This window comes from Sorex araneus, chromosome 9 (assembly GCF_027595985.1).
Source record: "Sorex araneus isolate mSorAra2 chromosome 9, mSorAra2.pri, whole genome shotgun sequence".
NCBI lineage: Eukaryota > Metazoa > Chordata > Mammalia > Eulipotyphla > Soricidae > Sorex > Sorex araneus.
Window position 1 is genome coordinate 53712989 of NC_073310.1, and position 225514 is coordinate 53938502.

The window sequence follows — 225514 nt, forward strand, 5'->3', positions numbered from 1 at the left end:
CATTCCTGGTGAGCTCAGGGTACCATATGTGGTGCCAGGAATTGAACCTGGGTAGGCCACGTGCAAGACAAGTGCCCTACCCACTGTAGTATCATTCTGGCCCTATCTTTTTTTTAGAGTTTCTTGTATAAAAGCATCTTATTCTTGGGGTTGGAGTGATAGCACAGCGGGTAGGGCATTTGCCTTGCACGCAGTCGACCCGGGTTCGATTCCCAGCATCCCATATGGTCCCCTGAGCACCGCCAGGAGTGATTCCTGAGTGCATGAGCCAGGAGTAACCCCTGTGCATCGCCAGGTGTGACCCAAAAAGAAAAAAAAAAGTATTATTCTTAAGTCCATTAGAAATACTACTTTTATTTTATGAACTATCTCACTACTTTCCCAGGAGCTTTTACAGACCAGTATCAGTCACGATAGAATAGGTATTGATCTATGTTCAGAGGACTTTTGTTGAGTATTGTTTTTGTTGAGTGTTGTATGAATTGTTACAACTGGAATTGGAGTGATAGTGTAAGGGTTAAGATTGCATGTGATTGACCCCATTTCAATCCCGGGCATCACATATCCTGTGAATATCAATTGATTGATCCCTGGAGAACCCCAAGTACCACCAGGGTGACCTAGCATCACCGTATCCTCTGTATTGAACCTACAGCCTGGATGACTAAGAATAACCATCCTACTACATCCTCCACATGTTATTCCTTTATTTTTAAAAAAAATCTGATTTTGATCTCTTTGCAGGTTTTACTGGTCAATAATTTGTTTTTACTTAAAAAAAACAGTAGTTTGTTTTTTTTAAAGGATGTATTTCCTGTTGTTCTTTACAATAACAGTTAAGCAGATATTGATTTGCTTAATTCTCAATGGTGAGCCAGGCTTTGGTTTACAACAGTGAAGCTTTATTTTTGTTTGTTCCATGGCATAAGTCCATCTGCCCATTGGATCTTATCTCCTGCTCTAAATTACCTTCTTTTTTCCACCCCACAGCTCTGACTCCTCTTACCAGGATTCCTGTTTGAATTCTGTCTCCCATGTGGTTTCCCAGTTTCAGCCTTTAAAACATATGTTTGTAAGAATAATTTCTAACATGGTTTGCATCATAGAGCATGCTTTAGAGGAACTGTGAGGACCGCATAATGCTTGCATTTCTGCCAGTTGTTCAAGGTTTGTCCTTGGGCTGTCTTGAGCATACTAACACCACCTAATGTCACTGTTTAAAGCAGACAGATGAACCTTAAATGTTGACTCTAAACGGGAATCATGTTTTATGCATGCATGTTTGAGTTCTACATGATTTACTTAATAAAATAGAGCCTATTTGGAAAACTTGAAAAAAATAAAAAAGGATAATATGCTGTGTGTGAACAGATACCTTTTCCAGTTCATGGATGCACCATCTCTGTATTCTGCTTTTCTATGAGAGAGGTACCTTGATGAGTCATTGCTGTCGCCTTGCCTTTTTGTAGGGAGGGAATCAGACAGCTACAGTGATTGCGTTGTGTTCCATGAAGGATTTCAACTTGGCACAAGAGACCTGCCAGTTGGCAATCAGAGATGTTGGAGGTCTTGAAGTTTTAATAAACTTACTTGATACAGATGAAGTCAAATGTAAGGTAAGTGGTTTTGTCACTGTGTGTGAAGAACTTTGTTCTTTCTTGTGACTATGTTCTTAGTCACTAGGGAAGTGCTGCTCTTGTTACCTGTTTTATTTATTTTTTGTCTTTTTCTGCTATTGTTGCTGACAGCTTCCTATTATTAACTGCTCTTCTTTACTCTGAACTTCTGTCTGCTCTGGCTCTCTTATTCTTCTTCTTGGTGGATGAATATTTATTTACATAACTAAAGAAATATGAAGGATATGTGTAACATCTGAGAAGAGAAAGTGTTTCCCTAAAAATAAGCTTTATTGGGGATTTTAAGTACACTTGGAATTTTTAAAACTGTAGCACTGGTCATATATTATACACTCTCTCATCTACAACTCTCTTTTCTGATTTAGATTGGTTCATTAAAAATCTTGAAGGAAATCAGTCACAATCCTCAAATCCGTCGTAATATTGTTGACCTCGGAGGCTTACCAATCATGGTCAACATACTTGATTCTCCACACAAGAGTCTGAAATGTCTGGCAGCTGAGACCATTGCAAATGTTGCTAAGTTTCGACGAGCCCGTCGAGCAGTGCGACAGCATGGGGGCATCACCAAACTGGTGAGTACCTTCAGGTACACCAGCATCCCTCCCTGCATTCAGTCCTGGATAGTAAATAACAAAAGGATGTAGTCTGGGAATCATTGGTTGTTTTGGCATGTTCTGTGCATGATCACTGTTTTTGATCATTTGAATTTTTAGCAAGTAGCTAAACAATATTCCCCCATTTCAAATACAGCTGTTGTTTTTAACTAGTGTGTTAGTAGGCAAACTTTTGCCTGTGTGTGCCTCGTTAGGCAGGAGGTGGAAGCTGGTCTGACATTCTGATATCTGACTCCAGGATGAGGACCCCTAAGAACACAGAGCAACAAATACTTGTTCATCTGATCACCATTTTCTTTCTTTCTCACTAAAATGATAATATGAGCAATACAATTATTTGGAACACATATAAAGAAAAAATACTCAGTTTATCAGTATTAAATATTAGAAATCTAGTTACAAATAAATCTATATTTCTCTTACATGAAATTATAGGATTTAAAATAAATTATGAACCTTTATTTAATAATTCTATGACAGTTCTTTTCATTCATTTATGATCATTGATTTGCCATCGTAGAAAGTTCAAAAATTGACCACCAAAATTCCAGCGCCATTCCACAACCCAACTACCCTCTTCTCATGCTTTTACCCCTCTACCCTTTTCCCGCCAGTATCCACAATAGTTTTTATTGGCAGTAAGAGTTAGCTTTGTTGGGTTTTTTTTGCCAGTTTATTTATATTCCACATATAAATAAAACCATTTATTTTACTGAGTATAATCAATTCAAGATCCATCTGTTTTGTTCCAGAAGGTACAATTTCTCTTACATGAAGTTTCCTCTTTTTAATGACAGAATATATATATATACATATATATATTTATCATATCTCTTTTCTTAATTCATTTGCTAATAAGCATTTAGAATGATTCTGTGCTTGGGCAATGGTGAATAGTGTTGTGAACATAGAGATGCATATGACATTCAAATGAATGCTTTTTGGACTCTTTGAATAAACGTGTAAGAGTGTATTGTTAAATGATAATTTACTACTTTCTTAAATAAACTAAAAACCATTTTCCCTGGCAGCTGTACCAAATTATATTCCCACCAACAATGTATCAGTTTCATTTTATCTTTTAATCCTCACTAACAGACTGGAGCGATAGCACAGTGGGTAGGGCATTTGCCTTGCACGCAACTGACCTAGATTCAATTCCTCTGTCCCTTTTGGAGATCCTGGCAAGCTACTGAGACTATCCCGCCCACATGGCAGAGCCTGGAAAGCTACCCGTGGCATATTCGATGTGCCAAAAACAGAAACAACAAGTCTCACAATGGTGACGTTACTGGTACCCACTCGAGCAAATTGATGAACAACAGGATGACAGTGCTACAGTGTGCTACAATACTCACTATCAATTGTTTCTAATCTTTTTTTTTAAACATAAGAGTACTGTCATTTATTCAGCCATTGATTAAGCTGATTAAATTGGACATGAACTCCACTGTTTCTAATCTTTTTGATAAAGGTCTCTCTCCCTGGGGTGAGGTAATACCTATGATACAAATTTTTGAAGATTTACCTAATAAGTGTAGAAAACATTCTGGAAATAAATATGCACAGTGGTTCACTGGTATTCTGTGAAATGTTTACGGTTAATTCTGTATTTTTTATAGTTGTCAATTTGTTTATAAGCATTGATTTTATTGTTAGAAAAATAATTATGGCAATTACTATCACTGAAAGAAAAAAGTTAGCTTTCAACTAACTTTTCAACTATGCCTTTGACGTAGCAGGACAAACCTTCAAGTGCACTGTGGAAATGCACTGTCATTATCCTTCATGTAAATCTCTGCCCCTCGGCATATGTCACATTGGGCTGTTGCTACTTCTGCACTTTAATACCAGGGATATCTTAGTGTTGTCCACAATTTTTATATAACCATATACATATAAAGGGTCAAAAATATTTAATAGTATGGATTTTAATATCAATACTTGCACTGTAAAATGTGTTCAGAAATCTAAACAATATTCTCTGCATTCAGTTATAATCTGTAGAGCACCTTAAAGTGTAACTATTTTCTATAACAATCAGTGGACTGTTGTCTGTGAAGATGCATGTATGAATATGTGATCAAACAAATGCTAGAGTGCAAATTTAGAATCTTGCTGGTGGCTAAATGTATGTTGCAGTATATGAAATCTTTAAGCTGTGGTGGATGCTTAAAATGTTTCACAAAATTGTACAGTATCTCACAAAACTCACTGTAATTATTACTGTGACTCATGATTCTGTTTAAATAATGAATTATCTGGGGGCCACAGTACCTAAAACAAAGTTATAATAATTAATTTTTTAACATGGAACTTAAATATGTGGAGCTGGAGAAATGGTGCAGCGGGAAGGGTGCTTACCTTTGCACTCTTCGAATCCAGTTTCGGTCCTCAGTTTCCCATATGTTTCTCAAGCCCCGCCAGGAGTGACCCCTGAGCTCAGAGCTGGGAGTAAGCCCTGAACATCACCAGTCTGACCCAAACCTCCCCAACCCCCCTAAAGCCCCCCAAACAAAAAACAAAAGATCTTAAATCTTTTCTGGAATCATGTTAAAGGATTTAAAATTTGACCATTGCTAATCTGGTCGAAATAATGATGACTATTTTTTTTAAGATGCCTATTTAAACAAAACAATGATGACTCTTTTATTTATTATTGAATCAGTGATATACACAGTTACAAAATTGTTCATGATTATGTTTCATTCATATAATGTTCCAATACCTGATCTGTCCCTTCAACATTGTACATTTCCTATCACCAATAGTCCAAGTTTCCCTTCTGACCCCCTCTATGGCAGGCACTTCCCCCCGCCCCCCACTCTCTCTCTCCTTTTGGGCCTTAAGGTTTGCAACACAGATAATGAAAGGTTATCAGGTATATCCATTTACCTACTTTCAATACTCAGTTCCTGTCTAAAAATGATCATTTCTAACTTTTATTGTCTGTTGGTTCCTTCTTTATCGTAAATGTTCTTTGCAGTTTCCCCCCCCCCCCACGCAGTCTTGTGGCAAGCTTCTAACCACTGATCAGCCCTCCTGGCCCCTGCTTGATATCCTTGGATATCAGTGATGCCTATTTTAATATAATTCTAAATCACAACTAAATTAGGATCAAGGAATATTCAATGAAGAATAAATCAATAATATATTTAATTTCTGGGTCCAGAACACATTTAGGGATCTATTTTTTGGCCTGCTTGGAATGGGGTGGGTATGTGATATGCGGGCAATAGCTTCCTAGAAATTTAGGAGAGTTGCTTAATACAGAGATAGAGAAATTTGAAGAAACTAAGCTGAGGATCAGAACAGCTAGGAGAGCACTGGTCACGGTGAATCCAGAAGCCTAGACGGAGGTCAGTTCCTGGAGAGGCAGAGCTAAGGGAGGAATCGGAGAGCACTCTAGAAGTCTGAATAGGCAGAATCAGTACATCCACGCCGGGGAGCAGTGCCGGCTCCAGGACCAGCTATTACTGTCCTTTCTCTGCATGATACACTTGGCCTCGTCTCTCCGACCACTTCAGACATTTCTGGAACTGTGTGCTAGGTTCAAAACCAGGTGGTGGTGATATACATATAATGTAAATACACACAAATACTATTGATGTCTTGCTGTTGTCAGACTGGTGGTGCTGAGGATGGTGAAAGCAAAGAGATAAAGAGAAAAGTATAAGCTTAAAAGTGCATCTATTTTTATGTAAATAAAAATAGTAGCCACAGAAGTCAGCTCTGGGAATAGTGGAAGATCAAAGGAAGAGGTGATGGAGGAAACCTGATGAAGGAGGAAGGCAGGATAGAGGAAATGTTGCTTTTGTTGACTCTTAATATATGAGAGGGTGTTGGAAAACACCCCCTGGAGAGGCATTTTAAGAAGATGAAATGCTTACCCAGAAGAGGCTAGTAAAGGCTCAGAGTTGGAAAGCAGCGTTTAATGTTTGGAAACTACCAGCATTTAATGTGGCCTGACCGGCCTCACGGGACAGGAAATGTGCACTGGTGGAGGGATGGGTATTTGATTATTGTATGACTTAAACTCAAACATGAAATCTTTGTAACTGTATCTCACAGTGATTCAATTAAAAAAATAATAATGTGGTTTGACATAGGGTAAGAGGAGTAGTGAGAGACGAGTTGGAGGAACAGGTCACCACACAGGGCTTCATGCAGTGAGCTACAGAATTTGGATATTCTGTAGGGAATGAGAGAATATTTGTAATAAAAATGTTGGAGTTGCAAGCCTTAAATTCAAACTCATCATAGAACTTCTTTCCTGTATTGCTGGGCCATCCTTACAAGGCACCAGAAAGTTATGTGACACCCTCTTGCACTCATTCTTCTCAGGTTGTAATTTGACCATAAATGTCTTTTCTTCCCTCACAATGCTCCCATCCTAAATAATAATCACAGACACTTAGTCTTGGAAAATGCCACCTAAACTTAGAATTGGAGATCATGATGATTTGGATAGCATCTATGGAATTTGTTCTTATGTTCTCATAAACTTCTAATGAATCTAGGAAACCTATTTTTTGAGATGCCAAGGGTTACAATATCACTCAAATATCACTAATATAAATATTAGTATAAATTAAGAAAATATAATTCTTGGATCTGGGGAGATCAAATAGCAGGCAGGGCGCTTGCTTTGCACTGGGCCAACCTGGGTTCGATCCTGGCATCCCAAATGGCTCTCCAGCCCCGCCAGGTTTCATCCCCAAGTTCAGGTTCAGAATAAGCCCTGAGCTCAACTGGGTGTGAACCCTCCAAACCCAAAATAAGATGAAATATAATCCTGGAATGATATTAAAAATATGAGGGTGAAGGGAGAGTTATAACTCCGATCTGGAGAAGGTGTTTGGAAACATTTTTTTTTTCCTCAGCTTTGATTGCTCTGTAGTATAAAATTCATTTAAAAAATGTTTTCTTGTCAAGTGGGAGGAAGAAGTCTTATTTGTGACAGAAAAGATATGATTGCTGCAATAGGGTTCAAGTACAAAATAAAATTTGATACAATATGTTTTAGATGCCAGAGTCAAAAACTTAGCTATGTAGATGAGAAGAGGCAATGTACTGTATTGTATTAATTTGAATTGATTTGTATTGTATTAATTTGAATCAATTAATTAATTGATTTGAATTGACTTTTGTTGATTTAGTTTCCAATAATTCCATTTGCTACTTCTCTAAGTTTTGTTGGAGCAAGCCATGTGAAATTTGTTACATGCCTACGAAGGGGGCAGGGACCCTGGGGACACTGGTAGTAAGATTGCTGTTGCAACAGTATATGCCTGAAACAAGTCTATTATGAGCAGCTTCCTAAATCATGGTGTCTTAATTAAAATGTGAAAAATTATGTTTCTTTACTTTTGATACAGTTGTACATATATAACTACATAGTGTTATATATAGTGTATATATATATATATATATACATACTATATAGTAGCAACCCTGAGCTATTGCAAGATGCATTTTTATTTTCAAGACCCGATGTGCATTGTACTTGTTCTCATAGGTCTCTCTATTGGACTGTGGCCATAGTCACGCAGAACCTACTCAGTCAAATCTGTACGAGACCAGAGACGTGGAGGTGGCCCGCTGCGGAGCTCTGGCACTGTGGAGCTGCAGTAAGAGTCATGCAAATAAAGAAGCCATCCGGAAGGCTGGGGGTTTCCCTCTGTTGGCTCGGCTCCTGAAGACTTCCCACGAGGACATGCTAATTCCAGTGGTGGGAACCTTGCAAGAATGTGCATCAGAGGTGCTTACTCGGTGATTTCTCTTACTGGCATTGGCCATAGGAGCCTAGGCAGCGAGTAGGACGTTTGCCTTTCATGCAGCTAACCTGGATTTGATCCCTGGCACCCCATAAAGTCCCACAAGCCTGCCAGGGGTGACCCCTGAGTGCAGAGCCAGGAAACCCCTGAGCATTGCTGGGTGTGGCACAAAAACAAAAAAAGAAATTTAAAGTTATCATGATTACTAAATTCCCCTCCCCCCAAGAAATTGCCTTCTATTGAAAGATCAAACTTGTCTAAGGTTTCTGTGTGATAAACATTTATCTTTCGATTGTATTTGAAGTAACATGGCTATAATAGTGTTGATATTAAATGTATTATAAATTACTGCACTAGCAGACCTCCACTACCCAACTGCTGCCAAGCTCCAGGCCACTTTCTGCACCACGTGACACATTATAAGACACTTCCTACCCATTTTCCATAATTACCACACCATATTTGATGGAGTTCAGACAGTAGGCAACAAATCATAGAGAGTAATATATGTATATATATGTATATACATACATATACATATATGTATATGTATGTATATACATATATACATACATGTATATATGTATGTATATACATATACATACATATAAACATATATACACATATATGTATATATGTATGTATATATGTATATATATGTATATACATATATATATACATATATACATATATATATCTCAGAGCCTGGCAAGCTATCACGAGTATCCCACCCGCACGGGCAGAGCCTGGCAACATACCAGTGGCATATTCGATATGCCAAAAATAGTAATGATAGGTCTCATTCTCTGACCCTGAAAGAGCCTCCAATTGTTGGGAAAGACAAGTAAGGAGAGGCTGCTAAAATCTCAGGGCTGGGAGGAATTGAGACGTTACTGGTGCCTGCTCGAGTAAATCAACAAACAATGGGATGACAGTGATACAGAGATAATATCATTCTCAACACCACTCAGGTGCCTGGAATCCTCTAGTACTGACCTCATATGTGCACTGCCTGTTGCTTGCTTTGTGTCTTTATGTACCACATATGAGAGAGATCATCTGGTTTTGCCCTCCTTCCTCTGACTTATTTCACCTTGTGTGAACCCTCCCCCTCCATCAATGTTATAGTGAAAGGCAAGTATTTATCTCATAGCTGAATACTCTTCCGTTGTGTCTATATAGTCAAATCTTTATCCACTCACCTGTCATGGCACATTTGGGTTTCGTCCTGATCTTGACTGTTGTACATGGTGCTGCTCATGAGCCCAGGGGTACATTTATCTTTCCACATTAATGACGTAGTGTTCTTGGGATAGTTACCAACAAGTGGACTTGCTGGGTTAGTCTTTTAAATGGTGACTAATTTCTCTTAGTATTATTGTTAGGTGAAGGTGAGCTGTGCTGTTTAGGAAGGAAATTTGTTCAGTGTTATTAATGTGAAGGGGAACTTCTGCTCATGCACTGTACACACACAAAATATTTAACCATATGTTCCTAGGAAAACTACCGAGCTGCAATAAAAGCAGGCAAAATTATTGAAAATCTAGTGAAGAACCTAAATAGTGCAAATGAACAGCTGCAGGAGCATTGCGCCATGGCCATCTACCAGGTAGGAGGGATTCCTGTACAGTTGTGCTATCACGGCTCTTATGGTTGAAGCAACATTTATTTATTTATTTAAATTTTTAATTGAATCACTGTGGGATAGAGTACTACAAAGCTGTTTATGATTGGATTTCAGTCATACAGTATTCCAACATCCATCCCTCCACCAGTGTACATTTCCCAGCACCAGTGTCCGCAGGTTCCCTCCCATCACCCTCCACCCTCACCCCCTGCCTGCCTCTGTGGCAGGTGTGAAGTAGCATTTCTAAGTGTGAAGTCTGTTCTCTGGGAATGGGAATCTGAATTTATACGTCAGGGATTTTAATACACACATAGATCTGAGAACTACTGTCCCATGTTAATAACAGTATATGTCAGACAGAAAGCCACCTCAACATCTCTGATTCTGATATGATGATTTTATAATCTTGTCTCCTAGTTATAAACAGATTATTTACCTAGTATAAAATAGCTGAATATGTACATGATCCCTCTGTACTGCCTTTCATCTAGTCTATCAACCATAACGATGGCAAGAAAGTTATTTCTTACGACAAGAATGATAAACATGGGGCTGGAGAAACAGAACGGCAGGAAGGTACTTGCCTTGTACACAGACAACATAGATAAAATGTACATTTGATCTCCAGCACCTTATATGGTCTCCCAAGCCCTTCCAGGGATGATCCTTGAGCGCAGAACCAGAAGAAAGCCCTGAGCATCACCAGTGTGGTCTCAAAACTGATGGAAGAAAAAGATAAGCATGTATATGTCCCTGTCTTATCTTTTAATGAATTTTATTATTTTAATATTACTTTACTTTATTTGTGGTATATACTTTATAGGGTGCCAGAAAAATTGGAATGGTGAAGGAAAATAAAAGATGGACTTGAAAATGAGTCATGGCTATTATTGGCCACACGGGCTACTAGCTAATCAGAGTATCTTTCTTTCTTTTTTTTTCTCATTGAATCACTAGGAGATACAGTTACAAAGTTGTTCATAATTGGATTTTAGTCACATAATGTTTCATCACCTGTCCCTTCACCAGTGTACATTTCCAACCACCAATGTCTCAGGTTCCCTCCTGACCCCTTACTTCAGCCTATCTTTATGGAAGACACACTCTCTCTCTCTCTCTCTCTCTCTCTCTCTCTCTCTCTCTCTCTCTTCTTCCCATACCCTCCCTCCCTCCCTTTTTGGGTATTATGGCTTGCAGTACAGGTCAGAGCAAATTTCTTAGAGAAATGATTTTCAAAACTTTTCAAGTAAGAGTTAACCAGACAGATAGGATGAGTGAAGGTGTAGAAAGCTGTATATCCATATGAGAACAATTCTATGTGTCAGTAGAAGATTATATTAATTTGCCAGAGCTGCCAGAAATAGGTACCATATACTATGTAGCTTGTATATAGCCTGACTTATTTTTGCGTGTGCTTTTGTTATTTCTGGACCACACTAGGCAGTGCTTAGGGCTTACACCTCATTTTGAGCTCAAGGATCACTGAGGGAGGGTGGGAGCAGGGAAGAAATATACCAGGGATAGAACCTGTCTTACACACTGTGCTATCTCTCCGGTCAAGCCTAACTTTTTAAACTGTGGGTTACGACCCCCCTATAAGGGACCCAAATATGGGGGTTGCAAACATCTTCAAAAGTAAGTTTATTGATAATTTATTATCAGTAAACATTTTATTTGTATTCCTGTTTTATGTGAAAAACAGAGTCAGGTAAAAATTTCTTGGGCAAAAAGGAGTCAGAATTGGAAAAATTTTAGAAACCCTGGCTCCAAGGACAGACAGACATTTCCTCACAACCCTGTAGTCTGGAAGTCCAAGACCAAGTTGTTGGGAGAGTTGGTTTCTTCTAAGGACTCTCCTGCTTGTAGACATGTCTCTATACCCATGTGTCCTGCCCCTGTCTGCATACAAGGAGTAAGACTGTATTAGAGCACACAAATGACCTTGTGTTGACATAATGACCTCTTTAAACATCATACCTTCACATTTCTTCACATTCTGACAACTTTATTGTGTGAATTTTGAAGATACACAGCTCAGCTTATAATAAATATTTGTGGCTTTGAGGTATACTAGTGTTTGGTTACAAGTAGAGATTAACATTTAAAAGTTGTCATTGATGCAGAACCTAAAACCATACATTGAACACATAGAATACAAACATGGCAGGTGCCTTTTGATGCATTAGGATGATGGTTTTGTCAAGTGGCCCTCATGGATGGTTCCTAACATGCACTTGTGGACATGTTGCCTAAGTTGCCTTAGAGACAACTAAGTACTTAAACCATAACATGCCTATGCTAAATTAATCATCATTTTGTCCTATAGCATGGTAAAGATTATCCGTTGGAAATATCTGTGTGTTACATATTTATTTCGAGAAGTATGCAAATATGTGGATAAACATGATTGAATACATTATCAGTTGATGTGACCCACTGTTAAGGGCATAAAAATATCTGAGGGAATTACTAATAATTCTTATTGAGGGATTACTTGGGGTCTAACTTAACAGTTCTTGAATAATTGCAAAGTTTGTCAAAACTGCTAGACATTGCCAAATGCATAACAAAGGAAGATGCCTATAGTCAGTTCTAGCTGCCAGGTTACTGAAGGATTATATTTCACTTGCACACTCCTCAGAAAGTCAAGGTTTTTGAGAAGATCTAATATGTATTCCTTGATCATTGACTTTCTCTTTCTTTATTTCTGCGTAGTGTGCTGAAGATGAAGAAACCCGAGACTTGGTTAGGCTGCACGGAGGACTTAAATCCTTGGCCACTTTGCTCAATAATACAGACAATAAACAACGGTTGGCTGCTGTCACGGGAGCAATATGGAAATGTTCCATCAGCAAAGAGAATGTATCCAAGTAAGAGAAGTGAGATTCTGTGGTGAGAATATGGCCACCTATACCACATTCTTGTGATTCAATGTCATTTCAATAAGAAGTCAAAGTGAATGGTGCCCCTCCAGTTTTCATAGAAACACATTCTAGATTGGAGCCCAAGAGAGGGTATGACACTTGCCTTGCACTAAGCATTCAACCTGGGGCTGATGATCCCCAGGACCACGTATGATTCCCCTGGGCTCTGCCAGGAGTGATCTTTGAGGGCAGAGCTAGGAATGAGACTTGAGCACTGTTGAGTGTGGCAAAATAAAAGAAAAAAATAAAGAAAACATTATGAATTAAACTGACAATTTTAAAACTTTAGAAAACATTTCTACTTCCTATCCCAGCACCTCACAGTAGATGGTTTCAAATGTGATTTCATCCTATTTTTAATTTTTTGAAAATTTTTATGATCATTTGATTTATTTGATCATCAAATGGATCTCCTTAATTGTTTCATAGAGTTGACATTCTGCAATGAATGCAATGAGGCAAATCTTACTTGACCTTGTGATAATTTTCTTTACCAAGAAATTTACAGATCTTTAAGACAAATTGGATTTTTTTCTTTGTTATGTGAAATAGCCCTTGTAATATGTAGAGAACCCATGTCACCATTCCCAGAACAGGGAATTATTGGTGAACCTCCTGAAAATGGATAATTATAATATCAATACTATAAGACTGTTGTAAGGTTGAATGAGCATATAATTGACATTTAACGCTGTTTTACATATTAATTTTACTATATTTGCCAGCTAACTTTATACCCCAAATGATGCTATTCTCCTTTCTCTTTCCCCCTCGTTCCCCTTTCCTTGTGGTGAACATAGGTTCCGAGAATACAAAGCCATCGAAACTTTGGTGGGGCTTTTAACTGATCAGCCCGAAGAAGTACTTGTGAACGTGGTCGGTGCATTGGGAGAATGTTGCCAAGAATATGAAAACAGAGTCATTGTCCGGAAATGTGGTGGCATCCAACCACTCGTGAATCTCCTTGTTGGGGTGAATCAAGCTCTTCTTGTCAACGTCACAAAAGCAGTTGGTGCTTGTGCTGCAGATCCTGAAAGTATGACGTAAGTGACCTTAAAGATGCAATGGTTTTATTTGAGAGTCTTAGAGGAAGGACTTGGGCAGTCTTAGAATACTGCAGCCACTTAGAATTGATGTGCATGAATAATGAAAAGGTAAATGTGTTTACATATAAGTAATGACAGGCTACTAAGTCAGAACAGAGCCAAATGTACCTTTAAATGAGTAGGAGACCGAATCTTGGCATTTGGAAGCACTTAAAATACCCAATAGTCAACTTCTCATATAAAAACCTTAATGACATCAATAATTTTTTATGCTTCTAGGGAAGAAGTATCTCAAGATCCCAGGTAGTTTTAGATAGTGTGCCTATACTATCCTTGTCAAATTCAATTCTTCAAACATTTTAGTATCTAGCAAAAGCTGTGAAGTGATGTGGAAGAGATAAACTTTTAACCTGTTATCTTCATCCCTATATTCATTTTTTAAAAATTTTATTTATTAAAAAAAATTTTTACAGACTTACAAACTTTCATGATTACATTTCAGTCATCTCACCAACAATGCCCATCCTCCACCACCAGTGTTCCCAGTATCCCTCCCATCACCCCCACCCCATTCCCCCACCTGTCTCTATGGTAGGCACTTTCCCTTTTATTCTCTTTCTTTTTGGGTGTTATGGTTTGTAGTACAGGTAGTAAGTGGCCATAGTCTGCCTTTTAGGTGTTATGGTTTGTAGTACAGGTAGGTTTTGTCCATAGTCTGCTTTCAGCACACATCTCCTATCTCTAGCAAACCCTCCAAGCATCATTTACTTAGTGGTCTCTTCGCTATCCCAGCTGCCTTATTCCCCCAGCATCTGAGACCAGTTTCCAAGCCGTGGAGCAATCTTCCTGGCCTTTGTCTCTATTATCCATGGGTGTTAGTCTCCCATTCTGTTACTTTATATTCCACAAATGAGTGCAGTCATTATATGTGTGTCCCTCTCTCTCTGACTCATTCACTTAGCATGATACTCTCCATGTTGATCCATTATATGCAAATTTCATGATTTTGTCTGTTCTAACAGCTGCATAGTATTCCATTGTGTATATGTGCCAAAGTTTCTTGAACCAGTCATCTGTTGTTGGGCATTTGGGTTTTTTCCATATTCTGGCTATTGTAAATCACTATCATCCCATTGCTGCAATATACATAGACGTGCAGATGTCATTTCTACTATATTTTTTTGCATCTCCTGGATGTATTCCCAGTAATGGTATTACTGGGTCAAATGGGAGTTCAATTTCTAGTTTTTTTGAGAAACATCCATATTGTTTTCTGAAAAGGCCGAGCCAGTTAGTATTCCACCTGAAATAGAGTTCCCTTTTCCCCACATCCACACCAACACTGGTTGATTTTGTTCTTTGGATGTGTGCCACTCTCTGTGGTGTGAGGTGATATCTTGTTGTTTTGATCTGCATCTCCCTGATGATTGGTGATGAAGAACATTTTTTCATGTGCCTTTTGGCCATTAGGATTTCTTCTTTGAGAAAGTTTCTGTTCATTTCATCGCCACATTTTTCTGATGTTGGATGTCTTCTTGTAGAGTTCAACCAGTGCCTTGTATAATCTTTGATATTAACCCCTTATCAGAAGGGTATTGGGTGAATATTCTTACCCATTTTGTAGACTGTCTTTGTATTCTGGTCACTGTTTCTTTTAAGACACAGAAGCTTCTTAGTTTAAGGTAGTCCCATTTGTTTATCTCTGTTTCCACTTGCTTGGTCAGTGGCATTTTGTCTTTGAAGATACCTTTAGCTTCAATGTCGTGTAGAGTTTTGCCAACCTTGTCTTCAATGTACTTATGGATTCTGATCTGATGTTGAGGTCTCCAATCCAGTTTGATCTGACTTTTGTGCATGGTGTTAGGTAGAGGTCTGAGCCCACTTTTTTTGCATGTGGCTGACCAGTTTTGCCAGCATCATTTGTTAAAGAGGCTTTCCTTACTCCACTTTATATTTCTTGATCCTTTATCAAAGACTAGATTATCATATGTTTAAGGGTGTGTGTAAGGATATTCAACCCTATTCCACTGGTCTGAAGCTCTGCCTTTGTTCCAATACCATGCTTTTTAAATTTTTACTGCTTTGTAGTACAGTTTGAGGTTGGGAAAGGTAATGCCTCCCATCATTTCCCCCCCAAGCATTGCTTTAGCTGTTCATGGATGCTTGTTGTTCCATACCTATATTCATTCTTTAATTAGTAAGAAAATATTTAAATATGGTAGAACTTAATAAAAAGATTATTCAGCAATTTTAAAGATTTTATGTATTTATATATCTCATATACATAAGAGGGAAAATATGAGGAAAGTGATAGATAGAGACAGTGACAGAGAGAGAAATCCAGAGAAGGTGAAACCCATGGGCATCAAATTTGTCATAGTACAGATCTCCAGAGAAGTGTGTATGTGTATGCGTGTGTGTGTATTTAATTGTATGTGTGGAGATAGGAAGAAGGATATGTTTGTTTATTTATACTACTTCTATTGTTGTAATGCTGTACCCAGTTATGCTGTGTGAACACTGAATAGTACCAGTCACTGAACCCAGAGCCTCACACATACCCAAGTTAAATTTATTTTAAGGAAATATGCAGTGATAGAGATTTTGCAAGTCTATATTCCGAGGGGGTGTAGACTTGCTAGCTGAGTTACAGTCTGGTAATAGTGCTCTTTCTTTCTCTGGTAGCACATTCTTGATCTTACTAAGGTTTCAACTGATTGGAGGAGTCCCAGCACATTATGGACGTTAATCTGCTTTACTTAACACCTGCCATCTTTTTTTTTTAATTTAAAAAAAAAATTTGTTGAATCACCATGAGATAGTTACAAGCTTTCATGTTCACGTTACAATCTCACAATGATCAAACACCCATCCCTCCACCAATGCACATTCCCCACCACAAATATCCCGGGTATACCCCTTCTTTTCCACCCTCCTCCTGCCTCTATGGCAGACAATATTCCCCATACTCTTTCTTTCATTTTGGGCATTATGGCTTGCAACACAGACACTGAGAGGTCATTATGTTTGATCCATTATCTACTTTCGGCATGCACCTCCCATCCCAACCGGTTCCTCCAGCCATCATTTTCTTAGTGATCCCTTCTCTATTCCATCTGCCTTTTCCCCTCCACTCATGAAGCAGGATTCCAAGAGCTGCCATCTTAAATGTTAATTTATCTATAGACACGTCGTTAATAGGACAATGCGGATTAATACTGAATGATAACTGGGCATTCTTGAAACCCCCTCAAATTCACACTTACAAGTAGCCAATGTAAGTTCACCTGCTGTCCAGTTAGCACTTCTTCATAAAACTCTCTAAGCCATAATTTCTTTATGAAGACAATACACTAGTCTCCTTTATCCATGGTTTTTCTTTTTATTCCTCTGTCAATTATAATTTGAAAATACTGTGCACAGTACTACATACAATACTACATCACTGTATCACTGTCATCCCGTTGCTCATTGATTTGCTCGAGCAGGCACCAATAATGTCTCCATTGTGAGACTTATTGTTACTGTTTTTGGCATATCAAATATGCCATGGGTAGCTTGCAAGGCTCTGCCGTGCAGGCGAGATACTCTCGGTAGCTTGACAGGCTCTTCGAGGGGGGTGGAGGAATCGAACCCGGGTCGGCCTTGTACAAGGCAAACGACCTACCCACTGTGCTATCGCTCCAGCCCACAATACTACATATAAAATATTTTGAGATAGTGAAAGATCATATTCACATCCATTTATTCACCATATTGTTGTCATTCTATTTTATTATTGTTAATCTTTTATTACTGTTATAGATTGCTGCATCTAATTTATAATTTAAATTTCATCATATGTACAAATATATAGGAAACAATATATTACATATTAAAATGTTGTTATTAGCCATAGTTTTAGGTATCCATTGAGTGCCTAGAAATATTTCATGAAAAATTAAAGAAGAAGACTACTATAATGAAATTACACTGCTGCCTAATTCAATAATTATCCTGAGTGCAACCTATAACATACTCGCCCTTTCCCCAGATAAGGTTACAAAATCCTTGGATGAGTTTTACTCCTCTTGATTTCCTTTAACTTAAATACTGGGTGTAAAGTTAATAATGAGGGTGTGGTGATAGAATGTACAACACAATATAAAGTTTATACATCTTATACCACATGGTAAGTGGATATGAAAAAAAGATAAAAAAGCTATCTATAAATATATATATTTTCATAACAATAAATAGCTTATGACAGTTATGGTCTTCGTTCCTATAGCTAGTCATCATCTCATCACTAGTACTTATAGCTACCTTCTTTCATTATTCATTCTGCATTACCTTTGCCAATCAGCCATAATTTCAGCTCGTGTTGGTTCTTCACCAGATGGCATTAACTGAATTTGCATTTGTGAAAATTCTGTACTATTTAGGAGCCCAACCTGAATTGGATTGCTACCATTTTCTATTGAAAATGAATTTACTGAAAGAGACCATTATAATCCTTGAGATATTCAAGGTATTCTCATGTGATGTCGAGATCTTTAATCCTTTTTTAGTTTTATAATGATATAAAATAGGGGCCCAATTTCATTTTTTTGCATGTTACTTACCAGTTTTTCCAACAATATTTATTGAGTAGACTTTCCTTCCTCCATGGAGTACAAGTAGCTGCTTTGACATTTTCTGTTTTCTTCTTGCTCACAATTCCTTCTTCAATTTATCTCTCTCCTCTTACATTTTACCAAGCAGAGAAGAAAAGGCTGTGGTTTTGACACTGCGTCTCTTCTGTTAAATATCTAAATTTGTCATACTTTCAACTTCCACGGAACACAAATACACAGCACATCTCTGATATTTGCCACTTTATTGAAAGGATCATCTTTGATTCAGTTCCAGTAACACGGTCCTTTATTTTTTTTATCTCAGATGTCTCTAGAATAATTAGCATCTATGCTACTTTGTAGAGTTTTATGAGACTTGACTCCCAGTTAAGGACATAGACACTACAGAAAAAGGAAAAAAGTGGGAAAAATCATATTTAAATGATCCCAACACTGTCTCTGTCTCTCTGTCTCTGTCTCTGTCTCTCTCACTCCTGGGCCATGCTGGACAGTGCTCAAGGATCACTCCTGGCAGTGCTGGGGGCACTATATAAAGGACATCGAGTGAACCAGGGTTGGCCAGGTGCAAGGCAAGCACCCTACCTGCTGTACTATTGCTCCAGCTCCCACAACTCTAAATCATAAGTGTGAAATATACCTGAAAACAATTGGTGGGGGGAAGGAGAGAGGCCACACCCAGCGATGCTCAGGCCTTACTCCTAGCTCTGAGCTCAGGGATCACTCCTGGTGAGCGCCGGGGATGACAGAGAGTGCCAAAGATAGAACCCTGTCAGCTGTCAGCTGCACGCAAGGCAAATGCCCCACCTGCTATATTATCGCTCTGGCCCCACATCTGCAAAAATTATTGATGCTCATGTGATGTACTGACATATACCCTATGGCTCTTCCAAAACTTCCACTCATATGAGTGTTGTGGTTGTGAGGTGCATAGCCAACATCTTTTTCATTGAGAGCAGAGTTTAGGGGAGTCCTTGGCAACAGAACCCTAGTTTTGCATCATAAAACCTCAGGGTAAGTGGAGCCTAAGGAAAGTCATATGGATCTGTCATTTTACATCCTCTACAACAGTCTCCTAGTCCAAGGAAATGGCTGGAGACACTTGGGAGTGAAAAGGATACTAGAGACAATGATTACCAGATTGTAACAAAATGAAACTATATAAACTTTTAGAGATGGGTGAGCCAGATGCACTAAACCATTCAAACTGAATGAAGATATGTTTTCAGGGAAAAGGGAATTGAAGATTTTTGTGGGACTATATTTGACATAATTCCATCACAAAAGAAAACTGATTAATTCAGACAATTCATTTCCCCACAATCACAAGACAACTGAGGCAATATAGTAACACTTAATCAAAATAGCCAAAATAAATAAACAATTTTATAAAAAGACTTTTAAGGTGATCTCTGTCGTTGTAAAGCAATAATGTCAGAGCTCAGAAGACAAATAGAAAATGTATTGAACTAAGTTTGGATAGAAGCAAAGGAAATATAATAAATACAATTGCAAAAAAGGAACTTAGTATATAAAAATGCAAGAATGAGATAAATGTGGATTAATAACTCAGTGGTTTGATCCCTGATACTGTGTGTTCCTCTGAGCACTACCAGTGGTGACCCCTGTAAGAACAAAGTTGTGAATAGCTTCAGAGTACTGCCATGTGTGGTCCAAATCAAAAAAGAAGAAAGGAAATAGAGGAATAAAAAGAAAAAGAGTAAATGGAAGGAAGAAAAGTTAAGTTATAGTCAAAACAAATCAGAAATTACCGTTTACAGAGTACTCTCTATTTTATTTATCTTGTTAATAAAAATGTAATAATTTAGATGGCAAAGGTAAAAAGTCAGGGCCTGGTGGATGAGTAAGTGTGCAGATTTTATCATTTTACAGACAAATAGCTATCTAGCCCTTCACGAGAAACTTGGTTGTATTCCAGTTTCAGATATTCTAGATAAATCTTTGCTTATTCTTTATTTACTGTATCACTGTCACTGTCATCCCGTTGTTCATCAATTTGCTTGAGCAGACACCAGTAATGTCTCCATTGTGAGACTTGTTACTGTATTTGAAATATAGAATACGCAATGGGTAGCTTGCCAGGCTCTACCGTGTGGGCAGGATACTCTCGGTAGCTTGCCGGGCTCTCCGAGAGGGATGGAGGAATAGAACCCAGGTTCGTTGTGTGCAAGGCAAACACCTACCAGCTGTGCTATTGCTCCAGTCCATTCACTCTATATCTTAAATTAATTTTTGTCTAATTTTAGTAACTGACTCCCTAGCACTAAGTAGAGATGGTAGCTTCTTTGCCTGTCTCTGATTTTAGTGGAACAGCCACCCTCAGGGGTTCCTCCTGGCTTTGCACTAAGGAATTCTCCTGGTGGTCCTCAGAGGGCCATGTGTAATTCTGGGGATACAACTCAGGTTGGCTGCATGCAAAGCAAATGTCCTCCCTACAGTACTGTCACTTTGGCCCCATCTTTATTAAGTGAAACAACGTCTTGAGATCTTCAATAGGTATAAATATGCATGATCATATATAAATATATAAGAATATATTACATAATCATTTCTAAAATTTCTTAATTTCTTTTTTAAAGTGTTTTTAAATTAGAAGCAGGTATTGAATCTTGTTGAAAGCTTTTATGAATATTATGCTCTATATGCCCCATTATGAATTTTCCAGTATATCTATTAGTGTTATGAATGATTTAATGAGTCTTTAAACACTAAAACGAGTTTTTATTATTTGAATAACTTTTATTTGATCATGTGATACTGTTTTCCAAATGTGATGTAGGTCTCACTGGACTAAGCAATTGTGCAGTGATTTTATGAAGTATACTGGTCTGTAGGTGTTTTTTTTATATTTTTGTGGAATATTTAAAAAAATTTTATTCATGCTGCATGATTTACAAAATTGTTAATAATTGAGTTTTAGGCATGCAGTGTTCTACCCCCAACCTACCACTAATGTCATTGTCCTTTCACGAAGGTTCCAAGATTACCTCCCACTCACCTCCTTAGCCAACTAATTTCTTTTTAAAATTCACTGTACCCTCACTGTGACTCACTAATTAAAAAATAAATTTAAATAATAAAAAATAAAAAAATCATAAAAAAATTCACTGCTGTTAGGAATGCCGACTGGTTCAACCCTTTTGGAAAACAATATGGACGATTCTCAAAAAATTAGAAATTGAGCTCTGCATTTGTATGTTCATTGCAGCACTGTTTACAATAGCCCAAATCTGGAAAAAAATGGAGGGCCCAAAAGCAGATGACTGGTTAAAGAAACTTTGGTACATCTACACAATGGAATACTATGCAGCTGTTAGAAAAGATAAAGTCATGAAATTTGTGCATAAGTTGATCAACATGGAGAATATCATGTTGAGTGAAATGAGTCAGAAAGAAAGAGACAGACATAGAAAAATCACACTCATATGTGGAATATAAAGTAGCAAGATGAGACACTAACACCCAAGAGTAGTAGAGATTAGAACCAGGAGGTCTGCCCCACAGCTTGGAAACTGGCCTCACATGCTGGGGGAAAAGGCAGCAGAGACAGTAGAGAATGTTGGGAGGACCCACTCAGGGTGAAAGCTGTGTACCAAAAGTGGACTTCTGTAGACCAAACATGATGGCCACTCAATACCTTTATTGCAAACTACAAGATCCAACAGGAGAGAGAACAAAAGGGAATGCCCTGCCACAGAGGCAGGGTGAGGTGGTGGGGGTTGGGTGGGGGTAGTGGGAGGGATACTGGGAACATTGGTGGAGGAGAATGGGCACTGGTGGAGGTAGGCAAACCAAATACAAACATGAAAGTTCATAAGTTTGTAACTGTACCCCACGGTGATTTACTAATAACATTTTTTAAAAAACTTTACTTATTATAATTTTGTCACATGCTTATAATAATGTTGACTCATGCTTTTAATGTACAGTTACTTTACCTCTACACTACTGAATTATCCACTAATCGTGACCAGTATGCCTGTCTTACCTCTAGTCTGTTTCATCACCCACCCCTTACTTACTATTTTCAGTTTCGTAACCCAACAGGTTATCATCATTTTATACCTTCCATATCCTTCTCTTGCCACTCTGGATTAGCACAAATAAGTGAGAATACCAGTATTTATCCTGTCCTGATTTAGTTCTCCTAAAATGATTGCCCTCAAGTTTTATCAAGGTTGTGTGAACTGCATGATTTTGTTTTCTTTTTTTTAAAGTATGTTTATTGAGTATATTATTTGGTTTTTCCTTCCATTTACAGTTAATATGATAAATATATTTGTTGTATTTTCTTTTTTAAAAAATTTTATTGAATCACCATGAGATAGTTACAAGCTTTCATGTTTGGATTACAATCTCACAATGATAAAACACCCAACCCTCCACCAGTGCACATTCCCCACCACTGTGGGGAATAAGCAGTGTGGGTATACCCCCCTTTCCCACCCTCCCCCTGCCATGTTTGGTCATGTTTGGTCCATTATCTACTTTCAGCATGCATCTCCCACCCCAACTGGTTCCTCCAGCCATCATTTTCTTAGTGATCCCTTCTCTATTTCATCTGCCTTCTCCCCTCCACTCATGAAACAGTCTTCCAGCTATGGGGCAGTCCCCCTGGCCCTTATATCTACCATTCTTGGGTGTCAGCCTCATGTGATGCTACCCTACACTCCACAAATGAGTGAAGTCCCTCTATGTCTGTCCCTCTCTTTCTGACTCATTTCACTTAGCATGATACTCTCCATGTTTATCCATTTATAAGCAAATCATGACTTCATCTCTCCTAACAGCTGCAGAGTGTTCCGTTGTGTAGATGGACCAAAGTTTTAGCGCACTTGGGTTGTTTCCATATTTTGGCTATTGTGAACAGTGCTGCAGATTTCATGTTTTTTTAAAATTTATTTATTTTTTTGAATCACCATGTGGAAAGTTGCAAAGTTCTCAGGCTTATGTCTCAGTTATACAATACTCAAACACCCATCCCTTCACCAGTGCCCATATTCCACTCCCCAAAATCTCAGTATACCTCCCAATCCCCACCCCCCACCCCCCATCCCCGCCTGCGTAATTGATAAATTTCATTTCATTTTCTCTTTACCTTGATTACATTCCATATTTCAACACAAAAATCACTATTGTTGGAGTTTCCCCCCAGGAAAGACAGCCCTACTGCCAAGGAAGCATTTGATAATTAGTTTTCCATTGCTGAGAATGGGGAGATATGAAGTCCTGCTGTTTCAAGTACATAATTTTTTTTCTCCTTCCCGCACCACCAAGTTCATTCCTGCTTAATAAATAGTCCTCATAATATGGTTGACACCACGCCGACCAGCAAGAAAAAAGGATATTCTCCGTCCTCGGCCAGCGTGGGGCTTTGGCTTAGTTCACAGTCTAGAGAAATGGCTGCTACTTACCTTCAGTATTTCAACAAAAAAACTCGGTATTATTGTTTGGACTTTCCCCCCCACAGTCAGACCTGCTAAAAAGGAACCGTTTCACATTGCTGACAATTAAGAGATATTAGGTCGCGCGGCCGTGATAGTGGCCACGCGGTTTTGGATTTTTGTATGAAGTCCAGGGAAACTTCTGCCAGAAATTACATCACTGAAAGCTTTTATTTCCTAGTTGTGGTGCTCATATGATGGAGAAGCCTGCTGGTGCCGCATGGGGCCGTGACTCAGCTCACAGTCTGGAGGCATTTCTGCGATCTGCTCATGTCCAAAGTAGTTCAGTTGCCTCCGGGCTCGCGCTTGAGCAGCAGCGGAGAGACCCGTATCCACATGGTGCTGTGTATAAAAATAAAGAGAAAAGGCGCGGGCGAGGGAAGGGATGCCTCACCGCACCGAGCCAGGCACAGGGCCTAGGGCAGCAGCTGTCTCTCCCGCCACCCGAGTTCGGTAGCCTCCAGCCACTTCCCCCACCCCGGGGAGGTTGATGGCGAAGATGTGGCAGGCGAAGGAAGGAACGGAGCCAAGATGGTTGGTCTCACTTGCAGTTTATTCCAGTCTTCCCTCTATACACTCTCCGTCCTCTCTACACCTTTCCGCCCCCTCACCTTCTCTCTGAACCCCTTTTATTGATCATGGCCCTTCCAAGGGCGCAATACATTGACGTCACCAAGGGCACCAAAAGATCTTACAGGAAGAACATTGAGGCAACATAATTCTCTTGTATCTGCAGGCCATTAATCTGGGCCCCCCGGAAAGAAGATACAAAACCAAAACTGAAGCCTTCATTGGGCTGAAAGCACTCAGATTTACATCCCAAAGACCAGGCTGGGCTGCAGCAAGAAATCTACATGTCAATTATAAACTAGACAGCACCTGAAATTTACATCCCAAAGACTAGGCTGGGCCAGAGCCTGGAATCTACAATGTCAAGTCAAGCCTGGCTAGCACCTTAGATCTGCGGGTCAAAGATCAGCTAGGTTTCTGTGACAAAAGGTTTCTGTGACAAAACTCCAGAAGGCAGCTGGAAAAGGGGAAATATTCCAACAGCACTGTGCTTAAATATTGTCAAAGGGCGAGTCCAGCAACCCCACCCTCTGGGTTCTCCCTCGCATCCCACTGGTACCTCCATTTTGTGTTCTAAAAACCGGCAATTGCCACGTTGCGCCCAAGAAGGAAGAGTTGAGAGAGAGAAATCTTGCCCCACTGGTGCCGCATGGGGCCATGGCTCAGCTCACATTCTGGAGGCATTTCTGTGATCTGCTCGTGTCTCCACAGTAGTTCAGTTGCCTCCGGGCTCATGCTTGAGCAGCAGCGGAGAACAATTTCATGTTTTCTTATAGGAACATCGAAGGCTGTAGTCTTCCATTCTGTATATACACCACAAATTCTTTGTCCACTCATCTTCTGTATTTCTTTAGTTTCTATATACTGGATATTATACTATATTATATTATATTATATTATTATAGCAGTGCAAAGAACATAGTGCGCATTTATCTTTTTAGATTAATGTTTTATGTTTGGGGAACAGATGCCAAAAAGTGGAATCACTGGGTCATATACAAGCACTATTTTTACTCTTGAGAACTCTCCACACTAGGTTTCCATGGAGGCTAAACCAGTCAATATTTCCAGCAGAAGTGATTCTTTCTTTCTTTCTTTCTTTCTTTCTTTCTTTCTTTCTTTCTTTCTTTCTTTCTTTCTTTCTTTCTTTCTTTCTTTCTTTCTTTCTTTCTTTCTTTCTTTCTTTCTTTCTTTCTTTCTTTCTTCCTTTCTTTCTTTCTTTCTTTCTTTCTTCCTTTCTCTTTCTTTTTTTCTCTTTTAGCCACATCCCTTCTGGCTGTTTTGATATATGGCATTTCACTGATGTGAGACAATATCTCATTGTGGTTTTGATTTTATACTTAGATTTAATTTAGTAAAATTTTTGAAAAAAAAAAAACAAAACACACAACTAGATATTTCCCATCCTGGTCTCCAGTTTTTATTTTCCTGCAGTATCATGTTCTATCCTTTTTTTAAGACTTTCCAAATTATTTTATTTTATTTTATTATTATTTTTTAAATTTATTTTATTGAATCACCATGTGGAAAGTTACAAAGTTGTCAGGCTTATGTCTCAGCTGTAAAATACTCAAACACCCATCCCTTCACCAGTGCCCATATTCCACTACCAAAAACCCCAGTATACCTCCCACCCCCACCCCCCACCCCCGCCTACGTAACTGACAAACTTCACCTCACCACCCTCTCCTCACCTTGATCACATTCCACATTTCAACATAAAACTCACTATTGTTGTTGGAGTTTCCCCCCCAAAAAGACAGCCCTACTGCCAAGGAATCATTTGATAATTAGTTTTCCATTGCTGAGAATGAAGAGATATGAAGTCCCGCTCTTCCAAGTACATAACTCTTTTTTTTTCCTCCTTCCCTTGCCACCAAGTTCGTGCCTGCTTAATAGTCCTTATAATATGGCTGACGCCACGCCGCCCGACAAGGGAAAAAAAAACTGAGAAAGAAGGATATTTCCCGTCCTCAGCCGGCGTGGGGCTATGGCTTAGTTCACAGTCCAGAGACATGGCTGCAAGCGTTTCTGGAACCAAAAGTAGTCTAGTTGGCCTTCGGATTCTGGTAGACCAGCAGCAAAGCTGCTGCACAAAAGTGTGGCCACCCGGTGGAATCTCGGTGTAGCATGCGCTAGTATCAGCCCCGGCCCAAGACTGCCCAAGCGTCCTGCTGTTTCAAGTACATAATTTTTCTTTTTTTTTTCCCTTCCCATGCCACCAAGTTCATGCCTGCTTAATAGATCTCAAAATATGGTGGATGCCACCCCGCGTTTCTCCCCGAAAAGGGAAAAGAACCAAGAAAGAAGGATATTTCCTCTCATTGGACGGCGTGGGGCTCTGTCTTAGTTCAGTCTAGAGAAATGACTGCTTCCTTGATTACCTTCAACATTTCAACAAAAACTCACTATTATTATTGTTTGGAGTTTCCCCCCAAAGTCGGACCTGCTAAAAAGGAACTGTTTCACATTGCTGACAATTAAGAGATATTAGGTTTTCTGTATAAAGTCCAGGGAAAATTCTGCCAGAAATTGCATCACTGCAAGCTTTTACTTCCCTTTTGTGGTGCTCATTAGATGGAAAAGCCTGGAGAGAGAAACCCTTCCCCGCTGACGCCGCATGGGGCAGTGGCTCAGTTCACGTGAAGTCTGGAGGCATTTTGCGAGCTGCTCGTGACCAAAGTAGTTCAGCTGGCCTCCGGGATCGTGCTCATGCAGCAGCAGCAGTGGAAAGGCCGCACATGTGTGGCCACTGTGCTCAAATATCGGCAGAGGGCGGGGCCAGTACCCCCCGCCCCCCCCCCCCCCCGGATCCCTCGCACATCCTGCCGCAGCTGGTCTGGTACCTCCATTTTGTGCTCAAAAAGCGGTGATCGCCATGCTGTGCCCAGGAAGGAAGGGTTGAGAGAGAGAAACCCCTCCCCGCTGGCGCCGCATGGGGCAGTGGCTCAGCTCACAGTCTGGAGGCATTTTGCGAGCTGCTCATGTCCAAAGCAGTTCAGCCAGCCTCCGGGATCATGCCCGTGCAGCAGCAGCAGCGGAAAGCCAAATAATTTTATTTTAGTTATACCCTTTATGAAGTATATAGATGGGCCCTAATTTGGAATACAACTGAAAAAATATTTTTCTTCTATTCATGAGTTAAAGCCATTTACAATTATTGATATGACTGATATTCTTGTTTGCAATACCATGATACTTTGTTATATTCACTATATCATTGATATTAGAGGGACTTACCATTGTAAATAAGGTACAGATATGTTTTTAGGGTACCAATTAAATTTCTTTTACGTTATTATAGATGAAACTGCTGGATCAAATCTTAGCTCTATTTTTAATTTTTCAAGGAACCTTATCACTGATTTTTTTTTGGCTTTTGAGGTCACACCCAGCGATGCAAGGGGTTAATTACTTCTGGCGGTGCTCAGGGGACTATATGGGTTGCTGGGAATAAAACCTAGGTCGGCCTTGTGCAAGGCAAACGCCCTACCTGCTGTGCTATGGCTCCAGCCCCTTATCAGTGAATTTTCATAACTATGTGCTAATTGGGCTGGAGCCATAGCACAGCGGTAGGGCGTTTGCCTTGCATGCGCTGATCCGGGTTCGATTCCTCCGTCCCTCTTGGAGAGCCCAGCAAGCTACTGAGAATATCCCACTCGCACAGCAGAGCTTGGAAAGCTACCCGTGGCATATTCTATATTCCAAAAACAGTAACAACAAGTATCACAGTGGAGACATTACTGGTGCCAGCTTGAACAAATCGATGAACAACTGGATGACAGTGCAGTGCAGTGCTATGTGATAATTTTCTTTCCCTCAGTAGCAACAAGTATATCTTTTTTTGCATATCCTCATCAACATTTATCATTAAAAAATAATATCACTTCAAATAAGGAGTGAAACAATATGCTATTGTGGGTTTGATTTGTATTTCCTTTGTGATTAGTCCTGTTAAGAACTATTTCATATACCTGTTGGCCACTTTTATGTCATCTTTGTGGAAAAGTCTATTTAGTTACTTTTCTCATGTTAAAAATAATTTGTTTATTTGCTATCAAGTTTATGAATGTCTTATTTTTTATTTTTTTTATTGAGTCACCATGAGGGTACAGTAACAGATTTACACATTTTCATACTGAGTTTCCCTTATACAATGTTCGAGCACCCCTTCCTTCACCAGTGTTCATTCTCCACCACAGTGAACCCAGTATCCCTCCTACCTCCCAATCCCATCCCCCCTCCTCCTGCCCTCCCCTCCTGCCTCTGTGGCAAGGCATTCCCTTTTGTTCTCTCTCTCTCTCTTCTTTTGGGTGTTGTGGTCCGCAATAGGGGTATTGAGTGGCCATCGTGTTCAATCTATAGTCTACGTTCAGCATGCATCTCCCCTCCTGAGCGGATCCTCCAACCGGAGCTTACTTGATGTTCCCTTCTCTATCTGAACTGCCTTTTCCCCCAGCATGGCAGGCCAGCTTCCAAGCCATGGAGCCAACCTCCTGGTACTTATTTCTACTATTCTTGGGTGTTAGTCTCCTACTCTGTTATTTTATATTCCACAGATGAGCTCAATCTTTCTATGTCTGTCTCTCTCTTTCTGACTCATTTCACTTAGCATGATACTTTCCATGTTGATCCACTTATATGCAAAATTAATTACTTCATCTTTTCTAACAGCTGCATAATATTCCATTGTGTAGATGTACCAAAGTTTCTTTAACCAGTCATCTGTTCTCAGGCACTCGGGTTTTTTCCAGGTCCTGGCTATTGTAAACAGTGCTGCGATGAACATGTAAGTGCAGATGTCATTTTGACTATACTTTTTTGCTTCTCCGTGATATATTCCCAGAAGTGGTATTGCTGGGTTGAATGGGACCTCAATTTCTAATTTTTTGAGCAGCGTCCATATTGTTTTCCAGAAGGGCTGAATAAGTCGGCATTCCCACCAACAGTGTAGAAGGGTCCCTTTCTCCCAACATCCCCTCCAACAGCGGTTGCTTTTGTTCTTTTGGATGTGTGATGAATGTCCTATTTTTAATAATAACTCCTGATCAGATATATGGTTTCAAGATATGTTCTGTGGGTTTCCTTTTTTTGTTGATTGTTTTCATTATTGTTCCAGTAAAATGGTTTTACCGAAACACGCAGATAACAGTCTTACTTTGATTCCAACATTTTTTCACTGAAATAAAAGTGTCTTCTTTGTTCTTTTTCCTACATTTTTTTTAAAAAAGAGCCTCATGGTAGTAATTTTGTCTTTGTAAGTTACTTGGTATTTTTGCCTGGAGTCATTAATAATTTTTCTTTATTTTTAGAACGTGCTAATTTTACTAGATTTTAGTATTGAATTCTACTTTTTGGTTCATGCATAAAAATTAGGATAAGTTATTTTTCTTCTTCAAAAATATTTTCCAGGTATGAGTTGTCAGGAACTCTATAAAACTCCACTAATAATGATAACGAATGCTTCTTGGATTTATTTTGAGTTTTTAAGACATACTTTCATCCCTTCTATTCTTTTATGCAAAGTGCATAGAATGCCTAATTTAAAAAATGCTACAATGCTAATGTTCTATATGATTCATTAATTACAAATAACCTTAAAATATAATGCCACTTTGGAATCATAAGTGCCCATTTATGAAAGTTTAATTTCATGTTATTTAAATAATAAAGAATACATGTTTCTATTAATGATCTGTAAATGCCCAGTGTTATAAGAAATTTTACATAAAAATTTACCTTAATAATGTACTAATCGCCTATAATTTATTCCATAAAATATTTTCCTTCTACACATTATAAGATAAACATTTGTTGAACTGATTGTTACATAGTCTAGTGTTATGTGATCATGTAATGAAATTTTTTTTTATAAAACATACACACAAGGATAGAATTAAAACTCACCATGGAATCTGTAACTCTAAATTTCCTGTCTTCTGTGGTTTAAACATAATTATGTTGCATTTACATAGTTTAAAATTTTTTTTTACATTGGGTTTATTTGTTCTTTTTCAAAAGGGGGGAAAGAGTAAAGCTATACTTGTTTGTATACAGAAGAGATTTAATCTCTTTGTGGCTTTCCAGATACTTCTTTGACCACAGAAACAATCTTATTGACCTTTCAGGGTTTATGCAGGACATAAAACAGTATATATATTTTATATATTTGTGTCAGTAAGAACAGTTTGCTCCCTTTTACATTTTATTATTTGTTTTTATCAGAAGACTTTTAAAAACATAGGCATTTAACTAAGATACCAAAATGCCCAAAGAAACATAAACATGTGAATCATTTAGTCTTCTGAATCTTAGTTTTCTCATTTTACAACAAACTCTAGAGATTTTTAATTTGAGGATTATGTGGATTTCATTTCTCCACATTCTATGTCTCATCCATCCAGTTTTGACGTGTGTTTAGTTCAAGAGCTAAATAAATGGGCTGTCGGGTACTATTTCCTGTACAAGAGTGTGTGTATATATATATGTGTAATGAAACGAAAACTTTTTTTCTTTTTACTTCCCCCCCCCCGCCAAGGTATATGACAACCCACCACCAGAACACTACAGGGACAGACCCTCCTGCTGTTCCCCTTCATTTCTTTTCAGGCTGTTTCCAGGTTTCAGCACAGTCTTCCAAGTGAACAATTTCTTTTCTTAAACTAGGGTTTCATCACACTGGATTGCACCAGCCAACATGGCTTTGGGCAGGTGCAGTTGGCTGGTGAAATGAAAGCATTAAAGAAAGTTTTTAAGTTGAAAAATATACGGCCCATGAAGGGAAGTACACATGCAATTGTACATGTTGTATTTACAGGAAATAGGAGATTGATGTCAATCCAGAATAGGGCATTTGCCTTGCTCATGGTTGACCTAGGTTCAATCTCTGGCGTCCTATATGGTCCCTTGGGCATTGTCAGGAGTGATCCCTGAATGAGCAGCCTGGAATAACCTCTTAACATCGCCAGGTATGGCCCAAACACAAAAATGAAACAAAACAAAACAAAAAAAAGTCATGTGTCTATTTGGAAATGAATAGAAGCATTGGATTTTTGTCTCTCTTTTTTAAGATTAAAGATTATTTAAGCACTTAATTATTCAACAATGTATTTTAACCACTGAATATATATAACCTGTAGCTCTGTCACTGTCGCACTTTGTCCTGTTGTTCATGGATTTGCTCAAGTGGGCACCAGTAATGTCTCCATTTGGGAGACTTGTTGTTACTGTTTTTGGCATATCGAATATGCCACGGGTAGCTTGCCAGACACTGCTCTGCGGGTGGGATACTCTCGGTAGCTTGCCGGGCTCTCCAAGAGGGACGGAGGAATCGAACTCAGGTCAGCCGCATGCAAGGCAAACACCATGCCCTCTGTGCTATTGCTCCAGTCCTTATCATAATTAACTAGACATAATGTGCCCTTTAGCTGTTTTAAAGATCTGTTCTTTATTTGGGAATTTCAGCATTTAAATTACGGGATACAGTGTGTTTCTCATTGTATATTTTAAATTTAGAATTCATTGAGCTTCTTGGCCTGTGGGTTTAATATTCCATTGGTTTTAGAAAAAACACAGTCATTATTCTTTTGGGTGGTCACACCCAACAGTGCTCAGGATTATTCCTGGGTCACTGCTCAGGGATCATTCTTGGAAGTGCTCAGGGACCACACTAATTTTCCAGAGATCAAGGGCAGATTAACCATATGCAAGGAAACTACATTATACTATGTACTATGTACATTGTATATTAACTTAAAAGCAAGCTCCCGGTAGCATGCGGTTGAGAACTTCTCCTCTGGGAGAACCTGGCAAACTACCGGGAGTTTCCTGCCCACATGGGAGAGCCTTGCAAGGTTCCCATGGTTTATTTATATGCCAAAACCAGTAACAAGCTGGGTCTCACTCCACTGACCCTGAAAGAGCCTCCAATGCAGCATCATTGGGAAGGACGAGTAGAGAGGGTTCTAAAATTTCAGGGCTAGGGAGAATGGAAACATTACTGAGACCATTCGAGAAATTCGATGATCAGCGGGATGATGATGATGATGATGATGATGACTATCTCTCCAGCTCAAGCCCAAGGAGATTAAATTCTTATCTTATATCACAGTTATAGGTATATTCTCATGGTATTTGAATATACATATATACATATATATATATAATTTCTTAGTACAAGGCAAGTTCTCTACCTGCTGTACTATCTCTCTAGCCCCTAAAGTTATTTTTTATTATAGTAAAAGAAATAAGGTAACAATAGTATTAACATTTATGGCTTTGCTGTACAAAATTACTACATCCTTACCACACCCAAAATGCCCTAGACCCTTTCCCACAGTCCTTTTGTCTGTTCTACCTCACCCTCCCTCCTCTACTGCTGAGTAATCTCAGTTTTATAATCACAGACCAATAATTTTTCATCATTTGATACTGTTTTTTATTTTTTTTAAATCACTGTCATCCCGTTGTTCATCGATTTGCTCGAGCGGGAACCAGTAACATCTCCATTGTAAGACTTGTTGTTACTGTTTTTGGCATATCAAATATGCCATGGGTAGCTTTCCAGGCTCTGCCATGCGGGCAAGATACTCTTGGTAGCTTGCTGGGCTCTCCAAGAGGGGTGGAGGAATCGAACTCAGGTCGGCCGCATGCAAGACAAATGCCCTACCCACTGTGTTATCGCTCCCTTGTATTACTTATTAGCACGTCACAGATTAATGAGATTGTCTTATATTTGTCCTTTCTTTGACTTATTTCACTTAACACAACACCCTCCAGTTCTATCCAAGCCCAACAAATTGCAAGGTTTCATTATAATTGAGTAGTATTCCAGTAGTCTGTGTATGTAATGCCATAGATTCTTTTTTTCTTTTTCTAAAATTTATTTTATTTTTATAAAGTTGTTCACAATAGTTTATTGCATTTAATATTCAAAACCATTACTCCATCCCACCACCATATTTCAAATGTTTCTATCCTAAATCACAAATTTTGCGCCCCCCCCAAACTGTGGTACATCAGTGGTGTAAAATATCAGAGGTCCGTAATCCAGGAATTCTAAAATTTACAATACAATTATACAGCAGATTCACTCATGGGAGAGGCCTGTGTTGCTCTCTTCCAGGAGCTTTATTTCTGAGTTTCTGGATCATGTCCATTGATGAGATTATATGGACTCAGGAATGCCATAGATTCTCAAGCCATTTTTTTTTTTTTGTCACTGGAAATCTGAATTGTTTCCATATCCTGGCTATTATACTTGGTGTTGTGCTGAACATAGGTATACATTCATCCTTTTGAGTTAATATTTTTATGTTTGGGGACAAATGCCAAGAATTGTTATCATTAGATAAGATGAAGCTGTATACGATTAGTCTTGCAGATTGAGAAGGAGTAGTTGAATGTGTGTCTTATTGTCATGACCACAAATATTAACATATAGGTTGATACATTTTGTATTTTTGTTTATCATGGACTACCCTTCAGTTACCTTTAATGTACTCACTAAATTGTGTGCATTTTCTCCCCACAGGGGCTAGAAGTGATAATTGGGTTTATTTGTTTATACAACTAATACAATATACAGAGTTGAATTGTCTACTTATCTAGTTTATCTCTATAATAATCTTTTTTGGAATAGATATTCTCTAGTACCCAGAATTAATATTTTATTAATATGATGATGACAGGGTGATTTCATTTTTTTTTTTTGAGAATTACTAGGTCTCTGTGTCAAGAACTACAGAAGACACTGGATTGACCCTCTGTGTATCCACATGTCTGGCTGCCTTACTCCTTGCAGGGTTATTACTCAAATGTCACTATTTCATGTTATAATCTTCTTTTGCATATATATTCCTCCACCCCTTTTTCTCCCCCTTTGTTTTAATTTTCACCATGAATTATAAAAATGTCTCACAACATTTAGATTTCCCTTTCATTTTTATGTTTCTTCTCCAAGAGAATATTACCCTCATCCAGAGCACGATTTCCCTTCTAAACTTTCATTGGTGGGAAACAAAAATTGTCTGACATAGGGCTGGAGAAATAGTACAGCACGTAGGGTGCTTGCCTTACATGTGGTCAACCTGGGTTCTATCCCCAGCACCCTATATGCTCCCCCCAATATCTACAGGAGTGATTCCTGAGTGTATAACCAGGAGTAAACCCTGAGCACAATTTGGTATGACTCACACACACACACACACACACACATATACATACAAACATTGGCACATTAGAAATACTTAACACTTACTATAGGGATGAGTAATTTTTGAAAAAAGTTCCTAGAGCTTTTCTAATTACTTTTTTATAAAATGAGTACTTCCTTTTTTTCTAGCAGCCGTATAGTATTCCATTGTGTAGCTGTACCATAGTTTCTTTAATCAGTTATCTGTTCTCAGGCACTAAGGTTTTTTCCAGATTCTGTCTATTGTGAACAATGCTATAATGAACGTGTAAGTGCAAATGTCATTTCTGCTGTGTTTTAGCACCTTTGTGATATACTCCCAGAAGTGGTATTGCTGGGTCATATGGAAGCTCAATTTCTAGTTCTTTAAGGAATCCACCTGTTGTTTTCCAACAAGGCTGGATCAATCGGCATTCCCACCAATGAATGAGAGTCCCTTACTCCCTGAATCTGTACCAGCACTGGTTGTTCTTATTCTTTTGGATGTGTGCCAGTCTCTGTGGTGTGAGACGATATCTCATTGTTGTTTTGATTTGCATCTCCCTGATGATTATCTATGTAGAGCATTTATTTTTTATGTGCTTTTGGCCATTTGTATTTCTTTTTTGAGGATTTTTCTGTTCATTTATTCTCGCCATTTTTTGATGGGGTTAGAGGTTTTTTCCTTGTGAAGTTCTACCATTGCCTTATATATCTTGGATATTAACCCCTTATTCGATAAATATGGGCAAGTATTTTTTCCCAATTTGTGGGTTGTCTGAATCTTAGCCATGGTTTCTTTTCAGGTGCAGAAGCTTCTTAGCTCAATGCAGTCACATTTGTTTATCTTTGCTTCCCCTTGCTTGGTCAGTGGTGTTTCATCTTTAAATATGCCTTTAGCTCCAGTCATGGTGGTTCTTCCTATGTTTTCTTGCATGTACCTTATAGATGCATATCTGATATTGAGGTCTTTAATCTATTTTTATCTGACTTTTGTGCATAGTGTTAGGAAGAGGTCTGAATTCATTTTTTTTTTGCATGTAGCTGTCCAGTTTTCCCAGCACCACTTGTTGAAGAGACTTTCCTTGCTCCACTTCACATAAAGTCATGTGATGAAAAAATGAAATTATGAAATTTGTTTATAAATGGATGGACATAGAGTATCATGCTGAGTGAAATGAGTCAGAAAGAAAGGGAGAGATACAAAATGACTGCACTCATTTGTTGGATATAAAAAGTAAATAGTATGAGACTAACACTCAAGGACAGTACAAACAAGGGCCAGGAACATTGATCCATGGTTGGAAGCCTGCCTCAAGTGCTGAGGGCGGGGGAAGGGCAGTCGGGATAGAGAAAGGACCACTATGACAATGATGGTTGGAAGGGATCCCTCCTGATGGTAGATGTGTGCTGAAAGTGGCTAAAGGACCAAACCAGATGGCCTCTCAGTATCTGTATAGCAAGCCATAATGCCCAAAAGGAGAGAGAGAAAGAAAAGTGCCTGCTTTGTTGTGGCAGGCTGTGGGAGAGGGCAGGGGGGTAGCGGGAGGGATTCTGGGGACATTTGGTGGTAGGAAATGTACACTGGTAGAGGGATGGGTGTTGAAATATTGTATTCTTGAAATCTAATCATGAAAGCCTTGTAACTATGAATCAATTAAAAATAAATAAATAAATAAATAAAATCATTAACTATTGTGATCTGGGAGATAGATGAAAGTGCTTGAGCCATTACTTTGTATGTAGTAGGCCCTACATTTGATATCTAGCACCCTTATCACCCTTAGCATCTCCAGGTGTGACCCTGGTGGACCCCAGAACAGCTGAGCCCAACCAGTAAACTGTCTGGACTAAGGAACTGAGCCAAGTGTCACCAGGAGTGGCTGTGGGGGCCCCCTGAGGATTGTTTGGGAGCTCCCACCCCAGACCCAAAAAACAGAGGTTCTCAAATTCACATTTTCCTCCAAATTAATTTTCCCATTGTCTCTTTAACATAGAGATATAAACACAAAAACTGAGGTTCTTTAGGGAAGAAAAAGCAAAATTCTTTTCTAATCATAGCTTTCCACAGAGATCATCATTTCATTCTGACATCCATTTGTTTCCACTTTTACTGACTTGCCAGCCTTGTTTCAAACCCTATAGATTTCATGTGCTTCTTTAAAGTGATTTAGGAACATCATGTTCCTTTAGTCTGACCACATTTAGTTTGAGCCACTGTCATGAAATAGGTAGTATTTATCGGAATAATTTTCAGCGAAATTGTGAAATTTTTAGAAAACATGCAAAATTATGGTTTTGAGATAGATGTATTGGCATTACCCAAAAGAAATTCTATGGTTTTAGCTGTGCCCACTATGTGGGCACATTTGTTCACATATGTGGCCTCAGTGGGCAGGCAGATGTCCTAACAATCCTGGTAAATGTTAGTATAGCAGAAAGTCTGAGAAACATAAGCAGCAGCTGCATCTTTTGGGTTTGTTTGGGTTTTTTAATACTCAAAATATGAATATGTTTTCATCTTTTCTAGATATGTTATTTTGCCAACCACAGTTTGATTTGTATTACAGAGTTGCAAATATTAAAAACATATAATTCAGTTTTATATTTATAATGTCAAAAATTATTGGGGTTGGAGAGATAGTACAGTGGGTAGGGCACTTGTCTTGCATGGGGCAGACCCGGGCTTGATCCTCGGCATCCCATAAAGCTCCCTTTAGCTCTTCCAGGAATGATTCCTGAGAGCAGAACCAGGAATAACCCTTGGCACCCCTGGTTGTTGCTGAAAAACCCAAAAATATTATTTTAAAGTACATTTATCACAAAACAGAAAGAGCTAAGGTACTGTTGGAAATAGATCACAGCAAGTTGTTGTCAAATTAAGTAACTGCAAAAGACAACCTCTTAAAAATGGAACACTGGTGTGCATTACATCACATCTAAATCTGTTATTATAAATGTAAAAAGCACTAAAATTATCATAAAATTCTATGAAAATGTATTTTAAAACTGATATAGCTTCAAATGCAAACACAGTACTGAGCAGATTTAGCATTTGTGTATAGAAGCAGTTAAAACTAAATTCCAGTTTGCAGAGACTTGATCCACTGAGAAAAGAGCAAGGAAAGATTATTGTGTCTCATAGCCATTTAATCAGTTCTCGTTGCCTGCAGTCACATACACACAGCATTATGGGTAAGCTAGAATTCCTGATAGCAGGGGGAATAGATAATAACTGTGACATACACACAGGAGTACAAGGCAAAGAAAAATGTTTTGATGGCCAGAAAGAAGGGCAGCAAAACTCAAAAGCCACCACGAGGAAATTTTTGGGAGTTTTATTATGCACCTTAAAAAGATGGGTTATTAGATTGCAATGTACTAAATGGGGTAATTTCTCAATTGACCCTACAGTATAGGGAAAAGGAAAAGAGAGAAGGAAAGAAATTAAGGAATGCAATAAGAAGTGGAAGTAAGAAAGCAGTAAGAACAGGAAGGAATGGGCTAGGGTGTAGGGGCAGAGGTCAAGAGCCTCAGGTACCTTGGTGGTATAGAGAAGTGTTAATAGCTACATATTCAACCCAGAGAGACAACAACACTAAAATGAGATTCGAACTCCAGCAACCAAACGTAAAACTGCCCATATCAAGGTTATAGGCTAGTGGGAGGGTAATGTTCAAGAGAACCTGGCAACATTGGTAGAAGGAGTTGACAATGGTGATGAGACTCTTCCTAGAAAATTCTGTATCTAAAAAATATTAACTATCAATAACTGTAAGTCTTGGTTCTTTAAGAAAGTATTTAAGTGGGTTATTTAGCAGAAGAAGGAGATGGAATGAATAGAGGCTTATAGTTGGGGGAATTTCTATTGTCCACTTAGTAAACAAATGTCTTCTCCATGTGTTCCCATGAAACCCCATGTGCTCATCTAATGGAGAATTAGTAGAGTCCAATACTTTATCTTATTTGCCACAGGGTAGTTTACTAAAGGATAAGAAAAGTCCTCATTTTTGGTGAGAGAAATGTATTTGTGAGCTAGTACTCACTAAAATGTCTCTGCAAACCTCAAATCAATACTTGCAGCATTTTCATAGTTGTGTACAGACATGTGCAGAGCAGCAAAAAATGTGAGTTGCCTGTTGAACGTTTCCAGTTGAGGCCAAACCAGGCCATGTTTGTTTCTCTGTTTCTCCTCTCTGTTTCCCCTCTCAAGACTGTAAACAAGGATCCTTTTTACTCTAGTTAGTGCCACCTTTTCCCAAGTGTTGTTGTTCTTTGGGCCAGTGGTTTCGCTGTGTAAGATGCCCCCTAGTGCTGGAGTGCTGTCTGGTCTGGTTAGGATGTGCCTTAGAGAGAAAATAGGTATGTTAGCAAAGCTTTGATCAGAGAGAAACAGTCTAGTGCTGTCAATCATGGGTTTAATGTTAATGAATCAACCCCCATGTACTCAGTAAGGTGTCTTAATACATATAACACACAAAAACAAGGTTGATATTGACCAACCAATGGACATGTTGCAACCAGAGGCTCCAGGAGAAAAATGGAATATTTCCCCTAGGAGCAATGATTTAATATTTACTGATTTGTTGTCCTGAGTGACCTTATAGAGTAACAAGGATGTGTTGTATGTTATTGCTGTATGCTTAGCCCTTAGTGTTTAGTAGATGGCTTAAGAATTTTATGAGCAAATGCCTGATGGCAGAGCATCAGGAGGAATAAACCAGCTCAATGGAAATGTTAAATACCGAATTCAGGATTTAGGATTTAAGTACTGGGCCAGCAAAGAAGGCCACTGTGAACTTTTTCTCTTGGGAGTGACCTTTCAGTAGTAAACTGTTCAACAGGTATTTATTGAGTCTGCCTGCTGTATGACGGACAGGATGAAAATAAATACCTGGGCCTTGCTAACATGAAATCCTGCTACAGAAGCCCTAAAAAGTCCTATGAGCAGATTAACTTCACAAGGTATTATACAATGTATTATATTTGAGAGAAATTGAATACAAAAAACCACATTATGCAATTACTTTAGCAGTTCTGGCACAAAGATCATGATTTCCATCACTGTGGGGAGAAAGGAGGAAGAGGAGAATGAAAAGGAGACTGAGAATCATCTGAAAAAAATCGGCGCTAGGATAGTCCATTCTTTACAGTGAGGGATATTTCCTGAGAGCTCAGAGGGAGCCTGAAACCTTGATCTAGTACCAAATCCTATATGTGCTACAGGTGCTTCTTGGAGATACTGTGGATTTAGTCCAAAACAACTGCAATAAAGTAAATATCACAGTAGATTTTTGGTTTTCCAGCCCAGATGTAATATACATTGTCTAAAATCAGTAACATGCATTAAATAAAAATACTTCATTGTAAAATGTATCTGAAAGTGAGACTTTAGCAATCAGTTTTGCTTTTGTTGATGGAGAGTCTAGCTTCAATGTTGATAGCAGCTCTGCTGACTGATAAGGGGAGTGATACTGAATGTGGGGGGAAGGTGACAGTTTCTTAAAATAAGACAATGATGTTTACTCCCTTCATTAATACTTCCTTATGCAAAATGTTTCTCTGTAGTAGGTGGGTCGCGTTTTATCCAAAGTAGGTTTATTGAAATAGGTTTATTTAAAAAATCAGTGAATTCTTTCAAACACTGTTGATGCTATATTCACTGAGTTTATGTAAGGTTCTAAGTAAATTGATGTCATTCAATAATGTTCATAGCATCTTCACTATTGATTTCAGCTCAAGAGGCTTCTTTCTTAGCTCATTTATGAGAAGGAGCTCCTTATCCATTAGACGTGGATCATGAAATCACAGCAATTCAGTCACATTCTCAGATTCCATTCTTAATTATACTTCTCTTGCTATGATTCCCACCACATCTGCAGCCGCTTTCTCCACTGAAATTTTTATTTTTCTTTAATCTCTCAATGTCATTCATTAGGGTTCTTCAAAACTCCCGTTACTCTTAATATTTTGACATCATCCTTAAATTACTGAACTTCTTCTGGCATCTAAAATGGTAAATCCATTCCAGAAGGTTTATCAATATGGTATTATACAGACTCTTTAGAGGGATGATTGTGTGATAGCTATAAATCATAAAATATACTTTAGAGCTGGGCAAGCTACCCATGACGTATTCAATATGCTAAAAACAGTAATAAATCTGACAATGGAGACATTACTTGTGCATGCTTGAGCAAACTGATGAACAATGGGACAATAGTGCTACAGGCAGTGCTACTTCTCAACTAATAAGACTGTAATGTCAAAGTTACTCCTATTATCCACAGACAATACACAGATGTGAAGATTCTCAACAAAATATTAGCAAACAGAATTCAACAACTCATCAAAAAGATCATGCACCATGACCAAGTGGAATTCATCCCGGGGATGCAAGGATGGTTTAACATTCGGAAATCAATCAACATAATCCATCATATCAACAAAAGAAAAAATAAAAATCATATGATCATATCAATAGATACAGAGAAAGCATTTGACAAGATCCAGCACCCGTTTATGATGAAAACTCTCGCCAAAATGAATATAGAAGGGACCTTCCTCAATATAGTCAAAGCCATCTACCACAAGCCTACAGCAAGCATCATCCTCAATGGGCAAAAACTAACACCCTTCCTTCTGAGAACAGGGACGAGACAAGGATGCCCACTCTCTCCACTTCTGTTCAGTATAGTACTGGAAGCACTTGCAATAGCGATTAGGCAAGAAAAAGATATTTAGGGCATTCAGGTAGGAAAGGAAGAAATCAACCTCTCACTATTCGCTGATGATATGATATTATACTTAGAAAACCCTAAAACCTCTACCAAGAAACTCCGAGAAAGAATAGACTCATATAGTAAAGTTGCAGGCTATAAAATCAGTTCCAAAAAATCCATGGCTTTCTTATATGCAAATAGTGAGAGAGAAGAAAGCAACATGATAAACGCAATCCCGTTCACAATTGTGCCTCAAAAAATCAAATACCTCGGAATCAGCTTAACTAAGGAGGTAAAGGACTTGTATAATGAAAACTACAAAACGCTCCTTCAGGAAATAAAAGAAGACACGAGGAAGTGGAAAAATATCCCCTGCTCATGGATTGGAAGAATTAATATTGTCAAAATGGCAATTCTCCCCAAAGCATTGTACAAATTCAATGCAATCCCTATAGGGATACCCTTGTCATTCTTCAAAGAAATGGAGCAGGTGCTCCTGAAATTCATATGGAACAATAAGCCCCCATGAATAGCTAAAGCAATTCTTGGAAAAAAGAAAATGGGAGGAATCAACCTCCCCAACTTCCAACTCTACTACAAAGCAGTAGTCATTACAACAGCTTGGTACTGGAACAAAGGCAGAGCAGCAGACCAATGGAGCAGGGTTGATTACTCTGACACACATCCCCTAATATATGACATCTAGTCTTTGATAAGGGAGCAAGAAATGTGAAGTGGAGCAAGGAAAGCATGTTTAACAAATTGTGCTGGCAAAACTGGACAGCTACATGCAAAAAAATGGGCTTAGACCTCCACCTATCACCATGTACAAAAGTCAGATCAAAATGGATTAAAGACCTCAACATCAGACCACAAACCATAAGATACAGTGAAGACAAGGTCGGCAAAACCCTCCACGACATTGAAGACACTGGTATCTTCAAAGCTGACACGCCACTGGCCAAGCAAGTGAAAACAGAGATAAAAAAATGGGACTATCTCAAACTAAGAAGCTTCTGCACCTCAACAGAAACAGTGACCAAAGTACAAAGAAAATCTACAGAATGGGAAAGGGTATTTACGCAGTACCCATCTGATAAAGGGTTGATATCAAGGATACACAATGCACTGGTTGAACTCCACAAGAAGAAAACTGCCAACCTGATCAAAAAATGGGGTGATGAAATGAACAGAAACTTTCCCAAAGAAGAAATCCGAATGGCTCAGAGGCACATGAGAAAATTTTCAACATCACTAATCATCAGGGAGATGCAGATCAAAACAACAATGAGATATCATGTCACACCACAAAGACTGGCCTACATTCCAAAAAACAAAAACAACCGGTATTGGCATGGATGTGGGGATAAAGGCACTCTTCTTCACTGCTGGTGGGAATGCTGACTGGTTCAGCCCTTTTGGAAAACAATATGGACGATTCTCAAAAAATTAGACATTGAGCTTCCATTTGGCCCAGCAATACCACTCCTGGGAATATATCCTGGAGAGGCAAAAAGGTATAGTAGAGATGGCATCTGCATGTCTATGTTCATTGCAGCACTGTTTACAATAGCCACAATCTGGAAAAAACCAGAGTGCCCCAAAACAGATGACTGGTTAAAGAAACTCTGGTACATATACACAATGGAATACTATGTAGCTGTCAGAAAACATGAAGTCATGAAATTTGCATATAAATGGATCAACATGGAAAGTATCATGTTGAGTGAAATGAGTCAGAAATAAAGAGACAGACATAGAAAGATTGCACTCATATGTGGAATATAATATAACTGAGAAGTACAAGTTTTCAGTGATGCAATTTCTTGCAGATATTTCTCTGGACTTAGTTACTAAAATACTAAAATACAGAAACCCAAAAACGTGAGGCTGCTAGTGTGCTCACTCGACCTGATATCTCTTCATTCTCAGCAATGGAAAACCAAGTATCAAATGCTTCCTTTTCAGTAGGTCCGACTTTAGGGGGGAGAAACTCCAAACAATAATAGTGAGTTTTGTTGAAATAGTGAATGTAATCAAAGTGAAAGTAAGGTGAAATTTATCAGTTACACAGGCGGGGTGCGGGGCTAGGGGTGTGGGGGGGCTAGGGGTGTGGGGGGTGGGGTGGAGCTATACTGTGAATCTTGGTGGTGGAATATATGCACTGGTGAAGGGATGGGTGTTCGAGCATTGTATAACTGAGACTTAAACCTGAAAACTTTGTAACTTTCCACATGGTGACTCAATAAAAATATAAAAAGAAAAAGAAAAAAGAACCGGAGAGACCTAGAGTTGAGAAACTGAAAAAATAGAGACCTAGGGAGCAGTGGTTTTCAGAGGCATATGCAAATTTAGGCTCTTTGAAGTTTATAAATGAAAACATTCATTGTGAGGTGGGTAATATCCTTCTTTACAGATTCCATAAAGTGGAATGATATTGACAAAAAACTTCATTACTGGAGAGGGCATTTTGGTAAACTGTGAATTAGAATACTTTGTCAATGTTAATTTTTAACTAAAAGTCTTAACTGTTTAAATTAATTTTTGTTTTCTGGGCCACACCTGGCTGTGCTCAGAGCTTACTCCTGGCTCTGTAGTCAGGGATCAGTCCTGATAGTGCTTGGGAGGTTATATGTGGTGCCAGGGATTGAACCCAGATCAGCTATGTACCAAGCATATGCCTAACCCACTGTACTATTTCTACAGCCACGGAGTCATTTTAAGAGTAGTTTATATCTTTCTATAAGCCTTACCAATTGTTCTATAAGTTTTCATAAACTACTTGGAACCTTTGAAATGAGTAGTACTATTTTTTTCTGGCGAACTCATCTCAAATAATCAAGAAATATAATTGCTTATGTTTATTTGGCCATGCCAGAATTTGAAAAGCATTTTGTGCTAGTAGTATTTCTTCTACCTATGGCTAATTTTGACATGTATTTCACTCAGCCTGAAATTTAAAAAATCAAAATAATTTTGATGCACTTTATCTTTTTTCATCTGCTTTGAGTTGAAGATGTCTTCAAGCAAAGCCATGTTTGTAAAGCATATTAAGTTTTGCTTGGCCTTTTTTTTTATGCTGCAAGTTGTCAGTGGACCTTAATGCAAAGTTATGCTCCATACACTGATTGATATATAAACAGAATACAGGTGGTGTAGAGATGATTCTGATGATAATTCATTTTTCAGCTAGTCATGGAGAAATTTTGATTATAGTGTGTTTAAGTAATTATAACACAGCCTGCAATGGCACACATGGAAAACAAGTCCATGTTGTTCATGTGCAACAAAGGATGCAGTGTAATGTAATGATTTTAATTCCTAATGCTAGATTAGGGCTGGAGGAGTTTAAAATATGTCATGCAGTAAGGTAAGTCAATTAAACATAGACCAAATAAAAAAGGGAATGACACAGTTTCGAGGCGCAAATATTTGTTTTGGAAAGTATTTAGTTGTTGCCTAATGAAAGAAGCTAGTATTTTTACATTTGAGTAATAGTCTGTGTATAGCTTATTAAAAAATTACATGACTTAGTTTTAAGTTTATGTGAATTACCATTATTGTGAAGCTTATTTTCTGTGTCGTGAATTTAAAACTGAAGTGAGTGACTTTAATGATTCAAGAGCCCATTTTATTCTTGCTGTTGATAGAGTTTTGTAAAAATCAAATATCCAGGTAGTAACCTCACCAATGCACACAGTAATCATTTGCCATAGATGCAAGTATTATATTGTTTAAAACTTCCTTTGAAACTAATATGTCAATTATGCCTGAAATGTCTACGCAAAGTGTCAAAAGGGGGAAACAGTAACCAGAATATCATGACTAGAAAAGTCTATTACATTTTCATCTTTCATGTTCTTTACAGTTGATGTCACCATTTTTTGTTTTGTAATAGGATAATCGACCGTTTAGATGGAGTGCGTTTGTTGTGGTCACTGCTGAAAAATACTCACCCAGATGTGAAGTCCAGTGCAGCCTGGGCTCTCTGTCCCTGCATCGAAAATGCAAAGGTAAAATATGCTGCAAGCCAAAGCATACTAGAGCTTCTAATCATTACAAAAATAGCGCCAAAGGAACTCATTTTGAATTATTTCAGTCAGACTTACCTGGTGGGAAAAATACTGAACATGTGTGACAAAATGAGTTTTGAGCAAAACTTTCCTGATTTAAAATGCCAAAAGATGGGTTGGAGAGATGGCTTCATAGACTGAGCACATGCTTTGCATGCAGGAGGCCTGTGTTCTCTCGCTGGCACTGCAAGTTTCCCTGAACACTGCAGAGCTTCCTCTGAGCACAGAGACAGGAGTGGCATCTGAGAACTTCTGGGTGTGTGACCCTTGGCCCCTAAAAGTTCTTCAGCCTGTTACAATTTATTATTTTTTTCCTGCACTGTAGCACTGTCATCCCATTGTTCATCGATTTGCTCGAGTGGGCACCAGTAACCTCTCCATTGTGAGACTTGTTGTTACTGTTTTTGGCATATCTAACATGCCACGGATAGCTTGCCAGGCTCTGCCGTATGGGTGAGATACTCTCGGTCGCTTGCTAGGCTCTTCAAGAGGGACGGAGAAATAGAACCTGGGTCGGCCACGTGCAAGGCAAACACCTTACCTGCTGTGCTTTTGCTGCAGTCAAAGGAGGGGAGGGTACCTTGGAATATTGGTGGACAGAATCAGGCACTTTGGCAGTGGGTGTGGTGTTGGAATGACATATGCATGAAGCCATCATTAACAGTATAATCATGGAAAGGAAAATATAAAGATGGACCGGAAAAAAGGAGACAAGGCAATATTAATAAATAGTAGTCATTGGGTCTGAAGAGATAGTATTTCAGTTAGGTTGCTTGCCTTGCATGCAGCAGACCTAGGTTCAATACCTGGCATCCCAGATGGTCCCCTGAGTTCACCAGGAGTGATTCCTGAGTGCAGAGCCAGGAGTAACCCCTGAGCACTGCCAGCGGTGCTCCCACAAAACAAAATAAATAATAAATAAATGGTGCTCACTGAAAAGAAAAGAACTGTTATGGGAAATATTAGGTAATAGTATGTCCAGAATAGATCAAGAAGTAGTCTTAGAATTTAAAAATATTACCTGCCGGGATTGGAGCAACAGTACAGTGGATATGATGCTTGCCTTGCATGCAGCCAACTCGGATTCAATCCCTGGCACCCCATATATATGGTCCCCCAGTCCCCCTTGGAGTAATTCCTGAGCACAGAGCCAAGAGGAAGCCCTGAACCAGGTGTGGCCCCAAAACAAAATTATTTCTTGCAAAGCAATGAATTTAACAGCAGAGATATATAACTAATGTGGATGTAACAACATCGAGAAGATAAAAATCTAATAAGTAACTAAGATGTGCATTGAAAGTAAGAATTGGGAATGTGAATAAACAGGGAGAAAAGTAAGTGAAGGGAGGGTGTATTTTTTAAAGAAAGAGTATTTCTGTTTGCTGGAGAATTGAAGGAAGAATTCAGACTTCATGTTGAGAAGATCTACTTAGTGCCAAGCAAGAAAAGCTGTTATCTGCTCCTAGACCCAAATTCAAATTCAGTGGGTGTTAGGAGAGAATTCTGAAATGCAGAATGGAGGTGCTGTGAGTCTAGGACAGAGGGAAGACAGAGGGTGTTCAGTGAAAAGAGAAGGATGAAAACAGAGAAAAGGCTGAGAAGTGCTGAGGCCATCGGGAGAGTGCTTTCTGGACAGCTGAGGAAGTACCCCAGGGCAACGAGAGAGGATGTCTTTACTCTGATCACAGGACTAAATGCACAAATGCTTTTGAAACCAGGAAAGAAGATCTTTAATATGGACATAAAATGGTCATTGCTCAAAGACAATTCAGGACAAGAAGTGAGAATGTGAGCCAGATGACACAGAGAAGAAAAATGAATTAAGAGATGGAGGAGAGAGATCAAGAGAATTAATATATCTTCCTCAAGGCTTAGCCGTTAAGAGGAGACAGCATAAAATCTGGAAGGTTGTCCAAATGTTGAGAATTGAAAATATCTCAAAGACATGAGCAGTCGAAGGAGAAGACTAGTAGGGAGAGGTGAGGCTCTCACTGTTCCTTAATTTGATGAGAAATGTGCTCAGAGTAGTGTTAAATACTTTCAGTGCATCAAGTAAATGGAACGTTGTAGAACGCATGAATCTTGAGTGTATCTATGGAGAACAAAGTCAAGAGAACTTCTGAAGCAGGGGTGGGAACTGAGAAAAGGCTGCTTCTCCTTTTTGTCTGGGTAAACATACCCAGACAACAAACACATAGCCTGTCCTGACTTCAGAAATGAGAAGGTTATCTGAAATGAGAATGGGATCTGAATTAGGACACTTTTTTTGGTGAATTTCAAAAAGTGAAGTCAGGCTACTTGTTCTGACAGAGTAAGTAAGCTTTGACTGGATAATTTAGCAATGATAAGTAGGTTTTCTGATTAGTTAGAATAGAAGACATTTTCACATGATAAGTATGCAAGAATCAAAATTTGGATGTATGAACGTCAGAAAATACACCTGTTGCAGCTAAATTCATGTGAATATAGATGGAAATAGTAAATAAGAAGTACACATAGCTTTTAAAAAAAATCATTGGGATATGTAAGTAAAATTTTTGAATGCTATTTGTCTATTATAGGTCTGCCCCTGGAAAGAGGAAGAAGAAAAATTTAATGTATTTCTTTAGAAAATATATTGATTTGCAATATTCTTCTCTTTTTGAAAAATTGTTTTACAGGATCATGTGATAAATATTTTATAAGTCTCCCTCCTATTCTTATACAATAAAAATTTATTGTTCCAAGGCAGTACCTCAAGGGTAGGGTATATAAAAGGTCATGTGCTCAAAAAGGAGAGAGGAAAGAAAGTACATTTATAATACTCAAAAATAATGGCTCACATATGTATATATATATATATCCCAGTTAAACCTTGGTTTAAGCAGCTTATCCAATATATCTTTCTGTCATGGTGAAACCCCTCAGATGTAGTAACTATATGCCACATGTAGTTATTGAGCACTTGAAATGTCACTAGCACAGATGGGGAACTGAATTTTCAATTAACATCCATTTTAATCAATAAATTGAATAAGTAATGAAATGTAGTTAATTGTTATGGTTTTTGATAACCCAAGTCTATAATATGGAAAAATGGAAAGCTGTATTTTTTTAAATTAAATCACCATCAGATACAATTACAAAGCTTTCATGATTGAGTTCCAGTCATAAATGATCAAACACCTCCACCAGTGTGCATTTCCCACCACCAATGTCCCCAGTATCCCTCCAACCACCCTCACTCCATCTCATCCCTTGCCTTTGTGGCAGGCACCTTCCTTCTTACTTTCTACTTTGGGGCATCATGGTTTGCAAAACAGATACTGAGAGGCCATCATGTTTGTTCCTTTATTTTCAGCACACATCTCCCATCCCAAGTGATCCTTCCAGCCATCATTGACTTAGTGTTCCCTTCTCTATCCCTGCTGCCTTCTCCCTCAGCTTATGAGGCTTCCAAACTGCAGAGCAAGCCTCTGGCCCTTGTCTCTACTGTCCTTGGGTGTTAGTCTCATGTTATTTTATATTTCATAGGAAAGCTGTTTTTATAAAATTAAATGCTGCAAAGAATCATTAACCCTAAGAATAATGCAAGATTCCATGTGATTACCTGATATGTAAATTTTAGGAACTAAAGTAAAATATCATATTTTTTCCCACAATAAAATGTTTCTCTTTACAGTTAAGAGCCATTGAAATATGATCTATAATTTTAGCACTTGGAGATGATTGCTATTGAGTTGATATGTTTGTCATCTCCCCCTTTAATAATGAATTGTGAATATTCCTCTGGGTCTATATGTGTCTTGTGCCCTTGTATAACTTGACTTGCTACACAGTGTTTTGTATGGCTATGTCATAATTTCTAACTAAATTTTCAGTGTTAAATAAGTATGAAGTTAGTAAAATGATTAATTTGCTCTTTTATAAAATCTCCTCACATAGATACCTCTGAACTATTGATAGACATTTGAGCTTGGTTGCACAATGCTGATACTACAGTTTCCATGAAATAACTAAGAAATATGATCCCAGAGATTAATTTGGCCAGAGGCTTCTGAGCTAAACTTCTACAGCGTTTCTAGAGTTGTTCTCCCTTTTGGACTACTCCTTACTCTGTGTTTAAATATACTGGGCAGAACAGATTATATTGCACTCACCCAACTTTCTCCATACCGTATGGTCATTCTGCTGCTTTCACTATAACAAAAATAATCTCCGCTGGGGATGTGGTTCATTATTAGAGCACAGTCCCTTGCATTTGTGAGTTCACTTCTTTGGTACATTTTTTAAAATAAATTATTTATTTTTAATTAGTGAATCAACGTGACGGTACAGTTACAGATTTATACATTTCCGTGCTCATGCTTCCCCCACACAAAGCTCGAGAACCCATCCCTTCACCAGTGCCCACTCTCCACCACCAGTAAACCCAACATCTCTCCCACCCTCCCCAGTCCCGTCCCCCCCCCACCCCACACTGCCACTATGGCAGGGCATTCCCTCCTGATATCTCTCTCTCTGATTAGGTGTCATGGTCCGCAACAAAGGTGTTGATTGGCCATTGTGTTTAGTCTCTAGTCTATATTCGGCACGCATCACCCTTCCCCCGCATGACCTCCAGCCACATTTTACTTGGTGTACCCTTCTCTGAGTTACCCAGAATGAGAGACCAGCCTCCAAGCCATGGAGACAACCTCCTGGTACTTATTTCTACTAATCTTGGGTGTTAGTCTTATAGTCTATTATTCTATATTCCACAGATGAGTGCAATCTTTCTATGTCTGTCTCTCTCTTTCTGACTCATTTCACTTAGCATGATACTTTTCATGCTGATCCACTTATATGCAAACGTCATGACCTCATTTTTTCTAACAGCTGCAAAGTATTCCATTGTATAGATGTACCGGAGTTTCTTCAACCAGTCATCTGTTCTAGGGCACTCAGGTCTTTTCCAGATTCTGGCTATTGTAAACAGTGCTGCGATGAACATATAAGTGCAGATGTCATTTCAACTATACTTTTTGGCTTTTCTGGGATATATTCCCAGCAGTGGTATTGCTGGGTCAAATGGGAGCTCAACCTCTAATTTTTTGAGAATCGTCCATATTGTTTTCCAGAAGGGCTGAACCAGTCGGCATTCCCACCAGCAGTGAAGAAGGGTCCCTTTCTCCTCACATCCTCTCCAACAGCGGTTGCTTGTGTTCTTTTGGATGTGTGCTAGTCTCTGTGGTGCGAGGTGGTATCTCGTGGTTGTTTTGATCTACATCTCTCTGATGATTAGTGATGTAAAGCACTTTTTCATGTGCCTTTTGGCCATTCGTATCTCTTCCTTGGTAAAGTTTCTGTTCATTTCTTTGCCCCATTTTTTGATGGGGTTGGATGTTTTCTTCTTGTAGAGTTCAACCAGTGCTTTATATACCATTGATATCAACCCCTTATCTGATGGGTATTGTGTAAATATCCTTTCCCATTCTGTAGATAGTCTTTGTATTCTGGTCACTGTATCTTTTGCGGTGCAGAAGCTTTTTAGTTTAATGTAGTCCCATTTGTTGATCTCTGTTTTTACTAGATTGCTTAATTCCGTGTCATCTTTGAAGATACCTTTATCTTCAATATCGTGGAGGGTTTTGCCGACCTTGTCTTCAATGTACCTTATGGTTTGTGGTCTGATGTTGAGGTCTTTAATCCAGTTTGATCTGACTTTTGTGCATGGTGTCAGGTCAAGGTCTAAGCCCATTTTTTTGCATGTGATTGTCCAGTTGTGCCAGCACTATTTGTTAAAGAGGCTTTCTTCCTCCACTTCACATATCTTGCTCCTTTATCAAAGGTTAGATGATCATACATTTGGGGTTGTGTGTAGGGATATTCCACCCTGTTCCATTGGTCTGCGGCTCTGCCTTTGTTCCAGTACCATGCTGTTTTAATTGTTACCGCTTTGTAGTAGAGTTTAAGGTTGGGGAGGGTGATGCCTCCCATCATCTTTTTCCCAAGAATTGTTTTAGCTATCCGTGGGTGTTTATTGTTCCATATAAATTTCAGGATTGCTTGATCCGTTTCTTTGAAGAATAAAATGGGTATCCTTATAGGGATCGCGTTGAATCTGTATAATGCTTTGGGGAGTATTGCCATTTTGACAATGTTGATTCTCCCTATCCATGAGCAGGGTATATGTTTCCATTTCCTCATGTCCTCTTTTATTTCATGGAGTATGGTTTTATAGTTTTCTTTGTAGAGATCTTTTACTTCTTTAGTTAAGCTGATTCCAAGGTATTTGATTTTCTGGGGCACGATTGTGAACGGGATTGCTTTTTTCATGTCCCTTTCCTCTGTCTCATTGTTTGCATATAGGAAGGCCATGGATTTTTGGGTATTGATTTTATAGCCTGCGACTTTACTGTACAGGTCAATTGTTTCTAAGAGTTTCTTACTAGAGCTATTAGGCTTCTCTAGGTATAGTATCATATCGCCTGCGAATAGTGAGAGCTTGATTTCTTCCTTTCCGATCTGAATCCCCTTAATATCTTTTTCTTGCCTGATGGCTATTGCTAATACTTCCAGTACTATATTAAAGATAAGTGGTGAGAATGGGCATCCTTGTCTTGTCCCCGATCTCAGAGGAAAGGTTCTTAGTTTTTCTCCATTGATGATAATGCTTGCCCTAGGTTCGTGGTAGATGGCTTTCACTATCTTGAGGAAAGTTCCTCCAAAACCCATTTTGGTGAGATTTTTTATCATGAATGGGTGTTGGATCTTGTCAAATGCTTTCTCTGCATCTATTGATATGATCATATGGTTTTTATGTTGATTGATTTCCGAATGTTAAACCATCCTTGCATCCCTGGGATGAATCCCACTTGGTCATGGTGTATGATCTTTTTGATGAGTTGTTGGATTCTATTTGCTAGTATTTTGTTGAGGATCTTCACATCGGTGTTCATCAAGGATATTGATCTATAGTTTTCTTTGTTAGTGGTGTCTTTGTTTGCTTTTGGTATTAGGAAGATATGTGCCTCGTAGAAACTGTTCAGAAGGGTTCCTGTCTTTTCAATTTCCTGGAAAAGCTTGAGGAGAACTGGCAACAAGTCTTCTTTAAATGTTTGGAAGAATTCGCCAGTGAATCCGTCTGGACCTGGGCTTTTGTTTATGGGGAGACTTTTGATTACAGTTTCGATTTCCTTGATATTTATGGGCCTATTCAGGTATTTCAAGTCTTCTTTGTTCAATCTTGGGAGATTGTAGGAATCAAGGAATTCATCCATTTCTTTTAGGTTCTCTTGTTTCATGGCATACAGACTTTCAAAGTAGTCTCTGATGATCTTTTGAATCTCCTTGGTTTCTGTTGTGATGTCCCCCATTTCATTTCAGATTCGGTTTATTAGGGGTTTTTCTCTTTCTTTCTTTGTGAGTCTTGCTAGCGGTTTATCAATCTTGTTTATTTTCTCGAAGAACCAGCTCTTTGTTTCATTAATGTTTCGGATTGTTTTTTGGGTTTCCATATCATTAATTTCTGCCCTAAGTTTTAGTATTTCTTTCCTTCGATCTGGTTTGGGTTCCTTTTGCTGGTCCTCTTCTAAGATCTTGAGCTGCTAAGTCAAGCTATCTACATAGGCCCTTTCTTCGTTTCTGAGGAATGCTTGCAGAGCTATAAATTTTCCCCTTAACACAGCTTTAGCTGCGTCCCATAGGTTCTGGTAGCTTGTGTCTTCATTCTCATTTATTTCAAGGCATCTCTTGATTTCTTCCTTGATTTCTTTCGTGACCCACTTATTGTTCAATAGTGAGTTGTTTAATTTCCAAGTGTTTGATTTGGTTCTCTGCGTCTGTGCGTGATTAACTTTCGTCTTCAGTGCATCATGGTCTGAGAAGATAGTTGATACAATTTCTATCTTCCCGATTCTATTAAGGTATAATTTGTGACCCAGAACATGCTCTATTTTGGAAAATGATCCATGTGCGATGGAAAAGAATGTGTATTCTTTCTTTGGGGGTTGTATAGCCCTGTATAGGTCTATTAGCCCTGTCTCTTCCATTTCTTCCTTCAGAGCCATTGTTTCCTTGCTCAGTGTTGTTCTTGTCGATCTATCTAGAGGTGATAAAGCAGTGTTGAAGTCTCCTACTACTATTGTGGTGCTAGTTATGTCCTCCTTAAATTCTGTTAGGAGTTCTTTTAAGTATTTAGCTGGTCATCATTAGATGCATATACGTTTAATAGTGTGATTTCTTCCTGTTGTACATATCCCTTGATGAATAGGAAATGACCTTAGCTGTCCTTCAAATCTTTTTCAGCCTGAAATCTATGCTATTGGTTACTAGTAGGGCCACCCCCACTTTTTTGAAGGAGCTGTTTGCTTGCAGGATTGTTTTCCAACCTTTGATTTTGAGTCTGTGTTTGTTTTGACTATTCAGATGTGTTTCTTGTAGGCAGCAGAAAGTTGGGTTTAGTTTCCGAATCCATTTTGCCACTCTGTGCCTCTTGATTGGTGCATTTAGACTGTTAACATTAAGAGAAATTATTGTCATGGGATTTTGTGCATTTTTCTGTAGGGTTTGTTGTTCTTATAGGTTTTTTTCCTTGTCTTATATAGCCCTTTGAGTCCTTCTTTTAAATTTGGTCTTGAGTCTATGAAGTTCCTGAGCTGTTGTTTCTCTGTGAAATAGTGTATGGTTCCTTCAAGTTTAATTGAGAGTTTATCCAGGTAAAGTATTCTTGGTGAGGCATTCATTTCATTGAGTTTTTTCACTATATCCCACCATTGTCTTCGGGCTTGGAAGGTTTCTTCTGATAGGTCTGTTGTGAATCTAAGGGGTGCCCCTTTGTATATTATCTCCTTCTTTGATCTTGCTGCTTACAGTATTGTGTCTCTATCCATAGCACCCATCATTCTGACTATGATATTCCTTCGGGATTTTTTATTTGGGTCCCTTTTAGCTGGTACCCTTCGGACTCCTTGGATCTGGATGTCCATATTTTCTAGCTCTGGGAATTTCTTAGCAATGATGTCTTTAATTGTGTTTTTTTCATTAGGATTGGTCCCCTGTGGTTCTGGTACTCCAATGATTCTTATGTTGTTTCTCTTGAGGTCATCCCCTAGGACTCTAATTCACTCTAGAGCCATTTTGAGGTCTTTTTCCATTATTTGTTGTTGCCTATATGCTTTCTGCAGCTCGTCTTCAAGATCACTGATTCTTTCTTCGGCAGTAGTCATTCTACTGTTAAGGGCTCCTACTGAGTTTTTTATTTCATCTACCAATTCTTTTAGTTGTGTCACTTCTGTTCGTAGCTTTGAAATTTCTGCTCTCATTTCTTCCTGGATTATCTTGGTGGATCGTTCCAATGCTGCATCCATATCCTCCCTTAATTTATTGGATGTTCGCTCCATAGTTGCTTTAAGTTCTTCAACCATCTTCACAATTTCCTCTCTGAATTCTTTATCAGAGAGGAGACTGTATTTCTGGGGAGTCATTGCTGGGTTTGCTGAGACCCTCCCTTCCAAATCTGCTGGTGGTGGGGATTTTCACTGTTTCTTTATGTTGTTTTGGGTTTTACCGTTCGGCGCTCTCCTTAGCTAGAGAGGACTCTCAAGAGAAAGCGTGGGGCTATGATCTTTTTACAAAGGACTTTATGTGCAGCTTGATGTGTTCACTGACAGTTTTTGTAAATTTAGGATAGGCTAGGTTAGTTGACTGTTAACGTATTGTGACTAAGATGACCAGGGTAATCTTCAGAGGAATAGATTCTATCAATTATGGCCAAAGCACAATGCACTGAGTGGGAAAAATATCTTCAGCTGCTCCAGAAGGAGGCCACGCCCCTTTTGAGGCCACGCCCCCTGACGTGTGGCCACGCCCCTAACACCCTGGTGGGAAGGGAAAGTGAGGGCCGCTGCAGGGACAGTGAGAGGCCAGAGAGGGGCCTGGGGTCTCCAGACCCCAAAGCGTGGGGGTTTTCTTGGTACTTCATTACTATTTTTTATTGAATCACTATGAGATAACAGTTACAAAATTTCAGTCATACAATGATCGAACGTCCATCCCTCCACCAGGCACATTTTCCACCAACTGAGTGCCTGAAAACAGACACTGGTTAAGGAAACTTTGGTACATCTACATAATAGAATACGATGCAGCTGTTAGGAAAGATGAAGTCATGAACTTTGCATATAAGTGGATTGACCTGGAGAGTATCATGCTAAGTGAAAGGAGTCAGAAAGAGAGGGACAGACTTAGAATGACTGCACTCATTTGTGGAACATAAAATAGCATGTGCGAGTTCTTAGATGTGATTCCTGAGCATATAACCACACCCCTACATAATAGATAAACCATGGTCTTTCTCTCATAGATTGTCTCATTTTCTGCACAATCATATCTTTAACCTGTGATGAAATCTAAGTCTTCAGAAATATTTCATTGCTTGCTCCAGGTTGAATAAATACTATGGTGTCTGAATTATCCTGTGGACTCAGTTCCAACACTGTTTCTGATGCTTTGTCACCACAATCAGCCATCTTCCACACATGAATAAGCATGTGTTCTATAGTTCTTTTCATATCCTAGGAAGTTTTCTTTGTGAAGGAAGTTCAATTGCTCTTCAAAATATAAGCACAGAGGAGTGGCAGCATGCCCAGAAAACAGACCCAGGGAACTGCAAGATCACCCCCCGCCATGGCCAAGGTGCCCCCCAGTACCCAGGCCAGAGGAACCCTGGAAAGCATTAGGATGGCAACAGAAATAGAACTTTAATTTGGCTTGGCACCAACGTGGCAAACTTTCTCACAGGTACCGCAAAGCATACCAGAGGGCGTGGCCCCTGGGCCAGGGGCTGCACAGTTATTTTCCCCCTTCCCCACACCCTGGACTCATCTTGCTTTCCATTACCTAGTTCTGAGGAGAACATACTGGCTATCCTAATTTCATTAGGCCAATAGTCCAGTAGTCAATTCCAATCTCACCAAAATAATGGTGAACACAAGAAACTGAACAAGCCTAATATAAAAGATCACACCCTCTGAGGCCTCACATAAGTCACAGAGGAGAACCAAAGAGGAAGGTAGTATTCAAGAAGGTTAAAAAGTGACCACCATTGACCAAGCTCATCCAGAATCCTTTCTCAGAGCAAGAGGGGTACATTGATAGTGAACTGAAGGGTCCCACAACCATACTACCACAACAACATGAAGAAACAGTGCAAATCCCCACCACAAGCAGTGGATGAAGAAAAGAGTCCAGAGACCTCAGCAAGGATGACCCACAAATATGATCTCTCCAATAAAGAATTCAGAGATGAAATGTTGAGGATGATCAATGAAATCAAAGAAATGGTGGAACAGACATTCAGTAAATTAAAGAAGGACATGAAAGAAACAGTGAAAAGGACAGCCAAGAAAATAAAGAAATGAGAGCAGAAATATGAAAGCTACAAACTAAAGTATCACCAATAAAGGACTTGGTGGATGAAATAAAAAACTCAGTGGGTGCCCTCAATAGTAGAATGACTACAGCTGAAGACAGAATCAGTGAGCTTGAAGATGAGCTGCAAAAAGCATACAGACAACAACATAGAATGGGAAAGATCTCTCAAAATAGCTCTAAGGTGAGTCAGAGACCTAGGGGATGAACTCAAGAGAAACAACATAAGAATCATTGGAGTACCAGAAGGACAGGGAGGCAACTCCAAGGAAAAAGCAACAGTTAAAGATATCATTGCTGAGACAACCCCAGAGTTAGAGAATGCAGGCATCCAGATCCAAGGAGCCCAAAGGATACCAGCTAAAAGAGATCCTAATAAAAAGACTCCAAGACATATCATAATCAGAATGACAGATACCACGGATAGAGACACAATACTGCAAGCAGCAAGGTCAAAGAAGGAAATTACATACAAAGGAGCACTCCTTACATTTACAGCAGACTTATCAGAGGAAACCCTCTAAGCCCGAAGACAATGGTGGGACATAGTGAAAGAATTCAGTGAAATGAACACTCACCAACAATACTTTATTCGGCTAAACTCTCAAACAATACAGTATTTCATGGATTAAACAACAGCTCAGGAACTTCACAGACTCAAAAGCAACCTTAATACAAAGATTAAAAGGGCTACAGTAAGAAAAACCCCTGCAAGCACAACAAACCTTACAGAAAGATCATTCTGACACTCATGACAATTATCTCTCAATGTCAGTGGTCTAAATGCACCAATTATGAGACACAGAGTGGCAAAATGGATTATAAAACTGAACCCAACATTCTCTTGCCTACAAGAAACACATCTGAACAGTCAGAGCAAACACAGATTCAAAGTCTAAGGATGGAAAACTATATAATCTCCTGGGTGGCTAGGGAAGGCCCCGGCGGCTCTCCCCCTTGCCGCCTGGCCTGGGTTCGGTGGTCTCGGGCCACTCCCTCAGCCAGGGCAGCCCGTGCCATGAGCAGATGAAAGAGGAAGCGAGAGCCAAGACAGTTGATTGATCAGTTGCATTTATTCCATTCTCCCCAGGCACCTCTTCCAGTCTCAATAAGTTCCCCATTCTAGTCTCACACTGCCCCTCATTCCCATCTCCTCCTGTCTCTCCCATTCATATCTCCGTGTTCCACCTAGCAGCCTGGGCTTTCTCTCTCCACGTGCTTTCTCCTGTATTCTTCTTCTACATACTTCTCTCTCTGTTCCCCTTGTAAGTCTCTCCATGCTCCATCTTGCTACCCGGCTTGCTCTCTCATCTTTCTCCAACTCTCTTGTCTCTCCAATGCACCCATTGAGGGACCACCTAAATACTTAAAACAACTGCTCATAGACTTTAAGGAAGAAATTGGTAGCAACACAATAGTAGCTGGAGACTTCAACACCACCGGATGATTTCTGGATAGATCAGCAAGATTAAAACTCAGCAAGAAAGAACTGTATTTGAAGGAAAAAATAGAAGAGAGAGGGCTGGTAGATGTATACAGGGCCTTGCATCCCCAACCCCAACCCAAATCGAATGCACATTCTTATCCAGTGCATACAGAACATTTTCCAAGATAAACCACGTGTGCTGGGTCACAAAACATACCTCAAAAGGATCAGGAAGATAGAAATTGTATCAACTATCTTTTCAGACCATGATGCACTAAAGATAGAAGTTGATAACGCACAGACACGGAGAATGAAATCAAACATCTGGAAATTAAACAATTCAATGCTGAACAACGAGTGGGTGAGGGAGGAAATCAAGGAAGAAATCGAAAGATATCTGGAAACAAATAAGAATGAAGACATGAGCTACCAGGACCTATGAGACACAGCTAAAGCAGTGTTAAGGAGAAAATTTATGGTTCTACAAATATTTCTCAGGAAGGAAGAAAGGGCCCACATAAATAATTTGACTTCACAGCTCAAGATCTTAGAAAAGAACCAACAAAAGGAGCCCAAACCAGGCAGATGGAAAGAAACAATAAAACTTAGAGCAGAAATTAATGATATGGAAATCCAAAAAACAATCCAAAAGATCGATGAAACAAAGAGCTGGTTCCATGAGAAAATAAACCAGATTGGTAAACCACTAGCAAGACTCACAAAGAAAAAGAGAGAACCCTAATAAACTGATTCAGAAATTAAAAGAGGCACATCACAACAGAAACCAAAGAAATTCGAAAGATCATCAGAGATTACTTTGAAAGTCTGTATGCCACGAAACAAGAGAATCTAGAAGAAATGGATAAATTCCTGGATTCCTATAACCTCCCAAGGCTGAACCAAGAGGATTTGGAGTACATTAATAGACCTATTACTCTGAAGGAAATTGAAACTGTAATCAAAAGTCTTCCCAAGAACAAAACCCCAGGTCCAGTGGATTCACTAGCCAATTCTTCCAAACATTTAAAGAAGACCTATTGCCAGTTCTTTTCAAGCTTTTCTAGGAAATTGAAGACAGAAATACTCTGAAACAGTTTCTATGAGGCGCATATCACACTAATACCAAAAGCAAACAGAGACACCACAAAAAAAGAAAATTACAAGCCGATATCCCTGATGAACATGGAATCGAAGTTCATCAACAAAATATTAGGAAATAGAATCCAACAACTCATTAAAAAGATCATACAACATGACCAAGTGGGATTCATCCTGGGCATGCGGGAATAACTTAACATTCAGAAACCAATCAATATGATCCATCATGTCAATAAAACAAAATATTAAAACCATATGATCATATCAATAGATGAAAGGATAACATTTGATAAGATCCAGCACCTGTTTATGATGAAAACTGTCACCAAAATTGTTATTGAAGGAGCTTTCCTCAATATAGTCAAAGCCATCTACCACAGTCTATAGCAAGCATTATTCTCAGTGGACAAAAACTAAGAGCTTCCCTCAAAGATCAGGGACAAGACAAGGATGCCCACTCTCACCACTTCTATTCAATATACTACTGGAAGCACTTGCAATAGCAGTTATACAAGAAAAAGATATTAAGGGCATCCAGATTGGAAAGGAAAAAATTAAGCTCTCACGACTTTCAGATGATATGATACTATATTTAGAGAACCCTAAAGCCTCTACCAAGAAGCTCCTAGAAACAATAGACTTGTATCGTAAACTTGCAGGTTATAAAATCAATACCCAAAAGTCTATGGCCTTCCTATATGCAAATAATGAGAGAGAAGAAATTGACATGAATGAAGCAATCCTGTTCACAATCATGCCTCAAAATATCAACTCCCTCAGAATCAGTTTAACTAAGGACGTAAAGGACCTGTAGAAAATAACTGCAAAACACTACTTCAAGAAATAAAAGAGTGCATGAGGAAATGGAAAAAAAATCCCCTACTCATGAATCAGGAAAATTAACATTGTCAAAATGGCAATTATCCCCAAAGCATTATACAGATTCAATGTGATCTTTATAAGAAGACCCATGAAATTCTTCAAAGAAATGAATCAAATACTCCTGAAATTCATATGGAACAATAAACCCCCATGAATAGCTAAAGCAATTTTTGGGAAAAAGAAGATGGGAGGCATCACCTTCCCCAACCTCAAACTCTACTACAAAGCATTAATAATTGGAACATGATATTGGAACAAAGGTGGAGCTGCAGACCAATGGAATAGGGAATATCCTTACACTCATCCTCAAACATATGATCATCTAGTCCTTGATAAGAGAGCAAGAAATGTGAAGTGGAGCAAGGAAAGCCTTTCTAACAAATGATGCTGGAAAAACTGGACAGCAACATGCAAAAACATGGGCTCAGACCTCTACCTAACACCATGCACAAAAGTCAGATCAAACTGGATTAAATACCTCAACATCAGACCAGAATCCATAAGGTACATTGAAGAAAAGGTCGGAAAAATCCTCCACGACATTGAAGCTAAAGGTATCTTCAAAGACGAAACGCCACTGACCAAGCAAGTGGATACAGAGATAAACAAATGGGACTATCTTAAACTAAGAAGGTTCTGTACCTCAAAAAGAAACAGTGACCAGAATACAAAGACAGACTACAGAATGGGTAAGGATATTCACCCAATACCCATCTTATAAGGGGTTGATATCAAGGATATACAAGGCCCTGGTTTAACTCTACAAGAAGAAAGCATCCAACCCCATCAGAAAATGGGATGATGAAATGAACAGAAACTTTCTCAAAGAAGAAATCTGAATGGCCAAAAGGCACATGAAAAAATGCTCTTCATCACTAATCATCAGGGAGTTGCAGATCAAAACAACAATGAGATACCACCTCACACCACAGAGACTGGTCCACATCCCAAAGGACAAAAACAACCGGTGTTGGCATGGATGTGGGGGAAAAGGGGCTCTCCTTAACTGCAGGTGGGAATGCTGACTGGTTCAGCTCTTTTGGAAAACAGTATGAATGTTTCTCAAAAAATTAGAAATTGAGTTCCCATTTGACCCAGCAGTACCACTTCTGGGACTATATCCTGGATATACAAAAAAATACAGTAGAAATTATATCTGCACTTATATGTTTATTGCAGCACTATTTAAAATAGCCATAATATGGAAAAAACCTGAGTGCCCGAGAACAGATGGCTGGTTAGAGAAACTTTGGTACACCTATACAATAAAATACTATGCAACTGTCATAAAAGATGAAGTCCTGAAATTTTCATATAAGTGGATAAACAGGGAGAGTATTATGTTAAATGAGTCAGAGAGTGGGACAGACATAGAAAGACTGCACTAATTTGTGGAATAAAAAGTAACAGAATGGGAGACTGACACCAAAGGATAGCAGGGATAAGAGCCAGGACAATTCCTCCACAGCTTGGAATCCGGCCTCACATACCTGGGGGAAAGGCAGTTGAGATAGAGAAGGGACTACCAAGCAAAGGATGCTTGGAGGCCTCGCTTGGGGTGGGAGATGTGTGCTGAAAGTAGACTATAGACTGAACCTGATGGCCACTTACTACCTGTATTGCAAACCATAACACCCCAAAGGAGAGAGAGTAAAAAGGAATGTGACTGCCACAGAGGCAGGGAGGGATGGGATGGGGATGGGAATATTGGTGGTGGAAAATGGGCACTGGTGAAGGGATGGGTATTCGACCATTGTATGACTGAAATGTAATCACGAAAGTGTGTAAATCTGTAATCGTATCTCATGGTGTTTCACTAAATTTTTTTAAAAATATATAAATATAGAAAGTGTTACTATTGCTTCAAACTTTGAGAGCTTTAAAACATTTGAGCTAATTAAGTCAGACAGAGAAGGACAAATACTGGATATTCTTATTCATCTGTGGAGTATAGTGAATCAAAATAAGACAGACAGAAGAATGACAAGCCCTTGGCTTTGGAATACAGAACCAGTGACCATAGAGAGGGGAGAAAAAGTACCAGACTAGAAAAAAGGTACAGGGACAGTGGTGGGAAGTCCTGGACACTTTGGTGGAGATGAGAAAAGTAACTTTGTATATCAGCACCATAAACTTGAACACTGTTTTAACTCCTACACATCTTGTAACTTCCTAAACACTTCAGAAATACTAACTTCCTAAACACAGTTGTGACTTCCTATTTATGTGTGTATAGGGGTGAGGCTGTGGTGGGCTAGGGATCAAACCTAGGACCTCATACATGCAAAGAATTGTGCTCTAATCCCCATTACAGATTATTTTTTTATGGTGAAAGCAGCATTCTGACAGTGCACTAGGGAGAGAGATAGGTGAGTACAATGTAAAAAAGAAATCATTTAAAAAACTTAATGTAAATGTAAGCTTTCCAGAATATCACTCAGTGCTCCATCCACGGTAGTATTCTAAAATATTTTTTGGTGTACCAAAAGATGGGGTACTTGTATCACGATAATGGGGGAGCTGTCTGCGTTTTGAGAGTGAGGGTGTAGGAGAACGCAGTGTCTTTGACTCAATTTTATTAGAAACAAACAAAAAAAAACCTTTAAAAATAGTCTGCTAGAAAAAGAAGCTTAAAATTGTCTGAAAATTCCACCATTTAATTTTATTTTAAATTTGTTACATTTTAAAAACTCTTAAAAATTAACTAACATTTTGTCTTGGTCAGCACTTGGCGTCTTTGTAGCAGAGAATAAAAAATGTGCTTTCCAAAATTCATAAAACTAAACAAGTGAAAACAAAGTGTATAGAACTGAATGCTCAAATTTTGAAGCATCTATATTTCTGAAGCAATTACAGCAAAGATTTGGAATCATGCTGTATTTATTATGATAAAATTTAAACGAGATTCTATCTTTTATTGATTAATCCTTTCCATATTAAACTGAATTAGTTAAAATTCATAGATTATCAACCTATCTGGGTTTTTTGTTTTTCAATGCTTCAGACAAAGTTAATGACACGGTATGCTAAAGAATATTGTTTTGCCTTTACAAAAATGTAGGAGCTGGGGCTGGAGTGATAGCGCAGTGGGTAGGGTGTTTGCCTTGCATGCGGCCGACCCGGGTTTGATTCCCAGCATCCCATATGGTCCCCTGAGCACTGCCAGGGGTAATTCCTGAGTGCAGAGCCAGGAGTGACCCCTGTGCATCGCCGGGTGTGACCCCCCCCCAAAAAAAAAAGCAAAAAAAAAATGTAGGAGCTACTCCCAAAGTATTCAGAGAGATTCAGTGTTCAGATTCTGCAGTGCTGGAGTGTCACCAGCCCTACACTTGGCAGTGCCAGGGGACCATGCATTCAGACGATTCAGTTCAGGGGATTGAATTTATGCCAGGCATATGCTCTACCATACAAACTATCTCCCTGCTCCAGATTTGTTTTCCTGTTGCTTCCATTTTTAACCTATGCTGTAGTAGTAGTCTAAGGATAGAATGAGATTTTATTTCCGTTTCCATATGGAGATATGTCCATTTCTCTTCTTGGCTGTCTAGAGGTAAGTGTGAAAGCAGCCCCAGAATAAAAAATGATGCTGAGAGAAACATAAGATAGGAAAAATGTTGAGTAATTGGGATGGGTTTATACTACATCTGCATTTAAAATTTTATTTGGTTTTGAGAGCGTTGTCAAAACACGTGGACAATTTAAAGTTAGAATGACTTACTCTTTAGTCATGCCAAGTAATACCATTCATTCAGCAACATTTATTTAGCACTTACTGCCTAAACTCTGGACTTTTACTTCCTAAGCTTTGTGTACATTTTTTGTGCCTTTTCCTTCTCATCTAAAATAAATGCATAACATTTATGGCATTGAAAAAACAGTGAGGTTTAAAAATCCCTATTTGAGACTCCTTAGGATTTTTTTCTATAGGGATAGAAAATAGTTATCTCTGACCAACTGGTAAAAAATTAAGCACCCTTCCCCAGTGATGGGCTTTATAATTTATACTATGGTATTAGACTAGAAAGTAAAAGGGTGTTTTTTTTTTGTCTTAGTGGAACATGAAATAATAGTGCATTTGCAATGACCTGTATCTTGAATTAACTGAAATAATCTGGTAAAAACACGGAATGTCTCTATGCTGGAGGTTATACGTATTTGAAACTCCTTTGGGTCTCTTGTGTCTTATTTTATTATCAAAACTTACCCACTCTGTCAAGTTTAGCATTAAAATTTTTTTCAGTTTATCTTTTTTTAGTAATTTCAGTTTAGCATTTTTAGTAATATTCCATATATTCTGTTGTTTTTAGGGGGATTAAAATTGTCTTCCAGTAAGATTATAAATTCTTACAGGTTATAAGGCCAGAAACAATATATAAGTATGTTGGACATATAGTTTGCAGTAAAATAAAAGAAACAAGACAAGTTCTTGCCAGATATTTTGGGCAATTCTTACTCATCCCACCTTTATCTAACTTAGTCATCTCTGCCCTATTTTCTCCCTTTCCAGCGGAGTTCATGAAAGACTTGGCTTTCTAGGAAAGATTTTCTTGTATTTTGTAAGAAAGCATTTTCACTCCCCCCCCACCACCACCACATATGATGCTTTTGCAAGTAATTTTAGACTTAATCTGAATCACAGGATTTGACATCATTTTGAAATAAATAACATCTTTGTCTGGATTAATGGCACTGACAGTAATGCTGCAAGAAACCATCCTTTGTCAATTAAAGCTAAAAGCAACACAAAAGAGAAAAAAGCACAAGCCAGGCCTCAAGACAAGCTCTTGCTACTTCTGAGTTCTTGCCACGTCCATCAGGAAAATCTAAGCATGCTATGTATGTGTCCATGTTGATTGGATATGGTGAAATGTCAAGAGTTAGAAACACATGTTACCCGTTTTTTTTATGTTGACAGCATCTATATTAGAACATATTTTCAGTTCTAGCTGTTAAAAGTATGAGATGTGAAAATTGCTTGTAGTGAATGTGTTGCATCTTTCCTCACTGGAAAATATTTAAAGCTACCTAGCAGCGAATGATCCAAGCAGTGGAGTACCAAGATAAAAGAACTTGGTAGTCAAATGTGGGCATAATTGAGTGAAATTAAGATAGTGTGAATCTGATTAAATTATGTCACTTTTAGATGCATAAAATAGTGTGTTAGATCTTTGTAATAAAAGGACATTTTCACCAGTAAACCAGTGTCTTAGTTAGAAAGCCTAAATCTTTATTCTGGACAAAGTTCATCTATTAAGGTTTTGGATAGCTCATCAGTAATAAGGAAGAGCTACTACATGAAAAACCATATTTTGTCAACTTAATAATGGTATGTTCATTCTTTATAGGATTGGAAAATCTCTGTGAAATGTGATTTGTGTTAAGGTTTTTATAGAACTTGAAATAACATTTAAGATAGGAAATAAGCATCTTCAGTTAAACTAGTCTGTTCAGAAGATTGAATTAAAATGAAGTAATCATAAAAGTTCTCCTGCAGAGTTTTCCAGGTAGTTTTGTTTGAGAATCATTTAAGATTCTTTAAATATTAAAATTGAAGAAAGTTTTTGTTTGTTTTTGTTTCCTACTTAAGATTGCTTAAAGAGGACAGAAATTCTAAGAGTTGGCTTTGAAGGGATATTATTTAGCAAATTTCAAGAGCTGCAAGTCTGGTTGTTAGACAAATAACAAATAACTGCTTTGTAAAAAAGTGTAAAAGATTTGTAAATGGAAGTGAAAAGCTGTTCCTTTCAAGCTGAATGATCAAACACATTTTTGGAGTAAAACAGTGGTTTAACAGGTGTTCAGTATTATGAACTTCTGATGTAAAGAATGACTCAACTGAATCTGCCAAAATCCATGTGTTAAATTCTTTGTTCTTAAGAGTCAAAGTTCTCTGATGCAGAAAAGTCAACTCAAATTTGTGCTCCATGAACAATATGATATTGAAAAATACAGAAACTCATACACAGAATGTATAATTGTATTACATCACTTACCTTCACTTTTCTGTCTTTTGCCAATTTATAAGAATCATGTTTCTTGCAATATCATTGTCCTTTTTTGTATTATTCTTGCTATGTTTTATTTCTTGTGACAAGATAGATTTAATTTCTCTCATTTTGTTGCTTTAATAACTTTTGAAACTTTTAAGAGACATAAAAGTTTGTTTATTTACCTTTTTGTAAGAAATGCTTCATCTAATTCAGAGTCCAAAGTGCTAAATAGTAAACCAAAGAGCGTTATGTTTCCTATAATTAGAGATGAAACAGAAATTCTTATTTTAGAAAAAAAATGCACTGAGTATATAGTTCAGAATCTCCTGTCCCCGTGCCAACTGTTTTCACCGGGGCCCCCTCAGAGGGGCACGGGTTGAGTTTCCCTCCCCACCCCAAGCAGAGCCTCAGCAGCTGAAAACCTCTGAACCCAGCTGCAGCCATACTCAAGGCCACTCTCCACATGCTCAGATGAGCCTCATCTATGAGGGAACCAACAGAGGAACCCAGGTATGCGGGACCTGTGGCTGAGATCTCCAAGCCTGCTCAGAATGGGATTGGGCTTCCTCCACTCAGATCCCCAGTTTTGCAGTAACTTGGCAGTCACACCCACTAACTGTCCCCAGTGCCATGTAATTTCATCAAAGGCCAAATCCAGAGACTATAAAACAAAGTTCTCGTAAGAGAATGATGCAGAATCTCACATGGCGGAGCCTGGCAAGCTACCCGTGGTGTATTCAATATGCCAAAACAGGAACAATAATAAACCTCATTCTCCTGAACTCGACAGGGATGAATGAAGACATTACTAGTGACTGCTTGAGCAAATCAATGAGCAACGGGATGACAGTTATACAGTGATACAGTGAATATATAGTAATAAGGTGTAGAATTAGGAAAAATCTCAGATAATTATATTCCAAATCAATAATATATGTATGAGATTATTTGACCTTTTAGATCACATGATGAGATCATGAAATCCCGTTGATCGTCGATTTCTTGAGTGGGCTCAGTAACCTCTCCATTTGTCCTATCCCTGAGATTTTAGAAGCCTCTCTTCACTCGGCCTTCCCAACAATGCCCCACTGGAGGCTCTTTCAGGGTCAGGGGAATGAGATCCAGCTTGTTACTGGCTTTAGGATATGAATACACCATGGGAAGCTTGCTAGGCTGTCCCATGTGGGCAGGAAACTCTCAGTAGTTTGCTAGTTTCTCCCAGAGGGAGAAGTAGATTATAATATATTGTGGCCGTGCGCTTCTGGGTGCTTGCTTTTAAGTCTCTGGATGTTGGCTGTTGATGGGATTACACACACCTGGGTTCCTCTGCTGGTACCTTCATGTGTGAGGCTTGTCCGAACGTGTGGAGAGGGACCTTGAGCATGGCTGTAGCTAGGTTCCAGTGGTCTTCAGCCACGGGAGCTCTGCTGGGGTGGGGAGGGAAGCTGGAGGGTTTCCCTCCGAGGGACCCCAGGAAAGACAGCCAGGCGTGCGGGCAAGAGACTCTTTGACCTTGTAATCTATTAAAATTTAATTTTGTGGGCTGGAGAAATAGAACAGTCAAGAGAAGCAAGGCCCTTATCTTGGCTGACCCAAGTTCCATCCTGGCACCTTATATGGTGCCCTGAGCATCAGGTGTAACCCATGCACCACCATCCCCTCCTACACACACACACACACACACACACACACAAACACAAACACAAATACTTTTACTACTTGTTTAGAAAATAATGTAGGATTTTAAATTTTAACTTGAAGGAATAAAATTTCGAATTTCAAAACCAGTGTTAGACTACTAATATGCTTCAAACAGAGAAGCCAAAAAATCATTTGAGAATGATTCCCCAAAAGAAGAGAAAAAATTAACTTCTGTGAGTTTGGAATCAGTGCTTGGGCATTTTTGTTCAGGAATGCTGAACTCTGAATGTAGACGAGGCCAACTTCACAACTACAGGTGTGACAGAACACAGCTGATCAAACAAGACAGGAATTTAACATGACTCCATGTTTAGCTTCAGCTGCCCAATGAGCCATGCCCAATCAGGAAGCCAACAAGAACCCAGAGGAGGCCTGGGCAGGGTGTCATTTCACATGAAGAGCATTGCCAGAAGCACAGTTTGTGAGTTTCCTTTTGTCGTTTTAGAGCCTCAAGAATGTCCAGCTGTCCAGCCAGAGAAGCTGCCCAATTAAAGTGGTCACCCAATTTGGGGTCTGTTCTGACTAGTCACCGAGTACACCAAACAGTTGAAGGCATGTTCTTCTGACTCCCTGTTTCTAAAATTCTAAAATAAAATGGTGAACTGTTGTTAATTTTTTTCCTGTAGATTCTGTGCTTCATTTTTAAATACATGTGTAAAGACCAAGCAAAAGTTAGGGTGTTAAAAAGCAATCTCCAGGTCAAAGCCAGGGTACCTGCTATCTGCAGGTCAGGACTGTTGCTTTTACCTGAATTTTCTTTTCCTACCACATTTTCTTATTCTGTACTGCTCATTCCCTTGCTCCCAAGAAAGGCGACACTGGTGATGAGTAGTTAAGGAAAGAGTAGTAGAGCAAGTATTCTAGCACTGTAGCACTGTAGCATCGATTTTCTCGAGCGGGCACCACTAACATCTCCATTGTGAGACTTGTTGTTACTGTTTTGGCATATCGAATATGCCATGGGTAGTTTGCCAGGCTCTGCCGTGCAGGCAGGATACTCCCGGTAGCTTGCTGGGCTCTCCAAGAGGGAGGGAGGAATCAACTTGGGTTGGCCACATGCAAGGCAAATGACCTACCCGCAGTGCTATCACTCCAGTCTTGGAAATCATGCAAATGTCCACCAACAGGGCACTGGTTAAATAATTCATGGCACATGGGTACACTGGCATATTATGTTGCTGTTAAAAGGATCAGTAAGGCTTTTATATCGATATAGAAACATCTCCCAAGAAAATTATTTTTTAAAAAAGACACTAGAGGAGTATACATAGCATTCTATATATACTTCTATAAAAGAGAGAAATATTTAGTCAGATTTATTTATGTATTATTTTTACTTTTGTGTTCCATTCAGTGATGTTCAGGGGCTACTCCTGGCCCTGTGCTCAGGAACCATGTGGATCCAGGGATGAAACCTAAGCCTCTTGCATGCAAAGAATGAGCTCTAGCCTATTCTTTAATCTCTGTAGGCCCTTTTAGAATTCATGTACACACATGAATAAGTATAAGTAAAAGAATACAGACTAAACATAATAAATATTAGCTGTACATGTAGTGGAAGGGTTTTAGGGAATGTGATGGCTGGGAAATGTGGTGGAAGGTCTTTCTTTTTTTATTTGAGGTTTTTTGCTATCTTAATTTTGTGCACATGCATTAATTATTCAAATATTAAATAAAATTTTGTTTAAGTTTTATGATTTGGGAGTCACATATCGCCAGGGCTTATTCCTGGCTATGCACTCAGGATTCACTCTTGGCAGGCTCAGAGGACCATGTGGGATGCCAAGTATCAAAACCAGGTCAGTTGCATGCAAGGCAAATGCCCTACCCATTGTACTGTCATTCAGGTCCCAGCAAATGAAATTTTTACAGAGAAAATGAACAATGCCTGGGGGAAGAGAATCCTTAAAAGTTGTTTTTCCAAAACAGTGTCATCAATTTCATGGTCTTCTCTTAAAGTGATGCAAATGAGGTTTAGGTTGGATATGCAGAGAACTTTCCAACACGAAGGGGAAACAAATATTGGGGATGAAATAAACTTATCCAGTAACCTTTGAAATAGGTCAGGCTGTCAGCAGTTTATTGGGAAGGCTGAGTCAGGGCGAGATGGCAGGGTGGAAGGACATGATGCAGACTCCTCCTGACACACCAACCTGAGAGGGACAAACCGTGGGGTGGGGTCTGTCTCACCTTCCCTTGGGGAGAAAACAGGGGTGACAGTGTGGCCAACTCATCAACAGATCAAGCATTCAAATATATGAAATGAAAAGTTTCTGTTACAGTTCCAATCCATTCTAAACAGGTATGAGCAAAGTTGTATCAACAGTGAACTACTATGGAACTACTTAGCCATTTTATTTTGAAGGTATACTTTGTTACCAGTTATCAGTTACTTTATTAAATCACTAATTTCACTCATGGGGCTGGAGTGATAGCACAGTGGGTAGGGCAGTTTGCCTTGACCCGGCTGGCCCGGGTTCGATTCCCAGCATCCCATATGGTCCCCCAAGCACCGCCAGTAGTAATTCCTGAGTGCAGAGTCAAGAGTAACCCCTGTGCATCACCAGGTGTGATCCAAAAAGCAATAAATAAATAAATAAATAAAAATAAAAAATAATTTTGAATCGAACCCGGGTCGGCCGTGTGCAAGGCAAATTAGTGGATGTATGTTAAAGGTCCTTCAGTTCAGTTTCACTCTACAATTTAGTAAAAGCATACTTACAAACTTTATTTACCAATGTCTGTTTACTTTTAAATCTTTCAGTTTTTAGGCTACACCTGGCATTGCTCAGAGGTTACTCCTGGCTTGTGCATAGGAATTATTCCTGGTGATGCTTGGGAGTTCATATGGAATTCTGGGGATTGAACCCATGTTCACTGCCTTCAAGGCAAACACCCTATCTGCTGTACTATCTCTCTGACTCTTCTTTTTACTTCTTTCTCTATTTAATTTGGTTTAGTGGTCACAGCCAGTAATATTGAAGGTCTGCTTCTGGCTTAATGCTCAGGGACCACTTTTGGTTGTGCTCTGGGGACATAGAGCCATAAGGCTCTGGTTTGGCCATATGTAAGACTAGTGCCTTAATCCCTTGTATTATCTGGTGGCTGCACTACATCTGATAGCCTAGTTCTCCCTCTTGGAGAACCTGGCAAGCTACTGAGAGTTTCCTGCCTGCATGGGAGAGCCTGGCAAGCTCCCTGTGGCGAATTCATATGCCAAAACCAGTAACAATGATGGGTCCCATTCCCCTGACCCTGAAAGAGCCTCCAATTCGACACCTTTGGGAAGGACAAGTAAAGAGAGGCTGCTAACATATTTAGGCTAGGATGAATGGAAACATTACTGGGCCCACTCAAGCAAATCGACGATTAATGGGGTGATGATGATGACGATGATGATGATTCATTAAATTAACCATACCTTTATATTCTCTCAGCATAGAAGTCCCAGTATTATGCATTAATACAAAGACAAAGTGCCTTTGTTGCCATTACAAACTGCTTTGCCTTAAAATTTATGGGCTTAGACATTTAACTGGGATCTCAGTTGCCTACAAAAATAATAGCAAGACTTGCTATTATTGTAGGTTGAATCGAAATGATGAAATCAGAGGGAAATTTTTCAGTCTTTTGACCCACCACTGCATATATTATGATTTATGTTTTTTTAAATTTTTTATTTAATCATCATGAGGTACAGTAAGATTTATGTCTTTTGATGCATGACTTTTATTATGTTAATGTGTTGCACTGATCTCATAATATTTATTATCCAAATATTCTATAATTAAATTCTGCTTTATCATGTCATTCATTTGCTTGTATTCTGCGGATGATAAATGCACTAATTTTCACAGATGATATTGGTCAATAGTTTTCTTTATTGTGTAATATCTTTGACTGGTGTCATAGACTGGAGTATTACTTCCTCTTTAATAATTTAAAAGAGTTTGGAGAATATTATGAAGTCTTAAAATAGTAGAATCTTCCAGTGGACTTTATTTCTAAGCAAATTTTTTTCATTACTTATTCAACCTCTTTACTGGGTATGTTCCGAATTTCTGGGATTTTGTTTTGTTTTGTTTTTTAATGATCCAGTCTTGGTAGATTCTGTGCTTCTAGAAATTTTCCCATTTAGGTTATATGATTTGTCTTCAGTACACAGTTATATGTGGTGTTATCCTACAGCCTATTCCTGAAAAAATACATACCTTTTTTTCTTTATTGTTTTGTTGTTGTTGTTTATGTTTTGGGGCCACATTAAGTGGCTTACTCTTGGCTTTGCACTCAGGGGTCACTTCTGGCAGGTTTATGAGACTATATGGGGTTCTGGGTATTGAACCTAGGTTTACTGCATGAAAAGGAAAGCACTCTGTTTGCTGTACTATCTCTTTGGTCCCGCCTTTTTTCATTTCTGACTTAGTTATTTAACATATTGGTGCTGGCATATATCACTGGTGGCTCACACTTGAATGTGGTTTAATATAAATCGTAGTGCTGGTGTCAATGTGTCAAGGCTTTTCTCTTTTTTCTTGGGCAATACAATGAAAGATTCATCAATTTTGTTGATCTTTTGAGCAATAAATTCTTAAATTTTTGTAGCATTTTTCTATGCTATCTTTTTTTCCTTTGATGCATTGATCATTTGCAAGTGAATTGCTAACTCCACATATGTGAATTTTCTATTTTTCCTTCGTTTTGTTACTATTTTCATTCAATAATATTGTGTTAAGAAAAGTACTTTGTATGGTTTTAATTTTTGAAAAGATAGTTTTAATCATTTAGCCTAAAACATTCTATTCTATAAATGTTAAATGCACATTCAAGAAAAATATATATTTTGATGCTATTGGTTAGAGTGTTTTGTCTATTTGATCCCACTGGTTAAGTCTTCTATTTCTTTACTGATATTCTGTCCAGTTATTTTATCCAGGCTTGATAATGGCATGCTGGTTTTTAATTTATTTGGGGACTGTTACTTAAAATCTGTCAGTTTGATTTATACATATTGTAATCTGATATTTGTTACATATATGTTTATACTTATTTTATCTTGTTATATTAATGCTTTTATCATTTATAGTATCCTTATTTGATTCTGATAGGTTTTGACATGAGGTCTCTTTTATCTGTTGTCTTTTATTAAGAACTCTTGGTTGCCATCTGCACTGAGTACATTTTCCAGTTTTTCACCATCAACCCATGCCTTTAGATTAAAGTGTATCTCTTTAGGCATGTATTGTTTTGTTCTTTCTAAAAAACATATATTCATTCAATCTTTATCTTTTAGTTTTTTTTTAATTTTTTTGCTTTTTGGGTCACACCTGGCAATGCTCAGGGGTTACTCCTGGCTCTGCACTCAGGAATTACTCCTGGCGGTGCTCAGGGGACCATATGGGATGCTGGGATTCAAACACATATTTATATTTTGTTTTATAATTATTTTATGCATATATCTTTTTAATTATGTTAAAAAATAGTGGTATAAAAACCAAATTGCTTTAATATGTTAGTTATATATTTCTCTATTATATTTTTCTATATGTTTCCATTTAGTAGGAACTTTGTCTTAAACTTTGTCTTGAATTAGTATCCACTGCTATTTTCACTTTAAAAAATCCCTTGAGGATTTCTTGTATGAAATGTTTAGTGGAAATAAAAAAAGAAAAAAAAAGAAAAAAAGATGAAATGTTTAGTGGTTACATTCTCAGATTTTGCCTGAGAATATTTTAATTTCTCCCTCACATATTTGTCATGTGTAAACGTCTCAGTTGACAAGGGGTTTTTTTAGCACATTAAATATATCATCCCACTACCTTCTGGCATGGTGTCCATGGAGAAATTCACTGATAATTATACTGCTAATCTTTATATAAACTTTTATATAGATGAACTCTTTGTTTTTTCTGATTTCATGATATTCTCTTTGCCTTTCAAGAACTGGAGTTTTCCTAGTGTAGGTCTTAGTGATTTAAACTATATCATGTTGGGTTTCTTGGGTTTGTCTATAATATTTGGGTTTTAAGTCATTATTTATTCAAATATTTGCTGTGGTTTTTCCCCTCTTGTTCTTCTGGGATTCCAAAAATGTATATCTCTATCTGCTTTGTGGTATCTTAGTATCAGTATCTCTGTCTCTGTATCTCTGTCTCAGTGTCTCTGTCTCTGTCTCTCTCTCTCTCAAGGGCCAGAGAAATAGTATGCAGGCATGCCACTTGCCATGCATGCAGTGAACCTGGGTTTGACCACCAGCGCCCCACATGGTCTCACGATCCCATCAGAAATGATAAAAAGTTATTTTCCCCTGTTCTAGTGTACTTGACAGACGTCGCGATCCCCATTAGCTAACTTTGTGGAGATCTCCCCGAGTACAGAGCCCTGAGCACTACCAGGTGTGTCCTTTTTAAAAACAAAGTAAAATATTTCTTTTGTCTTTCTAAGTCTTTGTGAATCTTTCAATTTAGTTATTGTGTTTTCTGTTTCAAAATTTATTTACTTTTTCTTTTTAAAGGTAATTTATATATTAGTATTTCTCCCTTTATTTACCTTTAGCTCTTCCACCATACTAAACTCAGTTGTTTTAAAATGTTTTAAAGCTTGTGAAAGATGCATGCCGAAAGTAGACTATAGACCGAACATGATGGCCACTCAATACCTCTATTGCAAACTACAGCACCCAAAAGGAGAGAGAACAAAAGGGAATGACCTGCCGCAGAGTCAGAGTGGGATGTTGGGGGATGGGGTGGGGTGGTGGGAGGGATACTGGGATCATTGGTGAAGGAGAATGGGCACTGGTGGGTAAACTATCACTGTATGACTGAAATGCAAACACGAAAGTTCGTAATTTGTAACTGTACCTCACACTGATTCACTAATAAAAAATTTAAAAATAATGTTTTCAAGTTTGCCTGATACACTTGTTTTTTCAGGGGACAGTTTCTGAAACTTTATTTATTTATTTATTTATTTTGAATGAATCCTGTATCCTTGGTTTTTTTTGTTGTTGTTATGTTGTTGTCAATGATTTATTTTGTTTTGCTTGTTTTGTTTTGTTTCGCGTGTTGTGCTCATTTGCTAAAAAATTAGAGTTTGACAATAGTCATCTATCGTAGCTTTTGCAAATTGGCTTAGAAGGTCTCTCAGAACATACTCTTATTCCTGTGAGAGAGAGCCCAGGATGAAAGTGAAATGTCTCTCGTGTCTTTACTGGTCATTCTTCCTACTGAGGTTTATACATATGCTTTTATAAATCCACCTCTCTTCATACACAACTATCTTTAAATGTCTTAATTTACTAGAATTTTCCCAACCTTTTGGTGCCTTAACTGTCCCATTTTACTCCCTGTTCTGTACTCTTGCGCTCCATCCTGCCCCCGATGTCTGAGGCTGCAATTCCCCTACAGTGTTCACATGCTACATTGTCTATAACCACCTTCCACAGCCCCTGCCACCTAAGGTAAACACCGCTGTCCTTCTCATCTATGCTTTGAGACAAGCGAGACCGGAGCCAGACCTTTGGGAAGTCATAGACAGGCCAGAAATCGTAAATCTTTCCATTCCCCTGCTCAAAGAAGAAACTCATCTGTCTGCTTCCTCGGGCTACCTGATGCAGGGTGTGACAAGGACCGATTAACACTCCTCTGCCAGGAAAACTCCTGAAGTGTTGAGGATTTTTCTTGGTTCAGGGTTTGCTTATTTGGCATGAATCTCAGAACTTGCTTACAGAACTCCCATAAGGTTGTTTTGGTCAATCTATAGTTGTTTACTTAATGTTTTAATGAGTGAAGAAGTGACTGGAGCGTCTTAGTCCACCATGTTGGCCATGTCTCTAAGCTCTCTAAGTCACCACCCCATCCTCCTGACAGCGTGAGTCATCTGCCTCTTTTACACACAGTGTGCAACTTTCAGGTTTCCTTTTTTTGACTCTCAACAATTTCCTTGTTGTATCTCTAGGATTGTATCTCTGAATTTATCCTACTTGGAATTCATTAAAATACTTTAAAATATATAGGTCAATTTTTAAAGCATAATTGGATAGTTTCTGCCATTATTTTGGTAATATTTTGACCTTTTTTTCTTTTCCATTCCTCTAGAAATCTTGTATACGTATGTAGGTATGCTTTTATAGCACCCAATAGATGTGATCTAAGGATATGCTCCTTTTTCTTCATTAATTTTATTTTGGATTTCCGGATTAACTAAATTAACCTACATTCAAGTTCAATAATTCTCTCCTGTGTCTACTCAGATCTGTTGTTGGGCCGTGTCTGAACTTTCCATTTAGTTACTGTCTTTCAACCACAGAATTTCAAATTTTTTTATAATTTAAATCTCTTGATTGATATTCCATACTTCCTGTGACATAGTCCTCAAGCCTTAATTATTTAGACATGGCTTCTTTTAGTTCCTTGAACATATTTGCAATAGCAGATTTGAAGTCTTTATATAATAAGTACAAGATGGTGTAGCTTCCTTGGGCTCAGATTTTATCGACTGCTTCCTTTACCTAGGGATACACTTTGACACATACTCTCCCTTTTCTCTTTATGCCCCATAACCTTTTGCTAAAAACAATATTTTAAATAATATAGAAACTCTTGAATACCGACATCCCACTTCGGAGGGTTTGCATTACTACTGTTTGTTGCTGGTGGTAATATTTGTCTATTAATGACTTTCTTGGTCTGAGACTATAATGTCTGTATTCTTTATTACAGTAGCCTTTGTGTTACATTGCATCCAGTTATTCAAAAAAATAATTAGCAAATGAGCTGGCAGAATATCTGAAAATGGCTTGTACCATTCGGGTTCTCTTCCTGTATTGAGGTTTTGTGTATGTTTTATGACACGTGTTAGCATTGAGAGACTTCACAGATCTCTCTTACCCTTCATTCCTGCTTGCAGAAGCCTCAGGGTCATCCAGATATGACAGCGGGGACAATTTGTTGTCTTTTTTTATATGCTCATGGTCCTGCACTTGTGTAGCAGGAAGATGGTAAAGCTCTTCAGAGTCCTCCTGTGACATCGGATTTTTCAGATTTTTCTTTGAGTGCTTTGGCCATACTCTTGCTTTTCCCAATTGTTGTCACACATCTCAGTGTTAAATAATTGCTGATCAAGGTCAGCCAGCGGCATGGCATGTACCTCAATCCCTGCACTATCTCTCAAACCCTACCAATAAGTTAACATTAATAAAAAGTCAAATCCACAGAGTGATCCTTGAGGATAAGACAAGCCTTTGAAGGTTTTCCTCAGAGCTGGCATTCAGAACAAGTAGTGACCAGACATCCCTTGGATGGGGTTTTGGGGGGAGCTCCAAATATGCTCTTCCTCTTCTTGGCTGCTGGTATATAAATTTTCTGAGATGCTACTGTTGCAAGACTGCCTGCTTCCAAGGTTATTAGGAGATGGGAATAGAATACATTAAAATGCAACAGCGCTCACTGTTCTTGAGATTCAGCCATTTTTTTTCTCTTTTTAAAGTATTTTTACTATGAATCACACCTGATGGGTTCAGGGGCTCAAGGCCATTATCATAGGCCAGATGGCTCATACCTAACAAGGCTGGGTCTTAGGTGTGTCCAATGTCTGGTACCCAAATTCAAGGTCTCACCTCTGCTAGTCTGTCCTATATTACTTGAGCTATCCCTCCCTTTTTATTTTTCTCAAATAAAAGAAAAATCCTGCTTACAAGCTAAATTCTACAGTTCCATAAAAAAAATTCATTTTGTCGTTTTCCTTCACTGAGCTTCCCAGCCGTTGGTGCCCGCGCTACCCGCGGGGCCCGCGGACCCCATCTCCAGCCAGTGTCCAGCGGACAGGGACTCCGCCCCTCGCCGCCACTGAACCTGCACCTCCTGCTTCCTCATCCAGGTGTGCCTCTTTCCTTCGCTGAACTTCCCAGTCGTGGGTGCCCCCGGGCTTAGCGCGAGGCCCCCCCGGACCCCATCTCCAGCCAGTGACCAGTGGCTAAAAGGGGCGTGGCCTCTTTGGTAGTGGGCGTGGCCCCGCTTCAGTGGGCGTGGTGGCCGGGAGTGGCAGCCGCTTACCCGGCCAAAGTTATTTTCCCCTGTTCTAGTGTACATAACAGACGTTGCAATCCCCATTAGCTAACTTTGTGGAGATTTCCCCAGTTACCTCAAACACAAAAGACTAAATTAACCACTAGCCTACTCCAATTGCACCGAAATATCGAAAACTCACAAAAAGAGGGATTAGCTCTAGTGAACTGGAAGGTCCCACCTCCATACAACCTTGACAGCATGAAGAAACAGCGCAAATCCCCACAGCAAGGAGAGGACGAAGAAAAGAGTCCAGAAGCCTCAGCAGGGGTTTCCCACAAATGTGATCTCTCTGATAAAGAACTCAGAGAAGAAATTCTGAGAATGTTCATTGAACTTAAAGAAATGGTGGAGCAGTCAGTGAAGAAATTACGGGAAGAAATGAGAGCAGAAATAGGAAAGCTACATTCAGAAATGTCACGAATAAAAGACACTGTAGATGAAATAAAAAATACAGTTAGAGCCCTCAACAGTACAATGGCTACAGCTGAAGAGAGAATTAGTGAGCTTGAAGATGAGCAACAGAAATCCCACAGGCTACAACAAACAATTGGAAAAGATCTTAAAATAGCTCTAGAGCGAAGCAGAGACCTAGGGGATGATGCCAAGAGGAATAACATAAGAATCATTGGAGTTCCAGAAGGACAGGGTGGCAACCCTAATGAGAAAGCCACAGTTAAAGAAATCATTGCTGAAAAGTTCCCAGAGCTGGATAATGCAGATGTTCAGATCCTAGGAGCCAGAAGGGTGCCAGCTAGAAAGGACCCCAATAAAAAGTCTCCAAGACATATCACAGTCAGAATGATGAATGCTACGGAGAGGGACACAATACTGCAAGCAGCAAGGTCAAAGAAGGAAATCACATACAAAGGAGCACCCCTTAGACTTACAGCAGACTTATCAGTGGAAACCCTCCAAGCCAGAAGACAATGGTGGGATATAGTGAAAAAACTCAATGAAATGAATGCCTCACCATGAATACTTTATCCAGGTAAGCTCTCACTCAAACTCAAAGGAACCATACACAATTTCATGGATAAACAACAACTAAGGAACTTCATAGACTCAAAACCAAGCTTAAAAGAAGGACTAAAGGCGCTTTTGTACGACAAGGAAAAACCCCACAAGAACAACAAACCCCGCAGAAAGATGACACAAAATCCCATGACAATAATCTCTCTCAATGTCAATGGCCTAAATGCACTAATTAAAAGACAGAGTGGCAAAATGGATTTGGAAACTAAACCCAACATTCTGCTGCCTACAAGAAACACACCTGAACAGTCAGAGCAAACACAGACTCAAAGTCAAAGGATGGAAAACAATCCTGCAGGCAAACAACTCCCTCAAAAAAGCTGGGGTTGCCATACTAGTATCCAACAACATAGATTTCAGGTTGAAAAAGATTAGAAGAAACAGTGAAGGTCACTTTCAAGAGATATGTACAACAGGAAAAAATCACACTCTTAAACGTATATGCACCTAATGAGCGACTGGCTAAATACTTAAAACAAGTCCTAACAGACTTTAAGGAGGACATTGCTAGCAGCATAATAGTAGTCGGAGACTTCAACACCACCTTATCACCTCTGGATAGATCGGCAAGAATAAAACTCACCAAGGAAATACTGACACTGAAGGAAAAAATAGAAGAGAGAGGCCTAATAGACCTATACAGGGCTTTACACCCCAAAAAGAAAGAATAAACATTCCTTTCCAGTGCACACGGAATATTTTCCAAAATAGACCATGTACTGGGCCACAAAACATAGCTCAATAGATTCTGAAAAATAGAAACTGTATCAACTACCTCCTCAGACCACGATGCGCTGAAGATAGAATCTAACCACACAGAATCAAAGCAAACACCTGGAAATTAAACAGCTCAGTGTTGAACAGTGAGTGGGTCAGGAAGGAAATCAAGGAGGAAATAAAGAGATACCTCGAAACAAATGAAAATGAAGACACGAGCTACCAAAACCTATGGGACGCAGCGAAAGCTGTGTTAAGGGGAAAATTTAAAGCTCTGCAAGCAGTCCTTAGGAAGGAAGAAAGGGCTTACACAGATAGCTTGACTTCACAGCTCAAGATCTTAGAAAAGGACCAGAAAAGGGAACCCAAACCAGACCAAAGGAAGGAAATAATAAAAATTGGAGCAGAAATTAACGACATAGAAACCCAGAAAACAATCTGAAAGGTCAATGAAACCAAGAGCTGGTTCTTTGAGAAAATAAACAAGATTGATAAACCACTAGCAAGACTCACAAAGAAAGAGAGAGAGAGAACTTTAATAAACCGAATCAGGAATGAAAAGGGGGACATCACAACAGAAACCAATGAAATTCAAAAGATCATCAGAGACTACTTTGAAAGTCTATATGCTACGAAACAAGAGAACCTAAAAGAAATAGATGAATTCCTTGACTCCTACAATCTCCCAAGACTGAACCAAGAAGACTTGGAATTCTGAGTAGACCCATTAATATCAAGGAAATTGAAACTGTAATCAAAAGTTTCCCCAAAAACAAAAGCCCAGGTCCAGATGGATTCACTGGCGAATTCTTCCAAACATTTAAAGAACACTTGTTGCCAGTTCTCCTCAAGATTTTCCAGGAAATTGAAAAAACAGGAACTCTCCCAAATAGTTTCTATGAAGTACATATCTTTCTAATACCAAAAGCAAACAAAGACACCACTAAGAAAGAAAATTATAGATCAATATCCCTGATGAACACAGATGTGAAGATCCTCAACAAATTATTAGCGAATAGGATACAACAACTCATCAAAAGGATCATACACAATAACCAAGTGGGATTTATCCCAGGGGTGCAAGGATGGTTTATCATTCGGAAATCAATCAACATAATCCAGCATATCAACAAAAGTAAAGATAACAACCATATGATCACATCAATTAATGCAGAGAAAGCATTTGACAAGATCCAACATCGGTTCATGATGAAAACCCTCACCAAAATGGGTTTTGGAGGAACTTTCCTCAAGATAGTAGAAGCCATCTACCACAAACCTATGGCAAGCATTATCCTCAACGGGGAAAAACTAAGGGCCTTTCCTCTAAGATCAGGGGCAAGTCAAAGGATGCTCACTCTCACCACTGCTGTTCAATATAGTACTGGAAGTACTTGCGATAGCTGTTAGGCAAGGAAAAGATATCAAGGGCATTCAGATAGGAAAAGAAGAAATCAAACTCTCACTATTTGCAGATGATATGACACTATATCTAGGGAAACCTAAATTGTCTACTAAGAAACTCTTAAAAACAATAGACTTGTACAGTAAAGTTGCAGGCTATAAAAATCCTGAATACCCAATACCCAAAAATCCATGGCCGTGATATGCAAACAATGAGACAGAGGAAAGGGACATAAAAAAGCAATCCCATTCACAATTGTGACCCAGAAAATCAAGTACCTCAGAATCAGCTTAACTAAAGAAGTAAAAGACCTCTACAAAGAAAACTACAAGACGCTACTCCACGAAATAAAAGAGGATATGAGGAAATGGAAATATATCCCATTTCATGGTTAGGGAGAATCAACATTGTCAAAATGGCAATACCCCCAAAAGCATTATACAGATTCAACGTGATCCCTATAAGGATACCCATGACATTCTTCAAAGAAATGGATCAAGCAATCTTGAAATTCATATTGAACAACAAATGCCCACGGATTGCTAAAACAGTTGTTGGGGAAAAGATGATGGGAGGCATCACCTTTCCCAATCTCAAACTTTACTACAAAGAGGTAATAATCAAAAGAGCATGGTACTTGAACAAAGGCAGAGCCTCAGACCAATGAAACAGGGTGGAATATCCCTACACACAATCTCAAATGTATGACCATCTAATCTTTGATAAGGGAGCAAGAGATGTGAAGTGGAGCAAGGAAAGCCAAGAGGTGCTGGCACAAATGGTGCTGGCACAACTGGACAACCACATGCAAAAGAATGGACTTAGACCTCGACCTGACACCATGCACAAAAATCAGATCAAACTGGATTAAAGACCTCAACATCAGACCACAAACCATAAGGGACATTGAAGACAAGGTCAGCAAAACCGTCCACGATATTGAAGCTAACGGTTTCTTCAACGATGACATGCAACTGACCAACCAAGAGGAAATAGAGATAAAGAAATGAGACTGCATTAAACTAAGAAGCTTCTGCACCGCAAAAGATACAGTGACCAGAATACAAAGACAGTCTGTAGAATGGGAAAGGATATTCACCCAATACCCATCAGATAAGGGGTTGATATCAAGGGTATATAAGGCACTGGTTGAACTCTACAAGAAGAAAACATCTAACCCCATCAGAAAATGGGGCAAAGAAATGAACAGAAACTTTCCTAAGAAAGAGATAAGAATGGCCAAAAGGCACATGAAAAAGTGCCCTATATCACTAATCATCTGGGAGATTCCGATCAAAACAACCATGAGATACCACCTCACACCACAGAGAATCGCACACATTTAAAAGAACAAAAGCAACCGCTTTGGAGAGGATGTGGGGAGAAAGGGACCCTTCTACACTGCTGGTGGGAATGCCGACGGTTCAGCCCTTCTGGAAAGCAATATGGACGCTGCTCAAAAAATTAGAAATTGAGCTCCCATTTGATCCAGCAATACCACTTCTGGGAATATTCCCCGAAGAAGGCAAAAAGTATAGTCGAAATGACATCTGCACTTATATGTTCATCGCAGCACTGTTTACAATAGCCAGAATCTGGAAAATACCTGAGTGCCCGAGAACAGATGACTGGTTGAAGAAACGCTGGTACATCTATACAATGGAATACTATGCAGCTGTTAGAAAAAAATGAAGTCATGGACTTTGCATATAAGTGGATCAGCATGGAAAATATCATGCTAAATGAAATGAGTCAGAAAGAGAGAGACAGACATAGAATGATTGCACTCATCTGTGCAATATAAAATAACAGAGTAGGAGACTAATATCCAAGAATAGTAGAAATAAGTACCAGGAGGTCGGCTCCATGGCTTGGAAGGTGGTCTCACATGCTGGGGTAAAAGGCAGCTAAGATAGAGAAGGGAACACCAAGTAAAATGTGATTGGAGATCCCGCCTGGAAGGGAGATTTGTGCTGAAAGTAGACTAGAGACTGAACACAATGGCCACTCAATACCCTTATTGCAAACCACAACACCCAATTGGAGAGAGAGAACAAAAGGGAATGCCCTGCCACAGGCAGGGTGGGGTGGGGGTGGAGATGGGATTGGGGGTGGGAGGGATGTTTATTGTGGTGTTTATTGGTGGTGGAGAATGGGCACTGGTGGTGAGTTGTGTTTGCGAACATTGTATGAGGGAAAAACAAGCTCAAAAATGTGTGAATCTGTATCTGTACCCTTATGGTGATTCACTAATTAAAGAATAAAATAAATTTTTAAAAAATTCATGTTGTTTCATTTTTTTCAGAAGACTCCCAAAATTTTTTGAAAGTTCTTTTCCTATTTCAGAATCTTCCTATCTATTCTCAAGTGACATAAATATTAGAGTTAAGAATCTCACACTGACACTGATTGTAGAAGTTACAGCAGCATTATTTATTTTCCTTGTTGGTTATTTTGTACCCTATCCTACACCACGTTACCTTCAGAACTTAAGGAAAAATATTTTTTATGCAAAAGCCTCATCTCTAATTTGTGTACAGAGATGGAGGCCTACACTCATATTTATAAATAAGAAAAAAATAAACCTGGGGTGTTATACTGCAAAAAGTAAGACTAAGAATATGATCTACAAGTTATCACTTTTTGCACATGATATGATACTATACTTGGAAAACCCTTAAGACTCTACAGAAAAACTCCTAGAAACAATAAGTTGATATAGTAAAGTGGCAGACTACAAAATCAACACCCAAAAGTCTATAGCTTTCTTTCATAAAAATAATGAAAGAGAAGAAAGAGACATTAAAAAAACAATCCCATTCACAATACTACCTCAGAAAATCAAGTACCTTGGAATCAGCTTAACCAAAAAGGTGAAGGACCTATAAAAGGAAAATTACAAAACACTACTTCAAGAAATAAAGGAAAAACAAAAAACAAAAAAAGAAATAAAGGAGGACACTAGGAAGTGGAGACACATCTCCCGCTCATGGATAGGGAGAACTAACATTATCAAAATGGCAGTACTGCCCAAAGCACTATACAAATTTAATGCAGTCCCTATCAGGATACCCATGACATCTTTCAAAGAAATAGACAAAACAGTTCTGAAATTTTTATGAAACAATAAACCCCCACGAATAGCTAAAGCAATCCTTGGAAAAAATAAGATGGGTGTCATCACCTTCTCCAACTTCAAACTCAACTACAAAGCAGTAGTAATTAAAAGAGCATAGTATCGGGATAAAAACAGACCTGCAGACCAATGGAACAGAGTTTAATATCCTGTCACAGACCCCCAAATATATGGCCACTTAATCTTTGACAAAGGAGCAAGAAATTCAATGTAGAACAAGGAAAGCCTCTTCAACAAGTAGTGCTAGGAAAACTGGATAGCTACCTGCAAAAAAGTGAACTCTGACCTCTGTCTAATGCCAGGCACAAAAGTCAGATCAAAGCAAATTAAAGATCTCAATATCAGACATGAATCTATAAGGTTCATAGAAAAAAATGTAGCAGAATTCTCCATGACATTGAAACTAAAAGCATCTTTAAGGACGAAACAGCACTGACCATGCAAGTGGAAGCAAACATAAACAAATGGGACTACATCAAACTAAGAAGCTTCTGCACTTCAAAAGAAACAGTGACCAAAATACAGAAAGAGCACACCGAATGGGAAAGAATATTTACCCAATACCCATCTGATAAGGGATTAATATCCAGGATATACAAGATACTTGTAGAACTGTATAAGAAAAAACTTCCAACCTCATCAAAAAATGGGGAAAATAAATGAACAGGAGTTTCCTCAAAAAAGAAATACAAATGGCCAAAAGGCACGTGAAAAAATGCTCCACATCACTAGTCATCAGGGAGATGCAAATCAAAACAACAATGAGATATCATCTCACACCACAGAGACTGTCACACATTCAAAAGAACAAAAGCAACCAATGCTGGCATGGATGTGGGGGAAAAGGGACGCTCCTTCACCGTTGGTGGGAATGCCGACTGGTCCAGCCTTTCTGGAAAACAATACTGATGGTCCTTCAAAAACTAGAAATTGAGCTTCCATATGACCTCGCAATACCACTTCTGGGAATATATCCCGAGGGTGCAAAAGAGCACAGTAGAAATGACATCTGTACCTATATATTCATTGCAGCACTGTTCACAATAGCCAAAATCTGGAAACAACCCGAGTGCCCTAAAACAGATGACTGGTTAAAGAAACTTTGGTACATCTACACAATGGAATACTATGCAGCTGTTAGGAGAGATGAAGTCTTGAAACTTGCTTATAAATGGATAAACATGGAGAGTATCTTGCTAAGTGAAGTGAGTCAGAAAGAGAGGGACAGACATAGAGGGACTACACTCATTTGTGGAGTGTAGGGTAGCATCACATGAGGCTGACAACCAAGGATGGTAGATACAATGACCAGGCGGATTGCCACATAGCTGGAAGACTGCTTCATGAGTGGAGAGGAGAAGGCAGATGAAATAGAGAAGGGATGACTAAGAAAATGATGGCTGGAGGAACCAGTTGGGATGGGAGATGCATGCTGAAAGTAGAAAATGGACCAAACATGATGACTTCTCAGTGTCTGTGTTGCAAGCTATAATGACCAAAAGTAGAGAGAGAGTATGGGGAATATTGTCTGCCTTAGAGGCAGGGGTAGGGTGGGAAAGGGGGGGTATACCGGGGATATTGGTGGTGGGGAATGTGCGCTGGTGGAGGGATGGGTGTTTGATCATTGTGAGATTGTAACCCAAACATGAAAGCTTGTAACTATCTCATGGTGATTCAATGAAATTTAAAATATTTGAAAAAAAGAACCTGATCTAGATTTATCATTAGAGTCCCAAAACCTAATAATAGCACCTTACATTTCTGAAACTCTTAATTTGCCAAATTAATATACATATATGACTAAAAGTAGTTTTGATGCTATAGATAAGAATAGGTTATTTTCTCATGACAAAAATATTCTTAATTCAATATTGAGATTTCTAGACAGGATTGAAAATGCATTAAAATATATTGTGGTGGAGCTGGAGCAATAGCACAGCGAGTAGGCGTTTGCCTTACACACGGCTGACTCGGGTTTGATTCCCAGCATCCCATGTGGTCCCCTGAGTAATTCCTGAGTGCATGAGCCAGGATTAACCCCTGTGCATCGCCGGGTGTGACCCAAAAACCAAATATATATATATATAAATATATATATATACATACACATATATATAGTATATATAGTGGTGACTTAAGAGTGAATGATATGCAGAATGAAATTGATTTTATTACTTGCATCTACAGGTCATACATAAATTCCTCAAACAACTAGAAAATAATAACTTTTGACCGTTATTGTCATAGCAAGGCACTTTGCATGCTTCCTCTAAATAGCTTTTTTTAAAAATTTTATTGAATCATCATGAGGTACAGTTACAAAGCTTTCACGATTGAGTTTCAATCATACAATGATCAAACACCCATTCCACCACCAGTGTAGTTTTCCGACCACCAATGTCCCCAGTATCCCAACCCTCACCTCCACTCCACCTCACCCTTTACCTCTATTGCAAACAGTTCTAAATAGATTTTAAGAGATAAATATAAGTGCCACTTTATAGATGAGGAAATTGAAGCTAACTTGTTTGTTCAAATCTTATGTATAATAGTGAGGAAACTGAGTTATAGCCCAATCTTTAATGCACAATGAAATCAGTTAGAGATGATTATGGATGATGGTTTCCACCACTATAGATTCTGATTAAATTGGCATGAGGTGTTATTGGGACTCAGGGACAATTTGAAATTTACCTAGAGTAATTCCGATTAACTTTGACATCAAAGTTCATAACAGAAGCCAAGATGATATTTCAACTGGTAAGAATACATGACGAGGTGCTGAGTTCAATTTCAAGTACATATAGCTCCCCAAGCATTGCAAGGCAGTGACCACTACAAAAATGGTTAATAAAAAGTTCAAACAGTTGGACATACCAGCAGTAGTACCGTGCCTATATCACAGGAGAGAAGATTTCTGCTATACTAAACATCTCACCTTGATTTCTGTGATACAGTCTGGGTTTGTTTTCTTGGGGCTTTTGGTTTGTTTGTTTGTTTATTTATTTGGGGGCCACACCCAGTGATGCTCAGAGCTTACTCCTAGTTCTAGTTCCAGGGGTCGCTCCTGGCAGGGCTTGGAGAGGCACATTTGGGCTGCTGGCAAGCAACCTATTCACCGTACTATCTCTTTACCCAGTACTGAATTTGTTTAAGAGAAAGTCTAGTAATGGAAGAAGGAATGCTAAGGAATCCAATTAATATGAAGACTAATTAAAGGTACACATCACAGAAAATAAGAGACTGTATAAATGACAGTCTATATATAAGACAGTCTGTGTATAAAAATAAGAGACTGTATAAATAAGATATTGTAAGATCATCCAAAACGAATAATTAGTTAACATAATGTTACATTTCAAGTCAAGTATAAATTAAATAGGCTTTCATCTACCCAACTGCAAAGCTAACTACATAGTTGTAGAAAAATGTGATATAACGGCCACTCTTCTTCATAAAGTAGAGATTTCCTGACTTATTAGTTTGTCTGCAATTATTCATAGCTAATTCTCCTCTATAAAGATTATAGAGTTTTCTTTTCGGTTTTGTTTTGGGGCGATACTGGTGGTGCTCATTGGTTACTCCTGACTCTGCTCCTAAATTATTCCTGGCAGTGCTGGTGAACCGTATGAAATGCTGGGGCTCAATTCCAGGTTGGCCACATTACCTGCTGTGCTGTCACTCCTGCCCTAGGATTATGGTGATTATGGTTTTAAGTGGTATTGTTAGCCTGATCCACATTACTCAGAAGTATTTGATTGGACTTTAATAGAAAATTGCTTTACTTATCTTAATCTATGGATTATTGAGTTCAAGTTCAATATGCCTGTACCTAACTACATGCACATATAGATTTGTATATAGACATTTTATGATGATATGATTTTCATGATTGTATGATTTGCATTTGTTTAGCACCTGTACTTGCTCTAAGCTGCGTAAAAATACGTTGTTGATAAGAAACTCGTTTAATTAACAATAAGTCTCAAGATGCACAATGGTGCTTCTCAATGTAGACTTCTTCATTAACAGAATATCAGATCTACAGAAGAATTAACACAGGATATAGTAAATGGAAAAAATCATTGTTAATTTGATATTTAAGAAATTAATATTTAAGAAAATATCATATTTTAGAAAATATTATGTTTAATTTGATATTTAAGCAGTGTTCCCATATTCCCTCCCCACCCCCACCCCACATGTCAACTTGACAGGCACGTTACAAAGTTTCAATGGTTGCCGCTTAGATCTCATGTTTTCAGTACTGTTGAGTCTGTGCTTTGGATATATGTCTATACCATTCACTTATATCCTTATTATGGCTGAAGCCCTGATGCCTGTTAACTTATTACTTTCTGTTCTCTTCTTCTCCCCTTAATTTCTTTCCTCTGTGTCCTCTTCCTCTCTAAACACTGTGGTCAAGGGTGATTTTGACACCCCCCCCTTTAACTACATTTCCTCATCCAGTATTTTATATATCACAGATCATCCTGTGTTTGTCTTTCTTCTTCTGGCTTACTTCACTCAACATAATATCTACAAGTTCCAACCACATTGCAGCAAATTGCATAATTTCATCATTCTTTGCAGCTGCATAGTATTCTATTGTGTATATGTACCAGATCTTTATAATCCATTCATCTGTTGTTAGACATTTAGCTTAATTACATTAGTTACAGCAGTGAATAATGGTGTTTATCTATTCTTTTGAGAGAGTTTTTAAAATTGAATCACTGTTGAATTGAATACACAGTTACAAGTTTGTTCATCTCTTCATCAGTGTACAATATATTCTTCTTAAATATATAAAGGTTGTATTTAGGCTTTTAAAAGCAATTACTTTGTATTGTTTTAGCAAAAATTTTTCCTAAATTCTTTTTAGTTTGTCTGACATGCTATTATAATGTGAAAGCAGCATTTTTGAGTTTTTTATTTGCAATGTGCTACTTTTAAGCCTGTCTCAAATACTTCTTTATGCATCATACAGTTTCTATATGGCACAAAACAGTGTTTTGTAGTCCTTCTGGTTAGAATTTTCATTTTAAGTCACGTTACACTTGTCTTGCATGTGTTTTAAAGTTGCATTATGTATATCTCACCTCATCTGAAAGCTGTCAGTTCTTTTTGCTGGAGGCAAGAGAAAGAATTTCATACCCATTAGTTTAATTGCACTGTGCCATTAAAGCATCCAGTTTTCTGGTTTATTCATTAATCTGTTAATAATGTCTCAATATTTTTCTATTAATTGAATTTTGAATAATGAGTAATTACACTTTTACTACTTTATTTTTCTTATCTGTGTATTTAATATACATGATTTACATAAATTATATACTTAATTGTATTTAATTTTATATCTTTTCTATTTAACCATTTAAACTTTACTGATTTAGCAGAATAAGTTGCTTTATAGTCTGTAATTTTTAATTACTCTTTCTCCTTGTTTTAAATACCATTGGAAAAAATAACTTCATCTTTTTTGCAAATAACAAAATTCTAAATGTTGATCAGATAAAAGAATTGTTGGCACTTTCAAGTGTAAGCTTGTATAGTGAAAAGATACTAAATGAGAATCAGGAAATGTAAGGTTTTAAAGTTTCTAGTTTTCTTCATTATTCATGAGACTTGAATCATAAATAAAATTTGAGCCAGCCATGAAATACAGATAACTTCCCTTCTCAAAGCAGTTGTAAGTGTAAGGTATGAAAATATAGGAGGAAGTCCTTTGTAGACTACAAAAATTAGGCTCTTATTGTGTTCATTATTATCATCATCATTATTATTAAGGCTTTTTCTCTTACCGGTGAAAATTTGACTTGTGCACGACCAATATTATACCAGTGGTGAAATTGGCAAAGCGTAGTTTTTCAGATATGTGAGAAGGTGGAAAATGTGGTGAATTTGCCCAGTCGCTCAGCATTAGTGAAAGACAGTTTTGGCAGAGTAATGACTTTTTCCATCCTCAAATATACTGTCTCCCTTTCCATAGAAACTATGTGAAGCAAGACGTCATATGTTTAAAATCTCTAACCCCCCCCAAAGAAAAGAAAAGAAAAGAAAAGAAAAGAAAAAAGAATCTCACCTTCAAAACAAATAAACTTTGGAGGAGCTTTACGGCTCAAGTCTAACATTTCACTGTCCCACAGATTGTAAACATTACAAGACCTTGGTGAGCCGTGCCCATGATCTCATTTGAGACCTTGGCTCCCTCTGTCTCATACCAGGCACCTTAGGAAGTTCTTGGATCAGAGGGAGGTGTGATCACTTTTGTTATTTTTCCCCAGTTTGGCCACATTGTTGAGGCTTGCTGTGTCTGCTGATAAAGCAGCAAGAGTATTAGAGAATTACTAGACTGTGAAGTTCAATAGATCTTATCAATTTATATTCCACTCTACCTATACATGAGACTAATACAACTTTTAAGTGTTTTACTGTGGCTTAGTACTTTAAGATTACAGTCTCCTTATTCTCTCTCTTTATTCCAATAAATATTTATGAAAAAGTCTCTTCAGTGACAAATACCAGACTATATCCCAAGTGAAAATCAAACATGACCAGGCATCTTTGTTCTGAGAAGAGCCCACATCAATGGGGAGGAAAAACCCATGAAAAAAGAATTACAATATTATGAAAAAATGGTGACAGATACTTTTTGTTTCAAGTGGCCAGATCAGATTTTAAGATTAATTTATTTACAACTCAGCAATCAATTTATGGATCCGGCTACTTTTTGCTTGATATTCTGCCATTCTCAGGGTGACATGCAGTCATTCCTTTGTACAAGTAAAACTTGTCCTAAGGGAGTTCCAACAGCATTTTCCCAGAACTCATTGGCCATAATGTAACTACCTATCTGAACTTTGAACAAACATTTTGATGAGGGCAGCAAGCCTCCCATGATTGATGTAAGCCAGTCAAAATACTGAAGAGTAGAGGACTCCTGATGTTCATACGTGATACCCATACAGAGCTATACTTGGCAAACACAGAAGAGGAAATGGATTTGGTAGGAATCCTTTAAAATATGGAGGGGAAGTGAAGTGAAAAAGAGAGCAAAACAAAACAAAAACATGAAGGCAAGGGGACTTATCAATACCAAGACGAGAAATGGAGGGAAATTTGATGAAGATGTTATTTAAGTTTCATAGGGGGAAAATGAGAGTTTTCAGTCATGCATAGGATTTTACAAAAGTTTGACCAAACATCTAGGTAGGTAAAGACAGTGTAGTTTAAAATGCAAAATTGCATGGCTCTTTAGACCCAGACCCAGCCCTAGCAGCTGACCTCTGCTACCCAAGGGCCACCATACTCCAGGCCGCTTTCCGGATGCTCTGGTTGAGCCTCAGGCATGAATGAAATCCCATGGAACCCAGATAATGCAGAAATATGTGACCTCAGACTCTAAACTCAAGAGGACCTGGAAGCAGAGATCCTCTGCCTGCTATCCCCCACTCTCCAGTAACTGAGGATCATACCCATAAGCCACACCCTGCCACCCTGCTGGCACCAGATAATCTCCTCCTCGGCCACCCTCCAAATCTCAAAGGCTGCTCCTCCCAGACGAGAGTATAAAATGAGGCCCCCATAACCATGCTACCAGACTCTGCTCCAGGCTGTTTTCACTCAGGGCTCCCTAGAGGGGGACGGGTGAGAACCCTCCTCGCCCCAAGGGACCCAGCCCTGGCAGCCGACCTCCATCACCCAACCACTGCCAACTGCAGGCCGCTTTCTGGACCGCGCAACACATTGTAAGACACTTCCTACCCATTTTCCATAATTACCACACCATATTTGATGGAGTTCAGTCAGTAGGCAACAAATCATAGATATATATATATAGATAAATATATATATATACATCACGACCACGAAATCCTGTTGATCGTCGAGTTGCTCGAGCAGTCTCAGTAACCTCTACATTCGTCCTGTCCCTGAGATTTTAGAACCCTCTCTCTCTTCTCGGCCTTCCCAGTGATGCTGCACTGGAGGCTCTTTCAGGGTCAGGGGAATGAAATTTAGCTGGTTACTGGCTTTGGCATATGGATACACCATGAGAAGCTTGCGAGGCTGTCCCATGTGGGCAGGAAGCTCTCAGTAGCTTGTTAATTTCTCTCAGAGGAAAAAGTAGGTTGTAAGCGGCCACGTGCTTCTGGGAGCTTGCTTTTAAGTCTCTGGATGTTGGCCGTTGATGGGATTACACACACCTGGGTTCCTCTACTGGTACCTTCATGTGTGAGGCTTGTCCGAACATGTGGAGAGGGGCCTTGAGCATGGCTGTGGCTGGGGTTCCGGTGGTCTTCGGCTGCTGGGAGCTCTGCTTGGGGTGGGGAGGGAAGCTGGAGCCCATCCCCTCTGAGGGGCCCTGGGGAAGACAGACAGGCATGTGGGCAAGAGACTCTCTGCATATATATATGATACATATGTACATATATACATATATATACATATACATACATACATATATATATGCGGTTGAACCAGTTCAAGACCTCCAGAATCCAGCATCAGCTATGCTCAAAGCCAGTCTCCACACGTTCGGATGAGCCTCATACATGAAGGAACTGGCAGAGGAACCCAGGTGTGCGGGACCCAGGGCTGAGGTCTCCAAGCCTGCTTGGATTGGGACTGGGCCTTCTCCACCCAGATCCCCTATTTTCCAGTAGCTTGGCAGCCACACCCACAAACTGCCTCCAGTGTCATATAATCCCACCAATAGCCAGCATCCAGAGACTATAAGACCAAGCTCCCGGAAAGTGGCCGTGCACATATAATAGCCTTGTTCTCCCTCTTGGAGAAACTGACAAGCTACCAAGAGTCTATTGCCTGCATGGGAGAGCCTTGCAAGCTCCTCATGGCATATTAATATCCCAAATACAGTAAAAGATGTATACATACCTCTCGAAGAGCCTGGCAAGCTACCGAGGGTATCCCGCCCTCACAGCAGAGCCTGGAAAGCTACTCATGGCATATTAGATATGCCCAAAACAGTAACAATAGGTCCTATTCCCCTGACCCTGAAAGAGCCTCCAACTTTGGGAAAGGTGAGTAAGGAGAGGCTGCTAAAATCTTAGTGGTGAGTGTAATAGAGATGTTACTGGTGCCCGCTCGAGTAAATCGACGAACAATGGGATGACAATGATACAGTGATAGATATATTCAGAGAGCCCGGCAAGCTATTGAGAGTATCCCATCCACAACGGGCAGAGCCTGGCAAGCTATCCATGGCATATTCGATATGCCAAAAACAGTAATCATAGGTCTCATTCTCTGAACCCGAAAGAGCTTCCAATCGTTGGGGAAGACGAGTAAGGAGAGGCTGCTAAAAATCTCAAGGCTGGGAGGAATAGAGATGTTACTGGTGCCTGCTCGAGTAAATCGATGAACAACGGGATGACAGTGATACAGTGATAGGGAAGATATGAGAGTTTTCAGTCATGCATAGGAGTTTACAAAAGTTTGACCAAACATCTAGGTAGGTACAGATAGTGTAGTTTAAAGTGCAAAATAGCGTGGCCCTTTAGATACAAGAGCGATTCTAAGGACTGGGATATAGATATCAATAAATAATACTGGGAATAAGACAAGGAAGTGAAGGTGAGACTGAGTTGGGAAATACCTGAATGTCTGCATATGATTTCTACCTTTTCCTGAAGGAAATGAAGCTGAGTGCAGATCTGAGTATATCTGCTATCCTTTGGACAGTGTCTCTATTTTACTTTTTATTGTAGTTTGGACAACATGGTTACAACTGTGTTAACCTCGTATTTATGATGCACAGTCTTTCTAATCTTTTTGGAGGTCTGATTTCATTAAGTGAATTAAGACTTCATTATGATTCCTTGGGAAAGGTCCAGCAGTCTCTCATGCTTCTAGAAGTTTTATACTAGAAGGTCATTTTGACCTTTAGAAACCTGAATTACCTTTTCTCTTCTTGACTAGTTTAAATATGTCCTCTGTTTATTTAATGCTTCCATTCCAAACTGATTTTCCTTTTTTCCTAATTCTTATGGATATCTCCATCTCTTTAAAATTTGTTTTTTTGTTATCACATAATTATGGCATAATTCATTTATCTCATTTGAATATTTCTAAGATTTTCTTTTTTCCCCCTTGTAATAACTCCATGTAGCTTTCTGGTATTAGTTCAGTGGTAGAGCACCTGCCTGGCAGGCATGATGTCATAAACTCAATCCCTGACTTAGCCTCACGTGTCAAGTCCAATAATGACGGCATCCATTTGTGAGAACTGGTACCTCTGCTAAATATGTGTAATGCACCAAAATCTGGTGCATCAAAGCCTCACAAACAAATGTGCAAGCATTGTAACCAGTGTTCAGTGTACCATGACTAAGTGTGTGTAACCCCTTATATCAATCACAACAATAGCAATAACAAAAGGAAAAGATGGGTGATTATACAAACAACTAGGAGATCTTGGAGAGATAGTACAGCCTATAGGACACTTGTCTTGCACATGGTTTGATCCCCAGCACCAGGAGTGATCCCTGGGAACAGATTCTGGGAGTAAGCCCTGAGCACAGCTGGGTGTGACCCTGAAACCAAAAATCGAAACAATTTTTTCAAATAACAAAGTAACTATAAGGGAATTGTCTATTGAGTGTTCATAGGCTTTGGAAAGAGAAATGTGGGTCAGCATAGCCTTCCTTATGTCGTGGTCCTCAGAATGCCATCTTGGTGGTTTTCACAGTGATCAAGAGCTTGGATTCCATTGCTCCCTATTCCCTGTTTAATGTTTTTATTGGGGGCCACACCTGGTGGTATTCAGGGCTTACTCCTGTGTGCCTAGGGGTCACTCCTGGTGGGGCTTGGAACCATCGAACCCAGGTCAGGTGCATACAAGGCAGACACCCTACCCACTGTACTTTCATGGCAGCTATTCGACTTCCTTTTTATCTGGACTTTTTCATTCCTTCATCGCATTGCCTTTGCCTCATGCTTTGGGGATGAAATTTCTATTCATTTTCTCACAAAGCCAGTCTTTGTTCTAGGGATAGGGAAGCTTCAGTTTGCAGTCTTAAAAGTTCACTCTGCATAGTCTGACAGAACATTGCAGTGCCATCAGACCTCCTGGCATTTCAGTCTTTCCATGAATCAGAGCCTGAGCAACCCATCCCTACCATCTGCTGCTGCTGAGTTCCAGGGAGTTCTCTTGCAATTTGGACTCCCTGCTCCTAGGTCTTTCCCAAATCCCTCTGCTTTTCCTTTATAGGTTTTGAAGTTTCTTAGAGCTTGGTAATGGTGGGTAGTTTGTCCAGATCCCGTAGTATTTTGGGGGAGTCAGTGTAGACGCTTTGTCACCTACTATTTGTTTCTCTGTAGTTTGCTTGGGGGCCACATCTGGTAATGTTCAGTGTTTACAGCTGACTCTAGCTCAGGGTACCTCAGGGAGTGCCCGGAATTGAACATGGGTCAGTGGTGTGCAGGGCAAACACCTTGTCTCTCTAGCCCTAGTCATCTACTATTTTTGTATATGTTGTTGGGCTAGACTAATTGCTCCTTTTTTAAAAGGTAGATATGAAAAGGATGCCACCATTATCTTTCAGAAATTCCTGTTATTTTCTTCTTCTTCTTCTTCTTCTTCTTCTTCTTCTTCTTCTTCTTCTTCTTCTTCTTCTTCTTCTTCTTCTTCTTCTTCTTCTTCTTCTTCTTCTTCTTCTTCTTCTTCTTCTTCTTCTTCTTCTTCTTCTTCTTCTTCTTCTTCTTCTTCTTCTCCTTCTTCTTCTCCTTCTTCTTCTCCTCCTCCTCCTCCTCCTCCTCCTCCTCCTCCTCCTCCTCCTCCTCCTCCTCCTTCTTCTTCTTCTTCTTCTTCTTCTTCTTCTTCTTCTTTTTTTTGCATTTTGGGTCAGACTCGGTGATACACAGGGGTCACTCCTGGCTCTGCGCTCAGGAATCACCCCCGGCGATGCTCAGGGGACCATATGGGATGCTGGGAATCAAACCTGGGTTGGCCTCGTGCAAGGCAAACACCCTCCCTACCTACTGTGCTATCGCTCCAACTCCTCTTCTTTTTTAAATGTAGGAGTACTGCTACTTATTCAGCCATTGATTAAGCTGATTGAATTGGGCATGAACTCCACATTCCTTTTTTTTCTTGAATCACCATGAGGTATGGTTACAAAGCTTTCATGTTCAAAATTCAGCTGTACAATAATCGAACACCCATCCCTCCACCAATTCACACTTTCCACTACCAGTGTCCCCAGTATATGCACCCCCATCCCAGTCCTCAAGCTGCCTCCATGGCAGGCAATTTCCCCTATACTCTCTCTCTACTTTGGGGCATTTTGTCTTGCTCGAATTTTCCCACCACCATACAAGCCTGCCTGTCAGGATCATTTATTGTCCATTGCTCATTTTGAATATCTTCGGTGCTGTGGCCATCACTTCTGGAATCCTAGACTGTAAATGATTGGGTTCCAGAGACATTTCTGTAGGGCACTAATCTATTTTGGGATTCAATTCGGGGTATCTGGACTGGGGCTGTTGGTGCGCTAAGATGGCGCCTGGAGGCACATTGTGGGAGTGACAGTCAGGCCAACAAGCGGGCAGAGAGCTGGGGAGGGACAGCCCAGCACCTCTGCCGCCATGTGGCATGGAGATTTCATCCTGGCACCGCATACATGGTCCTTGCTTGTGGAAGTTCTTGGTCTCCAGGATTCCATCTGGAGTAGGCAGGGAGAGTGCACCTGCTCCATCTGGGGTGCCCTGGCTGAAATTGACTTGGTGTGGGGTCTGGAGAGATCTCTGGCTCTGTGGTGTCTTTCGGAACTCGCTGCTGTGTCTCTGGCTTTTGATCCCTTTCGAGATTTATTTATGGGTCTCTGAAGCAAGGCTAGTAATAGTTTGCAGGGTGGCGCTGGAGTTGGTTGGACTGGACAACATATACAACATACTGACAAGATATACATATACATGGACTGGAGCAATAACACAGTGAGTAGGGTGGTTGCCTTGCACTCGGCCGACCCAGATTTGATTACTCCATCCCTCTCGGAGAGCCCGGCAAGCTACAAAGAGTATCCCACCCACATGGCAGAGCCTGGCAAGCTACCCATGACGTATTCCATATGCCAAAAACAGTAACTGTCACTGGTGCCTGCTCCAGCAAATCGATGAACAATGGGATGACAGTGCTACAGTGACAGTGCTATATCTTGGTGAAGTCTGTCCTGAGACCGCAGAGTCAGGCCAGGGTTATGGCAGCGATTTTGGATTATGGAAGCAAGCGGCTGCTGGGGACTCTGCTTGGGCAAGCACAGGCCAATTTGCCTTCGATTTATCCCAGTCTGTTCAGCCATTCTCAGGTCTCAGATTAACTGTGGCTTTTTTTGTCTTTTTAGATTTATCTATGGGTCTCTGAGATAAGGCCAATAAATGAGCTTCTATAGCTGAGCCGGAGGTGGTTTGTGGGCATGGTTCCCACATATCTAACTTCTGTTCATTTAATTTCTTGGTAAACTTGGTCCCAATTTGTTGGGGTCCAGCCAAAGGCACAGTGGCAATTTGGGGGTATCAGGAAGCCTGAAGGCACCATCGGGCTGCTGATACACTCACCCCACAGGTACAGGTTGACCAGTTGGCAGCATCATACCCCCATTCCCTGTTATTTTCTTGAGAAATAAAATTGTCAATTTTGCAATTGACAAATATATTTGATTCTAAGTACCTATAACACTCAGAAAAGTCGAACTTTGGGATTACACGTTCAAAGCTTTCTGCATTTTTTTAAGTGAAGCAGGTTGTTTTTCTTGTTAACTGGAACTTACTTAGAAAAACATGAAGGTTCGGGGCAACCCGAAGCGGGGCGGGTGAGGCCCTCACCCCCCCACCCCCACCAATGGAGCCAGCTCAGTAGCCGAAAACCTCTAGAACTCAACTGCTGCTTTGCTCTTGGCCGCTCTCCACATGCTCAGGGCCGAGACTCACCCATCAGTGAATATATTCCTGGGCCATGTGACATCTCATACTTTACACCACTAATATTCTGAGAGTAGCACACCACATTTTATGGGGTTTAAAGTAGAAGGCAACCAATTTTAAGAGGAAATATATTTATACAGCTATAGATATAAGCACACAAGACTCAATCTTTAACAACATGTTAACCTCTTGTAGAAGGGCTTAATGGCCCCAGTGTGCAAGTGTAGATTGAAATACTACAATCTTCACACACTTTCCTCTAAGAAACCTTTTCTGTCTTATTTTTAGTGGATTATTCATAACAAACTATACAATTATTTCAGTTTTGCTTTGGGCCAGGGATTGGGGTTTAGGATGGAAACATCTGAAATATGGTGGTGGAAGGTATAATGGTGGTGGAATTGGTGTTCAAATATTAAATGTGATCAAATATTGTGAACTACTTTATAAAAATAAAATAAAAAATAAGAAGGAAAGACATGAGGGGAGAGAAAGAAAGGACTGTGTCTTCAAGAGAGAGCACAGGTTTCTCCAGAGTGTTAAAGAAAGCAAAAAAAAAAAAGTGAGATCTGTGTTCAAGGGAGAACACGGGCCTGAAGAGCAAGCCCTAACCCCCTTTGTTTGTGTTTATAATTGAGGCATCAATGCTTTACAAGAATATAAGCATTTTAGTGTTTTCAGCATGCAGTGTTACCATCCCATACCTGCCACCTAAGTGCCAAGATTGCGCCACCATTGTCCACAAGTTTCTTCCTGCCTACTTCCACTCCTGTATAACCTCAGTTCTGTTCTCATAAAGATTTGTTTAAATCAGACATTGTCTATTAGCTTGTTTGGTTCTTTATATACCATCTTTGAATGAGATCTGCCTTGTATTTCTCCTTCTGACTTAGTGTGAAAAATCTTGCATGTGCTTAAGAGTCACATGTCATAGAATTATACCGAAGCTTTGGGATCATACAACTCTAAATTCAAATCTCCCTTTCGACCCTTTTTATTTCACACTTCTCTGTGGCTTTCTTAATTCCTAACAAGAACTTTTTTATGGCTTTCTGGGTCACACTGGCAGTGCTTAGGAGCTACTCCCAGTTCTGACCTCAAGAATTACTCCTGATGGTGCTCGGGAAGCCATGTGAGATGCTGGGGACCAAACCCGAGTTTCCCGTGTGCACTATCGCCTGCTGTACTATTGCTCCGGCTTAATTCCTAACAAGAAATAAAATACTACCATCCTAACAACTACCATTGATAAGCACCTCAAATAATACTTAGTAATTTTAATTTGGATAGGTATTCAATTGGAAATTAATAAATTCATATTTATCATCTTTTGCTGATAGCTTCCATCAGGAGAGGAATAATATAAATTACAATAAAAGTAAAATATTTTAACATATTTCATAAAAACCTGTATTGTATAATTCTAGAAATAAAAGAAGCTATTTTCAAAATGATTTTATCAATACATCAGAATGTAAAAGCATCTACTGACTATCAGAAATTGTATTTAAATTTGTTATTCTGAACAAGGCTACCAGTATGCTGATGTCACTTCCCACAGCAATCGGGAAACACAATAGATGGTTGGACTTACTTTGAAGAGAACCTAACTTGATCCTTTCCTTCACCATTCTCTAAAAGCTTAGTTTGGTTGGTTAGGCCTTTAAATGAAAGTTTTCTTTTCGAGTTATCAGTGTGCAAGCAATCAAATTCAGTGGATAGTACACAAATTGGCACAGGAACATTTATAGAAACTAAGCATGCAACAATGAATAGGACAGGAAGAGTCCCTCCCTCCCTGTCAAAGGCAGAGTTCAAGGTGAAAGGTAAAGCATTAAAGCATGACTGTTTTGAGTTGAGTGATGAATGTTATGAAAGAACTAGGCATAAGAAGAGACATGGTTTCCACCAGACATGAAGCTCAGGACAGACTTCATGATGGAAATTGCACCTTCGATGGTAGCCAAGGATGTGCAGGAATTCCCAGGCATGTGGAGAAGTTGACCCCAAAAAGGCATGAGCACAAGCATGCAGACACATACTTATGTCTGCATCAGAGGACTGGAAGCTTGAAGGTTGGCTGCTCAAGTTCAGACTCACCAGGGAAGCTCTAAAAATGAAAATCTGTATAGATTTCATCCACCCAAGGCATCTCCTCCTCGGGGATTGAAGCCCATGACTCTGAGAGAAACCACTGTTTTAGGGTATGTGCATGGAGTTAGATATTATTTGGATATTATGCTAAGGGCAGGGGGACTATGGAAAGATTTGGAAGAAATGTGAATGAGATGATTTATTGGTTTTAAAAAATGACTGAGTTAACTAAAACATTAGATCACTACCTGATAAGGAATATAATCTACCTTATGAAGCTCATCTTTGAACATTCACTTTAAAAAACCCAAATGGAAAGAATTCCTGTTTTGTATGCTTATTGTGTGGCTTTACTGAGGCATTGTGTAGCAAGTGCATACCACTATTTCAGATAAAGATAAAGATCTTGACTCAAAAGATACTAATTTAGGGACCAGGGGGATAGTACAGTGGATAGGTCTTTTACTTTGCATGTGGCTGACCCAGATTTAATCCCCAGCATTTCATATAATCCTCTGAGTAGTGCCAGGAGTATTCCTGAGTGCAGAGGCAGATGTAATGCCTGAGCATCACTGGGTGTGGCCAAACAAAAAGGTACTAATTTATATTATTTGAGGAAGACATGAATCCAGGTCATTAATAGCTGTTACATAGCCATTGCTTTAAATCAGGAATTTGGGGCTTCCTTTCAATGATCTTTTCATTTTCCCTTTACTCTATCCATGCTTGATAGCACTCAACTAACTCAACTAATTAACTTCTAACTCTATACTTGTCAACCTCTCCACTTCAGCTTGGGTTTCTTTCTAAACCTGTATGTCCTTTTGCATGTCCCCACTAATGCAGAGTTCTCACCTGCACCCCATAATAAAGAGAATATAAAAAGAGACTTTCCACTTTCTGGTCTTCCTCCTACTTTAAGATTCCCTAATAATCAGCTTTCCTACCCTTCCCTCCTTTTATTCTAATAGTTTCTATTGAATTCAGGAAAAAATCTTGTGGGCCTTCATTCAACTTAGATCTTCTAATACCAAACAATTACTCTTCTTTTTATTCTCCTACCCCCCAATAAAAAACAAATCCTGCCTTTTCCATATTATCACTGTAGTCAAGCCAGTAATGGGGTAAATTAATCATTGAATTGATTATATTCTCTGACCAATCCTCACAAATTGACAATCTTCTCTACAGGTTTAGACTATCAGCCTCATCTGAATTATCACACCTCTGAATCTCAATGTGTAAAATAGGCTTGAAGTTCCCGACACAATTTTTTTTCTGCTTTAATGTTATCCCTGTCATTCTGAGATACCCTCCTTGGTATAAAATTGATAAAAATCCTCTTCCCCCAAAATGTTTAAACCTATTCAGTGATTTTCAATGCTTGTAAATAAACTCCACACTCTACTTATAAGACCCTTCAAGATTGCACCTGAAGACACTCTCATTCTCTTAACTATTTTATTCTTGAACCCTTCTAAATGGTAATTTAATTGTTTGAAATGGACTCCAGTCACCAGTGCAAGAAGGCTGTGATGTGCCTTACAGAGAAAATGTGTATTTGCTATCAGCTTAACTCAGGCATGAATTTCTGTGTGCTATTTTTGTGTTGAATGATAGTGCATTGACTGTGTATGAAATACCATGTCTTCGAACAGAAACATCAAGGTTATGTATTGATAGTTCGATTAAATGTTATGACCAGAGCATTGGTACAACTCCTGTTTCCTCTAGGAGCATTGATGTGGTATTCACAAATCCAGATTTTGAGATGAGTTTATGTAACATGGCTGGACACAGTACAATAGTACAACAATACTGGGCACAGCAGGTCTCAACTATACTTTTCAAACTTTGAAATACCCATTAGTTACCATAGTGTCTCCCTCATAATGGCTTTTTGATAAATGTTGAAATTGAATTGTTTTTGTATACACATGCTCTATGCAGTCATAGGAAAAATATGTATACTATAGAAATTAGAAATTGCATTTTATACTAAAGGTGTATCTCACAGATTTGTCATTATTTTGTGATCTGAGAAATAGTTGGTTTTTTAACATAGTCTTTATTTTTATTGCTCCCTAGGACTCTGGAGAAATGGTCCGTTCCTTTGTTGGTGGTTTGGAACTTGTTGTCAATTTACTGAAATCAGATAATAAAGAAGTCTTAGCAAGTGTGTGTGCTGCTATTACTAATATTGCAAAAGATCAAGAAAATTTAGCTGTTATTACAGATCATGGAGTTGTTCCTTTATTATCTAAATTAGCAAATACAGTAAGTACCTTGTTTTATGAAAATATATTTTGTCATAAGATATAATGGTATAGTGAAAAAAAATAAATTTAAATTACAGCGACCAGGATACAAGTTTAATTATTATAACTTATGCCTGAAGTTTAAGTCAGATTCTTTAATTTCTCAAAGAAAAATTTCTGTGGCAATGTATTTTAAGCTACACATGCTATTATACAAAATGTTTGTAAATAGAAGCTGACTTTCATTTGTCACTAGCGTTTAGTGGCAAATATAAATATTATGGAAATATTTAACTCCTGTTCATCAGCATAATCATTATTATCCTTAACATAACATTGACACCAAGTTTCAGAAGTTAAATGCATCTCCCCGATGTGTAGCAAGGTTGGCTCTTTGGCATTCATTCTTGAGCTACAATACTCTGGCAATCACTGTATTATTTATCCAGTGCTATGCCAGAGAGAATAAGCAGCCTCAAGAGCTAATGACTTCACCATGGCCAGAACTATTTGAGCATAGCTTGGACTACCACTTGGCAGAAAAATCATACAGCAGAAATTTAATAATTGGAAGAATGCTTAGTCTAGGAATTTTTTCAGGGATGGTCAACACTGAGTTCTTAACAACATCTGCCAGATTTAGTTAAGACAGACACCAAGTGGTTGCCTGAATGAAGAGCGCTGTAAAGTTAATAGACAGAAACCATGTTCCATTCACTTATATCTACAGTAGAGAAGTACATAAAAAAGGACATGATCTGCCTAAATAATACAGAAAAGAAATAGTAGACTCAAAACATTGCCTTTGCTGGCTGTCTTTTTCACCTTGAGACTGAGATGTACTCCTCAAGTAGAAGTGATGTTAGGGGGAGGAAGAGTTGACCTACTTAGCTTCATTAAGTGATCACTCCCTTAACAATGTCCAAGATTTTTTTTAAATTTTATTTTTGTCAACATTTAAAAATTGTTTTTACTACTCAAATGCTTGCTATCTGCATCTCTGCTCTGAGTAGACTTATTCCAAAGGAAACTCAGAATGAGCGAACAGTACCAGATACCTGATCACCTTTGAGTGCTCTGACTACATTTAGTCCATAAAAAATATCAAATTTGGGATTAAACCTCGATCCATGGGTAACCTAGCAAAATACTAATTCTTTCTAAGTGCCACCTGAAAAAGTGAACTAGTCCTTTTTCTTAACTCCTTGACTTCTAAGCAGGTAATAAGATCTAATACATATGGTTTGCAAACCATAATGCCCCAAAGGAGGGAGAGGGAGGGGGGAAGAGACAGAGAGAGAGGAAAGGAAGAAAGGAGGAATAAAGGTAGGAAGGAAGGGACAGAGGGAGGGAAAGACGGAGGGAGGGGGACATTGGTGATGGGAAATGTACACTGGTGGAGGGATGGGTGATGGAACATAGTATGGCTGAAACCTGGTCATGAATAGCTTGTAACTGTGTGTCTCACAGTGACTCAATTAAGAAAAAAGAAAAAAGAAAAGAAATTATTTTACCATTAGGGAAAAAAAAGATCCAGTGTCTAAACATAACCTCTGCATCAGTATAATGCTCATCACCACACTTTGTTTCCTATGTGCAGAATAATGATAAACTGAGACGACATCTAGCAGAAGCTATTTCACGATGTTGTATGTGGGGCAGAAATAGAGTGGCCTTTGGTGAACACAAAGCAGTGGCTCCATTAGTGCGTTACCTGAAATCACAGGACACGGCTGTGCATAGAGCAACTGCTCAAGCCTTGTATCAACTCTCAGAAGATGCCAACAATTGCATCACCATGCATGAGAATGGTGCAGTGAAGGTACACTTGAATGAATTTGTGGTTTAATTCCAAGTTTGGTCATATAGTCTGGAAAGAAATTTAAGTAACATTAAGAGTTTACTAAACAGGGGATTTGGACTTTGGGAACTTTCTACTTGTTGAGTCATGGCTATAGCTGGGCTATGTATTGTAGTTTATGCTGCCTCAAAGTTGTATAGAGATAGAATTTTTATAAATTAAAGAATGCAAGATGTACTTAGTAAAAAATGCTATCACTCCATAATTTTTTGGTTAAAGAAAATATAAATAACATGACAATTATATGTGTAATCGTATTTACTTAGCATGTAGGTAATAACACACAGATGTCAATTATATGACAAAGGAACTGTCTGAAACAGCAGATCTGGACTATAGTTTAACAGTCTTTTTTTTTCTTTTGGGGCCACACTTAGCGATGCTCAGGGGTTACTCCTGGTTCTGCACTCAGGAATTACTCCTGGCGGTGCTTGGGAGACCATATAGGATGCCAGGGATTGACCCCTGGTTGTCTGTGTACAAGGCAAATGCCCTATCCACTGTACCATCTCTCGGGCCCAGTTTAACAATCTTTTAAAAAGAAATTTTGTTCTTGGGCCACACCCAGCAATGCTATTGACTCTACCCTCAGGAATTAATCCTGCTGGTGCACAGGGTACCAGATGGTACCTGGGATCAAACCCAGGTACTTCACATGCAAGACAAACAATCCACCTTCTGTACTCTCTCTCTAGCCTCCAATAGTTTGACAGTCTTAAGGATAAGATCACAAAGGACCAATTCAAAGACATATTTAAGCATGTTAATCAAATCTTCTTTACCTTCACATAATATACAGATGGAGAAGAAATACTTCACATTGACCTATGTCTGTATTTGAAAACACCTAGAGCTTTTCAGTAGAATTTCTTCTGAAATTGTGGTGCTAAGGATCAAATTCAAGGCCTCACACATGCAAATAATCTACTGCTGAACAAACCCTGATATCAATAGTTTACTTGTATTAGGAAAAACAGATTTAAAATATTACTTCTTTTCTATACCTTATTTCCTTGCATAATGTAATTTTACTTGTATTTACTCACTTTGAAGACTATACTACCAAATTACATTTTTATTTTTTGAGACATGTGCCCAAAGTGGATTTGATCTTAAGAATTACCAAATTTTCTCATTAATCACATAGTAATCAAGTTTGTATATGCTAAATTTGGACCACATTTAGAAAAATAAAACCCTAAAACTGCCCATAGGCAATTTTTGAAATGATCATTTTAATTTATTCTTCAAACATATAGTTAAAGAACATGATACCAATTTTTCTGAAATAAAATCCATTTCCATTTAAGTGTGTCAACATTTCCACTATAAATCTGCTCTTATAGACCATAGATTAGGCCAAATTAGTTTCTTTAGGCAAATACCTGGCATAAAAAGCACCTTTTAAACTAAGAACTAATTTTTAAAAGTAAATTGTAAAAGATACATTAGAATATATTAATTTTAATCAGTGAAAGAATGATAAAAATGTTGTTCCATATATACTCACACTTTGAAAAGGACTTGTCTAATTTTTTAATACTTTTCTAATATTAATTTTTTATTTTATTGAACCACTGTGAGAGAGAGCATTACAAAGAAGTTCATGATTGGGTTTCAATTATACATACAGTATTCCAAAACCCATCCCTCCAACAGTGTACATTTCCCAGCACAAATGTCACCTGTTCCCTGCCCCAATCCCAGCCTGCCTCTATGGCAGGTACCTCTCTTCTTTCTCTCTGTTTCTCTGTCTCCCTCCCTCTTCTCTCTCTGTGTTCCCCTTCCCTCCCTCTCTCTCTCTTTCTCTCTCTCTCTCATTTTAGGCATTATGGTTTGCAATACAGATGCTGAAAGGTTATCATACATATCCCTTTACCTACTTTCAACAATGAGTTCTAGTCCAGAATGATCAATTCCAACTAATATTGTCATAATGCACCCTCCTCTATTTTAACTACTCCTCATCCCTCACACCAAAAAATAGTATGAAACTAATATTCAAGGCCAGGGATAATGGGTCAGGAGGACTGGTCAATGGTTAGACTTGTCTAATGTAAAATCATATATTCTATTACTAACAAGGTATTAACAACTACTCTATTTGTCTTTAACAAAATGAAGGTATGCAAACTAAATTGCAGAGCTGGAGGAATAGTACAATGGATAAGACCTAGGCTTGCATGCAGCAAATCTGGGTTTGATTACCCAGCATCACATACAGTCCTCTGAATACCTCCAGAAATGATCCCTGAGCACATAGAGTTATTTCTGAGCACAACAAGGCTTAACCCAAAACAAAGCAAAACTATTCAGTGGGTTGGTAAAATAACATATTACCAATAATAATTGGACAGTTGCCAGTTGGTTAAAGAATAAAAATACCTAGATAATTCAGAAAGTTTGAAAATTTAATAAGGTTCGCATGTTAAGGTTCAGATTGCCATATATCAAGGGAATACATAACCTTAAATTATTTATTTTCTAATTTATTTAGAAAATTATTTATTTTCTAATGCAAGAAATGTCATGATTGAAATGTATTCTACTATGAAAATTATGAAGCTGCATTTACCCGCCCACAAAATGTCTATGAACTGGACAAAAGAAGGCACTAAAATGACATGGTACAGAGGCAGAGGTGGGGAGGGAAGCTGGAGCCCATCCCCTCCGAGGAGCCCCGGGGAAGACAGCCAGGCATGTGGGCAAGAGACTCTCTGAGCAGCCCGAGCAGAGCTCCCAGCGGCCGAAGACCACTGGAACTTAGCTGCAGCCACGCTGGAGGTGTGTTCATATGCAAAATCCAGTAACAAGCAAAATCTCATTCCCCTGACTCTTTTTTTTAAATTTATTTATTTTTAATTAGAGAATCACCGTGAGGGTACAGTTACAGATTTATACACTTTTGTGCTTATGCTTCCCTCATACAAAGTTCGGGAACCCATTCCTTCACCAGTGCTCGTTCTCCACCACCCGTAAACCCAGCGTCCCTCCCACCCTCCCCAATCCCATCTCCCCCCCACCCCACCCTGCCACTGTGGCAGGGCATTCCCTTCTGTTTTCTCTCTCTCTAATTAGCTGTTGTGGTTTGCAATAAAGGTGTTGAGTGGCCGCTGTGCTCAGTCTCTAGCCCTCATTCAGCCCGCAACTCCCTTCCCCCACATGGCCTTCGACTACAATGTAGTTGGTGATCGCTTCTCTGAGTTGACCTTTCCCCGGAACGTGAGACCAGCCTCGAAGCCATGGAGTCAACCTCCTGGTACTTATTTCTACAGTTCTTGGGTGTTAGTCTCCCACTCTGTTATTCTATATACCATAGATGAGTGCAATCTTTCTATGTCTGTCTCTCTCTTTCTGACTCATTTCACTCAGCATGAAACTTTTCATGCCCATCCACTTAACTACAAAATTCTTGACCTCCTTCTTTCTAACAGCTGCATAGTATTCCATTGTATAGATGTACCAAAGTTTCCTCAACCAGTCATCCGTTCTGGGGCATTCGGGTTTTTTCCAGATTCTGTCTATTGTAAACAGTGCTGCGATGAACATACATGTGCAGATGTTGTTTCGATTGTACTTTTTTGCCTCTCTGGGATATATTCCCAGCAGTGGTATTGCTGGGTCAAATGGTAATTCAATATCTAATTTTTTGAGAATCATCCAAATTGTTTTCCAGAAGGGCTGAACCAGTCGGCATTCCCACCAGCAGTGAAGAAGGGTCCCTTTCTCCCCACATCCTCTCCAACAGCGGTTGCTTTTGTTCTTTTGGATGTGTGCTAGTCTCTGTGGTGTGAGGTGGTATCTCATGGTTGTTTTGATCTGCATCTCTCTGATGATTAGTGATGTAGAGCACTTTTTCATGTGCCTTTTGGCCATTCGTATTTCTTCCTTGGTAACATCACTAACAGCACAATTGTAGTCGGAGACTTCAATACGGCCTTATCGCCTCTAGATAGTTCCACAAGAACAAAACTCAACAAGGAAACACTGACTCTGAAAGAAGAAATTGAAGAGAGAGGCCTAATAGACCTATACAGGGCCTTACACCCCAAAAAGAAAGAATACACATTCTTTTCCAGTGCACATGGAACATTTTCTAAAATAGACCATGTACTGGGCCCCAGAACATACCTCAATAGAATCGGAAAAATAGAAATTGTATCAACCATCTTTTCAGACCACGATGCGCTGAAGATAGAAGCTAACCACTCACAAATACGGAAAATCAAATCAAACACCTGGAAATTAAACAATTCAATGTTGAACAATGAGTGGGTCAGGAAGGAAATCAAGGAAGAAATCAAAAGATACTTAGAAACAAATGAGAATGAAGACACGAGCTACCAAAACCTATGGGACGCAGCTAAAGCCGTGTTAAGGGGAAAATTTATAGCTCTCCAAGCATTCCTCAGGAAGGAAGAAAGGACCCACATAGATAGCTTGACTTCATGACTCAAGACCTTAGAAAAGGACCAGAAAAAGGACTCCAAACCAGACCGAAGGAAAGAAATAATAAAAATTAGAGCAGAAATTAATGACATCGAAACCAAAAAAAACAATCCGAAAAATCAATGAATCATTCCCCTGACTCTGAAGAGCCCCCAGTGCAACATTGTTAGGAGGGCCAAGTCGAGATAGACTTCTAAGATCTCAGGGAAAGGACAAAATGAGAGGTTACTGAGCCCGCCAGAGAAATTGGTGATTAATGGGATATCGTGATCGTGATTGTGACAGAGGCAGAAGAATCAGAGCAAAAAAAGTATTTTTCACATTTAAAAAATCTTTATTTTTATAAAGTTATTCACAGGCTAGAGTGATAGCACAGCAGTAGGGTGTTCGTGGACAACCCGTGTTCGATTCCTCCGCCTCTTTCGGAGACCCCGGCAAGCTACCAAGTGTATCGCGCCCGCATGGCAGAGCCTGGCAAGCTACCCGTGGCATATTGGATATGCCAAAAACAGTAACAATAAGTCTCACAATGAGAGACATTACTGGTGCCCTCTCGAACAAATTGATGAGCAACAGGATGACAGTAATTTATTACATTAATATTCCAACACCAATCCACCACCATTACACCTTCCCACCACTATTTTTCAAATGTTTCCACCCTCACCCCCAAAACATGCCCCCAAAGCAGGATCTAAATAATTTATTTTGTGGTGCTTGTTATGAATGAATAATCCACTAAAAATGATCCCAAAAAGTTTCCTTAGAGGAAATTGTGTGAAGATTGTTATATTTCATCCTGGAGCCATTAAACCCTTGTTTTGATACATCTATGGTGTAGAATATGAGATGTTAACTCCAGAAATTCTAAAATCATAAATATGGTGATACAGTTGAGTTTAATTTTTTTAACTGGATGGTGATTTTGGGTCAGGAGACATCTTTGCAGCATGTTGCTCTTGAGTTGCTCTCTTCTGAGAGATTTATTTGTAAGTCTCTGGATCATGGTCATTATTTAACTTATATGGTGCCAGAGGCAGTTCGTGGGTGTGACTGTCAGGCTACCAGAAGCACAGGGAGATGGTGGGAGGTCTCCCATTCCCAACTTCGGACAAACCTGGAGATTTTGGTCACAAGTCCCGCATACCTCGGTTTTGCAGCAGATTCACTTATGGATGAGGCTCATCTGAGCCTGTGGAAATCGGTCATAAGCAAGGTGGCAATTGGGTTCTGGAGGTTTTTGGCTGCTGGGGCTCTGTTGGGGTAGGTGGAGGGATTCACCTGCCTCCCCCCTCCCCCCAGGTGAATTTGTAACACTCTAGACCCTTTCTCTCTTAAAGTATAAAGAATCTACCTCATCTACTTTGAACTTTAACTACCTGTTATTACATATGTAGAGAACAAGACTTTATTGTTGGTATTGTGTTACTCAGCCATGATGTACGTGCAAGTCTCTCTGGAAATGCACCTTCTTGGGTTTTAGGAGAAGCATAGGGACTGTGTCTCCTTTCTCTGGTTTCCTTTAAGGAGGAAAAACCGGAATGTGATACACTTAGTGTTAATACTATATAAAGAGGGTTGATAGCTGCTCAGCCATGGAAAAAGGAAAAAAGTGACATAAAGGAAAAAGTGACATAAAAAATTCCGCCAGTTTCAGACAAGATAAAGATTCTAGTGGGCAAGATAATTATTGGAGAATAATGTGGCACGTGAAATGGTTATAAAATACTTGTAATGAATGTGTCACAATGAGCAGCTGCTAACATTTCTGACTTTCAATGCTTAATAAGCTTTATCCATTATTTTGGAAAATCCTTGGCTGTTTTCATTCCTAATTACTGCTGCACATTTTTTAGTCAAAGTCCGTAGTGTTTTCCTAGTCCTATAAACACTCCTGTTTCATTTACCCATGAGCAATATTACACATTATTTGACAATGACCAGGGTCATCCTGTCACCCAATTTATCCATAATATATTTTAGAGTGAGTTCCTCCATTAAACAGTTTCCTCAACAGCAGCAGCCGATGTTATGCAACAGATCTGTCCCATGCCAACTGATGTTTACTCTCTAACAGGGAAAGAGCAAGCTGGTGGATCTGGAATAGATTGAGTTCAGTTTTCATTGTCTTCAATTTAAAAATTCAGCTTCAGTTTTAGAGCTACACCAACATTGTCCCATAAAATGTAATATGAGCCACATCTGTGACGCTCCATTTTCTAGTAGTCACAATTTAAGAAGGGAAAAGGTAACTTCGATTTTTAAAATCCAGTCCACCAAAATAGTATTACTTAACACGTAATAGGACTGAAGAGATTTAATATTTAAAAAGTTAGTTCAGATATTTTTGTCCTTTTTTGTACTATTCTAAAAATCTAGTGTGTTTTTTACCCATCTCTCTCAATTTAGACCACCCACGTATTAAGTTTGCACTCGTGGCTAGCGATTTTTTTATTGAACAACACAAGTCTGGAGAGAGAAGCAAAGATTTGGGAGGGGACTGGAGAGATAGTACAGAAAGTTAGGTACTTGCCTTGCATGCAGACAACCCAGACTTGATCTCTGGCACTGTACATGGTCCCTTAAGTATTGCCAGAAGTGATCCCTAAATGCAGAGCCAGGGTTAAGCCCTGAGCACAGCTGTGTGTGACCCAACAACAAAATAAGAATAAACAAAGCTTTGGTGCAAACAAACAAAACAAATATTTGATAAATATCAGCAGAGAGCTATTCAGCCATAATGATTTTGACAGAGATTAGGGACGCCTCAAAAATGTCAACATTATCACTAAGAAGAAGACCTGTCATTGTAAACATACATTAGAAGGTTAACTAAGAACTCTAGAAGCCAAAGGAAGAGAAAGTTTCCAAAGAGTGTGTTAAAATACTGAGTGGTCAGTGAAGATTTCCTGGTTTAATTATCTTGAAAAATAATCCTGATTCAGAGTTTTCCAGATTAGAATCTCTTCTGTATGAATTAAGAGGACCTCTGCTTTCATAGTATATGATGGGAATAATTTAGCCTTAACCTCTTAATGATTTTACACAGGCTCCTGTCTCAGGAGTGTCTGCCCACAGTTTATATTATTATAAAATCTGTTGAACATGATTTAGAGCTGTTGGCAACTATGTTGAAAGCCATGAAAGTCTAGGAGCTATCCCAAAGTTATCTGCTAATTACAATAAGAATGTAGCTTAGGAAAGTAACGTCACAAAGGGAAGAGTTGCAGGAAAAATTGAGTGAAGCAAGTCAGAAAAAGTGATCAGACAGAAAGATGATGAGCACCCATAAAAGGCATTAAGCTCTCTTCCCTATGGTGACATTGGCTTTATTTTCACAAATGTCTATCGCAGGTGGATGAAAGCTACATTAAGGCCTGCAACTTTTTGGAAGGCAGGAAATTGAATAGATTGCAGAAAATACAACCAGAAGTGGGTTCAGCAGTGGCTGAATGAGGAGTGAGTCATTCAAATTGGGTAGAGCTAAAAGTGTTGTCTTGGCAACAGATGCAGCACATGCCATGGCATTCCAGAGAAGAAAGATGAATCTAGAAGCCAACATAGATCCATTGCTTTTGAAGCCTTACACAGGAAAATAAAAGTATCACTAACATTTTTGAGTCAAGTGAATGAATTTTAAAGGCTGAGGTAACAGGAACAGTCAGTATCTCTCTGCAGCCTGTAAGCTAACAATATCATCAGTTTCAGATATGCAGTATAATAATTTGATATTTGTATGTGTTACTAAATGATCAGCACAATTGATCTAAATAACTTTAAGTAGTATGTAACCATACTAGTCACAGTGCTTTTTTTATCCAGAATATATTATTATAAGGAAATGGGATCAAAAAGTGAGCTTCAAAAATACTCAGAATTTTCCATTTCAGTTCTGTCAATTACATTAATTTACTGAAAACTTTTTAATAGATTGTTTCAGAAAGGATGGGCTGGAGCAATAGCACAGCAGGTAGGGCATTTGCCTGGCACGTGGCTGATCCAGGTTTGATTCCTCCTCCCTCTTGGAGAGCCTGGCAAGCTACCAAGTATCTTGCCCACACAGCAGAGCCTGGCAAACTACCCATGGCGTATTTGATATGCCAAAAACAGTAACAAGTCTCACAATGGAGACATTACTGGTGCCCAATCGAGCAAATTGATGAGCAACGGGACGACAGTGATACAGTGATACAGTTTTACATTAAAATGATTGTGTTCCACTTTGAACCATGTTTTGTTTATGGAAGGAGAAATTAATTTAAGGTAATTTTTAAAGCATCATTTGTTGAAAATGTTGTTCTTTCCCCACTTTGAATAGGGGAGTGAATTTCTTTTGAAATTTTTAGAGAAGAAAGCTTAATACATATCTGTTTTGTTTCATTTTTCTATTTGTCTACACACCATCACTACATTACCTTTGTCGCAGATTCTTTGATTTTTATAGTTATTTTATTGATGGTATAAAAATTGAAAACCATTCTTTGTTTTGTGAGCCATACTGAAACAAATTATAGTTCATCAACCTCTTCTCTAGATAATCATGTCATCTATAAATGAGACACTTTCTTCTTTTCAAAGCTGAGTGCTTTATTGTTGCCTGATTACTGTGGCCAAAAACATTAAAATATTGGGAGAAAGCAATAGAGGCAAATATCTTCATCTAACTCTATATATTTATTGAATGTGCTTATTACATTTAATGTTCATCACAGGTTTTTGTTTTGTTATGTTTTGTTTTTCATATGACTGTTCTTTATCAGATTGGGGAAATTCTCTTCTATTATTTCCCTAATGAGATTTTTTAATGAAGAATAGATGTTAGATTTTATTAAATTTTTTGTGTGTGTCTGAGATTATTTTATGGTTTTCTTAAAGTTTCTTTTAGGATAAATTATAATTTGGTCTTCAAATATTAAACGAAGCTGGCATTTTGAGGATGAGCCCAATTAATCATGATGTTATTAAAATTTTTAGACATTGCTGAAATCAATTTTCAAAAATAATGCATTGAATTTGATATTTCTGTTCCTAAGGGTTTATGATAATCTTCTACTTTGGAGTTTTGTCTTAAAACAGAAATTCTGATGTTTTGAAGAAATTCTATCCTTTCTGTTGCAGTGTTGGCAGGACTAGAGTGGGGCTGATTCTAAGGCACCGCCTTAGTGAACAGCACCTCTTCAGTTCCTCCTGTGTGATAGGTCAGCGACTACTGTTCTGCCTGTGTGAACTTCTGATTTTTCTCTTCTGCTCTTTCATACAGTGTATTTTTCCCATCTTCTTATCCTCAAGTATTTTCCCCACTCACAGGTACTGATCCCCACACTGTGCTGAGATTCGGGGGGAGCCCAGCTGTAGATGCCTGGAGCTCTGTGCTCTGCTTTTGAATCCTTCGTAGTCTTATCTGGAGATTGTTGCATCACCGTAGTTGCTGAGACCCTCCGTGTCTGCCTCCCAGCACCTCTTTGGGTCTCTCTGTGCTGCAGCCCAGAACAGTGGACTGGGACAATCTCAAGACTTAACCATTGTTGGTTTCCTCTTCTCTGATGATTTCCCTTGTCTGGTGTTCAGAGCATGGACAGCTTTATACATATATTGCTCTCTCTATATATTCCCTTATTTGTTTGTTTATTTTGGCTTTGGAGCCAACCCGGCTGTGCTCTGGGCTTACTCCTGGCTCTGTACTCAGGGATCTATCCTGGCAGGGCTCTGAGGACCATGTATGGTGCCAGGGCGTCAGCTGTGTGCAAGGCCTTACCTGCCGAACTGTCAGTCAGGCCTCCTCTTCTTAGTTGTTTTACGTCAACAAGGTAAATGTAGTCTCTGTTACTCTACCTTGATGTATAAGTGAATTATCCATTTGAAATTTCTATTTTGCAGATGGGGAAAGTAAGGTCCACCAAACAAGTGAAGTCCTTCAATCCACATACTCAGTGATTGGCATCATATTGTAAACCAGTGTGATATCTATATTTTTTGCTATTGCCTCAAGATAAAATGAATTTCAAACAGTGTCTCATGCACCAGTTCTCAGAATCCCTCCTGGGAGAAATAGGGACCTATCATAAGGTCAAAGTGATACCAGTATTTGGGACAGAGGTCACTTCAATTAGATAAGGTGGGATTTTTTGTTGGTTGGTTGGTTGGTTGGTTGGTTTCTTTTGCATTTTGTATTTTAGAATCTAACAGGACATCTAGTTTCAAAACATTTTTTTGCTATCTTAAAATATAATGAAAATTACTGCCTTTCACTAGCCTATTTATGAAACCCAGTAGGAGCCACTCTTTTCATATTTTTTCAGCAGCTTTGCTTCTTGTTGGTAGAAAGGCTCGCAAAACAAGAATCTCTTCTGGAGGAGGGAAGGACAATCTTAATTCTTTATATTCTTACAAGTTTAGTGCATATGCAAAGCTCTTGTAATAAGGAGGCTCTTAAGCCATTTTTTCTTTTCATTTTATATTTTATATTTACATTTCATTTTTTAATTTTTTAATTGAGTCACCATGAGCTAAACTTACAAAGCTTTCATGTTTGAGTTTCAGTCATATAATGATCAAACACCCGTCCCTTCACCAGTGTACATTTTCCACCACAATGTTCCTGGTATCCCTCCCCCAACTCATCCCACCCCTCTCCCTGCCTCTATGGCAGACAATTTCCCTCTTATTCTGTCTACTTATGGACATTATGGTTTGCAATACAGCTGAGAGGCCATCATGTTTGGTCCTTTATCTACTTTCAGCACATTCTTGGTTCTCTCTGGGCTTCTCTTGTAGATCTCAAAGCAGCATCTTTGCCCTTGAGCCTTGTAAGTTCTTTAAAAGGATCCTGGGAGCATGTGGAGGAAATGGTATTTCTTGAGGGTCTGGATTCTGAGAATCCTGGTCTCCTTTGTCTGTCTCAATTCTGCTTTGCTATAATGAATTCACCCTGCTCCTGTTAAGTCACCTCTGCGCCAGCACAATATGTATTTTTCTGTCCCTTCTTAAAAAGCTTAAAACCGGCTGCGTGGAGATGTAGCAAGAGAGCTAGATAATAGTGAAAGCAATATCATTTCATTCATCAGCTTCCTAGGTACTGGACACAATTTTAAAATGCACTTACACTTTTTCTCTTCTAATCTTATTATCCAGCCAGAAGGAAATTGTTACCATCTCCATTTTACAGACACAGAAATTGAGTTTCAGAGAGGTGAGGTTGGTGCCATATCACCCAGACCATGAGAGAAAGACCCAAGAAATCTGGTTCTGGTTCCACTGTCTTAACTTCATGAACTCTTACCTTTCTTGCAAACTAAAACTGCACTACCTCGAGGCACATGTGTGGGTGTGGGTGCCAAAGTTTAAGTCTGTGTTTGAAGGACTAAGCCTGGTTGAAAAATTGCTTTATGAGGCAAAGCTGCTGTCTGGAAAGGAACAATTGCCTGGGGGTGGAGGTGGTGGAAAAGGATGGGAGCAAGGGGGCTTGGCCAAGAATATTCTGGTTTTCTGGCGAATTGGCTGCTATTCAGCAATACATCCTCTTTTGGAAATACATCCCAAATGCTCTGTTTCTCTCCTTGGTTTTCACGGTTTTCCAGCGTCTTTTGCTGTCTCCGATGCTTCTTCATATCCTTTAATTATGCCACATCAGTGTATTACAAGAGTTAATGGTCTATGTGTGCTAAAACTGGCCTGTCTTATAATATTTTAATTATATTTATAATTTCATATATAACTATAATTAAAGCAACTACATTCTCAGCAGTAAAATGAATTCACATGAATTAATGCTATATGTATTCCATGAATGTGGATAAATATGGCTGCCTACCCAATATGTTCAGAATTAACAAAACTGCAACTTAAAAAACCAGAATACATAAGGCTTGAACTTAAACATTTCCCACCAGTTGAAGCCAGGATTTCTCAATATTTTACACTCATGTCCCTTTTTGCCTAAAGAAGTTCCATTGAAAACAATACCACATTTAGTATGTGACCCTGTATGGGGGTGGAGAGGTCCCACAACCCACAGTTTAGAAGGTTAGCAACTAGACATTTCTGAATCCCCACTTATATGCACAATATTCCAAAAGACCAAGATCCTTGTTAATAGTTACTTTCTGTATATCTTAGTTTTAGAAACATCTCTACCACCAAGAGGCAGAATTCTAGGTACTATCATTGTCAGTGAGTATTACATTTAAAAAGAAAAAAAAATCTAAATCTATGATCACTGTATCATGGAACCAGTATTACATAGAAAGTATCACTGTATCACTGTCATCAATTTGCTCGAGCGGGCACCAGTAACATCTCCACTGTGAGACTTGTTGTTACTGTTTTTGGCATATCATATACACCAGAGGTAGCTTGCCAGGCTCTACCATGTGGGCATGATACTCTCGGTAGCATGCCAAGCTCTCCAAAAGGGACAGACATATCGAACCCAGGTCTGCCGCATGCAAGGCAAACACCCTACCCACTGTGCTATCACTCCAGCCCTAAATCTTAGATATTAAATAGAAAATATGAGTTCAGACTAGAATTCAGGAGTGAAAAGTCCTGGGCTCCTAGCAGATCATGAATAATACTTTCCATTCTTAAAGCCATCTGACTTGGACAAGGCTGCGAGTTCAGACAGGAATCCCATTGGATTCTCCTGGACCACATTAATGTGCTGTGGCCCATTACAGTAATATTTCCTAACGTGTGGTCTGTAGTTCACCTGCCTAGAAACAATAAGGGTCTGTTGAAATGTATCTACATATAGGTTGCTAACACATAAGTTGACAGAGTCTCCATGAATAACACCAGGAAACTGTATTTCAACCAAGTTCATAAGGTGACTGGGAAATGCACAAAAGATTGAGTGAGAATCACCAATCCACAGAAGTTTCAATGGCTGGAGAGCAAGACCAACATCAGGTTAGTCAGCTGTAGGGCTGAACCGATAAGCAGTGGAAAGTTGACCCATTCACAGGTTAAAGAATCTCTGAATCTCTGATGATGATTAATCCATTGCGTGGACTGCTTAAATCCACCCCATAAATATTACTGTGCACTTAGAATGCTCCAGTATGAGACATGCTTGCAGCTTGCCTATATAGAATTAATATCATCAGGTTGTAGGACTTTGCCTTCATGGAATTAAGACAGACAGTTGTAGGATTTTGTCTGTATGGAATTAGGACAGACAGCTGTGGGACTTTATATAAAATTAGAATGAGTAATTGCAGGATTTCCTATGGAATTAGGAGAGGAAACGGTCTAACTGTGCTTTCCAGTACCCCTGCAAAATGTGAAGACAGCCAGTCTAGGGCACATCATTTCACCAAAGACAAAACAGAGGAACACTGTCTGCTAATCCTAACTTGCTGTCATGTAGACAAGACTGAATTTATGTATGAACAAATTTCAAAACTTATCTTCAAAACTGTAAACTTTTAAAATAAGAAAAAGGTGCTAGATCCTGCCTAGTCCAATTAACAAAACTGCCTCTGAAGAGGAGGTTCAAGTGTATATTATACCGTTGTTTTCCGGAGCAGTCCTCTTTAACCCTTACTAATGTCTAACCTTACTCGCTGCGTGCAGCTTGTAAATTTGTTTTGTTTTATGCCCCTCTCTTTGTCGTGGTGGTGGTGACAGTCGTGGGTGACCCAGGCTGCCTGTAGAACAAGCACTTTTCCCGTCCACCATTGCACAAGTGTTCCCTTCCCTCATTTACACCCCCCAATCAAGGGCCAAGCTAAGGAACGGTTCTCCTGTATGAGCATTCTTGACAGATGTTTAGTGAGCACAAAAGTGCTGACTTGTTGGATACAAGCTGAGCAGCAAAATGGCTGACTCAAATGTGTGTGTAATTGGTTTTATGTAATTATCATTAAATGACTACTTTTATTTAATTGGTTTTGTGCCAGATGAGAGTTCAAATGTCAAATATGGGTGCATATTTTCTGTTGCTCATTACTTTGACCAATCAATTGACTTGCCCTTCCATTTAACCTTATTGTTTAAATTTTTATTTTAAGATCTTTCTGTTGGGATATTTTGTTGGTGTCTACTTTGTTCATTTATCTGAAAGTGGTGCTCTATGACTCTTTAGACATTTTTTAAAATACATTTATATCCTTTTGAATTTTTCTTTCAATAAATTAATCAGTGTAGAACATTGATACCTATGGGGACACTTGATTTAATCTTACTCCATTCTTATATAGTGATTGTTGATATATTGAAGTAGAACATAAATATTCATTGCTCATTGGGAAGCAATCCATTTTTAAAAGTATGTCTAAAAATGACTATGAATTCATTAAAACTAATTCTTGAAATGATTCCTCCTTCATAAGAGGACCTTTTTTCCTGAGGAAAGGAGGTAAAGGCATAGTCAATGAATTATTTGCAGTTTTTAGGACCTGCCTGTTATTATTCAGGAGGAGAAAGTAAGATCAAGGCATAGAAGAAATGCCTTTTCAAAAACAAGTTAACAAAATAATTACCAAGTATACTAAGTGCAGAGGAAGAGAGGGGAATGAATGAAGAGAATGGAAGGAAGACCCATTTAGATCAGGAGGTGAGAGAGGGTATCTTGGAGCAGATGCATCTAATTCATCTAAAATAGAAAGGATAACAAGAAGAGAGTATGGATAGAGCCTGTGTATTGACCTGAAAGTGGGATGTGCTTGAAGATTTCCAGATCATGGTAGTTCAGTCTAGGAGAGGAAATTGACAGAGTGATAGAGAAGTACATGGGACAACTATCAAACCAAGAGTTGGGACTTTGAAAATGTGTCATTAAAACAGTGATGTGAACCCAGGCTTACTTTTAGAAGATCTCTCAGCAATGGGTAGGGACTGACTGAGAAGTGGAGGAGAAGCAGAGTGTTATGAGGCTGGTCAGCTGCCAGAGCCTGGAGAAATCCCTCAGGGCTTCAGGCCAGATTAGATGAGCAAGTAAGAGAACAGAAAGAATTATGGATCTTTTTACCAACCAACAGAAAATAAAACTGGGCGTCTACTATACTTTTTTTTAATCCCCATGGCAACAATTGCTAATCAGCTCATTTTTGTTTCAGTTTTTACCAAATTCCTTGGAGTTACCCTTTAAAGGAGGAATTAGTAATTATTGTTAGACTTAATTATAAGAGACCACAATGCATTGCGGTGAACAGTTCATATAAATACCTTTGTTTAGTTCATAAAACAGACATTTCAAGATAACCTCTCTTTAACAGAGCAGTCAGTTGCAGGCTGTTCCGTGCTGGGATTTTATTTTGCTTTGTTCTCTTTTGGGGTCGCACCTGGCAATGCTTCTGGCAATTCATAGGGTCCCATGGTGTGGTACCAGAACTCAGGGTACCAGAGCTCCAGCATGCAAAGCATGCGCTTCTACCTTTTGGAGATAGTTTCCTTAGCCATGAGGTCTTAGCAATAAAGACCAGTGAGACAAAAAACTCATTTTTGCTTTATGGTAACATAAATAAAACCCATGGTCTCATATAAGGAAGGTTCTCTGCTGCTGAGCTGCAACTTAAGGTCCCGGCTAAATATTTTGTCTTTTACCTCATTTCATCTTCAAACAGTATGCAGGCATTTCTCTCCCAATTTTAAAGATTGGGAAGCTTCAGTTCACAGAATATAAGGGATGTTTTCAAGTCTCATAGATAGACTACAGGGCCTATGATGATACAATGGATTGTAAGCAACAGCACTCCAATAACCTTGCATATCACAGAAACAAATCCCATGGGTAAGAAAGCAGGGAAACTAAGATGCTGTGACAAAACACAAAGGCAGTGTAGCATCTCTATTTTCCAGCACTCCTCTCTCCTCCTCTCTGTATCTATTTCTTCTTATTCCTTTTCTGCCGATTGGCTATTTCTCTAAAGTTTATTCTGCTGTTTCTTCTTAGTTTACTAGTCAATCAATAAAGCTGCATATTTTTCCTCCTTTTCAATTTAGAAAGATCGGGGAAGAGAATCTGATTGACTTGGTTTGAGAAAAATCAAGTAATTTCAGACAAGTAAACAATGTTGTATTTTACAAAATGGCTCTCAAGGCTTGCTACTGGAGACGGTGCTGTGCAAGGGTACAAGTCCTACAAGGGTAGCTGAGAAGCTTCTGCTTATAATCATGTTATAAGCTAGGATCTGGTTTCTGGATGACTGACATTAAGAATTATAAGATCGGTTGACCTTGACTATCTTTTATTACCAGGCTACTATTTTCATAATGTTTTAGGGTTATATATACTTTTGCTGTAAGGTTATTATTAAAAAGTCTTTTAAAGATGTAAGGAAAAGCTTTTACCCAGAACTCCTCACAGTACCTTGTTTGTTAAAATTATATATCCTTGATAATAGCTTTGGCTACTTTATTATTCTTTTATTCTTATTAAAGAACTCTCTCATAAGGCAAGCTTTGTGAGTTAAATTGATATGAATTATAAAAAGTGAAAGGTAATTATTTATAATCGTTATTGAAAATATTCCAGACCCAGCTATTGCCAACTGCTGGTATGGATTTAGCATTCTGAAATCTACAGGCTAACATTTGGCTCTTTTTATTGTCAAATACTTTGTGATCAAATGGGGTATATTATTATACTGTCAACCCAAGTTTCAGAAAAGACACTCCTCCAGCACTTTAAATCTATGCAAAATAGTAGGCATTTTATGCACACATAAACCTGTGAAGCACTCACATGTTGGTTTTGGGATTTTGAACTTGGCAAATTAGAGATTCCCATTTTCATATCTGTCACGATTGGCTCCAAACTTTAAATTGAAACCATGAGCTTTATCTGGCACTCACACCACTCTAATGCTTTTCCCTTGCTTTAAATTAGTTGCTACTTAATGATTAAACAAGAAGGCACTAGATGGCAAATAACATTAGACTAATAATTTGACCAAATCACTGTCAACTATCTGTTGGCTGCCTGAATTGGGAGCTTGTTTAAAAATAAAAAATCAGCCCAGTGTGTTGCACTCAACATTCTTCATAGCAACAGGTGAATGCCCCAGTCATTTTAATTTTGTTTAGTAATAAAGATCAGTGAGACATCAAATATGAGAAGTCATTTCTATCTGCATTGCAAAAGACCTATAGCAGGTGTGAGATACATGTCCCAGTTGAGTGATGTTGGACTAAAACTCCATGGCCTGGAGATGTATGTCTGTGTGTCATGCATGATTTTGCTAATCCTGATATTCAGTTTACTATAGAAGCAGTGCAAGCTCAGAGAACATTTTCAGGTGATGAAGAAGTGTCAGGAGTTGCAAAAAAAATTAATTTTGAACCGGAAAGTCAATGTTTCTTAGCATTGTCATATTAGCAAAATTAGAAGCATCAACTAGAATTTTCTAGATCATGAATGAAAGAAAAGAATATATACAACTGGGTAGCTTATCTTGTCGAAGTGTATGATACAAGATTTCTCAAATTTAAATCAACAAGACATTAGGCTGGTATCAGAGGCTGTTGGCATACATTAAATCATCTTTTAATCTCTGAAAATAGACATTTTTCTCATGGAGCTGTAAGTCACTGGATCTGTTCAATACTACAAAATAGAATTGTGGGTGTGTGGGTGTGTGTGTGTGTGTAACAAACGATCCATTTCAAATGAAATTGCAGCCAACTCTGCAGAAAGAATCACATTCTAAAAAGAGACTGTTTGGGAGGGTCAAAAATGCAGAAATGGTATGGTAAAATAGAGTCCATGCTGCCCTTTTTAATGGAAAAGATTGCTACTGGTTACATTTGCCAGATACAATCAGTGTGCCAAAAAGTCGAAGAATCTGGCAGGCGCTAGAGAGAGAGCAGCTCCATCTTTCATCTATATTTCTTCCCTGTATTTATCTAGCTTCAGAAAATGTTGGGAATGTCTTTTCCTTCCGACTTGGCCCTTTTTCCCTAAACCACAGAAATACATCAGGGCGGCTTCTCCTAATTGTTGGGTTACTTGTAGTGCAGTTTTTAAGCTTTTAAGAAATATTTTTTCCACTGGAAATCTATGAAGAGTACCAATTGTTTGTTTTCATTTTCTGAAATTTATCCCAGGAACAAAAGCAAAAAATCACTTTTATTAATTGGCAGCTCTTTGACTCAATACACAGAGGCAGGAGGCCAGCTCATTACTTTTGGCCTATGGCTGACCCAAAATGATTTTCCCATATAAGAAGCTTTTCACAGATGTTGGATGTAAGAATTAATAATAATGATAATAATAACACTACTAGTGTTTTAGACTTCATGAGTAAGTCATTTTTGGCTCTTGGAGATTCTGTTTTTTCCTTGGAAACAACAATTCTGTTATATACAAAAGTAAATAGAGCTTTAAATTAGCACGTTGAAGTCTTTAATATACAAAAAATATGCATGCATGAATATTTCCTTCTAAGGCTCTATTTTCTCCCACTTCCTTCAGTATCAATCAGTTTTTGTAATTTTTTTAAAAAATGCTAATACTCTCAGGTTTTTAGAAATTGTGTTGTAATTTCCAACTCACTGTCATAATGTAAGAAGATATCTCTTTTTGAAATGTTCAGACGCTATTTAAAAGTACTGGTACTAAACAAAGTCACATTCTTAAAGATCAAATTATGGCTATGTAAATTTTAATCAGGATAACTAAGTCTATGATTCAGAAGTAATCAAACACAATGTTCACAAGTCATGACTTGATTAAATTATCTTGGCTTACATTATGTATTTTTTAAATTAGCTATTAGGTCATTATGATTTCCAATATACTTTTTATTTATGTATGGGGGGAGGGGCTGGAGCCACACTCAGCTGTGTTCAGGACTTACTGCCTGGTTCTGTACTTCAAGATCACTTCCGGCAGGAGTGGTGTTGAGGTATGCAAGGCCAGTGCCTAACCCTCTATGCTATCTTGCCCCTACAATATACTTTTTTTTTGGCAGGGGCAAGATAGATAAAAAAGAAAAAACTAGATAAAAGCTTATTTACCTAGTTCTTTCTTTCCCAAGAGTAAGCTTAAGAAAAAAAAAAAGAAACAACCAACTAAAATTTAAGCTGTAGTTCTATTTATTTTGAGGTTCTTTCTTTCTTTCTTTCTTTCTTTTTATTTATTTATTTATTAATGAATTACTGTGAGGGTACAGATACATATTTACATATTCTCGTGCTTGTGTTTCAGTCATACACAGCTTGAGTACCCATCCCTCCACCAGTACCCGTTCTTCTCCACTGATGACCCCATCATCCCTCCCACCCACCCCCACCCCATCTCTGTGGCAGGGCATTCCCTTTTGTTCTCTCTCTCCTTTTGGCTGTGGTGGTAAACAATGGAGTCAATGGACTTATTGGGTGGCCATCATGTTCGGTCTATACTCTTAAGTTATAATTCTATATAGCTCAACTTTAAAGTCTAAATTCTTAAGGGGAGACAATGAAAGTCAGGAAGCACTCCCAACTCTCCTTTCACAGCAATGAAAACCAACATTTCTTTTCAGGGTTCTTCTGATAATGTTGGGCTTAGTACTTATACCTCTGCTTGTTTTTAAAAGTAATTTAAAATATGCACCCTAACTATTTCAAATGTTGATATTTTCACTAGATAATACTTTTCTGATTGGATGAAATCTAATCAAATGTCTATGAAAATACATTTCTAAAGATTTCTATTTCCCCCAGGATGGTCACTTGCCAATAAGACTACTTGTGAGATTGTTGACCCAATATTTTTCATTCCATTTTGCATGCAGAGAAGTGAAAAAGAAAGCCTCTTTGAGATTGTAACCCAAACATGAAAGCTTGTAACTATCTCACAGTGATTCAATAAAATTTTAAAAAAATAATTAAAAAAAGAAAAAGTGAAAAAAAATTTTTCTTAATTTTTTTATAATGGCTGCATTAATTTACATACCCACCATCTTTGCCAAAGGAGGCTAGAATCACACTGAAGGCATGTTGCACGATCTCCCAGCTGTAGGCCTGAAGTGCCACATGGTTGGCGAAGAGCAGAGGAAAAAAATGTGGCATTTGCAGTCCCACTAAGACTGATGAGAGAGATGCTGGTTGATTTTACAGTAACACTGTGTTAACGTGTTAACATCACTGACTCCCTCTGGATGAGTATTGCTTTCTGGAATTGATATGTGCCTTCAGCTTTGTTTGTACAGGTCCTGTAGATGCTCACAGTGGAACAGCATGGGAGAGAAGGGCACAAAGGAAGGATGTTGAGACTCAAGAGCTTGACCTAAGCGACATTTTATTGGTTGAACTCTTTCCTGTAAAGCCGACAAGCCCCCTTTTTAGGCCTTTGAGGACCTAATTTGAATTCCTGTAACCATCTTCCTTAGGTTTGATTTGTGTTCATGTTTGAGCACCATTTCAGCTTTTCTCTAATAAATATACAAAGAAATTAACAATTCAGCAGTTGCTTACTAATCAGAACTCAATTATTAATCAAGTATGCAGTGATACATCACGGATAGTTGAAATCCTATGTTTTGTCCTATCATTACAAACAAATGATTTCAGAGTAAACCATCAAGACAAGAAGTCCTGAAGTAGCCACATATCATTTTTCAGGAATAAGATATAAGATTTCTCTGGTGTGCTTTTGATAGAATAGTCAATTATTTGTATGAAAATTTAGATCTTATGGGAAAAATATTTTATATATCTAGTGGTATTAATATATAATGTATTGAATATCATTTTGACAGATGTCCAGAACTTATTTCTTAATGCAATTTAGAACATGTATCTGAGGGAGATGTCTACTAATTACATATTTAGACAGAGCACAAGGGAACAAGTTTGTGTTGGCACCAGACAGAACTCTGGTGTAAATGCAGGTTTGAGTCCTGGAAATGGGTGCAGCTGCCCAAGTGTCCCTTCATCCTTGGACGCTTGACTACATTAGTGCTATAGGGATGGTAACATTTCCTTTGGAGAGAGGAAGGTATATCAAGAAGATACATAAGAGAAGGCTGTTTCACAGTGAGTGCAGCCAAACGCTATTTTTTAAAATCAGAAATTGACAGGATTCAATGAGTTGAGGCAAAGAGTAGGAGAGACAAAGGGAGCGGGGTGGGGCAGGAGGTTCTAAATTTCTTCTGACCATAGTCAAGTTTGTGAAACTTGTGATACGGATCCAAGTGCAGACAGTAACCCTGGAATCCTTGACCTTAATGCTTTCAGTGTGGACAGAACTGAAAGTATTGGATTTGAATAGCTTTTATTCTCAGGGCCCAAATGCCTCTAGAATGGGCCAGTAACCATGGCAAGTTCTGCTGCTTGTACATGGGGATCTTGGTTCTCTGTGGCTTGGCCAGCTACAGAGGTCACGGTCACATCCATGAATCTGTATGTGCAGTGTGGGCCCCTCTGCAGCTTAGCTTGTGTGTAATAGGACCCGTGGAACTGTGTGGAAACTGAGGGTGTGTCCCAGTATCAATGATTGTGTGTATCTGATCTTCTTCTTTTTTTTAATCCATAATTTATTCAAATATTCTTAATTTTTGCCTAATGTCCATTTTAGGTTCCGAAGTCTGTCCAGGATATCCGAGTGCATTTAGTACTCATGGATCCTTAGATATCCCATGATTGCTAATATCTGATCTTCTGATGTGCAGGTTGTTTCAGAGTTCTATCCACAACTACAAAAAAAAAAAAACTGAGTTAAAAATGTAAGCTCTTGGGAAATCTGCCAGAGAATCAATGACTCAGATATGAGTCCTCAGAATGCTGGTAAATGTGGACAGAGGAGAGTGAGATCCTGGGTTCTGTCTAGCCCTGTTGTCTCACTCATGTAGGCATTCTACTACTAAGCCTTGTCTCTGGATCCTTACTCTCTTTTCCAATTATAATAATATATGTTTCCAGCATACCTTATTTTAATCCAACATTTGTATGTACCACAGCATAATTGCCACCAAAACTCTAGTTACCATTCAACATATAATTGACCCCTTTTACCCATTTCACCTACTGTCTGGGTCTCGCTGAGCCTGGAGCACAAGGTTGCAAAGTTCTGCTTTACCTGGTTTTGTGGATTTCATTCATGCATGAGTTTCGGCCTGAGTGTCCAGAAAGTGGCCTAGAGCATGACGGTGGCTGGGTAATGAGGAACTAAGTTCTTATCATTGGGCTACACTAGCATGCGACAGGGACAAATGGAGACGTTACTAGTACCTGCTCGAGCAAATCGAAGATCAACGGGATGATAAGTGATACAAGTGATACCTACTATCCAAAACCCCATTTTGTTCTATGGTGACCTCTAATCTGTTCGGTTTCAATATTTTTTAAATTTTTGTTTGATTATTTTGTTTGTTTAATTCCAGATGACTGAAATCATAGAGTATTTGTCTTTCTCCACCTGGCTTGTTTAACTTAGCATAATGTCATCTAGTCCATCTATGCTGTCACAAATGGCAAGCTCTCACTCTTTATTGCTGAATAATATTCCATTGGTACACAATAACACATCTTTATCATTCATCCAGTGATAGACACAGATTATTTCCATGTCTTGGCTATGATAAAGCTGCAGTGAACACAGGGATAATTATGTTTTTGAATAGGGTTTCTGTAGTCTTTAGATAAATATGCCAATGTGGAATAGTTATTGCATGTGAAAATTCTCTTTCTACCTTTTAAAAGAATTTTCTTAATTTTTTTATAATGGCTGCATTAATTTACCCACCAACAATGAACAAAGACTTCATCTTCATCAAAACTTGTTATATCTCTCCCACGACCCTGCAGACCCTGTCCCCATCACCACGCCTCTCTGCTCGCTCCCCAACTGCGTCGCCCATGTCCTGCACTGAGCACTGCCAGTGTCCAAAGTGGTTACTGTGGGCGTGGCCTGTATATCAGGGGCCATGGTCTCAAAAGGGGCGTGGCCTCCTGCAGGAGCAGCGGCCGCTCACACAGCCACAGTTATTATTATTTTTTTAGCATAATCTGTACAACCTGTTCCTTTGAAAAATACCCTGGCCATCTCAATCACTCTATGTCAGTAGTACATTAGCCTATTCTAACTTCACAAAAACTATTTGGGAACAATAGAAACTTTGCAAGGAGAGCATAGCCTTAAGCCTTCACTAAGGCCCCACATAAATCAGGGTGAATGCCTTAGCGCAAGGAAGAATTCTAGAATAGGAACAAGGCTACCATTATCAATTTGGCGCAAACAGAGCCACTCCTCCCGCAGTAAGAGGGAATAGGAATAGACAAGTAGAATATTTCAACTCTATATTTCCATACCAATATAAATAAATAGCAAAAATCCACTCCACGAAAAGAGGATGAAGAAAAGATTCCAGAAGACTCAACAGGGGCTATCCATCTATACGACCTTTGAGAAAAAGAATTCAGAGAGGAAATCTTGAGGAGAGTAGATGTACTCCAAGCAACCATGGAGCAGACATCCAATAAACTAAGGGAGGATATAAATGAAGCATTGGAGGGGTCCACCAAGAAAATGCAGGAAGAAATGAGAGAAGAAATTTCAAAGCTACGAACGGAAGTCACACAAATAAAGGAATTTGTAGATGAATTAAAAATCTCAACAGGAGCCCTCAACAGTAGAATGACTACAGCCGAAGACAGAATCAGTGAGCTCAAAGATGAGCTTCACAAAGCTTGCAGGCAACAACAAATAATGGCAAAAGACCTCAAAATGGCCCTAGAGCAAATCAGAGTACTAGGGGATGACCTCAAGAGGAACAATATAAGAATCATTGGAGTACCAGAGGAACAGGGTGGTAACCCCAATGAAAACAACACAGTGAAAGACATCATTGCTAAGAAATTCCAAGAGCTGGAAGAGGCAGGCATCCAGATCCAAGAAGCCCAAAGAGTACCAGCTAAAAGAGACCAAATTAAAAAGACTCCAAAGCAGTGATAGTCAGAATGATGGATGCTGTGGATAGAGACACTATACTGCAAGCAGTAAGGTCAAAGAAGGAAATCACATACAAAGGAGCACCCCTTAGATTTACAGCAGACCTATCAGAGGAAACCCTTCAAGCCCAAAGACAATGGTGGGACATAGTGAAAAAACTCAATGAAATGAACGCATCACCAAGAACATTTTATCTGGCTAAACTCTCACTCAAACTCGAAGGAACCATACACTATTTCTCGGATAAACAACAGCTCAGGAACTTCATAGACTCAAAACCAAACTTAAAAGAAGAACTAAAGGGGCTATTCTAAGACAAGGAAGAACCCCACAAGAACAACAAACCCCAAAGGAAGATGACACAAAACCCCATGACAATCTCTCTCAATGTCAATGGCCTAAATGCACCAATTAAGAGACACAGACTGGCAAAGTGGATCCCGAAACTAAACCTAACTTTCTGCTGCCTGCAAGAAACACACCTGAACAATCAGAACAAACACAGACTCAAAGTCAAAGGATGGAAAACAATTCTGCAGGCAAATAACTCCCTCAAAAAAGCTGGAGTGGCCATACTAATATCTGACAACATAGATTTCAGGTTGAAAAGATTCGAAGGGACAGGGAAGGTCATTTTCTATTTATCAAGGGATGTGTACAACAGGAAGAAATCACACTCTTAAATGTATACGCACCTAATGAATGACCTGCTAAATACTTAAAACAACTCCTAACAGACTTTAAAGAGGACATCTCTAGCAGCACAATAATAGTTGGAGAATTCAACACAGCCTTATCACCTCTGGATAAATTGACAAGAATAAAACTCAGCAAGGAAACAGACTCTGAAAGAAGATAATGGAAGAAAGAGGCCTAATAGACTTATACAGGGCTTTACACCCCCAAAAGAAAGAATACACATTCTTTTCCAGTGCACACGAACATTTTCCAAGATAGATCATGTACTGGGCCACAAAAAATACCTCAATAGAATCAGAAAAATTGAAATTGTATCAACTATCTTTTCAGACCACGATGCACTGAAGATAGAAGTTAATCACACACAGACACGGAGAACCAAAGCAAATATCTAAAGATTAAACAGCTCGGTGTTGAACAATGAGTGGTTCAAGAAGGAAATCAAGGAATAAATCAAGATACCTTGAAACAAATGAGAATGAAGACAAGAGCTACCAAAACCTATGGGACGCAGCTAAAGCCATGTTAAGTGGAAAATTTATAGCTCTGCAAGCATTCCTTAGGAAGGAAGAAAGGGCTTACACAGATAGCTTGACTTCACAGCTCAAGATCTTAGAAAAGGACCAGAAAAAGGAACCCAAACCTGACAGAAGAAAGGAAATAATAAAAATTAGAGCAGAAATTAATGACATGGAAACCCAGAAAACAATCTAAAAGGTCAGTGAAACCAAGAGCTGGTTCTTTGAGAAAATAAACAAGATTGATAAGCCGCTAGCAAGACTCACAAAGAGAGAGAGCGAGCGAAAACCCTAATAAATCTAATCAGAAATGAAAAGGGGCACATCACGACAGAAGCCAAGGAGATTCAAAAGATCATCAGAGACTGATTTGAAAGTCTGTATGCTACAAAACAAGAGAACCTAAAAGATATTAATTCCTACAATCTCCCAAGACTGAACCAAGAAGACCTGGAATACCTGAATAGGCCCATTAATATCAAGGAAATCGAAACTGTAATCAAAAGTCTCCCCAAAAACAAGAGCCCAGGTCCAGACAGATTCACAGGCGAATTCTTCCAAACTTTTTTTTTTTTTTTTTTTGCTTTTTGGGTCACACCCAGCGATGCTCAGGGGAGGGATCACTCCTGGCTCTGCACTCAGGAATTACCCCTGGCCCTGCTCAGGGGACCATACGGGATGCTAGGAATCGAACCCAGGTTGGCCATGTGCAAGGCAAATATCCTGTGCACTGTGCTATCATTGCAGCCCTCTTCCAAACATTTAAAGAAGACCTGTTGCCAGTTCTCCTCAAGCTTTTCCAGGAAATTGAAAAAACAGGAACCCTCCCAAACAGTTTCTATGAGGCACATATCTCCCTAATACCAAAAGAAAACAAAGACACCACAAAAAAAGAAAACTATAGACCAATATCCCTGATGAATACTGATGCAAAGATCCTCAACAAAATATTAGCAAATAGAATCCAACAACTCTTTAAAAAGATCATATACCATGACCAAGTGGGATTCATCCCGGGGATGCAAGGATGGTTTAACATTAGGAAATCAGTCAACATAATCCATCATATCAACAAAAGTAAAGATAAAACTATATTATCATATCAATAGATGCAGAGAAAGCATTTGACAAGATCCAACATCCGTTCATAGTGAAAACTCTCACCAAAATGGGTTTTGGAGGAACTTTCCTCAAGATAGTCAAAGCCATCTACCACAAACCTATGGCAAGTATTATCCTCAATGGGGAAAAGCTAAGGGCCTTTCCTCTAATGTCAGGGACAAGACAAGGATGCCCACTCTCCCCACTGCTGTTCAATATAGTACTGGAAGTACTTGCAATAGCTGTTAGGCAAGAAAAAGATGTTAAGGGCATCCAGGTAGGAAAAGAAGAAATCAAGCTCTCACTATTTGCAGATGATATGATACTATATCTAGAGAAGCCTAAATCCTCTACTAAGAAACTCTTAGAAACAATAGACTTGTAGAGTAAAGTTGCAGGCTATAAAATCAACACCCTAAAATCCATGGCCTTCCTGTTTGCAAACAGTGAGACAAAGGGAAGGGACATGAAAAAAGCAGTCACATTCACAATCGTGCCCCAGAAAATCAAATACTTTGGAATCAGTGTAACTAAAGAAGTAAAGGACCTTTACAAAGAAAACTATAAAACACTACTCCATGAAATAAAAGAGGACATGAGGAAATGGAAGCATATCCCCTGCTCATGGATTGGGAAAATCAACATTGTCAAAATGGCAATACTCACAAAAGCATTATACAGATTCAACGCGATCCCTATAAAAATACCTATGAAATTCTTAAAAGAAATGGATCAAGCAATCCTGAAATTCATATGGAACAACAAACGCCCACGGATAGCTAAAACAATTCTTGGGAAAAAGATGATGGGATGTATCACCCTCCCCAACCTTAAACTTTACTACAAAGTGGTAACAATTAGGCAGACCCGCAGACCAGTGGAATAGGGTGCAATATCCCTACACACAACCTCAAATGTATGATCATCTAATCTTTGATAAGAGAGCAAGAAATGTGAAGTGGAGTAAGGAAAGTCTTTTTAACAAATGGTGCTGGCACAACTGGACAACCACATGCAAAAGAATGGGCTTAGACCTCGACCTGACACCATGCACAAAAATCAGATCAAACTGGATTAAAGATCTCAACATCAGACCACAATCCATAAGGGACATTGAAGACAAGGTCGGCAAAACCCTCCCTGATATGGAAGCTACAGGTATCTTCAAAGATGACATGAAACTGACCAACCAAGTGGAAACAGAGATAAACAAATGGGACTATATTAAACTAAGAAGCTTCTGCACCACAAAAGATACAGTGACCAAAATACAAAGGCAATATACAGAATGGGAAAGGATATTCACTCAATACCCATCCGATAAGGGGTTGGTATCAAGAGTATATAAAGTACTGGCTGAACTCTACAAAAAGAAAGCATCCAACCCCATCAGAAAATGGGGCAAAGAAATGAATAGAAACTTTTCTAAGGAAGAGATACGAATGGCCAAAAGGCACATGAAAAAATGCTCTGCATCACTAATCATCAGGGAGATGCAGATCAAAACAACTATGAGATACCACCTCACACCACAGAGAATGGCACGCATTCAAAAGAACAAAAGCAACCGCTGTTGGAGAGGATGTGGGGGAAAGGGACCCTTCTACACTGCTGGTGGGAATGCCGACTGGTTCAGCCCTTTTGGAAAACAGTATGGACACTTCTCAAAAAATTAGAAATTGAGCTTCCATTTGATCCATCAATACCACTTCTGGGAATATATCCTGGAGAAACAAAAAGGTATAGTCTGCACTTACATGTTCATCACGACACTGTTTACAATAGCCAGAATCTGGATAAAACCTAAGTGCTTGAGAACAGATGACTGGTTAAAGAAACTTTGGTACATCTACACAATGGAATACTATTCAGCTGTTATAAAAGATGAAGTCATGAACTTTGCATATAAGTGGATCAACATGGAAAAGATCATGCTAAGTGAAATGACTCAGAAAGAGAGGGACAGACATAGAAAGATTGCACTCATCTGTGGAATATAAAATAACAAAGTAGGAGACTAACACCCAAGAATAGTAGAAATAAGTACCAGGAGGTTGACTCCATGGCTTGGAAGCTGGCCTCACATGCTGGGGGAAAAGGCAGTTCAGATAAAGAAGGGAACATCAAGTAAGCTCTGATTGGAGGACCCACTCGGGACGGGAGATGTGTACTGAAAGTAGACTAGAGACCGAACACAATGACCACTCAATACCCCTATTGAGAACCACAGCATCCAAAAGGAGAGAGAGAGAACAAAATGGAATGCCCTGCCGCAGAGGAAGGGAGGGGGATGGGGGGAGGGGGCTTGGGATTGGGAGGTGGGAGGGATACTGCATTCACTGGTGGTGGAGAATGGACACTGGTAGAGGAAGGGGTGCTCGAACATTGTATGAGGGAAACACAAGTATGAAAATGTGTAAATCTGTTACACTACCCTCATGGTGATTCACTAATTAATCAATAAAAAAAAGAATATAAGCCCTAAAAAAAACCTTGTTATATCATTTTTGGTGGAAGGGCACACCCAATATGCTCCTGACTCTGTGCCCAAAATCACTCCTGGAGGTGCCCAGGGGGACAGTGCCAGGATTAAACCAGCGTCAGCCACAGGCAAGGCAAGTACCTGGGCCCAGGGACCGTCTCTCCAAAACTTGTTATATTGTGTCTTACTCATTAGAGATATCCACAATTACCTCCCTCATCCAATATTCTCTTCTCTATTATGAAGCTGTACTTGCTAATCTCGGTAGGTTATAGATTCCCGAGATTGCACAGATGGAAGCCATGTTTCCATCAACTCCTGCTTTCCCAGGAACTAACTCAATGCCAACCACAGAGCAGAACATAATTTTTGATAAATGAAGCAATGAAATGCTCTCCCCATTTTTAGTTTTGCCACATAACCATAATATCCTAATGTCAAAATACTTTGCAAATACTAAGACAAAGTAAAGAGTATTTGGGGAGGGATGAATTTTTGCAATATTTTTCTTTCACAGAGCCACATAAACCACAGAGCTTGTTTGCTTGAATTTGTGAACAAACAAAAACTTAGGAACTAAGTTCTTTTATTTTTGATTCAGTATTTTCTCTGTTGCTAGAGACATTTCATTTTTCTCTTTCTGTTTTGAAGCTTCTGCCTTTTGAAGTAAGGTAATAAATACATGCAATCATTGCAGAGTATGACTATTTGCTGGGTGCTAATGTTTTCAAATTGCTGATGATTTTTAGGGACACCACAAGCTGGCCACACTGTCAGAAGTACTTGGCAGTCATTACTTGGCAACAGGAAATCAGACTGTAAATTTAGAAAGCATTGTACCATATTTGGGAATGCACCTCAAAGTCACCTCCAAATATGTCATAGTCATGTATCTAGGGTTCTGAGTGAATTTAACTGCCCTTTATTATGTATTTTGTGGTACATGAAAAACTTAAAAAAAATTCATGGCTGGGCAAAGGAGAAAAGAAGCCAGTCTGCTGCATGAAGGTAAAAAAATCTCATTGCAGATTCCACCTGACATTGCCAAGTTGGAATGTCATATTGCATTGATACTTTCTTCTTATGCCCTTCAACTTGAAATAATTTTAAAAACTTACCTCTATTACTTATTCCTTTAATGCTTGCTAAAAATGGATTTCTCAGCAACTGGTTCTGTCAGAGTAAACCCATAGACTGAAAAGAGAGATGTTCGGTTTCCATACTGGAGACCTCGAGCATAACAAAGTAATAGAGAATAAGATTTGCGCCATGGGGGCCGGAGCGATAGTACAGCGGGTAGGGCATTTGCCTTGTACGTGGCAGACTCCGGGGTCCTCCGAGCACTGCCAGGAGTAATTCCTGAGTGCAGAGCCAAGAGTAACCCCTGAACATCGCTGGGTGTGACCCAAAAAGAAAAAAAAGTCACGAGTGTTTCCTTTTGAAATGGCAGTATTAAGTCCTTTTGCCCTCTGTGTTAAGCAGAAATGCTCACAGAGAAGACTAGTGCTGATATGACATCGTTCTGTGATGCAGGAAACATGAGTACATGCTCCATCTGAGAGCTTACAAGCTCCATTACAGCCAATGAGGATTAAGTGATGTCACTGTGTCAGTTTGCATTTGACAAAGGTCTGTACTGAAGCAACAAAAAAGAAGTAGTATGGAGTGTCCTGGCAAATGGAGAGGAAGAGAAGGCTTTAAATATGATGTGGGAATCTCACTAGGTGACAGGGACAAAGGGTAGTGCAGACAGAACAGGTAACTATCCCTCTGCAGGCTTCTCTAAAAGCCATAAAAAGAAAGAGTCTCGGTGAATGGTTTTTTAAAGACATGCACAGTGCATTTTAATATGTGAACGAAAAGATCAAACTGGAGCAATCCAGAGTTGCTGTGTCCAGGCTGAAGAATACCTGAGGTGTTGTGTTATATACCAGTGAGAAAGCACTCAGGTACGTTTGGAGAGGAATGCAAGTTGAAATTAGAGAAGGTCAAAGGACTCATTTCAAAAATCTTCTTAGCCTTATTTTTGGCAGGAACTGAAATATGCTGAGTGCTACAACTTCAAAATACTGTTGCCTTAGTTAGCCCTATGTTAGCCCCCAAATTTGAGTCTTTGGGGGAAGGTCTGGGTGCACTTGACTGCAAGCCCAGTTCACTGGTGGTAGAATGGTGGGATATGGTTAGAGGAAGGGCACATCTAGAAAGGTCCTGGTACTTAAGACTACCAGGTAGTCACATTTTCCCATGAGACCCATAGGAGAGATGTACAGGAACAAAAGGACTCCACCAAGTAGTACCATTAGAGATGGAGGCAGTTGGCTGGGGCTACCTTCAGTATTCATAGGGTTCCTGATTACTAGAAAGGCTCAACCATGCCTTAGATAAGGCAACATAAGATGCCCAGAGACCAGGCCAGAACAGCTCCTCCTCTGCATTAACCCCAAGGGTGACATTAAACATTAATGAGTAAGTGCATAGATTTGGAATCTTGTGTTCAAAGACAGCTTTTAACAAGCTCCATAACTTTGGGTCACCATCTGAGTCTCTCAAAACTACAGTTTTCTCATCTGCATTATTAGAATATATTGTATGGTATATGATAAGCACCAATTGTTTGTTAAGTGTTAGCTGCTATTTTCATTAACTTCTTTCTGCATGATTTATAGTGATGGCCTGAGCAAAGGGATGTAATCGATGATGGAGAGAGAGTGATGAGAAAAGCCATGGAGTTACAGGGACCTGGGCAGCCTCACCTCTGCCCTGACATAGCACTAGAGAACTGAGTTGTCTTCCTCATAATACTTTTCACATCACACCACAGGTACTCAGTAATGGAAGAAGAGTAACAAAGACCTTCTGACCTGCTTATCATATCCAAAAGTATGTAGTAGAGAAAAAAATTGACTTAAAATAAGCATGTTGCTAGAAATACAAAATGCACATTGGAGGCAGATAAACATGAAAGAGTATTGACATAAATAAGGTACATTAGAACCTCAGATTGATTGTGTTTTGTGTGTGTATTGTGTGTGTGAGAGAGAGAGAGAAAGAGAGAGAGAGAGTTGGCATCCATACCTGCTGGTGCTCAGGAATTACTCCTGGCTCTGTGCTCAGGGATCACTCATGGCAGTGCTCAGAGGACCGTGTGTAGTTGCAAAGACTAAACTGGGGTTGGCTGCATGCGAGGCAAGCACCTCCTTAACCCCTGTACTTTATCTTTGGCCCCTCAAATTAGTTTTTAGAAAAGATCAATATTGAAAGGATGATTTAATCAAAATCAGGAACTCTGAGAACAAACAGTGATATGATTTGTTCCTGTTGATCTCGGGAGGCTACTAAGTCAATCTAATATATAAACAGTTGATCATTTTAAGGAGACATCCCCAAAACTGCCAAAGTAGAATGATTTCATTGGAGTTGCTTAAAATATATTATTCTGGCATATTATTGGAAGATTTATAAACTAAATTCTCGGCTTAAAAGTACTGTCTCTAAAATTTGTCAACACACTTTTTAAAATCTAGCAAGAGAAAACAAAACTATCACTCATTTAAAACTCGGAAGGAATGTGTTTAAACTGTGTTCTCCCAAATGTCTATCTGATGTCACCAGGTTGGAGGGGATGAGAGTTTTAGGCTGCAGGGCACTTAGTGATTTGTGACTGCGTTGGAAGAGGAATGTGGATTGAGCAGAGTGATGAGCAGTAAATGAGCTGTCACACTCTGAACAATACAGCAAAGTGTTGTGTGCTGAGGGGGAAATTCTAGGAAGTAGAGAGGTAAAATGACCAAAGATTAACTCCCCTAAGGAAAGAACGCAAGAGGGGCAGGAAGAAAAAGAGAAAGGGAAATAATAGGGAAACGGGGTCAGGGACCTTGTCGTACCAGGGATGTGGGAGAATGGAATAGCTCTATATCCAAACTACAGACTCAATAACACTGAAAACATGAGATCAAAACTACAATCATAGAACTTTGAAATGTGCCTGTCAAGGTGGGGGGTTGGGGGCAGGGTTAGGGTGGGAGGAAGCATGAAAGCACTGGTGGAGGGAAGTTAACTCTGGTGGTAGGATTAATGTCAAAATATTGTATGCCTAAAACCCAGTTATCGATACCTTTGCAAATCACGCTCTTTAAATTCACTGTATCACTGTCATCTCGTTGCTCATGGATTTGCTTAAGCGGGTACCGGTAACATCTCCATTGTGAGACTTGTTACTGTTTTGGGCATATAAAATATGCCACGGGTAGCTTGCCAGGCTCTGCCGTGCGGGCGGGATACTCTCGGTAGCTTGCCGGGCTCTCTGAGAGGGACAGAGGAATCAAACCCGGGTCAGCCGCTTGCAGGGCAAAGCCACTACCCGCTGTGCTATCATTCCAGCTCCCATTCTTTAAATTAAAAAAGAAATTCTAATGGGAAAAAAATGAGCATTTGTGTTTCATGGAATTAGAGAAGGTCTTGACGGGTCTGTATGGGAAGCAGAAAGGATCAAGCAGGGTTCAAGGACCTAAGGTCCTACTTCCCCTTCTGTTCTTCCATTTCATATAATGCATGTAGTGTGTTTCTGTGTGTGAATATCATGGGAGAATTTGTTGGTTTGGTGGTTTTATTTAGATTTTAAAAAATAGTTGTAGTGCAGAAAAAAAATAATTCAAAATGGTTTTAATCACTAGCCTAGATAGCCTTCGTGGGCCAATCCTGAAGTTTCGAACTGCTAACTTGGCAAAACTCCTGCAGGATACAGCCTCTGGAATGAACACAGCCATTGCCAGAAGAGCAAGATCATTTTGTTTTAAAATGTGTTGTTTCTTTCACTAAAATATTTTGATGCTTCCTTTAGTTGTTTACTCAAATTTGACAATATCAAGGAGTATCATTTGATGTAACTGTGGTAAAGACTAAAGTTGATATTTATATATTTACAACTTTAGGGGATTAACTTTTTTGGTGTAGACAGAAAACAGTGCTTTTGGCAATTTTTACAGTAAATTTTACAGTAAACAGAAAATGTTTTTAACATTATTAGGTCCTACTTTTAACAATCATAGACATTAGAAATGTTTTTAGAAGAGAAGTTAAAAAAGTTCAATTACGTTTGACTGGTTCCTTCCCACAAATCACATGAGAGAAGGAAAACATTTCCCAAATGGGTAGCAAATGACAAGACAGACTTTTAAGGTACACTTGATACCAGTGAGGTATAATGAAAGGAAGGGCAGAGAGGCCTTGAGAATGAGGTTAAGTCAACTGAAGTTTAAGCAAAGCAATTATTGGGCCAAGAGAATATTTCACTTAAAGTTGTTTCCCAAGAAATTAGTCATTTATTTTTATCCTATGAGCTTAGTTCCAATTTAGTAGGAGCAGGGAAAGCTATTTCTTTGACATTGGAGAAGAAAAATTGGGCTCTTCAGTCCAGCCCTGTGCTTTATTTTTTCCATATTAATCTGCTTTTGAGAGTTGAGAAGAAATCAAAATAAAATTGGAAAAGTGGTTTAACTAAAGGATATTTTTCCTATTCAGTACTTTGGTTTCATTTCTTCTAGAATTCTTTCCATTTTTACCCCTGAACGATGAATTTCATATCAAATAAGATATTTTGAATATTTAAATGACTTGGTTTTGATTACCTCTAATCGTGTGCCAATTTGGGGATAAACATGAATGAAGGTAAGAATTTAGACTAATTCTAGTATAGATCTATATAGGTCATTGTTCATCTGTGTAGACTGTTATTAGTGAGATCTCTGTAACCATGGGGAGGATGAACTATTTTGTATGAAGTCAAGGTAAAAAGGGAATTGAGATGATGGTCTAAGGCTAGGATAGGCTATTTTTTGGGGGTCAAATTGTGGTTTTGAGATATTACACTATTTTAAATCATAACTTTTATCACATTATTAAAAAGAAAAACATTTCTAGCTTAAATGTATCACTGTAATCACTGTCATCCCATTGCTCATTGATTTGTTCGAGCAGGCACCGTAACGTCTCTCATTGAGAGACTTATTGTTACTGTTTTTGGCATATCCAATATGCATGGGTAGCTTGCCAGGCTCTGCCGTTCGGACTCAATGCTCTCCGTAGCTTGCCGGGGTCTCCGAGAGGGGCAGAAGAATCAAACTCCGCTCAGCTGCGTGAAAGGCGAAAGCCCAACTGCTATATGTACCTTAAACCACCCTATGACCTCCTCTGTTTTTCATGACCTAGGCAAAGTCTTAATTTAGGTAGAATTTTTTTTTTTTAGTTTTTTGGGCCACACCCTGGCTCTGCATTCAGAAATCACTCCTGGTAGGCTTGGGGGAAGTGCCAGGGATCAAATCTGGGTTGGCCACATACAACTGCTGTGGGGTGTTTTCATTTCAGATTATCAATGTTTTTGTTCAGGTCATGTATTATCTTGCTGTTGAGAGCAGGTGCTCCTACCTACATGAAACTGGAATTGACTTGGAACCTTCAATTTTTTCTCCTCCCTCTAACTTCTACCCCAATAGAATTGGGGTAGAATTCTATTCTATTCTATTCTTTCTATTCTATTCTATTCTATTCTATTCTATTCTATTCTATTCTATTCTATTCTATTCTATTCTTTCTATTCTATTCTATTCTAACAAAGAAACTTGTTATAAGATCACACTGTGTAAACGAAAATATTTGGAGTAATGAAAACAAATTACAGCAATGCCTACTACTTCCAGTCTAGTGTTACATGTCATTTCATAAAATACACCATGCCCATTTCAGGGTTTGGGTTTTCCAGTGGGTCACTTAGCTGTCTTTCCCCTAACAAAGAAGAAAAACGTCTAAATTGCCAGTCTGGGTGATTTTGTTTTCTCTAGGACATAAAAGATCCAGATTTTTTTTAACATATCAAAAAAAAAAAAAGCCTAGAGGCCCAGATAAATCGGGAACTGCTGAGAGTGAAACGGACCCTCTGTGCCTAAAGACTTTGATTCCAGAGACCTTCTAACACATTTTGGCACCCAGCCCAGCTTCTTACAGCAATGCACTGGGACTCTGAGCTGGGCTACAACCCCGTGCTGCCCGGGGATGAATCTTTCCTCTCCACCCTGTTTTTCTGCATGGAAAATGGTGGTGGCAGCAATATCCACGTGGTGAGAGCCATCTTCTAAGACTCCTAACCCAGAGGTATATGGTTTTTACACTTGGGGCTCCTAGGGAATCATGGGAAATGGGTGTAACCAGCACGCCTTAGGCCCAGATAAATCGGAGCTGCTGAGAGTAAAACAGATTGTGAGATGGGCTATGCAGTTTCTGGCAGAATTTTCCCTGGACTTTATACAGAATTCCAAAACCGCGCAGCTGCTGCCGCAGCCACGCAACTTAACATTTCTTAATTGTCAGCAGTGTGAAACGGTTCCTTTTTTAGCAGATCTGACTTTGGGGGGAAACTCCAAATAATAACAGTGAGTTTTTTGTTGAAATATTGAAGGTAGTCAAAGTAGCAGCCATTTCTCTAGACTGAACTAAGCAACAGCCCCACGCCAGCCGAGAAGAGGAAATATCCCTCTTTCCGGTTGTTTCCCATTTTCGGGAGAAACACAGCATGGCATCCACCATACTATGAGGCTCGGGAAGGGGGATGAGGGGGGGAAAAAAGGAAAAGGAAAAAGGAAAAAAAAGAGTTATGTACTTGGAGCAGTGGGGCTCCATATCTCTTCATTCTAAGCAATGGAAAACTAATTATCAAATGCTTCCTTGGTAGTAGGGCTGTCCTTCTTGGGGGAAAACTCCAACAACAATAGTGAGTTTTGTGTTGAAATATGGAAGGTAATCAAGGTAAAGAGAAAATGAAGTGAAATTCATCAGTTATGCAGTTGGGGGTGGGGGGAGCGGGGGCAGGAGGTATACTGGGGTTTTTGGTTGGAATATGGGCACTGGTGAAGGGATGGATGTTTGAATATTGTATAACTGAGACGGAAGCCTGAGTACTTTGTAACTTTCCACATGGTGATTCAATAAAAAAAAAAATAGCCTAATCATCAAATTAAGGTAGGAGATGATGATAGATCATAACAGTGAAGATCTGAATAGAGGTCACATTCCTTTTGAAGGAAGAGTGAAAGGAGTTTGTTCAGACTGTCAGAAAACTAAACTTTTGCAGGGACTCAAAAGACCCTTCCTGACCCTCCCGAGGAGCGCTTACTATGCCTTAGCCATACACAGAGATTTCCACCCCATGACTCCCAATCTCCCTAAGAGAGGAGAACCTGGCTACTTCACAAAGGGGTCGGTCATGGTGCCCAGTTCGATAAGTTTGCCATGTTCATTACTAGCATCATGCTGAAGTAGACAGTAGCTGAGATGTGTCTCCTACTAAAGTCAATGGTGCTAATGACTCAAGAGCAGTTTCTGTTGGTCAGATCTTGTGAAACTTGGCCTTGTTTCTGAAGGAGTTATAGAGAGGAATAAGCATGTGACTATCACAGGTGGCTTGCTCAAACGTAGTCTCTTCAGCCCTTCCCATACATCGCATCTTTTCCCAATCTTTCATTAGCTTCCCTTGAGAGCACTTGTGTGGCAGCTCCATGCAGGTATTTTTTTCCATCAAGTCATATAAAGGTTAGGTGGAAAAGAGACTGACAGTTAAAAATATTAAATTATCCCTTTATTTTCACTTTGCTATGGTCTTCTCCACATTCCTTTGCTTATATTGAATTTTCTAATGTCAACAACTTCCAACACAATAGGAAAAAAATACTTGACCGAAGAAACATTTGGGTACTAAGGAAACTTGTAAACAGTTTGTAGGATAATCTTTTGCAAGAGAAAGGAAAAAGGGCTTTATTGAATTACCCTATAAGACAAGAGGTATGAGTTAACTATGGCTTTTTACAACAAAAAATTAATAAATAGCATATTTTCCATGAATATTTTAGATTCAGACCACTTCTTATTCATCTCACTTCTCTTATTTCTTATTATGTATTCCATATATAAGGTTCTTATTACAGTCTCAATAATTCAGTATTCCCACCCAATCTCTCTAGTTCTTAACAATACTTTTTAAAAAGAATAAGAATCACAGTATACTCTAATAAAAGTTATGTGAATGATACCTGTTCATCAAAATAATAATTCTATTGTGTGTAATATTTCTGTACCACTCTGAAATCAAGTAAAACAAAATGCCAGGTGGGCAGGGGGTATTGTATTTTATTCTTGCTTTTGCTTTTTTTACAGGCTTTGATATCCTTCTGGATTAGATACTGATTCTCCTGGAAATTCTAATAAGCTAAGCAATCAATTATAATGAAAATGGATTATAACTTATGGTTTTGCTTTTCATTATGATTTTGTTCATTTATAAGACACCTTCCAGTGTACTAACTAAATCACCTATTAGCATATTAATTCTCAGGGTAGCTAGACTAAAATTGCTTATTTGAATCAGTCCAACTGGAATTGTAGCAGAGAAAGTGAGTTGGCAACAAAGTTTATCTAAATACTTTTTTTTTAAACAACTATCTCCTACTCTAATTCAAGATAAAAGTAGTAACTCATTTATAAATATCTAGTATAAGCACTTTACAATCAGCATTTCCTTTATTTCCCACATCTATCCTTTTTAAAAAGGTGCTATTGTAAAACTCCTAAATCCTGATTTTACTGTTAAGAAAATTGAGACTTAGGGAGAGTAATCCCAGGCAGATAGTTAGGAAGAGTCTAATTCATACTCTGTAAACATATAGCCATGACACTTCATAAATCTATGAGAAAATACTTTTACTTACAGAGAATAGTTTTTATCACTTTGATCTTAAAGCAAACCACATGCTAAAGAACCTTTATTCACTCAGACCTCTTTTATCCATTCTTTCTAGTACATCTCCAGCATACCTAGAGATAGTCTTTAATAGGAGTAAAACCCAAAGAGTAACTTGAAGTCATTCCCTATGAGACCACAGGTTTCCTTCCCAAATATATGGAAGATTTGTTTCTTCCTCTTCTTTAACAGAGTACAAACTCCACAAGCTCCTGACGGTGTCAGCTATCAAGTCACGCTTTGTTTCTTGTATTATAGAGTTATTTCAGAGGTTGTTAGGGCTCGCTCTATATGTATCATTTCTGCCGCCCAATACTCTACACCCAATGCTCAAGTTGTGTGTGTGCTTGTGCATATAAGTGTGTATGAAAGCTCTCCAGTGAAGGCTCAGAAAATCGGGGATTTGGCAGGGAGGGGGGATGAGAGGACAAATGCACTCAAGTTGTGTGACCATCTATACAGAAAGAGCAGGAAGTCCAATACGTGGAACCCACCTTCCAGCATTGTGGAATTCTGGAGATCAGATAAAGGCTGTCAGATCAGACAAATATGTCACCCACTCCTGTCACCAAGAGGTGGACAGATCCCATAGCAGACAAGCCCTTTGATTCCCTTCATTGCCCAAATGGAGCCAAAGGTTTTGCCCAAACTAGCAAGTCTGAAATGTGTTTTGAGGTGCACCCCCATCCCAGGCTCTGGTGAGCTGTCATATGAAATGAATTACTAAGGCCCGAAGCGGGATGTGAAAGAAACCGCGGTTGAGTCTCACCACAAAACAGCAGAAACCAGCCAGGAGAACCGGGCAGCTTTTGTGCCTGGCAGTCAGCATCCAAGTGCCCGGCTTCCTACTGGGTGCTCACCCGAGCAACAGCCAGGCTGCTATGCCCTGGGACTGGCAAGACCACACTAGGGTTCACAGTTCAGATGAGCTCTGAGACCCCTTTTTCTGGGAACCCCCTCAGCTCTGGGTGTCTGCAGGTATTTCGGAGCTCATCCGGCTCTCATTAAAACTCATATTTCCAGACTCTGCTCACTCAAAAGACTGTCGAGTCCAACCACAGGAAAATCTGTTATCACTCAAATTGGGACATATTTTTCATACAACTGGACTGTTATACACAACCACGCATTGTTTTATATATAAGTAAAAATTAAATGCAGATACTGATTCCCCAGCTACCTTTGCCTCACCTTTCAGGGAATGTGGATCTGGGGACAGCTGCAGAGCATGAGCCTTGAGGTCAAAGACTTTGACACAGGCGGAAGCGTTCCTGTCAGCCCAGCCCACAGTCCTCACTGGGTGCTCCTTCTCTTGTCCTCACTCATGCCAAACATTGTAAAAAGTTATGTGTTTGAATGATGTTTTAAAGTGCCCTGTGCAATTAAGTTTTAAAGCAAGAGGGCTAGTTTTCCTTCAGTCTGTGTATGAAACTCCCAATAAATTTAAAGACCTGGATGTGTTTGGCAAAGTAGAAGGATTAAAAAGAGGAAAGTTTGGGAAAAGAACAAACACTTCAAAAAGGTAAACCTGAGGTGTTTTTCCCCCTTATAATATTAAAAACTCTTTTTATAGTTGGAAAAAACCTAAAGATCAAAAAAATAGACATATATAACCCCCAACAGTATACCAGGTCTATATTCATTTGTACCCAATTTGTGTTTCTCCTTCCTAAGAAAAATCTTCCTTTCAAGTAATTACTCAAAAGTTTTACAAACCACCTTCACTTGGCCCTTGTGTTAGTGAAAATGTGCTGCTTCTTTGTTAGCTGCTCATCATAGGCTTCATTTTGCCCTGTTTATGGTATGTGTGTGTTTATATTCATTTTATAAGCATTCCTCTGAGGGCCCTACTTTTCTTAAGAAAAAATAAAAGCATATATTTTTTAAAATCTTTTGCTAGTGAATCATCGTAGGTACAGGTGAAGACTTACAAACTTTCTTGCTTGCATTTCAGTCATACAATGATAGAGTACCCATCCCTCCACCAGTGCCCATTTTCCACCACATATGGTCCAGTATCCCTTCCACTATCCCCACCCCGTCCCATCCACCCCACTCCACGTCTGTGACAGGGCATTCCCTTTCAAAGCGTATATTTCTGATTCTGATTCAAAACCAAGGTCCATACATATTTTATGTTGTTCAGATGGTGATTTGGTGATAGCTGACAATGCCAGCTGCCAGCTGTTTCTAGCATTGTAGAATTCTTTCAGAGGAGGTTGTCTTCCTTTTATCGTGGTAAAACTATATTGGTTACCTGGATTCTGGGTATAAAACCAATTAGTGAGTAATGTTCAACGACAAAAAAAAAACCAGGAAAATCCTCATTCAACTAACACTGTCATCAAGAGATCCGAAGAATTCTCCCCAAATCTCAAACCAAACATACCCTAAACAGACAGAAAAAAAAATTTTCCCGTTGTACAACTGTTAGACAACCTATTGGCCTAAATCCAAAGACACACTCAGGGTTCCTTAAGGAAGTGACCCTACAACCACTCATTGTGATTCCTCCTTTTAGCACGTTTGAAAAAAATTGTCAACCCTGCTATACTTTAGGTCTTTAAAATAATGGATCTCAAGGCCCTGTTGGTCATTTAGGCTAATACTGCACTAACCATCATACGGGATAATGAAGGAAGCCCTATGGTCAGCTTGTGACATGGGCAAAATTAGTTCCCCAAAGAATAGTAATCTTCGTGACTTGGGGATAGAAGTAGTTAGGCAGGTAACAAAACGTCTTTTGCAGAGTCATGAGAAAGGACTTGCTCTTTGATGAAGCATTGTATCCTAAAAAAGCATGCCGGGCACACTAACTGAACTCTTTGCCAAGCCTTAATTTGCCAGCCCCTGGAATAGCTAACAGGTTACAGGCTGTGAAGCACCAACAGCCAATAGGCCAACATCATGCCAGACACGATGAGCTAGTACACTGCACATGCATCCCTGGGGTGTATCAAATGGGATTATGCAACTGGCATCAGGCATTTGGGAATCAATATAACTGACTCCTGGGAAGCCAGATAGTGACCAGGTCAGCAGGGCGTATAGGCAATGCAGGTTCAGTTTTGTCAGTCTTTGGATCAAGTGACTTCTTTCCAAGAGAGTCATGGTAGGGAGGGGTAGGGTTGAGAGTGTGTGTTTGTGTTTGTGTGTGTGTGTGTGTGATGGGGGTGGATGGAGTGGTAGCAATAGCTGATGCCAAGTGAGTCCTGGGTCTTTGGTTCCCCTGGAGTCAATCAGGTGGGCCTGGAGCAAGTGCTGACAATGGCCAGACTGACTTTCACGCCAAAATTCCTGCTTCTTCATTCTTCTGGAGCTTACTAGGGCAGAGCTCCCGGAAAATAAATGCCAGAACCAGACTGTAGAACCGACACCAAAAGAAAAAGTCACCATGATAGGGGCTGAAGAGATAATATAGCAGCTAAGGCAATTTTCTAGCACGCAGTCAACCCAGGTTCAATCCCTGGCACCCTATATGGTCCCCTGAGCCCCACCAGAATTGACCCCTGAGCCCAGAGTCAGGAGGAAGCCCTGAGCACAGCTGGGTGTAGCCCCCAAACAAAAACAAAGCAAAACTCACCATTATAATGAATGCTAAACAGTACTGAAAGCTTGCTTTGTACTGGGCACCAAGTGGACCGATCTACCTTGTGGTCCAGTTCTGACATGGAAATGCTGTCGGACACACAAAAGCCTGGCAACCAAGCCACAACTGAAAGCAATTTTCAGCCTAGTTTCACTCTCTCTTGAAAACAGAAAGCACAACCACGAATGTTAAATAGCTCTGAAATTTTCCTATCTGTATTACTGTGGGCATTGCACTTTCTCACCTAAATAATCATCTCTCTCTCACTCCTAAAATAAACCGCCCTTCTCCCGCAGCTACCAGCTCTACAAACTCTCTTCAAAACAGTCTCTCCCTCTCCCTCCTTTCTTCCTTTCCCATCTGTTGTTTTCTTCTCTTCCACAAGGAATCCTCTGCCCTTTCCAGTGTAAATTCTCTCAGCCTGTGCAGCTCTGTATTTCCCTCACATTCACTGCATACCCATACGAGGCACAAGAAATAATGGGACAAAACTGAAAGAAGGTGAATAGGAAGAAAGTGGGGGAATGGGCAACCAAAGGTTGGTAGGTCCGAAAGAGGCCTTTAAAATAGATGTTCAAACATTTGGAGGGGGTTGTGCTTCCCAAGTAGTGTTAGGAGACTTGGGGCCACTCCCAAAAGTACTCAGTGTTCAAAGCCCAACAGTTCAATACTCAGCCTGAGGATGAAGACCTGCTTTGAAGTCAGTAACCCTGGAGGCAAACAGAAGTTAAGCCCAGCACTGATACTTGGGGACCTCCCAGGTGATGCTCGAGGATATGTGCAGTGCCAGAGATCCACTCCAATCCTTTTGCATATGACACAGAAGCACTGACCTCTGACTTATCGCCCCAACCCCAAACTTTCATAAAGGTGTGTATTATCTCATCTTCATGAAAACCCTCAGAGGTGAGCCCATTAAAATGATAGACGTATTGGTTAAGAGCTTCAGAAAATTGCCCAGCAGGTGAAATTGTCAGGATAGCCAAAGAATTATTTATTTTTTTACAGTATTCTAATTTTATTTTATTTTATTTTATTTTTAAAATTTTTTTTGACTTTTTAGAAATTTATTCTTTTATTGAATCACCATGTGGAAAGTTACAAAGCTTTCAGGTTTAAGTCTTAGTTATACAATGCTCGAACACCCATCCCTTCACCAGTGCACATATTCCACCACCAAGAATCACAGTATACCTCCCCGCCAACCCCCACCTCCCTACCCACACCCCTCCTGTGTAACTGATAAATTTCACTTTACTTTCACTTTACTTTTGATTACATTCAATATTTCAACAAAAAACTCAATATTATTGTTTGGAGTTTCTTCCCCCTAAAGTCGGACCTGCTGAAAAGGAAGCATTTGATCATTTGTTTTCCATTGCTGAGAATGAAGAGATATGAGGTCAAGCAACCGTTTGTATTTCTGCATTTTAGTAACTAAGTCCAGAGAAATATCTGCCAGAAATTGCATCATTGCAAGCTTGTACCTCTCAGCTACTTTATATTCACATATGAATGCAATCTTTCTATGTCTGTCTCTTTCTTTCTGATTCATTTCACTCAACATGATACTTTCCATGTTGATCCACTTATATGCAAATTTCATGACTTCATGTTTTCTGACAGCTACATAGTATTCCATTGTGTAGATGTACCAGAGTTTCTTTAACCAGTCATCTATTTTGGGGCACTCTGTTTTTTTCCAGATTTTGACTATTGTAAACAGTGCTGCAATGAACATAGAAATGCAGATGTCATTTCGACTATACCTTTTTGTTTCTCCGGGATATATTCCCAGGAGTGGTATTGCTGGGTCAAATGGAAGCTCAATGTCTAATTTTTTGAGAATCGTCCATATTGTTTTCCAAAAGGGCTGAACCAGTCAGCATTCCCACCAGCAGTGAAGAAGAGTCCCTTTCTCCCCACATCCACGCCAATAGCACTTGCTTTTGTTTTTTGGGATGTAGGCCAGTCTCTGTGGTGTGAGATGATATCTCATTGTTGTTTTGGTCTGCATCTCCCTGATGATTAGTGATGTTGAACATTTTCTCATGTGCCTCTCAGCCATTTGGATTTATTCTCTGGGAAAGTTTCTGTTCATTTCATCACCCCATTTTTTGATCGGGTCAGCAGTTTTTTTCTTGTGGAGTTCAACCAGTGCATTGTATATCCTTGATATCAACCCTTTATTGGATGGGTACTGCGTAAATATCCTTTCCCATTCTGTAGATTGTCTTTGTATTTTGGTCACTGTTTCTTTTGAGGTGCAGAAGCTTCTTAGTTTGAGATAGTCCCATTTATTTATCTCTGTTTTCACTTGCTTGGCCAGTGGTGTGTCAGCTTTGAAGATACCATTGGCTTCAATGTCGTGGAGGGTTTTGCCGACCTTGTCTTCAATGTACCTTAGGGATTCTGGTCTGATGTTGAGGTCTTTAATCCATTTTGATCTGACTTTTGTACATGGTGATAGGTGGAGGTCTAAGCCCATTTTTTGCATGTAGCTGTCCAGTTTTGCCAGCACAGTTTGTTAAACATGCTTTCCTTGCTCCACTTCACATTTCTTGCTCCCTTATCAAAGATTAGATGATCATATAATCTAATGGGGGTGTGTGTCAGAGTATTCAACCCTGTTCCATTGGTCTGCAGCTCTGCCCTTGTTCCAGTACCATGCTGTTTTAACTATTACCGCTTTGTAGTAGAGTTTGAAATTGGGGAGGTTGATTCCTCCCACTTTCTTTTTCCCAAGAATTGCTTTAGCTATCAGTCTAGCTGGCCTTTGGATCGTGGTCAATCAGCAGCAAAGCGGCCACGCCAAAGTGTGGCTGCCTGGGTCGAGTCTTGGTAGAGTGCGAGCCGGTATCAGCCCTGGCCTGAGACTGATAGCCAAAGATTTATGACCCCCACTTGTCTACTATTTCACACTACTTTTTCTAAACATCATCTGAATAGCATAAGGCAAGGGCTTAGTTGCCTACTTAGCTAGTTCAGATGTGCAGCTTGGTTTCTTTATCCTCTTCTCAGCTTTTTTTAAATGCGGATGGCAGGAGCTATTGGAGGAGAAAATAGGGATCAGAACCCCAAACAAGGCAGGCTGATTCTATAAGCCTTTGGCTGACCTTGCTATGGTGGTATTCTGGTTTCCTCCAATTTCTGGAACAGCACATAGAGGGCAATTGGAGACTTGACTATTTCTATACCCCATTTTATTATGGAAAAAGTTTTTTTAATGTAGCATTAGCCTTCCTAATCCAGGGCCCAGAAATCTCTACAGGTAAATTGACATTATACTCTACAGGTACCTGCCATTCATTATAATAACATGCTTATGATAATTATAGTTTACTAAATGTTTTTAGTCTGTTGGAAGTTTTTAAAGGTATATTTATCTAGTGAATTCATTTTTTGTTTGGGGGGGGTCACATTTGGTGGTGCTCAATGGATACTCCTGCCTCTGTTCTTGGGGATCACTCTTGGAAGTGCCCAGGAGACTATATGAAGCCAGAGATCAAACCCTGGCCTCCTTCATGCAAAACCTGTGCTCCAGTCCATTAAAACAGTCCTAATAGTATATTTTATAAAATAGGAATCAGATATGAACTGCCATGAATATTTAGTTGGTAAAAAAGAGAGAAAATAAGTTATATAAAGAGAAATTATCAATAACTTAATTGTAAAGATTTGTAATTTACCAAGAAGCCAGAATGATTTATTTTGATAAGAGTACTAACTTAAATATTGGAAAGCACAAACCAAGCTGGGGTCACTCTTAATGATTTACTAATGTTGCATTGGAGTAAATGCCTAGCCTTTTCTGCTTGCTGGTAATGGAAATTTACAATTATGGATAACTAAAACCTGTGTAACCAAAATCTGTGCAAGTTTGAAAATTACAAACTTATGTAAAATATGTTCAGGAATCATCTAAACATAGTTATAACTACTCTTATATAATAGGTATAAATAAATATGTTGATTAAAACGTTGAACTGTACATTCAGTTAAAAGTTGTAACTACAAAAGGGATTTAAGTCTATGTTGCTGTATAAAGGCATTTGAACCCTGTAATACAGTCACGACGGAGAATTGGTTACTCTGTTCTTCTGTCACACTATTTTCTTTTTTTTTTTTTTAATTTTATTTATTTTTAATTAGAGAATCACTGTGAGGGTACAGTTACAGATTTATACACTTTTGTGCTTATACTTCCCTCATACAAAGTTCGGGAACCCATCCCTTCACCAGTGCCCATTCTCCACCACCCGTAAACCCAGCGACCCTCCCACCCTCCCCAATCCCATCTCCCCCCCACCCCACCCTGCCACTGTGGCAAGGCATTCCCTTCTGTTCTCTCTCTCTAATTAGCTGTTGTGGTTTGCAATAAAGGTGTTCAGTGGCCGCTGTGCTCAGTCTCTAGCCCTCATTCAGCCCGCAACTCCCTTCCCCCACATGGCCTTTGACTACAATGTAGTTGGTGATCGCTTCTCTGAGTTGACCTTTCCCCGGAACGTGAGGCCAGCCTCGAAGCCATGGAGTCAACCTCCTGGTACTTATTTCTACAGTTCTTGGGTGTTAGTCTCCCACTCTGTTATTCTATATACCATAGATGAGTGCAATCTTTCTATGTCTGTCTCTCTCTTCCTGACTCATTTCACTCAGCATGAAACTTTTCATGCCCATCCACTTAACTACAAAATTCTTGACCTCCTTTTTTCTAACAGCTGCATAGTATTCCACTGTATAGATGTACCAAAGTTTCCTCAACCAGTCATCCGTTCTGGGGCATTCGGGTTTTTTCCAGATTCTGGCTATTGTAAACAGTGCTGCGATAAACATACATGTGCAGATGTTGTTTCGATTGTACTTTTTTGCCTCTCTGGGATATATTCCCAGCAGTGGTATTGCTGGGTCAAATGGGAATTCAATATCTAATTTTTTGAGAATCGTCCAAATTGTTTTCCAGAAGGGCTGAACCAGTCGGCATTCCCACCAGCAGTGAAGAAGGGTCCCTTTCTCCCCACATCCTCTCCAACAGCGGTTGCTTTTGTTCTTTTGGATGTGTGTTAGTCTCTGTGTCACACTATTTTCTCATCCAGCAGAGAGACATGGACAGTGAATGAGAATAACAGTTAACTAAATCCATGTATTTGTATATGCATATAAAATGGCATAAAAATCTTAAGCTCTGAAATGTAGCTCAGCAGTACAGCATATATGAGGCCTGGGTTCAGTTTCTCATACTCCACAAAAAATATATTATGCTGACACCCATATTCCCATGATAACACCCTTGTCAATACTTAAAGCAACTTCATCTACAAAAAAACAAGCAAACAAACCTCCAAATACTGCATTCCAGACTATTATGGTCTGTTTTTCCACTTCTTTCTTTGCTCGATTCCACTAACATTGTTTACCTACCTTATGGAGTTTTCTCTCTTAAAATGCTTAAATTATCAATAGTCTTCTAGTCTCACTTCCCTTCCAGTCCAGCACAAACCAGATGACTTCAGTTAGGGAGAAAACATAAAGACAGAAGTTATTCTGAGAAATTCTTAATACTTTATAGTTGGCAAAGGGAGAATTAGCCATTAATAAGTGTGATAAGATGAGGACAAATGGGTGTGAAGAAAACCTGGAGAGTAATAGAAATGTAAGGTGCAGGAAATATTTCAAGAAGGAGCAAGTGATCAATGATATCAAATGCTGCTAAGGGATCTAATATAATGAGAACTCAAAGTGTCTATTGCTCTTGCTAAATGAAAAATAGAAAGGACGGAGGGCTATTTTATTAGGGAGCTGAAGACTGCCAGCAAGGAGGGAATTGAATAGAGTTTATGTTTAGAGACTGTAAATCTCGATAACTCTTTTTAAAAAATTGGCTAAGGAGAGTAAAGGGGTCAAGGTGGTATTGCTTAGCTCTTTGGTTGTTTTTTTTTTCCGAAATGTGTTTTTGGCAGAGAGAGAATGATTTTTTAAAACCAATATGGAGAATTGTATTAATGCTGATGGGAAGAGATCAGTAGTAAGTGAAAGGTTATTTATAGTGAGAAAAGTGATGGTGGGGTGGGGGCGCTAAGGAGAGGACTCAAGTGGTTGAGCACAGGCCTTGCATGTGTGAGTTCAATTCCAGATACTGGATCACCACCACCACCACCACCACCACCACAAGCACTGCTGGGTATGAAGCCAGTGTTAACAACATACAGCAATATGATGATAATTTAAAAGAAATATAAAAGACTATTGGTGGTAAAATGTTCTAAGGGGAGAGCAGATGGATGGAGAATATAAGTGGCATAGTGGGGCTTAAGGTAGAGAGACATATATTATTACAGAATGCCAGAAGAAATTTTATAAGATGCAGTTAATTTTCAGAATTAGCTAGAGTTGATTCTATGAGTTTTTCGGTTATTTTTTATGAAGGGGACAGGCTACCAAAACAAAGTGGGGAGATTGGAGAACCATGAAGATTTGAAGTTGGCATTGAGAAAAAGGCCTAAAATTGTAGAAAGACTTACTTAAATTGTTAAGCAATAATAAGGACCCACTTGAATTTAGATTTGTGCTGAATCAATTTACCTTGTTATATGCATAGAAGAGCTCATTCATTCTAGCATAGAGAAGGCAAAGCTGGTTATGATTTTGCTGGATGGATGGCAAAAGGAGGTTTAGGAAACTAAAAGGAAATGACTGTAAAAGATGAACTGTAAAATCTAAACCAGCTATGGATAAAAGTGGGGAAAAGATGGCTGAAAAAACAAGTATATAGATCAATAGGTTAGACATCTTGAAGAGAACAAATAGAAACTGTTAACTGACCAAATCACACCAAAAATTTATGTACTCAGAATTTTTGAACATTGAAAGTAATTAAAAGGCCCAAGTGTGTGAAGTACTAGTGTAATGAAAATTTTGACAATGAGAAAGGCCAAGCAAGTACAGAGAAACCAGTCATTCTTCAGTGTCCCATTTTGATTTCTCATATACTACACAGTATTTTTAAAATATTTTTTATATTTAAATCATGAGTCTACCTGGAATCAGTGATTATGTGTAATTGGAGATTATGGTTTTCACTTTCTTCCATTTGAAGAAGAAACTCTCCTCAGGCTTTTGGTTGAACAATTTGGACCCTACATGTCCCTTGAATTCATTCTTGCTGCTCTATTACTAGCGTCTCCTTTATTCAGCCTTATCACAGCTGGCCTGAAACACTATACTGTCTTCAAATCTTGTCTGTCTCAGGTCTGTGTTCTCTAAGTTTCCTCATATACAAATATAGTCATATTGCTCTCCTGATTAAAATGCTTCACTTTTTTTGTAACAAAAAAATCAAACTCCTAAATTAAACATATTCTTGACATTTTGCATTATGCCTCATAATAGTTCTTTGGTTACTAAATGTACTCCATTTTTTAAATACTGTATCCACATTTGTATTCAACGTAATATACATAAAATATTCAAATTAATTTTAAAAATCTTTGACCAGTGTTATTAAGTAGAACCAAAATTGATAGGCTTTTAATGTTCTGATTAATTTTGCATTTATTTGGCTTCTTCAATGATTTAAGGACTATATAGTATTAAAATTTTCAGAGCTTCCGATTTAAAGCATGGCTGAAAGCATTAATCAACTGTTTAAGATAAAAGAACAAATGTAGTAACAGACATTCTCACTTCTTCTATGAGAACTAAAATGGAGAAATGGAATTTTGTTTGATGTAAATTAGTACAGACTTTATAGGATAACTAGTTGAGTCGTGAAAGAATGATAAATTTTAGAAAAAGAAAGATACAGGAGAATATTTTAGGTTGAGAAAGTGTGAAGTGTGAGCTTGGCTAGAAAGCAAACTAAGGGAAAAGCACACGAATCCTTTAAGGAAATCTTAATAGATTGGGCTCTGTTGGGGTTGTAGTCCATTGTGGGTATCTTTTACATTGGGAGTCAATGAGAATCTCTATGAAGGGACTAATATAATTAGGTTGTAATATGAACAAGTAGATTTGAATGCAAAGAATAAATCTAAGAGTAAGTGTTAATAGTCTAGGCCTGGTATGATGCTGACTTCTCCAGAAAGGATGTAAAGGAAATTTCAAAGTAGAGCCCATAGAACCCGTAGCACTAGAAGATTGAAGAAAGGAGGGTGACATAGATGCAGCTCAGCCCAAGACAATAAAAAAGAGTAGAATTTCATGAGACATACCTGCATCTGGTTAAGCACCATTTATATTTGCATTATACTTACTAGAATTTCTTATACATTTTTGGTGACTCTCTAGAAAAAAGTACTTTATTTTAGCCACCCAACATGATTCACAGTTTTTCAGTCCTGTCAGTAGTAGGGTTCCATTCATACAGTATTCCAACACCACATCCACCGGCAGACTAGACAAAGTTTCTTCCTACCATGTTCTGAGGGTCTCTTTACCCAAGAAAGCCTAATATTGGTAATTATTTTTATATATTAACTTTACATATTTAGATTAATGGCTTTGTTTTCATTCCCCTCTCCTATTTTATATGTGACAGCTTCTGCTGGATATGGTTGGATCTCCGGATCAGGATCTCCAAGAAGCTGCAGCTGGTTGTATAGCCAATATCCGCAGACTGGCGCTTGCTACAGAAAAGGCAAGATACCCCTAAACTCTGAATAGACATCAAGCAGCTTTACCTGAGAACATCACGTCACTCCCATTGGCATGAAGCCTATACTGGGAAACCGTATGAGCCGAAACATTTATCAGCAAATAAATATCTGAATGAAAGCACAGAAAAATGTAAAGGATGCTGTTTTATCAAAAGAAATGGCATAGCTTTTCTTCTTTAATTTAATGTTTTGGGGATATGCCACAAAGCAAAATGTAAACCTAACAAATCTGTGATGATTTTCCAGGAATTTGAGGATCTATGTATATAGTATATGCTTTTGTGTTTGGGATTGTTTTTAATAAAAGATATGGCCTTCCCGATCTGCAGTTTTATAGTTGTTCATGAATTTCTTCTGTTAAACCTATCTAGCTGTCCTGTCATTATGGTTTTGTCTGTTTGATCACTTGAAACCCACTGGAGAGTTTTGAGGAGATGTGCTGATTTCACAAACTGTTATTAAATAGAATTTAGAGTAAAGCATCTGGACTTAGAGGGATCATTTGGAGGTCATTCCAAACTCCTCTATCCTATCAAAATCGAAGATAATGTGGAACTGTTAAAATATCAGCTCATGAAAAATCACACAAAATATTAAGATTTTTTTTAAACTTTGCAACTTGCAAAGTATGAACAAATAGGTTTTGCTTTCCTCAGAATTCACCAATGCTTTGAAAGAATTAGTTTCTGCTTTTGTATTTTCCTTCAAATAAAATCACTTTGAATTTCTGAACTTGCTTTCAGCACACACAGTACTTTTTAAATAGTGGCTGCAAAAGATTAATAGCATTTTATCAAGTTATAGAAACACTAGAACCCACTTAGAAGAATCACATATATAACTTCAGTGTGCTGAAATGTTTAGGAACTAACTGTCCTGAGTTTCTAATACTCGCCAGGAAAATAGTTTAGTATACATCAGTTCCATAATGATTTATAAATGCAGGAAAGCAGGTTTTATTGAAAAATATTAAGTACAGTGTACATGTGTCATAACTTGGAAAAGATTATAAACATTTCCAAGTTTATAAGTGAGTTAAGTATAAATAATTTGTACAGAAGGACTAGCCTGTACAGGAAGCAAATTATACACACAGATTCTCTGGTTTAAAAAATAAATGAAAGACTTAATGAGAATTTTACAGTTTGGTAAAACATGCATCTTCAATGCTGCCTTCCAAAGGAGGTTATAAAAGAAAATAAAGAAATATTAATGCTAAGAACTAAATTTAAGGAATAGTGTAAATCTTTTAATAGTAATTATTTTAAGATTAAAGTCACACTGTAGCTGTTTCTCTAACATGAAAAATATATCTAGGGCTGAGTGACAGTACAGAGGGTAAGGTGTTTGCTTTGCACATGGTCAACTTGGGTTTTGATCCTGGAACCCCATATGGTTCCCTAAGCACTGCCAAGAGTGATTCCTGAGTGCAGAGCCAGGAGTAATCCCTGAGCACCACCTGGTGTGGTCCTAAAAGAGCAACAACAAAATACATTTAGAAACAATTATGACAGCTACAGAAGATGAATAAACATATTATTATCTAATTATAAAGGGAAGCTTCCTTTTATAAGCTTTTATCATCCTAAATCTTGCTTTAAGATTCTAAAATATTTTTGGAATCAGTGGTCCTGGAAGTCAAGGGTAATAACTGGGGAAAAAAAACTACCAGTAGCACAAAGAATTGAATAAAAGATGGAAAATAAAAGAATATTCCTTTATAATATGCCTGGTGCGCATGGTTACTAAATGCATAAAATAAAATAAATAACATCACTTTAAGTAAATCTAAGCACTTGCAAAGAGGTAAAGAAAATGGGAAAATCACCTTGTATATTGCTAAGAATTTCATTAACATCAGGAATGTAGTACATTTACAGTCAACATTTACATTAGTTAAAGTTCAAGCTTTCCTGGCTTATGCTTGTGAATTGGGCTTATAGAAAATTGGGATCTTACTGGAAAATCTCAGAAAAGTGGAAGATGGCCCCTAGCAGAAAACAAAAAAATCTCCACTTTTTATTTCATTTTATTTAATTTTTTCTACCACATTCTTTGAGAGCACTTGCTTTCTTTTTTATTAGTTTTGTGTAAAAATTTTTGTGTTCTATTCAGTTGAAAAGCTAGTGACATTTTTTTTTAAGTTTTAAGTGACATGATTCTTTTAAAATTTTCATCCTTTCCCAGGACATCCAGGGAACCCTATATACTTTCTTCATAATGACTGACTGTTTTAGTTTGAGACATTTAAGGTGGAAAGAATTTTAAACAGAAATTCTTTGATCTTCCACTCTTTCGTTTGCAAGGTTTCTTTTAGAAATACTTGTTCTGATCACTAGGCTATTTATAATCACTGTTCTTTTGCAATGACTTGTGACAAAATAATTTGTTTATTGTTAAAACTTTTAGTTTCAAAAACCTAAGTGAAGAGTTACTTTTCTTAAGATATGGCACTATAATTTCTGTTAGTCTGATAGATTTCGGTGTTACCATCACGTATCTTTCAAGTATTTTCATGGCTCGGGCGACTACTGTCCAAAATATTCAGAAAATTTATTTCCATTTAGGAAAATGAGAATGTCAGGTGTTAGACAACCAAGAATTAGCTCTCTCTTTTCCTTTACCTAACAGCACTAGGTTAAAAAATATAAAGAAGGGCCGGGGCCAGAGCTCGGGCTCCGGCCGAGATTCGACCCGGGTGGCCATGCCTCTGCATAGCCGCGTGAATGCCAAACGAGCAGGAACCAGAGGCAGCTATAAGACTTGGGGTTCCGGCGAGTGCTTGCAACCATGTATGCGGACTGTGAACTAAGCTTTTGCCCCACACCGGCTAACGGAGGAAATATCCTTCTCCCTTGGTCTCTCCTCCCTCCTGGGGGAGGAGGCATGGTGTCTGACATTTTATGGGTCCTTTGAGCAGGTATGAACTTTGTGGCCCGGAAAAAAAAATGTGTGCTTTGAACTTGAAACCGGGAATCTGGGCAGGCTCGGGCCGGGGCCGGAGCTTGGGCTCCGGCCGAGATTCGACCCCGGTGGCCATGCCTCTGCACAGCCGCATGAATGCCGAAAGAGCAGGAACCAGAGGCAGCTATAAGACTTGGGGTTCCAGAGAGTGCTTGCAACCATGTATCCAGACTGTGAACTAAACTTTTGCTCCATGCTGCTCCAGGAAGGGAAATGATTCAATTTCCAACTTTAATCTCCCTGGATTTAATTACTAAAATACAGAAATTGTATTTTAGTAGCGGCCACGTGACTTTTTATCTCTTCATTCTCATCAGTGGAAAACTCAATATCAAATATTTCCTTGTCAATAGGGTTGTATTCTTGGGGGATAAATTCCAGCAAAAATAGTGAGTCTGTATTGAAACTCCAACAACAACAGTGAGTTTTGTGTTGAAATATGGAATGTAATCAAGGTAAAGAGAAGAGTGAAATTTATCAGTTACCCAGGCGGGGGTGGAGGGTGGGGGTGGGAGGCATACTGGGGTTTTTGGTGGTGGAATATGGGCACTGGTGAAGGGACGGGTGTTTGAACATAGTATAACTGAGACATAAGCCTGAGAACTTTGTAACTTTTCACATGGTGATTCAATAAAATAAATTAAATATATATATATAAAGAAAATTTCCCAGTCCAAGTAACTTAAAATGTTTGATCTTATTCCATATAATACTTGGGGATGGAATAAATAGAATGTAAAAACTAAATAAATAGTATTTTTTTCATTTTTATAATTCAGTGAAAATCATAAGGAGTCATTTGTTTAAGAATCTCTGCCTCAAATGGAGTAAGTGCCCACCCTCCTACCCCAAAAATACTCTTCTTGTACTTAAAATGTAGAAAATGGAAATTCTTCTCACAATTAGAAGGGACAGAGTGAAAAGGAAACCCAATTTTATATCATGCTCCCATATACTGGCACTGTTTTAGCTATCTCCTACTTGTGATATTCTTTACAGGAGAATTCACAAAATAAGTTCATATCTCTATCTAAATAGGATCTATTTAAATAGAACCAATAATTTTGAAAGCATTTAAAATATGAGAGAATAAGGATCTTCTAAATGGACACAATTTGGCTATGAACAGCAAAAATCTTCTAATTTTGTGTACCTATGGGTTATGCCTCTTTCTATCTATAGCAGAGTTTACTACATCACTGTTTGTAGTGACAAATTAGTTCTCTCTGTTATGATTAAACCATACAATTAGTTGTGTTGTGAACATCTCTGGTGTTGGGGCCAGGTGTGGTCCCTGCGACTAAAACTGTGTGAGCTCTGCAGCCAGATATCAAGCCCCTGACAAGCACCACAACTAAATAAACTGTGATCCCTGGCAAATACCACAGCCAAGTGTGTGTGAACCCTACTCATCATAACAGTAACAGAAGCATAAATCGGAAAAAGAAGTGGGATTTATTTTCTAAAAAGAGTACGGATCAGATAGTACTACTGGGGTTAATGCATTTGCCTTGCATGCAGCCAACCTCAGTTGATTCCCATAACTGCTTATGGTCCTCAAGCACCACCAGGAGTGATCCCTGAACAGAAAGCAAGGAATAAACCCTGGGGACTCCTGAGTGAGATCCAAAAGCAAAAAATAAAATTATAAGAGAGGATCCTTGATTTAGAAATGGAATATTCAACCATACAAAGCTATTTTTGTTAACAAAAGAATTAGTTTCAAATTTTAAAATGCTTTAATAATACTTTAATCTGGGGCTGGAGTGATAGCACATCACTAGGGCGTTTGCCTTGCACTCAGTCGACCTGAGTTGGATTCCCAGCATCCCATATGGTCCCCTGAGCACCGCAAGGAGTAATCCCTGAGTGCATGAGCCAGGAGTAACCCCTGTGCAATGCTGGGAGTGACCCAAAAAGCAAATAATAATAATAATAATAATAATAATAATACTTTAGTCTACAGAACATGCCTCTTTAATAGTTTTCAAGTACAACTAATAATAGTTGAGTATAATTGATTGATACTGAGGAGCCCATTATGTAAATTTTGCATATTTCCTTATTTGACCTTGTTAACCAATGGAATTCTAACATCACACAGACTAGTGAAGTAACTCAAAAGAACATTGACGGATTGCTTTATATAATATTGCTTTGAAAAGGAATTATTTCAATTTGTTAATATTTCTCTACTATATACTCCCAAGTGAACAATATTTTATTGTCTATGTAATTTTGTTTGGATAAATCAGATAAAAATATACTCAACAAAAATGTATCAATAAATAAGTAAATACAGTTTTATAAACCTTAAAATACCTTAAAGTATAATAGACTATATTTCTTTAAAGCAACATGTTTTTTCTTTTGTGCTATTTCTTCCCGCTATAATTGTTACACCAATAGTTTTTCATCTTTTCTTCCTCCACTCTAATCTCTATGTCTCAGGTCCTGCACACATTTTATCTGACAAATAGATATCACATTTTATGGCTCTTAAAATGGCTTATGCTTTGATTTCTAGAAATGCAAGATGTGAAGTTAATATATCAATATGTTTCTAATGTATAAATGTCATGGCTGACTTGAAACCATATAGCACATGGAATCTTTATATTACCAATCCATTATTTTCAAATTTTCAAGTAAAAGTGATTTATTCTTTATTTACATCTGTCAAGACAAAAGAGAGCTTTTCTTTTGCCAGTTCATGCCACCAGATTTATTGGTAGATAAAAGGCATCCTTTGCAAATTACACAATTGGACCATGATGTTCAGAGTTAAGATTTGTCATTATAGTTTAAATTTACACACTAATTTATTTTCATGATGGGAAGATATATTATTGTATGTAAGTATGGTTCACATAGGCTTAAAGAATCTGTGGTTGATTGACTTGCTCATAAAGGAAAACTATATATCAAAAAAGGAATTCAGACAAAGAGTGCAGGTAGCTAAATGCAAATTTCTTTTCACTATTGGAATGAAAACTGACCTTTGTCAGAGATTAGTTACATTAGCAATGACAAATGTAAATGTCCACAAGAGCCAGACAATTAAGATAAATAAATGAAAAGAAGTAGAATCTTAAAATAATACTGATATAATTGCCAATTAATTATTAAACTCTGTCTTGGAGACAAAAATCAAGTGGAAGAGATGATACAGAATACTTATAATCTTTTCAAGAGAAATTCTGATTCTTATAATCTCCCAAAATTTAAGTATAAGTACTGTATGTTCCGTTCTGGGATCATAGGGTGCTTAATTTCTATTACTTTATGGTGTCTCATAGTTCCTAAATAAAAGTACTTCAATAAATAAAATAATTTGATATTAGTCTGCTAGAATTGCCATAGCAAGATATCACTCAGGGTGTTTTGTTTATATATATATATATTTTTTAGCTTTTTGGGTCACACCTGGCGATGCTCAGGGGTTACTCCTGGCTCTGCACTCAGGAATTACTCCTGGCGATGCTCGGGGGACCATATGGGATGCTGGGAATCGAACCCATGTTGGCCGCGTGCAAGGCAAACGCCCTACCTGCTGTGCTATTGCTCCAGCCCCACCCAGGGTGTTTTAAACAACAGACATTTATTTTTCTATAATTCTAGAGACTGAACATCCAAGTTTAAGGTGCCACAGGACAGTTTCTGGTAAGACTTAATTTCCTGACTGTCAAATAGCTTCTTACTGTAGCATAAAAGTGATTCATTTGTGATGTGTCTTCGTTGTTTCAAATTCCAATATTAATTCTGTGGCTTTAGGATGCCACCCTTATGAAACCACCTTAAAACGCTATCTCCAAATACAAGTATGTAGGAGTTAGGTCTTTAGCACAATAACTTAGGATGGGAGGGCCCAGCCCATAGAAAAATTTCCAAAACTTTTGTGATAAAGACATGGCCTTCAATTCAATCCCACCATGTCCTCATCTTTGTCTAGTAGTTTATTTGAATAAATTACAACATTTTAGCGTCCCTAAAATGCCTAGAGGTAAGGGGAGCAAGCGAAAAAAAAGTTGTAAAAAGGAACGGATGTAAAAATTCTCTTGGCGGAGCTGGAGTGATAGTACAGCGGGTAGAGAGTTTGCCTTGCACACGACCAACCCGGGTTGAGTCCTCAGTATCCCATATGGTCCCCTGAGCACTGCCAGGAGTGATTCCTGAGTGCAGAGCCAGGACTAACCTCTGAGCATCGCCAGTGTGACCAAAATGCCCAAAAAAACCTTCTCTTAATCTATACAGATTCATAGTGTGATATTTGCACACCAAAGTTTAGCATTGAATAGACTGACTTTGTCAAATTCCAGGCAGGAAATTGAAAGAAAATCACAGCAGATATTCATAAAGGTAAATTTAGGTCCATAGAAGGGAAGAACCAGCATCAAAACTACTCAGGTTGAAGGTTTATTTTCCTCCAGATTTTCTCTAGCAATAGGTGCTTCTCATTCTCCCTCAGACAAATTGGACTAACAACCAAATAAACAACCTTATAAAGGTGAGAAGAATCTTGGAATTTACTGTGAGGGATTTGCGCTTAACCCTACTGGCTAATGTTCTGACCTCTCCTGCATTATGACCAGTCTGAGGCAACTATTTTAGTAATATCAGCCATACCCTCCAATATGTTGATGTAGTATCTCTGGGAAACCTGAATCTACCAACTCCCTAGACTGTGGTTCTGGGAAATGAAAAAAAAAACATGAATATAGTCTCCTGAAATTTAATTTGACAGTGACTATAGTAGAGATTACTAGTAGAGAAAGCTAAGCCAATACATATATTGATAAACTGGGACTACAGTAAAGTTGTAGAGCCCCAGGGCAGGGGATAAAATAGAAAGGAATGAGTATGAGGACCAAAAATGTTAAGTTAAAATTGGTAAAACTGAGAGTCTTAAAGTTACAATGTCAGAAGCTTATACCTCAAGGGTGAATCCAGTTTTATGAAGTTAATTATACTCCCTTTTTGCCATTATGCCCTGGCACATCTCTAGGACAGCACTGTCCAGTAGAAACATAAAATGAACCACTGTGACAGTAGAAACAAGGGTAGGATGAATGGTCCTCGGTTGGAAGCCTGCCTCAAGGTCTGGGAGAGAAGGCAGTTGGGATTGAGAAGGGACCATTTTGACAGTGATGGTTGGAAGAGATCGCTCTGCATGGGAGATATGCGCCGAAAGTGGTCAAAGGACCAAACATGAAGGCCTCTCAGTATCTGTAGTGCAAACCATAATACCCGAAAGGAGAGAGGCAGAGACAGATACAGACAGACAGACAGACAGACAGACGGACAGACAAAGAAGTAAAGTTCCTGCCATAAATGCAGGCTGTGGTGAAGGAGGGCAGGAGGGATACGGGGTTATTAGTGGTGGAAATGCACACTGGTGGAGGGACGGGTGTTAGAACATTGTATAACTGAATCTCAATTGTGAAAGCTTTGTAACTATCACAGTGATTTATAAAATTTTTAAAAAGAAAAATATTTAAAAATTAAAAAAGACGAACCGCCATGAAGGGAAATATAAATCAAAAGCATAAGCTGTCACTTAACACCACCTTAATTACACTTATCAAAAAGACAAGAAGTAAGGTTTGGAAAGAAAGTAGAGAAAAGAGAAGTTCTGTGCACTGTTGAGTGGTAAGTAATCAGTGTAGCCATATAGCTACATATACATACTGCTGTATAACCTTACCATTGTCCATCTTCAGGAAATTTTTAACTTTCCATACCTAATAATTAGTAGTTTCCCAGGCCCCATTCACTTCCTCCTGGAAACTACTGTTCTTTATCTATGAATTTAATCCCTCTCATACCTTATGAATGGAATCATGCAATATTTGTCTTTTTGTGTCTGGTTTATTTCACTCAGTATAAAGTAGTCAGGGTTCATCCATGTTGTAGAATGGATCAGAATTTATTTCCATTTCATGACCGAATAATATCCCATTGTATGTATAGACCACATATTGTTTATCCATTTGTACATTGATTTACACTTGAGTTGTTTCCATCTTTTGGCTACTGTGACAAGGTGCTATTAATAAGTCTGCACAAATATCTATGCAATATCATCCTTTCAATTATTTGTAGGTATATTCCCAGAAGTAGAATTAATTGGTGAGGTACAATTATTTTTAAACTTTAACTCTTCCGAACTATAAGAAAAGATGTTTTGAAACATTGTTACCAGAAGGATCAATGGATTTAAAACAAGCTCATATGAAATCTCTAGAAGGCACTCTGTTCGTTAAGCATTCCAACAGTTTCACAGTCATTGACTCATAGACAAAGAATCCCCTCAAGTTACTTCAGTCAATCCAGTATATTTTAAGGTCTGAATGAGCCAAGTTCTCCCAGTGATTCAGTGGGTGCAAATTAGGCATTTAAGAAGGTATGGTCATACATTTGGAAAAATAGCAAGGTCTTGCAACTGCGCCACTAATAGTACTAAAATGGCCTTCAAGAAAAGGAACATAAACTCTCATAAGTTCCATTGTGTGATGTTTAGGTTGTGCTCCAGGAAAAAATGGGAGTTTTCTGCAGCTCATATATACAATTAGCACTTTTGGGAAAAATAGAGACTGAAGATCTCTGAAAATTTGTTGCTGGAGCTGTAAGAAATATTTCTTTGGTGGAAACTGCCCTGAAGTTTGCTTGATTTGCATCACGAATCACGAAATCCCGTTAATCACTGATTTCTCGGGCGGGCTCAGTAACATCTCATTTCGTCCTTTCCCTGAGATCTTTGAAGTCCATCTCGACTCAGCCCTCCTAATGATATTGCACTGGGGGCTCTTCAGGGTCAGGGGAATGAGATTTAGCTTGTTACTGGATTTTGCATATGAATACACCATGGGAAGCTTGCAAGGCTCTCCCATGTGGGCAGGAAACTCTCAGAGGATTGCCAGTTTCTCCCAGAGGGAGAAGTAGGCTAAAGATATCTGAGAGCTTGCTTTTAAGTCTCTCTCTGGATGTTGGCCGTTGGTGGGATTACACACACCTGGGTTCCTCTGCCGGTACCTTCATGCATGAGGCCTGTCCAAACGTATGGAGAGGGGCCTCCAGCATGTAGCTAGGTTCCCGTGGTCTTCGGCCGCCAGGAGCTCTGTTCGGGGTGGGGAGGGAAGCTGGAGCCCATCCACCCCGAAGGGCTTGATTTGCATGGTGGACATAATTCAAACTTACATACAAATAGACCCACAAAGTCTACAGGAGTGGGTTCATTACAGTAGCAAACACCGCTTTCTACTTCTGCTCAACTCCCCCCCCCAACCTCTTTTCATTCCTCCCCTTCACAGAGAAATAGTAGCTGCAATCAACCTAGTCTTGCTTGAATGTTGACTTACATGTGTGAGTTTGGGAGGTGGGGGGAGGAGAATGGGGAGCAAGTGAGAGTCTCACTGTTTGACCCAGGTTTCACTTCGAAAGAAATTTGTTGCTTTTTAAACCTTTGATGGTCATTCTTAATCTTCACTTGCAAGATGTAAAACATTAACGGATCACCTTAATTATTTTGTTCCGTTTGAAGCAATAAACAACTGCTAGTGCTGATTTAAAACAGAAGACAAGCTAACACACTGTAATCTCTGGGGTCAATTTATTTGGATTATTCTCCTTAACTGAACTAATTATGAGCTAAAACAACAAACTTGAAGGTGTAGAGGAGAGGTGAGTCTTCTCTTCTCCCCTGTGAATGCTATGAATGTGCAAGACAGATGTGAGAAACAGATGTACTCCAGCCAAAATCTCATGTCGTCCATCTTCTTGGGGTTCCTTTGTGGACTGTGCTGAGGGACTTCCCCTTCATTCTGTGTGAATTTTTCATTTCTTGGGTAATACATTTAATAATTCTTGGAAACCTATTCTTATTTAGACAGAGTATTTAAGGCAGAGTATTGGTGACTAAAGACTAATTCCTTTTAAGCACTGGAAAACTTTGATTTATTCCTTTTTCATCATTTTATTGAGGTTTATTTAGATATGAAAATTTCCACATATTTAATGTATTACAGTTTTATTAGTTTAAATGCATACAAACACCCATGAGAGTAGTACCACAGTGAAGATCATAAATATACACAGGGTGCAGGGATACAGCTCAGCGCAGGGTGCAGTCTTCTATGTATGAGACCCTGGATGGATTTCTTGGCATCACAAAATGAAAAACGAAATATATATGTATATGTGTGTGTGGTCACAATCCATTCAACACCTTCCCTAAGATTGTGAGTTTCCCTCTTAACAAATTTTGAAACCTACCAAAGAGTACAGTTCAATAGAGGCACAGTGAGGTAGAATAGATCTCTAGATCATATTATGCAGCACAACAAACTTTATATGCATTGAATATCTCTTCATTTCTCCTACTCACCCCGGCCCTGTGACTACTGCTATATTTTTTGTCTCTGTGAAGTTGACTATTTCAGATAGTCTAATGGAATCAGTCATTCTCTTTCTGTGATTAGCTTATTTCTCTCAGCAAGGAATCCTTCAGGAGAAAACTCCAGGTGATCCTTCAATATCAAATGCCATCAGGCTCTCTGTTCAGAGATCAGGAACATGGTCATGAATGTCTTCAATTTTCGTTCCCTGATTCAAAATTTTAGTGTTCTTTGTTTATTTCCTTATCTTCTTTTGCACTTTTATGCTTCAATATTTTATATGAGTACCCTAGTACCAAAAAAATTCACATGTGTTGCCTCAGATGTGCACAAATTATATTTCCTTGGTTACAGAGGGGATGCAAGCTCCAAAAGGGGGTGTCTGGGAGCAGCTCGGGTCCCTCCTTGTGGAATTCTTTTCCTACTCCTAAGAAATATGGTGTGGTAATTACCCCACCATATTTGATAGGGTTCAGACAGTAGGCAACAAATCATAGAGGTAAACATATATATATATATATATATATATATACACACACACACATATATATACCTGGCTGGAATACCTGTAAAGACAATTAGAGGCCACCCCAAAAACCTCCATCCCTCTCAGAGAGCCCGGCAAGCTACCGAGAGTATCCTGCCCTCACGGCAGAGACTGGCAAGCTGCCCGTGGTGTACTCGATATGCCAAAAACAGTAACAGTGATGGTCCTCATTTCCCTGACCCTGAAAAGGCCCCAATACACCACTGGGCTACACTAGCATGTGACAGGGACAAAGTGGAGACGTTACTGGCACCTGCTCGAGCAATCGATGAACAACAGAATGAGAGTGATACAGTGATACTGTGATTTAAATATATATATATATATATATATATATATATATACTTCAGGTTGTGTGCTTGCAATTGTGTTGACAGTCGTGCTCTTGGAACTCCTCAAGGTTACCACCCAGGCCCCTGTATCAGCTCTAGTCCACCTACTTTACCCCCTAATCTGGTGCTCTTGGTTTGTACTCTTCTACCTAGAGCTTATTATCAATTAATAATGTCTATACCCTTGTTTTGTTTCCCTAGTAACCAAATATGAATGAAATTATCTTATGCTTATTCTTCTCCTTCTGATTTATTTTGCTCAGCATGATACCCTTCAATTTCATCCAACTTAGCATGATACTCTCCATGTTTATCCATTTATAAGCAAATTTCATGACTTCATCTCTCCTAACAGCTGCATAGTATTCCATTGTGTAGATGTATCAAAGTTTCTTTAACCAGTCATCTGTTTTAGGACACTCGGTTTGTTTCCAGATTTTGGCTATTGTGAACAGTGCTGCAATGAATATATAAGTACAGATGTCATTTCTACTATGCTTTTTTGCACCCTCGGGATATATTCCCAGAAGTGGTATTGCAGGGTCATATGGAAGCTCAATTTCTAGTTTTTGAAGGACTGTCCATATTATTTTCCAGAATGGCTGGACCAGTTGGCATTCCCACCAACAGTGAAGGAGCGTCGTTTTTCCCCCTCATCCACACCAGCACTGGTTGCCTTTGTTCTTTTGAATATGTGCCAGTCTCTGTGGTATGAAATGATATCTCATTATTGTTTTGATTTGCATCTCCCTGATGACTAGCGATGTGGAGCATTTTTTCATGTGCCTTTTGGCCATTTGTATTTCTTCTTTGAGGAAACTTCTGTTCACTTCTTCTCCCCATTTTTTTATGGAGTTGGTGTTTTTTTTCTTATACAATTCTTATACAATTCTACAATACAAGTATCTTGTATATCCTGGATATGAATCCCTTATCAAATGGGTATTGGGTAAATATTGTTTCCAGTTCTGTGGGCACTTTATGTATTTTGGTCACTGTTTCTTTTGAAGTGCAGAAGCTTCTTAGTTTGATGTAGTCCTATTTGTTTATGTTTGCTTCCACTTTCATGGTCAGTGCTGTTTTGCCATTAAGATGTTTTTAGCTTCAATGTCATGGAGAGTTCTGCCTACATTTTCTTCTATGAACCTTATAGATTCATGTCTGATATTGAGGTCTTGACCAATCTTATAGCAGTCCTACTCCTCAAAAAATCTACTTACCCTCTATATCTAAAAGAAAATAACAAGGGTACTAAAGTCAAAAGAAAAAAAACGTTAAGCAAACAATAAATCACATATTTATATCTGCTTCATTTTATTCCACACCTGAGGATATGTAGACACAGAGTGGGAATGAGATGCATTTCTAACTACACTGATGTTTGCTGCAGAAAAATGGATCAGTTTCAAACTGTGAAATAGATTTAAAATACAGTGGAGGTAATTTACTTGTTGCATAATGCATCATAAGGCGAAGAGCTTTTATAATTCCACTTTTAAGAGTGGCAGAGTTAATAAGGAACAAAAAAGGAGTTGAAACTCCTGTGAAAACCATTTAAAAAAGAAAAAAATTTTTCTTCCCGAAGGAAAAGGAAAGGAGCTGATGAGGAAAAAGTTATCAGTCTGGAAAAGCAAATTTCAACAAGTGGGAAAGAAAGAGAGAGAGAGAGAGAGAAAGAGAGAGAGAGAGAGAGAGAGAGACTTTGTGGGAATAAATAAGTCCAGAAGAGTTGGATGCTCTTTAAACAAACAATTTTGGCAGGTGAACAAACTATATGGAAAGTGCAAGACCAGGAACAGCCTGCCAAGCTGGCAAAGCAGAAATGTGAAAAATTCTGAAAGGCAAAATTACAGAACCAAGGAAAGATGTGCAGCCAGATCACCAAGGATGAACAAAAGGAAGGGCACAAAAGCGCCGGGAACCACATCAAAAGTGAGAAAGATAATACAGTGTAGGGAAAACATAAAAGCCATAAGGAAGCAGTTAATCGACTGCATTCATAAAACAACAAGTGATTTTTGACTCTGTTGCCATTTGGCCTATTAACCAATCTTGGGTTTCATGTATTCCTTTGCAAGCATGTTGCCTGGCACCAGGATCAGAATGGAGTGCGCTGTCTTCAGTTGCAAGCAGCAGAAACACTAATTCCAAATGCCTTTTAAAATAGAGAATGCATTGCTCTGTGTAACCAAATCTTTAGGTAACATTTCATCAAAGTTTGAATTGTGTTTTTCTTAAATGATCTTCGCTGTGCCCTCTTCTCTACATTGGTTCTCAGCAAGCCTCCCTCTGGGTTGCAAAATAACTGCAGCAATTCCAGATCTCAGATCTCCATACTACACCATTCTATGTAGTGTTTCTTTTTTTATATTTTATTTTATTTTATTTTTTTATTTTTATAAAGTTGTTCACAATCATTTAATATTCTAACACCAACCCCACACCATTACACTTTCCCACCACCATATTTCAAATGTTTCCACCTCGACTCCCAAAGCATGCCTCCAAAGCAGGACCTAAATAATTTATTTTTTATTGCTTGTATGAATAATCCATTAAAAATGATCCAAAAAGTTTTCTTAGAAGGAAGTGTGTGACGATTGCTGTAGTTCACCTTGGAGCCATTAAGGCCTTGTACATCAGTAGTGTAGAGTATGATATGTTGCACTGCTGCATTTACAGCTGCGCACTCCAGGAATTCAAAAATTTTAAATATGTCGATACAGCTGAGTTTAATTTAAATTATTTTTTAACTGAATGTGACTTTGGGGTCTGGAGTCATCTCTGTGGCATGTTTCTCATGTTGGTCTCTTCTAAGAGATTTATTTGTGAGTCTTTAGATCATGGCCATTAATAAACTTATATGGCACCAGAGGTAATTCGAGGACATGATTGCCGGACTACCGGAAGAACAGGGAGATGGGGGGTGGTTGTCCATTCCTGAATCCCTATGAACCTGGAGATTTCAGTCACAAGACCGGCATACGTGGGTTTTTAGCAGATTTACTCATGGATGAGGCTCATCTGAACCTGTGGAAGTCAGTCATGAGCATGATGGTGATTGAGTTCTGAAGATTTTCAGCAGCAGAAGCTCTATTAGGGGAGCTGGGGAGGCTCACCTAACTCCCTCCAGATTGCCCCATATGAGACAGCCCGGTGTGGGGTCCATAGGCATCACTGCAGTGTGTTGTTCGTGTTGCTCTCTTCCAAAAGATTTATTTCTGAGTCTAATTTTTCTTTCTTGAGCCACAAACAAATAAGTTCTGATTTCGCCCAATTAAGCAAATCAAGATAACAACAAAAGTAGATGGGCTTCTGTCTTGATATTTCCATTCCTATAGGATCAAGGAAGGGGAGAAATAAAAATGTTAATTTACTTGGGTCATAGAGAAACTGGAATATGAAGATTCTCAACCAACCCAACCAACCCCCATGGTTGTTTATGCAGACAGAAATTGCTCAGTGCAGGTAGCTAATAAAAGCCTGCCAGCGGGTGTTTGGGGGAGAGAAGAGTAGCAAAAATGACTCGCTTTATGTGACTGTTTTAGCTTGCGTGAATAAATAGACAAGTAGTCTTCAACAAGACTATAATAAAATAACAACAGAAGGTTAGGGAACATTCTGGGGGAATAAACCTTAGACTGGGGCTCTCCTATTCTGCCTTAAATAAAAGCAGCATTTCTCTGTATTACAAAATGTGAACAGCTGCAGCATACATCTATCCTCTAAGTTCTTGATCATAAAAAAATGTGTGCTGTGTGGATTCCATCTTTTATGTTGGCTCTTCAAAAGGTCCAAATGTCCCTTAGCTTATAGCTTGCTTCCTAATAAAACTAAGGAGACCACAAAGTAAATTCAGGGCTGGAGTGACAGCACAGTGGGTAGGGCGTTTGCCTTGTATGCGGCTGCAGGTTCAATTGCCAGCATCCCATATGGTCCCCTGAGCACTGCCAGGAGTAATTCTTGAGTGCAGAGACAGGAGTAACCCCTGTGCATCACTGGGTATAACAACAACAACAACAAAAATCCAAAGTAAATTCAGTTCAAAGTTGTTATTTTACATGAATGAATTTGGGTTTAATTTTAATCAAATATAATTGGAGAAAATAAAAGTGCAATTTATTTTTATGCTCTCATTGGTTTTTGCTCTTGAAAACACTGATTTTAGCTTTTTCCCTTTAATTGGACTTGAAATCTTTAAAAATATCCAGAAAAACATTTTGATTTCTTTGAGAAAATGTTTAGAGTAAACCTCTAACCATAATATTAGAAAAATTAAACCAATTGCATATGCTTCATAGGATAAGTATTATGATGATGCTCAAAGGAGTTAATATATGAAAAGTTGGTACAGCAGTGCCTGATGTATCTAATATAGTATTATATAATTAAGTTATATTAAGTATGCTAAATAATACTATATAAATTATATAAAATATAGTACATAAAATATCAATTATATAACATATAATGCCATGATATTTAATTACTGTCATTACTAACTCATTTTACCTGTGTTCATTCAGTCCTCAGGTAAGACTAAGGTTTGTTATTACTTATTACCCTATTTTATAAGCGAGTAAATAGAGGCACAAACAATAAAAAATATTCTTGATTTTGTAAGATATTGGGACTGCAAAAAATTTTAATGTTAAGTTTCAAATTTATACCTAAAAATTAACTCAGAGTGACTTTATTTGGCTAATGGTATGACTCAAGAACTATAAAAATGGAGGAAATCCTGAATTAAGTGTTGAAAGTAGGAGGAGGTTCATGAATTTACATGCTAGAGTTAGAAACAGCAGAATTTTCGCTAAATATTACAGCAATAAGAACAGCCTAAAGGAAGTTTTAGAAGGTCAATTGTAAATAGCTTTTCAAATTGCTTTTATCAGCTAGCACAATATCTTGGCTTTTTGCTATGTGAATAAAAATATTACCACTTCAATTGCTCATAAATGTTTCATCCGGAGATGTACAATGACTGTAATTCTTGCTTACCTTTGGATTGCATCTATTTTTGCTTTTCACAAAGCTGGCACTGAGCAGCAAGACCTTTTCTTATATTTAAAGGCTTACAGAATGAAAACTGTACATAATTTTTAAAATTATAAGGAAATGGCAAAAGGCTAAAAATCAGAAATAGCAAAGAGGGTGCAAAAGCAAAACAGGATGCCAGAAAAACAAATGTATTATTAAAGGAATGGAAATGAGTGACTGTACCTATTAAGAGCAAACAGGCCGCTCCTCTGTAACACCCGAACTCCCAATCAGGTACTCACAAAGAGGATCGGGACTCCGCCTACCGACCCGAGGGACCCTCTCCTACCGGTTCCCGGGCAGCAGGGGCTCCCCTGGAACACCCCCAACACCCTGCGCTGCGTCGACACATCTCTCTGCTCCTCTGTAACACCCGAAATCCCAATCAGGTACCCACAAGTAGGGCCCCGCCCACCCCGCCCTGTGCTCCAAGAGATTACTAGGGGCATGGCCTGTATTTTAGGGGGCATGGCCTCAAAAGGGGGCGTGGCCACTTGCTGGAGCTGCGGCCGCTTATGCTGCTGCAGTTGCAATTTTCCTTAAATTACATATTCTATAACCTATTTCTTCAAAAATCACCCTGGCCATCTAAATCATTTTTTGCAAAATAGTCCTTTAGCTAACTTGAATTTCACAAAAGCTGTCAGTGAACAATAGAATCTGCACAAACTCCTCGTAAAGACAGCATAGCCTTAAGTCATCACTAAAGGCCCCACATAAACCAAGAGGAGCGCCTGAGAGTAAGGAAGTATTCTGGAATTGGAACAAAGCCACTATCATCAACTAGCACAAACAGAATCCTCCCTGCAGAAAGAAGGAATCGAGATAGACAACTAGAAAGCTACAACTCTAGACTTCCATAACAATATGAAGAAACAGCGAAAATTCCCTCCATGAAGAGAAGAAAAGAAAAGATTTCAGAAATCTCCACAGGGTCTACCCACATACTGCACCTCTCAGAAAAAGAATTCAGAGAAGAAATCTTGAAGAGAGCCGATGTACTCAAAGCAAACATGGAACAGACATCCAATAAATTAAGGGAGGAGATGAATGATGCTTTGGAACGGTCAACCAAGAAAATGCAAGAAGAAATGAGATCAGAAATTTCAAAGCTACAAACAGATGTCACAAAGCTACGAGCAGAAGTCACACAAACAAAGGAGTCGGTAGATGAATTAAAAATCTCAGTAGGTGCCCTCAAGAGTAGGATGACTACAGCCGAAGACAGAATCAGTGACCTTGAAGATGAGCTGCAGAAAGCTTACAGACAACAACAAATAATGGCAAAAGACCTCAAAATGGCTATAGAATGAATCAGAGTCCTTGGGGATGACTTCAGGAGGAACAACATAAGAATCATTGGAGTACCAGAAGCACAGGGAAGTAATCCCAATGAAAAAAACACAGTGAAAGACATCATTGCTAAGAAATTCCCAGACTGGAGAAGGCAGGCATCCAGATCCAAGGAGTCCGAAGAGTACCAGCAAGAAGATACACAAATAAAACGACTCCAAGGCATATAATAGTCAGAATAATGAATGCAGTGGATAGAGACACAATACTGCAAGCAGCAAGGTCAAAGAAGGAAATAACATACAAAGGAGCTCCCCTCAGATTTACAGCAGACCTATCAGGGTAAACCCTCCAAGCCCAAAGACAATGATGGGTTATAGTGAAAAAACTCAGTGAAATGAACGCATCACCAAGAACATTTTATCTAGCTAAACTCTCACTCAAACTTGAAGGAACCATACACTATTTCTCGGATAAACAACAGCTCAGGAACTTCATAGACTCAAAACCAAACTTAAAAGAAGGACTAAAGGGGCTATTCTAAGACAAGGAAGAACCCCACAAAAACAACAAACCCCACAGAAAGATGACACAAAACCCCATGACAATTATCTCTCTCAATGTCAATGACCTAAATGCACCAATGAAGAGATATAGAGTGGCAAAATGGATTCGGAAACTAAACCCAACATTCTGCTGCCTGCGAGAAATACACCTGAACAGTCAGGGCAAACACAGACTCAAAGTCAAAGGGTGGAAAGCAATCCTGCAGGCAAACAACTCCCTCAAATAAGCTGGGGTGGCAATACTAGTATCCAACAACAAAGATTTCAGGATGAAAAAGATTAGGAGGGACAATGAAGGTCACTTCCTATTTATCAAGGGATATGTGCAACGGGAAGAAATCACACTCTTAAACGTATATACACCTAATGAATGACCGGCTCCATACTTAAAGCAACTCCTAACAGACTTTAAGGAGGACATCACTAACAGCATAATAGTAGTCGGAGACTTCAACACTGCCCTATCACCTCTGGATAGATGGACAAGAACAAAACTCAGCAAGGAAACACGGACTCTGAAGGAAGAAATAGAAGAGAGAGGCCTAATAGAGCTATACAGGGCTTTACACCCCAAAAAGAAAGAATACACATTCTTTTCCAGTGCACATGGAACATTCTCCAAAATAGACCATGTACTGGACCACAAAACATACCTCAATAAAATCAGAAAAATAGAAATTGTATCAACTAACTTCTCAGACCATGATGCGCTGAAGATAGAAGCTAATCACACACAGATGCAAAGAATCAAAACAAACACCTGGAAATTAAACAGCTCAGTGTTAAACAATAAGTAGGTCAGGAAGGAAATCAAGGAAGAAATCAAGAGATACCTCAAAACAAATGAGAATGAAGACACAAGCTACCAAAACCTATGGGACACAGCTAAAGCTGTGTTAAGGGGAAAATTTATAGCTCTGCAAGCAGTCCTTAGGAAGGAAGAAAGAGCCTACATTGATAGCTTGACCTCACAGCTCAAGGCCTTAGAAAAGGACCAGAAAAAGGAACCCAAACCAGAACGAAGGAAGGAAATTATAAAAATTAGAGCAGAAATTAACGACATGGAAACCCAGAAAACAATCTAAAAGGTCAATGAAACCAAGAGCTGGTTCTTTGAGAAAATAAGCAAGATTGACAAACCACTAGCAAGACTCACAAAGAAAGAGAGAGAGAGAACCCTAATAAACCGAATCAGGAATGAAAAGGGAGACATCACAACAGAAACCAACGAAATTCAAAAGATTGTCAGAGACCACTTCGAAAGCCTGTATGCCACGAAGCAAGAGAACCTAAAAGAAGTGGATGGATTCCTTGATTCCTACAATCTCCCAAAACTGAACAAAGAAGACTTGGAATACCTGAATAGATCAATTAACATTAAGGAAATTGAAACTATAGTGAAAAATCTCCCCAAAAACAAAAGCTCAGGTTCAGATGGATTCACTGGCGAATTCTTCCAAACATTTAAAGGAGACCTGTTGCCAAGTTCTCCTCAAGATTTTCCAGGAAATTGAAAAAACAGGAACTCTCCCAAATAGTTTCTATGAGTACATATCTTTCTAATACCAAAAGCAAGCAAAGACACCACAAAAAAGAAAACTATAGGGGCTGGAGCAATAGCACAGCGGGTAGGGTGTTTGCCTTGCATGCGGCCAACCCGGGTTCGATTCCCAGCATCCCATATGGTCCCCTGAGCACCGCCAGGAGTAACTCCTGAGTGCAAAGCCAGGAGGTAACCCCTGTGCATCGCCGGGTGTGACCCCCCAAAAAAAGGAAACTATAGACCAATATCCCTGATGAACACCGATGCAAAGATCCTCAACAAAATATTAGCAAATAGGATCCAACAACTCATCAAAAAGATCAGACACCATGACCAAGTGGGATTCATCCCATGGATGCAAGGATGGTTTAACATTCAGAAATCAATCAACATAATCCATCAAATCAACAAAAGTAAAGGTAAAAACCATATGATCATATCAATAGATGCAGAGAAAGCATTTGACAAGATCCAGCATCCATTCATAATGAAAACCCTCACCAAAATGGGTTTTGGAGGAACTTTCCTCAAGATAGTCGAAGCCATCTACCACAAACCTACGGCAAGCATAATCCTCAATGGGGAAAAACTAAAGGCCTTTCCTCTAAGATCAGGCACAAGACAAGGATGCCCACTCTCACCACTTCTCTTCAATGTAGTACTGGAAGTACTTGCAATACCTGTTAGACAAGAAAAAGAGATTAAGGGCATCCAGATAGGAAAGGAAGAAATCAAACTCTCATTATTCGCAGACGATATGATACTATATCTAGAAAAGCTTAAAGCCTCTACTAAGAAACTCTTAGAAACAATAGACTTATACAGTAAAGTTGCAGGCTACAAAATCAATACCCAAAAATCCATGGCCTTCCTATACACAAACAATGAGGCAGAGGAAAGGGACATGAAAAAAGCAATCCCATTCACAATCGTGCCCCCAGAAAATCAAGTACCTCAGAATCAGCTTAACCAAGGAAGTAAAGGACCTCTACAAAGAAAACTATAAAACGCTACTCCATGAAACAAAAGAGGACATGAGGAAATGAAAACATATACCCTGCTCATGGATAGGGAGAATCAATATTGTCAACATGGCAATACTCCCCAAAGCATTATACAGATTCAACGCGATCCCTATAAGGATTCCCATGACATTTTTCAAAGAAACGGATCAAGCAATTCTAAAATTCATATGAAACAACAAACGCCTGCGAATAGCTAAAACAATTCTTGGGAAAAAGACGATGGGAGGCATCATCCTCCCCAACCTCAAACTTTACTACAAAGCGGTAACAATTAAAACATCATGGTACTGGAACAAAGGCAGAGCCGCAGACCAATGGAACAGGGTGGAATATCCCTACACACAACCCCAAATGTATGATCATCTAATCTTTGATAAGGGAGCAAGAGATGTGAAGTGGAACAAGGAAAGCCTCTTCAACAATGGTGCTGGCACAACTGGACAATCACATGCAAAAGAATGGGCTTAGACCTCGACCTGACACCATGCACAAAAGTCAGATCAAAGTGGATTAAAGACCTCAACATCAGACCACAAGCCATAAGGTACATTGAAGACAAGGTCAGCAAAACCCTCCTCGATATTGAAGATAAAGGTATCTTCAAAGATGACATGTAACTGGCCAACCAAGTGGAAACAGAGATCAACAAATGGGACTACATTAAACTAAAAAGTTTCTTCACCGCAAAAGATACAGTGATCAGAATACAAAGACAATCTACAGAATTTGAAAGGATATTTACACAATACCCATCCAAGAAGTAGTTGATATCAAGAGTATATAAAGCACTGGTTGAACTCTACAAGAAGAAAACATCCAACCCCATCAGAAAATGTGCCGAAGAAATGAACAGAAACTTTCCCAAGAAAGCGATATGAATGGCCAAAAGGCAAATGAAAAAGTGCTCTGCATCACTAATCATCAGGAAGTTGCAGATCGAAACAACCATGAGATACCACCTCACACCACAGAGACTGGCACACATCCAAAAGAATAAAAGCAACCACTGTTGGAGAGAATGTGGGTATAAAGGGATCCTTCTACACTGCTTGTGGGAATGTCGACTGGTTCTGCCCTTTTGGAAAACAATATGGACACTTCTCAAAAAATTAGAAATTGCCCTCCCATTTGACCCAACAATACCACTGCTGGGTATATATCCCAGAGAAGCAAAAAAGTATAGTCGAAATGACATCTGCACTTATATGTTCATCGCTGCACTATTTACAATATCCAGAATCTGGAAAAAACCCGAGTGCCCTAGAACAGATGACTGGTTGAAGAAACTTTGTTACATCTATGCAATGGAATACTATGCAGCTTTTAGAAAAAATGAGGTCATGAACTTTGCATATAAGTCGATCAGCATGGAAAGTATCATGCTAAGTGAAATGAGTCAGAAAGAGAGAGACAGACAGAAAGAATATACTGATCTGTGGAATATAGAATAATAGAGTAAGAGACTAACACCCAAGAATAGTAGAAATAAGTACCAGGAGGTTGACTCCATGGCTTGGAAGCTGGCCTCACATTCTGGGGAGAGGGCAGCTCAGATAGAGAAGGGAACACTAAGTAAAATGTGGTTGGAAGCCATGCGGGAGAAGGGTGATGTGTGCTGAATGTAGACTAGAGACTGAACACAATGGCCACTCAACGCCTTTATTGCAAACCACAACACCTAATTAGAGAGAGAGAACAAAAGGGAATACCCTGCCACAGTGGCAGGGTGAGGTGGGGGGAGATGGGATTGGGGGGGTGGGAGGGATGCTGGGTTTATTTGTGGTGGAGAATAGGCACTGGTGAAGGGATGGGTTCTCGAACTTTGTATAAGGGAAACATGAGCACAAAAATGTATAAATCTGTAACTGTAAAATAAATAAATAAATAATTTTTTTTAAAAAATGGAATATAATAAAGTAAACATTTTAGAACAAAAAAAGAGCAAATTGGGTTTGGATTCAAAGGAACTCAGTTTGATCCATTTTATAAAAGTCGCTAAGAAAAAAACTGTACATAAAAATTGAAAGGACATATAAAAAGAACTTAGACAAACAGTTGCATAGAGACTCTGGGCTCTCTCCTCTCCGTCTGCCATATTCTGAGTGTGTGTTTTAAGCCTGTAGTAAAGTGGTTGCAGCAATTCTGAGTGTCAAGCCAGAAATAGTAATATTTGGGTGAAGCTAAGAAACTATAATGCTCAGGGGTTGGATCAGTACAACAGTTAAGTTGCTGGTCTTGTATGCTCCCTGCGTAGATTGATCTCCAACAGGTATCCAGAGCTCCATCAGAAGTGATCCCTGAGCAATGAACCAAGAGTAATCCCTGAGAATTACCAGGAGTGGCAAAAAAATCCCAAAAATTATTTAAGAAGAAAGAAACTATAACTCTCATTGAGAATCAGGAAGCTTTCCCAGAGACCTCCTATCTACCAGCACACATAATTTGGGCCAGTATTGGATCTCAGGCCCAAAATTTATAAATCAAAATCAGAATAAAGCGCCCTCAGTTCAATCAAACTTCACTGGAGAAAGATAAAGAGGTGGTTACCTAAACAAAAGAGAGTTTCTACCAGAAGAGAAATGAAGGGGTTCACAATATTAGATCAGTGTTGACCAAAGGAAAGATGATGTATACTAGGAGACTTAAGGGGGAAATGTATTTTTTGGACCAAGAGTTGTTTTACTTAATTATAAATTCATAACAAAGACATAATTATTCTTTTTATTATTCTGATAGTATAAAAATTCATACAACAAAATGAGTAGAAATGCAGTAGAAAATAAATAATCTTAATCCATAATTATCCATGGTAGTGGAAATTTTGTAGTTTTCCCTTTTGGGAGTATGAGGAAGGAACACCCAGTATGCTCAGAGCTTTGCACTCAAGTTTCTGCCAGGGATAGAATCCCAGTCAGCCACATGCAAGTCCACATGCAAAGCCCTACCCACTGTATATCACTCCAGTCCCCTATAACATTCCTTTCTTAGAAACAGATTAAGTAGATAAACATTCAGTAATAATTGAGAATATGTGAACATTTAATTATTAAGCTTAAAAATTTGAAATGTGTACATAAACACAATATATATGTGTGTACAGATACATAGTCCTTAAAAATAGTGAAATGCCTATTATTTTCAAAGATGTATTGGGCATCTTCCAACACTTATCATGTGCTTGGCTTCAAAGTCCCAAAGTCCAAGTCAACAAAAACAATACAACAAAATCACAAATGTAATGCATTGCCACCCACAGAAGAATGTTTTTCTTATACTATCTAGTATCTATCAGAACAGTTTCTTGCTCCCTTTTGTACCAAGTTAAACTGACCCAGGTATCAACAAACTGGTTATCACCTTGTGGGTCATCATTTATTCACAACTCTGCATAAAGATAGCCATGAGAAACCTGGCAGTCACTCCTGTGAACTGCCTTTGGCACCAAATAAGCAATTAACTGACCATTATCCAAAAACTCATAAATAAATCTCAAAAGAGATCAACAAGTTGCAGAGAGGCTTCCAGACTTTGTGTCAAGCTCTGTCAGCCGGGTGATGGCCCAAAGTCATCATTCAGTTAAAAATTTAATTCCAGCTGTACCACCCCACTCAAAATTTTTGAATTCTTGGAGACATTTCAAACTGTGCACCACTGATAGACCTGGAAAGGCACGCCACATTGGATGGGATGTAAAGTAGAAGGCAATCTCTATTACGAAAATATAAACACACAAGGCTTAACCTTGTAACAACATGTTAGCAATCTCTTCTACAAGGGCTTAATGGCTCCAGGGTGAGATATAATAATATTCACACACTTTCTTCTAAGGAAATATTTTTTTTATCATTTGTTGCAAATTATAACAAGCAACATAAAATAAATTATTCAGGGCCTGCTATAGGGGCAGGCTTGAGGATGGTTGTGAAAATTGGAAATAATGCTAGTGGGAAGGTATAATAGTGGTGGGATTGGTGTTGGAATATTGAACATAAGGATCATAAACAACTTTATAAAGTTGAATAAGTAAATAATTTTTTAAAAGATAGCCATGATTCTCAAAAAGTTAGAAATTGAGCTCCCATTTGACCCAGCAATACCACTCCTGGGAATATATCCCGGAGAGGCAAAAAGGTATAGTTGAGATGACATCTGCATTTCCATGTTCATTGCCGCTCTGTTTACAATAGCCACAATATGGAAAAAACCAGAGTGCCCGAAAACAGGTGATTGGCTAAAGAAACTCTGGTATATTTACACAATGGAATACTACGTAGCTGTCAGAAAACATGAAGTCATGAAATTTGCATATAAGTGGATCAACATGGAAAGTATCATGCTGAGTGAAATGAGTCAGAAAGAAAGAGACAGACATAGAAAGATCGCACTCATATGTGGAATATAAAGTAGCTGAGAGGTACAAGCTTACAATGTTGCGATTCCTGGCAGACATTTCTCTGGACTTAGTTACTAAAATACTAAAATATAGAAATCCAAAACTATGCTGCTGCTAGTGCGACCTCCTGACCTCATATCTCTTCATTCTCAGCAATGGAAAACAAATTACCAAATGCTTTCTTTTCAGCAGATCGACTTTAGGGGGGAGAAACTCCAAATCAATAATAGTGAATTTTTTTTGTTTAAATATTGAATGTAATCAAAGTAAAGTGAAAGTAAAGTGAAATTTACCAGTTACACATGCGGGGTGGGGGGCTGGGGAGGTGGGGGGGAGGGGGGAAGTATATCGTGACTCTTGGTGGTGGAATATATGCACTGGTGAAGGGATGGGTGTTTGAGCATTGTATAACTGAGACTTTAACCTGAACGCTTTGTAACTTTCCACATGGTGAATTAATAAAAGAATTAAAAAAAAAGATAGCCATGAAACCAGTAATTCAGAAATTTAAAAACCCACTTATAAATAACTTATTTTTTTAAAAAAAGGAACAATTGAAAGGTAACAAAGAAAATCAATTTGCAAGATAAATGCTATGTTATCAAAACTCACAGGATTATTTGCAGGGAAAAGTCTTATTCACCTTTTTCTGACAACATTTTTCCATCCAAAATGTTGACATTGACAGAAAAATTTAGGAAAACATTTCATTTTTTCCATGTACACTGGGAGAACTGCCCTTTGTTCTTTTTCTTTTCTTGGGTGTTTTCATGAAGCCTCAGCTAAAGGCCATATGCTACTCATTTTCTCTTTAGTAAGCATTTTTGTGGCAATTTTTATAGTAATAACCAATCCAGCAATGGTCAGCCTTTCTGCATTGCCACCCACAGAGGAATGTTTTCCTTTTTCTATCTAGTATCTATCAGAACGGTTTCTTGCTCCCTTTGGACCAAGCTAAACTGATCCAGGTATCACCAAACTGGTTATCACCTTGTGAGTTATCATTTGCTCACAGCTCTGCATATCGGGTAACTTTGCGTTGCTAGAATTTAGTAACTCTACAGAAAAGAGGAACATTGGTTCCAAGTCATGCAACATTTTCCTTCTAGCAATAGCTCAATGAATCACATACTAAAAAGGTGCAAGGAAAGCAAAACAAATCAACCTTTCTGTATCTGCCCCTACATGAAAGATTTGCAGAGTGTTTCACTTGATTTGTCTAATGGAGATGATAATAAGCCCAAACAAGAAAGGTTAATAAAATAATCCAAATATGCTATACAAATAATGCATTCATATTTTATTTTAAATTGACTTAAGCTCATTTAAAGATGCAGATATTCTGTTATGGTAAGAAGTGATTTTGCATATGAGTACATAAAGGAAAACTTACTTTAACTTCCTTAGACTTCACTTTGAGACCATAAATGCTGGCACTCTTAACTGAACAAAGGGTAGACTTCCTCAAACATGTTTCATGATAATAGCTTTCATTTTATTTTCATTGGCTAGATGTATATTGCCCCTCCAAGACCTCAATTATATAACCTGAGAGTTTCACATTGTTTTTTGACAGAAAGTAGAACAAAAATAAGTTATGCAGACAAAATTTGAAACACATGATATAGAATTGAAAGGACTTAGTGATGAAAAAGTTGTCTGAGTTAGTGGTAATCAAATCTTGAAATAGATTTCTTCTTAAACAAGCAAACAGTTTGAAGTATTTGGCTATGCATCACTGTTTTTCCAAGCTTGGAAAGATTATATTGTTTCATCTCTCAACTATAGTATACTTACAGCTGGAGTTTGAAAATGACACAGTAAACATCAAACTCCTATTTCAATCCTGAATTATACTCACCATTAAGCAACCTCTGCAAGACTCTGGCTTCAGAATTACAGGGAGCAAGCAAGATTTCGTACACTTGAAAAAGAACAAGGTTTTGAAAACCAGTAACTATTGCTGGCCATATATTCTGCTTTTGTCATTTCAACAAAATTAAGCTGCTACATTCTAATGCTATAAAGTCAGGTTATCTTAAGCTTTTCTTTGCTATCATTCCATACTACATACATTAAACACTAGTTGAGGGCCAGAGATATGAACACACATTTGATAAAAGCTGGGTATCTGTAGTTGCAAAATTTTTGACATTCATTTTGTTAGACTCATGGGCTCTATAAATTCACTTAGAAACCTCATTAAAGACCCCAATGTTAGGACTGGAGAGATAGTACAGGGGATAAGGCATGCTGCTGACCACAGTTTGATCACAGCACTTCCTATGTTCTCTTGAACACCATCAGGAATGATCCTAGAGCACAGAGTAAGCCCTGAATGTGATTGGGCATGTGCCCTCATAAAGAGGGAGAATCCCAACATTAAGGGATCACACTAAGGAATATTGTAAACCCCAAAGAAATGAATACGTAGTTTTATTTTTTAAAATGTGTCTGGGAGGGAGGGCACTTCCAAGAAGTGCTCATGGGGCCTGGGGCCACTTTCAGCAGTGTTTTGTCAACTGAGATGCAGGATTTGATGCTTAGGATCAGCAATACTAAGGCCTCCAGAGCTGCGTTTGTTGATGCTTGGGGTACCATGCAGGTGTTGCATTCAATTTGGGTGTAATGAACAGACATTTTCCCAAATAAGACATATGGATGGCCAACAGCACATGAAAAAGTGCTCATCGTCACTCATAATTCACTTATATCACTTTTGTCCCATTGCTAATCAATTTGCTCGAGCAGGCGCCACGAAGGTCTCCATTCGTCCCTGTAGCGTGCTAGAATGGCCCAGTGGCATCTGCTGGCTCCAGGAACACGAAGAGCCTTAAACCATTCAATGAGGTCTTGACGAAGAAGTCTGACCATCTTGTAGGTGGGCCGCCAGGCATTCTTTTGACGTCCCGTGGAATCCAGTCAGTAAAGGCTCTAGTCCAGCGGTCGTCTCCAAATTGCATTACGTGTCCAGCCCATTTGATTTTCGACACCTTGGCAAACAACACAGGATCCCTGATCCTCAATCTTTGGTGGAGGTCGGAACTCTGGATTCCTTCTCTCACTTGAGTGAAATGTGATACTCCAAGCATAGCTCTTTTGATTCCTCTTTGGAAGACCTGAATAGCATTCTCATCCTGTTTTCATAGGGCCCAGGTCTCTGAGCCTGGGAAATGATTAGGGAAATGGTTAGGTAAATGCAAATAAAAATAAGACAGAGATATCGCCTCACAACAGTGAGAATGACATGTATCAAAAAGTCTGGAAATAGCCAGTGTTGGCAAGGTTGCAGAAGAAGGGAACCCTCATTCATGGTGATGAGAATGTCGTCTGAGCCAGCCACTGTGGAAAGCAATTTGGAGATCTCTGAAGAAGAAAAAAAAAACAAAAATACAACTCCCACACAACCTAGCAAAGATACCACTTACTGGCATCTATCCCTAAAACACAAAAGCATTAATTTGAAAGGATATACATACATCTATGTTTATTGCTGCATTTAGTACAATAGCCAAGATCTGGAAATAACCCAAATGGCTGACTGTGGATGAATGAATCAAGAAGTTTGGCATAGATATACAATAGAATATTATTCATATCTTAGAAAAAAATGAAAGCATGAAATTTGCAGCAACATGGATGGAACTAGAGGATACCATGCTGAATGAAGTCAGTTAGAAAGAAAGGAAGGAAGGAATAGATATAGAATGATCTCTCTGATATGTGGGACCTAAAGTTACACTGCAAGGTAACAACAAAGGGCTAAAGGCAGCAGGAGAACTGATCAGTACAATTGATTTGTTAGTGAGGGAAGAGTTGGGGGAAGAAGAGAGGGGTGTTTGAAAAACAGGGCATTTGGGTACTTGTGAGAAGGAAAGTGGTACGCTAGTGATGGGGGTGGTGTTAGAATTATGTGCATGGAAAACAGCCAATATCAGTGTTGTGAATCACAGAATATCAATAAAGATAATTCATTCAAAATAAAATTTGATCCTTGAACATGCAAGGCAAGCATCCCTGAAGCCTGAGTTACCTACTTAGCCCATTAGAGAAGTTCTTATTCAACTTTTGGAATACAAGGTATGTTTATATTTGCAACAAAAATGCTTTTATAATTCAAGAAAATTCAATGAGATTGTTGGTGTAGTTTTAACGTTTACAATTTTTAAACCAAAATTCGATAATAATCTCAAGTTAATAGCTAAAGGGTTAGATCAGGACCATATCCAAATGGTTTTAACTTTCCTTCTTTGCTAGACTAGATAAGAAATGTTTAGGTGATAATATAGAGGTCACTGAAGCTCAGAGAAAATGTTTTATAGATCTGAAAAAAAAGGGTTCAGGGTATTTAGATTGAAATTTTGAGTAAACTTCAATTTAGGACTACTTTTAGCATTCTGTCAAAGTCTAAATCAATGAACATACCATTCTAAAAATCTGGGATTTTTGTATGCTTTGTATGGGGAGTTAGGTGCAAATGGTTTCCATTCTTTAGTTGTATTTTATTCTGGAAAGCATTCTCACTTCTGTTATAGAATATGTATGTGATTTTATAATGTTCCCAATACGATATTATTTTTCCTCTAACTATGAAAAAAATGAGTATTTGGTATTTGAAAATAGTTATACACACAGAGAGACAGACTGATATATACCAGTTAGAATCTCTTGAGTTTTCTTATCTACATTATAAACTTAGTTTATAAATAAGATAATAAACAATATTATAAAGTTCGACTTTTTAAGTCTAAAGGGACAGAATCAGGCTACTAACAAAACCAATTTTATTGCAATACATGTTCTTTTAACAAACTACTTAAAATCATGGAAATTTCCTATATGGGTATTTTAAATAGAAATGTTAATATATAACATTTCTCTTTGAAGTTGAGGTCTTTCTTCTTCCTTTCATGGATGATAAAACTGAGTATTTTATATCTCATTCATTTTTAGACTGAATGTACTGAATATAACTTCAGACCAGCAACAATAATTTGATTATATTATGCATGTTTCATTGGTCGTTTGTATTTGATCAAGAGTACAAAGTGAATAAATGGTAATCTTATCAGTGAGAACATAAATACTGTCACAGATAAAACCAGAACTTGAAAATTTGAAACAAGAATTTTCTCTATTCCACACAAAAAATATACAAACAGGTATCTCAGGCTCTGTCCCATAGTATCAAATGCCCATGCATTTTTTTATTGCCAAATGCTGGTCCAGAGTATTGTCCTATTTTTATTCAATTAGACCCATGATTCTCCAATGGCAGAAATAAAAGGGAGAGGCAAAGTACATACTTTAAAAGCTGCACATATCATTCAGCATATGTCCCTCTTCACTAGGACAGTCATATAGCCAGATCTGGCACAAGAGAAGCTGTAAAATTTCATTTGTATTCAGAGTGACTCTACGCCAGGCTAAAATAGTTCAATGCTATAAAAAATGTAAAGCTGATACCTAGTACAATAAGTCTCTCCCCACAGACACCAACTATTCCCCATGACTCAAGCATTATGGGTTTGACTTCCTGTTACAATATTTTATTTCCAAGCAATACCTATACTGTGCACAGAACTTGTGGTTCAGCTCATAGTTGAAATGATTAGGTCTAAGCAAATGTTTAAGTTGGGATCCTTATGATATTTTACTGTAACAATATTGATAGGAAATGTCCTCAAGCTTGATGTTAATATGTTTAATATCTTAAAACCATCATTTTCTGTATTGGGTGAGCATAGAAGTAACTTAGGACTAAGTTTGGGAGTGGGTAGATCGCCTACTTTGTAGGTCAGACTAAAAAGTTTAGAGCTGTCTCCCATATAACGTAATCATTCCTCTGCGAGTAGTTTCGGCCAGGAGAGCCTGTGCATTAGGAAACCTGGTAAACTATTAAACAATATATAAACCTGGGCCTTACTCCCAGAAATGGTAATGCAGTTATCCTGGGATGGGACCTGGGCATGGTGCTTTCAGGCCTCTCCTTCTCCCATAGTGCTTCTAATTTAAATCATGGTTGAGAAACATTGCTTCAAAAACTATTATCTAGCCACACTTTGAGATAGTAATAAGATTTAATTTTTCTGTAAGAACATTGCCTGAATTATTTTAAGTCAGAAAAGAATCCAACTCTTTCTGACATGCAACCTTCTTTTTTCTTTTTTATTTTTTTACGTGAAATTGAGTATTTTATGCAAATAAATAAGGTTATTTTCCATTTCTTAACATGCACATGAAGATTGGTAATGAAATACAATCAAGGTATTGATATGAAACATTTAGACTCCTTAGATTTCTTTAAAAATGAGGAAATATCCCCAAGGACCTCAACTGTGGTCCTGGTAGTCCCTGGAACAACAGGTCTTTTTTTTTTTAATTTATTAGTGAATCACTGTGAGGTAGTTACAAACTTATGAACTTTCATGTTTGCATTTCGTTTACATCCCTCCACCGGTGCCCATTCTCCTCCACCAATGTTCCCAGTATCCCTCCCACCACCCCCACCCAAACCCCCACCACCCCACCCTGCATCTGCGGCAAGGCATTCCCTTTTGTTCTCTCTCCTGTTGGATGTTGTAGTTTCATGCATCCTTCTTAAATAAAGATCTGACGGTATTAATAAATCTGACTTGTTAAACAGCACAGGATAAAACTTACAACACAGTGCAAGGGATTTCTGATACCATTGCAAACTTTGGCCAAATGATGCTTATTTCTTTCTGTTTTAAGTTATTACATTCACTTTAAAAATATGTGTGTACAAAATTCAGATCAAAGTGGATTAAAGACCTCAATATCAGACATGAATCCATAAGTTACATAAAGGAAAATGTAGGCAGAACCCCCCATGTCATTGAAGCTAAAAGTGTCTTTAAGGATGAAACACCACTGACCAAGGAAGTGGAAACAAACATAAACAAATTGGACTACATCAAACTAAGAAGCTTCTGTACTTCAAAAGAAATAGTGAACAAAATACAGAGAGAGCCCATGGAATGGAAAAGAATATTTACCAAATACCCATCTGATAAGGTATTCATATCCAGGATATACAAGACACTAGTAGAATTATATAAGAAAAAATCTCCAACCCCATCAAAAAATGGGGAGAAGAAATTAACAGAAGCTTCCTCAAAAAAGAAATACAAATGGCCAAAAGGCACATGAAAAAAATGTTCCACATTGCTAATCATCAGGGAGATGCAAATCAAAACAATGAGATATCATCTCACACCACAGAGAAAGACACACATTCTACAGAACAAAAGCAATCAGTGCTGGCGTGGATGTGGGGAAAAGGAGACACTCTTTCACTATTGGTGGGAATGCCAACTGATCCAGGCTTTTTGGAAAACAATATGGACAGTCCTTCAAAAACTAGAAATTGGGCTTCCATATGACCCTGCAATACCACTTCTGGGAATATATCCTGAGGGTGCAAAAAAGCACAGTAGAAATGACATCTGTATTTATATATTCATTGCAGCACTGTTCACAATAGCCAAAATCTGGAAACAACTCAAGTGCCTCAGAACAGACAACTAATTTAAGCACAGAGCCATGTGGGGACGCTCCTTTCCGGCCCCGCGCGAGATCGACCCCGGAGGCAACTGAACCACTTTGGACACCAGCGGCGCCCCCAAAATGCCTCCAAACTGTGTGCTCGGAGCTTCTGGCCCAGGTGCTGCCAGCGAGTGATGCAATTACCAAAAGAATTTTCCTTGGACTTCATATAGAAATCCAAAACCGCGCGGCTGCGATAGACCTAATATCTCTTGATTGTCAGCAACGTGTAAATGTTCCTTTTTGGCAGGGCTTAACGTGGGGGGAAACTCCAAACAATAGTACTAAGTTTTTTGTTGAAGGGTAAAAGATTGTAGCGATAGAATTTTAGGCAGAATTTTGCCTGGACTTTATATAGAAACCCAAAACCGTGCGGCCGCGGCAGCCTAATGTCATCTAATCATCAGCAATATGAAATGGTTCCTTTGTAATGGGTTGGACTTTGGGGGGACCATAATAGGGTTAAAGTTTGTAGCGACGTGTAATTTCTGGCTGTACTTTCCCTGGACTTTATACAAAAATTCAAAGCCGCGAGGCCGCTGCCATGGCCGCGCAACCTATTGTCATTTAATCATCACCAATATGAAATGGTTCCCTTTTAACGGGTCGGACTTTGGTGGGAAATCCTAACAAGAATAGTAAGTCTTTTGCTGAAATATTGAAGGCTACCAAAGTGGTAGCCATCTCTATAGACTGAACTAAGCCATATCAACACGCCGGCTGAGAAAAAATATCCTTCTTTCTCGGGAAGAAACGCAGTGTGGCGTTAACCATAGTATGATGTCCATTAAGCTGACACGGACCTGGTGGTGTGGGAATGGGATACAAGGGAATAAATTATTATGTACTTGGAACAGCGGGACGCTGGTGGAATCTCGAGCCGGGGCCGATACCAGCGTATTACTTTTGGTTCCAGAAACTGCTTGCAGACATTCTACCAGACTATCAACTAAGCCAGAGCCCCACGCCGGCTGATGACGAGAAATAACCATCTTTTTTGGTTTGTTTTCCCTTTGTCAGGCAGCGTGGTGATTACTAAACAGGTGTGATCTCGGTGGCGCGGGACGAGGGGGTAAAAAATAGAAAAGTTATGTAACAAACAGCGGGACTTAATATCTCTACATTCTCAGCAATGGAGAGCCATCAAATGCTTCCTTGACAGTGGGACTGTCTTTTCTTTTTTGGGGGGAAACCCTAGCAACAATAGTGAGTTATGTGTTGAAACATGGACTATAACCAAGATAAAGCGTAAGTGAAGTGAAACTTATCACTTACAAGGGCGGGGACTGGGGGGGCGGGAGGGGGCAGGAGGTATAATGGGGTGCTTGGTGATGGAATATGGGCACGGGTGAAGGGAAGGGTGTTTGAGTATTGTATAACTAACATAATCCTGAGAACTATGTAACCCTCCACATGGTGATTCAATAAAATTTAAATTTAAAAAAATAAAATAAAAAAAAGATAAGCAGACCATTTAAAAAAATAAATAAATAAATAAAAGATGGAACAAAAAAAAAGAACAGACAACTGGTTAAAGATACTTTGGTACATCTACATATTGGAATACTATGCAGCTGTTAGGAGAGCTGAAGTCATGAAATTTTCTTATAAGTGGATAGACATGGAGAGTATCATGCTATGTGAAATGAGTCAGAAAGAGAGGGACAGATATAGAAAGACTGCACTCATTTGTGGAGTATAAAATAACATAGCAGGAGGCCAACACCCAGGGACAGTAGATGTAAGAGTCAGGAAGATTGCTCCATAGCTGGAAGCCTGCCTCATGAGTTGGCAGGGAGAGGACAGCTGGAATAGAAAAGGGATCACTAAGAAAATGAGGGTTGGAGGAATCTGTCGGGATGGGAGATGTGTGCTGACAGTAGATAAAGGACCAAACATAACCTCTCAGTATCTGCATTGCAAGCCATAATGCCCTGAAGTAGAGAGATAGTACGGGGAATATAGTCTGTCATGGAGGCAGTAGGAGGGTGGGAAAAGTGGGGGTATTGGTGGTGGGGAATGTGAACTGGTGGAGGGATGGGTGTTTGATCACTGTGTGATTGTAACTCAAACATGAAAGCTTGTGACTATATCTCATGGTTAATCAATAATTTTTTTAAATGTGCATAAAGGGGAATTGTTAGAAATGTATTTGGTTAGGGACCAGAGGGATAGTAAAGAAAATAATGCGCTTGTCTTGCATCTGGTCTACCCAAGTTTTGTCCCCAGTGTCCCTAAATGATCCTCCAAGCACCACCAGAAGTAGTTCCTGAGTGCAGAGCTAGGAGTAGCCACTAAGCATCACCAGCATCACCCCAAACAAATAAACAAACAAAAACCCAAAAAGAAATGGACTTGGTTACAATAGTTTTTTTGTGTTGCAACAATCATACTTCATAAGTATGACTTTTTATAACATGATAATGTAATAAATAAGTTTATACGTATAACTAGAGGCCTTCACTGACAGACAATGTTGTTTATTGCTCCATGCATCTGGGGTGACTTCAGCTTTGACTTAGCAGTTCTTCTGGTCTAATTCACACTTGGTCAGCTGGACATTGTCAGAGCAGGTGATGGGGCATAGCTGGGGTAACTTGTCTCTGCCTACATTCCTCAAATCCTTCAGCAGGCTAGACGTGTCAGAGAGAAAACATGTCTTGGGAGACATGTCTTATGTCAAGGGAGTTAATGTCCCATTAGCTGAAGCAAGCCTCTTGGCTGAGCACAGAGAAAACCCCAGGCTGACACTCCATTCTCCTATAAAGGCATGGGGAAAGGGAGGGGAACGGAAGTGGAACCGTGATTGTAGTTCTACAACTGTTGGGGAAAACAAATCCAGTGTTACAAGTCCTGAACTGGAGCAGAGGAACTATAGAATAATGAATACATGGTTAAGCAAAATAATGGAAAGACATATTGTTTTTCAGTTTTTATTGTTGTTGTTGTTGTGTTGGTTTGGAGGCCACATCCAGCTAAGCACAGGGCTTACTCCTGGCTCTGTGCTCAGGAATCACTCTTGTCAGGGCTCAGGGGAATACATGAGGTCCGGGGATTGAACATTGGTGGGCTGCATGGAAGACAAGTTCCTCACCCGCTGTACTATCTCTCTGGCACCAAAAAGAAAGAATTTAAAGCGGAAAGTTGGGTGACCAATGATGTAACTTTATCAATTTTCAATCTGCTAAATATCAGAGAATAGGAAAGGAAATGGCTCCTAACTTCTCCAGTCACCCCCTCCTTTTTAAAAAACCTAATGCCTGACTATTAAATCCATATAGCATGGGAAAATTATAAAGATCTTGAAGAAAAACTACATGTCACTTTCAAACATTTCAAAGAAAGCATTTGTACTGCATCATAAAATAGCAATAAAGTCACCAAAGTTATCCAGGAATGACTATGTGTCTGAGTCAACTACTAAGAAATGCATTATGTACAACTTGTTCTATTTTAAGTCTGTTTATAATTTGATGATCAGTTTTGAGAAGCTGTTTATCAAATTTCATATCATTTGTTTATTTGGTTTTAAGTAGAAAAGCAGATTTTTAATAGAAATAAGGAGCCTGGCATCTACCTAATAGCTCTGCACTGTATTTCCTGTCACATATTCAGTTAGGTGTTCCTTTAAGCGATTTTATTCACGTAAAACTCCAAATAAAAAGTAGTTCTTGGACATTTTATTGTTTTAAATTCTATCTGGATATTGATATGAATACCAGAGAGAGTTCTTTTTGCATTGCAAAAATACTTTGATAATGTGATATGCAGTTAAATGGTCACATTTAAAGATTTGGAATATGAAACAAGACTTCAGTAAATGCTAAAATTGCTGTCACTTTGGATCATATTAATTAGAGAAACAAAAAAGGATTTATGGCTGATAGCCTCCATGTAGGCTCTCAGACAATCTATAGTAGAATCTTAAAATATAGCATAACTAAATCAATAAGAAATTGAAAAGTACACCTGATTTTTTTAATGAATAGCTATCATTTTTCCATACTAAAAAGTACCATTCCACAAATGTGTTATGTATGTGTGGTAATAAAACATCAGCATATTTTTTTAGACAGAACATTTTTGTACTTGAAGGAAACTTAGAAGTCACCTTATTTATTTCCCTCATTTTACAGAGCTAAAAAGTAATCCTTGAATAAATTGAAGTGATTTGCCCCAAATTATGCAGCAATTTAACTGTTGATAATTTCTAAAACTTTACTTACCTTACGAAGTATTTTACATTCACTATGCCCATTAATTTAATAAAAACTTTGTCAATTACATGGTGCATTTCTCATCATCTTTATTTTTTAGATGATCAAACCAAGACACAAAATAAAATGCTTTGTATTTTGTGTTATAAAACTATATAGGACACTGCATTTCACTGTATCAACCTGCTTCCTTATAGCAAAGTAACCCAGTTGGAAATGCAAATTAAAGCCACAATGAGGTGCTAAATACTCAAAAGAATCGATCTGAATGTTTAATCTCAAAAAATTGACTATACCTAATGCTGGTGAGGATGTGGAAGAATAATACTCTTATCCTGCTAGTGAGATGGAGCAGGCCCTTTGAATAACATCTTGGGAGTTTCCTTAAAAGTTTCCTTAAAGGTTTCCTTAAAAGGCTGGAGCCACTGTGCTCAGTGGCCACTGTGCTCAGTCTCTAGCCCTCATTCAGCCCGCAACTCCCTTCTCCCACATGGCCACTCAACACCTTTATTGCAAACCACAACAGCTAATTAGAGGGAGAGAACAGAAGGGAATGCCCTGCCACAGTGACAGGGTGGGGTGGGGGGAGATGGGATTGGGGAGGATGGGAGGGATGCTGGGTTTACTGGTGGTGGAGTATGGGCACTGGTGAAGGGATGGGTTCCCGAACTTTGTATGGGGGAAGCATAAGCACAGATGTGTATAAATCCGTAACTGTACCCTCATGGTGATTCATTAATTAAAAATAAATAAATTTATTATTAAAAAAAAAGGCTGGAGCCATAGCACAGCAGGTAGGGCGTTTGCCTTGCATACAGCCCAGCCGACCCAGGTTCGATTCCTCCATCCCTCTCAGAGAGCCTGGCAAGCTACTGAGAGTATCTTGCCCACACGGCAGAGCCTGGCAAGCTACCCGCAGCGGATTGGATATGCCGAAAACAGTAACAAGAAGTCTCACAATGGAGGTGTTACTGGTGCCCGATCGAGCAAATCGATGAACAATGGGATGACAGTGCTACAGTGACAGTGCTTAAAAGTTAAGCACACACTAACCCTCCTCCTCCTATTCCCATACAAAGTCATACACAAAGTGACATTTTTGGTAGTAGCTCAAAATTGGAAGCACAACAACATAGATAACTATCAAAATAGGTTCATTGAAATAAGGAAGAAATATATAGTTTATTATTTTCATTAAAATTCACATTATAATTTATTCTTTCACTTAAGAGTCAACAAAATTCAAACTATTCTTCAGTGACAAAAAGCAAGTACGGACATAAAGGAAGGATTTGGAAGAATATAAGGAGACAAGAGGAGTGACGGAAATGTTCATTAATCATTATTTTAATGGTGTTAATGGTTTCCTGGGCATATCCAGATGGCAATTATTAAACTGTTAAATTTAACTATTCTTTACATTGTCTTTTGACATTTATTTTCATCTTGATAAAATTGTTTAAAACAAAAAGTAGCCCAGTTAAAATCAAGATTCTGAAAAATCTAGCTAGTTATACTTTATCTTTCTGTATCAACTGATCCATCTTTATACTTGCTGGGTTCAAATTAGACCCTAATAACCAAAAAGTATACATACGTAGAGATAAAATTAAAACAGCATTATCACATGTTCATGCCATTTAAGTTTATTTCAATTATTTTCAGTTCCTTTTGAACTCATAGTGCTACACCTTCCTACAACAAGAAGTTAGCTGTAGTTTTAATGATTCGTTTTGTTTTAGTCTTAATTATGCTTGTCAGAGTGAAAAAAAAGACTTATCTTTTGGGGACATAGATAGTTTGGCATAGATGTTTCAAGAACCTTAAAAACTTCTTTGTTCATCTTGCCACATTCAACAGAGAAGCAGCCAGACATTCTGGTGAGCAACACAACCAGAGAATGCTCCGGACCCGAAACTGGGCCAGCAACACCGGGGATCCAGACGGAGGAGGTGCAGCCACCACACCCTCTCCAGATGGAGCCCCGGCGACACTGAGCAGCAACTAACATGGCTCCGGGATGCGGAACTGGGACAACTCAGAACCGCGCGGCCACTAATGTGGTCGCGCGACCTTTTCTAAAACTGAAAACATACAATCTTTTAATGGAAAAATAAATATTAAATGCTTCCTTGGTAGTAGGACTGTCTTTCTCGGGGGGGATCTCCAACAATAATAATGAGTTTAGTTTTGTGTCAAAATATGTAACGTAATCAAGGTAAAGAGAAAATGAAGTGAAATTCATCAGTTATACAGTTGAGGGTTGGGGGGAGGGGGCGAGGAGGTATACTGGGGTTTTTGGTGGTGGAATATGGGCACTGGTGAAGGGATGGGTGTTTGAATATTGTATAACTGAGACATAAACCTGAGAACTTTGTAACTTTCCACATAGTGATTCAATAAAAATTAAAAAAAAAAAACTTCTTTGTTCGGGTTAAGCAGACTATTCAGTTGCCAGCAACTCGTATGGTCCTCCAAACACTGTCAAGAGTGCAGTCTTGAGCACCACAGGGTGTGACACCCAAAAGAAAGAAAAGGAAAGAAGGAAGGAAGGAAGGAAGGAAGGAAGGAAGGAAGGAAGGAAGGAAGGAAGGAAGGAAGGAAGGAAGGAAGGAAGGAAGGAAGGAAGGAAGGGAGGGAGGGAGGGAGGAAGGGAGGGAGGGAGGGAGGGAGGGAGGGAGGGAGGAGGAAGAAGGAAGGACGGATCTCAAGACAAAAATTTATTTGCCAATTGCCCTTGTTAACATTATTTATAATAGCAAAAAGAGTATAAAAATGTAATATACAATACAGAAGAAAAATTTTAAAATAAATCATACTTTAATTCACTCAATGGACTATTAAATAACAATTAAGTAAATAATTTGTAATGAATTTGGGAGAGTTACCTAAAGACATTCCCAGAAAAAGTAAATGTAGAAATGGAAGAAAAACTCAATATTTGCAGGAAGGCTAATTTTTTCTAATAATACTTAAAAAGCAGTCATTGAGGCAAAAAACCAATAAATATGTCATTTGGATGAGCTCCTGAGTCTTCCTAGCCAAGCTGTGGTGAAGGAGATGAACAGATAAAATCCTAAACATTTAGAAAAAAGATACTTTCAATATGTCAAGTATCAGCTATTACAATCATTTCACACACAGCTTTAGATTAGAAAAATAAGTGGTATAAATTGATGACAAGCATTAAGCATTATTTGAAGATGTTGAGAGTACTTTGATATTTGGTCTAGCTAAACTTGTTTTTTTTTTCAATTGGCAAAATGAGTGCTCATGTCATTTAGTTCATGTTAGTTTATTCCAAACACCTTTCTTTTTAATGGTTCTTGGTCATTTCTTATGTCGTAAGGGCCATTCTCTATATTGTTTGCCACCACTCTGGGTGGTACCTGGGTAAGACCCTGGATCCAGCCCTTTGACCACATCCCCAACACTTTATGTTTTTAAAAGGAAGTTTACTTCAACTTTGGTAATGGGTATGGTGTGGTATTGTACCCGTGAAATATATAAACATTTACATGCTTGTAAACCAATGATACCTCAATATTTTTTAAAAATTAAAATAAGGATTGAAGAGACAGCTTGAAGGAATTCTGGCATTCAGAGATCCCGGGTTCAATCCTTGACATTCAGGGCCCCTGACTGCTTCCAGACTACACCAGCACCATCAGGCTTAAGCACCCTTAGACTTACAAGGTAAGTTTGAGTATAACTGGGAGTGGTCCCCAGTTCCTGAGTTCTCCTGAGAAGACCAATAGTTTTTAAAAAAAAAAAAATGTAAAAACGACCATTTAAATAGATGATGATGATACAGTAATGGGTGCTCAACTTTGAAAATATACTCAATACCACTATAATGGAGTGATTAAACAAATGAACATTATGATATGTACAGTATAGCCCCATGAAATTATATACTTATATTTTTTAAATGCTAGTTTCTTACAAAAAAAAAGTATGTTAAGAATGAAGAGTGAGAGCCAAAAAGTACAACATTTCTCCTTTTCTGTGTCTCTACCCACAACAACATTAACAAATAAATTAGTGCTGCAAGAAAAGAGTTGAGGAAATCTCAAAAAGAAAAGAGAAAACTGAAGTGGTTTCATACAAGATCATGGGGAAAATGATCAATCAACTTATCAATGACAAAAATATTCCTGTAGTTTCAAAAGACTCTTGGAAATGGGCCACATCCAGTGTGCTCAGGGCTTACTCTGGGCTCTGTGCTCAGGGAACGCTCTTGATGTTGCACAGGGCCCAGGTGTGGTGTCTTGGATTTTAACCCTCAGGGTCAGGTTCAGGCAAGATGAGTGCCTAAGTTCCGTGCTAGTAGGTATCTCTGGGAATATATCACTAGAAATTTAAAAAAAAAGTTTTCTAAAGCAAGGAAACTTAGTTGAAGTGCCCAATTTACTGAGGAAGAAGGTTTGTCCTCCATTTTTAGTAGTTGTATTTTTCCTCTCTTTTATCACTTTAATTCACCCACAAGATTGGAGCCTCTAGTATATTGAACAATGGAGCAAAGTGAATAATTGCCATTTTAATGAGATTATACTAATGACTAAACTGTTGATCTCAATTCTTTAGATCCTTCCTGTTACAGATTTATATTTCTATGCTCTTTGCCATGGGTGGTACCTGCCCCACAGAGGCTGATGCTGGCTGGATTATTAATGAACACTGCACATGGTGAGGCTTAACTATATGTGCGTGATTTGGTTTGGTCTCAGTAGTTCCATGAGCCCTCATTTAGAAAACTCAGAATCTCCCATAGCACCATCCCAAACCTGAAGGCCCCATGTGGCTTCCTATCTCAGATAATCAATAAAGACCTCGGTAGCAGAACTGAATCTCTTGGTGATGCGTGGAGCTTATCCTCACATAATATAGAAGAAATCAGCCTAACCCACTGTAAATAAGATAGACAAATACTTGATTTGTAAATTACCAAGACTTTTAGAGTTGTTATGCAGCAGTTTTTTAGTTGTAGATAATTAAGTCAATTAACATAAGAAACATAAGCATAAAGAATTTTATATAGCTTAATATTTAACCAGGTTGGAGTGATAGTATGGTGGGTAGGGCATTTGCCTTGCACATGGCCAATCCGGGTTCCATTTCTTCATCCCTCTCAGTGAGTCTGGCAAGCTACCGAGAGTATTTGCCCACACAACATAGCCTGGCAAGCTACCAGTGGTGTATTTGATATGCTAAAAACAGTAGCAACAACTCTCATAATGGAGACGTTACTGGTGCCTGCTCGAGCAAAGCGATGAGCAATAGGATGACAGTGATAGAGTGATACAGTGAATATTTAACCACAGCTCAATAACAGTAAGTTAGAAAACTTTGAGTTACCACTAGGGTTCTGCTTTAAAGTTTCCATATAAGTTTTGATTAATCCTGCCTTAGATAAAGGCCAGCTAATCTGCATGGTTAACATTGCTTTGTGGGTAAGAGATAAAGACATGCATAAAAATTGGTGACATCCCCAGATCTTAAAGTCTGACTGAGAACGAGGCTGACTGAGACATGAATTTCCTATATTATCCTTCCCTGTTTGTTTAATAGTTTCCCCCATTTAGGTGACTATTCAATTAAAAATAGATAAAATAATGCACACAGATAAAAGAAAAATTTCTAAATAACAAGAAAAAAAAGAGAGAGAGAAAACCAATACATTTTAAGTTCAAATGATAAAATCTGTCTGAGTAAACCTAAGCAGAACCATGAGTGTCTAAATCCTGTCAGATAGTTTCACCATCAAAGGATTGATATACAAAGCTCGTGTGTCTCTAGTATTAGCAGGCCAGAACTGCTTTCAAAATACTTCAAAACTTGTGGCCAGCCACCACTAAGATTGATATTAACATCAAAGTATGCAGCCTGAGAAAAAGCTCTTGAATTAAAGAAGAATGAAAGGACTTTGGGGAGTTTTAAAAAAGAAAAAAGCAGATTACAAAACAAGTATATTCTTTTAATGTTTAAGAGAGCTTTTCTGGTTTGAGTTTTCCTTATTGGAGCATCATTTGAGTAGTTTCAGATGTTACTCACATTGTAGAGGGTGGAAGTCTCTCTGGAGTGTAGTGTTTTCTTACAGCTCGGTGTAAATGGTCCATTTAATAAGTGGAAGAAAATCTGGGGCTGTAGCAGTAGTACAGTGGGTAGGGTGTTTGCCTTGCACACAACCAACAGAAGTTTAATCCCCGGCACCCCATTTTCTACCCTGAACTCTGCCAGGATTGAGGGAATGATCCCTGAGCAGAGAGCCAGGAATAAGCCATGAGCACTACCACGTACGGTCCCAAAACCAAACAACCCCCCTAAGAAAAGTAGAAAATAATTCTTTAGTTCCTTGGGATAGTTTTCATCACTGGCCTGCTCTTGCCAGTCAGATCATGATGAGAGCCTTGGCTTCCTAAGTCATTGCTCCCTTTTGATTAGGAGAGACTCTGCAAGCCACAGACACTTCACCAGCTCCAGCCCATCCCACTGGGTTGATTAGAAGGAGCAACAGCTCTAACCGTCCAGTTTAGGTTCCACAGCTGCTGGAGTGTCCATCAACCAGGAGACATGGTGACCAGTCCAGTGGTGACAGAGCTTGACTGGCAACAGCCAGCAGGGTGGAAGATGGTGGACTCGTGTCCTCAGAGCACTCATATTCTCTAAATGATGACCTGTGGGTTTGCTAGAAATAGAGAACATGCTTAGAAAGAATAGGATAGAGACTAGTGGGCACGAGGGTGATCAAACTCACTTAAGGGCTAACTCCTGAGACACAAGACTCAGAAATGCAGATTTCTGGTTAAAGTTTCCTTCCTTTGAACTTCTTGGAAAAGATATGGAGGCCATTCTCAACATTTCAACCATCCCTAATCAGGCAGGTTTTCTGGTTTCTAATACTGAAGTCAACTCTTAACTTCTTTGGACTGGCTTTATGGTGACTACAGTAACTTCCCTCTTTATCCATAGGTTGAACATTCACTTGAGACCCCAGTGAATGATCAAAACTATGGATAGTACTAAACTCCATATATACTGTGTTTTCTGATTTATATATTCCTATGAATAAGTTTAATTTATAAGTCAGGCTTATTAAGATATTAGCCACAATGACTACTAATAAAATAGAACAATTGTCATGGTTTACTGGAATTAAAGTTGTGTGAGTATTGTCTTTAACTCTCAGAAATATCTTTTTGCATGTAACATTTTCAGATGTGAGGTAAGCATGGGTCACTGATACCTTAGAGGTGATTCTGAGGATTAGAGGGGATGACAATACAACAGTGGCTTTCTATGAGGCCAGAGGAGAACATTTTTTCCAATGAGCATGACTTCCTTCAAGAATGTTGTGGGCAAATTAAAGTCTCATAAATTAATGGCGTCAGACTCAAAGTTCAGGATCTGTATTTATACTAGGCCCAGATAGAGCCTATCATAATGTAACTATTTATAAACTACAAAGACAAGGAATATGTTACACCAACATCTACACAATGGCTTACCATACAACAGGACAGGAATGTCAGTGACCACATATTCATTCAGAAAGGGTGAATAGTAGAAAGCACACCTGATCTCTGGCACAGAGGAACTCTGAAAGCATTGACTAGCTTCCCCATAGCATGACGGTCATTTCTTGATTCGACCCTGGCTCTGCTCTCTGAGAGTAACATGAGTACATGTGGTTCTTTGAATTCCCTCTCAAACTTCCTTTTCTAGCATCCTTCTTGGTCATATGTGAAAAACATATTATCAAATATGAACAACTTTTAAAAAAAATTTTACTTACTTCCTACATGTGGGAAGTTGGAAGATCAGGGCAATCTTATACATCTCAGTACCAATCTCTTGGATCTAGCATGGCAGCAGTTTTACAAACACAGCTTACAAAATACTGTTGGGCTTTTGATGATAGTTAATTATAGGCAATTCCAAGTGCCAAATACCACACCTGTAATTTGGATAAGACCCACTCCCTCTAAACTTAATTATAAGTGTCTTTAGTGCATCAGGTTTCAATAGGATCACTTAGCCCCTTTTGTAAATCTTTTTGTTCAGGTAAACATATCTTAACATATGGATACTGTCTTAAGATCTGTCTAAATGAAGCTGTGACTGGATTTTGTCATTTTTGTCTCTAAGGCTATATTTTAGCTACCAAGAGTGTTCAGCTCGTGCGGCAGAGCCTGGCAAACTACCCGTGCGTATTGGATATTCCAAAAACAGTAACAATAAGTCTCACAATGAGAGACGTTACTGGTGCCCGCTCAAACAAATCAATGAGCAACGGGATGACAGTGACAGTGAAGGCTATATTTTATAGGGTCTATGAAGACACGGAAGCTTTCAATTTTAATTTGAATTAATTGGAAATGAGAAATTGTTTTTATTTATCTACCCTACAGCTTTTGGAATCTGTAAGCTCTTTACATCTTTCTCTCAAGTTTGCCTGCAAACTGACCCATTCTTTGCTAAGTTCATCTTTTTCCTGTACCTTTTCAAGTGCAGAGAACTTCGGCTCATTGACCCGATGAATAAATGTCATGAATCAGAACTTCCTGTTTAATGTCACAAGCCTGTGAGATACAGGATTATCTTTGCCTTTATGTTATACAGGTAAAGCTTTTGCAAATGTTTCACTGCCGTATAACATAGGTTGTCCCTTTGCGCAGCCTCTGTTAATACCCTGCCTTCTCTTGTGAGAGAATTGCAGAGTTACAGGACACAAGGATTGTCTGTATCACTAAAGTGGAAAGGGAATAAGAAACTGAGAATAATACCTAAATTCTCTACTATCCTATACATCAATAGAAATTGTTTACATTGATTTAAAAAAGTTCATAGAAACAAAACTGTAAGCAGCAGCCTTAACAAGATACTGCCTTATGCCAAACTGTTGCTCCAATAACAATGTGATATTGCTAGCATGTTTGTACTTTAGAGGATAACTTTGCTCTCTTATAGCCAAGGACCACTCACCTTTTAAAGCCCTCTTCAACTCCTGCAAAACTACCCTTCATGTCATGCAATATGAAGGTTTTTGTTTGTTTGTTTGTTTGTTTTTTGCTTTTTGGGACACACCAAGTGATGCACAGGGGTTACTCCCGGCTATGCATTCAGGAATCAACCCTGGTGGTGCTCAGGGGACCATATGGGATGTTGGGAATTGAACCTGGGTCTGCCTCGTGCAAGGCAAACACCCTACCCACTGTGCTATTGCTCCAGCCCCTTTTTTTTGTCATGTTTTTTTTTTAATATGAAGCTTTTTGACCATCACTTAAAATCACTTATGTATTAGGGCTGGAGGAAAAATCAATCAAAAATCAATTGCTCAGGGGACCATATGGGATGCCAGGGACTGAATCCTGGTCAGCCCCATGTGAGGTAAAATACCCTGCCCGCTGTACTATCACTCTGGCCACCATCCAAAGCTTTTTAAAAGGAAAAATGTCATGATTGGAGTCAGAGGGAGGCAAGTAGCCTGTTATTTGGCTAGTAGCTGGGTCATATGGCAATATGTGTAACTAGATGAATGTCATTGAAACAGTCACCTCTGCAGTCCAAGGTTTAATGTCACACAGTTATACTATAATCAAACAATCTTTTCATTAGAGACACTCACTACATCATGCTGAATATTTCAACATTATTTTTGATACAAAAGCACAAGAATTGGTAAGTTCTTACTCCTCATGTATTTCTAAGTAAATGATTTGTTGAACCCCCAAACGAAGAACATTGATCTAAAGTGTTATTGAGGGTTTTAAATGACATGACTTTGTTTAAAGAGCTTAACACAATAGCTGAGTAAGTGCTCAACAACTTTCTGCTTCTTTCCCTTCCCTTTTTGCTTTATAGATTAGAGTTTCATAGTCCATTGTGAGCATTAATTTGTTCAGTTCTGCCTTCAGGTGGAACATCTGTATAAATCTAACTGTGAATATTTTTAAATGGAAAGATTTTCCATCTGTTTTGAAGTTATAGTCATCCACATTATCCTCACCTGAGCATTTAATGATATAAGTGTGATGGAAACAAGACATTTTAATGTATCGGTAGTCATAGCTTCCCCATTCCAGTCTGTGCAGATTCAGCCCTCCCCCTACCCCACCCCACCCCGCTGGTTTAGGAATTCTTTTCCTGCCAGTCCAGTTCTTGGCATTTTTGTAATGCAAAATCAAGAGACAGCAAGGCAACCAAGCTGGAGATGCATGAAGAAAAGGGGAAGGATTTTTGCTTTCTGGGTCAGCCTTGGGTTCTTTTTTGTGGGGAAATCTAGGTAATGAGCAAAGCAGAAATGAAACTTTAAAAAAAAAAAAGCTCAAATCTAGTTGATCTAAGGAAGAAAAATCTTGAGGCAGAGGCAGAACAGAAAAGGTCGATGTCAGGAGAATTGGGGGAGCTAAGGGAAATTTTTAAACAAATATGAGAAATGAGAGAAGTGTGGAAGAGACACACTTTGAAAAGTATTGTTGTAGCTTCTCATTCACCTCTAATAGTTTTTGAGACATACACATATATAATTTCCTTTTAAGTTACTTTGGATTGCTGGATTATATATTTGTTCAAATGGAATACTAGGATAAAAATGGTTCATCTTTCCACATGAATTTTTCCACATGTACATACACAAACACCACTTCATATTTGGATATACATCTTCTAGTTATTTAAAGAATCTAGCATTATTTCTGGGCTGGAGCGATAGCACAGCGGTAGGGTCTTCACCTTGCACATGGCCAACCCGTGTTCGATTCCTCCGCCCCTCTCGGAGAGCCCGGCAAGCTACCAGAGTATCCTGCCCGCAAGGCAGAGCCTGGCAAGCTACCTGTGGTGTAATTGATATGCCAAAAAATAGTAACAATAAGTCTCACAATGAAAGAAGTTACTGGTGCCCGCTTGAGCAAATCAATGACCAATGTGATGACAGCATTATTTCTATATGCTACCCAAGTAGCATATAAAATTGCTGGTTGAATATAGTGTTTGTGTGGCAATTTTTATTTTAGAACTTGAACTTTCTAACCAAGATCAGGATTATCAGGATTATATAGCATTACTTCTTTAAAACCACTAAAGTCCATTTTTAAGAATCTATTCCATAAGTTTAGTCTGAGACTTTCCTCTAGACTGAGATGTATCGCACTTGCTTTGTAAGTGTGAGGTACTGGGTTCAATCCTCAACACCACAAACCAACCAACCAGATGCATTTGTCAGCCTTCAAAATACATTTCAAGTCAAGTTGCTTTATACGTGTACATAGAATCATAGCATAGAAGGGTAGTTAAACGATTCTCTGTCTGTCTTCTTCTTAACTACACAGCTGAAGACTGAATTTTCCAGCCTCCCTTGTAGCCAGCAGACCATGGACTTAGCAAGCAGAGGTAATTCTGCAAGCTTGGCATCAGACACTGAAAAGAAAATTGCTTGCCCTCCAGATTCTCATTACCCTCTTCTGCAAGCTCAACTCACTCAAGAAGCTGATCATTTCAACCTCTTTGGTAGAACACCATCTGAGCAACAATGCAGAGACCTGGGTCTCAGCTGGAACCTCTACACCTGAGCATCCACCTCCTTCCAGACAGCATGAGAAAGAATTTATACTACATATGAGTCATTAACTTACCAGTTTCTGGATTATAGCTTTCCCGTGTATTAGAGACTTATCAAGTGTCTGTACATTTTTCTCTCAGTACAGGGAGTGACTGACTAATAGGTAACATAATTTATATGTATAGTACTCTATGTAATATTCAAACAATATGTTGTAGTAAAATGGACACTTATAAGCACTGACACCTCAGGAAGGTGATGAGAACATATATTGGCCTCCAGTTTGTCAGCAAGACTCACTGCTTTCTCTTTGGTGCCTAAGTCTAGTGCAGAGTAATATTGAGTGAGGAGTTCTGGAATGACATTTGCAATACACTTCATTGCCAAAATTAACCCCCAAAGTCTATCACCTATTCAGAGGTTTTTATTAATTGAGGATCCTTTTCATGGGCTAGTTGGTTGTGGTGTACAAAGACAATAGCACTGCACTGTAGCACTTTGCTCGGGCAGGCACCAGTAACATCTCCATTGTGAGACTTGCTGTTACTGTTTTTGACATATCAAATATGCCACGGGGAGTTTGCCAGGCTCTGTTGTACAGGCAGGATACTCTTGGTAGTTTGCCGGGCTCTCCGAGAGGGATGCAGGAATCAAACCCGGGTTGGCCGCTTGCAAGGCAAACACCCTACCTGCTGTGCTCCAGTAAAATGTTCTCTTGCTAATGGATACATATCCCATTGATTTAAATAAGCTAGCATTATTTCTATATGGTAACCATGTATAACAATTCTAGCTGGTCAAATATAGTGTCTGTGTGGTAATTTTTATTTAGAACTTGGGCTTTTAGTCAGAACCCTTAAGTCCCTATTTTAATATTGTTTCTATGAAAAAGTCAGATTCAAACAATTTCAATTACCTTACTTTGTCCATGTTCTTTTAAGACAAAAAAAACCAATGTATTCCCTACATAAAAGTTTTAAAATGTGAAAATGATGGTTTTCACATTCTTTCTGAGCCGCAGATGTTCTACAGGCAAAACATAAATTCAGAGCTGCTCTCAATGAAATTCAATGGAGATAAGCACTTGCCTTCTGCTCCCTCATTCCCGTCATTACCAGATTTATCTGCAAATTCATTACTATACAGTCCCTTATAGTTCAATCCAGAAGAGAAGAAACTCATAACATCTCAAGCAGTGACTTACAAACTGTGCTTCCAGGAAATAGTCATACAGAGTTACCTTGAGGGCAGGGTAGAGAGAGTAGAGGGACGAGAATGCAGTGATGAGAAAGAGACTGCAGACTCAAGTTCATATTTGTCAGAGAGACACTAAATTGGGGTAACACAAAATCTCAGTGATACTGCAAGTTATTACTTACTGTAATGTGTCCCCTTGTCTTCTAGTAAATTCAAGCCCTGTTACCATCTTGTATCACTATGAAGAAAGAGTCTTCCATTTAGTGTAAAGGAAAGGGAGAAGTCAAAGGTCTTCACTGGGTTTTAAGACCAGCTTGACTGTCACAAGTTCCACTAGCCAGACTACATTTTCATGGTCCTGTTCTATCTTCCAGGAAGTCTACGAGACATATGCAAGCCCCTGTTATATGAGGGATTTCTCCCCCAAGAGCCTACTGCTACTTCTGTGAGAGTACCTCTTCACTTAGATACTTGGGCATGATGTTTCTAACGCATAATTTATGTCAAGGGAGCATTCTGAGATACAGAAAGAATTATGAAGGTAGTAATGCAGAGACGATACTGATTATTTTAAATTTAGGACTGCCTAATTTGGTTTACTTATAAGAATACAAACAAAACCAACAAATGCACGCCTAGGATCTGGCTCAAGTGGTAGAGCACATGCTAGCATTCCATACCCTAACTTCCATCCCCAGCAACACAAGCCCTGGTGGCCTCCGAGTCAGGCCTGAATGCTGAACCATCAGGTTCACAGAACCTGAGCACAAAGGGCAGTGACCCCAGTCACAGTTGGGAATGGCATGGGGGTCACTCCGTATGAGGTTTGGCTTCTATTTTCTTTGTAGTTGTTGTGCTTTGGGAGCCACTACTGGAACCCAGGTACGTGAGGTGCGTGCTCTTCCACTGGACCAGATCTCCAGTCCAAGATTTGCCATTTTGACATAAGGCAAAGACCTTGCCTTTGTAGTTCTATTTCTTCTGGCAGGCCTCCTCCCAGAGACACTTGAAGTTTTTCAGATGAGAATTAGCAGATGTTCCAGCACCCACACACAAATTCTGAGGGTATGAGACATAGGGCAGAGGACACCGCAAAACTCCTGTGAAGCACTGGAATTACATGCATGGGAAACACCATGACAGTATTGTAAATCACAGAATCTCAATCAATAAACTTAACTAATATTAAAGAAAAACCTATGAAGCAGAAGCTGGAACTGAGGCAGTGATCTCTTCACCATAGCATTCCCAGGCAAAGGGGTGTTAGCATTACAGTACTAGCCTCTTCCAGGTTATAGACACCAGGGCTCTGACTGGACTATTCTACAATATACTAAGAAAGGTATTTCTGGGAAAGACCCCTGGTATTCACTTTCTTCTTCTAATACATGGATTCTTTATTCATTCTGCTTATTGGGAGGGGAGTTTGGTCATATGCAATGAAGCTCAGGGGCTATTCCTGGTTCTATGCTCAGGAGTGATCCCGGGCAGTGTATAGGGGACCAAACATGCCAGGGAATGCACAGGGGTGCTGCTGCTATATGCAAATGCTTTATCTCTTAAGGCCCTCCTTTCTTCCCTCCCTCTCTGCCTCTCTGCCTCTGTCTCTATTTCTGTGTCTCTGTGTCTGCCTGTCTGTCTCTTCTCTCTCCCTCCCTCCTTCTGTCCCTCTCTGTCTCTTTGTGTCTTTGTGTCTGCCTCTCCCTCTGTCTCTGTCTCTGTCTGTCTGTCTCTCTCCATTCCCTCCCTCTCTCTTCAGGCTTCTGTGAATTATTTATTGAAGTAATGTTGGTCTACAAACAGAATAGATTCTAAATTAAGTCCTGACTGATGCAAGAACCAAATTATGAATCTTGATGAAATTTTTTAAAAATACATATAATACTGCATTGGGTAGAAATTCTACTGTGGGTAAACTATAGCTTTGACTAAATGGGGAAAGATAGATTCAAATCTAACATCCCATTAGTTACCTATTTTAGTAGTGCTCACTATGATAAAGTAACAGTAAAAATCTACCCAAGCCCAGACCCTCGGCCACGCCCTCCCGGCCCCGCTTCCCCCCGCCTGGACTCCCCGAGACCCTCCAGCCGCCCCAGCCCGTGTCCTCCACGCCCCGGCTCCTGACCTGGCCCCCTAACTGAGGCCCGCCCTCGCAGGAAGACACTGGGGGCGTGTCCCGTATCTTAGTGGGCGTGGTCTAAAGTGGGCGTGGCCTCCTCTCAGAGCAGCGGCCGCTAATGCGGCCGCAGTTATTCTTTGTTACCTCAGCTCAATCAGTACTTGTATTTTTTTGAAAATTCACTTTTGCGATCTCAAACTCGCAAAATAGCCACTAGCTTAGTCTGACACTATAAAAGCTGTCAGTTAATAAGGAAGTTTAGCACGATCAGAAAACCTTCTTTCCACAAGAAGAAAAAGGAATAAATAACTACAAAGCTCCAACTCTATACTTCCATAACAATATGAGGAAGCAGCGAAAATCCCCTCCACCAAGAGAGGGAGAAGAAAAAATTCCAGAAACATCAATGGGGGCTATTCACACCTACGACCTCTCAGATAAACAATTCAGAGAGGAGATCTGTAGGAGAGTCGACCTACTCCAAGCAACCATGGAACAGACATCCAATAAACTAAGGGAGGAGATGAATGAAGCACTGAAACGGTCCACCAAGAAAATACAGGAAGAAATGAGAACAGAAATCTCAAACCTACGAACGGAAGTCACACAAATAAAGGAATCGGTAGACGAATTAAAAATCTCTCTAGATGCCCTCAACAGTAGAATGACTACAGCTGAAGAAAGAATCAGCGACCTGGAAGATGAGCTGCAGAAAGCTTATAGACAACAACAAATCATGGCCAAAGATCTCAAAATGGCTATAGAGCGAATCAGAGCTCTGGGGGATGACTTCAAGAGAAACAACATAAGAATCATTGGAGTACCAGAACCACAGGGAAGTAATCCCAATGAAATAAACACAGTCAAAGACATCATTGCTAAGAAATTCCCAGAGCTGGAGAAGGCAGGCATCCAGATACAAGGAGTCCGAAGAATACCAGCAAAAAGAGACCCGAATAAAAAGACTCCAAGGCATATCATAGTCAGAATGATGGATGCTATGGATAAAGACACAATTCTGCAAGCAGCAAGGTCAAAGAAGGAAATTACATACAAAGGAGCACCCCTCAGATTTACAGCAGACCTGTCAGAGGAAACCCTCAGAGCCCGAAGACAATGGTGGGACATAGTGAAAAGACTCAACGAAATGAATGCCTCACCAAGAATACTTTATCCGGCTAAAATCTCACTCAAACTCGAAGGAACCATACACTACTTCTCGGATAAACAACAGCTCAGGTCCTTCATAGACTCAAAACCAATCTTGAAAGAAGGTCTAAAGGGGCTACTGTAAGACAAGGTGGAGCCACATAAAAACAACAAATACCACAGAAATATGACACAAAATCCTATCACAATAATCTCTCTCAATGTCAACGGCCTAAATGCACCCATAAAGAGACACAGAGTGGCAAAATGGATCCAGAAATTAAACCCATCATTCTGCTGCCTGCAAGAAACACACCTGAACAAACAGAGTAAACATAGACTCAAAGTCAAAGGATGGAAAACAATACTGCAAGCAAACAACCCCCTTAAAAAAGCTGGAGTGGCCATCCTAATATCCGACAACATAGATTTCAGTTGAAAAAGATTAAAAGGGACAGCGAAGGTCATTTTCTATTTATCAAGGGATATGTACAACAGGAAGAAATCACACTCTTAAACATATATGCACCTAATGAGCGACCAGCTAAATATTTAAAACAACTCCTAGCAGACTTCAAAGAGGACATCACTAACAGCACAATAGTAGTCGGAGACTTCAATATGGCCTTATCGCCTCTAGATAGATCGACAAGAACAAAATTCAACAAGGAAACACTGACTCTGAAAGAAGAAATTGAAGAGAGAGGCCTAATTGACCTATACAGGGCCTTACACCCCCAAAAGAAAGAATACACATTCTTTTCCAGTGCACACGGAACATTTTCTAAAATAGATTATGTACTGGGCCCCAGAACATACCTCAATAGAATCGGAAAAATAGAAATTGTATCAACCATCTTTTCAGACCACGATGCGCTGAAGATAGAAGCTAACCACTCACTGACACGGAGAATCAAGTCAAACAATTGGAAATTAAACAATTCAATGTTGAACAATGAGTGGGTGAGGAAGGAAATCAAGGAAAAAATCAAAAAATACTTAGAAACAAATGAGAATGAAGACACGAGCTGCCAAAACCTATGGGACGCAGCTAAAGCCGTGTTAAGGGGAAAATTTATAGCTCTCCAAGGATTCCTCAGGAAGGAAGAAAGGGCCCACATAGACAGCCTGACTTCACGACTCAAGACCTTAGAAAAGGACCAGAAAAAGGAACCCAAACCAGATCGAAGGAAAGAAATAATAAAAATTAGAGCAGAAATTAATGACATGGAAACCAAAAAGACAATCCGAAAGATCAATGAAACAAAGAGCTGGTTCTTCGAGAAAATAAACAAGATTGATAAACCACTAGCAAGACTCACAAAGAAAGAAAGAGAAAGAACCCTAATAAATCGAATCAGAAATGAAAAGGGGGACATCATAACAGAAACCAGTGAGATTCAAAAGATCATTAGAGACTACTTCGAAAGTCTATATGCCACAAAACAGGAGAACCTAAAAGAAATGGATGGATTCCTTGATTCCTACAATCTCCCAAGACTGAACAAAGAAGACTTGGAATACCTGAATAGACCCATCAATGTTAAGGAAATTGAAACTGTGATCAAAAACCTCCCCAAAAACAAAAGCCCAGGCCCAGATGGTTTCACTGGCGAATTCTTCCAAACATTTAAAGAAGACCTGCTGCCTGTTTTCCTCAAACTTTTCCAGGAAATTGAAAAAACAGGAAATCTCCCAAACAGTTTCTATGAAGCACACATCTCCCTAATACCAAAAGCAAACAAAGACACCACTAAGAAAGAAAATTACAGACCAATATCCCTGATGAACACCGATGCGAAGATCCTCAACAAAATACTGGCAAATAGGATCCAACAACTCATCAAAAGATCATACATCAAGACCAAGTGGGATTCATCCGGGGATGCAAGGATGGTTTAACATTCGGAAATCAATCAACATAATCCACCATATCAATAAAAGCAAAGATAAAAACCATATGATCATATCAATAGATGCAGAGAAAGCATTTGACAAGATCAAACATCCTTTCATGATGAAAACCCTCGCCAAAATGGGGTTTGGAGGAACTTTCCTCAAGATAGTCGAAGCCATCTATCACAAGCCTAAGGCAAGCATTATCCTCAATGGGAAAAAACTAAGGGCCTTTCCTCTGAGATCAGGCACAAGACAAGGATGCCCACTCTCACCACTCCTCTTCAATATAGTACTGGAAGTACTTGCGATAGCTATTAGACAAGAAAAAGAGATTAAGGGCATCCAGATAGGAAAGGAAGAAATCAAACTCTCACTATTTGCAGACGATATGATACTATATCTAGAGAAGCCTAAAACCTCTACTAAGAAACTCTTAGAAATAATAGACTTATACAGTAAAGTTGCAGGCTACAAAATCAATACCCAAAAATCCATGGCCTTCATATATGCAAACAATGAGGCAGAGGAAAGGGACATAAAAAAAAAAGCAATCCCATTCACAATCGTGCCCCAGAAAATCAAGTACCTCGGAATCAGCTTAACCAAGGAAGTAAAAGACCTCTACAAAGAAAACTACAAAACGCTACTCCATGAAATCAAAGAGGACATGAGGAAATGGAAACATATACCCTGCTCGTGGATAGGGAGAATCAATGTTGTCAAAATGGCAATACTCCCCAAAGCATTATACAGATTCAACGCGACCCCTATAAGTATACCCATGACATTTTTCAAAGAAATGGATCAAGCAATCTTAAAATTCATATGGAACAATAAACGTCGAAGGATAGTTAAAACAATTCTTGGGAAAAAGACGATGGGAGGCATCACCCTCCCCAGCCTCAATCTTTACTACAAAGCAGTAACAATTAAAACAGCATGGTACTGGAACAAAGGCAGAGCTGTAGACCAATGGAACAGGGTGGAATACCCTCACACACAACCCCAAATGTATGATCATCTAATCTTTGATAAGGGAGCAAGAGATGTGAAGTGGAGCAAGGAAAGTCTCTTTAACAAATGGTGCTGGCACAACTGGACAACCACATGCAAAAAAATGGGCGTAGACCTTGACCTGACACCATGCACAAAAGTCAGATCAAAATGGATTAAAGACCTCAACATTAGACCAAAAACCATAAGGTACATTGAAGACAAGGTCGGCAAAACCCTCCACGATATTGAAGATAAAGGTATCTTCAAAGGTGACACAAAACTAAGCAATCTAGTAAAAACAGAGATCAACAAATGGGACTACATTAAACTAAAAAGCTTCTGCACCGCAAAAGATACAGTGACCAGAATCCAAAGACTATCCACAGAATGGGAAAGGATATTTACACAATACCCATCAGATAAGGGGTTGATATCAATGGTATATAAAGCACTGGTTGAACTCTACAAGAAGAAAACATCCAACCCCATCAAAAAATGGGGCAAAGAAATGAACAGAAACTTTACCAAAGAAGAAATACGAATGGCCAAAAGGCACATGAAAAAGTGCTCTACATCACTAATCATCAGAGAGATGCAGATCAAAACAACCACAAGATACCACCTCACACCACAGAGACTAGCGCACATCCAAAAGAACAAAAGCAACCGCTGTTGGAGAGGATGTGGGGAGAAAGGGACCCTTCTACACTGCTGGTGGGAATGCCGACTGGTTCAGCCCTTCTGGAAAACAATATGGACAATTCTCAAAAAATTAGAGATTGAGCTCCCATTTGACCCAGCAATACCACTGCTGGGAATATATCCCAGAGAGGCAAAAAAAGTATAATCGAAATGGCATCTGCACATGTATGTTCATCGCAGCACTGTTTACAATAGCCAGAATCTGGAAAAAACCCGAATGCCCTAGAACGGATGACTGGTTGAGGAAACTTTGGTACATCTATACAATGGAATACTATGCAGCTGTTAGAAAAAAGGAGGTCACAAATTTTTTATTTAAGTGGATCGGCATGAAAAGTTTCATGCTAAGTGAAATGAGTCAGAAAGAGAGAGACAGACATAGAAAGATTGCACTCATCTATGACATATAGAATAACAGAGTGGGAGACTAACACCCAAGAATTGTAGAAACAAGTACCAGGAGGTCGACTCCATGGCTTGGAGGCTGGCCTCACATTCTGGGGAAAGGGCAACTCAGAGAAGGGATCACCAACTATAATGTAGTCGAAGGCCATGTGGGAGAAGGGAGTTGTGGGCTGAATGAGGGCTAGAGACTGAGCACAGTGGCCACTCAACACCTTTATTGCAAACCACAACAGCTAATTAGAGGGAGAGAACAGAAGGGAATGCCCTGCCACAGTGACAGGGTGGGGTGGGGGGAGATGGGATTGGGGAGGATGGGAGGGATGCTGGGTTTACTGGTGGTGGAGTATGGGCACTGGTGAAGGGATGGGTTCCCGAACTTTGTATGGGGGAAGCATAAGCACAGATGTGTATAAATCCGTAACTGTACCCTCATGGTGATTCACTAATTAAAAATCAATAAATTTATTATCAAAAAATAAAAATAAAAATAAATTAAAAATGGTATGTAAAAAAAAAATCTACCCAAGCATGTTGTATCCTGTACCATTCCATTTTTTTGATGCTTTGGCTGAAAAACACAGAAATATTGGCAACTCATTACCTCTTCTAAAGCAAAAACAGTGACATTCTTAGGGCCTCTCAAATACTGGCATTTTTACTGCATTCCTGATGCTTCTTAGAATTCATTTCCTTTTGTACTTGAAAGGCTAGTTACTGTCAGTGTAACACGAATTTATATCTAAGTTAAAGATATAGAATCCGAGTCAAGGACAGAAATATCTCTCAGAGTTTACAATCCACATTGCTTATTTGGCAAGTTTAGGGTAACCACTGAGTCCCCTTTTCCTGGGACTGGAAGTCATGCTGGAACATCTGACTTTCAGAGCTAAAACAGTAATGGTTGTCTTATAATTCAGCCACACATTCTTTGTGTGCGAACAGGTACATGTGATCATACATTATTATTTTCTTCTGTTTCAACATTACAGAATTTACCAAACAGTAAAAAGCCCTTTGCAGCATATGTGCTATTCACACATGTAATTGAGCCAGCAGTTAGCTATTTACCAATTCATTTAGAAAACCTAAAGTTTAATATAAATGTTTGTTTTGGCAACACCAGCAGTGCTCAAGCGGCTACTCCTGGCTCTTGACCAGGGGTTACTTAGAGGACCACATAGTGCCAGGTGTTAAACCGGGGTTGACTGTATGCAAGGCAAGCACCTTAACACCTGTTAGATCTCTCGGATTGCCAATATCCATATTGTTGAATAAAAAAAATAAGCCCTTCCCATTGAGCTATCTTGCCCTGGTTATAGAACAGGTAAATAGGTGTCAAAGTTGTACTTCCCTTCCAGTCTCAGTAAATCAATTTTCACGGCTAAATTTGTTTTAATGATGTGAGATTATCTATCAGACTGAACTTTATACATCACAACTGGCAAAAGGTATTCCTCAGCCTCAGCTGCTCATATAATACCTCATGTAATTGAGGTATTTTTACTCTTTCTAATATCATTATTTCATTTTATTTCATTGTTGGGAGATATTCATAAATCATAGATTTGGCTATATTTATTCTAGAAAAACAACATGATATTTAAAAATAGCTTAAGACCAAATACATTGCAAGAATGTAGGAGCATTGATTAGCTCAATGAAAAGCCATAAACAGATAATGATATTCTAAAAAGAGGAATTCACATATCTTTAATATTCAAATACTTTTAGTATTCTCATTCAAATTCGACCCCTTGAAAGTAATCCCATTGCTCATCGATTTGCTTGAGCGGGCACCAGTAATGTCTCCATTGTGAGACTTGCTGTTACTAATTTTTTTGGCATATCAGATACGCCACGTGTAGCTTGCCAGGCTCTCCGAGAGGGGCAGAGGAATCGAACCCAGGTCGGTCTTGTGCAAGCCCTTGAAAGTCATATGTCGTAACTTTTTTTTTTTTTTTGCTTTTAGGGTCATACCCAGCGATGCACAGGAGTTACTCCTGGGTATACAATCAGGAATTACTCCTGGCGGTGCTGGGGGACCATATGGGATGCTGGAAATTGAACTCTGGTCGGCCGCGCACAAGGCAAACACTGTGCTATCACACCAGCCCCCATATGTCATAATTTGAGGTTGGCATTAAATTTGTTCCTTCCTTTGAAAATATGTATTTAACAGGAGAAATTAAACATTGTATCTACATCTCCCATAAGACTGTATTTCAGAGTTACCAAGAAAAACCACCACTTCAGAGTTAAAAAAAAAATCCCAAAAAGAGAAAACTTTATTTTACAGAAGAATGCCACCTACTAAGAGAAAAGGAAGCAATGAATTATATTTTAATCAGTGTCAATCCCTAATGAAGTTATTGACCCAGGAAAGGATTGTCAAGTAGTGTTAAAAACATCAAGCACATGATTTATGAGAACTTGACATTCACAGAGTGCCAAAGTGCACAAAGATTTCTTTTTGCTTACAGGAGAAAACCCTAAGTGTATATTCACCGAGAGATTAGTTTCATCATCATAATCCAATGATCAAATTTAGTTCCATAAATGGTGGAAAATCAGATATTATCTCCCGATGTGATACACAATAAAGTACAAATCAGCATCTGTGACATATCCAAACCAAAATGTTTAGCATGGATCCAGCAAACTTTTATACCTAACTTTCAGGGGATAAGGAAATGGAGGGGTTGGGAGAAAGTTCAATAGCGACATCTAAGCACCCAAAGTGAATCATGTTGTTAGGGTCCTCGGTTGCTCTATTCAACCAGCCAGTGGGTAATTGGGGGAAAATTAAAGATGATAGATTAGTAAAGAACTGAGACATGGAGTAATTCAAAAGGATATTTGAGGGACAACTGTGAAGTTTAAACAGTGATAGACCACTCAGTAAGATGATTTGTAAAGATAGGAATCAAAACTAAATTAAAAATAATGGGAAATTTTTGTCAAGTATTATCACATTTTATAAAACTACACACATACATGTTTTCTAAAGACAAAATGTAAAAATATTAAAGATAATCTCCATGGATATGGTCCTTTTATTTTCTAGCTTTCTCAAATAAAATGTATGACTTTTTTTTGCCCCCCCCAAAATGTATGACTTTTGTAACAATAAAATATATTTCAGGGCCGGAGCGATAGCACAGCGGGTAGGGTGTTTGCCTTGCATGCGGCCGACCTGGGTTCGATACCTGGCATCCCATATGGTCCCCCAAGCACCGCCAGGAGTAATTCCTGAGTGCAAAGCCAGGAGTAACCCCTGAGCATCGCTGGGTGTGACCCAAAAAGCAATATATATATATATATATATATATGCATATATATATTATGAAGCTAATACTATGAATTGGGAATGTAGTAACATTGTTCAATTATAGAATTTTAGAACTTTCTGGCACCTGACACTGATGGTTGAATTCCTTTTAAAAAAACTTTAAGAAGGAACTTTTAATCCAAGACAAGTATTATTAGTGAATACTTGTAGATTTTGGTCTTAATTACTGTTAATAGTATATGTAATGATAAGAAAATGAAGCTGCAACCAAACTTAAAAGTATGTGCCTGCCAAGGAGAAAGTAGGAGGAAATCTAGAAATAATGGTGGAGGGAAGTTGACACTGGTGGCGGAATTGGTTTTGGGATATTGTGCACTTGAAATTCTACTCTGAACAACTTTTTAATCATAGTGACTTAACAAATAATTCTAAAAAGTATACACTATTAAAAATCATTCTGCTTTAAGAAGAGAAATATAAAACACTGAAGGCAGATGGCAAGAAATTTGTAAAAAGAGAAATGGATGTGGAATATAAAAGAACATCATATGAGACTAACACCCAATAACAGTAGAGACAAGGACCAGGAAGATTGCTTCACGGTTAGAAGTCTGTCTCACAAGCTGGGGGAGAAGACAGCTGGGATAGGGAAGAAATCACAAAGTCAATGATGGTTGGAGGGATCACTCAGGATGGGATATGTGTGCTTAAATTAGATAAAGGACCAAACATGATGGCCTCTCAGTATCTGTATTGCAAACCATAGTGTCCAAAAGGAGAGAGAGTGTAAGAAGGAAATTGTCTGCCCATAGAGGCAAGGGTTGGGGTGGAATGGGAGTGGCAAGAGGGATACATTGGTGGTAGAAAATGTATACTGGTGGAGGGATGGGCGTTTGATTGTTGTATGACTGAAACTCAGTGATGAAAGCTTTGTAACTATATCTCACAGTGATTCATTATGGGGGGGGACAGGGAAATGGGTAAGTCTAAAAATTCTGATGGGAGCAGGTGCACATGGTTATTTATTTATTTATTTTTGCTTTTTAAAAATTGAATCACATGAATTGCAAAGTAACAAAGATATATATGGTTGAATCGATCTTTTCAAGTATTATGATTAAGAAATTCAGTGAGTGAAGCTGTTTCTGCAGCCCTACCACTCCACTCTATTAACTTCAAATCATTCTTTTTTTGTAAGTCTTTTTTGTCTTCCCAGGTCTTTGCACAGTGGGTTTATCCCTATAAAAATTCTCAATACGATCTATCAGTTGCCTACTTACTACTCCAGACCGCTTTTCCCTAGCATAAAAGATAGGCCTGGGCCCAGAGATCATACAAAAGGGAAGACACTTACCTTGTGTGTAATTGCCTCAGCTGAGACCCTAGTTTGGTCCCCAGCACCATATATTTTCTCCAGAGCCCTGTAAGAAGTGTTCGCTGAGCACAGAGCCAGAAGTTATACCTGAGCATTGCCAGGTTTAGCTGAAAAAATAAACAAACAAAAAGCCAGACTTCTTGGACCAGAGTGAGAGCTTAAAGGGCTGAGCTCATTTTGCAGGATGAAGGCCTGGGTTCCATCTCCCGCAGTCATGATCCCCTAGCAACTTGGTGAGGTGAATCCACAAGCAATACGGGGTGGTCCCCCACCTTCTCCAGAAAAGACAGACTTCTTGAAACCAGAATGCTTATCCTAAGAATCCAGAACAATGCCTGAAATAGCCCTCCAGAAGAAAATGCAAACATATTCACCAAAATCCAAGAAAATGCCCTGGCCATTAATATTGCTTCCTTTAAGTCACAAAAATTAAAGAAATAATTCTGAAGTAAACAAAATTCAAATCTCTCAGAGAGAAAATGCCTGCCAACAAGTCAGCGCTCCTCAAAACCAGCTGCTGATTGCTAATGGCCCAGCCTCTGCTGTTTGCAGATTTGAGATTAAGAACAGCTCCTCAGGAGGACCGTCTGCAGCCAGAGTGTAGCACTCAGTGCCAGACACCTCCATGAGCTCCCCTCTGTCACTCAGAAGCCAGACCAGAGAGAGGTCAGAACTGTAACTCCTCACATCCACAGCAGAGCTCATCTCCAAACTGGTGGCTCCTGGCTCCGTGAATTCGTAGCTTTCTGACCTCGATTTCAGACTCCTCATCACTAAAATGGTCAAAGTGTGGTGAGGCCATGGTTGTGAGTGAAAAACTGTGCCCATAAAAGTCCTACTGTAGTGCTTGGGACTCAGAGTTCCATCAATATTGACTCTGTTATTGCCCTCTTGCTCCAAAGGATCCACAAATGCATTAATCACTGAGAGCTGAAAGTCACCTCAAAGTCAAGGCAACCCTCCCACAGCAAATCAGAGCAGCCTGCAATGAGCGTTCATGATCAAGCCATACTTATAGAATAAACATGAAAGCAGGGGTCATAAAATTGAGGGCTTCCTTGCATTCTATAAATTTTGTCCATTTCTGGACCACCTTTAAATTTCCATCATTTTGTTTATGTATCCCAGGTTTCAGCCTATATCACAATCATTTGCTCACCTTAAAGAATGTTACTGTTAATGAAAATCTTTCATTGTTAAAAAGTACAACAAACAAAAACATATATGACACTCTTCATCTGCCCCCTTCAGGTAAAAATAGCATTCAACAATAATTGAGAAATGCTGTGGGGGAAATCTACCCAGCATTGTGTGATTTTATGATGTCTGTTGACACTTTTATCACAACTTAAACTGTAGCACTGTAGCACTGTCATCTTGTTGTTCATCGATTTACTCGAGCAGGCACCAGTAACATCTCCATTGTGAGACTTGTTACTATTTTTGGCATATTGAATACGCCATGGGTAGCTTGCCAGGCTCTGCTGTGTGGACGGGATACTCTTGGTAGCTTGCCGGGGTCTCCGAGAGAGACGGAGGCATTGAACCCAAGTTAGCCGCGTGCAAGGCAAACGCCCTTCCTGCTGTGCTATCGCTCCAGTCCCTTAAACACTTGGAAATAATTTTAAAATATGATTTAAAAATCTCTCAGACTTTTAGCAAATGACTAAAGCCAGTTAGAAAAATAAAACTACCATTTTACCAGAACTGACTGATTTCAAGGAAGACTTAGAGCATAATTTTAACCAAATCCATTTGTGGACACAGCTGAACACAAATAGCAGATATAATCAGATACCCACCTCTGCTGTCTTCTCCTGAGTATCTTTTAGAGTTAACATCCTTAAAGAAAACTCTAAGGGCTGGGGATGTGACTCATAGGTATGTGGAATGTGGTCTCATGCCTTCTGTATGTGAGGTCTCAGGTTCCATTTCTGGCACCACAAAAACTAAATAACGAATTAATGTAATTAAAAATAAACACAGCACAAATTTGAGTCCCAACCTTATTTATGTATTCATTTCATTGTTGGCTTTTGGGCGACACCTGGTAGTACTCAGGCTTACTCCTGGCTCTGTGCTCAGGGATCACTTCTGGCTGACTCAGAGGGACCATGGATCAAATTATTGTCAGCCATGTGCAATGCAAGTGACTTCGCTGCTATACTCTCTCTCCAGCCCCAAGTCCCAATTTTTCAATACTTTAATACAACCATTATTTTTTTAATGTATGAAGGATTCAAACTTCAAACTGCTATCTACATAAATTTCACTAGATAGCTTTTATAATCATATTAATAATTCATTATTCATTGACAATAATTTTGTGGGCAGAAAGAATGCTTTTGTGTCATTAGCCAATAAATTGCTTTAAAAATATTGCTTTTTTCATCTTTGCTTAGAAACTTTATTTTGCTTTTAAAAAATCTATTTAATTTACATGACATTTGAGTACATGTATATCATTCACAGAAAAATTACTATACTATATGTATGCCTATATATAATATCAGAGCAGAGCACGCTGGTCAAAAGATTCTTACCATGAAAAACATATAATCAAAATTGCTTGTGAGACCTTGCCTGAGAGTAATTTCCCTCAAAGCATGCTTTGAGATGCATCTGTGCCTTATCTCCTTTCTAAGGAGATAAAACAGCCTAGAAAACCTGACTGGGACTTTGTGTGGTCTGGATCTGGAATCTGCAAAAGTGACTCAGAGGCTGCAACTTGAAAGCCAAGGCACTGAAGGGAATAATCGTTCTGTGGTGACCTGTGAAAAAGGCACTGAAGTGGCCGGCCAAACACAGTGGCCATGGTTAACTATTTCTCCTCAGCCATGCTGAGGGCACTAATTCTCAAAACTGACCTTTCCCAAACATGCAACCTAATTTCTGAAGGGGTGATTCTATAATCATTCCCACGGTTAAATTAAACATGATGCTGACCTGAAATAAACTTTAAAATTGACTGTTTTCTGCAGTGTCCTGTGTTGTGGTGTGTATTACTTATGATAGGATCCTCAGGGATAAATTCACAGAAAGTAAGTTTGATTTTATTTTGATCCATCATAGGATCCAAGTGCAATAATTAAAAAAATAAGGAGAGCATATAAATAAATAAAATTTAAGAAACATTCCCAGCAACCAGTTTGACCCTCAGTCAAGCAAAGGACCACAGTTTGGAATCCTTTTCTTTGAAGAACCTCCTTTACATCACATACATACATGTGACATGCCAAAAACAGTAACAACAAGTCTCACAATGAAGACGTTACTGTTGCCTGCTCCAGCAAATTGATGAACAATGGGATGACAGTGCTACAGTGCTACACACACGTGAAAGCATTAAAAAACACACGTGCCTCTGTCATTAGGGATTCACTGCTCAACAGGACATCGTGCAACTTAAAATCCGAACAATTGCTCTTTTATTCATACTGTTCAGGGCCCTGATTCTGTACATTATTTGCCTTCTGTCTTCAAAGTCAAAAGCAGACCATGTCTATATGTCGCAAAAGCTGTCGGCTAAGAACAGTGCAGGTGAACACTGATTCCAAGAGCAGGAAGGGGAAATCAAATTTATCAGCTCAGCTGATCCCTTAGCTCATGCAATATTGCTTCCTGCTAATGCCTGACATGATTGTCTTGCTTCTCTGTTATGCAGTTCCAAAGATATTCATATTAGCAAATCTTTACAATAGTTGCACCTGGCAGCAAGAAAAACATTTTGCAATATTGAACAATACAGATAATACCTAAATCAGTATGTAGATGTAGACAAAAGACAAACCATTCATAAAATATGAACCCAGCACTTTATATTGACAGTCAGCTGTGCACTGAACCCCAGTACTACAAGTCATTTTATTTATGATCTTCTAAAATATTTTCAATTGAAAATTTATCTCTTAAAAAATACTTGCATTTTTTCACTAACATTTTTTTTTATATTTTACTTTTATTTGTAATTTCAGTTTTTAAAATAAAATAGTATTTCAGGAAAATAAATTTAACTTTAAATTTTCTATGCTTATCTTAATGTCCATTCTTGATCAAAAAATAAAAGTTACTTAAATGTTAGGTACTTGAGTAGAATTACATTTTCTTTGTTATCCTGAAGACCAAAAATTATGAAAAAAAGTGATGATCATAGTGATTTTTTCCAAAATCAAGACAAGAAAAATAAATTAATGGAATAAATATATAATGAATTATTAATTTAATCTCTTTCACGTTCTTATTCATCTAAGTATAGACAGTCCAACAACAAAATATCCGGACATATGCAATAGCAATTAAACTTACTTCTCAGATATTTTTCTCCACTAAAATCACAGCTTCATACAGTTTTTAATTTTTCATTTTGATGGCATATTTGTCAAGGTAGAAAGATGAGACACGTTGTATTTAACAGTGTTTTAGCTTGATTTATAACTTAAATATTTAGACACATGGGGATGTAGGCGCTCCTTTGTTCTCTTCTGACACAAATGCTAGAGGCAAGCTGACAGCTATAATAAATGAAAACAAGACAAAACAAAACAGATCAGACAAAGCAGCAACAATAGGAGCATCAAGTTATGGGGGCCACTAGCACCTCCTCAGGCTTCTTTATCAAAATGACTGGCTTTCCCAGCACCCAAGATAAGACATTTGTAATCACACTAAGTCCATTCATATACTAAAGCTACATTTCTGGAGGGCTGGGGCTATTTCAAAGCACAACGCTTTTCATTGCTGAACCACTTCAATTATAAGTGGGAAGGATGTTCTCCAGATTTAAAGACCCACAGAATAAGCAGCAATAAATTCCTTTTGAAATATGAGCCCACACATGAAGATTAACAGGAAATAAACAACCTTTTTCCAGGGGGCTAGATCTCTGTGAAGCCATCCTATTCAGATGACACTGAGTTAAACTTGCTCCTCACCTAATAAAAATAATACACACAGAAAGAAAATGAGGCTAAAGAGATGACAGCGCGGAAAGTGTTTGCTTTGCACCCAGCCAAACCCATTCAATCCCTGACACCAGATATGGTCCCTGGAACACTGCAAGGAGAGATCCCTGAGTGCAGAACGAGGGGTAAGCACTGAGCACTGCCCTGTGTGGCTCAAGGACAAAAGATGGAAGAAAGAAAAACAGTTGGGTATTGAATTCCCTGTTGCTAAGGAGGGAGCCCAGACGTATGCAGTTACCTACAAACTCAGCTGGAGCGTGCCTATGACTACGCAATCAAGTGTTTAAAGATCTATCTCTCACTGGAGGTGGGGGTGACTCTCACGTGGATGAGCACGTGGCTCAGAGGAGCAAGGCCCTCTGATGAGGCCTCATGCAGTGTGCAGATCCCCATGTACTAGCTGAGGAAATGAAAGGAAAAAGGAAATTAATTGGTCAGAGTCGGTGAGGTGATTTTTAGCACCCCTACATTTGGTACTGCCTTATCAGTTCAAATCCTGCCTCGACCTATTAATTTGTGACTTGGGACAGTTCAAGGCATTGGTCTTCTGGTCTGCAAAACAGGTTCTAAGGGATGCTTCTTCCAAAGGCCACTGGGACAATGATAGGAGTTAAGAACCTAGGATAGTATGTGGACACATACAAAAATGTCTCTATGGTATGCAATATTTAAGAGTATCCTTAAATATAAGTTTTCTTAATTATAATCATTTATGCAAGTCTGGAAAGACAGAATTGGAACATCTGTCTCAAGCTATTACTGTGGTTCAAAAGAAAAAAATCTGTGACATTTGTATATAGCCAGCCTCCACACCTTACCTAGAGGGGCTATTTTATAGTGTGTAGAGGTGTGGCATATGTACACATCTAGATCCTCAGATATAGCATAAGACCCAACCTACAATAATTAAACTTTAAAATGTGCCAGTTAAGGAGGTGGGCTGAGAGGTGGGAGAGAACCTGGGAACATTGGTGGAGGAAAATTGACAATGGTGGTGGGACTGGTGTTGGATCATTGTGTGCCTAAAAGTCTATCATAGGTATATTTGTAAATCATAGTGCTTAAATGAAAAACTTTATCTGAAAAATTTAAATTATGCATAATTACACAAATTAAGTTTCCCTCTTTTCCAAAGTCCTAACACCCTTCTATATGAGATCTGTAGTAGCCCACAGCTTTTACGGCAACAACAATCAAAGCGTCTCAAAACACAAAGATATCCAGTGACTTTGGATCACAGCTTGGACTGAATGATCCAGATATTTGGGCAAGCAGTTTTCTCTTCGTGGGGAGGTGGGGTTGTGGAGGCATTTCCTTCTGAATCTCCAGATCCCTTCCTGTGACAAGTTTACTCACAGCAACTTCTCCTTCAAGCCCCATTTACCTCAGCTCTTTCTCCAAAACAGAGTGTAAAAGTAGGGGCCAGAGGATGGCCAGAGGATGCCAGGCCTGTGCTAGAAAGGCAGAGAATGAGCTCACCTCAAAGTTTTTGTTTTCTGGCCCACACCCCATGATGCTCAGGGGTCATTCCTATACTCAGGAATCAATCCTGCAGGGGCTCAAGGGACCATATTGAATGCTGGGGATAAAATCTGGATTGGCTGTGTGCAAGGCAAATGCCCTACCTGCTGTACAATTGCTCCAGTCCCACGTGTTGACTTTTATTTTTTTATTCTCTGTCTCTGTCTCTGTATCTCTCTCTCCCTCTCTCCCTTTCTCCCTCTCCCACCCCCCACCACCAGCGGAAACCCTAAAAATCTCAAAACCCAGAGAGTTGGGGTAGGGGAGGGGAAAAAAACCCAGAGGGTTTTGGTATTAAACTCCAAGAAGTCTGATGTAAGAGGTGAAAATGCTGTTTTTCGATCAGGCTCAAATTTCTGAAATAATGATCTCTTTTTGCATGTCTTGGGGAAGGATGTTGGTAAACGGTTACACACTTTTTAGCAGACATATAAAATGGCTATTCTATGGTCTTCAGGCTCCCTCATGCATTTCAACAAATGATTTACAGATTTACTGGATTCAACCAATCTTTATATCAGATACCCTAAAACTTTTAGGATGAGTATATTTGTTTTCCTGTGCTCTCTTAACAGGGTTGTAAGCTAGGCAAGGATCATATCTGCTAAATCAAGTTCACTGTAGTTCTGGGAACAGGATTTTACATGCAGGTGCCCCACAAATATTTATGCTTGATTATTTTATAAATAAAACAATAAAAATTAGTTCAAATATGAAGATGATAAGTTTTCTTGGCATGGAGGAAGAGAGGGAAAAGAAAAGATTAATCCAGAAAGTGAATCCTTAAAAGTTTATTACCCTTTCCACAACCATAAGCCATACACATCGAAACACAAACACAAATATTGTGCATCAATATATATCAAAGCACTTTTTAAGATGTGGATAAAATAATAGCACAGTATTAAAACCTATTATAAAACAATTTGTCTGATTTCCTGAACACATGCTGTATGTTTACAGCAAAAGGGGAGAAAGCACTTTTACTATTTCCCCCCAGTTCCTCCTGGTCCTTACAGTCTCTAGTCACCTGAAAAAGGATTTTTCTTAAATCCATCAGAGTAATTAA

General features: G+C 38.9%; 1 protein-coding gene across 1 annotated transcript; it reads left to right on the forward strand.

Annotated features, from left to right (window-relative positions):
* The first annotated feature begins 1494 nt into the window (after nt 1–1494).
* ODAD2 (outer dynein arm docking complex subunit 2) lies at nt 1495–155390 on the forward strand. Its single transcript, XM_055117882.1, is given in 10 exon segments — nt 1495–1616; nt 2003–2212; nt 7773–8015; nt 9530–9640; nt 12374–12528; nt 13383–13625; nt 45068–45182; nt 102211–102399; nt 103981–104202; nt 155223–155390. Coding segments are annotated over 10 exon segments (1764 nt in total). The 5' UTR covers nt 1495–1508.
* The last annotated feature ends 70124 nt before the right edge of the window (nt 155391–225514 follow it).